Below are 288,358 nucleotides of genomic sequence, written 5' to 3' on the forward strand. Positions count from 1 at the left end.
GCTAATGAAGATTGGCAAGGTAGATTTGCATGCTAAACCACTCCCCTGGACATACGCACTCATTCAGATTTGTGCTGAGGAGCCGAGGTGGGATCCCGGCATTTAGCAGGTAGTGCAGAGTTGTGGCAGGAGGAATGTAAAGTCTCTGTTCTCTCTTTCAGGGAACAAGGGTTACAAAAGTAACCGAGACGTTCCCTTTCAGTCAGTCACGTTCAACGTTACGTTTGGGGTCCCTGTGGAAAGCGCCACAAACGCTGACCCTTCCAAGGCCCCCCATGTAAGTCAGACAGACCTCAGTACCCAGTGGGACGGAAGGACAGAACTTTCTAAGGGGAAGGTCGATAGCTGCTATTCCTTTCTGCTTTACCCTATTCAGTCACGACTGGTTGGATAACACTGGGGAAGCGTGCCGACTCTAGATGGAAAGGGACGGAAATGGAGGCCACATCCTGCCCATGTGGAAAAACACACATATGGACTGGCAATTAGGGCAGTACTACATATGGAAGAAACTCTGCGGTTGGTCCTACCTGGAACGGGATGGAACTACTACCAATGCAGAGCTATGACAGAGCAGACACCGTCAGGGGAAAGACACAGGTTTACCAAAGTGAAAACCATACCATGGAAGAGTGCACATATGGGATTACCCGAGAGGAATCACTACATATGGGCACCTAGAACAGTACAGGGACTGACCACGGGGCATGCACACAAGTACTGGGCCTGGTGTCAGACTCCTCCGCCAAGCCTGATTGCCCAGGGTGTTGGAGGAACCTCAAGCCAGGGTTCGTCGGCTGGGGAACTCACCTGGAAAGAAAAAAAATTATTCATACCTCCTTGCCAAAGGGAATGGCACTGCAAGCGGGACACCAAGCCAGTTTTCCTGCCATTTACCTTTTATACCGACAACACACGGGAAGAAACTGGCTCCACCTGGAGATTGTATAATCTCACAAAGGTATTAAGATCTGCATGCGGTCCACTTAAATACTGGGTCTGCCTACTCCAGGGGCAGCGCTTGCAAGTTCACCACCTGGTCCCGGAAATGAGTGGTGAGAACTTTGGGCACATATCCAGACCAGGGTCTCAGGATTACACCAGAATCAGCCGGCCCAAATTCCTCGCACATTTCTCTGACCGAAATGCCTGCAGGTCCCACACCCTCTTGATGGACGAGAGCGTGGTCAAGAGAGCTGACTTAAGAGACAGGATCTTAAAGGTCCCATGGCATGAACATTTCACTTTATGAGGTTTTTTAACATTAATATGAGTTCCCCTAGCCTGCCTATGGTCCCCCACTGGCTAGAAATGGCGATAGGTGTGAACCAAGCCCTGGGTATCCTGCTCCGCCTTTGAGAAAATAAAAGCTCAGATGGGCCAATCTGGAATCTTCCCTATATGTCGTCATACGGGGAAAGGTTACCTCCCCTTTCTCTGCTTTGCCCGCCCAGATAATTTGGCCCACCCATGAGAAAATGAGCTATGACCGTGCGAACGCGATATTGTTTTTTCCTCGAGAGACATCATGGCTTGCAAACGAGCGAAACATGCCGATATATTATATATATATATATATATATATATATATATATATATATATATGCGATCTGGGAAAACCCATCACATGGTGAAATTTTACCTATTACAGGTTTTGATACCATATTAACGCTGGTTTCAAGCCCTTTCCAAATATGTTTTTTATTTCTTTCATCGTTTATCGGAAACAAAAGTTATGGTTATCTGAAGTTGGCTGATCGCTATGATTTTCAGGAACAGAATTTTGAGAAAAACAGGTTTAATTAACTGTCACATCCTGCTAGCGGGACGATCAGCGCTCTTTTTTTAATTGTCTTTTTTTCATATAACATATTTTAGTAATCATCATAGATTAGGTATAATTCGAAAGCTTACGGACTCAAAATTCATCATGTGAAAACTGTTTTGACATTGGACGATTGAGAGGCGAGCAAGATCTTTTAAGCGAGCAGCTACTTCAGACTACGTTGTTCTCTTGTGCTCTGCATCTCACGACAATGTTGGATAAAAAATTTAATAAAATAAAAACTTGTGTGCTGTTGTAGTTTACACAGGACTGGTGGAAAATGCACATTGATATACGTTTATTCTAGAAGTTATGTGGTTTATTTTGATAGGTGAACTGTCTTTGTAGTGTTAAGAGAAGGAGAGCTGTGGGTGATTTATTTATCTTTTTTGACCAAAAATAAAACAAACCAAAACCGGGACGGGACGGGACGGGAGAACACACGAGGGTAACATACCATGTAGAAACTGCAAACACAGGGAGAATAAATAGGGAGAGCAAACAAAGCAGGTAACGAGGGAGGACAGGTGGGGCAAATTAATCAATGATCAGGTAACAAGGTGGGCGGGGTTAGACAATAAACAGGAGAGCACATGGCACAAGGAAAAACATGACAAGCCATGTGCTCACACAAAACGAGACATGAACACACAGCTAATGGAAACTTATAAGCCACGTGTTCACACAAAACAAGACAACATGAAAGCACACAGCTAGTGAAAAACACAAGCTGTGTGCTGCACAGCACAAGGCAAAAAATGACATGAAAGCACGCGGCTGATGTAAACACGAACTGCGTGCTACACAGGACACAACAACACACGCAGACGGAAGAGCGTACGGCTCGAGTGAACTCAAAAAGCACGCTCGAAACCGTGCACTCAGACAAAGACAAGACAAGACCAGGAGTGTCAGAGCTCTGTCACAAAACCAAAAAATGAACTAGACCGAAGTGACAGAACCCTGACAGATGCAACGTCACCTCTGTTTTGCTCTTTTAGGGAAACTGCTCTTTTGTGTTGAAGCACCCAGGGGTGAAATCGCTGCACTTATATGTGCACCCGTGCGGCGATACACCGCTGAATGTCTTCTCTCTAGGGAAGGCGAATGGCAGAGCGAGTAGAGACGGCACGGCTCCAAAGAAAAAGTGCGTATGTCTGGGGGAGTGGCTTGGCATGCAAATCTCACTCGCCAATCTTCATTGGCCCGTTTTCTTACTACCCAAAGGTGATTGGGTTCCCAAGTGAGACCCTATACATCAGTATCGACGTAACATCGAACGTGGTTGACTGAAAGGGAACCTATTTTCTAAACAATCATTAGCTCTATTCGGATGGGACTAGTTTTTCGAACCATGTTTGAATTACAGTGTTTGTGATGTTGTACAGATTCATTCTGGACAATGTGTGTTTTCTAGATGTGGGCATTACAAAATTTTGTGCTGTGGTTGCATGAATTACGTATGACGTATATGTCTTTTGTAAATATAATTGTAAATATAATTTTTATTTATTATAAAAACTAGGGCTGGGTATTGACACAACTTTCACAAGCTTGCTGTCACGTTACATAAAGGAGAAAGCTCTTCGAGACAATAAATACATAGAAATAACATTTAATAACCAAACTCTCAGGGGAGACACCAAACACTCACACTTACATTGACAATAACAGAAAAAGACTGAAGGAGAACACAAGGTATAAATACACAGGGACTAACAAGATAACTAATGAGGTGATTGACAATGCACAGGTGATAGATATGACTAATTAGAACAATCATGGAACACTAGGACACAGGACTGAACCAAAAACACAATGAAGGGGGGAAACACAGATCATACATGGAACACTTGCGAATCAAATCGGATTAAATTTGTACAGTACAGTACATGGATTTTTCTCAATTTTCTCAAGGAAAAAAAAAAAATCTGGTAATTATGTACACTACACAAGGAGTCAGTTACTACATTTATAATTACATAATAATGTTTATACTAGATTTCTTTTTCTTTCTTTTTTTAATAGGTCTATAAACATTTAAATGGTGGCTGTCATAAAAAACTTGATGGTTTATCATTAAAAATATAATAAATGTGTAACATTTAGCAGATATATTCCTCACTAAAGTTTTTTTTTTTTTTCAAGCTGACTAACAGGTTTATGGTCACTTAATGGCTTTTCTGAGGTAAATAATGTGGTGCATTGTTCTCAAGCTATTTTTTTTTTTTTTTTTTTTGATGCCTTTCCACGTTTGAAACACCAATTGAGTGATTACATGAGTTATGATATGGATTTCGATAAGTTATACTGTATCTTTTAACATACCTTCTGATGTTCATTCACATCTATTTTGTGCTGTAACAAGTAGTAAAGAGGAATAAATTATCCGTTCACGTGCATCGCTTGAATTTTGAATTGCACTACAGCTATCTGTCACACCACATTAAAGAGCACCAAAAAAAGGTATTTATTTTTTTGAATTTCTTAATAAAAGGGACAGAATTTTAAATCAGAATTTGACTTTGTTTAATATCTAAAGTAACAAGTGGTAACACATAAGACATCAATTATGAACCTGTATGTAGTAGTTCTTATTATGGCTCAAGGAGGTAAAAAAAAAAGATTAAATAATAGTGAACTACCGCATTCAACTGAATAACTACACAGGAATTAATGAGTAACGCAATATTAACAAAACTATTATCTAACAAGAACTGTGATTAACAAATTAGTAAGTAATAGCATTCAGTTGAATGCGGTAGTTCACTATTATTTAATCTTTTTTTTTTCCTCCTTGAGCCATAATAAGAACTACTACATACAGGTTCATAATTGATGCGAGTAATGTAAAATTAATTCTAGAGTTAGGATCATGGTAACCCACTAGTAATGACTCAAGCATTATCAAATCCTTCAAAAGGAATTACTAATTATTTGTAACAGTTTTCTGAAGTATAAAGCATGTACTCTAATGACTGAAGTCATTGTAAGTTTTTGAGGTTTTTGTGAGGTTTTGGTTAGTAATGACCCAAGTGTTACTACATACTTCTAATGGAATTACTAATTATTTAGAACAGTAATCTAAAGTGAAGATGATGGTAACTGACTAAATGACTCAAGTGTTACCAAATCTGTCAGAAGGAAATACAAAACCTCACAAAAACCTTACAATGACTTTAGTCATTATTAGGTAGTTGTCATGCTTGTCACTTTAGAATACTGTTCCAAATAATTAGTAATTCTTTCTTAAATATTTGCTAATACTTGAGTCATTACTACTGGGTTACCATGATCTTCACTTTAGAATGAATTGTGCATTATTCAAATTAGTTATGAACCTGTATATAGTAGTTATTAGTATTCCGCTGGGAGGTAAAAAACAAAACAAAACAAAAAACAGTAGTTACTGATTAGCTAATAGTGAACAACCACATTCTGCTGAGCACTATTTCTTACTAATTATTTAATTAGAGTTTTGTGTTAATAGTAGTTAATAAAATGTTAATATTGTGTTACTCATTTTTTCCTGTGTTGTTATTCATTAATGACAGAAACAGTATTCTGAAATGTTACCCATAAAGCTTATTGCAATTTAATGGGAGGCACACTACATTCTGTTCATTCATCAACTAAAAACCGCATAAGAGACTGATTCTTAAGATTTAAGAATTGATATCTGTTCATAAATGAAAATCAATTAAAATCGAGAAAAACCTTTTTTTTTACCCAGCCCTAATACAAACCTTCTTTAAAGTTCATAGAAGGGGCTACTTAATAAACCCATAATTGAGCAGAGTAGGCATCTTACCTGATGCTGAAATTAAAATGGCGAGTCTAAGACCCGGACTCATTATTAAAATAATAATAATAAAATAAAATATAAAGAGAGCAAGGTCTAGAGACTCAGTTTTTTAAAGTGGAACTTATTTTAACTTGAGTGTCGCGTTTTTAGAATGCCTTGTCATGTGCGAGATGCTGCAAAAGACGCGAGCTCAATGGTTAACCCTAAATGCATGAACCAAAAAACCTACAGGAATGCATAAAGGGGCTCAAAATGACTGTATTTGAATGAATGGTTTTCTTCAACAACAAAAAAAAAGGTCTCCTATTATTGAAATAATTAAAATAATTGATGATACACAGATGTTTTAATATATCAAACATGTTTATTTGTACACTTTCCTTGTACTGTATGCATTACAAAAGATGAAATTGATGTCTTGTTTTTGGATTAACTAGGACGTTTTGAGTTCTGAAACTTGTTTTTATAGTACAGTGACCTCTTATATTTCAAAAGATCAAAGAAAATGTGATTTCTCAATTCATTACCACTTTGAACTCTAAACTAATTTAGATCTACTGTAGAGTATATTCAAGTCTGAAACTTCACTCCCCACATCTTTTTCAGACAGACAGAACATTTAACATAAGATTTGCACCTAAGCATAACTTTTGGGCAGAGTTTGCCCCCCTTTTTTGTCTGTGGCTTCAGCTATCCTTTCCTATAGCCTTTCTCTACTTATCTACTGCATTTAAAATTGTGTTTTACATTGAAAAACAATTGAAATGTAGGTTGTCCTTATATCATTTTATTATAGGCCTATTCGTTTTTGTCGAATGCCATCCTTATTGAAAAGTGTAGCAAGCACAAGATAAGTGTGCAAACAGTATCTCAGGTTATGAGGAGAATCATTGGGATAATACAATACCAGCAATCACATTCACATTATGGGCGGGGTTCGATTTCTCAGAGGACTATTGAGTTAGCAGAAGAGGAATAAAATACAACATACACATTAAATAAAATGTTAAATAAACACGTACAATAAATAAAGGACACATATTTGGAGAAAAAAATACAATGGAATAAATTGCCCCTCTTCTCTTGCATCCATCAAAGTGTTTCTGATTATAGGGCAGAGAGTATACCTGCAGTGACCTGTGGGGTTTAGGTGCTGGCTGGGTGTTGAGCAGAAGTCTGGACCAGGTGTACTCTAACCTGAACTTCTACGCATAGAATGATCTCTTTGTCTCTCCTGCCCCCCTCCTCTTCTCTCTGAGTGAGTCAGCCAAGAAGGTGTGGATTACTGGCACATCCCACCAAAACTGCTATTTTCCTCCTGATAACAGGAGAGTAAAGGTGTTATAGACACACACACACACACACACACACACACACACACACACACACACACACACACACACACACACACACACACACACAGAGAGAGAGAGAGAGAGAGAGAGAGAATGAGAGAGAGAGAGAGAGAGAGAGAGAGAGAGAGAGAGAGAGAGAGAGAGAGAGAGAGAGAGAGAGAGAGAGAGAGAGAGAGAGAGAGAGAGAATATACAGGTCACCATCAGTCACTGAATCTATCTACACATTGTCAGTAAAAATAACATCCTCTCAGAATAAACCATTCATTTATATATCTGGACAGTAGTTTGACTTGCATAAAATCAATGCACTGTTAACAGAAACAGTAACGCTGTTACTAGGTTTCAGTAACCAGACAGGATCCGAGAAATGATGCATTGCATGTTAGACATCCTGTCATCTAGAACTAAATGTCTACTTTGTAGTCTTTATATATCATAGAAGCTCTCTACCACATATTCTAGGGTTCAGCTGACACACAAATATACTGTAGTATGCAATGGGTCACAAAGGATGTGCATTCTGCTTTATTTGTTAGGAATGTACAGAGGTGTTTTCTCTGTGTAACTCACTTCCTCCCAGTTGCTTTGAAAGACATCTTGTGATTTGCTCTTGCTTTGGCTTAACCTCATTCATGTTCTAGAAATGATGTACAACTGTCCTATACACCACATTAAAGGAATTATATTATACAAAACTACATCCAAGTCCACTTATAATGGTAATCCAGGTGATTTTGCACCAATAACTATATACTTTACTTTTATTTTAAATCAAAGATTCACTGAAAAAAAAGAAAAAAAAGAAAAAGAAAAAAGAAAAAAAGAAAAAAAACAATAAGTAAAATTTACTTAATTTTTCATTGGCAAGTTTTTGCACGAATATTTTTTAAGTATATTTCACATGCATATTTTTAAAGTAAATTTCACATATGGAATTAAGTAAACTATTTAGTTGAAGTTTAATTTGCAATACATTCCACTCAAACAATATAACATTGAATTAAACCACGTTTCAAGTGTATGCTTTACTTAGAAACATCTAAGTAATTAATACAATAGATATTGTGTAAGACACCATATCTACATATCAGAAGTCACGCATGATGTGAACGCAGAGACCTCAATACTTGGTAGACAATACACAATGATGGTAACATTTGATGGATCGTTTTTGTGTTTGAATGTGTCATTTTGAGTAGAAAATGAACTCCAAATGTCACAAAATGACAATTTACTAATCCTAACAACAAAAGCAATGATACAACAGTGTAACTACAGCAGGAAAACAGTGAAAAATCAACCTCATTAATTACTCAAGGCCCAGTGCATGATGGGAACACCAGTATCAGAAAAGTTGAGTAATTTTACTTAATTTGTATAACGTTGATATTTACGCTTTCATTTCTACATGCTTGAATTACTAATAAAGAATTGACTTATTGACTTATTGATTGTTTTTTTTATTTTTTTATTCTTGCCTTAACTAACTTTTTCATGTAAATTGCATTGTTTTTTTTTCTGTAGTATTTACTTCACCACAAAATAATTTGTATCAGTGTTGTTGGTATATACCAAGACGATTAACTCATATTACTATGAATGTGAGAAACTGCAACTCATAATATGGCAGAACAAGTTACTGTATGTCTTCTAATTAAAAGAGCCAGTTGCTAATTGATAAAGTAATCACGTCAAGCTCTGGTTCCCATATAGTCAGTGTCCTATAAAAAGTGTTCTTGGGACTGCACATGCACATAGAAATATACACTTTTTAATGTGATTTGACGATAGGAATCAACATTTTTGGATCAGTTAATGTAGATAGGAGTCTTGCATGACCAAAATAGCTGCCCTGAGGAATAGCAAATATGGCCTATAGCTGTCATAGCTGTTGTCACTTGTCAGTCACTTTGGATGAAGATGATATTGAAATCACTTTAGTTCAGCGCAAGTTCTGCTCTCTCGCCAAAACTCCTATAATCATTGAAACTTTGTACACTGTATAATGAATAGCAAATTTGCATTGTGTCTAAACTTTGTTAGTTAGGATGAGAGCATTCGAGTCTGGGAGCTTGCGTTGAACAAAATTTCAACATTGGCTACAATGTTCAGTGTTGCAAAAATAAAGGTGGTTAAAAGGAACCTTGGAAGGAAATAACACTCTAATCCACACTTTAGTTGATCGCAGCTACTGTAATCATTATCACATTTCAGCAGTTCCACATGTACAATACTTTTATATTTTTGCCTATATTGCATATGCAGAGATGTTACCCAGTCATAGCAGTGGGCATTTACATTGAAGTCTTAAAGGAGACACACTTCTTTTCACATCAGAAGGGACACAAAGTATGATTGTGTTTTCTTTTGGTAAAAAATCTGGACCTAAGAAAACATTATAAAATGTAAAAAAATAAAATAATAATAATGATTAAAAAAAAATATGAATAATAATAATAATACAAATAATGCAGTTCATGACCACTTTAATTCTTTCCCCGCCATTGATGGAAATTTCCGGCTTTCCGTGTTTTCACTGTAATACAGTTGGGGGTGCTATGACACAATTTCTGAAAGAGTACAGAATCTTCAGAACAAAAGACATGTGAAGAAGCAGAAACAAGCGATAGCATTTTTAAACAGATGCATGTATAAAATAATGCAATCATCAACATTAAACAGAAATTGCCTAATGTTACTGAATGAACTGTTGACCCAGGACGAGCTATAGGACTGTGCAACCTTAAGGGGTGTTGATGGACTCTATCTACTCCATTTATGTTTCGATCATTGTTCTGAATCCAATCCAGACGGTCTTTGAGAGCTTTTTTGCTCAAAATGTTGCTTTCTTATGGAACTTACCCACATTCAATTGTTCGTAAAAAAGAATGCATTAATGCATTTTTAGCTGACAGTCTGTTCTTTCTTTTGATATTGCATATTCAGATATTCAAACAACAAAATATTCTGGGGACCATGAAAATTTTGGGAAAATTATCAAGAATGCTGGCGGTGGCTGAAAACTTAAAAAAAAAAAAAAGAAAGAAAGAAAAAATCTGTCTGGGAAAGAGTTAAAATCAGCTGATGTGATGTGGGCTAAAAATCAGGGGGCCATATGCTTCAGAGCAGCCCCGGTTCCTGCAGAGATTTCTTCAGAATTCTGCGAGCATGTCTGTGTGTGCCTGCTTATGGATTATGGCTTTGCTGGCGGTTCCAATATAGTTTAGACCTGCTCCATCATAGCTTCGTGGCTTGTCTGCATTACACTGATTCACAGAACAATCAAAAGATTTCTAAAAATGCATTCCCATTTAATATGTAAATGTATAAACTTTTTTGTTAGTCTCACTCTTTTCATTTACTTGTCTTGTTTCCTATGAGTGGTGAGAAAGAAAAAGCTTGAAGACTCATATTACATCCTGCCCTTGTAATTCTTGCTTGCTGTTATTGACCACGCTGGGATAATAACACTGCAGCCTTGCACAGCACCTTGACCCTCCGTAACCCCTTCTCTCCTCTTTCTTTAATTTGATGGTCCTTTGACGGAATTTAAAAGCAATTAGTGCTTTAGTCCTTGGTCAGTAGCTGGAGAGATGACACACCTGTGGGCAACTTTTTAATTTGCTGATGTGCTGACTGTTTATCGCAGTGGGAGGCTTTGATATACTGAGTTGAAGCAAATCCTGTTAATAACTCTACAATCACAGAAGACCATCCCCCACTGACCATCTCCATTTTAATCCATGCTTTAGCAGAAGAACCCTGCGAAAGCTCTGTAACAAATTATTAGGGGTAACGTCTGCCTACAAGACAAAGTCCTCCTTTCCATGAAGGTGGGGGAGGGCAAAGCAATAAGAGGTGAAAGAGTGAAAGAGATGAGAGAGACAGGATAGTTTAATTAAACATGTTTGAAACTCATTATTCGGTGGAAGACTAATTGAAGGCACCAGTGCTTAATTTGTAAATAAATAATTGCAGAATCAAAAACAGCAATTAAAAGGTGCTGTGACCGACACTGACCACACAACTTAAGTTTTCACGGAACATACAATGAAGTCACTAAACTGTGATGGCATAACTGTAATAGCATTGTTCACAAGTTCTGCACAGCCCTAACTACAGCCATAGTATTATTCATGTATATTGCTACATTGAGACCAAAAATCATTCAGTTAATCAGTGATATTCTCTCATGTCGTTGCCTTTTCCATTCATGGACCAGGTTAGGTTCCATTCCATTCATTACATCGATTTCTGACTGATCTAAAACTCCCATTGCTCATGTTTTCAGCTATTCTAATTATTATTAGCAGTTCCATTTTAGTGATCTCTTTTGATCAGAAACATCATCAGCTTGACTCATGGATATGGAAAAGGAAAATATAAGGAAAACATTTTGGCGATATTAACTTATTTATATTAGAATAAATCAGGTATACTCTCTCCATGCTACTCTCCAAACTTACGTTTTACTGCATGCAAAACAATAAGCAGTAAGCACCAACCAATGATAGTGATTTTGAACTTAAGAAAGCTGATCAAAAATAGCCAATAGCAAATCAAAACCTCCAAATACATCAGCATTAACCCGCACTCACTCTGTCTCTCACGGTGCGTGTACACTGTCTCGCTCAAGTTCCATAGGAACGAACTGAAAATGCTTGCTTCGAGACAGTATGCATGCACCGTCACCATGTAATGCACTTGTTTATGCCAGAGCATTTAAAAACAACGGCGTAATGCAAAAACAGGATCCGGCTCAAATTAAGCACTGGAAGGCACTGCATTGCTTAGACGGCCCTGATTATTCCAAAGGCCACAAATTTGTGCTCACAGTTTTGACATTTACCCAAAAAAATTAAGTTCTGGGGAAATTTACTCACAACATGTCATGTCGCCCTTAACTTGTATTTTGAGATTGTCAAGCTCCAAATATGACACCAAGCACTGTAAAAGTAGACCACAGTACATGGCACAGTGGTTAGTGGATATGTTCTGACATGTTGGAACACATACTAGACTAGACTTAGTCTCTCCTTCCCTGATAATATCATGTCACTCTTCACTGTGTCCATCTAACAAAGAGGAAAGAGCTCAAAATGAGTTTACAGTTCTTTTCTGTTATTGCTTTGGTAAAAGTAATAGGCTTTTATTCTCTGGAGTGTTATCTAGTAAGTCTTATGTTCAAGTTCACTATAATTAAGACATGTCCAGTGAGGTTTTCATGTACACGCTTGACTCTCTCAGTCTTGAGGGAAAGGATGTTATGTGTTATCCTGTGGGTGGAGGCCTGACCCTGCATGATCTCTGACCTCTCAGTATATGTCAGCTCCAGGTTTCCTGCTGATGTCTCTGCAAGTCAACCTGAGGAGTAGAGGAACACTTTCAGGTAATGAATCAAGGCCGGAGAGTCCCAATTGTAACAAATAGCTTGTTCTTAAATATTACAACAACCTGAAAAAAAGGCATTAATTAAAGGCATTGATTTTAAATGAATCATTTGTATACAAAAAAAAAAAAAAAAAGGTAACTCTTTACAATAAGGTTAATTGTTTTTCACATTAGTTAGTTAACTAATTAACTAATGTTAACTAATGAAACATTTTTGTATAGTGTTACCAAATATAATGTGGAAAAAATATTCACAATATTCTTACCCTGTTTAAAAGAGATTTCATTCACAATTTTACAGGAGTAATTGTAAGTAAATTGTAGTATTTTGGCAGGACATTATGCCATTATACTGAGCATCAGCAAGACATACTGTAGAGAAAAAAAATTGCTTTTGATTTCACTGGCTTAAACATAGCAAAGACTATAGTTAGATTACTTTCTGCAAGCTCTCTGAATCTACACCTGAACCAGCACACCTGAGTGAGGACACCCAAAAGCTATAATCAAGATTTCCGTGGGTCTTCAGCTCAAAGTTTTTTTTTTTTTTATGAATGAGGTGTCAAATGCAAGTGTCTGCCAACTGACCAAATACCAGTGGGGGAAAAATATTTAAAAAATTTCGATGATTTACTACCCTGGTAAATGCTGTAAATATGTAATGTTAACCAGTGAGGAATGAACATGCTACAAATTATCCTTTCTAGTCTCTTAAAGAAAATACCAGCCTTCTCCCATTAGCTGATGATTTGCTACACACCTCTAACTACATCAAACAAAATGTCTCGGTTACGTATTAGGGCTGGGACAATAAATCGATTCATCGCGATTTGTGGATCGATTCCAATTTTTTCCGAATGCATCGCGTTTCTCTCTCGAATCGATTCTGAGCTTAGTTTTCAACAGCAGATGGCGCTATAGGCTAGTTTTTAACGGCACGCTCAAATGCTCACGAAGAAGAGTGCTCGTGCGTTCGGTTGAGTCTGAGAATATACTTCCACCTCAGAATGCTTTTATGACGTGAGATTAATCTATACAGCCTACTGCAAACACCCTTGTAATTCGCTTCAACCTTTTTGAACTTTATGAATGATTATTTTATAGAAGGTTCAAGTGGTGTGTGTGTAAGGAACTGGAAGCCAGCAGATTACGGCTGTTTCCAAAGCACGCAGTGCCATCTGCTGTTAAAAAATAAGCTCAGAATCGATTCAAGAGAGAATCGCAATGCATTCGGATAAAATTGGAATCGATCCAGAATCATTTCTCGATTCACAATGCATCAATTTATTGTCCCAGCCCTATTACGTATGTAACACTCATTCCCTGAAGCAGTGAACGGAGATGTAGTCGACATGTCGACTGACTGGGATCACGCTAGGGAGCCTGTCAACTTCGAGTATTGTAAAAACGAGCCAATGGACATTGGCGTGCGTGAATCGCATCACACGCCCCGCCCCGCAGTGCAGGTATAAATACGGAAGTGGATGCACGCACCAGTTGTTTTTCGCTGAGGAGCCGAGCGAGCCCCGGTCAGCGGTGGTACAGCAATAGTGGCTGGGGGACTACGTTTCCGTTCCCTCCTTCAGGGAACGAGTGTTACATACGTAACCGAGACGTTCCCTTTCAGTCGGTCACGTTCGACATAGTCAACGTGTCGACTGATTGGGATCTCTAGACAAAAGCCTCCTGATCTTCCCGCATATTGAGGCGGATATAGGACAGGGCTTAGGCCAGGAAAGTCACTGCTGTTCTACAGGACCACTGGGAAAGCTTACCTTTCATTGGAAGGCATACGCTGTGGAAGCCACAACCTGCCTGAAGGAGGTAACGTGGAGAATACACATATGGACTGAGCGAACTTGGCGGGCAGTACAACATATGGCATTTCAAGCAGGCTCTGCCAAGGGAAGACACGGGTTCGCCACAGGGAGTCAAAACCGTGGAAGAATACACATATGGGATCGTCGTAGGGATCACAACATATGGACCCCACCTAACACAAGTTACACAAGCATACAAGTGATAGGTCTAGCATCGGATGCTCCGCCACATCCAACACCGAAGGGGTGAGGAGGAACTCAACAGGGTTCGGAAGAGGGAACTCAACTGGAGCAAAAGGCGCACTTATCCAGTCCAAAGGAGGGGAATGGCGCAGCAAGCCGACACTACAAACCGGGCTAAGGTGAAGCTGGCTTGGTGTGAAGAGAGCCCACGGACACATAGGCTAATTTCTTAGCAACTGTGCTGGTGTCGCCCAGCCCACAGCTCTTAATCTATCAGCAAGGCACTCGTGTCAGTGCCCAGGAAAGAGCTACACTCTCTTTTTGGAGGAGCTCACTACCCAGGTGGGCACTGTGCACCTTGGGAATTTCACCAAGATGATGGCAACACTAATCTTTTAGTGGGCCAACCTCTGCTTGGAAACCGCCTTCCCTTCTGCTGGTTTCCGAAACAGACGAGAGCTGGAGAGGTCCTGTGACTTTGCATTCTGTCCTGAATAACCGCAAAGCGGGAGGAACAGAGAAAAGTCAGGGCTGGGTCTGCCTCCTCTGGGGCAGCGCTTGCAGGCTCACCACCTGGTCCGTTTTAATAAGGGAGAGGTAGGAACCTTGGGCACATATCCAGGCCGGGGTCTCACATTAATGAGAGTTAGCCGGCCCGAACCCAGGCCCGATTCATTGACCAAAAATGTGTGCAGGTCCCCTACCTTCTTGATAGAGCAAGCAAGCAGGATAACTGCTTCTTTAAAAACAGATTTTTAACTCAACTACCTGTAGTGCTCAGGGGAGGTCTCAGAGTGCAGTAGCACTGGAGATAGGTCCCAAGAAGGTATAGAGGTGGCGCAAGGAAGATTTCATCTCCATGCACCGCTCAGGAACCTATATCTCAACCGCATCCTGATGTGCTTTAAGGGCAACATCATTATACGTGGTATACGTGGCCCCTGAGCTAGTGTTTTGTAGACACTTCTGTTCTAGGAGCGATTAGCCCGGAGAAACAAAAGGTCTGAACACTGCTGAGAGTTTGGCAGCATACCAGGTGTTGTTAACACACGGAGCGTGCTGCTCTGCCACGGCCACCTAGGAACTTGGTCATGAAGTCAGTGCTGAAGCGGTCATCATATGGAGAAAACCGTTTATATGCGGCTGCATCTCACATATGCCCCAGGAGCCTCTGAAGTTTATTCAGTGGGACCCTTTCTCACCTCTAAGCACCGACCGGACACATTCCAGTTGAGAAACGTGTAAACCAAGTCCACCTCTGTACTGGAAAAAAGCTCCTCAGTCCGCAGACGAGTTACTCTTCTCCAGTTGACCTGAAGACCCAACTGGCTATGTAGCACTCGAAGGGAGGGACTTGGAGAGAATTTGACCCCTCAACACAAGACACAGGATTGCTCGTGTTTACGGAGGAGTGGACATCTGAAGTACGCGGCCTTCAGGTCCCATGCTGCAAGACCATTCGGGATGAGCATTAGTAATGCGTACTAAGAATCTAGTAATCTTCATTTTGACTACGTCGAACGCGACCGACTGAAGGGGAACCAAAATTATCTGTTTCTATGTGCTAAACAAGGAATGACATATTTAAATGCCTACAGTTAAAACATATTTATAGCTCATATTCTCTCTGAAATATTTTAACATTTTGACCAAATTTTAGATACCTATTATAAACTGTGATTTTTACGGAGCCCCTGAGGGGACCTGTGAAAAAAAAAAAAAAAAAGGACTTTTTAAATAAATTTTAATAAAAAAGGCCTACATCATAAAACTCAGAAGAGTATGTATTTTAATATCTCTGATGTTCTCTGTTCTCTGGTTGTTAGACATTAAGTCTGAATGACAGTTCATGCATGAACGTTAGGACTATACAGTCAATTATTACCTTTTTGTAGCTATTGTTTAAAATATTTAATTTACAACGAATTATATTGATTTATATCTTAATTTATTATTATTATTATTATTATTATTTAAAACTTACTGGACGAGGGCGACCATGGTAGGCCAACAGTCGTCATTTACCCTGTATACAGTATATCTATACAGAAGAAAGACCTGTCTAGGCTCTTCGGTACGGGTTGTGTCGAACCATTCGTTAATCTGGTTGTTTGATGAGAAAAATATGAAATGTAGTTGCAATAAATGCGTTAAGAATCCGTACAACTGCAGCAGAGGATGACTGTTTTATTCTGCAGTGCGGAACTGAGGAAGAGCTGATGACGGAACAGTTTGATCAAGATAAATAGCAATCTTGTGAACTTTACTTCTTTAAAAAAATGTTTCCTTCATCTCAGTAGCAGAAGATTATTAGCCTATTGTTTATTTTTTATCAATACACATACAAATACAAAGTTTATTAAAAGTATATTCAAAGTTAATACAATTATTTGAATTGTGACTAAAATATGCCTCTAAGTCTTGTCTTTAATAGTACCTTGCTTAAGATTTTTGCTAAAATATACACTTCAAAACATGTCAAACAACAACATAAATGATATATACATCATCCATATTTCCACATTTGTATTAATGACGCTATAACGCAAACGAAAGTTTCTCGTGCCCACGCGAAAGTTTCTCGTGCGCACGCAAAAGTCCTATTTTTTTTTATTTTTTTTTCACAGGTCCCCTCAGGGGCTCCGTAGATTTTGCCAAGTAGGATATGTAAAAATATTGTTCAAGACCACAGGCCTATCCCTAAAATCTGATTGGTTGATAGGAATGTTGTTCCAGAACCAACAAGGAGTTGGCTGTATTTCACAGATTTCTTTTTTATTAAACATTTTGCCTTATTTTCCATCATACCATGTGTCTCCAGAACATAGCGTGTCAATGGTGGTATATGACACACTGCCGGGCTGCATTTTCAGTCTGTTAATGAGTCTAACAGCTTTCTGGAGTGAGACCAGAACACAACAGGAAAAAACCCTGGCTGTCACCACCACTGCCTTCTCTGGCAAGAGCAAAAAGGAAATAAATTTATGTAGCAATTACTTTTCATGGTCCTCAGAAGCACTGAAGCTCTCACTGTTGCCTCTTTAGGGGGGATGGCTGAGGGAATCCAAAACCTGGAAATGGTTTAGCATTTTAACACTTCTGGTTCCATCGTCCTGATTCCAATAGGTTTTTTAAAAGTTTGTTTTGTTGTTGTTGTTGTTAAAGGCCTGAATTAAGGTCTGTGGTTAAAGGGTTAGTTCACCCAAAAATGAAAATTAGCCCATGATTTACTCACCCTGAAGCCATCCTAGGTGTGTATGATATTCTTCTTTCAGGTGAATACAATCGGTGTTATATTAAAAAATGTCCTGGCTCTTCCAAGTTTTATAATGAGAGTGAATGGGTATATTTTTTGGAAGTCCATCAAAGTGCATCCATCCATGATAAAAGTGCTCCACACGTCTCTGGGGGGTTAATAAATGCCTTCTGAAATGAAGTGATGCGTTTGTGTAAGAAAAATATCCATATTTAAAACTTTATCGACTAAAATAACTAGCTTCCGGCAGACAGCCGTACGCATCGATTTACAGTGAAAGACTAACCCTTGAACTTGATGCACAACGCAATGACGAATGCGGTTGCCCAGCCCTGTGTGTATAAACCGTGAGATGTGTCAAAGCTTATGCTACTCCTACATCCTACGTCATGTATCGCGTCAAGTGTTACTCTTTTGGCCAAGTCGACTTGTGTACAGCCGTCTGTTGGAAGCTAGTTATTTTAGTCGATAAATTTTTAAACATCGATATTTTTCTTACACAAACGCATCGCTTCATTTATTAACATTTATTAACCCCCCAGAGCCGTGTGGAGCACTGTTATCATGGATGGATGCACTTTGATGGACTTCCCAAAATATATACCCATTCACTCCCATTATAAAGCTTGGAAGAGCCAGTAAATGTTTTTTATATAACTCCGATTGTATTCGTCTGAAAGAAGAATGTCATATACACCTAGGATGGCTTCAGGGTGAGTAAATCATGGGCTAATTTTCATTTTTGGGTGAACTATCCCTTTAACACAAGCTCACAAGCATTTTTATGTTTTATTTTACGACATAAAATACATCAGTTATACCTCTTTGTGGTTTTCCTTAAAGTTTGTACTTGTCTTGAAAAAGGTAGTTTGATGGCCAGCAGACTAAGTGGACTACAGAGGTTGTAGGGGACATTAATTGTCATCACCACAAACAGGTAAAGTCATACTTACTAAAGTCTACTTTTATAGCCTCATTGTGTTTATAATTGTTCTCTTGCAAACTGTTCGAACTTTCAGGGAAAATGTTTTTAAATAAAGAATGCAAGATTTGTTGAAGCTTAATGGTAGTGTGCGACTGTGGTGTAGTTCATTTATAGCCTACATTAAGACTTTTACTTCTGGCCATTGTATTTAGGCTTCAAAATTCATGAAAGTCAATTTGTGTTCAACAAAACATGTTGAACCTTTGTTTATCACAGAGCGTATTTTCTGAAATAATCCAAAAGTCATTGGAATGTTGAGGGAACAAGGCTCATGCTATAACTTCAAAGTTGGCCTACAAAAATGCATCACAACTGCAGTGCTCTGTTCATAAGGCAAGCACATTGGTTTTTTGCTTTCTGACTTTTTGTAAGCCCTGCTGAAAAAAAAAAGACAAAAAAAATGTCTCATACCAGCCTAAGATGGTTAGCTTGTTCCACCCTGGTTAAGATACTCTTTCTTAATTGTTTTAGAGAAGTTTTAGTTAGTTGAAGAGCTGCCAACATGTAGATACAGCTAGATACCTGAATAATAAAACAGATGGCATAGACATAACTGTACCTTTGTTACTAGGAATTCATTTTCAATAGGACAGCATACCTGGATAAATGTGTATAGCCTATATTTGCATATAAACTATGAACATGCCCTAAAGTCTCCTCTGTCACGCTTTGATTACTGAGAAAATAAATATTCGTAAAGGGTGAATTCGACCAAAAATGAAAATTAACCCATTATTTACTCAGCCTCAAGCCATCCTAGGTGTATATGACTTCCTTCTTTCAGCCAAACACAATCAGAGTTATATTAAAAAATTATCCTGGCTCTTCCAAGCTTTATAATGTGAGTGAATGGTACCCTAGATTTTGAAGCCCAAAAAAGCACATCCATCCATCATAAAAGTAATCCTTACGGCTCCAGGGGGTTAATAAGTGAAGCGATGTGGTTTTATAAGAAAAAAATCTAGATTTATAAGTTTATAAACTATATTTACTGTCTTCCGGTAACAGCCATATACGAGTACAGTTCCGGCGGAAGAGTGACCTATGACCCGACGCATGACGTATTGGTGAACACGGAAGCGCAGAGGATAGAGCAAAACAAAACACCGGTCATTAATTCGTTTTCGTTTAAAACGAGTATTTTTACAGAGAAATGTCTAAAGGGATTTCGATATAGGAGAAGAGGAGCTTGAGTTTGTTAACCAGCCCTATTTGTTTGAATCGCGAGAGGCATCTACTCTCACCTAAGCTTATGCTACTCCTACATCCTACGTCATGCGTCGGGTCAGAGGTCACTCTTCCGCCAGAACTCTTGTGTACGGATGTTACCAGAAGCCAGTGATAGTTTATAAATTATAAATATGGATATTTACAAAAACACATTGCTTCCCTTTAGAAGGCCTTTATTAACCCCCTGGAGCCGTATGGATTACTTTTATGATGGATGGATGCACTTTTTTGGGGGCTTCGATGGACTTATATTAAAAATATACCCATTCACTCTCATCATAAAGCTTGGAAGAGCCAGGATATTAATACAACTCCAATTGTTTTTGCCTGAAAGAAGAAAGTCTTGAGGGTGAGTAAATTATGGGATAATTTTCACTTTTGGGTGAACTAACCCTTTAAAAGGCAAAGTGATTTTAAAATGAAAGTAAAAACATCTAGCCAATTCTGCCTTGATAAGTGTGTTATGGGTCCATGTATATAGCCACATCTAATCTTCTGCAGATGTGTTTCTGCATTACATCTGGAATAATTCATAGCAAACTAAATTTCATCCAGTGTTTTTCCCCACAGAATGGTCGTTCAGACTATTAACACATTATTATGTTGTGTGAAAATGACTGTATGTACCTAATACAAGCGTTTGGCCAGTGGTTGAACATTCAGCACTTATTTTCTTTTTGTTTTTTTCACTTTAGAGCAACTGGCAAACTGAAACTGCAGCTCTGTTTAGTTGACTGACAGCGGTTCTCATTACAACATGTTTAGAGCTGCCCAATTAGTAGCTTCTCTGTTGTAAAGTACAACTCATCAAAAAAAAAAAAAAAAAAAAAAAAAATCTTTCTTTGACTGTTTAACATGCTTAATTGCCCTTGTTGTAGTTTTCAAACATTTAAACATAGTGAGTGGAAAGGAAACCCAGAAAGAGACAAAATGCAACTCTGAATTTTATTTATTTGCTTATTTAATCATTTTAGGGTCAATCACATTTACCACCACAATAACCTTCCCTTCCTCTCTGACATCATGGCTCATTTCATTATCGAAGAACAAGTGGCAATGTCTTTACAATTTATTGAGTTAACTATGATAATATGATTTGAACGATACTCAGGGAGGAGATTGCAGGGGTGACAAGGCCAACGATCAGAGTTCCCTTGTCTTCGAACAGTCGAGGCTTTTGTTTTGTGTGTGTAGGTGTTATGGACAGGCCCATATGACTCGGTTCTGTAATTGTGTCCAGGAATGCCGGCTGGTTTACGGTGCATATCTCAGACCACTGGAGATCATTGTTCAAGTTAGCCAGAGGATTCAGGCTCCTTGGCTGCTCCGGAGACACGTTTGGCATTGTGACATTGAAACTGAGTGTCTTAATTTCCTTGAACACACAAGCAAACACACACAGTGACTTTCCATTTCAGCTATCTGAGTCGCCTGGTTGAGGACAGAATCTCCTGACAAGATGTATGAAAAAAATAAAATAAAATAAAAAATAATAATCTCTGAATATCCCACTTGTTTGTCCTATGCAAACAAAGAGTTAAATTGAAAGCAAAGAAAAAAAAAGAAAAAAAAGAATAAAAAAATCTACACCTGCACCTGTCTCCTCTTAGAGTTTCTCGAATGTGTTAGATAATGACATTGATATCAATATGACAAAAACGTGAAAAAAAAGAAGAAAAAAAAAATTAGGGGAAACATCTGAGACAGAATTGATGTTTTGAAACATAATTGAGAAACGCATTCAGTCTCTTGAGTGTTAAAAGAGAAACCTCTGAGCAATAAAATGTTCCTCAGAATGGGTAAACAACATTGATAAAAAGCATTCTTACAAAAGATTGAGCTGTCTTTGTTTCGGTTCTAAAATCTTACTCAGAAATGTACATTTATTTTCTTTCTTAGAAATCGAAGAAAGTCAGCATATTTTCATTTGAATGTGTATGTGTGTGCTTATCTCCCACATGCTGTAGATTATCCATGCTGTAACAAGACTTCTGAAGTGACTGGCTTTTGAATGAGGAAAATAGATTCTTAGAAAGTCTTAGACATATAGACAAGTAGATCATGTAAATGAGGACATTCCAAAGACCTTTACAATTTTTTTTTTATTTTTTTTATTATAAATATTTCAGTGCTGGTCTCACCCAAGGACTAACCTTTAAAGGAAACTTATAGAATTGAATGTATATATATATATATATTATTTAATTATTTTATAAATTTATTACATTTTTTATTTATTATATCATTTTATTTTAACAGTCAGTGTGAAGCTGACATATTTGGAAAGTGTTTGTGTAAACACTTTTTAGTGTGCTAAGCATTTAAAAACCATGTTGTCATTTTAAACCTAAACATGATTGTGTTCACCCAGACATTCACACACATGCAAATAATCTGGAAATACACTGACAATGGCCTCAGACGACACTGGGTTTCTGAGAAAATTTGACCATTTTAACGGACGTCCGCCCAGGCACGAGGCGCTTTTTCCTTCTTATCTGATTATAAACACATCCTCCACTAACAGATCACTCAGATCAGTCTTTTCTAGTCTTTCTAAACAACTTTTTTTTTCTTTTTTTTTTCCACAAACACTTCTTCTGACAAAACACTAAAACCACTAAAAAATAGACTGTCCTAAACTGTTGAGAAGGAATATCATTAATAGAATCTGTTAAATACTGTTTGTCCTAGACTGCAGATTGAGATTGAATGGTAAGAACTTGCTGACTTTTGCTCCAATCCATGACCAATTGTCTCAGTTTTAGGAGACAAAATTGAAACCTAAAATAAACACAGTTGACAACTCTATCAAGTCTCCTCAGACATGAAGGAGTACAATCTGAACAAAAAAAAAAATTCTGCTATAACTTTACAATAAGGTCTCATTTGTTAACATCAGTTGAGCAATACATTTTCTTAATGTTTGTTAAGGAAATATTGTTTTATGTTAGTTAATAAAATAAACAGTTGTTTGTTGTTTATGTTAGTTCATAGACCATTAACTGTTAAATACAACCTTTGATTTAAATATATATATATTAGTAAATGTTGAAATGAACTAAGATTGACAAATACTGTAGAATTATTGCTCATTGTTTCCTTTGGGAGAGAATGGGACATTGTCTATACATTGTTGAAATGAGCATGTTACTTTTTTTTCAAAACATGTTATGCAAGTTTAATTTGTATTACATATAACTGATAATTCCAGTATTTTGAGCAATAAAAGATCAAACTCTGTGTGAAAGATTATACTCTTCAGCAAACCGCTGTACATGTTTCCATAGTTCTGCGTCTGTATGCATGACAATAGTTCTTTGTTTGTCCTGTTGTGGTTCTAATCTGTCTCTGTCTGTCTCTTTTACAAACACAGTCTCATGGATGCTTCATTGTTTGACAGGAAGCCTCATTACCAAGCACAGAATGGTTGAAAAAGCCCTGTCTATACTAGACTTAGCCTGATAGAGGCCCTCACATCGCTGCCCTTCTGTGGCCTTTATGGGGCCCCAGATTACACAAACAGGATTGGCAGATGCAAACATCCATTCACTCTTGGCCGCTCATCCCAACCAAGATGGACAGATAGAACGAGAATGAACTCACAGGGAAAGGGTTCGAGTGCACTGCACTAATGCCCACTGCACTAATATGCTGGTATGTCTGGAGAAGGCCCTTGGGGAAAGCAGCTGTTCTCTGGTTCTTCGTGGAGAAAGGGGGAGGGAGATTCCTCATAATGTATGGTGCAGGTGTCCTGCTTTTTTGTGGGGTTTTTTTTCAAATGGGAATTTCCACAGCAAACCACAAAAATTTAGTCCACTTGAATTCACCAGATTCCACTTCTTGGGTGTGTTTGTAATACAAAATAATAATTTAAAGTGTAACATTTTGAGTGCAGTACTTTTGGTACTTAAAGTATATGTGTTCCATGAAAATAGACCCATGCACTTGTTTATTATCACCATACTCTCACAAAGGAAATGGTCTTTCATAGCTGAAATGATTTCTCGGCTATGTTTAATTTAGGTAATATATTTCAGTTTTAGGTATTATTTTTATTTTGGAAAACCTCAATAAAAATAGCATACACACACACGAATGGTATTAAACTTTTTTTTCTTTTAATAAAATGACAAAATACTATGATATAACACATGGAAATCTTTAGTTAGTATACAAACAGAAGGCTCTCTCAATCACTGTTATTAGTAGACACTCTCAGGCCAAATAATGAATGCAATAATTACAAGTGGATGATAACTGTTAATCATTCAGTGACCCTACACAGAAGGTTATTTTTAAAGAATGATTCATCACTGTTCTCCTGGGGTGTACGAGGAAAGGTCAGAAGATGTCTCATTATGTGGAGTGTGCATGTACGAGTACACGTGTGCACCCAATTTTGTGTTTATGCTTGTGTTGTGTAGGCACCACATTGCCTAAACAGAAAGTATTGGTAAAATTGAAACTTCTAAACTTTTAATGTGGTTTACAAACTTATGTTACTTATGTTACAAACAACTAGGTCTTTTTTTCAGAATTACTTGGTCATGTTTTTTAAACGCTGACATGTATGCAAAAAAAAAAAAAAAAAAAAATAGGTTATACATCCCAACAATACAATAATGACTGTCAGAACAGTTAAGAATATCTGGTTTGTTAACACAGACAGATATTTACCTTGATCACAGCTGCACAACTGTGGTGAAAATCTCCTGGAAAGCAAGTGAGAAAGCAGATGAGTACAAACTGCAGTCATTACTGGGTACCAAACAACTAGTCATTCTTATAGTAGGCAAAAACACACAATTCCTGCACACAAAACCACTACAAGTTTATCAGTGAAACATATCTTAATTACTGACATTGCAGATCCACTTGTGTAGGCATGACATGACTGAATCAAAGGACCACAGTATCATGGTATGAATAAAAAGAGCACTACTTTGGTTTGCACTTCCTATTCTCTTTTAACATGACTACATTTCAGATAGCTATAGTAGTTGTTCTTTTTTAAGAAACAATCTAGCATGAGTTCTACCCAGATACTGCTTTAAGAGCTACTGACACAGAAAAACATAAGAAAGTTTTCCAAAGATGTGAATAGTACAAAATATATCCAAAACATTCTTGTTATATAAATTACTGACAAATAGTCTACTATATTATGAACTATGACATTTGCCTCAATAAACTCCTGATTACTGCTTATTAATAGTTAGTAAGGTAGTTGTTAAGTTTAGAAATTGGGTAAGATTAAGGGATATATGGTCATGCAGAAAAAGCCATTAATATGTGCTTTATAAGTACTAATAAACAGTCAATATCCTAGTAATATGCATGCTAATTAGCAACTAGTTAATAATTAAAATTGGACCCAAACTAAAGTGTTACCAAATCTGTTTATACCAATACACTTACAATACTACATTGCAACTTACTCTCTGAACATACCCTGCTCCGGAGCAGCTTATGTTCCAGGGTAAGTTTGTTTCAGAGGTATGCAGCGCATGATGAGGCTCCAGTGAGCATAACAGATTTCACACAATATTATTATATAGTTATACATTATAACATAACATAAAACAATGTTATTTTACTCTAATTTATCTATCTTATTTTATTCTCTTCTCACACATTGTAGATGTGCATTCAAACGTTTTTCAAGGCCTTTAGGTTTGTTAGTTTTCCATTCCTGTTTCCTTTGTTTTCAGTGTTTAGTTTGTTTCCATGGTTTCCTAATTGTTAATTGATTAAGTTCACCTGTGTCTTGTTAGATTCCTCATTTAGCTTATGTATTTAAGATGTGAGTTTTGATCTACCTTTTGTCCTGTATTGTCTTTGTGTGAAGTGGTTAAATTTTTGCCCTTGTGTTGGGTTGCCTACTTTAAGGCTGTGTTTACACTTGGCATTAACATGCGACCTGTATCCGGATGTTGTCTACATACGCATTGAAAAGACAAGTGTAAACGCGTTTCTGATCGGAATGTTATCCGATCAGCATGTCCAGGTTCGGAGGTAGTCGAGGACGCATTGTGATCGGATCTCATGTGTAATGTAAAGCAATCCAGCCATCGTGTCTGCATTCACAGGTGGACGTCACACAAAACTGTCTGAGCCAGAGGGTGTGAGACCACGTTACATGGGAAAATACATTCAGCTTTGGTTAAAGGGTTAGTTCGCCCCAAAAATGAACATTCTGTCATTAATTACTCTAATTAATTACTGTCATTAATTTGTATAATTTTATATATTTATAAGTAATAACCTCTAGCTTTCACACGATTATTTGTGATTATTATTAAGTGTACAAAAAACAAACATTGTCACATGTGTACCATACTTCCTGATGGTTTAGAGGACAATTACTCAGAGTTGCCCCCTGTCGTTTCAAAGAATAGTACAACAGCGAGCGAGTCAAGTATAATTGGCTCATCCATTTGGGGAGGTGTGTGTGCAGTCAGTGGAGACTCACGGTGCGAAGCCAGGTGAAAGTAAGGCTGTATTGCGTTGCAACGTGCAACATAATGCACCTGTTCAGAAAGTCAAATGTTCCAATTTCTATCGTTTACTTTGACGCATCCAGGGTAGATAGCCTAAAATAGTTGATGCATTATTGTAAAAAACACGCTCGGTGCAAATATATTGGATTGGGGGATGCTCACGTTTGTTCTAGACAGTGTTAGCCTGCTTGATTGCTTACTCATGACACATAGCAACACATCTAAAAGTATTCCTAATTTGTTGGAGCTTTAATTAAAAGTAAAAAACTTTTACCTGTTGAGACACCCGTAAAGCTATGTTTGCTGTGTTTGATTAGAGGAAGTCGCGACATGTGAAAGGGGCCTTTGCAAAATTATTTATTTTTGTAATTCCACTAGGTGCCACTAGTGTCACCGGAACTACATGCTTCACCTTTAACAACATAAAGTGTAACTTAAAACCCTAATGTACATAACTGTCACTGAAAAAAAAAAAAAAAAAAACGTTGAGAAATCGATTCATGAGCGAAATTTGTTCTCCGTCCATGTTTAATAAAACCTTGAAAGACTCGAAAGTACAACTTAAATAGTCATACCAAATTCTAATTAGATGTGGTCTGTAACCTCTTCTGACCCAAAACCTTTTGACTCCTCTGTGTCCTCGAATGTTTTGAGTCTGTTGATGTTTTTCTCATGGTTGTGTCATTTTGATGGTTTACTGCTGCTTGTTTGCAGATGAGCTAAAAAGGCACAAGACAAGGTCATGGTCACTGCTTCAACTCCTGGGCCAAACTGTTGTTATATCCAGTCAGTCCAGGCAGTAGATGATAAATGGATTAATGTAATTACTCAGAGCACTGCCCACATTCTGGAAGCTGGGTGAAAATTGAGATTCCACAAGGGCCCTTTTGCTTATCTGAGTGTAGGAACATCCGTCTTGGCTTCTCTGTAAACTCTAAGCGAAGATCTTTGATTCATAATGGCATGTTTTTTTGTAACAGGGTGGTCTTACATTTCCAATTTTAACTGGTGTCAAGTGAATTATAGTGGATGTTTAGAGAAGAACTGAGGTTCTGGAAGAGTTTTAGGGCACCTTTGGGGATAACTACATAGATTAAACTGTTTAAAACCTTTTCACTTGGAACATTATTGCAATGTATGGTTAAACTTGGTTTTAAAACAAGATTCATAGTGTAAGAGGACATGTAGGTCTGAATTCACAGGCTTATTTCCACAATTATATTAGATTGCTGCCATGGGTTTTTGTAAATGTCACTTAGCAAGAAAATTTAAGTATGAATTTATTTATAAACACTCTGTCTCAGGTAATTAAAAAATGTGCACATCTGGACAATAAAGCAGATTTTGAAACTTACTTCTTTCATTTAACAAGACACAATAGCAATATGTCTCTAAAGACAGAGTAAATTCTGGTTGCTGTATTAAATTATGAATCTGATTCACTTTGAAAATCTCACAACACAATAAAGAAGTGGTTTTCAATCCTGGTCCTGGGAACCCACAGCTCTGTACGTTTTGTATGTGTCTCTTATCTGACACACTCTGGGGCCATTTACACAACACCGTCTTCAACTTAAAACAGAAACTTTAAATGCGCATTTACATGAAAACACAAACTTTTGAAAATGGGTTTCAAAGTGCAAGTTTATCATCTCCGTGTAAAAAAAAATTGTGGAAAAGGTGACGTCATGCGTATTACGTGTTCAGTCTATAGCCACGTAGTGACATCGGCAACTACTGGCCTGGCATGTATAATACAGCGTTTTTCGTTGTTTTTGTGGATCCGTGTGAATGGGGATCCTTTTGACAACGTTGTTCATATAATGAGCAAACATTGGCTAAATGCTTTTGTTCCTGAATGTTGAGGAGATATGTTCATTTTGTACCAATGAATAATGATTTGAGAATAGGACTTGAAATGTATTTGCTGGAGTGTTGAAGCGATCTATTGCTCTTGCTTTTCCTCTCCCCATTTCTCCACAATCTTTTTAACTTACTCCAATTAAATCATTGAACCCTAATTCATGAAGTTCACATCATCATCATCATCATCATCATCATCATTTACTCTCCCCCATGTTTTTCCAAACCCCTTTTGAATTTTTAGCAATGTAAAGAAAAAAAGATGGTTTGGATGACTTGGCATGTTACTTTACATGCAATAGGCTGCAAAACATGTTTTTTAAAAAACCAGAGCAGTTCATGCAACCGCAACGGAGCTCTTTTTTCTCTGTTTCTGTCATATATGATCATGGAGATAGTCCGTTTGCACATCACATCCTCTTCACTGTGCATGCAAGAGTAGTTTCAGGCTTTGTCACGAGTGTCATGTCCTCGCTCACGTACTTGTTTTCCAACTTCCTTTACTATATTTTCTATCTCTCAGCTGAAATTATCACATATATGTTCACTTAGGTCAACCCACATCTCACACTGTGAATATAGGTCAGAAAAGATGCTTTACAGATTTAGATCACATAATTTCTGAAATTGTGTCATTAATCGCCCACTATTTGCTTATCATTTTGATTATACTTATTTTGCTCAATAGTGATTCCCATTGGATTTTCAGTGTTAACTGTTTTGCAGAAAAATTATTTAGTTAAACTAGTCAAAAAATGTAGTACAACTAATTTTACAAATTATATGATGTATACTTTTCAAGAATTGTGGTTAATTAATTAGGAATTAATCTTACAATGCAACAAACAAAGGCCTCTTTTTTTTTCTTTGGATTTTGGAGTCAATGTTCTTGACAGGTTACATGAGATGACCAGAGTCATGATTATCTCCAGTGTTTTTTTTGTTTTTGTTTTTTTTATGGCTCTGTTATCTTTGTTTACCAAATCAATGAGTGGAACCAGGATACAACCAAACAGCTTGAGTTTACTTACCATGTATAGATTTACTTACTAGAGTCAGATTGAGCAATGCAGTTAGCCAGAAAAAAAAAAAAAAAAATAGATAGATTTATCTGTCTATTGCACTGTTATTTTGAAGGAAATCAATCTTAGTCACCTTAGACATCTGAGCTCTGTTTATTTATGATCAGATATGAGGTTAAAGTTCAAAGTAAACTTTTTGATCAATATGAGTAGAGTAATGTGGCTATTGGAAAATTTACTGTAAGTCAATTCAGCTACAGACGAAACTAGAGGTCAATGACCTTATGTGTGTGCCTGTAATATATCACATGGAGAACCTCATAATGTGTCGGAATGTCACAGAATGTCTCATAGAGCTATTATAGAAATGTATAAACAACTTTGTAAGTTATTGTGGCATCATATACAATACTTAATACAGAGCTGTAAAGCAATATTTAGACCACATTGTAGTGTGCAGTCTGTGAAATTACACAATAATATTAGATGAACAACTGTATATTTAATTTAATTTTTCACATTGTACTATCACAGTTCATTGTCTACAAGATGACAAGAACATCCATCATATGCTTTGAACTCTCTGAACAATTTAATTAAAAACTTTTTTTCAGAATTTTACAACACCAAACTGTTCTCCAAACATTTGACTACTAAGCATGCTTCATATAATTCTGTGATAAACCTAATGTGGAGCAACTCACTGTATGATAATGTCTGCATGCCACTTACTGTACGGTATGTTGATAACATTCAACCAAAAGAACTACACACAAGTGATTAATTAGCCATTGATCACACATTCATTTGTCCTGTCCTAAAGAAAATACAACCCAGGAAACTCTGGCTCTGTCTGAAATCCTAGTGAGCTAGTAACTTACATGGGAAGCTTTTTCAGCCCTAACTGAAATGGAAGAAAAATTGAACTGAATTGAGACACTCTTTTCTGGCACACAAATAGCATGCCTTTACCAATTTATTATAATATTTAAAAATAATATATTAAAATACTGTATTTATTATTTCTTTTAATTTTTTATTATTTTTTTTCTGGTAATATTAGTTTTATTTGTTTCCCCTGAAGCTTTAATGAGGGGAAAACACTCTTGTGGGACGAAATACAGTGAAGATAGAGCATAAGTGTGGACTAAACAGGTGCAGTTTGTTCAGGGGTATTTTAATAATGTTTAAAATATATTCCACCTTGTAACCCACGTTATTATTACTCTCACAGTAGATGAAGACTGAGGCGCCTCACTACAAAAAAAAAAAAAAAAAAAAAAAAAATTACTCAAGCTTTTCATATTTGACCTTTTCACTGTCTTTCTTAACTGCTGAATCAGGTTTGTTGACGAACAACCTTTAACCCATGTTTTTCATGCATTTCTTTTGGAGAACACTTTTTATTTCTATGTGGGCCTACGCCTTTGGCATCATCAAAATGTGATTTATCGAGTCACAGGAAGTGATTAGCAGATCATATCAGCGGCCGCTTGGCAATTGCTATTGCGGTCCTCACTGATTCATCTACTTCAAAACATATATAGACAGTGTTGATATACAATCTTTTCTGAGCTTTGTAGCATCAGAATTTTTTTGGCAAAAGTTTGGGGTACAGCAACTTTTCACTGAGGCAGTACCTTTAAAGTGACATCTTTGTATCATATTTACCCATAAAAGTTTATAGTAGTACCATAAGGGTACATATTACTGCTCCAATGTACTCCAGTTGTCCCTTTAAGGGTACTGCCCTAGTGACAAGGTGTACATTTTTTTGCACATTTTGTTTCTGACAGTGTAATAACTATTTGCATAGAGTTTGGGACATTCTTCATGTCTGAAATATGCCTGTTATGCTTTAAAAAAAAGTGTGTGTGGTGACAGCAGGAGGAAAATTCTGTCCAAAACTACACCACGGTATAGCTGCATGTCATTGTTTTATAACTGGATCTTTTTTTTTTTGGATATTGTACTGATTTTGATGTATAGTGTTTGTTTTAAGGATGCTGATGTTTAACTGGAGGATTATTTCATGAACGACAGGATTATTTCCTTCTACAGTGACTGTTCATTAACCCCATCGAAAATTTGGAGGGCCTTCCCATTGCATTGGAAACGTAAAGAAACTAGACTGCGCATCTCGACTCCGAGTCCAAGACCATATGTTCATGGTCTTGGTATTGTTTTGGCTTTGAGAGCATCTGGTCTACTAAGACTCAAAGTCAGCTGGTCTTGACTACAACACTGTCCTGTACACCAAGGAACGGGGTGAGCAGGAGACTCTGAATCATTTATATGTAGTCTGAGAAGTGATGCAGTGCACATGCTCTCTGTAAATAGGAGCTGTGCTCAAGAGTACATAAGTTTAAGTTCCGTCTTGCCGTCACGTTCTGATTCCATCATATGGACTACTGTTATAGTAATTGTTTGCCCTTTCTGGAGATTGACAGTCCTGGTCATTGTATGATTTCACTACATGTCCTAGTCTATAGCTTTCTAATAAACCTGGAAATGCACACACTATGAATAATGTTTGTCTCTGTCCCTAATTGCTTTATTGAATGTTCCTCTATTGTTCGTCACTTTGTATAAAAGTGTCTGCTAAATGAATGATTGAATAAATGAATAAATACATGCTCATCATTTTTCATTTTCAATGTGATTTTACAGAATCGAGATTACGGTAATATGCAGAGCATTTGGTTGCAACTGTGCGGTAAGCCCTCAGTAGGGTTGTTGACCGTTCGTATAATATGGAATCGTCCCGTATTTAAGACATCAAAGTAGCAATCTGTAGTAAACATATACGAACGCAGTTTTTCCCACACTGTTGTAAGTTAGGCTAAATAGAGAAAAATGCAAGGTTTTGAGGCACGTTTTTCAAAAGTCTGACTTATTTTAACTTGAGCGCCACGTTTTTAGGATGCCATGTCATGCACGAGACGCTGCAAAGGAGGCAAGTGCAATGGTCAGTGCAGTGGAATGGTAAAACATGTTCTGTGTGAATGATGTCTCTATGGTTGCAACAACATTTTAGTTCTAATTTTGAATTTGTTAAGACGTTCAATTTATGCTTTCAAATTACATGCCATATGTAGGCTACCTTGATTTTTTTTTTTTTTAAGTGTATGGTATTTTTAAGGGAGGTTAATGGCATGAGAAATGTACTGCCAGACATGGGGTGAGCAAGAAGATCAGGAAGGTGGTGCAGAGTGATGTGGTCATCAACTTGCATGTCAACGGCTTCATTCGGTCCTTGATTGTGTTTAAATGGAAGACTTCACACTGAGGGTGTGACCACCCACATGCCCTACAGTTAGAGGTGAAGGTTGTGGGACACTTGCTGTAATTTTTGCTCACTTATAGCATTTTTAAGAAAAAAGTTCTCACTTATAGGACAAGGGTTCCCAAGCCCGCCCTCAAGTTCCCCTCTCTTGCATGTGTTTGTTTAATTTATATAGTGGTATTATAAAATGAATAACTATATACTATCAGACTGGCTGTGATAAAGATTGTTTGGTGTCGGGCAGCCTTTTCACTTTCATTGTGGACAGACAAATCGTTGGTTAGAACACATTCATGCAATGCTGAAACAAATTTAAGCAAAACAAAATGTTACACTTCTAGGATTCTTTGCTGTTATGAGGCACAATTATCAGATTATCACATAATCTGTTTTGAGGCTGTCTTCCAAATGTATGCAATATTTGGAATATATAGGATTGTATGAGAAAACCTATTTTATTATGTCTCTAATACAATGTTTTAGTTTATTTTGTGGAGTAAGAAAAAATAGCCAGTATAATGCGTAATTTGTCTCGTTCTATACACTAATTGAATTATTAAGTTGAACAAATTTAGCAACTGCATTGCTTTGTAAGGGCATAAAGAACAAATGCAGAGTTAAGGTAATGCAAATACAGTGCACATACTCATACAGTAACAGCTATTGATGTAATCATTTGTGGCCAGCGGTTGGAGAGATCATTGCACTCGACTCAGTCCAACCTCTAAAAATACCAAGGATCCCAAGCATGAGATTATAGACTTTGCCAGAAAAGATACTGAGTAAATGATTATAGGCTTTTGTGCAGGGTATGAAATGGTTGGTGCAGTGTCAAGCCTAACACAATTCACATAAGAGTTTTCCTAAACGGGTAACTCATTATTGCATGAACACATCCTCATGGATTTTAAATTCCTTTTTCTCTTTTTTTTTACTATTCTACAGACCAAGGCACTGAGCTTTTAATTGGAATTTAGGAAAGACGAGAGCATAAGAACCATGAAATTAAAGATCAAGACAGGATCATTAATTAATCAGACAGGTATATTATGCAAAGCAAAATATGACTTTGTTCAGATAGTGTGCTCCTGCTAACTGAATACTCAAGGCATGAAAGGGAGAGAAAAATCACTAAGAAATACTGCTGTAATCGACCCCTGACCTCCAGTAAAAGAGCAATGAACAGAAGATTAATATATCACTAGATGAGATAGATCTCACATAACTGATAAACAAGTTTTATAGCTTTTCTCTTGATCTATGCTTGAATCATTTGGTTGATCACTGAACTACAGCCAGGCCTGGGTGAAAAGGGTGCAGATTTGAGTGAAAATGTGCATTACTTTTAAGAACTATTTTTGCCTTATCTGACATTTAGAAATCACACAAGCTTTATTTTAGGTAGGCTACCCTATAAAGTATTTGTACAGTGAACTACATTGGACTATGCAATTATTATAAATCAGAGCAGATCTGTCTGATTTTCCATCCCAAAAAGAGACAATCTTGCATATGATATACTATCATGGAAATGTTGTTGTGTTCAGTGTTGTTATTCGTTTTCATTCATGTCTACATAAAAGTGAATATAAAGTTTCACTTTCCAATAGTCTCAATATATCCACCCACTCTAAATGGGGTAATTACATAGACTTAGATTGTTTTTTTATACTGAGCTAATAATAAATAATATAACCTACCCCTAAAACGTTCTGCATTTTTACATAAAATAAATAAATAAATAAATAAATAAAAACTTTATTCATCTTATTTTTACACAGTTTTACACAGTTTTTTTACATGGTCCCTCAGATGAGGTTTTGGAAGTTTTGACAGATTTAGCTCACTTATTGGTACAGATTTGTCTCCAAAATATGGTTAAGTAGATAACCATACACACACACACACACACACACACTTACTTCTCTTTATTTCCAGAAGGTGGCAATGTTGGGTTTTAAAAATGCCCATAGGCAACTTCAAATAAGCACATCACTAACTTTACTTATTTGCTTTAATTATAGTTTTTTTTTAATTAATTATTTTTTTTTATTTTTATTAATAGAATTAAAATTAAAATTATAATATGAAAGTACGTTTTTTTAATGTTAATTATGGCACACCAAATAATTGAAATATATTATTCATTTTCTAAGGATGTAATTGAAGTTATCCCTCTGACATGTGGCTATAGCCTACAATTTAAAATGTAAAAAATACTTTGAATTAAAAGGATCTGCGATACTGGCGAAACACATTGTAGCATATAGAAACGTCAATGAACAGAAAAGAAAATCGTCTATGTTACTAAATTTGATTTTACATTTTGCAAACGGTTAAGGAAAGAGTTAAATGTGTGAAACCCATTCAACTCTTTCCTCCTGCATTTCCAAAATGACAGTCAGCTGACGAGAAAAGTTTTGGTTTCCTAACCCATGATATGTTAAAGAGCTCTGAGATCCAGAGATCCCATTGGCTCGTTGAGAAACGGACGTCACGGCAGCTATAAAACTCAGCAATGCTTTTAAACTCTACTGTAGTGGGTTGAGTTTAAAAACTCTCTAAGCTCGATCTGTGTCAACATCATTTAGCGTACGTATTTCACGTTACACTTACCCGTTTGACTACGATGATGTCTGCTCTTCAGGAGTCACCAAAGTGTTAAATGTTTGAAATAGAAGGCCGCCGAAATCCACATGTAAAGAGAAGAGAAAGAGATCCAATGCATTTTTGCAAGAGACTGTGCCAAGGAGAGTTCATAATCTGGAGTTAGGAGAGCACTGAAAAGTCCTGTGCAGTATCTGTTTTCCTGCAAAGAGTAAAGCATTTTTATCAAGCTGGCTCACTCTCTTCCGACCCAGCCCGCTTTGACAGCTGCTCTTCACCCGCACTGGAGGACGGTCAGCAGCAAGAGGATGGCATCAGAGCTGGCACTGAGCAGCTCCGACCTGCCCACCAGTCCCCTGGCCATGGAATATGTTAATGACTTCGATCTGATGAAGTTTGAGGTGAAGAAAGAGCCACTGGAGCCCGATCGCAGCATCAGCCAGTGCAGCCGCCTAATCGCCGGGGGCTCCCTGTCTTCCACCCCGATGAGTACGCCCTGCAGCTCAGTTCCCCCTTCCCCGAGCTTCTCGGCGCCCAGCCCTGGCTCCGGGAGCGAGCAGAAAGCGCACCTGGAGGATTTCTACTGGATGACCGGTTATCAGCAGCAGCTCAACCCGGAGGCGTTGGGCTTCAGTCCCGAGGATGCGGTTGAAGCGCTGATTAACAGCACACATCAGCTCCAGAGCTTCGACGGCTATGCTAGAGGGCAGCAGTTTAGTAGCGCAGCCGGACCGGGAGGCGCCATGGCCGGGGAGGAGATGGGATCCGCCGCCGCGGTGGTGTCTGCAGTCATTGCCGCTGCTGCAGCGCAGAACGGGGCACCTCACCACCAGCATCATCATCATCACCATAGCCACCACCAACAGCACCAAACTCCCGGGGTCCCGTCCGGCAACAACTCCTCTGCCATCCACCACCAGCACAGCCACCTGGACGACCGCTTCTCAGACGAGCAACTCGTTAGCATGTCCGTGCGGGAGCTCAACCGGCAGCTGCGCGGCGTCGGCAAAGAGGAGGTGATCCGACTCAAACAGAAGAGGAGAACCCTCAAAAACAGAGGCTATGCCCAGTCGTGTCGCTACAAGAGGGTCCAACAGAGGCACGTACTGGAGGGTGAGAAGACCCATCTCATGCAGCAGGTGGACCACCTCAAACAAGAGATCTCCAGACTGGTGCGCGAGAGAGACGCGTACAAAGAGAAGTACGAGAAGCTGGTGAGCAACGGCTTCCGAGAAAACTCGTCGAGCAGCGACAACAACCCCTCATCCCCGGAGTTTTTCATGTGAGTTCCCTAAAAAAAAGCCTGAAAAGAAAAATCAATAAAGATTTTAAAAGTTTTTTTTTTTTTTTTTTTTTTTTTTTTTGCTTTGTTTTGGGGGTTTTAAGATCAAGGCTGACAACTTTTTATCGCTTTTATAAAGAACTGAAGTCAGTTCTTGAGTTTTGGGGGCTTGTTGTGCAACCAAACTATTTTTTTTTTCTTTATGCAAATATTAATCTTTAAATTAGTTCATATTTTGATGTGTATGCATACACTTATGATATTGACCTTCATTCACCTTTTGCATTTTTTGCCAAATAAGAAAGTTTGCTATTTTTATTATATATATATATATATATATATATATATATATATATATATATATAATTTCATATATATTCTTTTTTTTCTTTTTTCTTTTTTTTCTTTTTTTTTTTTGCCAAAGTCAGAGGATTTCCCCCATTATCATCTCATGTCTTCTGCTTGCTGTTTTGTGACTTTACATGAGAGACATTATTGCTATATAAAGAGACATGTCATTGAAGTGCCTGCATGCTGGACATGTATGGTCTTTTGTTCTTACTTTATTCCCCCTCCATTTTTTATGCGCTTGAAAATGAATTTCTACTTGGAAAAGAACTTCTGCTCAGCATGGCATTCATACATTTTTTTTTCATTTCCCGGTCACTTTTTTTGGAATACGGACTAAAAAAGTGCAAGGAGCATCATGTCATCATCCTCCCCATTAAAAAGTTGATCCATACAGTTTCCATACATTTAATTCTCTGTTGAGAGCCAACTGGAAGCAATGTTTCGAGGGAAAGAACAAGGACCTGGTTTCAAAAAGGAATTCTCCCTCTGGGACTTAAACAGTGTTGTTGCTAAGAGCGGTTTGTGTATTTAATGTCAAACGTTTGCATTTTGATAACTCTGGAATGAACTACTTTTCTTTTTTTTCTTTTTTTTTGCATCATATAAAAACAGTTAAAGGTAGCCCATGCCACAGGTTGACACAAAGAAGGAAGAGTGACTTAGAGTTTAGATGTTGCCTGTTCATTTTGTTTGAATTTTGGGAAGGCTCCAAGTTTGCATACAGCTGGATTTTTATCATGCGTAACTTGAGCTTTTTGCAGCATGTACTTGCAGTAAAAACAGCAGTTTGACAGTTGTAGTTCATGATGTAGCCTGCCATTTACTGTATTTTAAAACCAAAGTATTAAAGTAGAATTTCAAGTCAACATGGAAAATCATGCATTTAGAAAAAAAATGTCTGATCTATTTGGAATGAGTTGCACTAAATGTAGCTTGTAGCAAATTATATATCACACATTGGAATCTATCTAGAACGCTAATTTAAAAGGCACCCGTCATGGCTTTGCTGAAAACTAAAGGATATAATCTTATTTAGTTATATATTGTCAAGCAGGACTCGATTCTATCTTTTTCTTTCTCTCTTTCTTTCTTTCTTTTTTTTCTCTTTATTTCTTTTGATGTTAATAAATTCATTATTTACATGGCAATAATGTAGTAATCAATATTAAAATGTCTGGACATTGTTTTATGGTCAGGGATTGATACCCTGCTTGTATAAAATCAGGATATACCGTTCATCAATAAATTCTTAAAACTATGTTAATTATTATTTTATTTTTTTCATATATATTTTGCTGTGCAAAATTATTTTACCCACTAACCGTATGTGATGTTCATATATGCTTTTTTTTTCATTTCATACAATATGATATGCAATAAAAATGTAATTTGGGCCACTTAAAGTCTGCTTTCTCTGGATGTTGTTTGTTAAAGTTTTATTAGATTTTTTTTAAAGATCATTAGTTGTTTTAATCATAACTCTTGTTAGTAGCCTGGTTTTATTAGTCTTATCCAGTGCATGCATTGCACAAAACATGTTTGGCATCTCACATATTGACTGTCTATTGTAAGATTCGGACTCTTGAAACTATGTAAATAGCTTTAGTTGTTATCATATAGTTGTTTGCTCATAAACTCATAAGTATTCTCTGGAAAAGTCCACAAGATCACATTGCTGCAGCCAGCACGTAATGTTTGATAGAATATAATGCATTTTATTGCAGACAATGCTCTAACATTCCAAAGTTTGACAATGCAATTCGTCTCAGTGCAACGGACTTTGCTTTATGTTTAGAATGAATTTATAGTGTCACCTTTTTACCTTTTATTTAGTGACTCACAAGAGAAATTGTGGATTACTTGATGAAAGTGAACTCGTTTAACTGCATGGGTGTAGGCTATGCTGTGTTGCACATATGTGAAACTCCTGGAACAGCTATTTGTTCAGGTCTTGAGTTAAAAAAAGAAAAACAAGAGATTAATTTAACAGCAAATGTAAATGGTTGTAGTGCAGTTATCAAAGAACAGCATGTTTAAGCATCTGCCTAGGACATGCATGTTTATATAAGGGCAGAGTTGTCAGAGTTCTCAACTGGTGAGTCACATAGGCATGTTCTGATAGTGCCGCGGACAGTAGGAAAAAGTCTGTGCTAAATGCAAATAGTAAAACAATTAAGCCACATCCACCAATTTGCACAAACTATGCCGTAGTTTTTTCTGAAATATGTTCCTATTCATCTTGTTATGGTAATAATTTTGAATATTGCTGGGCTTAAGCAGTTGGTGTTAATATTAATAAACTCAGATTGATTTTCTTAGGACATTTTGTTTACCTTTGTATGACAAACAATTTAGGTACTGTGTTGGCTCAACACTTGCTCGGGGAACCACTGTACTAGTGAAAGTGTTTTTGGAGGTCAGAGTGAACATTCATATCCTGTATGTGTGCAATAGTTTTTTCCACTGTTAGACAGGTGCCATCTGACCACCACTGATGTAAGGACATTTTGGTAGCATTAAAAATCATAATCTCAGAGATGCACACGCAAAAGGTGCACACAAAGAAAGGACAAATTAAAAATATCAAATGAAAGGACAAATTAAATAGGCTATATAAATATTCTCATCAAAATTAACAGTGCTCAGTTTGTCTAGAGATTTGCTTTTTATTTACTGATTCTCTGCCTTTCCTTCATGTGAATGAAGCGACTTTATTGTCTGCGGCTTTATTGTCCACCTCTTCTGAAACAAAGCTGTGGAGGTGGTAGCATGAGATCGGGCAAGAGAATATCTGAAATGTTGAAATGATTTGAAATGTAATTTTTCCCAATGATTAATCGCTCAGAAAGGGCCCAGCTTGAGCCATTTAAAAATTATAAATTCTGAATCTGTATTGCTGCAGCAGTATCCATACTGTTTTTTTGTTTTAGCATGCATGCGAAAACTGCAATTTATAACAAATCTGTCTCTCATGCGTACTAAGAGGAAAAGGTTCAGTATTAGTATTTTGAGTTGCCAAAACCCTAAATGTCTCAAACTTCGTGTGCACTGAAGACATTTATTAAGGAAAACACAAGTTGTAAGTAACACTACATTCATATGATTTGATCTGCTTTCTTCGATTTGAAATGTATTTATGTTGTCCTAAAACATTTACACTTTATGGTACGTAAAATATTGCTGTTGCAATTACTACACGATTGGACTGTTATGATCCTTATTTTTGGAAATACTTTTATTTATTTATTTATTATTATTTTATTTGTATTCAATGTGGAAGAGAAAGGGGAACAATCTCTTCATTGAATCAATGAATGAATGTTTCACTGAGTTCTCTGCAAGATCAAATCCAAGCATTTGTGAAGGTGTATTTCAGTGTGTGTGTATGTGTTTACAGAGGATGCGTGGAGGTCAGTGAGCGAGATGTAGAAACATGCGCACAGTCATTACAGAGATCTTTACCCTCAAGGGAGACCTTATTCATTTCCTGTACCAGTTCAAGTCAAATGTATACACACATAGGTGTTGCAGTCTTCGTATGGATACGCAGCTATACCTTTCATCCATTTTCACTTTTAATCAGCTATAACAACAGCTTTGCTCAACAAATTTGCCCAGCGATTTTGCATTATTTTGATTAGTTGACTGAATGCAATTACATTGTCATCAATATCCATGTTCGTTGCTGGATGGACTGAACTTTTATTAGTATTTGGTGTATGCTACGTCATGACAGACAGACAGACGGATAGATGGATAGATAGATAGATAGATGGATAGATGGATGGATGGATGGATGGATGGATGGATGGATGGATGGATGGATGGATGGATGGATGGATGGATGGATGGATGGATGGATGAACAGAGCAGTTTTGGAAGTCTTTTGGCTTGTGGGTGAACTTGTAAGAGCTCTCGGAAAGATGTGCACACACTTTGAAACTGTGTGTCAGATTATTGGGGTTTTCCAGCGATGCACAGACGCAATAAAGATGAAAATGATGCATGTGTGATACAGAGAGAGAAAGAGTGAGAGAGTGAGACATCATCGGTTAAAAAAACAAGTCTTTACTTAGTCTTTTATCTGGACTGTGAGATCCAATTTTAAATGAGTATTGCATGATTTACAATTGTAACAATTGTTATGCAATAATGTATAATGAACATCACTTTAGATAAATATTGTCTTTAATTCAGACAGTAGCATTCATCATACAGCTTCCTTTTTAATAAAGGGTTTCTTTTTTGAAAGCGGAAAGTGTGTTGATGTGTGTCAATACATGTCTCTACTCAGAAACATGCATAGAAAATACATTTGTTGGCCTTTTCTGTGTACTTTGTAAAATCATCAGTAATCTTCATCATCTTCATCATTCATAATCTTCCATCAGTTATTTGACATTGAACTCTTCAGTACTCTCGAGTAATTTTATAGATTTGAAAATGTGCCTAAATAAAGCCACAGTCATAAATATTATACAATTTTATTTTATTTCAAGGTTAGTGTTGAGCTTTTGAAATTAATGCTATAATAATTGTTTCAGTTTTCATTAAATTAAATGAATGTATTTTTTTTTTTTTTCGAAGCTGGTAATTGTGATTTATAGCTTAATTGTTTTATTGCATCTACAGACAGCAATACAATTAAACACAATACCTCCTATATTTTTTGCATAATTCTCAAATTGGTAATTTAGACATTCAATTTTCTTCAGCAATTGCTGATCATTATATGTTTGAAATGAATCAAAATAGTCATAGAAACATTTTTGTGGAACTCCTTTTCATCTTCATGCAGTGACCAGCAATGGCCCTTACATCTGATAATGTATGTGTGTGTGATACATACACCCTTACTGGGTGAAAGTGTGCATTTGTCTTTTGCTTTTAAAGCATTACATCAAACTCAACCTTTATGTGAGGTAAATTTTACATTTAGGTTTGATATAGCCTGACAATTTTAGGTCTGTTTTACATTTTCTTCCTAGACAGAAAATTCTATTTCATTGCTGATAGGGTATTCGGAACTCTGTTTTGAAGCAATCAGTTATTATGATAGTACTTGAGTAAGAATTTAGATTCTCAAAATTAGATTAAAATAACTGGAGTGTAATGTGTACTGTATATTACAATGTAATGGGGTGAGATAAAATGCATGATAATAACTATGCTCTCACACAACATAACACACTACTGTCACACCTTACTTATACTATTAAAACAAAGTGGTGTAAAAACAAACAATTTAATGTACACATAATTTAAACAAATAATTTACTTTTTTTTTTTCTGCAGGCTATATCTATGTTCAGATCACACTATATGCTGACTGTGTGTGAGTGCGTATGAGTGTTTAAAATATTTATGTGTCTTAAAAGTGCAAGTTGAAATGTAGACTGAATATTGTTCATCAAAATATTCAGCATCTGTCTAAAAACTTTCTTTTTTTTTTATGTCAAATTTCCAAAAAAAATTGGATGTCACTTTCCATCAGTAATGAAAATTAAATGGCTCACATATACAGCATTTTTCATTACTGTAAAACTAGATCGAAGAAGAGATTGTTGCATCTTCTGTTATTTCATTATAGACGCACACCTCAGTGAAACCTATTCATCAGAAAAATAATAATGTCAGATTTAGCTTTTTTTTCCTGCACAGATTAATCAAGTATGAACAACTTGCAGTTTGTTATGTCTCTGACTGTTCATCTTGTTATATAATATATTTCAATAATATAATAAATTTCAGCTTAGTATAATCTCTTTGCAAAGATCATTGTAAGAAATGTGTTAAATCATAGTGAACATAGTAAATCATAGTCACAATTTCCATTTAGTTTATGTATTATGACATATCCCCCCTCCCCCTCTCCCTCTCCCTCTCCCTCTCTCTCTCTCTCTCTCTCTTTCTCTGTCAGGTCTTCCAGAAAGTTCCTTCATCTGTGACCGTGAGCTCTCTAAGCCTGGCCTTGGTGAGTGAGGTAAAACAATTTCACCTGTATCTCTGACACACTAAAATACCACAGTCTGGAAATAAACACAAAATTAGCCATAATCATGATTTTAATTTCAGGGGTACTGTGTTTATTTTTATGGAAATTCATTCTGGAAAGTCTAATGTTAAAACATGCTATAACTGAATAGTGTAAAAAAAAAAAGAAAAGAAAAAAAAGCATATATGAAATAATAAAAAGCAGTGATATTTTCCAGTGTGAATCCCAATGTGCATGCATTAATATTTCTCAGGGCAATCTACATTTTTATTTAAAATAACATTGACTGAGTACCTAACCTTTCAGTGAGGCTGGTACTTCCTAAAATGCTGTACGAAACATTTTTCTCACTTTACACTCGACTATAAGCAAGAGTAAATTCACCTTCCCATAGGCCGAACTCTCAGTGCTGGGGTGATGGATTTCTGTAAGCCCAGTTGAAGCACAATCCATCTTTCTCCAGGCTCAGTGTGTACTCTTCTAGGACTACACCAATGACATCTCACTGGAGCACCTTGTGCACCTCGCTCCTGGGTAGAGACTGCGCTCAGAGCTGTCAGGGATTAAGGTGTTTGTGTGGAACATTGCTGAATCATAAAAGGGCTTTTAGACCAAAGTTCTCCATGTCCACCGCAGCCAAACCAACCGTGATTTATTCAAAGGCGTTGTGCCTTTTAGAACAAGGTAAAAAGTCAAAGATCTTGTGTCCCATGTTTTGGGTTTAAATGCAGCTATAAAAAGTTGTATAAAATGGATAGATTTAGGTTAAATCTGAATGGATGAGTCATATTCAAAACTGCTTTAAAAATAGACTATACATAAACACAGTGATGTTTATGTTTATGGATATATATGCAGCATTCCCTGTTTCCTTTTTTATTAATACTTTCAATAAAAATAACAAAAAGGCCAAACAAATAAATAAATAAATAAATAAATCAGGCATTATGAATTCTAGAATACTGAACCTAGTTGATTCAAACCACTAAAAATGTCTATAGTTCAGTTAATTAACTACATAACTTTGCGGATGTCAGATATTGTGGATGATGTCAGAGACTAGCGTATATTGTTATTATTATTACTAATATTAAATGGAGTTATTGAACATTAGAATTGCTTCTGCTTTTGCTGTCGCTTTGCCCTTAAACAGTATTTTTAGTGTCATAAAAGTCACCATGAAATTAAAATAGACAATTCTTATTTTTTTATTTTTTTAATGAATATTGCAGTATTTATTATAAATGATTTGTCCGTGCATGTCTTTGTAATCAAAATAACTTTCCCTCCCTCTTGCAATGACATCTCTTCTCTGATGATGTGTTTACTGCAAAGTGGGACAACCTGTCAATCACATGAAATCGATCCAACAATCCAATCAATTCCCAATGAACAAAATCAAGTCTCGTCCTACATGTATATTTTTTCTTGGTCTCGAAGCCGTTTCACTCGGATATACGTCACAATAGGGAAGAAAAAAGACTATATCACAACTTCATGTCGACTAAGTAACCAAACGGAATTACAATTGTTTCAAACGTGTTTCCCAAACACTCCCCCTTCTGCCATTGGTTAGACAAAAAGACAGTTCTGCCCCCAACTCAAACGAATGGTTGAGACAGTTTTCTTTTTGAAATGGTCTGGATGTTCAAATAAATGTCACAGAGCCATTTGCACACAGTCACATAGTTTCCACTTTCAGGGAAATTAACCTACAAATTGTTTACTTAAAGTTGTTCGTCTGTGCAAATTAAGATGAGATAGAAGAAAGTATTTGACACCCAGTTGTTCTCGAATCTTTGTCAGTTCTGATGGAGGTTTACCCTTAGTTTCTCTGCACTTCAAATTCAATGTCCATTTAGCATGTTCCTGTTTCTCTATCTCTCTCATACTAATCTGTATAATGAGGATGAGATGTTAATGTCATGTCGTCCTTCCCATAATGCTCTGTGTTCCCGTCCCCATTGTCTTTAAGTAGAGCACAGGATCAGGGCTGGCTAGGCTCCAGCCTCACTTAACTCCGCCAGGGAAAAATGAGACGGACCTGTCGGAGATGACAAGGACAAATCAGCATTCAATGAAGTGCTTTAAGTGCTGTTGTTTCCAAAAGCCATTGGAAATAGCTGTGAATTAGTTTCCCTTTAGAGGCAGGCGAGGAAATTTGCTGGATAAACACTCAGGAATGACAGGACATAGAGAACACAGGAATGAAAAACATGATGATAGGTGTCTTACATAAACCTGCTCTGTTATTGCACACAAAGGAGAGTGGGTTACCATGTCTTCAGAAACAAAAATGATGAAGGCATCTTAGTAGAGTGGATGTTACACAAACAATGGTTTTGGACCTGTCTTCCTACCTTGTTAAACTGCCCCAAAAGCAGAATTTTACAGGATTTGGACACAGTCTAGTACTGGGATTGGCCTTGTATGTTGTTTGCGTAAAGGGCCTTTATCCATGTATATGAGAAAATACAAGTGAACATTGCGTAGCCTTTCTATGTAGGCTTAGTGTTAGTAAGAATGGAGAATGGTGCTTGTCTTTAGCAGGGAAACTTTTTTTGTCACATGATTTGGCTTTCCACTGCGATTGTGGGTGTCATTCAATGAGTGTAATTTTGTTGTAAGAGTATGACGTGTCCTTTCAAACAATACGATTAACAAAACAACCGAAACCTAATCTTAAAGTCAGGGAGCAATGATTCGTTGATGAGAATGTGGTTTAAGTCCCAATCTGGAGTTTGTTTCCCATGCAACGATGTAACTTGCTACTTAACCATAGTAAAATGTATCACTGTAGAAGCTAACTAGCTAGGTGCAACTGTTTCCCGAGAGTTGTAGTTTAAGCAACACAAATTTGCAATGCTATTTTCCATGCTATTTACTTATGTTCGTTGGAACTATGGTTTCAGAAAACGCTCAATCGTTGAACTAATTTAGTAAACTTGTGACCACAGTTGGCTAATGATGTTTTCGGGAAACGCACCCATTTGTTTGTTAGGCTGTTTAGGGCAGTGTTGTAGTCCAGCTCATTCGAGTCCAAGTCCATGCCAAGACCTGACTATTCAGAGTCAAGAACGAGTCAAAATGCTCTTAAGTCCATAAAGACCAAGACCATAAAAAATGGACTTGAGTGCTACAGCACTGGTTTAGGGACTGAAAACCTAAAAAGGAAAGTCTGTTCAGAAGCGAAGCAAGTTATGATATTGCACAAAAGGTTTGTTATAGTGGAAAAGCTTATTCAGATTATTAAAATGTTCTTCACACAAAAGAAAAAAAAATCATCACTACGAAAACCCCCTTTTGGAACCTTTAATTGTAAGAGTGTAGTCATTTTTTTATTTATGTTGGCTTTAATAAACAACAGATCTACAAAAAAAGCATACACACACATTTTTTAGATGAAAAAATCTTCAGTTAACCTACAAAAATAGACACTCTCTGGTGCATGTGTTGAAGAAAATTCGCCTTATGGGCTGCCCTGACTCCTCCATCGCACATGGCAATAGTTCAGACACTAGTGGGGGGACAAAAGGACACCGTAACTGCTGAGGTAGGAGAAAACGAGCGAATCCCTGGGAGGACAGTGTGAACACACACTCTCCTGTCGGGGTGTTGCATTCACGACATCGGCCATAAGGAGGGTGAAGTGAGATGTGACTGGCGGTTGAAACTTTTCTTTCACTGATCTGGCCAGTCTCGCTGATGAAGTGTCACATACTAACTGTGGTGCCAAAAACACCATATATCACACCCACCACACTTCTGTATTTCTGCAACACCCTTCTCTTTTAGCATAACAGCTCTAATATTCGTTATACTGGGGCACTATATGAAATCAACCTGTTCCTGTATCTGATGAAAGGCTGGGTATCACCAACTACCTCTCAATATGATACATATGGAAAAAATATGTTATAATGCAATACATGCCTCATGCTTTGAATTTATGAAAACTAAAACTAAAATTGCAAACATGCTGCAGTCAGTTCCTCTTGCACTGTTTGCTTTACTTTGGTTTGTCACAGAAACGGCTCACTGAGAAATGCCTGTGTTTCATAAATGTTTTAGGGTTTGTGCTTATTTATATGGCTTGCATCTTCATTTATTGGACTGTTCAAAATAATATGAATGTACACATGCTGTTGACTTACTGTATGTGTTAGAAACTTTTAAAAACACGACTCAAGATATCTGTGTTCTGTTGTTCCATCAGTTCCACTTTATCTTGCTGTTGTTGAACACAAGAGCACATTAGTGGCATAATTTTTTATGGACTTGTTACAATGCCCAGCCTTAAAACTTGCTTTATGGTAAAGCACTGTGGCATTATTGGCATAACAATATGACTTTCTGTGAAGCTGCATTGAAACAATGAGTAATGAATAGCGTTGTACAAAAAGACTTGACAACACATTTTTTGCTGCAGAGATGGAAAGTCACTTTGTGCAGTGTCCATGCACTTAAAAAAAAAAAAAAAAAAAAAACTCAGACTGTAAAGTACCATCAAAATGCTACTGTAACAAATCACATAATTAACATAAATTGTTTAAAGTTGACAAAGATGTTAAATTCTTAGAATTATTATGTTTTGATGATCATTGCTGTCCAAGTACTTTCTTTAGCTGTTCCTATAATATCTCTGTTAGTGACTTGAAGTGATAAATTAATTCAAAACCCATCCACTTCAATGCTGGTCCAGGGTCTATCTGTGTTCCAGCAGGACAGGACGACCCAGACTTGCTGTGTCCGCCTGATCTTCCAGCCACCTGCTCCAGGCGAAGGAAACTAGAGACGGAGGCTGACGGTCTATATTTAGATGTGCAGGCAGCAGACGCTGTATTTGGCTTTAAGGTTAAAAATATGGATATCTATGTACAGTCAGGCCAGAGTACAGTACGATGCATTGAATACCGTCTTCACCCGAGTCTATTTTAGCTTACCGGCTCTGATCTTGAGCTTCTGATCTCTCTATGTGTGTGTGTGTGTGTGTGTGTGTGTGTTTTGTAGCACAGCCTTACTTCCTTTTTCCTTAAAGGTAACTGTTCTCAAGAGAGGGATTGTACAAATACTTTTCTTTAAAACAGCAAAGTACGCTGAATTTGAAATTGTGGCTTTAGCTGTGTAATAGAGAGGGTGTCATTTTAGCTTGAATCCATTAGCTTCAACCTCGGGGAATTTAAGGTTTTAGGGCTTATCTGTTCTTTGAATTTATGATATCAATCCTCAATATATAATTATTTCATATATAAAAAAATGTTATTTCAATTTAACTACACTCAGAGTATAAAATTATTTTTGGGTCTGATTAATTATTTTAATATTTATAGTCAGTTACAAAACATTGAATTGGTCCAAAATGAGCACTAGCTTGCCAATTGGCTTTTTTTTTTGTGAATAAATTTGCTGGAAACAATGCAATTATCTGCACTGTTAGCAGAGAACAGCACAATAATTAATTTGTCAAAAGGAAAACAAAAATATTATTATACAGTTATTATAAAGTTATTATATAGTTATTATACAATTTAAATATTAACCAATAAATATTTTAAAATGCCCTGTCAGTATAAATAGTCATTTTGGGCACTGGAAAGTACTCTGAAACAGTGTGAGATTAGTCAGTTGTGTGTGAGTATAATTATACTTTATTCATAGATTTTATTCAGTTTAATGAGGAATGATTTAAGAGTCATTAATCTATTATACAGCTATGTCACGTGACAGGACATAGCTTTCCAGAAATATTTATTATCAACTATTTGTGTCATCTATTTTGTTTCTCATATTTGTATGCTGGGTTGTGTTTTGCTGCATTAAAATGTACAGTGGGTCATTCATTTCCAATTCTTTTTTATGTGTTAAAAAAAAAAAAGAAAACTTTGCACTTTAACATACATTTAGTCCCACCTAAACTTGCTGATCAGCAGAATTTAGTAAAATGTATTCAAGGAGAAGTTTCATCTCCGTTTCCCCCAGCACTGCCCGCGGTGAACCCTCTTCCTCTGCCTCTCCACTTCCATCATTTGCTTGTTAGTATTATTCTGTGTGCCTAATTAAACTAGCTCTTCATATGTGCTGTTTTTCCGAAGGCATCTAGCATATATATATATCTGCTGTTGTTCTGTACAGTATCCTCACATGCCTTTTGTTTGGGTAATTATTGTGCTCTTTTTTGACTATTTCCTGCTAAAAGTTGAAATGTGAGGTCATTATAGAGTTCTCCAGAACCGGTCTGCCTGCAGGGTAATGGGACGCAATTAGAGAGATGTAGTCATGAACCTTCAGCAGTGGGTTAGACAGGCACGCCACTCTGTGGCATGTGTTATGAAGCTGTGGTCTACCACCTTTTAGAGAATTTAAATCATTTCACAACAATTATTATTTGGAGTTACATCTGTACAGTTGTACAGGAAATAATACTCTCCAAAAGCTTGTAAATGATCATTTTAGGGAAGTCTTATTTTTCTTTTCATAATCAGTCATTTTCAATCAATCAATCAATTCAATCAATTAATTGCTTATACTTGATACAAACGTTGATTTCAAATACCATGTAGTCTATATTTAAGTGAACATTGGTATTTGTATATTTTAATATACAAGAGGAGATTTGAGGAGATTCCCCCTTCATGTAAAGCGCTTTGAGTACCTAGAAAAGCGCTATATAAATGTAACAAATTATTATTATTATTATTAATTTTGGTGAATATTGGTATTTTTTCCTCTATTAATAGATTCTGAGTCAGCTGTATTTAAATGCATTAATGTTAAAAATGGATGCAAATTTTGTTTATGTGTTCATTGTTTATATCATTAACACAGGATTCAGCTTTTGACCAATGAATCACCATGCATTTTTGCTGAACGTACTGATAAGTTATGATAAAAGACAATTAAAAAGACAATTGTATACAATTATGGTAAATTTAGCTCTGCTCTCGCCTGTCACTCTTCAAGGAGGGTGTTCAGGTGAGCGTTCCCGGCGGTTCGGGCCCCTCTGCTGCCGAGGCAGCACGGAAGCTCTTATCGTGGGGATCACAAATGGATCTCACGGCGGGGTTTGAGATGGGCCCCGCCCTACCCGTGAGATCCAGTGCTCTCTCTCCGGAGTTGGAAGCCCGCCCCGCGGTTCCTTCCGCTCCGGAAGAGGCACCAGTGGTTCAGCTGTCTAGTTCCGAGGAGCTAGATGTTCTGAGCATCGAGATGGGGGAAGAAGAAACGCCAGCTTCTTTCCCAGCGCATGAGGAGCTGGTGGAGGTATTAACTCGAGCTAAGTTGAATATTGAATGGCCAGTCGCGCTCGTCCCAAGAAGATGAACGTTTTCTTACATCAAGCCCAATACCTCCACCTAAGGGACTTCCATTCTTTCCTGATTTGCATAAAGAGTTATCTAAAACATGGAATAAACCTTATTCATCCAGAGTTTTTAGCACTCAAGTTCACGTTTATTCAGAGATTAAAGCGTTAAATGAATATGGTTATAGGACGATGCCGAAAGTAGAACAACAACTTGCTTCATATCTCTCTCCAGCATCAGCATCGTCCTTGAAGTCCCCAATGCTGCCCACTAAACCATTAAAAACTTCATCAATGTTAGTGGGTAAAGCATATACGGCAGCAGGTCAGGCTGGCGCATGCCTTCATACCATGGCTATTTTTCAAGCTTACCAGGCTGACCTGCTGAGGGACCTTGAGACTGGCGAGGGGGCGGGACCTGACGTAGTTCGAGAACTGCATCGGGCCACCGATCTGTCTCTTCGAGCCACAAAAGAGACCGCTCGTGCTATTGGGTGGACGATGGCAGCTAATGTAGCTTTGGAGAGGCACCTCTGGTTAAATTTGTCAGACATTAAAGACAAGGACAAATATTTTCTGTTGGACGCCCGCTATCGCCTTATGGTCTATTCGGTGAAGCAGTAAACACCGTTGTAGACAGATTTCAGGAGGCGAAAAAGCAAGCGGAGGCATCCAAGCGTTATCTCCCTCGCCGGGAACAGGCCTCTGGGGCTGCTGGGAGTGAGCAGCCCCAGCCGTCAAGCTCCTCATACAGAGTGCAACAGAAGGAGAGTGTCGCTTCTTGTGCCCCCCCTCAAAAATCGTGGGGTGCGGGACGACACTCTCAGCTGAAGCCTTCTAAGCCGCAGATCGATCTGAGGACCGTCCTGTTGACGAAGAAGGCTTCGACAAAGAAGAGGTCCTGACGCTCACGGCGTCAGACTTCTGAGGGCAGCCCCCTCCGGGCTGGAGCAGTGTTCACCTTATTACACGGTGCCTGCTCCATCCAAGTTCCCTCAGGAGGCCGTTCTGTCAACCCCGCCACCCTCGGCGCAGCGGTTTCCGGCGAACTTCCGACTCAGCATCCCCACGACCAACATTATACCGTTCGGCCTGCTGTACATGAGGCCCCTACAGTGGTGGCTCAAAACCAAGGGGTTTTCCCCGAGGGGGAACCCACTCAGTATGATCAAGATAACACGGCGGTGTCTCCGTGCTTTGGTTATATGGAGGAAACCTTGGTTCCTATCCCAGAGTCCAGTGTTAGGAGCTCTTTGCCATCGAGTTTCGCTCTCGACAGACGCTTCTCTCACGGGCTGGAGAGCGGTGAGCTCAAGGTCTGTGGAGGAGTCATCATCTTTTTTGGCACATAAACTGCCTGGAGATGATGGCGGTCTTCAATGCGTTGAGACATTTCCTTCCAGACCTGTGGGGCCATCACGTGCTTGTTCGAACAGACAACACGTCGGTGGTCTCCTATATAAATCATCAAGGGGGTCTGCGTTCACGTCCACTATGCAAACTGGCGCACCAGATTCTCTTGTGGTCCCAAGGAAAGTTACTCTCCCTGAGAGCAGTTTATATTCTAGGACATCAGAATATAGGAGCAGACATCCTGTCAAGACAGGGGCTGAGGCCCGGGGAATGGAGGCTCCACACAGAGGTGGTGGAGCACATTTGGGGAGTTTATGGCCAGGCACAGGTGGATCTGTTCGCGTCTCAGGATACGACGCACTGTCCACTTTGGTTTTCTCTCACGCATCCAGCCCCACTGGGTCTGGACGCCATGGTGCAGACGTGGCCGAGGCTACGTCTGTATGCTTTTCCCCCGATCGTTCTGCTCCCATGAGTTCTGGAGAAGGTCCGCCAGGACGGAGTGAGTGTACTGTTAGTAGCTCCGTACTGGCCAAGCCGAGTGTGGTTCTCGAACCTAATATCCCTTCTTGACGGCTCTCCCCTGGAGCTGCCGGTCAGGAGGGACCTTCTATCTCAGGCAGAGGGAGCAATCCTCCATCCCCGCCCAGAAACATTCAACCTGTGGGTCTAGACTCTGGTCTCTCAACTGAGGTTGTAGAGACCATACTAAACTCCAGAGCTCCATCCACGAGGAAGCTTTACGCCCTAAAATGGATAGTTTTTACCTCTTGGTGTAATTCACGACAATGGGATCCAGTTAATTGCACTGTAGGTTCAATACTTGAGTTCCTGCTTACCATGCCCCCTTGGGGGGTTTATCTATTGGAAGAGATCCTCTAATTATACGTTTCCTTCGTGGCACCCTGAGGCTGAGGCCTGAGGCCAGAATTCCAGTTTGGGATCTGACTCTTGTTCTAGAAGGTCTATCTGTCGCTCCCTTTGAGCCTCTCGAGTCTGTTTCAGAAAAATGTCTGACCCTCAAAACTGTGTTCCTTCTAGCTGTTTCTTCACTAAAAAGAGTAGGAGATATCCAGGCCCTGTCGGTATCTCCTTCATGCCTTGAGTTTGCACATGGGATGATCAAAGCGTTCCTCTATCCTAAACCTGGTTATGTACCTAAGGTTCCAACCAATATACCACGGCCTATTGTACTGCAGGCGTTCTGTCCTCCTCCCTTCAAGGACTTAGACCAGGAGAAACTGAACCTCATCTGTCCAGTCAGAGCACTGGATACTTACGTCCACAGATCTGCCCAGTGGAGAAAGTCTGATCAATTATTGGTATGCTTTAGGCCCTCTAAGAAAGGCCTTCCTGCATCCAAGCAGACGGTTAGTAAGTGGATAGTCGAGGCTATCTCTCTTGCATATGAGGTTCTGGGCCATCCTTCACCTTTGGCCATTAGAGCCCATTCAACAAGGGGTATGGCGGCCTCCAAGGCCCTAATTTCTGCGGTGTCCATTCAAGAAGTTTGTGATGCAGCTGTCTGGTCTTCGCTGCTTACGTTTGTCAGATTTTATGACCTAGACATGGATGCCACGGGGTCTAGAGTTCTCATGTCGTGACAGTTTAACCCTCTGGGGTCTGAGCGGTTTTCTGGGCCCTGGAGGTGTTCTGACATGCTCTGACATTTGTGCTTTTTTCAGTTATTTATAAACATGATAATGGCAAAGGTGTAAATTCACTCTATATAGCACAAACAGGGCTACCATAATATGTGATCAACATGCATGTATATGTTTGATTTTTTAAGAGAATAATGTTTATGCGTGGTTATTGAAAAAAATAAAAATGAAAGTTTTAAATGAAAAATAAGACCACAAAACACATACTAAATATGTGTCCACAAGACTTTTGACTAGTGAATGTTGTCGCTTCGAGTTATGGCTTCAAAATGATGTGAAAATCATCCTGCCTAATTGTTCACACACAATTTAAATCAATGTATTGTTTTATAAGACAGGTTTTGCTTGGAAAGCCAATATGTGAGGGGGGCGTGAACGAGGAGTGGTTTACACCTGAGAATACAATGTCCCACCCACTCTGCATAATGAGCCATTAATTCAGGTGTGACACTGACTGAGCCCCACAAGAATGAATGCAAGGACAAAAGATATATTTAGAAGAAGACTTATATTGACCATTTAAGATTTTGCTTACATCTATCTTGTAAATATGTTTAGCTATTTTATTAAAAAGGTTACAATTACAACAATAATTACAATTTCAACAATATTTCAAGTGTACTCTTTCTTTGTAAAAAAATGATTATAGGCCTACATTTGATCATATGTAGGTATTCATTAGTTTGAATATAGCCAACATTGGAACATCTAACATCTTAGTTTATGACTTTATTTTTGACAAAAATAGTATTATATATATATATATATATATATAGAGAGAGAGAGAGAGAGAGAGAGAGAGAGAGAGAACATATGAGCAGAAATTGCTAAACAAAAGCTTATTTGATGTGGCAGTATATTCTACAGTAAAAACTGTACCCAAATCTAGTCAACAAAATGTTGTCTTTCATATTTTGCCTGACTGTAACGTTTATTTCAACATATTTCAGTCGATTTTTACTCATCTCAGTATAGCAATACAGTTTGCTAAAACATCATCATTCATTCACACACGCAATTTAAATTTAAACTGTCTTTTTGCGAGCTGTGGTAAACAGCGCGCATCTCTGCCGTTCATTCATTCAGAAACCCGATTCACTTGAGAAGGAAAAAAAACTTACTACAGTATTCCTCAGCTCAGTCGGATCCTTGCTCCTCAAAATACCCGCACTTCTGAGGGACATTTAAAGCTGCTTTGAAACAATCTGTACTGTAAAAACCGCTATATAAATAAATGTGACTTGACTTGACTTTTCTATTACTTTTATATCCAGTGTTAAGTTGCGTAAAGAGGTAAATGTAATGGCACCAGGATTGTGCTGCAAACCAGAGTTCATAGCCTTCTGAAAGGTTCCAAGTAAGAGGGAATAATGTTGAGAAAAAGACAGTGATTGCAAAGATGATCTCCTCTGCTTTGTTAGCTTAATGAACACCGTTGCCAGGAAAGACTGCACAACAGTTTATTTTCTCTAATTTATTACTTGTTTTCATTTCAAGGGCTTGTGAAAAGGTACTAACTGTTCATGTGATGATATCATTGATAACCAAATAATAAGTGGTTCAGACATGCTGTGAAAAATATGCTCCATGGTGATCCAACAAAGCAGAGCAAAATGTTCTGCTGAAAATGTCATTTCATAACTTTCCATGGTTAAAGTGTAGACCACAGATGAGGAAACCTGCACAATTTTTTGGAATGAATTCATTCGTTTTGACACCAGCTTGTTTACACTATGATTAATATGTAAATGACATTTTATGAAATTGTGACTAAGGAGAACATACAGGAGTGTGTTGTTATTGAATTTAGCACCATCTGTTTTACCTAACGAGGGAGGCAGGCATAGACAGAGGTGAATGGAGAGAGAGAGAGAGAGAGAGAGAGAGAGAGAGAGAGAGAGAGAGAGAGAGAGAGAGAGAGAGAGACTCAAACACCCACTGCAGTTTTCTGTTCATTTGCATCCCGTGCCAACAGAAAACCCAGAGCTGCAGAAATACAATATCTCACATTCATTCATACAGCCTGATGGCAATGCGTCAGACCTCTCATCTTATGCCTAAGTGCACCTTACTTACAGCCCACATTTAATGTTTCCAGCACAAACCCATCTATTTTTAATAACTACTCAACAGGTAATGGCCCCTCAGATCACAGTCTATTGCTCAGTGATTCATATGTGAGCATGTAGTGTAATACTCAGGCTTTGTGTCTTAAAGGCCAGTAACTGGGTTAGTGTGCAAACATTGTAACAAAACATTTTCATGCATGTACTAATTTATGTAATTCATAAAAACAGTTTTTACTATACAAGATTCCAAAGCAATAAAAAAAAAATGCACTCAGTATATTGTCAGTATTTTTAGTGTAACTGAAAATGTCGCTGTTTGCATATGCAACCCGGTTCCCTGAGAAGGGGAATGAGATGCTGATTCTTGGTGTTGGTGCTATAAGGTGTGTTCATGCTATCATCAGCGTGATGAGTAACTGAAGCACGTGCAACCACACGGCAATATTCATTGGCAGACAGCAGTCCATGACATCACAAGCAGAGTGCCTGTGAGTATAAAGGGGCACCTGAATTACACATCATCAACTATTTTGTCTGAAGGAGCGGGATGGCAACGAGATGCAGCGTCTTGTTCCCCCTCTCAGGGAAATGGGTTGCATATGCAACCTGAGACCCTCCCTTTCGAAGTAGAACTTTGACGCTGTACCTTGGTGTTGACACTATGGGGAACCAATCGCCACTACACCATGCTGAAGGAATGCCTGCATCACTAAGCTATGAATATGCATTGATAAAGTGGCCAAAGCACTGAATGACTCAGCTGGAGTCAAGAGCACATCGACCCCAAGGGCACATCCTTAGTGACATGCAAAAATCTATATAGTGGCTCTACTCCTAAATCCAATATCCACAAACACTAGGGAAAAGACCCCATGCTTATATGCTCCATAACATATTACCTCTAACAAGGCTAGTTCAGGCTAGTACAGCCTTCCTCCCTGCTATTGCTGGACAGGCCTCAGCCAAAACCCCCAAGAGCAATAAGAGGGGAACACACAACATAGCCCCGGCTATGCTCTGTTATGCCTCGCTAGCACCTCAGCAAAATTGACTGATAAGGCTCTACAGAACAGCCCACTAAAGGGATCATGTGAGGTACAAAAACCTCAGTAATTAGAACCTCAGCATAGACAAGGTGTGGACAAATACTTGTTTTTCTAAAATGCAATCTATATCCTTACTGCTCAGGCTACAACATAAAGTGTTGCCTCCCATCCAAGGGGGAACATATGTCCCTACCAGTATATTGTAAAACGGATGCAAACAAAAGAAAGAACATATTGCAGTTTGCCCAATAACTCTCATTAACCTGGCTGTATACCCCAAGGAAGTCACAGGGGAGCTTAGGCCGCACTTAAAGATCACAATATAATTGGGGTGGAGCAGCAAATAAGAGAATGGGATGTTATACAGCCTGCCCATAACTCTACTTGACTAAGCTCATGCCCTGACTTTAAGACCCACCAATAGTTGGGGAGGGAGGTAAACAACGTACTGAGATGCTTGTGGCCCACATAATTTTTCTTTTTGTTTACCCTGCATTAACCCTAAGGAGGCACCTGTCAAAAGGGAGCAGGATGTCCTTGGACATCCGACTGCTCTCCAACTCGCCATTATCGTCCCTCCCCCATGAGCCTGCAGTTTCTTCCGTATCCACACACACGGCTGGAAGAAGCCGAATTTAGCAAACATCTTTCCTGAAATGCCGCCAATTACACCTTCGCCTCTGAACTTTCCCATGACCATCTCAATGGAGAGTCCAGAGGGTGAAACCTAAGCATCAAGAAGATTTTTTTTCTCCTTCTACTTGATGCCCAGCAGATTTAACCACAGATACCTCTCCATAATTACCATCGCTGCCATCAAATGACCGATGGCAGCAGCTGTTTATTTGGTGGCATGTAGGGCCAAATCTGTGGTGTGGCGCAGTTCAGCGACTGCTTCAGGAGACTGCCCCTGATTCAAATCTTTCAGCAGGTCAACCTGATATGCCTGCAGAAAAGCTATTGTGTGCGGGGCACCACCACCCAAACTTGCTACACATACGCCTTACCAATCAATGCGCCTCACTCTGTTAGAGATAGCTAGACAGTGCCTCTTATACTGAGGGCTTTTTCACGTATCCCTACTTGCACAATCATTTCACGTTCTCATATCTTGAAAGTGGAAAAGGAAAGATGTGAGTTAAATCCGGCTTCTTCCAGGACCTCTCCACCTCAGTGTGAAGATACGGAAGAAACTGCAGACTCATGCGGGAGGGACGATCACGGTCTGCAGGAATCGCTCATCGAGTCTATCATAAGCAACTTCCTGTTTTCATATGACTAGAGCCTGTTTAAGGAGAGGGTTTATACCTAAATGCTTGAAAATTAGTAAAAGCCCTATTCGGATAGGACTCGTTTTCCCTGAGGAGGTTAGAGAAATTCATGTTTTACATCTACCAAGTCTATGTTTTTCTACCTACTGTATTTGGATAACTCAGTGGTCCTCTGAGAAATCTAATCCTGTCCAAATGCAGATTTCTATGATTGCTGATATTGTATTATCACAACAGCTCTCCTCATATGTTTTTTGACCTACCAGAGCTACTGTTCTGTATGCCAATCTCGCAGTATGGATGGTATCTGACTAAATAAAAAAAATACACCGCAGGAACTTTCCCCAGGAACTAAGGACTTTGCGGTGTTACTCGGTGTGTTTCCACTGCAGGAACCAGGGTCTCAATGAAGTTCCGGGTAAATATTTCCCCCTCTGAAAGTCCCTGCTTGCAAGGTAGTACTTTTTCAAAATTCATGAACTTTCAGGGGTGGGACTTGGCCGCTGAACATGCTGATTGGTTGAGTTAATGCCGCATTTTGATTGGTTGACTCCACACAGCATTTTATTTCAACCACCATTTTTTTAAATATGTTGCAGTGCGTGCAGTAACAGTTGTTTGCTATTCGAATCAACAATGGGGTTTTAAAAATACGACCGATGGACCCACGACGAGGTTCAGGCTTTATTAAGCTTAAATTCAGAGAATGAAATACAGTGGGAACTGTAAAGTTGCACGCAGTCCTACGTCACCAGATTAATTAGCCTATTCTTCCCAGTACTTTAGACTGCGGTGGAAATTCAGACAGCATCAGGTCTGGGGGAAAAAAAGTTCCTGCGGAAAAAGTTCCTGGGACAAATTGTTCCGGGTAATTTCAGTGGAAACGAGGCTAAAGTAAGGTTCAACCTGGCCAGGTGTGAGCCATTACATCCAACATTTCCCTGTATGCAGGGCTGAAAGAAGGAGAGGGCTTAACAAATTCACTCTCTTCACCCTCTCCTACTACATCAAGCTCCTCAGAGCTAGATGGCGTCAACAACATGCTCTCTGCTGGATCGTGTAGATGCCAAAGAATGTGCTTCCTGAGCCAGCAGATTGCCTGAGCCAACAAGCAAGGATTGAGAAAATGAAATCCCTTTCTCAAATTCCTCATCCAGCTCGGCCTGTGAGCCCCACAATCTGAGTCTCCGCACTGCCTCGGATCCAAACCACGGGGTGCAGATGCTTGTACCTCATCCCATGAGAAGAGGGCCAAGCATGAGTGGAGCTTCCTCACTGTGAACTTGTCACAATGAAGCCATCCAGCCCCCTCGAGTGCTGAACATGCGTGCTCCACTCCCAAGCAAACAATGCAAAGACTCTGGGTGTTCTTAGGTGTAATAAAACGAGGAGACAGAGACAAGCACTTTCTAAAGTATTTGCTGCTTGTTTTATCCATAATTTCGTCTTTGTTACCACACACTACAAACAAACGGCTCCGAAAGGCAAAAAAGCTGATAAAGTGTAATTCCGGTGCCCTTTTATAGTCACTATTGCTCCGCTTGTGACCTCATGGACTGCCATTCACCAATTCATTTTGGTATGCGGTTACATGTGCTTCAGGCAACCGGCCATGCTGACGATATTCCCTATAACATCAAAACCAAGACGCAGCGTCGAAGTTCCACTTCGCAAGGGAACTTGTATATACAAAGTAATCAGATCTGTAATGTCTCTGCACTTATCAGTCAGAAATGTACGCACAATTTACAATTTATTTGTCTTATTATCCTGGAGATAATATTTTTAACTTCTGATCTGAAGGTTTATACCTAAATGCTTGAAAATTAGTAAAAGCCCTATTCGGATAGGACTCGTTTTCCCTGAGGAGGTTAGAGAAATTCATGTTTTACATCTACCAAGTCTGTGTTTTTCTACCTACTGTATTTGGATAACTCAGTGGTCCTCTGAGAAATCTAATCCTGTCCAAATGCAGATTTCTATGATTGCTGATATTGTATTATCACAACAGCTCTCCTCATATGTTTTTTTGACCTACCAGAGCTACTGTTCTGTATGCCAATCTCGCAGTATGGATGGTATCTGACTAAATAAATAAAAATAAAAAAATTATAATGAGAGTCAAATTGCACACAAAAAAAAAACTAAAAAAAAACTGGCTAATGGTAAAACTGGCCAATTTAAAATCAGTGTCAGGTAAGATTGCATGGGTTTATTATAAGCAGCCACTTCTATAAACTTCTAAAGGTTTTTAGAATAAATATAAAATAAATCTATAAATATTTAATTAAAATCATTTACATTATACGTGATGTATGCAAACACAGCACATGACATGCTGTAACGCCCACATCTAGAAACACACACTCACAGATATTAGATTTATGTGAATCTGTACATGAAATCACAGATGTTGGGTGATAAACATGTAACTAAATGCAATGTATTTATTTGTTTGTTTGTAGATAAGCTACAAATAGTGTCAAATAGTGAAGGAAAATCAGTAAAAAACTGGTTAGCATATTAACTCATTAAGTGCTGATTAAACTGCATGAAGTTGAGAATTAGAGTTGAGAGAATTAGAGTTGTAAATGAGGACAGAGGTTAGCTACAGTATTTAAGAATTATGGTCACTGAATAATACTTAAGAATTTTGGTCATTTTAGCCTATATTTCCTATACTACCCTTTGCAGCATTGATGACGTTTTTATTATTCTAGATACACTTATTATTGATTGAATGTGTATAGCAATCACCCCCTTTTTAAAGCTAAAACAACCTTAAAAAACTGTTCTACCATATTACAATGACCACATAATACTTGAGAGTAATTGTAGCCATAAAATACATGACACAATAAAAGGGAAGGTAGCAATTGTATTTGCTTAACAAGGTTCTTATATAAGTCAGTTTGCTTCAAATTAATTTAATTCTGTATTGTAAGTGAGCAATACCTCTCTAAGGAGTCCTGTGGTTTGATTCATTACAGTGTTTGTTCAGACTCTCAGCAAAATTTCTCAATCATTTCCACCCACGGGTTTTATCATCCAGAGCAGTATGAGTGTGTCCCTGCATCCTATATCCTTTCCCTATGTGTGTGTGTGGTAGGGTAAGCCCTGCAGCGCCACTATAATTGCTCTAATCAAAGGTCTTAATCAGTCATTTGTGTCCTTTCTACTGTCTGCTAAAGCAGCAGCTGTTGTGGCTGGGAAAGGGTAACCTCCACTCAGGCCAGATTTTGTAATGTGCGACAAATTATTTTACACTATGGTGGTGCTACATGGATCTACTGTATATAGTGACCAACATCAGCCCAATGTAGAAGGTTTAAGACAACAGGAAAATAATTTGCAGCACACATAACTACCATAATATGATGCATTTCCAAATGTCTTTATCAAGCAGGATTTCATTGTATCAGTTTGAACAAACTCTAGCATGTAAAAGGTCCCGCAACAAAATGTGCAGCTTATTGAGTTGAAGTGTGAGGTGTTATCCCATATATTACCCCACATGACCAAGGAAATAATTTTTAATTTCATGTTGTAAGACAACTAATGAAAAGCATTGTAGATGATATCCATGCATGTGAGTTAAATTCTTTAACATTGTTTGTCTTAATATTGTGTTTCCCTGATTGCACATTTTGCATCTATATATTTCACAGATTGTGTCTTTTATTTATATATATATATATATATATATATATATATATATATATATATATATATATATATAAAGAAAAGCAAACAGCGGGGTGGTTGGAGTCAGCTTGTCTGCTTCAAGTTTTTAGGCCAGACATAACTAGTGTTTACAAGACTCAGTGGCTTTTTGCTGTTAAATGATTGGTATGTGTATGTGTGTATGTGTTGGTAAAATAAGGAGGGGGAATATATAATGTCTCAGCTCTCTCCCAATCTTTGATTACATAGTAATGGTTTACTAACCAAAAGAATGCTCTTTACATGTTTAATTACAGGTTGGCCTTGCTGTCACCCTTCTGAAAGCCATTTACTGGAGGGATTCAGAAATAAAGACCCGTCAGAAATTATTCCCAATAAGCAGGACAGGGCTTATGTTTGCAGGGAAAGACAGAGACCTTCACTGCAGACTTTTAATTGCTTGTTCTCTGTGTATGTTGGTTAGCCTCACTATGGAGTGTGGCTTTGGAGTCATGCAACCAGTTTAAGTTCTGATACCGTCTCTGCTTTTTAATGGCTCTCATGTGTTCCGTTTGGGTCAAAAACTCAGCTGGGGTCATTAAGGAGGCAGGCTTTACTGGGAGTACAATAGTGCATGCAAAAAACCTGACCGCAAATCGGGACATTTACATGTGGTATGCAGTATGAAAAATGCAACTGTTTGCACGCCCTCGGAATTGCAAAACAGCTCACTTCCCTTTGTCTTGTTGAGTACTGAGTGCATTCTACCGAGTACCACCCCAAAGATCCTAGTTCCTGGGGAAAGTTCCTGTGGTGGAATGAAAGGAAGATTTTGACTCGGCATAGCCTTAACCAAAAGTTGAAAAAGAATGAATGAATGCTGTAAGTCACGTGTAGTGCACAAACTGAACGTCTCGGGTTACGATTGTAACCCTTGTTCCCTGAGAAGGTAATGAGACACTGTGTCGAAGATGACACTTTGGGGAACGCCTCCAGCGTGATAGCATCTGAAGCACGTGTGGAACTAGTCCAATCTCGATTGGTGTTGTATCATGACGTCACGCGACAGCGTACACGGAAGCTACAATGGGAAGCTGGCACATTACACTAGCTTCTGATGGCTCGAAGCAAGTTGTTCTCAGCCACTCAGGAGGTGTGGCAAAGGGATGCAGCGTCTCGTTCCCTTCTCAGGGGACAAGGGTTACAGTCGTAACCAGAGACGTTTCCTTTCGAGGGAACTCGTGCTGTGTCGACAATGACACTTTGGGGAACGAAATACCCACTGCACCATACTGACTAGTGCTTGTCCTGTTATGCCTCGCTTTCTGCCAGGACTTTTACATGCTTTTCCCAGACCACTGAAGTGACGTTGACATCCGGGTTAGCAGTAGCATGAGCCATCAGGCAAGTGTTATTTAAATAAACTCCTGATGTACTTACAAACTTTCCAATGCCTCGTTTTATGAGTACAGAACCTATTTGTACTACTGTATAAGTTTGGTACCATTACATCCATACAGCCTAGGATCCATCCGGCTGATTTCTCTAAATAAGCTCTAACTTCAATAATGTTCAACCAAGGGAAAAAAAGGCTTCTGGGGGGGGTGTTTGGCTCGAGGTCATGGTTCAAAGGACCCTAGGTTGATTTTACTCCGAACCATCCCTTTAATGGGTTCAAAGGGTGCCAGGAATAACCCTACAAGAACCACTGCCAGGTCTCAAACAGGAACCCTGACTTGGACGACAAGCCTAATCCTCCGAGCACCACAAAGGAAACGAACAATTAGTTGGTGCCTCCCCATAGGGCCATCCCTTAAAGGTGTGTGGAAGGCAGCTATGGCTGCCACATAGACCTTAAGTGTGGATGGGGAAAGCCCATCAGAGAAACAACCTTGGAGGAACTCCAGCACTGAAGGCAGATAACTGGGTCCAGCTGGCGTTCTCTGCACCATTAAGCGAACACATTCCACTTTAAGGCATACAGTGGAGTAAGTTCTAGAGTTTGAGGCGAGACACTGCAGGTGAATAGTTTTTTTTATTTTTTTTTTATTAGAAGATATCACTATGAAACTTCTCCAGTTTTTTACTGGCATAAACATAAGAAAAAAATGTATTACAAGTTTTGTGTAAATGAATGTTTTAATATGCAAATGAGGCCTTATATACTTAAATATATGCTCATTTGCATACATTTCCAAAAACAAAACCTGGAAATTGGACCAATTTGGAGGGGATTCTGGATATCTTATTTTGTGCTTTAGTAAATTAGAGAATACTGACAAATGCCTTAAAAAATAAATTTTCGCCATGTTTTTTGGAGTAAAAGGACCTATAACTCAGGATAGGAATGATATGTCAACAAATCCCTCTGTAAAAGACTTCAGAATATAGTTAAGTATACGACTGGAAAAGTTGGTGCTTGTAGGTGCCACTGAAATGAATATATCTGACTCTAAGTGTGAGAAAAAAAAACTAATTTTGAGAAAACTGCCTTTAAAGATTTATATTGTATAATTTCATACATTTCTATTGAAATCCCCAACCTACAAACAAAATATATATTCAGTTCATTAATATCAGTAGTGTATAATATTTAAAACACACGGAAATTGATAAATTAATTAATTATTAATAGCAATGGCCTTAAGCTGAAGAGAACTACCTTAACAAACACACATAACAACAGTCACAAAAACTGCAAACGAACTGTCCCTGTTTGTTGTATGTCCATCTATAAATAATTTAATCTGATAAATAGCTCCCTGTCTGTTTACAGCCTAAATGTCCATGCCTGCACCATATGTAGGCCCCTCTTCAATCTCTTTGTTGGTGTCTTTTCACCTTTTTGGCTGTGCTTACGTTTTGGCGCAGAGAACCAATCACGTAGTCATCGACCAATCAGACCAATCGACCAATCAGATGTGGTTTTCGGCTGTAGATTCCCCAGCAAACATTCGTGGTTGGTTATTTCTACTAAGGAAATGGCCATATTTGGATTAGACAGCGCTGTGTAGGAGACTGAGAGCTTTACAATGATAACAGGCATGACATGTTTCTGTGAATAGAGACGGCACGGGAGCTCGTGTTAGAATGCTAACTTTTGGTGATTTCCGGTAGAAATCTTAAGGTGCAAGTTGACAAAATATAATGAAATAACCACCTTAATGAGTAATGTTGACATTTTTAATTTTGAAATGAAAGCTTACATGTCTCAAAAATCTCAAAATCCCAAAATCTCAAAATTGACCACTGCATGAAAAAACTATGTTTTCACCTGCCGTGTCTTGCCTTAAGATGGTCTCAACAACCTCGGTTGAGAGACCAGCTCTTACGAGTTGGTCCCCCTCAGGGGCCAGACCCATAGCTTCCACAGCTCCGGCCGAGGTTGGTGTATTGAGCCCTCGGCTTGAGATAGAAGTGCTATGATGTCTGAGAACCAGACTCGGACCGGCCAGTACAGGCCTACCAAAAGTAGACTGACCCCGTGCCGACTGACCCTCTCTAGAACTCCCGGGAGCAGAGCGATCGGGGAAATGCATACAGACACCACCTCATCCACGTCTGTACCATGGCATCCAGCCCCATATGTGAGCTGGATATGTGAGAGAAAACCAAAGTCGACAGTGTTTGTTCTCGTGAGAGGCGAACAGATCTACTTCCGCTTGGCCGAACTCCCTCCAGATTAACTCCACCCTGCCTCGACAGGATGTCTGCCCCCACATTTTTGTCCCTAGGAATGAACATTGCTCTAAGTGAGAGTAGTTTGCCCTGGGACCACAAGAGAACATGATGTGCCAGTCTGCACAGAGACCTCAGGCCATCGGCGTATTGTCTGATAGAACTAGAACATGATGGCCTCTGAGGTCTGGGAGGAAATGTCTCAGAGCTAGAAACACAACCAACTTCTCCAGGCAATTGATGTGCCATGAAAGATGATGGTCCCTTCATAGACCTTTGGTTAAGCGACCCTTCATGACTGCTCCCCAGCCCCTAAGGGACGCGTCCGTAGTCATGATCTTCTGCTGACACAGTGCTCACAGCTTAGGGCCCTGGGACAGGAACCACGGTTTCTTCCACATAGCCGAAGAACAAAGGCACCTGCGTGTTACTTTGATCATGCAGAATGGGTTTCCCCTCTGTGGAAACTGGTCCCCTGGTCCTGTGCCACCAGGTGCGACAAAAGGTTGGTTGGCCTTAGATGGTGAAGACGATATCTCGATCCCGAAACACCATCTCCTCTGACTGGGCTAAGATAAGCCAGTCCTCTAAATAATTGAGTATGCTAATGCCCTGAAGCCTCAGTGGGGCTAAAGCAGCATCCATATATTTCATGAAGGTGCGAGGGGATAGCGCTAAGCCGAATTAACCCGATATTGGGTCATTTTCCCCCTGAATGGGAACCTCAGGAACTTCCTGTGTTGAGGAAGGATGGATATATGGAAGTCCTTGAGATCTATTGTGACAAACCAGTCCTTGGATCTGATTTGACTCACGATGGTACGGATAGTTAGCATCTTGAACCTGAATCTCCTCAGAGAACGATTCAATACCCTGAGATCTATGATGGGACACAACCCCCCATCCTTTTTGGGAACTATTAAGTACTGGCTGTAGATCCCGGCATCCCTCTCGTGAGGAGGAACACACTCTATGGCCTCCTTCACTAAAAGGGATTGCACCTCTTGTTCCATCACCCGACCTTGCTCGGGGTTGACAATAGTGTAGACCACCCAGCTGAATTTAGGCGGACAATACTCGAATTGAATTATGTACCCTTTTTCTACCGTACGCAGGACCCACTGAGATATATTGTGAAGACTCATCCAAGCTTCTATATATTCTACTAGAGGGACCAGTCTCTTGAGACTGAAAAATTATTTCGGTGCCAGGAAGCGACTGGCTGGCAGGTAGCAACTGGACGAAATTCTGCAGAAAGAGCAGACTGCAGAAAGTGCTCACTGACTTTGCTTTTCTTTTGCGTTTCCTGATTCTCTGATGGCCATTCAATATTTAATTTAGCCACTGCCCTGGTCACAACCTCCAGCAACTCCTCAAAAGCAGGGGACTGAGGTGGCGAGTCCTCTAATTCTCCTGCCTCGAAACTTGAAATATCTAACTCCATAGAACCAGATAATTCAAGCTTCGGGTTCTCGTCCTGGGCTTCCGACGCCTAAACAGGAACAGTGGTGCTGGCTGCTAAGACCTGAGAAAGGGCCAAGGCCATCTCAAGCTCATCAGCCAGCTCCATCCATGATCCCTATGATTGTAAACGCCACAAAGCCTCGGCAGACTTGAGTCCCAAACCACGGGGAGCGCAAGCCTGGCCTGCCTCATCGAACAGAGCCAGGCAGAAGCGGAGCGTTCTGAGAGGCAGCAACCCACAGTTTGCACAGACAGCACCCTCGAGCGCTGCCCGTGCATGCACCGAGGCACATAATACAGAGCGTGTGTGTGTCCCCATCCGTGATGAATCTAGGACAGAGAGATGCACACTGCCTATAATGCCTCTTGCTCGCCATTCTCTTTTCTCTAATTTTTACTTTTTTGTAAATGAAATGCTTCGCACTGTGCTTTGCTTTGCACTGTGACAAACAACACCAAATAAGACAGAAAACATCTGTCATGATGTCACATGTGATGTCATGACACAATACCAATCGAGATTGGACGAGTTCTACACGTCCATCAGACGCTATCATGCTGGAGGCAATCCACAAAATGTCGTCTTCGACGCAGTGCGAGTTCCCTCAAAAGGGAACTGATTTGACTGTTGATACCTCTGTGGTTGCTAGGAGGCTGCCAAGGTGTTTTGGGTGGTTACTATGAGTACTGCTAGGAGGTTGCTAGTTTGATGCTAAGTGGTTCTCAAAGTACTCTGGTTGCTAGAGTGCTTCTAGGTGGTTACCAAGGTGTTCTGGTGGAGAGAGCAGGTTTTGTCAAGTTGTTTTTAATTTTAATTTTTCAAAATGGTGACTGTGTTCACAGGCATGAAATCAGGGTTCTCAAGTTTTATCAAAAGCTTGGAGTGAGATCACATGCGGTTAGGGGAGGAGTCATAATGAAGCCCCGCCCCCGCCTGTCCCCGCCCCCCAATTTTACCCATTGTTCATAATTAACCAGCACAAAATGAAATTATAACAATTGGTAAATCTGATAAATGACAGAGCAATTCATCACATCAAATATACTCTTTAATGTTATATTTCAAAATTACAAATATACAAAAATTACAAAAATACACTTTTTTTGCATTTTGAATGTGTCTAGTCGAAATGGTATAATGATTTATTGTGTGGTGGGACATTGTGAACAAATGACATATTAGAGTATTAAGGTGTGTGTGTGTGTGTGTGTGTGTGTGTGTGTACACACTCCAGCTTATGAAATGTGTTTTGTGTTGTTTGTTGTACATTTTGATGCCTTGATAACAGGGGTAGGGGGCTCCCACTTGAAGCACTGTGGCTCTTTAATGTAACTAGAAAGACTATTAATACAGTAGGCCTATAATATATAATTTAAAATAAAATGAAGAAATACATCTTCATTCCTTCCCATACCCACTAACATTTCCCTTAGTTTCAGATAACGTAAGCTAGCCAAACTGAGCCAAAGCTTCTGGCCTGGTTGCAAAGTAGTTGTAGAGTTTTTGACTGCATCAATAATAATATATACGATGGGCTATATATTAAATGTTCTAGCCTAAAAATGTTAGACAAGCTTTCTTCCAACTTACCTTCTCCATCACGACGTGTGTTTGCGCAATGTTGTTGGTTACCTAGTAACGAACGTACGGTGGCCGAGAATGTTCCGTCAACTTCCGTGTGTTCGCGCATCTATGTTGCCTAGTAACGAACGCAATCTGGCCGAGATACGTGCTGGTGGCAGGAAACTTCACTTTGTGTGCCTGCGCCTCGTATACAACGTTATATATAAAGCTTGCAGGACAACTTGGACCAGCGGTCAGCATAGAACCACGCACGGCAAGAGCGCGCAAGTGGTTTTTCAGAATACTCAGTTCTCCTGTTATTTCAGTGTTGTATTTGACTCAAGGTAAGCCTATCTTCGATTCTCTGCTTATTTCTCATTTTTAACTTCACATAATTCTGTATTTTATTTAAGACGCGTTGCTACATTATAAACAGCCGCGTGTGGAAATTATTATTGCAGTTTTATTGCACTTAAGTATTTGCTCCTAGCTAGTTTCGATTTGGCCCATTTTTGCTTTACTGACTTAATTGCCAGACTGACACAGCTGTCCTCACTCAAGCGGTGATAGCATTATATCTATATCTATGTAATTCCGCGTCAGCGGAAGCGTTCAGCTCTCATGTTCAGCCTCCTCGTGTGAAGACCGACTCGGGTAAAGACCAGCGACTCTACCTGCGCGACTCCACCGAGCAAGGACACCAGAAAGGCACTTAAGTATCTCCTTTTCCCTTTGCTTTCCCACTTTTTATCTTATTTTCCACCTTATGTGCTTTCAATACATTCCTGTTATCTCTCGGCAACGACCTTTCATCACGCGCAAAATGCAGCGCAATACTGCTAATCTGCGTCCCATTTTCTCATCCCCACACACACCTCTCTCTCTTTCCGTGGGTCTATAGAATTGTCAGTAAGCATTCAATAAAGCTGACTTTATTCCAGCCTTTGCATCTCATTCTACTCTTAGTATCTTGGGCTTGACTGAGACCTGGATTCGTCCAGAAGACTCAGCAACCCCCGCTGCTCTATCTAGCAATTTCACCTTCTCTCACTCCCCTCGCCAGTCTGGAAGGGGTGGGGGCACAGGGCTTCTCATTTCTAACAATTGGAAATACTCAACGCTCTCTTCTCTATGCAACAACAACTCATTTGAATATCATGCTGTTACACTTACAACTCCCAATAAAATCCATATTGTAGTCATTTATCGCCCCCCAGGTCAGCTGGGAAACTTCGTAGAGGAGCTGTATGTGCTGCTGTCCTCTTTCCCTGAGGACGGCACCCCACTTCTAGTCTTTGGTGACTTCAACATTCATCTTGAAAAGCCGCATGCAACAGACTTCATCTCTCTCCTAGCCTCTTTCGATCTAAAACGACTCATCACCACAGGTACTCACAAATCATGCAATCAACTGGACCTGGTTTACACACGCAACTGCATCACAGACAACATTTTGGTGAGACCTCTCCATGTTTCAGATCATTTCCTCATTACTTTCAGTCTACAACTCTCTACCCCTGCACCTCCAACCCCACCACCAGTCACTTTCAGACGAAACCTGCGCTCACTTTCTCCCTCCCATCTTTCCTCTGCCGTGTCATCTTCTCTTCCCCCACCCTCACAATTCTCATCTCTGGATGTGAATACCGCAACGGATACCTTATGCTCCACTCTAACCTCTTCTCTAGACAATATCTGCCCTCTCTCCTCCAGGCCAGCATGCGCTACTCCCTCCAACCCCTGGTTATCTGAGGTTCTTCGTGAACACCGGACCAAACTCAGGGCGGCGGAGAGGAAATGGCGCAAATCAAAAGACCTGAGTATGTATAAATCTCTCCTCTCTTCCTTTTCTGTTGATGTTCATGCTGCAAAATCTTCATACTTCCACAACAAGATCAACAGCTCCTCCAACACACGATCACTCTTCAAGATATTCAACTCTCTCCTCTGTCCACCTCCACCACCACCCACCTCCTCTTTAACTGCTGACGATTTTGCGAACTTCTTCACCAACAAAACAACAACTATCAGCAGTCAGTTCTCAGCTCCACACACACAGGAACCCAGTCTGACCCCTTCCACAGCCAATATCCCTCTGTCCTCCTTTTCTCCGCTAACCGAGGAAGAAGTATCTACACTTCTCCTCTCCAGTCATCCTACCACCTGCCCTCTAGACCCCATCCCCTCACACCTTCTGCAAGCCATCTCTCCCACACTTCTACCAGCACTCACACACATCATCAACTCATCCCTACATACTGGCACTTTCCCTACAGCATTCAAGCAGGCTCGGGTTACTCCACTGCTTAAAAAACCAACACTAAACACATCATCTGTAGAGAATTACAGACCTATCTCTCTCCTACCATTCATTGCGAAAACACTTGAAAGAGCTGTTTTCAACCAAGTAACATTCTTCTTGTCTCTAAACAACCAGCTGGACGTCAACCAATCCGGCTTCAAGAAAGGGCATTCAACTGAGACTGCATTACTGTCGGTCACAGAAGCCCTACGGATCGCAAAAGCTGCTTCAAAATCTTCAGTCCTCATTCTCCTGGATCTGTCTGCTGCCTTCGACACTGTGAATCATCAGATCCTTATGTCTAGCCTCTCATCACTGGGCATCACAGGAACTTCACTCCACTGGTTCGAGTCCTATCTCACAGGTAGGTCCTTCAGGGTCGCATGGAGAGGTGAGGTATCCAGAGCACATCAACTGACCACAGGGGTTCCCCAGGGTTCAGTTCTTGGTCCCCTCCTCTTCTCCATCTACACCACATCACTGGGACACATCATACAGGCACACGGTTTCTCCTACCACTGCTATGCTGATGACACACAGCTCTTCCTCTCATTTCAACCAGATGATCCCACAGTAGCTGCACGGATCTCAAGCTGTCTGGCGGACATCTCGACATGGATGAAGGAACATCACCTGCAGCTCAACCTGGCAAAGACTGAGCTTCTCGTCCTCCCTGCCAATCCGTCTCTACAGCACGACTTCACTATCCAGCTAGAATCAGCATCAATCACCCCATCAAGGTCGGTCAGAAATCTTGGAGTAACGTTTGATGACCAGCTGACCTTCACAGATCACATTTCATAGACAGCTCGATCATGCAGGTTTGCACTGCACAACATCAGGAAGATCAGGCCTTTCCTTACTGAGCATGCAACACAACTTCTCGTCCAGGCCCTGGTCATTTCTAGGCTTGACTACTGCAATGCTCTTCTGGCCGGACTTCCATCATGTGCAACTAAACCTCTACAAATGATTCAGAATGCTTCAGCTCGTCTTGTCTTCAATGAGCCCAAGAGGGCCCACGTCACTCCTCTGTTCATCTCTCTGCACTGACTACCTCTCGCTGCTCGCATCAAGTTCAAGGCATTGACGCTTGCTTACAGATCTATCACAGGCTCAGCTCCCTCCTACTTTCACTCACTCCTACGAGTCTACATCCCTACCAGAAGCCTACGATCGGTCAACGAGCGACGTCTCGTGGTTCCATCACAGAAAGCCACAAAATCACTTTCCAGAACATTCTCATTCACAGTTCCATGCTGGTGGAACGCTCTCCCTACCCTAATCCGGAATGCAGAATCCCTGACAACATTCAAAAGACAGCTGAAAACCCATCTCTTCCGTGAGCACTTAACCTCATAAAAAAAAAAAAAAAAAAACCTTCCCTTTCCCTTTAAAACCTTATCGGGCTTATGCTACTCTGAATAATGCCTGAACTTCGTATTTTGCACTTCTTGCGTTGTTTTTGCCTCTTCATGATGACTCGCTTAATTTAGTCCTAATTTGTAAGTCGCTTTGGATAAAAGCGTCTGCTAAATGACTAAATGTAAATGTAATTGTAAACTTGGTTGGCATTGCCTTTTCAGCGTGAGAAATACACGGTGTGGCGTGTGAGCATGTGAACTGGTTGAATTGCGTGTGTCTCACGGCCAATGCTAGAGACTTGAGAACCCTGCATGAAATGGTGCTCTTATGCACTTACACAGGAAAGCAAAGGCTGACATACAAACTGTACTGCATAATAAATGACATTTGAGTGTGTTTCTTGCCAACGTTTACCTTATTCCTTCAAACCATGTTGCATGGGATCATTGTATAACATTGTTGCATTATTTTTTAAAGCTTGAAGAACTTCACCATTCATTGTCATTCGTCTTTTGTGTAAAATTATATCATACTGCCTGAGAATAATGTTTACATTTGAGGCCTTTCTTTGATTCTAGGACCTTTTGTATCTGGGCTTTGTAGTTTAGTGGTGTGACGCAGACCACCTGCAAACTGCAAAAACCAAAGAACTAGTAATTAAATTTAGGAGCAAAAGAACCAACCATCTTTGTCTGTTTTTTATGGCTGAGACGTGAAGATATCTGATTCATACAATTGCCTTGGGATTCACATAAACAATACACTTGAATGAACAAACAACACCGAGGCAATCACACCGAGGCAATCTACAAAAAAAGGGCCAGAGCTGACTTTAAACTGACTTTCCTGTTCCGTTCATTCATGTTTTAAGATCATACGTTTTCACTGTAAGTGCCATGTTTTACTCTGTGGTGTGCTAAGGATACCAACAAGTTGAATAAGATTAAAAGAAAAGCAGAATCTGTCACTGGACAGTGTTGAGTTAAGTTGTTATATGGAAAAGACACTCCAGTTCAGATGTATTGTAGATTGATCAGATTTGATGCAGCAGCTAAAGTGCTACAGAAAGTCATCTGTGCCTTTTGCTATTTTACACATCTTCCATGCGCATAACCATACAGATTTCATAATCTTTAATATCACAGCAAAACTAATCACTAAATTAAATCTAAACAAAACAGTCTAAAACTGTTCAATGTTGACTAGAAGGCACTGAGGCTTAATTTAGGAATAGTTGTGCATTGTGCTATACAAATAAACAGTGGTGGATGAAGTATACAAATCAAGCATTTGAATAAAAGTACAGATACTCTAAAATATTACTCCAGTTACCCATACAGATGGTGACACACATATGCAAACATGTCCACATTTAAGCATTTCAATGGGCTTACAAAACTTGCCCTTTTGCAGCAGATGTAGTTCACAAATAACTGACAGTCATGACCTAAATATGATTTCATTGAATTATCAATTCAATACTAAAATTTGTAAGTAACTTTTCGTGCCATCAGCCACGTGCACATCAAAGCTCCGGCGATATCCCAATTCTTGGCTCATTTTGACGGAATCATTAAATCAGTGTGTTGTTGACACAAGAACAGTTGCAACTGTCCACTCCAATTCACAATTGTATTGTTCAGTGTTCAAAGAATTAATTAATTCATGAATCTGACATACCTTGCATCTAAGAGGTGGTGGCGATTTGTGACCCTCGATCACAAAACCAGTCACAAGTCGCACGGGTATATGGTAATAGCCAACAATACATTGTATGGGTCAAAATTATCGATTTTTCTTTTATGCCAAAAATCACTACACTATTAAGTAAAGATCATGTTCCATGAAGACATTTTGTAAATTTCCTACCATAAATATATAAAACGTATTTTTGTGAGTGAATGCAGCACAATCGCAATTTGGAAAACTTTAAAATTTTCTCAATGTTTCGATTTTTTCAGATTCCAGATTTTCAAATAGTTGTATCTCGGCCAAATATTGTCCTATCCTAACAAACCATACATCAATGGAAAGCTTATTTATTCAGCTTTCAGATTATGTAATCTCAATTTCAGACAATTGGACCATGTGACTGGTTTTGTGGTCCAGGGTCACATTTATTCAAATAACGTTCGAAATAACGAGGAATGATATGTTTTTATGGAATGTAGTGGAGTAAAAAAAGTATGATATTATGCTTTGGAATGAATAGTGAAGTAAGAGTAAAAAATTCCTAAATAAAAATACTATAGTACAGTACCGAGACTTTTCTTACTGTCCACTGCAAATAAAATTTATTTGGCCCTTATCGCGCAGCAGAACCATTAAAGAAACACTGTAGTCTAAAAAAAAGGTATCATCAACTGGTCAATAACATTTGATTTACTCACATTTGATTTTAGTCACATCTGGTGCATAGTGAGTGTCAATGTTCAATCCTGAGTAGATCTATTGTGTGCATGTAAAAAAGGTCTTTAGGAATAGGGAGTTTACTATGTACTTCCAAATTATTCCCTCACTGCTGTTTTCTCTCTCTCTCTCTCTCTCTCTCTCTCTCTCTCTCTCTCTCTCTCTCTCTCTCTCTCTCTCTCTCTCTCTCTCTCTGTGTGTGTGAGTGTGTGTGTGAGTGAGTGAGTGAGTGAGTGAGTGAGTGAGTGAGAGAGTCATTATTAGCACACTTCATCTTCGATGTTCTCTCTTAAGAAGTCTCTCCTGCTAGTTTTTGACAATGTGTCACTCCTCAGATCGACTCTTCCATGAAAACCTCCCATCAACCTTGCACTCCACATTTACGTACGCTCTTGAGTAGGAAAACCCACACTCATTCTGCAGTGTAGTGCTCTTAAGGCTCTCAAACACTTTAGTGTTGTTCTTTGGCTAATGTTTACAAATCCTTCCTAATTCCAACCGAGTCGCCACACACAAGCACAGAAAAGATTTGTTCAGCCTCACAGTCAGAGGCTTGCCGCAGTTCAGCAGGGAAGAGGATAAACAAACAACCAGAGAAGAGAGCAAAAGACAGACAGACACAGACCACATATAATGATTAGAATCTTCTAAATCAACAGACTGAGTGAACACATTCTAGCAAGAGTTGTGCAAGTTATGTGTGTGTTACTTTAGCTGTTCTATTAGAATTTATCAATTTATTTTATTAGAATTTTGAATGTATCCAAATCTGTGAAGATGAATCATAAAGAAAGTAATAATTTTAATTAGTATTATATATATATATATATATATATATATATATATATATATATATATAATCTTTAAGGGGTTAGGATTTAAGTCAAGATTAGTCTGTCTGTATGTATGTACTGTATATATATATATATATATATATATATATATATGAAATATATGAAAATTATATATATATATGAAATCTTTGACATAAACACTATTTTCTCAGCTTTTTGTTCAATATGTTTGTGTCTTTTTTTAATGAAACTTACCCACGTACAAGTATTGGTAAAAAAGAATGCATGAAACTAGTACAAAATGCTGGCTGGCTTAAATATAAGGAATAATTGACAACAGGGAAAAAAGGTGAGAGAGAGAAAGAGAAATTGGGCGTGTGATATGACCTGCATCTGTCTCGGCTCTTAGCATAGTCTCTACAAATAGCTAATAGTAATAGCTCTACACTTTTATAAGGGAAAGTGTATGTTTTTGGTCCTATTACTGGTCAATGTTTCTTTTTTCAGAGTGTGTCTCTATGCAGAGCTTTATTGTATTGGGGGAGTGGGGGTGGGGGGGGATGCTGAAATAGTGAAAAGTAGCAATCAAGGTATTTAATAAATAATCAAGTAAAAAAACAAATGAAGGTCCCTGAATGCCAAACAGTCATATTTTTTTCTGTTGTTGATGGAGGTGTTATGTACAGTAGCTTTTCATCTCATGTCTCTAGTGTTTGTCAGCACTGTAAGTGACTGCTGCTGGTATCCGCTGCTACATTAATGTGACAGTCTGCAGTCGTAAGTGTTATTAACGGTTAGCGCTGAAAGTGCTTCTGTCAGTGACTTACGTATCTGTGGTCAACACGGTCTCTTCTGGGCTGTTTGTCAAATTCTTGTGTCTAGTTCACACTTTATAGTACAATGCAGTACCATGATGGGTATTTATGTGTTGTTCTTTATTTATGTATTAAGTTTTTATATTGTGTTGTTTATATATATATATATATATATATATATATATATATATATATATATATATATATATATATATATATATATATATATATATATATATATATGTTTTTGAAATAAGGTTTTTGCTCTTGTTGTGAACTGAATGTGTGATTGAGATCTTGTTAATTAAGTTGTCAATACTAGAAAAGAATTAGAGTATAAATTAAATTGAATTGTTGAAACTGTTAATGGAGTTACAGTATACATCTGAAGATAGGATTATTGTGAAATAGTTCACTTTCACACGCTCAATAGCTAGGTGCATTCTGTAGGATAACATCACTTTACTGAATAGTTTGTTGTTTTTTTACTCTAACTTACCACTTATCATTGATTCACGACATGCATCTTCCTTATATCCCATTTCCCATGCTTCTCTACATTATTTTGTACCAACCATACAATGTATCTGCAGAACTTGGTTGCAGTCTTTTGCTAATAGTTTAAATACATGAGAAATACGATTTGTTGCAACTTCATTATATAAATGGTGCATTTCCATGTACTTTAGTGTGAATATGTGTCCACAAATTGCCTTGGCAACAGTGCACATATGCAGTGTGTGTGTGTTCTGTAAATAGACGAGCCTGAGTGGCTGTCCACTGTGAGAGTCTATTTTAGCTGTGCACAGGAAAACAGGCCACTGGTCATCTCAGCAGTCTAAACTGAACACCCTCATGCCAAATACATAATTGCCCAACTATATTAATTCACTGTTTATGCAGACACACCCACAGTTGTAAGCACACACACACTACTACTGTATGACAGTACTGGTTTACAGAGGTATTTCTAGTTTCTCCTCTGTAATGTTACCCATGACAGGTAAAACCGATAAATTCAGCTATAAATGTTTTCTTGCAGTTTTCTGATAAATTTGCAGAATGTTGTTCCTGGAGCAGTCTATGTGGCCTCCTGCTGGGAATCTAGCAGCCTGCCATGTCTTGTTCTGTACATGCATTCTACCAGAACTGGGGGGAAAAAAAGTCATAGCATCTAATTATATAGTTGCATTCTAGAATGTTCTGAAATTCCTCAATTTTCTAAAAAACTTTCCATGGTCAAAAAAAAAAAGTTTTACTTTTTGGATTATGTGTGCTTTATAACAGTGGAAGTGATTAAAGTTTTGCTGGCAATAAGCCTGGTTCTCCACTGACAGGCATCCAAAAGTAGCATTGTATTCTGACGACATAAATGTTTTAGCAAGCAACATATACAGTAACTAACCATATTTCAATATGTTATAGTGAGTGCACTTTTATCCATGAAATTAGCTTGAAATTTGAGCACCATGTCACTTTCTGCACTTCATCCTCCCCTTTCATCCTCTGTGTTATTAATTTGTTGTTTAAAATATTCAGCTTAATAACTCACTTTATGCTCTCAGTTCATTTGAGTGTGAACGACATCACCCATATCTCTTTTGGGTGAGCTGACGTGCGGCATGTGCTTAACTGCTCTTCAAAAGGAAAATGAATTTTTACATGACTCCCGGCTTCATAATATATTTGAGCAGCAGATAAATTTCCCTGCGTCTGCGTCTGTAATTACACTCTAAGCCATGTGTTTTTACAGCCTGCTTAACAGAGGGAAATTATCTCCTCAAAACCAACCACAATTAATGGATCCACTTTGCTGGTATACTTGTGCAAAAACATTGTAATGACATTTAGCAGAAAATTGCCTCTTCTTGAAATATAAGAGAAAAGATTAGGCAAAGCTCACGCCTCACTGAGTCACTCTAAGTGGCTCATTCATTTTAAACCGAGATAAAGATTGCTATATGTGTGCTGTGGATCTACATCTTGTTGTAATTGCTATATAGTCATAGCTTCAGATGGCACGCCCATGGCCTGCCCACAGTCCAGTCACTTACTGTCTGAAGTATATTGCACACAAAAATGGCAAGAACTAACATTTGTCACTTGCACTCTGATTGGCTGGCATTACTCAATCCATAGGCAAAGTCATTTTTACATGGTACCAGGTGGATTTGCCAAAGGTTTTCAGGTTAGTGGCATCAAATCTCTTAAAAGATATTTAAGTATACTTGGTATACTTAGCATAGCATTACCTCATTTTATATATCCGTTAGTAAAATTTATGATGGATAGCAATTCTAATCACTGCAATTCTTATCAGTCTGCACATTTCTTCAGTTTTTTCTTTTCACATAGAAACTATGACTTTAATTGTTGGTCATACGGTTTCTTTCAGTCTAAGCTGCCACTTTTTGAACAAAATGCACTGAAAATCTGCTAAATGAACACAATAGATGACTAAGTAATCAGATGTCGCTGATGGAATACAAAATGAGAAGAAACATAAACTGTCAAACTAAAAGTCTGTAATTGATCAGACAAGTGCAAAGTTAAAGAAACTTAAATAGACACATTCATAAATCACGTAGGTCCATAAATCAATCTATTTGTGATTTTGTTTTAGTTATTAAAGTAAATCTGCATTTTTTTATAGATATTCAAAATGTATCCTGCCCATCCCAACTGAAGGTAACTTCACAATAGTCTAAGTAAAACTTTTCACAAATGCATTTTGTGAGAAAGAATGATTTAGTTGTACACTACAGGCAACATATAAAAACGATTTGGTTGTTCTATAACACAAGCTTCATGATTTGAACCTAGTGAGCCACCGTAGATTTGTGCAGTTTCTCCAGCAAAACAGATTTTTGGCAGGCCCCTGCTATGCTATTAGTGAGCACTAACAATTTTATTATTAGAAAAGAAATGGTGTGTCTCACAACTCAAGTATTATGGCATTAGCACCATTTGAGTTTGACAGCTGGAAGGATAAACTTTCATTTTTTCGCAGTTTATGGACAGTGAACCGCAGTCAAAAAGGCTTTTGAGTACTTGCAGCTCTTGGTGTTGGTTTAAAGCTGCAGCCTTAATCCCATCTTCTGTCTTCACTGCAGAAGTTGATTGCTACAGCAAAGATTTGTTCCAACATTTTTGTGAATTTTTTTTAATTTTTTTTAAACATATTTTCTAACAGGAAATGTTTTGACACACACTGTTAGAGGCTAGACAGCTCTACACTTGTGTGGCATGTTGATTTCATGGGTGCCGTTAAAGAGGAAACTACCAAAAGCTCTTCTGAATGTTCGCATTGCCTTTTGATTCCATCGTCTTTTTCATTTGAAGCGCATTACATCTTTGTGTCCAAACCCACATTCTGGATTATAATCGCCTGTTAAGACAAACTCCAGCAGTAAAACCACAACAAATGATCATTTAATTCTCTCATAAATGTCATCTGAAAACTCTAAACTTTGAAAGTATTGTGAGCTTTCCATAAAATACATTTGCAAAAACAGAATGGCAAAATCCATGGCCTGTCCCTGCTATTGAAAACTTTGTGGTGTCAATTTAACGTCATAAAATCAAGTGTTATGGCTTTTAGGCTATCTATGCTAGTGTAATGTTAAAAGTTGGCAAAATTAACATTTAACAGACATGCATATTAAAAATGTACAGACTTTATTTTTTTAGGCCAAAAATATTGGAGACTCATCTTTCAAAATTGTATTTTTGCCCCAAAGAATTTTCTCTAGAATGAGTAAATCACTACCAAATGATGCCATATTCTGTTCTGTCTAGCAATATCAAATAGGAAATTGTGGCTCATAGCTGTGATTAAAAGGAAAAAAAGGAGGGGGGAAGGCGGTTTAAAAGAAGGACGATATGTCAAATTCCAACTTTATGTTTTAAGAGGAAATACATCAACTCATGAAAGAAAATTGCACTCATTAAGCGACTTCATGGAGTCTTTAGTGATTTTCTTTGGTGAGTTATTTAAGATGGTGTAGTTTTGACATTTAATACTATTCTGGAATGAATCATTGTTTTACCGTTATGAATGCTGTTGACCCAGAATAGATATAACAAAGTATAAGAAGTGTATTTTCATAGGTCAGAGCATGAATAAGCAAGTGATGTTTTTACCATTTCAAGGAGACATTTACATACGTATGTGTGGAACGTGTAGCACTCATCACTGAGTTGGACCTGGGCCTCAAGCGATCAGAGTGGGTGGAAGAGGAAATCCAAGAGTACTCAATAACCTACGATGCATTGGGTGAAAACCCCCACCGGTGTGCGTCACTCTTCAAGACATTTTCCAGACTGCTCCGGATGATGAGCTGAGTCCAAGACTGAACATTTTTACTTGCCCTTAGAGATCTATGAACTAAGAATTAACAATACTTCTACAGCATTTATTAATCTTAGTTAATGTATACTTTCAACATTTAGTAATACATTATTTAAATAGAATGTTGTATTTGTTAACATTAGTTAATGTACTGTGAACTAACATGAACAAACAATGAACAGCCGTATTTTTAAAAACTGTAACAAATGTATTGCTCATTGTTAGTTCATGTTAGTTAATACATTAACCAACGTTGACAAATGAACCTTGTTGCAAAGTGTTACCATGTTAATGTACTGCTATGTGGATTTTCACCCTTGTTCATCCTATTCTCTATTGTATTTCTTTAAATGGTAAAACGGGAAGATTTGATATCCAATTTATACAATACACGAAACACCACAAATAATAGGAGGGAATTCAGATTGATAGGGACACTTTTCCCCCTGTAATCTCAATGGCAAAACGTGTCTAAATCAACATGACTTCACCTTAAATAACTTTGAAAGGGTTAATATATATTTAAAATATAAATCAGTATGGTAAGTATGTGGGTCTCATTTAGATTTCACATGAAAACGCTTGAAGAGAAAATAAGAAAATAATTGTAGTTAGATATAATGTAATGATAAAACACAATTGCAGAGTGTTACACAGGACTTTATTTAAACAGATAAACTGCTAGCATCAACCTCCACCATAAGTCCGATCTAGAAGTTCTTTTGTTGTTTCCAAGAGTCTAATAAGAACCCCCCAGCCCAGAGAAACGCCTCCAGATATGAACCAGTGTACTGCAGACTGTGCAGAAATTCCCACTCCCCTGTGGGGATCATCTTTTCACAGAGAAAATTAATATTCCATTCCCCCCAACCCCCTCAACTCCAATCGCACTCAAAGCAGGAAGACTATATGATGTCTCTCCATATCTGCATAAGTTCATTTGTGGATTTGTGAATAATAATTGTAAATTCTTGGTCTAATCACCCATCATGCAGGGCCTGTTTAGGTCTTTCACACACATATGTACAGATTATTCATAGATAAAATGAAGAAAAAAAAGATAGTTATACTAAATATACTAAACTCTATACCTGTAACTCACCATATAGCATAATTCCAGGAAAATCATGTGTTCTATTCACAGTCAAGACATACTGATAAACTGTATATGCATTTTAAAAGCCCAATACATACTCTAAAATATATGAATGTAAACTTTTCTTGCTAAGCAAGCTTGCATTCTCAGCGTTGCCACAAGGGGTGCTATATCAAACATTGGCATAAAGTTCTATGGTCTGTTTTCCCTTTCAGTCCAACTACTGTCCTTGGAAAGTAACAATTGACAGAGAATTTTAATGAACGGGTTGAAGTTAGCATGCTACCTAAAGCTTATTTAGGTTTAATGACAGAAATATGAAGGCAACTCTATTTCTTTAAGCATGTTTTGTTACCAGAAAACCTTTTCCAAATCCATAATATTCTGTTAACAATATCAGGAATTGTTCTTGCATACTGGCAGGGGACTTGAAAAGGAAACCTCAGTGAAAAATCTCTAGTATTTGTCTATTCATAAAATTGGCACACTCTTTCTGAGAAGGGGTCATGGGTCTTTGAGTATGGTTATGGTTATATTGTAAACCACAAAATCAAGATGATAACTGCTGATTACCACAGAGGCACACTCCTAGTAAACAATTAACCTGACCAGCTTTGAGACATCATAGCCAACCTGCAAGATCTACCTTTGTGTTTGTCTAAAAAGCCGGTCAGAACAGCCTGGGGACTCATGACAAAATGAAAAAAAAAAAAATAAATAGAATAAAAAAATAAATAAAAATAATAATAAAATTGGTTAGTTAATCTTGAAAAAATTAAAAGGTTCTACAACAGAGAATGCCATACAAAAAAATGTGGCTCCTTAAACCGTCTTTGTGCTGGTTCTTCAAAGAATGTGCTACAGTTTTTTTCGATTGCTAAACGACAGTGGGCACAACTGGAGTCACATGTGCAAAACTCTAACTATAGTCTGCACAGCAGCAGTTCATGTGGACCAAACTCTAGTTCATTTTTCATTGCTTGAACACAGTTTTCAAAACTCTACACACTTATCCCATGACTTTAACCACAACCTGCACAACACTGTGGATTTACAGCACTTTGTTCAAATGCTAACACACTGCTGTCAAAACTGTGAACCACACATTCAAAACAGAATAGATTTCATCCTTGTGCCTGATGCTAGAGGGAGGCAGGATTAGCCCCTCAATTATTTGTTCGAATTACAGTATGCACTTTTAGTTTCTACCTTTTTTTTCTCATCTATCTATAAATTACAGAAACGTCTGTCTGTCTGTCTGTCTGTCTGTGTGTGTGTGTGTGTGTGTGTGTGTGTGTATGTCTGTTACTCGCATATCTCTCGAACCGATTGATTTCAATCTCGACAGGTGTCTCGCTACAGGCACGAGTAAGTGCAGTGCCAAGTTTGACGTTGTTTGGATGAGAAATGCTAAAGATATCGTTAAAAATATCAGTAAAAGAAGCACTTAGAAGGTTGTGGTTTAAAAATAAACATTCTGACATTAGAGGGTTGTATCATTCAAAGAAGCTCCAACAAGGTTGTGGTTTAAAAATAAACATTCTGATATAAACACGATGAAAACCATATTTTCTGTTTCAAACTTTCACATAGCATCTTTAGGTTATAATAACATAAACAATTCAAATCCAGATTTTGATTTTCAATTTTTTTTTTATAAAAACTGATTATTTTTTCCCAAAAATGCAATAAATTCATGACACTTTTCAAAATGCAATTAATCCATTGAATCAATATAAAAGTTATTTTTTATCATATTGAAACTGTTGAAATCAGCCATCGCTAATATCTCCTGAACTTTTTTGACGGCGATTAGCTGCTCACAAAAACTGATTTTGCACGGGCACTTTGCACTGCTCCCTGAATCGACGCGCTTATTCATTTGTGGATGTAAACTGAATCTATAAGTCAGCTATGCTGTTTACTTCTGAATATTATATTTCATTCTGGTGCGCTTAACGTTATCGCTGCTGTGTAATAGTAGCCTATGCTATTCACCAACTAAACATATCCTATTCAATGCGTTCACAGTCTCTTTCACGGGCATCATTTGTAGTAGCCTATTCACAAACTGTTTGCTCAAGCGTTTTCTCGGAGTTCACTGTGTGCTTTCTACCATGTACAAATAAAAATGTCACTGAACTTTTGCTGTGTAATTGTAACAATGTGCACTCAAACACCAAACCAACAATGACTAAAAACACACTTAAAAACTGATTTTGCACGGGCATTTTGCGTGTCTGTCTGTCTGTGTGTCTGTCTGTCTGTCTGTGTGTCTTTTAACCACATATCTCTCGAACCGTTAGTCCGATGGATTTCAAATTCGACAGGTGTCTTGCCACGGGCACGAGTAAGTGCAGTGCCAAGTTTGACGTTGTTTGGATGAGAAATGCTAAAGATATCGTTAAATATATCATTTTTAAAAGGTTGTGGTTTAAAAATAAACATTCTGACATTAGAGGGTTGTATCGGTCAAAGAAGCCCCAAGAAGGATGTGGTTTAAAAATAAACATTCTGACATAAACACTCAGTCAGCTACACTGTTTACTTCTGAATATTATAGTTTGGTTCCAGAACGTGATAAATCCATTTTGATTAATTTTAGTAAAAATGTGTTTTCTTTACCAAGAAAGTGGCAAGATGAAAACCACTATTTTCTGTTTCAAACTTTCACATAGCATCTTTAGGTTATAATATCATAAAAAATTCAAATCCAGATATAAAAAACGGATTATTTTTCCCAAAAAATGCAATAAATTCATGACACTTTTTTTTCAAAATGCTATCATATTGAAACTGTTGAAATCAGCCATCACTAAGAAATATCTCCTGAACTTTTTTGACGGCGATCAGCTCACAAAAACTGATTTTGCACGGGCACTTTGCACTGCTCCCTGAATCGACGCGCTTATTAATTTGTGGATGTTAACTGAATCTGTAAGTCAGCTATGCTGTTTACTTCTGAAGATTTCATTCTGGTGCGCTTAACGTTATCGCTACTGTGTAATAGTAGCCTATGCTATTCACCAGCTAAACATATCCTATTCAATGTGTTCACAGTCTCTTTCACGGGCATCATTTGTAGTAGCCTATTCACAAACTGTTTCCTCAAGCATAGCGTTTTCTCGGAGTTCACTGTGTGCTTTCTACCATGTACAAATAAAAATGTCACTGAACTTTTGCTGTGTAATTGTAACAATGAGCACTCAAACACACCAAACCAACAATTACTAAAAACACACTCAAAACCTGATTTTGCACGGGCATTTTGCACTAGCACTTAGAAGGTTGTGGTATTCATAAACACTCAGTCAGCTACACTGTTTACTTCTGAATATTATAGTTTATTCACAGCCATCATTTGTAGTAACCTAGCCTGCTCCCTGAATTCAATGCGTTCACAGTCTCTTTCACGGGCACCAAACCAACAATTACTAAAAACACACACAAAAACTGATTTTGCATGGGCATTTTGCACTAGTTACTGTAATTCCGTAAATTACTACAGACTATTGAAGCAAACTGCTAATTTCCATTTACCTTAAAGAATTGTTATGTTCTAAAAATTTAAATAAATCATGTGAAAGAATGTCACTCTTTTCTTTGAAGAAAATATTACTTTGTATGAAGTCACTGAAATTGTTCAAACTGTAAAGATGAAAAGTTTGTATTTTCTGTACTGGTGTTTGATGCTAGTGTTTTTACTCTCAGTGTGTTCTGAGTGACAGTGTGTGTTATCTCAGTGAGGGTTGTGCATAGTGTTTTCTGTAACATAATATCATGTTCTTGATAATATAGTAGCATGATAACACTGTGGCCTCACAGCAAGATGGTCCCCAGTTCAAGGTAATATTTGTAATTAGATTACATTACTTTTTAAATTACAGTTTTTATTGGTTACATAATATTTACATAATATATGAATACATAGTGTTTAAAAATAGCAGTATATTATTAATAATTTATTTATTCTCCATTTGTTATCTTGTAAATGTCCCTTTCTAAATAAATAAATAAATAAAAGCCTATTGCTTATATGTGCGTAATGTCTTCAAAGGTTTGTGGAACTGCCCACACAGACCTGCGACTAGTTAGATGGCTTAAAATGCTTAAGCCATCTTAAAATGAAGAAGCCTCAAAGTATAAACAAATAAGTTTAATCCTTTTTTTTTATTTTTTTTTTTTACTTTTTTTATGATTTATGTATTTTAATTTAACATTTTTAAGATTTTATTAATTATAACCTTTTCATCAGAGTAAGAACCCCAGTTTGGGAAACCCTGATGTAATGTAATGTTTAATGTACTTCATGTTGTTGATTATAAAGAATGGAATTGATGTTCTTTCTATTTGTATTTTTATATCAGTATAAACAAGTTAGGAAAAAAAAAAATCTAAAATAAATCAGATTAGATAAAAAATGTGTTATGTACTAGATGTAGTACATAACACATTTTTTGTTGTACTACTTTTGTCATGTAATTTGTATTCAGTAATTGACTACATTTTGTGAGTAATCTACCGAACACTGTGTGTGTGTGTGTGTGTGTGTGTGTGTGTGTGTGTGTGTGTGTGTGTGTGTGTGTGTGTGTGTGTGTGTGTGTGTGTGTGTGTGTGTGTGTGTGTGTGCGTGTGTGCGTGTGTGTGACCATCCAAAGTTAAATATTTAATACAGCATTGTCCATAAACTTGTTACAATCTAAAATCCAAATGCATAAAGTGAAATAACTACATGGCAATTGTTCAGTAGCAGTCTACCAGTGTACAGCACCTAATAACCTAATGTTCAGAATACAGTATAAAAAGTGAATCTCAATTTGTAAGAAAGCAATGCATGTGTACTTGAACAAATGCGTGAGCATTTCTTCAGTAGTAAATGGGCCTTGTTTTGTGGGGCTGCTGTTTTATAGCAGGATGCATTTTTTCACGCTCAGCTTTAATAATGCCCTTAGAATACACAAACACTTCAGTCCCAGAAAACACGAGGGTCAGTGAAGAGCCCACAGCTTCTGTACAGTAGCCTAAACATTCTCTTGCTTTGAATTTGATGTGTGTCAATTGACCGTTCGCAAAGACCCGCCCCTTTTAATTAATGTTGCTCTGTCCGACAAGCCACGTCGCTCTCATGCCCCACCATGTTCTCACGCAGTGAAACATACATAGCGGAGCAGAGAGGACACTGACAACGTGCTGACAGACAGGACAGACCAGATTACTTCTGATATGAAACAAAGTCTCAGCTTTCAAATTTGGTCATTTTTTAACAAAATAAATAAATACCGTTTTGTGGCTCTTAAATGTGTCTGACAGATCGCTGTAGAGCCTCAGTTAAAGCTGCTCGTGAACCGATCTTCTCTTCCTTCTAGTTAATTTATAGCATCAAAGAAACATAAATGAACATAAGAAAGAATGAAACTCTCCTGACTGCTTTGTCAGACAAAAATGGCGTATTCGTTATGATTGGTCAGATAGCCTGTCAATCAAACTCCCTGCGAAGGGTCAATTGAAATGTGTCCCTCTGATGTTGAAAGCAAATCAAGTATGAGGGGGAAGAAGGGATTTTTCAGACATTTAATAACAAGAACAGTTAACATACACTTCAAAGATTTCACTATTCCTTTGTGTCTTTTTTCGTTTCTTTCAGTTTTGCTTGCGAGGTCAGGCTGAACCTTTACCTTCTCTCGTTGTCACTCTCTTTCAAACCACTTCTAATGGACCTGTTTACATCAAGGATAAAATCTTATTTTTTTTACTCAGATTTACTTAGATTTGTGTCACAGACCATGTGTGACCACAGGTCATGTGTTCATACCGTTTTCACTTTTTTTTTTCAGACCTACAAATATTAGCTTTGTTCGTGGTGTGAATAATTTGATTCACTTCACACTGCCTTTTTTTCTCACGCTTGGTGTGAAGTTTCATATTCTGCGTTTTGCCTTTTCGCTTTGCTCGCATTTGAATAGCTTGCCATTTTCATTTACATTTTTTTTACGCTTTTGGAGTGAATGGTTTTGTATTTTTGCTTAACCGTGCACTTTATTGTAGTGTGATTGTCAGGTTGACTGCTGATTCCTGTAATTGAACAGTGAATTATACAACTCCCCACTGAAACCTCAACCGTTCCTCACAAAATGAAAGACATTCTAATTCTTAAACCAGCAATGAAGCTTCTGCCATAGCAAGTGCTCCCCCTGCAAAACCAGCCACATCTCTTAGATTTCTAACTAAACGTATTTCTCCCCTTCCCGATGCACTTAATATTTCAAACAGCCTCTTAACTGACATTTGGCTTAATTAAATGGATCTGGGCTTAAGAAAAATGCTCTGAACATTATAGAAATATAGTTATTACTTAAATGGAGTTTGTTGGACAAAGACTCCAGTATTATTATAATTAAACAAAATCTGCAGCATATGGTGGGGTAGAGGGCACACTTGTAAATAATCAGCGTGAAAGCTTTTAAGTGCGCACAAATTCACTTAAGTTTTCTGTAAGACTGTAATCTTGAACCCTATCCATGTGGTGTTGTGCATGTGGGTGTGCGCTGTATGTGTGTGTGTGTGTGTGTAAATGAACATTTTCTAAACTGATATATTTATATTGTAAAGACTCCCTGGAGTTTGTGAGCTGTTCATCTGCTTTTGGAATATTTGAAATACAACAAAAGAGGTGGATGGGTATTTTCTATCTTTCTGCAGACAATGTGACCTTTCTCACCCCAGTTTCCTACTGTAATTCTCTTCCCTATTAACACACCCACCAGCCCTCCAGTTTTCTTCTCCTAATCCATCAATGCCGCTGTTTTCTGACACATACACTATTGCTGGCAGTCCATTACACTTGTACTAGCGCTCGGTCTTACACCCCTAAACCTTTATACACTCTTATTACGGTAATCTGCAGCATCCTGACACATTCCCACACTCACACATCTCCAGGGAAGGGTCCTGCGCCTGGGTCTCCTGCATGCAGCGCTGCAGCCCGCTGCGGACAGAAATAGCCTCCATGCGGGCTCATATCTAGAGATTCATTCCCTCTGGCAGGAAGTTGTGATATAGTTACAGTTATTTTTGTTGTCTGTCTGGGCAGAGTTTTTGCGACACACCCTGGCAAGAGGGTCAATATTTGTCATAAAAAGCCTCGGCTGAGTTGTCCAGCTTTGCCCTCGGGGGACTGCTGGAAGTGTGTGTGAGACTCTTCTAGTGAGTCTTAAATTCGATACAATTCAAACATTTCACACATTATGCATTTGTGTCTGATGCGTGCATGGTTGAGGACATGCTAATTTCAAGATGACATGTATACATATAAGCATGGCATATTTCTGTTTTCTTTCTTGTTTAAATCTTCCAGAATTTTGTCTCTGTCAAACCCGCTTGTCACTATTGTTTACTCACCTTGAACACCTTATACAGTGTCATAACTAGGCGTGACACAATAATATTCCACCATTAAGCAAATTTTCTGTCCGCACTGAAAGCAGAAATGCTGCAGTATGCAACAAAATCACAGCCTGAACAATCAAAACAGAAAATTGTGTGGATTAGTTCCCTCTATTTGCGCACTCTTGTGCATTTGCAATGCACTGCACAGCTGTGAATGAATGTAAAACTAAGAACACATACAGTGTATTTTATTTTAACTTCTGTGAAGTTTCTATAGATGCCATAGATTTATTTTTTATTTTTTTGTTACTGTTTGAGGAAATTAAGAAACATTGGATATTACATGACAATCAAGCATGCCTCAAGCATTCATGACAATCAAGCATTCATTTTTTAAACGTTTAATATGCATGACGAGTTGGATTTCTGTCCAGTGAGTTCTGTGTAAATTACATGAAGCCTAATAATCAGAAGACAAAATGTAGTGTTACTTGTCGTTATTGTGCCTGATTAGGACTGTAAAAATACAGTCACTTTCACATAACTTTCCTCAGGGATCCAACACCCCTATGAACACAAACACGATGCACCACTTTGACCTCCACAGAAAAAAGAAAAAAAAAAGCACTGCGGAAAGCATCACAGAGGGACAATTTTACAAGGTTGCCAAGTAGCAAGAATACGGGAAGTGTACACAGTAAACACTGAAACATGAACATAAAAAGGTCTGGATGACTGCTTTGATATAATGCAGAAAGAACAAGAGGACTTGTTAAACCTTTTTTGGGTTGGTGTCTCTGGATGCTCCTGGTCAAGGGTATCCCATCCTGCTCCTGGGAGGCCACTTTCCAACAAAGTTAAGCTCCAGCCCTAATTAAACAGACATGAGCCATCTAATCAAGGTCTTCAGGGTCAGTAGAAACTTCCAGGCAGGTGTGTTGGAGGTAAACTCTGCAGGAAAGTGGCCCTCTAGGAGCAGGATTGGACACCCTTGCTCTTGGTTAATTTAAATTCATTTAAGAATTTGGACACTCTGACAACTATTATAGTATCAATTCAGACAATAACCAGCTTGACCTTCTCATGAGCTTAAAAGATCAACTGCAAACTTGGAAAAAGCTTAAATAAAATAAATTCAGATTTCAAAGATTGCACATTTGTCATTGACTGGGGAAGTGCCCTTAACTCTTTTCCCGTCATTGATGGAGTTTTTTTTTTTTTTTAAGCAGAGGCTCTGTTCTTTCTTTTGATATATTGCATGTTCAAATATTCACAAAACAAAATATTCTGGGGGCCATGAAACTTAAATGAAAATAATCAAACACGCTGATGGTGACTGGCAACTTTTTTTCAAAAACGCGGGCAGGAAAAGAGTTAAAGAGACAACTTTGTACCTTATCTACACAAGTTCATATTAGTACCTTAGACTCTAAGGCTTAGTGTATAGTAATATGTACCCTTCAGGTATTACTATAAACATTTTAGGGGTAAATAAGGCACGGAAATGTCTCTTTCAGGGTACTGGCCCGTTAACAAGCTGTTTTAGCCCCAAAGGTACAATTTTGCACAAATAAATAAATAAAATAATTCTGAGAGTAAGTTATTTCAAACATTAACCTGTAGTAAATATTAGAGAAAAACAAATTCTGGGTATTTGCTTTGTCAATGTTGTCAAAAGTCTGGCTTTCCATTAAACTTACCTTAGACTAGACGTTCAGGTAAATTTAGGGCATGCAGTTTTTCTGCTCAGTCAGGGTATGTTTAAATGACAATGATGTACTAAAAACAGAAAAGGTTTTCCTTTTTTGTTTTTCAAGGACAGACACAGATCCGTGAAAACAACTAAAAACACTGTATTATGCACGCCAGGCCACTAGTTGGCAATGTCACTTTGTAAAAAAAAAATAAAAAAATGTGCCTATAGCCTGAACAGGTAATACGCATGCACATGACGTCGCAGTTTTCATAAAATCTTTGTTTTGTTTTTTTTAGATGATAATGGTATCATTTTCAAAAACTTGCACTTTGAAACCTGTTTTTAAAAGTTTGCATTTCCAGCCCCCCAAAATTTTGTTGTTGTGGAAATTAATGGTCAAAACACATAAAGGGCCCTATTTTAACGATCTAAGCGCAATGTCTTAAGCACAGGACGCAAGTGCACTTAGGGCGTGTTAATCCCCTTTTGCTAGTTTTAACGTAATGGGTGTGTTTTGGGCGTAACGTGAAATAAACCAACCAAAGTCTCATCTCCCATTCCCTTTAAAAGCCAGTTGCGCTCACGCCATGGTGGATTGCTATTTACGTGACGGAATTTGCAAGCGGAAAAACTGAACATGTCTCCAGAGCGCAAACGGATCTGTTGGTGCACGAGGTTAAAGCACACAAGCAGACCATCTACGGGACAAGCTGGATTCCACCATATCTTTATGTACACAATATTAATATTTTGCATTGTAATCCTTTTATTTTTAATATTTGGCATGATTGTGTGCTGCTGCGCCCTGTGTGTGTAATAAGCAGAGTGGATGTGCGTTGTGGACCCGGCATATTACTAACTCACTCTTTAAATAAAAATATATATATATTGCGCCATTGACTTTAGACCAGCTTTTTGTTGGTCAATGGCGCAGTCTATTTCAGTTGCTTCAAAATAGCAACGCGTCAACAATGCGCCAGAACACACCTTGTTTTCAGACCAGCACATGCCCATGGGCGCAAATGCATTTGCTATTTAAAAAATGTAGCGCAGGACGAGAAAATGATAACTGCGTCAGGCTGAAACTAGCAAAAAACACTTGTGAATGAAGTGGAGGAGTTTTGCGGTTTCACAAAGGAAGATTCTTGGACAAGATCCTAAAACTTAATGTACATCTTGTGATCTTATGTCCTAAAAAAAGCATTTATAAGAATACAACCAAATAAGAGTAGATCTGTTCTTAAAACTATCTTAGGTAAGGGAATGCAGGCACACGTGCTTTATGGCCGACTAGGTTTTGGAACGTAGCTACAAAGCTAAAATAATGACTGTTGTAAATAAATCTTTATTCTCAGTTTTTGGAATAAAAAGTAAACATTGATAAACTAGCTTCAGCTTGTGGAAAGTTCATCTAAAGAGGCTGTTGTCTTGTCTAGCTTTTTGAATTGTGAGTGTGTAAAGAGATATGCATCAAGGGATGCTCAGAGTATAAAACATGATGCAAACAAGGGCCTTCACAACATCATTATATTCATGCCACCTATTGTCTTTTACCCTACAGAGGCATTTCAAGTCTTTTAAAGAGCTTCCCCCCCCTGAAGACATCTAAAGAGACGCCTTGACAGGTTTTTTTTCTTTATGCTTCACTCAAAATGTTAAATGAATTAGTCACATGTTGCTTCAGTTTTTGAGTTGTTTCTGTAAACTGAAACATTAGTCTGTTTGATCTGTTAATTTTTATACAGCGAAGACAGCCATCATACCATTGCTCATAGTTAGGAGAAGGGATTTGAACAAACTCTTAACCCCAAGTATTAAACTTCTCTGCTTAATCCATTTCCACGCTGTTTTTGCTTTTCACCAAATGGACAGTGACACAGATTTTGGAAATGGTATCCGGAGAGCATCTCTTCTCTTTTGATGTGCCGTATTCAAATCTTCTTCTCTTAGCCCCCGTCCTGACCTCTACTGTCAGCCTGCCAGATTAAACATCTCCTACTATTAAACATTTACACAGTATGAGAAAGTAAAAAAAAGAAAATTGACTGATCAAATTGTGAAAATTAATAAAATAATAATAAAATAAAAAAAATCCCTAAAAACACAAAATAAGTTTTGTAGAATTTTTGATGCATTGTTTTCAGTATTCTAAAGTGAGGTTTGTGTGAGAACATTTATTTATTTATTTACTTAAAATGTACAAATAAAAGGTTAATAAATAAATAAATAAATAAAAGGTACAAATTATTTGGTGATTTATAAATTGTCCATCACATACTGTTTAACCAATAAAATTCACATTATTAAGACACATTTTCTCCTCCTCAGTAGTATCCCCACAATATCTATGCAATAACTTTTTTTTAATGTATTAATGCTCGTGTATGGAATATTTCAGCTTGCTTTGAGATAGAGGTGCAGTGATGCCTTGAGTCAACTCCTTCCAACCATGAATATGTTAAGATGGTGAATGATTAGCGGCCGCTTGTTAACAGTCACACTTATGTTAATGTGATTTCCCGGAACTCACAGTTTTAGTGTGTGTGTGAGGAAGAAATAGAACGAGAGGTGTGTGTGTGTGTGTGTGTGTGTGTGTGTGTGTGAGAGAGCGTTTAGTTCGGTAGCGCAGTTGCTACTGACAGATGTGTTAGAGGATGTGGTTGAGGCTTTAGATGGAGCACTCTTCTGTCTCTGTCTCTGTCTCTCTCTCTCTCTGTCTCTCTCTCTCTCTCTTTCCTTTGTTGTTCTCACCCTCAAACACGGAAAGTCACAGAGCAGCTGAGGCGCTCAGAGATATCGCTCAGAGCTCACATGTAACATAATGGTGAAATAAAGGTAAATAATCCAAACATGGCACTTGTGTGATGATTCATCTGCTGTGATTGCTTCATTTAATTCTCTCTTTTTTTTCCAGTTCTTTCATGTTGTCTGTAAACACACTAAACACACACACACGCATGGTGCACACATACCATCGATAACAGCCTACTTGGCCAACCACATCCTAAGACATTCGTAGAATATTTAGTCTGTGGTCGGCATGGCTTCTGTCTGAATTGATCTGGATTGTTTCTGTTATTTAGTGCCGTTTACTAAATCAATTATGACTGCTACTATTGCTAAAAGTTAAAACCCTAATTGTTAACTTTTAGCATATAACATGGCACAAACTGGGCATGAATGAAACCCCAAATCATATGTTTTTCTAAACAGTTACGGGTAGTTAAGACTAACAATATTTGCCTACAAGATGATAAATTGGTTTAAAAATACCATAGACTTACACTGAAGGAGGAAACTTAACCATATGTAGGGACCAGAACATAAGAAATGCCCAAGCAACCACACAATACATGCTAAAAACCACTCACCTCCGGCACTTCCACTCTCTGCCCACTCTCTATAGTATTACATCATATACTAATTTATACATTAATTAAAAACTTTAAACATGTTATATGATGCACTTGTGTAGTATACCGTTCCACGTTTTTGACCTATAAGCATGAACCTCACCTTGCCAAAAACTCTGGAAGAAAAAAAAAATCTGTATATGCCAAAAATATGAAAGGGGCTAAAAGCAGTCTTTTTCAAAATCTGTTTTAACTATTTTTAACCATAACTATGGCTGTGCATGTGTCACACTTCAGGATTATAAAATAAATATTGTGGATAGTCTGCAACTAGCAGTTTCTCTGTGCTCCGGCTCTCATCACTGGAGATGGGTACTGTCTGGCTAAAGATATTTTTCTTGTGTCTTTCAATAGACAGTGAGAGTGCTAGTTTGCAGAAAGCTCAGGATGGGGGGAAGTGGAGAACGCTAATGCTCTTGAGGGAATAGACAAAGAAAGAGAGAGAGATAGAGAGAGAGAGAGAGAGTGCAAGAATTTATGAAAGTTGTATCATATCCTCTGGAGGTTCCTTCCTGTGTGTTTAACCTGTGTGTAGTGACATTAAATATGCTGTTTGATGCTGTGAAAATCCCATACAGTAAAATGATCTTCTTCTTTTTTCTTTGTACATTATGGTGTTCTTTGAAATTAATAATATGTAGTTTACTCCAGCTATATTTTTTATAGCATAAAATAAAACAGTATGTCACCAAAGGCAGTGAATTACAGTACAATGGGTTACCGCTGTGAACTTCATATAACACCAACACCCAAATTTGAATGTATTAATAATTAATAACATTGTTATTAATAGCTAATAATTAATAAACATATTAAGTTAAGTTATTTAGTTAATTACTAAGTTAATTATCCTAACTGTTTTTTTGTTTTTTTTATGATTACCAAGCAATGTAGGTAGGTGCATTTGTATATGTTTCTTCATCTTCAAGCATTTTTAATCTCTTTTCTAACTTGCGTACAACCATATTGCAATAAAGTATTGTCAGATTCATGTTGATCTGTTTCAGATAAAACTGAACACGCTTTTAGTGCCACATAATAGTGTTTCATTTATTTTAGAAAGTGTCACATAACATGCAAGAAGCAACGTTATATTATCACCTGAAATGGGCTCGGCAACAGGAAGGGCCTCATCCTGCTTTCACGTCGCCCTCGCAGACACAGTTTGATAAACACCATGTAAAGGAAAACAGATCTGTAAGTATCGAACAAAAACATAAGAGCTTTTTTAAAGTGAAAAATACTGCCTGTGGTGTGAATAGTATACAAGACTACAACAGAATATCAAAATTAATATGAATATGATGACTCTTTATTCTTTTGGCCAGTTTTCGCTCTACCGTCCATTCTGCTGCCCCGCACAAATCATTGTGATTTATAAGCATATTTGCTATTTAGACGCATGGTGCAGAACACACACACACAAAACACAGTCACACACGCAACAGTCCACCTGCCCTCAAGTCCCACAATCAGCCTTTATTCTTTTGTTCCTAATAAAAGACTGCTGATCTATCAAAACCCCATTAATCACAGGAAACAGCAAAAATAAGTCATAAGCATATCATGCTTCAGAATGTGTGCTTCAGAAGTTTCTTAAACATATATTAAGCTCTGCGTTATATTATCAGTTTTGAAATGAATTAGTTTTAGTTTTTTTTTTTCTGTGGTAGTACTTCAGAGGCCTGTTGCATGATGCTAGTTGAACAAACTCTGAGTTTCAGAGTAGATTTTAGATGGTAAAACCATACAAATCCAAACTACTTTAGGTCAGGTTCAGCAACTCAGGGTTTGAGCCAGAGTTTGTGATTAACTCTAGAAAGTGTGACATGCTGTGAACAGCCAGTTTAATTCACCTCTCGCGAGAATTTAAATGCATTTACAAGGCAGGAATAAACTGCTGCTACAGTGTAAGTTTGAGAATGCAGCTGAAATAAATCACTGACTATATCAATGCATGTGTATCAACTGAATTTAAATAATAATTTATGTAGGTTCACAAAGAGCTCAAAAGAGAACACAGTTTAATGTTTAAAAGCATTATATATTAAATCATATATATATTAAATCATATATATATATATATATATATATATATATATATACATATATGCACATTTTTATATATTATTTTTCAATTAATATAATAATTATATGAATATATTATATGAATTATACATAGTCATAATTAACATAACATATTATAAATATAATAAATATTTAGCAGTAGAAGACATGCAATTTTATGTCTACATTTTTTCCCCCAAAATTAACTGCTTTAATTTGGAGCGAGAGATGCAAGGGGAGTGGATTTATTGCATCAGATAGATGCCACTTTGCTCACAACTGATTGGTCCAGTTTTGGTTTGCAACCTTTAACCCAGAATAAAACCCACTCCGGGGCAGGTTAGCGGTGTGCTGTAAGTTACCATGGCGATGAAGACCACTAAAAACCAATCCACCTTCTTGAGTCCGACAAACTCATATTGTTCATCTTTCTCTGTAACAGTTGAGCATAATACAAACTTTGAAAATGAATTTCAATTATAAGATAATACTGTTTTTTTTTTTTTTTTTTTTTTTTTCTTCTGTAGAGAATTTAGCATTAATCTTGGTTAATGCTAATTTATACACATATTACTTTTCATTGTTAATTCTTCGCTATTAATAAACATTACAACTAATGTTCAATTCTACAACCTGAAATGTTAAAAATTTATTATTATATGTAGAAATGAATGTAGAGTTCAAATGCCGTCAAAAATATTGTTCATTGTTAGTTCATGTTGCGTTCCTTAATGTTAACAAATTGAACCCTATTTTACATTACTTAATTAATTAATTAATAGCAATTACAAGTGACTTATGGTACATAGTACCTGTTTTTACAGTTTTTAGTCAATTGTTCAAGGAGAGAAACTGTCTTGATTTTTAATTATGATGGAGTTTTTGCAAGCCTATTGCTTGGCGTATAATTTTCTTAAAGTGAGGGATCGGTTTGCCTCCGGCATGCCACACGTCTTTGCCACTTTGTAGCTTTTCGGTGTCAGTGACAGTATTTTAAATAGGTTGTCCTATGCAAATTTTATTTATTTATTTTTTCAGAGAAGAGAACAAGACTCCAGGCCTCAGGGAGAAGCCACAATAATAGCCCACCAAAATCCTGTTAAAGATGAAGGCTGGGTCAAACAGTGGAATCCTTATGAGAAAGACTTTTTTTTTTTTTTTTCACAATGTAACATTTTATAGCAGTTATCTAGGAGGCTAATCTACCAAGACATTCACATCAGGTTTTTGAGCATTTTATGTTGAACGTCAAAAACATTGACAATAAGTAAATATGTCGGTGATGCTGTTTTTTGTTTGGTAATGTAGAACAGAAGACCTTACCAAAGCGAACCCCTTGGGCCTGGTTGGTAATGAGGTTGCAAGATATTTATTTTCCACCCAATTGGGGCTGGTGTTTGTCCACTTTCAGAACCAATCCGCATTTCCACTTACCTGCAAGTTGAATGATGACGCAACTCACTATATAACCCACAGTCAGAACCAGTGTTCAATGTTTTTATTGAACATTGATGGCAAAATAAATCATAAAAGTGGTTTGTTTTGTTTAAAAATTGTATGAGTATGTATGAGGTGAGGGGGCGGGGCTGTTCCAAATATATATATATATATACTGTATATATATATATATATATAATTATTATTACTATTACTATTATTATTATTATTTTTTTTTTATTTTTTTTTTATTTTTTTTTGCTGTGCAGAAGTCTGACATTAGAGGCTCCTGGTTTGGACTAGCAAGGGACTTTTGCAATACCAGTTCCCTTTCAAGGGAACTCGAGCTGCGTCAAACGCTGTGGGAACGCCCCTGCGTGAGTGCGTCATGAAGCACGTATGGAATCAGTCCAATGGCGAGACGGAACGTCATAGGCGGGTGACGTCATCGACCAGGAAATTATAAAGCACCCCAAAGAACACAAATGCGACAGCTTCTGTGCCTTCAGCAAGCGCTCTGTGTGTGAATATTGTCCAAGTGTTTTTTGTCTGTCATTTAGTGTTTCACTAAGCAGGAGTTTTCACACAAAAAAAAACACATATATATATATATATATATTATGATGGCGAGCGAACAGCAATATAGAAGGTGTGTTCCCCCTTGTCCTCGTTTCCTTACTGGTGGGGATACACACAAGCTATGTGTTGTTTGTTTGGGAGTTCAGCATGCCCAGTCAGCTCTCGAGGGGGCTGACTGTGAGCATTGCGAGCGTTTACCTCTCAGAACGCTCCGCTCCGATCACTTTTCGCTCCGATCACTTTTCGAGGAAAGTGGTTCGGTTCGCGCTCCCCGCGGCTCGGGTCCCGCATCTGTCGAGGCAGAGCGGCGGCGCTTGTCGTGGGGATCACAGATGGATCTGTCAGCGGGGTTTGAGACGGGCCCAGCCCTATCTCAGCCTTTACCTGCCAGTTCCAGTGCCTCAGTTCAGGGGGTGGAAGCACGCGCTGCGGTTTCTTCCCCCCAGGCTGAGGCACCAATATTGCAACTATCCAGTTCTGAGGAGCTGGATGTTGTCAGTATTGAGACAGGGGATACTGAGGACTCGTCACCTCATTCCCCTGAGCATGAGGAGCTTATGGAGGTTCTCACTCGTGCTGTGTCTAAATTAAGCATCGAGTGGCCAGCTGTTAGGCAGGAGTCTGTTGTAAAAAGCAAATTAGATGAAAGATTTCTGCCCTCCCGTGTTCAACCTCCAACTTTTCCCGACCTCCACACCGAGGTGTCGAAGTCGTGGAAGAAACCGGTTTCGTACCGTATTTTTAGCCCTCAAACTTCCACCTATTCTAATATTGCGGGGGCTAAATTATATGGTTATGGGGCGATGCCTAAGGCTGAAGAAGCACTAGCCAGTCATCTTTCTGCTGAAGCAGCATCCTCTTTGAAGGCACCGACTTTGCCCTCCAAGCCTCTCAGAAATACATCGGCTCTGGTGGGCAAAGCTTATTCGGCGGCAGGTCAGGCCACATCATGCCTGCACACTATGTCGATATTACAGGCGTATCAGGCAGATTTATTAAAAGATGTGAGCGAAAGTGAGGAGGTTAGTACCGATGTGATTCGCGAATTACGTCAGGCTGCTGATTTATCTCTGCGTGCCACCAAGGAGTCGGCCAAACTAATGGGCCGCTCTATGGCAGCCTTGGTGGCCGCAGAGAGACGCATACTCCCGCATACTCCCGGCATGCCCGTGATCTACTTGCTTCAGGCCTATCAGAAGCTGTCGCATTTGTGTTCTTTGGGGTGCTTTATAATTTCCTGGTCGATGACGTCACCCGCCTATGACGTTCCGTCTCGCCATTGGACTGATTCCATACGTGCTTCATGACGCACTCACGCAGGGGCGTTCCCACAGCGTTTGACGCAGCGTCTCGTTCCCTATTCAGGGAACTAGGGTTACATACGTAACCGAGACGTTTTATCTGACACAGGACCATTTCATTGATGGAAATGCGGGTGAACAGGACCCGATCCAGAACTGTGCTTTCAGGAGCTGAGCTATACGTTACGTTAATGTGTTATGCAGGCTTGCAAGTATTTCATGCTATGTATGAAATAAACAAACAACCGTCTACCCATTGTTCCTTGATTCACAATCAGTCCATCAGCAGTATCCTCTGTCTGCATACAAAACGGGACATTGAGAATAAATAACTTCTTGTTGGTGGTGAACTGGTTTGGAGGGTAGGAAAAGCCCTATCCTGGTTATCTCCTCCAGCAACGGGCCATGCTCCATAATGAGGGCATCAAAGGCTCAGCACCTCTATACTTTTACAAGCTCTACTGCCACAGGGCTGACACGTGTTCTCCAGGGCTGCACGCCTGCATCCTGCAACAACCAAGATTGTTAAAAAAAATGGTTGTAAAGATGCAGCAGCCTTCTAATGGCATTTAACAGGTCACAAGGACAGGAAACACATAAAACCAAGACGCTGTATTCATCTCAAGTAATGTTTGTCCAGTCAGATGGCCTCTTAGGTTAATGTGGCTTCTTCCCAAACTAGTGTTGTGGTCATTATCCCATGTTTGTATAGCAGGGCCCTCTTGTACAAAACTGACCTGGTGGTTCCTCATTCTAGATACCATCTACCTTCCTCCACTGCTTCCTTCTACCTCAGTGAAAGGTGCACATGTCCACCACAGGATGGAGATTTATTCCTGCTTTCAGTTAAGTTCGCCTGTGTCTGAATCCTTGGCAGATAAATGGGTTGCAGTGTTTGTTTAGTACGACAAGCTATTTGGCCTTGCAGAGGAAACCCTGAAAAGAGCTATCATTGTTTGGACAGATACCAGGCACCTCCAGAGGGCACAAGCAGGATAACAGTTTACTCCTTCTGAGAGTATTTACGCTCAGCAGATGAACAGCATTTGAGCAACATTAAGTCATTTTGTAATAATCTAATTTCAATAAGTGATAATAACCAACTTAACCTTTGTATAAGGTGTGAAATTGTATAGTGGCTCAAGTGTATCACCAGCCTGAAGGTTTAGTTCAGAGGTCACTCATTAATGGAATGTGGCCCAGATACAGATTCACTTGGACTATGATTCATTTCTAATGAATGAAACAGAACCGGTTTGTATTATTATTATTATTATTATTATTATTATTATTATTATTATTATTATTTATTTATTTATTTATTTATTTATTTATTTTATTAATTTTTGTATTTATTTATTTTTTGTTTAACTACAAAGGTGACAGAAATGCCACATCTGATCAAGCAAAGGCTACAGTATTGAAAAAGTGCAGTATTTCAAGTAGTTTTTCAAGTGCATTGAAGACTATTTCAATGATTTATTATTTTATTTTACAAGATAGGATACAAGTTTATTTTCCAACTTGAACATTTATAATAAATATCCCTAAAATATGTTTTATTTCATTTCTATCCATACAACATACTGTAAGTTATGATTGTTTATACTCTCTGGATTAGTTAGAATGTTGCCTTATACTTTCGTTTCTCTGGGAGTGTAATGAATTAATTGGAGCAGGTTAAACAGGGTTGGGATAAGCAGAAGCGACAGATCTCGACACAATGAGAACACGCTGAGAGAGGGAGAGAAGAACAGTGCATCTGTTGTGGGGAACACAACAACAACACACTGAGAGTTTAGCCCTCACATGAAATAACTAGGATGGCCTGCAAGCTTCAGACAAGCTCGACCTGTATTTCACAGCTGTACTCACATACAATGAGCAGTAAAAGTGTGACATTTCTGTGATGTAACTTACTTTCAAATATCAGGGGAGAGATTACTCACTGATGATCAAAACATTACAGAAAGGGGCTGATTTCTGTTTTGATCACTATACTTTTGCATAGTTTCAGTCTTGCTATGTCTCTCTTTGTAAAATAATTAGGTTTGGTAGTTAGCTTGCTTTGAATTATATTACCAGGGTTTCCAAAACTTTATATGCACATTATTTTGCATTCACTCACTCATACATACAGAGCAGGACTGCGTGATATTTTGAATTTTTACAAAACAAGTCAGTCTGCATATCTTCATACGGGCTTTGACAGTGTGATTGTGTTGTTTACTGAGAGGTCTCTCTCTCTCTCTCTCTCTCTCTCTCTCTCTCTCTCTCTCTCTCTCTCTCTCTCTCTCTCTCTCTCTCTCTCTCTCTCTCTCTCAAATGCAAAGCCAAGCATTTCAGAATTCAGAATTCCTAACAATGGACAAATTTCATGGACAAAGGAAAGGCACTCCTATCAGAAAACATAAAAATAAAGATACTTTTAGATGTTTTATTGCTATTTGCAGCATTTGAATCGCTAGATGAGGGCTTAATTAACATTTTTTTTCTCAATTTGCCAGCACAGGTCACATACATGTTCTTCAGTGTTAAATGGATTAATATCTGCACAAAACTGATCACATACATTCATATATTTATATGTCCTTTAAACTCAATTTGCCTATTAAAACTATATTTGGTAAAAAAAAACAAAAAAACATTTGGTAACAAGTTGCTTTCAAGGGAACTCGTGCTGCGTCATCTCTCATGGCACATCAACTGTCTGGCAATAATAGCTGTCTTTCTTGCTCTCAAGAATTCCCTCTTAGACCTCAGGGGCCATCATGTGCTCATCCATTCAGAAAACAAAAAATTGGTGGTCGCCTACATAAATCATCAGGGGGTTTTGCGCTCGCATCCACTCTGCAAACTGGCGCACCAAATCCTCCTGTGGTCCCAGGGGAAGCTGCTTTCACTCAGGGCAGCTCACATCCCTGGATGCCAAAATCAGGGAGCAGACATCCTGTTGAGGCAGGGGCAGAGGCTAGGGGAATGAAGTCTCCACCCCGAGATGGTGGAGCAGATATGGGGGGTGTTCGGCCAGGCAGAAGTGGATCTGTTTGCGTCTCTAGATATGTCTCAATGTCCACTCTGGTTCTCTCTTACGCATTCATCTCCTCTCGGAGTGGATGCTATGGTTCAGGTGTGGCCGAGGCTATGTCTGTACGTATTTCCCCCGATCGCTCTGCTCCCGGGAGTTCTGGAGAGAGTTTTACAGGACAAGGTCCATCTCACCTTAATTGCCCCATGGTGGCTGGGCAGAGTGTGGTTTTTGGATCTTGTGTCTCTCCTCGACAGCTCTCTTTGGGAGATTCCAATCAGGAGGGACCTTCTGCCCCAGGCAGGGGGCTCAATACTTCATCCCCGCCCAGAAATGTGGAAGCTGTGGGCTTGGCCTCTGAGGTGGCCCAGCTCATAGATTCTGGTCTCTCAACTGAGGTTGTTGAGACCATTCTTCACTCCAGAGCTCCTTCCCGAAGGAAACTGTATGCCTTGAAGTGGAGAATGTTCACTTCCTTGTTCAATGGTCGTCAGCTGGACCCAGTTAACTGCCCTGTTAGTACAGTGCTGGAGTTCCTGCAAGAACAATTCACTGCAGGGTTATCCCTGTCCACCTTAAAGGTTTATGTGTCGGCCATTGCTGCTTACCACATTATTTTGGGTGTCTTTAGGGAGAGATCCATTGGTAACAGGTCTGAGATGTTTGTGCACTTATGTGGCACATTGAGGCTGAGGCCTGCAGTATGCACTAGGGTACAGGCATGTAAATCTTGTCGTAATGCTCCAAGGCCTATTGAAGAGGTTCCAATCAAGTTCCTGACTCTTGAAGCATTGTTCTTCCTTGCTATTATGTCTCTTAAAAGAATATGAGATCCGCAAGCCCTGTCAGTTGCCCCATCGTGCTTGGAATTTGCACCTGGCATTCAAATTCTTTTCTTCACCCTAGGCCAGGTTACATCCCTATGGTCCCCACTAATGTGGCTATCTATTGTGCTGCAGGCCTCTGTCCTCCTCCCTTCCAGGATCCAGACCAGGAAAAGAGTAAGCTTTGTGCAGTTCAGGCATTAGATGCTTACGTCCACAGAGCTGCCCTGTGGAGTTAATCTGAACAACTGTTTGTCTGTTTTGGGTCTCCTAGCAAGGGGTCCCCAGCATCTAAGCAGAGAATGAGCAAGTGGATAGTTGAGGCTATCTCTCTTACATATGAGACGGCTGGACTACCTTCCCCTATGGCAGTTTAAGCACTCTGCTAGGAGTATGGCTGCCTCTAAGGCTCTGCTGTCAGGAGTTTCACTTCAAGATGTTTCTGATGTGGCAAGCTGGTACTCACCGCACACATTCGTGAGGTTTTACAACCTGGACATGAGCTCTACACTAAGGGCCCAGGTGCTCTCATATTAGTGCTTTTTCCTCAATGATTTCACACAAGACAGACACTTGTCATTATGGCAGCCTGGGTATAAACGTTCCCATAATCAATGCAGTGCAAGTTCCTTTGAAAGGGAATGCCTTGGTTACGACTGTGACCTTGGTTCTCTGAAGAGGGAACGAGACGCGACTTCAGCCTATTAGAAACTAGCGTTGCACTGTTTGAGCATGCTTTATAGATTCCTGGTTCATGACGTCACCCGCCTCTGACATCCCGTCACACCATTGGACTGATTTCACATGTGCTTCATGACACAGTAACACAGAGTGTTCCCACAGCATCATTCCTTTTCTTATACCTATTATTTCAGTGTATTTACAGATGTGATTTAATTTAGTTTAAGTAATTACTTTGATTACTAGCAAACTACTTAAACACTGACAGTATACAAATTTTTTGTGATTTAAACTGATACTGTCTGACACTTTTTTTTGCTTCAGTTTCTATTTGACATACAGTGTGTTTGTGGGATGTAAGTGGTTTTGAACTGCAATGTGAATATAGTTGGCAATGAAATTCAGTGCATTTTGCTATATATATATATATATATATATATATATATATATATATATATATATATATATATATATATATGGACATATTAGATAGGCAGCATGTTTACTATTAAGATCAAATACAAGCGGATCTTCAGAAATGAGCAATGATGATACATGAAATTATGTAATTATGACAATATGTTGCATGTTCAGTGTTCTAATTAGTAACAGACACCATGCACCAAACAACACGGGGTTAGCAGTGTGTTACGTGTACCAAAAAGTTTGAAAGTCCAGACGAAGATGAAATCGAAACATAGCGGGAGGCTAGTCTTTTCTACATTTTAACATAAAGTGGCTAAAATTCCTGTAAAGATGTATCTCTTTAACCGCAAGTGTGTAGGATGGTGTCGTTCTGCAAGTTCCCACCCAGTGACTTATTCACACATGCTGAAATCTGAACTCCTATTACAGTACATAATGCGTCATAGACTTACACTCCCACTAAAATGCATTCAATTTGACAATCTGAATTATTGCTGCCTACATCAAACAGCTTTGAACAAGTACTTCTGAAACCATAATAGAATTTGAATTGAACCTTTTTTTTTTTTTTTTTTGCACAGATGCATGCTCATGACCTACTCAATCTATATCAGGTATTGCACACACATTTTTTTTTTTTTTTTTTTTTTTATCAGATATGCACTTTTTATATTATTGTTAAATGTTTATTCAAGGATGAACATATTTAAAACAAGCTTTATGATCACATTTTAGCTAATGTCACTGATCTTTGGTAATTTTGTCTGCTGAATCAATTATCTACTGATATCCTAATTATAGTTCTTGTGAACTCATTCTGACGCAGTCATTTTAGTCGTCATTTCATGCACTAAATGTGCAGGGACATACTGTTCCAGGTGTCAGTCATTCTGAGATGTGCAAATGCTCTCAGGAGCATGGTATCAGAGCAGTGACCTTCTGCCACCCACAGTTAGAGGAAGTGATGCAATCATGGCTTTGGCTCCTAGCAGTTCTCTTCCGTGTGGTTAGAGCCACAGTGAATCGATGATACATGCAACACGCATCAAGAGCAATTATGAGGGTTTGCACGTTAGCTCTATAGAAACAGTGGGATAGAGGTCAGGGCTTTTAATCCAGTGATTCTCTACTTGCTTTGGCTTCAGGGTACATATTTTACAGTAAACATTAAGTGGCAACCCAGCACAGTACCAACAATTTTTTTTTTAGTCTTAAAAAATGGCTTAAACCATCTTGCATTAACCAGCCTGTTATGGCTGATTAGTACTGAGCCCCTAAAGCAGGGGTATTCAAACTCGGTCCTGGAGGGCCACTGTCCTACAGAGTTTTGCTCCAACTTGCCTCAACATCTGAGTCTGCAAGTTTCTGGTATGCCTATAAGACCTTGATTAGAAAGCTCAGGTGTGTTTAATTATGGTTGGAGCTGAACTTTGGAGCAGGATTGGACACAGAAGCAGGATTGGACATCCCTGCCCTTAAGGGTCATGGTGAAAATATGAGTAAAAAAATCCAATGCTTTTGGGTTTCTCTCACAAAAGTTTTTTTTTTGAGAAATTTAGCTGGGTGACTAAGTCTGGCTAGTTAGCCTAGTTGGGAAGCCTACTATCAACACCAACATATCAGCATCCAAAACATGCATGTGCTGGTGACAAATATGCTGGTCTTTTCAACATAGTGTTTACTTATAATGGCACAGTTAGTTATTTGGAATGGTAACTTTATATATATATATATATATATATATATATATATATATATATATATATATATATATATATATATGCCTGCACTGTTGATATGTGCAGAATTGTTCTATTTACTCTTCCTCCAGGATATTTCTTACATATGAGACTTCTGAGAGTTTGTGAAGTGCTCTATAGCAGCAGCATTTATTTAATGGTATATCACAGGAGAGTGTTACGCTTTAAAATATAGAAACCTTTCCACTGCCAGAGAGAGGGGGAAAAAGATAATAAAAATAAAAAGAAACGGGGTGTGTATTTTGGGAATTTTTTTTTTATTTATTTTTTTATGTTTCTGTTATGGTAAATGTGTCTGTTTTTCTATTATCCCATAGCAACGACAACACAAACCACCACAAACATTAATGCTGAGCTGAAGCAAATTCAAGCAGGGTTTCTTTAATGCTGTACTTCATAGATCATACTGTAAATATAAATATCATACTGTAAATTTAAATAGGCAAGTATTGTGCACAAACGTCATTATTTAAATTAACATTGATGCAGTCTCTTTTGTAAAAAAAAAAAAGAGAGACAAAAAAAAAAACTTTTAGTGGAATTAGTTGCTTGCAATGACTGTAAGAGGCCTTGAGCTTGAAAGTATTGCAATTAACCAAAATACTATGTCTGTAAATTTATTATTTGAACTTATAAATTATAACAAACAAATGAAATTACCTCTTGAAAAAAAAAAAAAAAAAAAAAAAAAAAATCATTACCAAGGGTTTTGAATGTACTCATCAGCTCCAGTTGTTGTTTTATGTGGCTTTTTTGTGGTTTGATTCATCATCCTGTGCATACATATTATTTTGTGTTTGCCCTCTTGTAAATGTTCATAGTTATACAGACACATAATGTTTTTTTTAAATGTTACATTTATTTTTTGATTGATTGATTGATTGATTGATTGATTGATTGATTGAATGATTGATTGATTGATTGATTGATTGATTGATTGATTGATTGATTGATTGATTGATTGATTGATTGATTGTTTTACTCCATCAGTGAAAATAGTTTCAAAAGAAAGTGTTATGCTTCGTGTGTTTTCAAGAAATGCACAAACTGGTACAAAGTTTGTGAGTGAAGTGGAGCACCAACAATTCCTCTCCCTATTCAAAGTTGTTTGTAATCAGTCTACCCCAGTTCCACTCTGGGTTTCCCATCCCATGCACCACACTAACTGGTGAGAGAAATTCCACTCCAGGTGAACTTCCACTTCCACTCAGTTCAAGCAAAATCATCCACATTCTCTGGTCTGGAACAGCAACAACAGAGACAACCAGGGTGATGCAAATAATGCAACATCACAGTAGTGTTATATTAAATAACAACACTCCTGGAATGTGGCTTCTTCTTCTTCTTTTTTTTTTTTTTTTTTTTTTTTGTTGTTGTTGTTGTTATTATTATTGTCTGGATAAAGAACATCAGAGTACTTGAGGAAAACAACATCTGCCATGTTTACAAAACAACTTTAAACTTTGCATAATCATAGATAATTACAGTAAAAGACACTTTTTGGTCACAATTTAGATTAGGGTCCAGTTCTCACTATTAACTAACTATTAACTATGACATTTGCCTAAATAGAGCAATAGGAATATATACAGTGCTATGCATAAGTTTAGAAACCCATGCTAAAGTTGACTAAAAAAAGGAATAAAAAAATCATCTTTTGGAAATTGAACTTAATGCCTTAATTAAAAAAATTAGGAAAAATCCAACCTTTAAGGACACCAATTTTCTTTGTGAATGAATAATGTATCGTAAATAAATAAATGTTCTTCCTTAAAATACAGGCTGCATAAGTCTGGACACCCCTATGTTAAATTTCCATAGAGGCATGCAGATTTTTATTTTTAAAGGCCAGTTACTTCATGGATCCAGGATACTATGCATCCTGATAAAGTTCCCTTGGCCTTTGGAATTAAAATAGCCGCACATCATCACATAGCCTTCACCATACCTAGAGATTGGCATGGAGTACTTTCCATAAGATCATCTCTCAATGCAAATCAAACCAGCTATTAGGCTAACTGAAATAAAACCATGCCAATCTCTAGGTATGGTGAAGGCTATGTGATGATGTGGGGCTATTTTAATTCCAAAGGCCAAGGGAACTTTATCAGGATGCATAGTATCCTGGATCCATGAAGTAACTGGCCTTTAAAAATAAAAATCTGCCTGCCTCTATGGGAATTTAACATAGGGGTGTCCAGACTTATGCACCCTGTATTTTAAGGAAGAACATGTATTTATTTGCGATACATTATTCATTCACAAAGAAAATTGGTGTCCTTAAAGGTTGGATTTTTCCTAATTTTTTTAATTAAGGCATTAAGTTCAATTTCCAAAAGATGATTTTTTATTCCTCTTTTTAGTCAACTTTAGCATGGGTGTCTAAACTTATGCATAGCACTGTAATCAGATTTTGAGAGCTTAAAATGTGTAAGCTTGTCAATGGCTAACATTAACGCAAGCTTGTCTATATGCCACTCTCTACAGCAACACTTTATTCAAAATAAAGCTGTAGATCCTGTCTGTGTTAAGTTGCAAATTTTTAATGTGATCCTTGACTCATTTTACACTTACTTTGATCCCCACAGAGGAAGCCCTTAACTGAGGAAGGGACATTGTGTATTAGTGCACGTGTGGCTCTGTTGCTTAGAACAATATCCCTGCATCCTGTGCTAAGTTTTAGCACCCTGCCGGGCTGACTGACAGCTCTTGAACAGGGATAGAGTGTCGTCTTTTGTTGCCAGCACAGGCATAAGTGATAAACACCAGCAATTTGAGCCAGAGTGAGGCCGACAGCAGGGCCAAAAGCCCTGAGAACGCGCACCCCGCTTCAAAACACATGCACCATCAAATATTAACAGCACCACTTTCTCTAAACTCACTGTGTAAGACTTTCTGCTTTCCTCTGTCTACTGAAGTAGCCCTGAATCCATTAGAAAGAAAAGAAAAAGCTGCTAATTTTGCACACAAAACATGGATTTTTGTCCAATCTGGCAAGTTTGTGGGAGGTTTGTGGAGAGTTCATCTGCAGCTATTATTTCTGCATTTACTCTTAAAATAGGCCCATCATAGCCCTGGTCCCTAGCCACACTATTGTGGCAATGTAAACATTGCTGGGTAATTTGAATTCCAACAAAGTGAAGATTAGCTGTTGACCGACGGTGGCAGATGATTATTTCTAAAATAATCCTGTTTTGATATGCATCGGCTTCCAGGCAGGAATTTTCAATTAGTTTTCAAATTGCTGCATATAAACAAGTTCCAGGGTCTCCTTATCAGGAAGTGGCACAACTACAGAATAGACATACGTCTCCCGCCGTGAACTGTTCCCACTCCACCTCCCGCTTCTACATCTGGTCCTACAAGCGCAGAGGTCTTGCTTGTCTGGATTTCAAAGGGTCTCCTTTATCATGCCCAGGTAGAGAGGTTTTATGTATGTACTTTGCAAACATGTAGTGATGCACAAACATGCCCTTCCTGAATATGTTCTGCATGAGAAGTTTCACCCATTTCTACCACTGAATAGGCAAATGTGCAGACAGACCGAAATCAAATGGCCAGCTATAACCAAAATAATCATGCCCCAACCAGGACCCTGCAGCTGGAGATAAATGTTTAGCTACATGATTGTTCAATGTATAATATTAGTTCTTTCCACAACATCTCAAATGCTGCCAAATTAAAATTTACATTTATATATTCACAGATGTTATTATGCCTGTCTCCAATATTTATGTGCTGACTATTAATTTGCTGCAAACCAAAGTATATGTATGTATGTATCTAAAAAAAAGTGATTATTCACTGCATTCATTCAATGGTGTTTGCATTAGCTAGGCCTGCAAGTGTATAAGAGTGTTTGAATGTGTTTTATTAAATTCTCAAATTGGCTCATGTCTAATGAGGGTCAAAATTAAATTATACTATGAATAAATTGGCAATTTAAAACAATGTCCAATTAATCTAGTGGTTGTCAAGATAATCCCAAATGAATGCTGTTTTTATTTAAAATAAACCAAATTGAAGGTTGTGTTTTATTTTGCCTTTTCATTGACTTGATTAGCGTGGCTTCTTTTGTAAAGGTCTATTAACATTAACAGTCATCCCTCCTTTTCTTTTGCGTTCTACCATGTGAGGAGGCTTTCTTATTGGTAGACAAATAACAACTCAAGTGAGAGGTAGTGGAGGGAAAGAAATTAGCTACAGCACAGAGAGCTGCATAGAAAATGTTACCTGTGACATTAGGACATAGTACATTTGATTTTAAATGAAAGGTAAGGGCACAATCCCTTAAAAAATACAACAGTATATTTGAAAAGTAACAATACTTTTTAATAATTATATGGCTAACAACATTCTGTGCAGAGTTGATCATAAGGGGCATTTACACTTGATTATCTGATGAAGGGACAGAACATAAAAGAATATGTTGGCATCAGCTCTTTTAAACATTTAATTCATAAAATACTTTTATTTTACAATACTTTTGTCTTATGTGGGAGTTTTATTTTGAACCGAAGCTGACTTTTTTTGTCAAGATTTTTACTGCTATATGGAAAACTACTACTTGATTGGTGCAGAACATGATTTTCATAAGTAAATAGTTGTACAGGGCATCAGGGTCATGTGCCTCTGGTCTGATTAGAGGTGACCAGCAAGACGAGACTGCGGTCACTTGAATTACAAAACCCGCACATGATATGATACCAAGGTTGATGTCCAGTTAGTGCTGACGGTTTAAATCGATTTTGGCCAGATCACTTACCACATAAATCGCTGTGGCCAATGCGCTGCTGGCAGTAGTATTTTCAAGAAGGTGAGCCCTACAAGGTGCGACTTTAACGAGTCAACAGAAAACACAAAACCGAGATTTACTATGAATTGATATAGCAGTTGCATTTATCTGTTTACCGTTTTGTTTGGCAGCCTCTTTTCATCAAGTATCTGTACTGCATCTATTTGTGACTTGTTAAGTCAGTCACTACTTTTGTATTAACCATAGATTGGTTGATGAAACAGAGGAAGGCAGGGAAATGTTGGTTGTTTCTCAAGTGAGATCAGTCAGTTTTCTCTAAAGAGTTCAAAGACATCTCACAGTTCAATATGAGCAGGCACTGGCAAACACTGTAAGGCCCACAGTAAATATTGATTACTCTGTAAAGGATTATTAGGCCCGAAGGCCTTTATGACTGTAACAGACTATATTGCAATAATAAAACCACCTATGTATCATTTTGATTTCATCTGGGATTACAACGTGATACACTTGTGCGATACACTCTCTTGAGAAAGTTCACCTGCTGTCAGTGGCACTTTCGACAAATACTGTCTATTTGGGTTATCAGAGGAACCCACATAAATGCCTGTATTGATTTTTCTCATTCCTTTTATAGACTCTGTCACCTGTCCCCTGAAACTGTACTATATTAAACTCTTCACCAAAAAAAAGAAAAAAAAAAAAGAAATGCAAATAAAAACTTCAAAAAGTAATGTACTGAGCCCTGGGATTCATAACTATAGAGACTATACTGCTGTATGTTAAAGAAAGAATGTAGCCTATAATACAAGTCTTAAGTGGATAAATTGGCAGTGTGAATTACCTTTTGATACAGTCCTCATTAATCTAGTCTAATACATTCACAGAAGCGTGCACATATCTCAGGCAAGAGTGAGCATGCTGTTAATGATAAGACCAAAGAGTGAAATCATTACTACCTTTAATGTTCCCAATCTAATTGAGACATTAATTAAAGTGGAATTTCAGCTAGGTTTTATTTATAACTGCATTTTCCATTGAACTCAAAGAAGAGGGCAATTGTGGCATTTTGTCTTGTACCTATGTTTGAGAGCTTTAACTAATACCTGCCTGTGAGCTCTGGAATTGTTTTATTAAGTTCTTGTCATTGAGATGACATTTTGTATTATTAAAGGGACTTGACCATGGTTTCCACAAGGTCTCCTTACCAACAATCGACCCCCAAAATCACAGAACTTTAGATTCAGAGACAAGAAATGGCCTCATCTGGCCCAAAATAGCAATACTATTTATTTGTAAAAAAAAATTATTATTTTTATTTTTTATTTTTTTTATTTTTTTTTTACTTTTATTCTTTTAGAGCCTTACAACATGTAAGTGTTGCTGTTATTTATTTATTTATTTATTTATTTTTTGGAAAATTGCAATGCAAAGCTCATTTAGTCCTTGGTAGCCAAGTTCCAATAACAAAGACTCATATGCAATCCCCTATGGCCAAAAGTGTCTCACAAGGCAAGCCATCTGGAACAGCAAGCAATGACACAAAATAGGACCTATATGCTTAAGCTAGCAGCCAACCATCTGGTTTGGCATAGATAGTATCTCAAACACTGGACATTCCTGCAAGGAAAGGATGGCAAAAGGAGATGATAACATGAAAAGATAAAGGCTAGTTATAATCTCAAATACCCTGAGGATAGATACATTTTGAGTTAGAACTACATGCTACTTGCCATTCAGCAGACACTTTTCAACTGAAGCAACCTAGAATGCTAATTGCAATCATGCAGCATCCCTGGAGTAAAATTATTATTATTACAGTGACAATTAATGAAGAACTCACTATTTCTATATAGTCTATTAATATATCAACAATGTAGAGACAACAATATATTAACTATGAATGAACTATAAACTAATAGTTTGCTAATTATTTGTAAGTACTTTATTACTGTATACTTAGTGTTACCAAATTTTTCTTTTGAATAAAGCGCCCCAATAAATAAGGCACAATAAGAGAATTAAAATGTGATAAGAAAGTAAATATAGTCTATGTTGATTTTAAATGTTGGAGTGATCAGAGAAGCAAACATGAAGACTTTTGGCAATACATTTCAGCTGAAGAGAATCAGATTTTTACACACACCAGTTTGAGGGCATCAACAGACCCTGTTCTCTCTGATCATCTATACTGACCTGTCTTTCACCCTACACACACACACACACACACACACACACACACACACACACACGTCTCAGACGCACGTGGCCAGGGTTACCTCCCTATGTTTTCCAGTCTACAGCCAGAGGAGACAAGGTATCCAATGACCCTTAATATTTTATCGTTTCCTTCAACACGGCCCAGCCAGCTTATCCTTAGCTAGGCATTTATGCTTAGCATGGTGACTTCAGACTTCCCGCCTGTTTCCTGGTCTCGTATAGCGTTACCCTCCATCTCCATCTCCTCTGATGCTGCACTATCGTTTCTATCTGACTCCGTGATTGATCGCCAGTGGAACACCCATTTAAGCGCAACAAAAACGCAGTCCACTTCCATAATGCTCTGCGGTTAGCTGGCGCCTGTCGGTGGGGACACAGCTTCTGGCGTGGCTGATGAAGGAGGCCAAATCTAGGGCTGCAGCCTCATTCGTTGTGTTAGGGAGTGGGCAAAACCCTCCGCTGTCTTTGATCCCTTTGGGTTCAGCCCACTGCATTTACACTTGAAAAGGGCCACTGCAGTAAACTTGCAAATGCGATCAAATGTAAATATATGGGAAAAAGGAATGTTCATCTGAATGTCCAATTACTATTTTAAAAGCACATAGAACGGATAGAAGTGGTAGGTATAAAAACAAAACAAAAAACAAGCTCATCTTGAATTTCAAATTTATCAAAGGGCATAAAGTTCCCAAATACTTCATGAATATTGCCGCATTTCAAAGTCACTCCCATAGACTGTAAAAAAAGATGGACAACGCCCCTTCACTTTCTTCCATTGGTGAAAAGTGAAGCCGCCAAAGTCCTAATATGGTGCTGACATCTTGTGCAGATTTGGGACCTGCTTCTGCGCAGTAGTGAACCAGGGACCTGATTCTGCACAGTAGTGAACGGGAAGTAAAGCCGCGATATCAAGGTCCCGCCCTCACTCCCGCATGGTTACTACAAAGTTTACTGTGTGAAATAAACAGTTATGGACATCTAGAAATTAAAGTTGAAGCTCCAATCTCCTCCCGAAAATCCCCCAAAAAGTTTGTTGGTGCCTCGGTGACTATTTCATTTAGAGAAGCTGTCAATCACAGCTGTCAGTCATGATGTCACATTCCCGCTTTTATAGAATCAAATAACGAACTAAGATCAAACTTATTTAAAAAAATGAACACTTAAACTTAAATCAGCGTGATAAGAACTACCTAAAAGGACATTTAAAAAAAAAAAAATTATTTGAAGTGTAATTTGATTGTTTCCATTGCGTCCCATTAGACTTCATGGGGAGGGCTGCATTTATGACCTATACTAGGACCAGCCACTGGGGGGCGATCACGGCGCTTTGGCAGTATGTATTTTTTCTACTAATTTCAGTATGTTTACAATGGAGCGGTTCATAGAGTTTGAACTTGTACTCAAAAATAAAGAAATGCGGTCAGTGCTTAACTCAAGGAGTTTGTCTCGGGTTAGTTAACTGTAACCCTGTTCCCAGAAAAAGCGGGAACGAGATGCTGCGCTTGATTTAAAGCGCTATGGGGAAGAACGTCTTCGTTTGACCGGTTGTGAACACTTGTGGCAAACACGCCAAAGAATTTGGCTTTAAATAAGAGGCTATAAACAGATGCGTAACAGGTGCACTCATCAGGTTGTTTTGTCTGAAGAACGGCTGAATCCCATGAGGGAACTTTCACTTTGACGGGTGGTCTCAGTCACCTAGCTCCACGAATGAAGTGAGCGATCAGAGGTGTTACCCCACTGAAACCCCATCAATCAGAGTGTGGCAAGCCGAAATGGAGGCCACAGATGCTCTGAGAGTAACAGGACATGTGCCTCCTGACAGCTTTTCCTGCAGAAACTCCAGCACTGAAACAATCTGGCAGTGGACTAGGTCTGCATGATGTATAGTACACCACCTTTCAAAGACGCACCACTTAAGGGTGTACATTCTTCTAGTGGAGGGAGCCCTAGCACTCAGAATGGTCTCTATTACATCCACTGAAAGTCCATCATCTCTTAGATGGTCCCCCTCGGGTGCCAAACATGAAGATTACATAACTTGGACCGGGGATGGCATATCGTTGGTCGGCCAACGAGGCGCTATTAGCAATAGGCATAACCCTTGTTGACGGACATTCGCCAGGATTCCCGGGAGCAGAGCGAGCGGTGGAACCTGGGCCATGCATGGGCCATGCCGTCCAGACCCAGGGGGACTGGAGGAGTCAGCGAGAAGTACAGTGGACATTGCGATGTTTCTTGTGATGCGAAGAGGTCCACCTCTGCTTTGTAAAATCTTTCCTAGATCTGACTGACTACATTGGGATGGAGCTTCCAATCCCTGTGTCTGGACAATAGATCTGCTCCCACATTCATGCTTCCAGGAATGTAAATCGCCCTGAGGGACAGTAACTTGTCTTGAGCCCAAAGCAGAACCTGCTGCCCTAGTTTGTTCAAAGGCACTATATAAGTGACTGTCCAGTGTTGTCCACCCGCACCAGGACATGGTAGCCTCTTAACCGCCGGAAGAAGTATTTTAGGGCCATAAATACAGCCATCAATACAAGGCAATCACTGTGGACACAGCTGCCATAAGACCTAGAACTCTTTGAAAGTGATGGAAAGTAATTTCCTGACCTTGCCTAATATCGTTCTGTGTTTAAGATGGACTCAACACGTGCGGGAGATAGTTCTGCCCGCGTGGTGACCGAGTCCCATACAGCCCCTAAAAGCATAGTTCTCTGGGCCGGAGAGAGAACGCTTTTCTTGGTGTTGAGTCTCAACCCCAGATACACAAGATGAGCGAGGACGACATCCAATGTCGAAGCGCAAGCTTTTGAGACTGGGGCAAAATCAGTCTATGTAATTTAAATTAGAATGCACTGGAGTCGCAACAAAACCAGAGGTGCATCCATGCATTTAGAGTATGTGCGGGGTGAAATGGCTAGGCCGAATGGAAGAACACAATTTTGGTAAGCTTCGCCCCTGAATGCAAACCTCATGAACTTCCTGTGTTGTGGCAGAATTTCAAGACACAATCATTTTGACTGTCAACATTTTGAATTAGAAGGTTCTGAGAGAACGGTTCAAACTGCGAAGGTCTAGAATTGGACACAACCACACATCCCTAAAAGGGATAGTTTGAGAAGAAGTTTGAATAGTACACATGGAACACAATACAGTTGAAGATAAAATAACCTGATGAGCGCACCTGTCACACGTCTTTGGCGTGTTTGCCACACTTGCCACACAACCGGTCAAGCGAAGATGTTTGGGGGTCTCAGGACTTCAGGAGCTTCAAAAAGTGTTTAACCCATCCAAGTTAGTGCACACACATTAGGAGCAGTGAACACACACACACTGCAAACCGTGGACACACACACACCCGGAGCAGTGGGCAGCCATTTTTGTTGTAGCACTCAGGAAAATTGAAAATTTGATTTGTTGAAAATCAAACCTGCAACATTTGAGTTACCAGTCTGACTCTCTAACCATTGTCATCTGACTGTCTAACCATCTCCAACCACTGCCCCAGTCGTGGCCTAATGGTTAGGACTGCATACAGACTGTGTGTGTGTGTGTGTGTGTGTGTGTGTGTGTGTGTGTGTGTGTGTGTGTGTGTGTGTGTGTGTGTGTGTGTGTTTGTGTGTGTGTGTGTGTGTGTGTGTGTGTTATGTTTGAAGAGATGCAAACATAGCAAGCATTAATACAACAATCCCTTGTCATTTTAAAATAAAGGAGTAAATTATACCATGTAGAGGTTCAGTCTCTTCTACAAGAGAGTAGATGTACTACATGTGTACTAAATATTGACAAAGATGATATGGAATAAAAAAAATAATAAAAGAAATAAAAAAACATTGGTCCAATATTAAATAAATGACCAATTAAATGCATCAAACATAACAAAAAAGACCATGTGTGGGCATCTAGAAGAAAAGTTCAAAATAATGTCTTTCAGAACTGTCACAAATATAGCCAAAATCAAAACCATTTTGTTTTAAAATAAACATAAATCAGATGTTTCTCTTTATCTCTCTTATCAATATGCTTGCACCTAGTTCTTCTTTAGTCTTTCCCTGTCTTACCCCCAGAACAGCTCAGGAAGCCATTTAGTGTCCACATCATTGTTCAGGGCTGTTCCTCTCAGAAACCTTTATTGCTCGTGCTTGGCAGTCTGGTGAGGAAAGGCAAGATATCTGTTGATAGTTTGCCAAAGCTGAAAATCGCACCCAGGAGGAAAGAATCGTTAACATGATGGAGCACTATAATAAATTAGAATCTATGAGATGCAGACAGAGATGAGAGTGGACGCAGATCAAGCGATCAGTAAAAGTACAGTGCCTCTAAAAGTATTGTTCAGGCCCAACTTTATATTTTTAAATCCCCTATTCACTCCTAATTATCATTTGCTCATAAACATTTTCATTGAAATGGTGGAAAAACTTGCTTGTTCTCCCCTGTACACATTACCCCCAATGATAATACATGCGTCACGTATTCAGTTTTCACCCTTTTTTCATGGAGTAGATGGTCTTTTTTTTTTAATCCATGTGGTCATCACATGCAATGGCAAAATTATGATTTTCCAGGTAATTTAAAGGGGTCATGAACTGTCATAATTTAGACAAAAGGCCATTTCTCTACCCTGGTATTAGCCCTGAGATTGAACAATCTCTTAAAGGGGCATGCCTCCTTCATTGTAAATGGCCACTGCTATATGACTGCTATGAATTAGTATTACATGTGAAACTCTTTTACTATATATTTAATATTACTGCTGCCGATATTAACTAATAGTGAAAATTATGATGACAACATTATATTTAGATCTACTCTCTTGTAGATCACAGTAATATCTGTTGAGGACATGGATGCAGTGATCTCACCATTGCAACTGCACTCTCACAAATGCTTTCATTATAACTAACACTGTGCAAACACAATGTAAATAAGACATTAATTGTGCAGTGTATACAGCATCACTGATTATAATGGGAATTTTAGTGACAGTGTAGAACTCAGTCACTATTAAACTCTCACTGAACTGAAGTGATTGACAGCTCAAGCTATTATAAAGGGAGTGTTCTTTGATTCCTTTCTATGTATAATTATCACAATGTAAATAACAGATGATTTTCATGCCATTTAAAGGGGTCATATGATGGTTCGAAAAAGAACATTATTTTGTGTATTTGCTTTAATGCAATGTGTTTACGTGGTTTTAGGTTAAAAAAAGTAATTATTTTACACATACTGTACATTATTGTTGCTCCTCTATGCCCCGCCTTTCTGAAACGTGTTGATTTTTACAAAGCTCATCGTTCTGAAAAATGCAGTGTGCTCTGATTGGCCAGCGATCCAGTTCATTGTGATTGACCCAAACACCTTAAGCGTGTGACGGAAATGTCATGCCCCTTACTATATTTGGAACATCAGCTCCCAAAGCAACAATGACAGGTGATAATGTCGGTTCTACCTTATCAATTTGAGCCCGAATCTGATCCGGAAAATGCAGATGTCCAAGCTGATCGCAACTTAGTCAGCACGACTGGACCAGATCGTATCAGATTGGTAAGGTTTTATTTCATTGGGGACATAATTACTGATTATTATGATTTATACTGTCTTTTTACATGTCGCGCCACGCTATGGGTGTGACAACACTATGTAAACATAAAACTATGTCTGCATTTATGATTGTAGAAACGACAAGCAAGCGCTACTCTATTCTGCTCAAAACCCGCGATTGAATAGTCAGTAGCAAATTCTTGAAATATGAAAACATACTCAGAAGTGCCAGAATGTACATGCAAAGATGGAATTGCCCCACTTTTTACAATCAGCCTGTGTGCATCGCCGGCCTTGTACTCTCCCAGGTTCTGGAAACAGTCCTCCGAAAAATGCGCAGCACACAGTTGAAAATTTTAGTTGTACTGTTCTGGAACAGTGTTGTAAATAAAGCTTAAGCACTGTTTTCTAATTGTGTCCTCTTTTGGAAGGCCAAACAAAGTAGTTTGGCTTTCGTGATGAAAAAAACAGCATCTCCACAACATGGCGGCGCCGGCGGCAACAATAAAACAGCGAGAATAAAAGTTACGCCTTCTCTCTTTGCGTATACGTTTGGGCGGTGTTATGAAACTCTGCACCCACACACTGACATAGATTTGTGGGGGCGTGTTTGAACGAAGTGTTTTAGGAAGGCGTGGCTGAGCCTTAACTTTTATAAAGAATATCTCTTTGGGTTTGAGTCTTTGAGCTTTGTAAATATGCAGATCTTATACTTTCACTAACAGCTACATAACACACTAAACAAAAAGGAAAATAAGAAATCACATCATATGACCCCTTTAAGAGGAGAAGTTGTAAATGAATTTGACTGTTTAATTGCTGGTTTGATTTTCTAACACATAAACTGCAAAAAAATGGGGACTATACCAAACAAGCAAATGCTCTACTGAGACAATCAAATATTGAAAATAAACAGCCACTTTCCTAACATTAGGATCCTTTGCAAGGTATTGTTATTTTTTAGTCCAATGATCCTATCTTATATTCTGTCCATATCACTTCAGTAATGAGCCAGCTGGGTGGGCCAAAGAGGTGATGATGAAGAAGTAGGAGTTGATTTGCGTCTGTGCAGGCAGTCCGGCACTGATGTATTCAACTCTATTACGTAATAAAAAGGAGGAAGTTTCAAAACGAGTTGTTTTGGCAACTTGATTTCAGTAGAAGCTATTTTTTAACTAGCAAGGAATTTTTGAGTTCTGAAACGTATAGTGTGTTTGTAGTACAATTACTTCTTATAAAGGGGTTACCAGATGTCCCTGGTTTTTGGTGTCCTGTTCCACTCTGGAGTTGTGCCTGTGCCCGGAAATGTTACAGCATTTCCAGCATGTTCAAAAAACCCGCAAATACACTGTGACAAAGCCTGACCAGAATAGACTGCTGGTTACCAGAGCAATTGTGTAGTGATTATTTTCACCAACAGAAGGAGCTGCAAGCTACACAGATTCCTTAGCCATGTGCTGCTACTTTAGCTACTGTATGAAGCACTTTTCGTTTTAGTCTCAAACATCATGCCTACACTCTGCTTAACATCTAATGAATATAAATCTGATTGATTTCTACTAGTTCTCTAAACTGGTTCTCCCTAAATGTGACATTGAACAAAACAAAACTGTGATTGGTCATTTTATATGTCAGTCAGCCTTTTCTTGGCTAAGTGGGCGGTCCTTGGCCAACTGCAATGGCTATAAACCTTATCAGTGTGAAATTAAAGTTATATTGTTTGTGTGTACTATATAACAGGATGGCAAGGCCTGTACAGCATGCAGATTTTTTTTTTTTTGCACACAATTTTACTGTTCACAAAAGGCGCCATGACAGCACAGTAATTTCCACACACGCATTTTAACTATACCATGCAACACATGGGTGACTAATTTAAAAACTAATTACATTCACAGAAAGCACATACTTTGTGCTCCAAATGAGCATAAAATGCTAAATAATGACCCTAATTCGGCATAGTAAAGATCCATTTTCAAAAGCAAAAACATCAAATAACATTTGAAAAGCTGTAATTACAGTATTTCACGAGTTCACACTTACAATTAGAGGAGGTAAAGTTTAATGCGTATTTGGCGTGCTGTCCGGGGGGAGGGCTCCGAGCTCGGAGTTCGGCCCGAACCCAGAGTACTCCCCCCGTATGTGGTTAGGACTAGAAGTGTGGAGAAGGGGTGGTGGAGGGATGCTGCTAAACTGCTGCTAAACTGTCAATGGATTGGGGTGAGACTGCTGAATGTATATACCTCTTACCATTGATTGCTGAGTGCTCTCCACTTGTGTTAATTATCTGAACGTGCTCCTCCCGAACTTAGTTAATAAAACATCATATAGTATGTGAAAATGTAAATATTAAATACAATTAAGTATGGTTAATGAATAAATACAGTTTTAATCATTGTGTGTTCTGTTATTGATTGATTGAATTATTTTTTTTAAAGATTTTTGTAAAGTCATACTTTTGGATGTACTATAATACTGTTTTGATCTGTTTCCAATTTGCAATGTTCATGTCACACAAACTCAGTTTTGGTTGCTCCTAGTTTCTGTTTTCATTGACTTTCACTTTTGTTTTCATCAGTCATGTGTGTTCCTTTGTCTTAGTTTCCCGCCATTCATCAGTTGCCATGAACATTCATCAGATCATCACACCTGTTCGTCATCTCCTCATTATCACTGTGTATTTAAGTTCCTCACCTTCATTCTGTGTTTGTTTGTTGTTGTTTGTGTGTGCATGTAGACACTCTGTTCCTTTGTCATAGTGGATTACTTGAGTTTGTTTTCAGTAAAAAAACCTTTAAAACTCTCCTTCATCTTCTTCATCTGGTAACAGAACAACTGACCCAAAGATGGATTATGCAGCAAAGTTTTCTGTGTGCCCAGGAGGGCTTTAACTTATTTATTTTTTACTGAAAACAAGACTGTCGTCTTGCCATCACCAGCCCCTTGTGATGACGACGAGACCCTGAAGTCTTTATTCTAGATCGGGGCAAACTACTACCATCCCATAGACCTCCCAGACACCTCTGGACTAAACTGGAGGGATGCAATCCGATGTCTGGAGAGTGTCTATCCTCGGTCCAGAACACAGCCGGACCCAGAGCCTGTTTCACCACCTGCGACCATGGAGGAATCGTGAGAGCCCCCCGCAGACGAAAAGCTACCACTCGCCGTGACTCATCAGCCAGAGCCCGAGGACAAGTGGTAAGCACTAACCCTCACCCCAGTAGAGGAGCCCTGAGGGGATACTGGTAGAAGTAAAGACTGAGGACTGGCTGATGGACTTCAGTACGGAGGTATCGTCTTCCACCCTATCCCACCCCATTTCATGCTCCTCAACACTGTCCTTAGACGGCACCATGAACTGTAATTTGGTTATTTCTTTAGAACCTTCACTGCTGCTTCCAGACAGCACAAATAACTCTTGACTCTCTGTTTGTTCGGAATCCTCATCACTGTTTTTAGACTGCACCATGGACTATACTCTACCTTTGATCTGCTTGAGTCTCCATCTGCCTCCGTTACTGCCCTGCTCAGCCAATCCTCCAGCCCTGCCTCTGCTGGAAGTTTGCAGCCTATTTACATCTCCAGTGATATCATGCTATGACGGCGAGCCGCAGGTCGAGCAACCTCCATCAGTGCCTGAGCGAGTGGCTCTTGTGGCTCCGCCTCCGGCCTCTGATAAACTCATTCTGTCTCAGCTCGTCCACCTTGGCTCCTCCCTCCCTAGACTCCCCTATGGGCTGTAGGCTCTGGGTCTGTGCCTTCGGACAACTATCATCATCGCCGCCTGTCGATGGGCGCCTATCGCCTGTCGCCTATCGTCTGTCACAATTCCTCTGCCGCCTGCTATCACCATTTCTTCACCTTGCTCCTGTTACCATCCCTTCGCCATCTCCTGTTACCATCCCAGCACCATCTCCACGCCCTCCTCCTAAGCCTCCTTCTCACCAAGTCAGACACTAAGAGCAACCAAAACGGAGTGTATGTTTTCATGGACTTTCAGTTTTGTCTTCTTCAGTCACGTGTCTCTTTGTCTTAGTTTCCTGTCAGTCATCAGTTGTCATGGACACTCATCAGATCGCCACACCTGTTCGTCATCGTGTGTGTACACTGTTTCTTTGTTGTAGTGGTTTTTCTGTTTGTATAAATTATCATTATCTGTTTGTTTTAAAGAACCCTTTTAAACTCTCCTTTATCTTCATCTTTTTCATAGTGGGTTTTTTTTTTTTTTTGGTTGGAAAGCTGTATTTAACATTTACTAATAGTGTATATGGAACTCCTAACGTGTGTGTGGGTTTTTTTTTTTTTTATGGCTAATGAACCACTCAACTAGAACATGTCAATAAAAATATTTAAACACAATTTAGAAAAATAATAATCAAGACTCACTAGTAATTACATATTTTTAAAAGTATTTCACTGATATATCACTGTAAAAAGTGATCAGTTGACTTAAATAAATAAAGTGAGAACCTGTTGCCTTAAAATTAAGTAATAAAGTTAATGTGTAATAGAGACCTTTATTATGTGAACATAGATATGGAGAAATCTAAAGAATGCTCTTATCCAACAATTTCTGTTTCCAACTGCTACATAACAGCAGATGTGTTACGTTCAATGTTTGCTATCCTTGGTCATATAACAGACATGGAAAACAAATCCGTTTTAAGAGACCACAACCAACACTGTGCCCTCTTGATGTTCCCTTATGCAATGATGGGCATAAATATACTGCTAAACAATTCCAAGTTGTTGGTTCAGTAATAAGATGAATTCAAATGACACCAGTCAAAAGATTCAAACAGTTTTACATCTCATGTATACTATCCCATGTACTGTCCCAAAGGTGCAATTCAGTTTTATTTTGACAATATTCCAAGAAGAACTGCCAGTTGGGCTGGCGAATGGTTGCCCTCGCTCCTTCATATGAATATATTGCTAGGTGTTTCCTTTATTTTGTCAAGCCCTTGTAAATTAAAGTGCTAAATTATAGTAAATTACTGTTCTATGCTATACATGTCGTTAGGCAGCAGCATACAACAGCCACTTACTGTCAAGGATGCCATCATTTTTACTGGTCAGTATTTCACTTCTTAAATGCTTTCTCTATACCTGCCAATATCCGGCTATTCAGCACCCTAATGGACATACTGTAAAGACTACCACATTACAGCCCATTACAGATGAAAGCAAAATGAAATGTGAATGAAGAGAGAAAGAGAGTGTGTGAGAGAGAGAAAGCCAAAAAGAGAAATAAGAAAACGAGAACAAGGAAATGTAGAACTAAATGCAGTTTGGTTCTGCAGTCTTATTTTTTGGCCTACCATTACAGTTTGCAGTCGACTTGCATGGTTTTGCTCATAGATAACCAAAACAGCCATACATGGCCATTAAATGATAGCATCAGTATCAAACTGTGCTGTGTAAATTGCCAAGCAAACCTTTATGCGCTCACTTATTCCTTCATGTGAGAGCTCTTTAATGGTTGCATATGGCTTTCATTTGGAAAGTGCCTGGACAATTCTTTAAGTTTGGAACTCTGATAAACAGAAGGGAATGTCAGTTCAACCTCTCAGTTCCTCAGGTCATTTATAGTGTGAAAGTCAAGTAATGTTACATTATGTACAAATTGATTAAATATGTCCCTTATTCACTGAATACAGTGAATACCTCTTAATCATTATTTTCAAATTACAAAACTAAACTGAACTGTGACTGTCACAAAAAAAAAAAAAATCTTTTTTTTTTTTTTTTTTGTACATACTAACCTTGACAAACATACTACTCGACATAATTTCCTATATATTTTTGGGCTTTGTGCATGTTGGTTACACCAAACTGAATTAAAGCCAAACTGCGTCACTCCATATTTTTAATAAATAATAATAATATTGTATTATTTAATTATGCTATACTACATTATGATAGTTATATAATAAGATAGTTATATATATATACATATATAAGAATGTCAGCCTTTAAGTACTGTTACACTAGATTTTACTTTAAATTCCATTAAAAAAACCTAAATGAACTTGAATTCAGAAATATATATATAGAAGATGTGTCTTCAAGTGATTGTCTGTATGAATTGTATTTTAAACTCTTTTTTTTTTTGATCTGGGGAAAAAGGAAACAAAGGGAAAGTTGAAAACCCCATATGCACACAAACACTGACTTTCATGCTCAGATGTTGACCCTGTCTCAGCCAAACTTTCAGCCTGTTATAGGATGGTCTTTGGCTTTTCCTTGACCTTTTTCAGAATAAGCCTCTTTTGAGAACAGATGTCCTACTTTGCTATGACAAGTCCAGGTCAGAACTAGACATTGCATCATTGAATCCCCTAACCACAGATCCTGACCCCTGAGCGATGTCATCATATATGTGTGCTGTTGTCAAATTCAAACGCCTGCTTTGTCAAAACAGACAAGAACAGAGTTTAGCACCTGCAACACGACAAATGCATACCAGCAGTTTTCACTGTAGCTTGTTCTTTGTTCGAGCACATAGAGAGCATATGCATTTTAGATGCCTTAATTATTTAGTACGGCCTTAATATGAATAAATAATCAACTGTAATAAATTATACAAATAATTTAATGTGATATTTGTTTTAATGTCTGGGCATATGTGATGAAAAATTCTAAAGTTAATCTTGCAATTTAATGTATATTGTTGATAATTGTTGTGTGTTTAACAATTAATGTATTATTCTACTATAAGCATACATCATATAGTCATGGGAATGCATGCTACAATGCACAAGGGACAACACATAATGAAATAAAAAGCAGCTTCATCCAATATTAAAAGCCAATATTAACACATTACTTTGATCCAGATGTTACACTGCCATTGCCAGAATCCAATTACTCACTCTCGGGGGGAGGGTACTGGGGGTAGGACAGAGTAGAGCTTGTGGCGTCTATTGATTTGCCTGTCAGCACAAAGACCCATGGTGGCTCTGTCTTTGACCGCACTCATGCCTGCACTGTGCATGTGATAGGGATGCATGGGAAGACAGATGGAGATAGGGCCACACTGGATTAAACCCCCATTTCTGACATCCCAGTGTCATGACAAACAGACCATTTGAATTAGGGCTGAACAATTAATCAGAAAAATAATCATGATTACGATTACAGCAGCCATATTTATATTTACTCCCATTGTAAAAAAAAGGTTACTAAATTTATTTATTTATTTTCTGCATTGTGAATTGTAGCCAATCACAGACATGTCTGTTGACTGCATTAACACATTGGCCAATCAGAGGCTTTAAATCACTGTGCAGAATAAATCTGCTCAAGCCAACTTTTTTGTTCAGTGCAAGCTCACTAACTGTTCTAAACTCTCACAAATCTTCTTATTATAACTAACAAAGTGAAGACAATTTAAATAAGAGATTCATTGTGCAGTGTAGGCACTAGGCAGCTTCACTGATTATAACTCAATGAGCTTGCATTAAAAAAGTGATTGACAGCATCAGTGAAAATAAAGGGAGTGCTCTTTTTGTTTACTTTCCATAATAATCTACTCACAATTTTAACAAAAGTTTTGTTTTTCATGTTGTGAGGACAACCAATGGGCACGTATACACAGAAAAGTGTTGGTAGTAACAATCTTAATTCATTCATTCAAACTGTACGAGGGGTGTGGGATACTCTATTGAGAGTAAGTTAATATGCCTGTTTACAGGTTTGCATGCCTCACGTGGACGATTAGCGTGTGAAAGGCTGTGCAGCGCGTGGATGTGGCGTGAGACGTGAGAAACTGTACCTATCGTTGGTTTCATACAGATTACATAGACAGATAATATTTGTTTTTTAGATGAATTACTTTCGCACTAGGGTGCCGGCTTGGGTTCTGGCTGTGGTTCTCCAAGGCCTGTCCAAGGCTCCCCTTGAGTCTATTGAGGAGGTGCCAGTCAAGTTTCTGACTCTCAAAGCATTGTTCCTCCTCGCCATCTAGTCTCTTAAAAGAATAGGAGATTTACAAGCCATAGTGGTTGCCCTTTCATGCTGTGAGTTTGCACCTGGCATGGTGAAGGTATTTCTCCAGTATATATCCAGGTCAAATCCCTAAGGTCTCCACTAATGTGGCTAGATCTATTGTGCTGCAAACCTTCTGTTGTCCTCCATTCCAAGATCCAGGAGAAAAGTAATCTGCTTTGCCCAGTTCGGGCATGAGAAGCTGACATCCACAGAGTTGTCCTGTGGTGTAAATCTGAACAACTGTTTGTCTGTTATGGGCCACCTAGCATCTAAGCATTGTTTATGTTACACCCTGACCTAAACCAGGGACTACGTAACACATAAAAGCACTTATATTTTCTTTAGTATATTAATGTTAATATTTTGGGATAATCCACATCCCAAATTTAAGCCTTCTAACAGTCTTAATGAGAATTACCTATAATTGTTCAATCCAATTTTTCTTACAGTTCATCCAGTCACTTTAATTTTTAATTGGGACATGTGTATGTGACTAAGTCATTTGGCTAGTAAATATTGTATTTTTATTTTATCACTTTCTGATATTCCTGTAGCTTAAACACTAGAAAATGGTTGTACACAATGCAAATGTCATGGGTTTGATTCTGAGGGAAAGCAATAACTAATAAAATGTGAACCTTGAATGCAATGTTACTCACTCTGGATAAAAAAAAAAAAAAAAAAAAAAAGCATTTGGCAAATGTAAATGTAGTGGTTTCTGACACACTCATACAGAACTTTTTTTTTTCTAATTTTTTTTTTTACACCTCATCGTTCATACGGCTAAGGAGAAAGACAGAGCTTACAGTGGCTCTGGTACTCAAACCTTTAACTATATCCTAAATGTCACAGAATGTCACAGTGAAGCATGGAATGAACCCAGGCTTGCCGCAGGTTAGTCCCTCTGTTTCCCCAGGCAACTAAACTCTTTGTTTCTCCAGTATGTGCAGGATGTGTAGTGCTTCAGGGATCTGGTTAATGTGGCATCACCCTTACCATTGATGTAATTCATCCCATTCACTGCTGTAAGCAAAAAGGCCTTTCATTTATTAATTTGTTAAGTCTAATAAAGGAGTATTGTGGGGTTTTTTTTATCTTTTCTGTAGATATCCTTTTCCAATTGTATATAATATTGGATTATGCAATTTTCATATGAAATCAGAGCCATATTTTTTCTGACACAAATACAATGAGAGTTTTTAAATTAATTAATAATTAGGATTACAAGATACAATACGGGCTGCTGTGCATAATCCAAGGAACAAGGAGCGAGACATGGAATTAATGACTATTAAAAAGACTTTTAATTACCACAAAGAGCGAGAGTGTTCATTAAACAACTAACATAATAAATACTGGACAAGGAACTAAGGAAAACTCAGGGCTTAAATACACAGGGAGTAATCAATGAGACAGTGAACACGAGTGAAACACAAATCAGCAACCAAGGTAACTAAGGTAACTACTAATGACAGGGAACTCTAGAAAACAGGAAAATAACGAAAAATAAAACCAAAACAGAATGGAAAACATTGTGGAAAAAGCTATATAAATAAACTTGACTTGGGCTTTAGGACTGTCTGAGATGTTTGTGAATGTAAGCACAGAATGTGGGAATGCTCTGGCAGTGTGAGCATAATCATGCAATGACACAGCCTTTATCAGAATAACTTTTTCTGACATTTTTCCAGAATCTCTGTGTGAAATAGAAGTCCGTAGCATTACTTTTAGTTAATGACTCCCCAACACTGATGAACATTAGGGATGTGCCTGAAGTTGAAAACAGTATTAAGCAAGCCATGAATAATCACTTAAAAATTAATAAGGAATTCTACTCAATAATTGAAAAAAAAATGCATTAGACCACTAGACAAACACAAGGTAAGCCATATTTTAATTAACATAGCCTATTTGGAACTATAGAGAAATGGTGAGTCTGTGTGGCCAATATGACTAAACTTCATGAATTAAAATGTGCAGTCAGTGTAATCTGAAATTCAAATCCGATGACTGCATTGCATGTTTCACCTTTTATTAAGAGCATCTTTAAATTCTGAACATGTCAAGAGTAACACTAAACTAAGACACATCATACATGCTTTTTTTCCCCCACTTTTTAAAAATGATCTTCATATCATTTAATAAAATTAGTATTTGTACAAAGAGACAACAGAAATTGTAGGATTTGCTGCACATCATACACTTGAACATGCACTTGATCTCTGCAGTACATATCAGTCAAGGTAGCAGTAAACCATAAGCTTCTCCTGTGTGTCCTATTGACCTGGAGAAGCTAGCCGCACACTGAGGAATGAGTTCACCAGCCTAAATATACACCAGTGTGAAATCTTACAGATGAAGCCTAGGAGCTGGCTCCTGTGTGTTACATCAGCAGTAGTGTTTAGTTTGTCATCGAATCTGTGTTTTTAAACTAACCTATTAAGTGAATTAATTGCTTTTGTTAACTTTCATTCACTGACTCAATTTACTGATATCTCACCAATTTGAAGCCAGTATGTTTTAAAGGTTGTTTCTATTCTGTACATATTTACAATTGCCAGAATTACTGCAAAATCCTTTCATGACATTTTTCACATATTCCTTTCTTTTTTTCTTTTTTTTTTCTTTTTAATTTTAATAATAGCATATTATATTATCTTTGAACCATCCACACTACACAAATCTGTTGTACTCTAGAAGGCTATGAGTGGTAACATTTGATTTCAGTAACATTAGCTGTGAAATCCAGTGCAAAGGCAATATGAGGTCAATTAAAACAATGTTATTTAGCAAAATTCCAATCATTGTTGTTAAAGTTGAGGTGTTGATACTGTATGGTTCATCATGACAAAATGCATTTGAGCAAGATTGTTATTGCACGGGGAAAGAACTGGTTTAACCAATGTTTGTTGAAGTGCAGTGACAATAAATTGAGTTGGTATAAGAGTAACATCAGTAAATATGTGTGCCTTAAAGTCCCAGCAAGGTTTGTTCTGCTATTGTTTGTTTCCATCCAATTCAAAATCCAGACATGTGAAAAAGGGTCGATAACACTCGAGTTTGGACTCTGATGACGTTTCACAATTCTTTCATTGTTTTTCACAACAAGTCAAGTCAAGTCACCTTTATTTATATAGTGCTTTGTACAATACAGATTGTTTCAAAGCAGCTTTACAGAGATAACAGGAAAATAATGCAACAACGTTTGTTTCTGCTGTACAGCAGATCTAGAAGAAAATATAGTGTCATAGTCCAGCTTAAGTAAGTTCAGTGATGGTTCAGTTTTGTTGTAAAAAAGTTATTCATTTAGTTCATTTATATCCGCTCTGGAGAAAACAGTGATGTCATCGTCCAGCTCAGTTAATTTCTCATATAATGGTGTCAATGCAGGCAGATCAATAATATTGTTGAATACTAAATGTCCCCAACTAAGCAAGCCAAAAGACAAAGGCGACAGTCTGGATGAAATATATATGTGTAAATGTGACTCATGACAAGAAGATGATTAGTAAATGTGTAGACATGCTAATTAAATATTATGAATTGTACCAAAAATGGAACCGATTTAATATTAAATCTTTTCCATTTTTGGTACAAATCAATTCAATGACTCAATTATAAATTATATTTCATTTATATTTGTCACCACCTACTGGTGAAAACATTACTTTGTCACTTGTTACTGTTTACTGGCAAACCCAGGTTTTTCTGAGGATGTAGCAGACTTTGACAGCAGTCTTTGTCATGCATAACAACCCTGGCATGTTTGGCATGTGAGCTCTGGTAGTCTGGCATCTGATGCTGGCGAGGGCATGTAAATGAATGAGGGAAATGAGGGTGGTTTACTGCACTTCCCATTGTAATTTCACACCTGTCATCCCCTGTGAGAGGAGCTCACCTTTACATGAGAGAACACAATAAACACTCTCACAGTGTATTTGGCTCAGGCCTCTTTTTTTAGGATTAAATTAATAGCACAACCTAAAGTAAAAATATGTCATAATTTACTCTGTCAGTCCGTCTGTCTGTCTGTCTGTCTATATATATATCTACCTACCTGTGTGTCTGTCTATCATCTGTCTATCTGTCACATGACAAGAAAGTCAGCCGTTTAATGCTAGTCACATGCTTGTACATTCTCTGTAATTTCTATTTTATTTCAAACTATTTCTTCTATTAATAAACTGTTTCAGGTTTAGGAAACTCTCTTTTTTTTTTATGTATGTATGTATTTTATTTTACTCACGCAGATTTCATTTTGTAAATTTGTTCACAATTAATTTGTTAAATGATGCAGTCCAGATATTCCCAGTCCAGAGCTGAATTAAAATCATGCTGTCTGCTTCCATGTTCTTCGCTGTCAGACTGTAGTAACAAAGCGTGTGTGTGTGTGTGTGCATGCGTGTGTCTCTCTCTGTGTGTGTGGCTCTTGGGAAGCTAAAAAAGCGGTCTAAACCTGGTTTTAAACCTGATCGGTTAGACTCTGGGACTGTATAGTACTGCAGGGGATCAGTAAACACTCACTGAGGAATTACTTTGAAATTCAAAGAGCTCAAGGGAATGTAAAATGTCCTAGAAGAGCACAAACACACACTAACTTAAAAGCATAAATATACACAGATAGGGATGCATTGTGCAGTAAAAAATGTACTGTAATGTGTAAAGCTATTTTATATTTTCAAAATAGTTTTATTGGAGAATATATTGATTTAAAAATACATTCTTCTTTAAAAGACATTGATCTTGCTGAAGGAATGAGCCATAGGTAGATTTTGAATTTGACACCAAACATATATGTGTGTAAAGTTCATGTTAATCAGCTGTTTCTCTTTGCTAAAGTTCACCTCAATTACAGTGGACATGCACATACCCTCAGATATATTGTGGTAATTTGTCAAATCTTGCGCTGTATTTAGCACATGCACACAGGAACAACCACAATATGTGTGTTTGCTTGTGTGCCAAGATGTTACAGGCTGTAGTACCTCTACACAAGGTCATCTACAGTACATAATTGTTGATCAAGCAAACATGTAATCACAATCCCAAATATCCAAAACATGTAAAACAAAATTACAACAGAAAAAATGCATGAAGTCCAGATTAATTCATTCCTTTTTGTAAATTACAAAGCATATTGTAATATATTATATTACCATTGTGAATGTTAGAACAGTTGGATTTAGTTATGTACTCAGTAAATTCTCTTTGTCCTGAAGTAGAGGTCACAGACCAAGTCACACGAGGTGGGAGAGATAAACAGGACGAGCACTCACGTCCGCTGATCGCCCCCTGAAAGGTGTTTGGTATCGGACCTGACCATTTGGGACACTTTTACATGGACAGATCAAACTTCAGAAATGAAATCCAGCAGGTCACCTTTAGGATATTTATTTTTTTTTCTTCTTATTTGTGCATGTAAATTGAACCTGCCATGATGGGACGAAGTCTAAAATTAGCTTATGTGCTGTATGTGAACATACAGCAGCTCTGCAAAAGCACAAAAATAATGTCTGTAGTCTAGAGTTGGACGGCTTATACTGTTTTAAAAAATAATATATAATGCTTAATATTCGATTAATATTTTAGTAAACAATATTTTAAATATTTTGTCTCCATTTACTATTCTGAATGAAATACACAGTGGCCCCAAAATGTGGACGCTTGCACCATATTTAAAAGTCTGAATATCATAGAAATTGATACTGTGATGAGGTATTGTGACAAGTGACATTTTTTAAAACATTTCAAAATAGCAATAGTTTATTTGAAAATAGAACAAGCATACATTTCAAGCTAATTATTTTACAGATGCAAGTTTGTAACTTTAATTATTAATCATTAGATAATCATTAGAAATGCTCTATCATCATTTGTTTGTGGATGCAGCTTGGTTTGATATTTTTGTTACTTGTTGCAATGAAATTCATATATCTATATATCTATATCTATATATATATTTTTTTTTTTTTTACCTTTATTTAACCAGAAAAAGCTCTCTGAGATTAAAAATCTCTTTCACAGGAGTGTCCTGGCCAAAAATGTGCAGCAGTACAATCAATTCCATCACAGATAAACATCACACAAACAAATTAAAGACACTTAAAAACAGTTACATATTGTTAGATCAACTTCCATTTGCCATATATATATGATGGCTTAAGTGTACAAATATGCCCTGTAGCCACTGTGCAAGTGTAAGTTGCATAAAAAATAAATAAATAAAAAAGTTTTTCTAAAGTGTATGACTGTGCCATACACAATGTGCAAACTAAATAAGATGTTGCAATCTATCTCAAAAGAATATCTTCAAATGAACAGCTGCTTAACTCACTCAAGCATCAAGTATATCTTATCATGCCACAGTTGTGTAATCAAACACCTCTGTCACCGGTGGTGCATTTCTGAGGAACTCTAAGTGGCACTTGTTTGCACACAAGCGGCCTTTGATGGTACAAAAACTGTTTGCACTTTGAGTGTCGCCCTTTAACAACACGTTTTACCGCTATTTGCATAATATCCGTCAAACAGTTGAGTGCCTAACAAGTTGTGTGTTTCGCAAAACCTTAAAGACCTAGGGCATCTTTTTTTGCACTTCAGTCCTTCATATCTGTGCATGATACGTGAGTTTCGGCCTCTTATGACACAATTATGCCAGTACGGCATAACCTGTGCCTGATTTTTGCAGATGGCAACAAAAAAACTTCTTATCGCAGCATTTGTTAGGAACAGAAATGGAGTTTTTTCCCCCCCTTATGTGATTATGTGTTTGTTTATTTATTTTTCTGCTGAACGCAGCTGCTTGGACCCCTCCATGCAGAAACAACCAATATGGCTCCACGGTTGTACACAAGGCTGGGGGCCAAGAGGGCCAATTTTTAGAGAAAGGCATCAGTAGAATATCACTTGCGATGGCTCCCAGTTGGCATCATTTTCAAACAAACCCCAACTCCCCCCCCCCATAATTTACTTTCATATTTTTCTTCTTCCTCCACCCCTGTGCACGTAGCGGTGTATGTTTGCTGACATGAGCACTCAGGCAAGCTGGTAACAGCTCATAGTACGGCATCTGTTATTGAACAGTCAGTCGTATGCTCAGGAAAACTCAATTGGAATCTCAGTAGTGTCACGGCTGTGAGCCGAGCGTAATTCCCCATCACTATCATAGAGGAATGTACAGCATTCATGGAGTACCACAGACTTGTCCCGGTAAAACACACCTGCCAGTCACAGCAACTCTCCCTGGTGATTGCTTTGTCGACAGTGCATAAAAGCAGTAAGAATACAAGCAACATCTTTCTTTTAAAGATTTCTCTCTCTTATATTGTGTATAGCTGATTCGGTGTGTATTTATAAGTAGGTTACAGTATATTAAAATGAAAATGATCAAGATATTGTCATTTTTATTTCTGATTTGATATACAGCACATAAAATGTAACAAACATGCATTCTTGGAGTTCGATCGTGTTGAAATGTATTCCCTTGGGGAAAAGAAGTGCCCTTAATTTTATTGAATGTGCATTTGTACTGTATTTCAAGTCTTAAAAGTATATTTTAAATAAAATGTACTTACAGATAATATTAAGGAAAGAAAAGGCCACTTAAGTGTACTAAAAGAGAGAACACTTTCATGATTGTTTCTTAACACACTTTTAAAAAGTGCACTGTTAAATAATTTAAAATTATTATGTAGAAAGTTTTACTTTAGTGCATTTTTTATCTTTTTTTTAATACTTTTCGTCGTGCTTTAAAGAAGTACACTCATTTTGATGTGTTGACTATCATACTAATTTTGGTGTCCATATTATATTTAAGGATAATATATTGTAAATGTAATAAATTGCAACTTTATCATCACAAATGTGTAAATATTAATATATTTAAATACATGACTTAGAAGTTTGAACAGAAATGACATTAAAGTGCATTTTAGTTTACCATAAATGCTTGTCAGGACATTCGGCAGTACACCATATTGCAAAGACAATAGAAATAATTATGAAATTACTTAGAACGATGAACTTGAGTTCATGAAAGTGGGTCAAAAGCCATTTAAAGTAAGTTTAGTGCAATTTAGCATCCGATAACATTAATTTCACACTTTAAGTATATTTCACACATTTCAAGTATATTATTTCCACATTAAGTATTATTTCTCTTCACAAGGGTTTACCTTTCAGAAATGTTCACAACTAAATGCAAGCCATTTTCATGCAAGCCAGCTGTTTCAAAAATAATCACAGAACAACAACAGTACACATGTAAATGGGTCATTTATTTGTGAATTAACTAACAGATACAAAATAACATGTATGGATTTTAATAAGGGATGTTTTCATATGTGAAAATAGTGGCCCCCAAAAAGTATTTGGGAATTTCACTAAACAGTTGTAATTGTCATTGCAATAAAATAAAATAAAAATGCTGCACAAACAATTTTCAGGACTTTTGACCATGAATTTTAGTGGTTTCCCTTCAAGTTCACGTTGTTGGCCGAGCAGAGTAACCTCAAGTGTAATACATATATAGATATGCTATCAGATCACTATATAATTCTATTTATTTTTAACTTGTTGTGAAACGGTTTTGCTCAAAAAACGTACTTATTCTTTAAAATAAATTAAAATAAATGCCACTTGGTTTCATATGTTAATGCCTAATGGCCTACGTTTCTACATACTTCTTGGAGCCACTGTATGTAGATCCTGTACATGTGTGAATTCCATATGTGAACTACATGTGCATTTTTACTTTATTGGAGGTTTTAATTACTACTATATTGCTGAGATTGTTTTAATCTTGTAGGGTACCATGGAAATCTACTATTTGCTGGATGTTCTACAGCACCCTTACTTTGTGCTGCCTTACAGAGAAAAAATCAGAATAGATTAATACATAACCTAATTTAATTCTACATTCTACAGTCACCCTCTTTCATTCTTGGTCAATTGCTATTAATCAGTCTATTGCTAATAATCAAAAAAGATTAAAATCACTCCGCTCAGAGCTACTGCAACACACTATAATCAATCCATCAAATAACCAAAACATAAATCTGATATTGTTGTTCAAACACTTTTAATAACATACGTCTGAATATTGCTGTGTGCACTGGAGTGATTTAGTGGTCAAAAAAACTGCTATCAGCCTCACATAAGGAAGCAAATGCTGGTGGTCTGCCAATAATCCCATTAACAGCATTGTTCAAACTCATTACGCATCCTGAAACAAAATAATAATCACAAATCTACAAAGTCGAAATCCCTCTGAATAATGTTGCCAATTATTAAGTTCTCTTCTTCCGTCATAAATCAAAATGTAAGGTGCTTTTGCACGGCACGCTGTACTCCACGTTTTAACATTTGCCAAGTGAATTATGAATGCAGGGAGGTGCAGTGCTGGTGCTAAACTGATCTATGCTGAAGCTTCAGTTCATTCACTTAAAGGAAATGACATGGACAGCAGCCCAGGATGGCACCTCATATTCTCAGTGTCTTAAAAACAGTCTTTAAGCCCCATTTAGATGAACAAATACCAAGGTGATTTGTTTGAAAGGGCTTAAATAATAAAACAAAAGAATGCTCTTTAATGTTTATAGTTTTAAAAAAATGGAATTAAAATAACATAACCTAATAAAAATGTAAAGTTCATTATGTCAGGCATTGAAAAAGCAGCAATGATCATCTACACCAAAATGCTTATATGCTTTAATGTTTTTTAAGGAAAATATTTGTGCTGTTAGTTACAATTTTCTTTAAGCAAAATAAACAAACAAACAAACAAATGCATACACACATACATAAACAACTATTGTTAAGAATGAGCAAGTGTATCCAAGTGTTTGACCTGTGGTATATATGAGATAACATAAGTTGGAATCTAACCACTCCACTCAAATCCCTGTCTTGGTGTTATACAAACTTTTGTCCATCTTCTACTCAAAGACCTATCCTATCAAGCCTCAAAACATTTGTGAAAGAGATGAATTTTTGAGAGGTGCATGAACTTATCAGCACTAGTTATTTCTTACTCTTCCAGGATTTCACATGACAATAATAGTAATGAAGACTTAGGAAGCAGGTTTTGACTAGAAGGAAAATTAATATACTCTGTCAGATTGAGCAATGTTGAAAGTGGGTTTCTGATTTGAATGCTGGTAATTTGCATAACTTGAGAATAACTTATTTCCCCAGATCTATTTATGTATTCTCCTTTACTTCTCCTTTCATTTCCCATAAGCCTAAACTCAGGACAAGCCAAAAATTACACTGCTTGGTTTCTTTAGTTCCCTAACAGTAAATGGCAAACACTTTAACAACTTCACAAAGTCTAAATTTGAAGTAAAATTTTAAATGTCATATTCCTGTAAATATAGTGAAATATAACTGTCTTTAACAGTTGTATTTCAGGGAAATAACTTGCATTGAAAAGACTTAAATTGTGCGTTGTTTGGACATTATAAAGTATAGATGACTAAAAGTGTTATAGCAGGTAAACAGGTAACAAAAAGCTTACTCAGACACACATCTCCCAGTCTTTCCTGAGGACATAAGGATTGTGTGTGTGTGTGTGTGTGTGTGTGTGTGTGTGTGTGTGTGTGTGTTTGAAGTGCATATGGAAAGGATCATTAGGAGGAGTGGTGAATCGTTTGGTATAAATCGAGTCATTAGGTATCCATTTGTGGCAGAGTAGCTTCCATATGACAGAGTGGGGTGGCAGGTCCTCTCTCTGTGCCAGACGGCTTCTGTTCTGCACTCACATAAACAGACAAACAGATTGGCTCGTTTGCATTTCTCTGCTGGGAGACAGTTTGGTAACAGTTTATAGAAAACCGTTAACTTTTACTCTCTCTCCCTTTTTTTCTCTCCATATTTCACACATTCTGCATTAAATTGTATGTTGTTATGGGTTCCATATGTACTTTTGTGAATTGTGAGTATTCAAAGAAGAAAATGCATTAATATAATTTTAGTTTCGCTCCCGCAAAGTCATAAAAAACATACCATCAAAACATTTTAAGAGCGTTCATGAGACATCAAATTGTCCATGAGACACAAGCAGAAAAAATGTACCACTCAAAAGTCACCTACACATTCTTTATCATTTTACACTTTAGTACAATAAACAATACTATACAATTACAAAAAAAAAAAAAAAAAAAAAAATGGAAGCATGAGAATTATAAGTAATAATAATAAAAAAATCCTTATATCTTACATTAGGTATTCAATCAGCCATCTTGAGGTGCATTCTGGGATACCTTTATTAAAAAAGTAGTGAAGTACGCAGTATGCTTGACACTTGTAATTAATGAAATATTTTTAAATAAATTGTTACGCTGACAACTGATTTTTGTTTATAACATTTGTTTCAAGTTTGAAATGCACTAGTAGTTGACTGTAAACTGTAGCATAATATAGTTTTGAAACATTTATGCCCAGTTTCACAGACTAAGCCTAATCTCAGACTGAGGGTACGTTTACACGACAACAATATGCTTATTGTCAAATTGTCAAAACGATCCCCATTCACACAGATCTGCGAAACCAACTAAAAACCCTGTGTTCTGCTGCTAGGCCGTTAGATAGCGATGAACCACTATAGACTGAACACGTAATACGCATGTGCATGACGTCATCGTCTTCAGAGATTCGCGTTTACACGGAGACCGTTTTAAATAACTTGCACTTTGAAACACATTTTCAAAAGTTTGCATTTTCAGGCACCCAAAATGCCGTTGTCGTGTAAACGAACGGACAAAACGCATAAAAAGTTTTACGTTTTTAGTTGAAAATAGTGTTGTGTAAACAGACCCTCAAATGCAAGTTTGAGCTGTCTTATCTAAAAGCAACTTGCACTGGCATATCTTAAAATATGTCAGTGCCATTATTTTGTCTCAAGATGCACACCAATGTTTTTTTTTTTATTTTTTTTATTCTTCCTAAAGCACGTTTATAAAAGCTTCATTAATGTCCTAATTGAACTAGGGCCTACTTCTGGCTTAATCTAAGCCCTGTCTGTGAAACCAGACCTTAGTGTTGTATATCGCATACTGCTTCACACACTTTTAAATAGTAGCAGTATATGCACTAGCATTCCATTCTGTTCATAGACACTGCTCACACTCTTCATGCTGAAATTCATCTTCTGCTCTCTATTTTGGTCCATTAGCAGAGGCAGAGCAACCACTCAACTGATGAAGAAATGACATCAATTATGACTGCAGACAGAAATAAGCACTTATAGACAATCATGCTGTCAGCAATACAATATCAGCCCTCTCGTGGCCACAGGCACATTCAGTTTATTTTATACCACGTCAGTTTGACCACCATTCACACCATGCGTCCAAATGTGCAGTTCGTAGAAAAATCTCATTTGAGGCTGTATTAGGTTGCCGAAATGACCTGTGGCTGCACGTGCGCGTGTACTTCCATACATCTGTGCCCCTGGGCGCCCCCCGTATTCGCTTGGTTTTGGCTGACTCTGTCACGCGTTGGCTGTAGATGTGTGAGATAGCGGAGTGCATCGACAGTGAGATAATTACCCGCCAATCACCAGATTTGGATAGATGGTGTGAGACCGAAAAAGAGTGGAGGTGACTGACAAGCCAATAACTTACACCCATAATGACAAGTGCACACACACCGCTGCACAGCTGCAGTTTAACACGCCGTTCTGCTCTGACAGAGCATGGATGTGTGTTTGTTTGCTGAACACTTTACTGTGTCAAAGCAGCGTCTGTTCCGATATCACCTCTTGATGGTGAAACAGAGAGGCTGTGAGAGAAGCTTTTGGCTGTATATCAAAACGCCCCACTTGAATGTTGTGCTGAGAGGCCAAGCATATGTTTTGTATTACTATTTTATTATTATATATTAAAATACCAAATCCAGGTTCAAGAACTCAAGATCTGTTTTCTTTGAGAGGTGGGGCAATCTTGTTTCTTCCATTTTGTGTTTGTGTGTGTGTTTTTGTACAATGTGAAAGACAGGCCTTCTTTGAGGTTCTTACAATGTTTAAAAAGACCAAAGTCATAGACACACACTGATAATAACCAGATGTTATCAACAGTACTTTCTTTGCTTCGTGTAATACTATTTAAATATTATTCACACACTTAACACGGTTAAGAACTATTTAGGGAGAGAGAGAATATAATTCACAGAGACATTAAGTGCTCATTTTCATGTCTAGAACTTGGGTGGAACAAATTATGTCCTGTTCATGCTAGGTAAACTTTCATGGTCTCTGTAGAAAGATTTGACCAGAGAAAAACAACAAGGGTGGCCCACACAGACCTCCTGGTTTAAACTGAAACAAAATGAAATGTGTATCTAAACATTTCCTTCTACAGATATCTCCAGGTGTCCACAATAGTGCTGTTCTTCTTTACATTCCATTCATGATGTTTTGATAGGCCTAATTATACAATTTAAAGGGAAAGTTCACCCAAAAATTACAATTATGTAATCATTTACTCACCTTCAAGTTGTTCCAAACTTTTATGAATTTCTTTCTTATGCTGAACACACACGAATTTTCAAGTATTATGAAGAATGTGGGTAACCAAACAGTTGATGGTAGCCATTGACTTCCATACCATGGAAGTCAATGTCTACCGTCAACCACATTCTTCAAAATGTTTTTGTTTAGCAGAAGAAAGAAATTCAATACAGGTTTGGAACAACTGGTGCTCTTCGCATGTCGGTCAAAAATGACATTCGATAATATTTTTTATATAATATTTTGTATTTTAAGGGGATTTTATGGTACTAAATTATATTTATGCTGTATTTATAAATATATATGTAAATCAATTTATTAACTTTTTGAGCATTAACCTGAAAATTACATTTCCAACTTAAATTGTTGTAAATCTTGAATGCTTTAGAGCACAGACTGAAGATCTCTTTTCAAAGATGACACTTGGCATATTATTGCTGACGTGAAAAAGGTTTAAAAAAGTTAACTTAAAATAAGTTACAGAATTGTACGTTATTAAAAAATGTTATTAAAAATGCACAAAAATACAATTTTTAATTTGTATATGAAATATATTTTCAAAAACACGTTTTACTCTAAAACTGCAAGAAAATCAAAGCCCCAAATCTAAACATAAACATAAATCTAAATCTAAGTTGTGTTCCAAATTTGAGCTTGATATCTCAAAAGATGTTTTAGTAAGACTCTGTTTGGCCGCAGTACCAAATGTTTTCACTAGGTGAAATTTGTCTCCCATACATCATTTCCAATGCGGTCATTTTTGAAAACCTTTAACAAGTTTCGTACCATTCCAATGAAGCAAAAAAAATATATATATATATATTATTTTTTTCTTTATTTTTTTCAGTCAAAAATGACCGAGGAGCACCAGAGGGTTAAAAGAGTTTAATCTTAGTCCACATGATCAGTCATTGAAAAGACACCCTTAGAACTCTTTTCTCACTTTGTTCCTTTAAAAATCATTGTAAGAATCATTGCATCACACAGAACGAAAAGCAATATCTTTTAGTAAGAAAGAGAACATCTCGAGATGAGCATTTGATGGAGGAACAGATGGCTGTTAGCACAACTCTCTCTGCTTATTTTACTGGTGTTCACTGGTTGACTGATGTTAAGCATCCATAGCAAAACCGTCCACAGACGGTTTGACTAAGAGAAATAAGAAAGAGAGTGAGAATGGGTACAGGAAAAGTAGAAGTGTTGCAGCAGATGAGAAAGAAAAAGTTTTGACAAATTATTTATTCAAATTATCTAAAACTTTATCTCTTTCTTTTATCCAAACTTTCTGTCAGCTATTGTCATCACAATAACTTAAAAAATTAATTTTTAGATTTTCTAAAGAAAATGTATGTTATGGAACATAGACTCAAGACAAAATTATACTGGTAAAAAACAGGTTTATTGAAACAAGTAGCGGTGAGCACCAGTGGGTGACGATAATGGAGAATGTCTTTGAATAATGATGGTGAGATATTCTGACAGTCTGTGGTTCAGAAACAGGTGAGTGATAGGGCTTGAGGAGTGACACGGCTTGAGGAGTGACACATGAAAGGTAGAGTGAATCCTGTAGTGTGAGGGTAACTGCAGCTGTTAGGTGACTGGGTTGATCTGTCGGGTGATGGTGAATGGGCCAACAAATCTGGGACTCAGCTTCTTGCAGGGCAGGCACAGCTTGATGTCCTGTGTGGAAAGCCAGACCTTCTGTCCTGGCTGGAAGGTAGATGGTTCCGCTCTCCGAGTGTCTGCCTGGGTCTTTTGTCTGTACACTGCCCCTTGAAGGTGATGATGTACATCGTCCCAGACCCTCTCACTATCTCGGAACCAATAGTCGACGGAGGGGACGTCGGAGGGTTCCCCGGACCACGGTAACAGTGGAGGCTGGTAGCCGAGCACGCACTAGAAAGGAGTGAGTCCAGTGGCAGGCTGATGGAGGGAGTTCTGCGCATACTCGGCCCAGCCTAGGAATTGGTTCCAAGAGTTCTGGTGGCCGTGGCAAAATGTTCTCAGATAGCACCCAATCTCCTGGATCTTCCTCTCTCCATTTGCCCGTTCGTCTGAGGATGGTATCCGGATGAGAGACTGACGGTCACACCTAGGAGTCTGAAGAAAGCTCTCCAAACCTGGGAGATGAACTGCGGGCCTCGATCTGACATGATGTTCTCAGGAATCCCATAGTGTCAGAAAACGCTGTTGAAGAGTAGCTCCGCAGTGCTCATGGCAGTAGGTAGACCTTTCAAAGGAATCAGACGGCAGGATTTGGAGATTCGGTCAACAAAGACTAGGATACATGTATTACCTTCGGATGGAGGTAGGTCGGTGGTGAAGTCTACTCCTAGGTGTGACCAGGGGTCGGGGAACGGGGAAGAGGCAACGGAAGGAGCTTGCCGGATGGACGATAGTGTGGGCTTTTGGAGATGGCGTAGTCTAGGCATCCCTGGACAACCCTTCTCACATTCCTGGCCATGTTGGGCCACCAGAAGCGATCTTGTAGCAGTGAGAGGGTGCGGTTAGCCCCTGGATGGCCAGTGCCCACAGAAGAATGTGCCGAGTGCGTGAGATTATTGCGTTGTGACCGGGGAACGTAGGTATGACCGGGTGGACACCCCGACGGAGATGGCTCGGAGACACTGGAGGAGGAAGGCTGCTGATGGATGGACCACTGGATGGGGCACAGGATGATCTTTTGAGGCAAGATGGGCTCCAGGTCTTCGGTTTTCTCTTCAGAGTTATGGAGACGGGATAGAGCATCAGCCTTGAGATTCTTTGTACCGGACAATTGGAGAAGCAGGTGAAAAACAAAGCCCATCTTGCCTGTCTGGGGTTGAGGCGTTTAGCATCTCAGAGATATTGAAGATTTTTGTGATCGGTGAGAACTGTGAATCTCTCCTTAGCACCCTCCAGCCAGTGTCTCCACTCCTCCAAGGTGAGCTTGATGGCCAGTAGTTCTCGGTTACCAATATCGTAATTAACCTCCGCCGGGGATAGTTTCTTAGAGAAGAAGGCGCATGGATGGATATGTGCTGGATTCCCCTGCTGCTTTGATTGCACCGCTCCTACCCCTGTAGTGGAGGCGTCGACCTCGACGACGAACGGTTTGTTGGGGTCTGGGTGGATTAGGAGCGGTGCCCTTGTGAACGAGTCTTTAAGGCTCTGGAAAGCCTGGTTGGCAGCTGGTGTCCAGGACAGAGACTTGGGCTTTTTCTGAAGGAAGTTGATCAATGGGGAGGTGATGGAACTGTAGTTATGGATGAATCGGCGATAGAACTTAGAAAATAGGAGGAAACGTTGGAGCTCTTTGATGGTGATAGGTGTGGGCCAGTTCCGGACCGCATTCACCTTCCCCTCGTCCATCTGGATGCCGTGTTGACTGATGTTATAGCCGAGAAACTGGACGATTGGTTGATGGAAGGAGCATTTCTCGGACTTGAGGAAGAGGTGATGTTCTCTGAGGCGTTGGAGGACCTCCGCAACGTGATGGCGATGTTCGGCCAGGCTCCGGGAATAGATCAGGATATAATTGATGTAGACAATCACGGTACGATGAAGGAATTCACATAGCACCTCGTGCATAAAAAAAGTCTTGGAATACGGAAGGAGCATTTACCAGACCATACAGTATGACCAGGTACTCATAGTGTCCAGTGGGGGTCACAAAGGCCGTCTTCCATTCGTCCCCTCACATACCCGTGAACATATACAAACTTCGTGAACACGGCTGCTCCACAAAGTTGTTCCAGGGCTGCTGGATTGAGAGGAAGTGGGTACCAGAATTTTACGGTGATGTTGTTGAGTGCTCGATAGTCTATGCAGGGCCGCAAGCCTCCGTCCTTCTTTAACAAAGAAAAAACTCGAAGCAGCAGAGGAAGTGGAAGGGCGGATGTAACCCTGTTGGAGAGCCTCTTCAACGTACTCCTCCATGGCCTTCTGCTCTGGGAGTGATAAGGGATGGATCTCACCGTGGGGCACTGGCTCATCCGTAAGGAGATCGATGCCACAGTCCCATGGCCGGTGTGGTGGCAATGACGATGCCCATTTGGGGTAGAAAACGTCACTGAAAGGGGCGTAACAGGCTGGAATCTCGATGGACTGTTGTTCCACAGGGCTCTCGATGGAGGTTGAATGGACCGGTAGAGGAGTCACAGGTTGAGGCAGATGTGGAAAACAGCCTAGGAAACAGCTATCACCCCACTTCAGGACTTCTCCGGTGGTCTAGGAGAGATCCGGATCGTGTTGCACAAGCCACGAGCGCCCTAGAATTATACCAGTGGTGGAATTCTCCAGAACCAGGAAGGAGATGGATTCTGTGTGTAACTGTCCCACTTGCAACTGGATAGGTCCCACGGGGAAACGCACATTGTTCTTGTTGAGAGGTTTGCTGATTATCGAGTGGACTTGATAATGGACCTTGTTGGACCTCTTCTGGAGGTTGAGCTGGTGAGAGAGGGAATCGGAGATGAAGTTCCCAGCTGACCCAGAGTCGAGGAGGGTGTGTACTGGAAGAGAGACATGTGAGGCAGTAAGAATGACTTCAGTAGTAAGCAGTTTCATATTTACTGATGAGGAATTGATGACACTCATCATTGGTTGTGGTGGATGAATGGGACAGGCAGAAATGATGTGTCCACCATCGTCACAGTACAGACATAGACCCTGGGTCAGCATCCTATGCCGCTCAGTATAAGAAAGACGAGTGTAATCCAGTTGCATAGGGACTGGTTCTAGAGAGCTGGTAAACTCTGGCTGGCGAGGCGGAGAAGGTAAAGCTTGAAGTAGGTCTTCAAGCAAGGCTGCATACGACGATCGGTTCAGATGGCGAGATGAATGAACCGCTCCAGACCCATGGCATCGCTCGTTCCACCCACTGGCCGCCGCGAGGGTCCTGAATTTGAGGGTATAATCAGAAATGGAATCTTTATCTTGATTGAGATGATATAACTGCACACCCACAGAGGAATCACCATCAGGAATCCCGAAGACATCGCAGAAGTGAGAGATGAAGTTGATCAGTGTTTGCGTAACGGTCGTATTTTGATTCCAGATGGTTTGGGCCCAGTGGAGCGCTCACCCCGTCAGCAGGGAAATGATGAAGGCTACCTTTGCTCGTTCGGTGGGGAAACGAGGCAGCTGCATCTCCAGGGCCAGCGAACATTGTAGCAGAAATCCGTCGCAATCCTCCGCCAAGCCAGAGTAGGAAGCTGGATTGGCCACGGGACTGGAGGCCACTGGTGGTGAAGGAGAAGTGGTGACAGGTGATGCAGAAGTGGTAGAGGAACGTGCACGCTTGAGGGCATCCACAACCTCTTGGAAAGGATCCGGGGAACACATTCTCACGCTGTGTTGGTCTGGTCTTCTGTTATGCAACAGAGACTTAAGACAAATGATACTGGTAAGAAACAGGTTTATTGAAACAAGTAGCGGTGAGCACCAGTGGGTGACGATAATGGAGAATGTCTTTGAATAATGATGGTGAGATATACTGATAGTCTGTGGTTCTTTTACAGATGATGAAGGAGGGTGCGGATGCTGTGGTGAGAGATCGCTGGAGTACACACAGTGGAACGGAGAGAGGTAAGTAGCTGAGTGATGACAGAAACCAGGAAGATGATGGAGACTTACCCCGGATTTCCACCAACTGCGGAACGGCTGCGGATCTGCTCCGGAACGGCAGCGGAGTCAATAGGTTTCCATTAAAGTCAATATGTGTATTTTCACTGACTGCGGAACGGCTGATTTTTCGACTCCGGCGATCCGCAGCCCTCCGGAGCAGATACGCAGAGCTTCTATTTTTGTCAGATGCCGGAGAGCTCTGCAGCAATTCAGCACATATATAGCACGATCATACATGAATTTGCGAGATCTCGTGGATCCTCGTGACTTCAGCTGTCAGTCATGGCCGCAGCCGTTCTGCAACAAATCCGGATCTGGTGGGTATTGAAGGACGGTGGAGCACGGAGCCGACATGCAGCGGAGCCGATCCGCAGCCGTTCCGCAGTTGGTGGAAATCCGGGGTTAGGAGAAACAGGACGGTAGACAATCATACTAAACATCAATCGTAGGAAGGTAAGAGTAACAGGGAAGTGAGTCCTTACTCAAATTAGACCAGACAATGTGACTGTGTGAGGTGAGTGCTTTTGTGCTGACTGTGCTGATGATCAGATGACGTGCAGGTGATTAGTACTCAGGTGACAGCGATCTCTGTGATTATGTGGTGGTGGAGCCTGGCAGATCACTGACAATGTCATGCTTGCCAGGCATATATTACTGTTCTGCTGATGTAGTATTTTAGGTGTCCTGAGTTGTTGCTAGGTCTTATCTCGTTTATTTAGTTATTTATATACAGTGGGGAGAACAAGTATTTGATACACTGCCGATTTTGCAGGTTTTCCGACTTACAAAGCATGTAGAAGTCTGTAATTTTTATCATAGGTACTCTTCAACTGTGAGTGACGGATTCTAAAACAAAAATCCAGAAAATCACATTGTATGATTTTTAAGTAATTAATTTGCATTTTATTGCATGACATAAGTATTTGATACATCAGAAAAGCAGAACTTAATATTTGGTACAGAAACCTTTGTTTGCAATTACAGAGATCATACGTTCCCTGTAGTTCTTGACCAGGTTTGCACACACTGCAGCAGGGATTTTGGCCCACTCCTCCATACAGACCTTCTCCAGATCCTTCAGGTTTCGGGGCCGTTGCTGGGCAATACGGACTTTCAGCTCCCTCCAAAGATTTTCTATTAGGTTCAGGTCTGAAGACTAGCTAGGCCACTCCAGGACCAGATGCTTCTTACGGAGCCACTCCTTAGTTGCCCTGGCTGTGTGTTTCGGGTCATTGTCATGCTGGAAGACCCAGCCACGACCCATCTTCAATGCTCTTACTGAGGGAAGGAGGTTGTTGGCCAAGATCTCGCGATACATGGCCCCATCCATCCTCCCCTCAATATGGTGCAGTCGTCCTGTCCCCTTTGCAGAAAAGCATCCCCAAAGAATGATGTTTCCACCTCCATGCTTCACGGTTGGGATGGTGTTCTTGGGGTTGTACTCATCCTTCTTCTTCCTCCAAACACGGCGAGTGGAGTTTAGACCAAAAAGCTCTATTTTTGTCTCATCAGACCACATGACCTTCTCCCATTCCTCCTCAGGATCATCCAGATGGTCATTGGCGAACTTCAGACGGGCCTGGACATGCGCTGGCTTGAGCAGGTGGACCTTGCGTGCGCTGCAGGATTTTAATCCATGACGGCGTAGTGTGTTACTAAATGTTTTCTTTGAGACTGTGGTCCCAGCTCTCTTCAGGTCATTGACCAGGTCCTGCTGTGTAGTTCTGGGCTGATCCCTAACCTTCCTTATGATCATTGATGCCCCACGAGGTGAGATCTTGCATGGTGCCCCAGACCGAGGGAGATTGACCGTCATCTTGAACTTCTTCCATTTTCTAATAATTGCAACTTTTGTTTTGTAACCAACAGTTGTTACCTTCTCACCAAGCTGCTTGCCTATTGTCCTATAGCCCATCCCAGCCTTGTGCAGGTCTACAATTTTATCCCTGATGTCCTTACACAGCTCTCTGGTCTTGGCCTTTGTGGAGAGGTTGGAGTCTGTTTGATTGAGTGTGTGGACAGGTGTCTTTTATACAGATAACTAGTTCAAACAGGTGCAGTTAATACAGGTAATGAGTGGAGAACAGGAGGGCTTCTTAAAGAAAAACTAACAGGTCTGTGAGAGCCGGAATTCTTACTGGTTGGTAGGTGATCAAATACTTATGTCATGCAATAAAATGCAAATTAATTATTTAAAAATCATACAATGTGATTTTCTGGATTTTTGTTTTAGATTCCGTGTCTCACAGTTGAAGTGTACCTATGATAAAAATTACAGACCTCTACATGCTTTGTAAGTAGGAAAACCTCCAAAATCGGCAGTGTATCAAATACTTGTTCTCCCCACTGTATATATATATATATATATATATATATATATATATATATATATATATATGTATATATATATATATATATATGTATATATATATATATATATATGTATATATATATATATATATATATATACAACAAAATGTTGTGTTATACAACTTTAAAATTATGGAATCCATTAAAGGCCATGCATTATTATAGTATCATTAAGAAGCAAGACAGACAATAAATAATAATGCAATGCCTCTTAGGGCTTCTGTATCAAATTGTCTAAGCCCTGCCATAAAAGAGTGAAAATAACTGACCATGAGAGTAAAACTTTCAAGAGAAAAGAGAAAGCCCAGTTTTTTGTCATTCTGACAGCTGTTAATTTAGAAAGAAAAACTTTATTGAGTCCAGATGGCTGCAGTCAGCAAGAGAGAGCACAGAATATTCCTACTTTAGTGTGTGCAAATGTTTTGTTCTAGAATTCAAATTAGAATTAAAATGGTTGTTCACTCAACATTCTTATCAATGCGATTCGTTCTGGGGTATATTACCATATAATTACACAGGTAGACTGTTGATCATGGAGCATGTAATTAGGAGAAATGCTTAAGCATTGATTAGCATCTCATGTAAAAAAAAGCCTTTCAGTTTCTAAAGATCCAGAAAAAAAGCCCCTAGTGCATTGATATCTAAACAGTGCTCAAGAATTAACACCATCTAACCACATGAAGCACCACCTACATTGGTTTGCATAACTTTACTTCTCTTGAAGCTTGAAGCAAAACACACATTATTTTTTTTTTTTTTTAATACAGCAGCTCATAAAGAATGAGCAATACTAAACTGTGTTATCATACATTTTACTGTTAAGGTGGGCTGGATGATAGTGACAGAACATACAGCAAATATTTGGTTGACCATAGCGTGACACATATTGCACAATACTTAATTGTGGATTACAGAGTTTACCCACATGCGTGACTTTACAAAAATAAATAAATAATAATAATCAGTTTTTTCTGAACATTGACCTATAATGTTTAGCATATATATTCATAAATATATTCACACACACACACGATATTGCTTTGACATTTATGCTTTGTTTCAGTTTATTAAATAATTAACGCAATTCATGAATGTTATTGTATAACTAAATATTGGTGCGACGATACATATCCAGGATCAAGTAATTTGTCTGTCTGCACTGAAAGAGAAACTGCTGCATTATGTGACATTAAATACAGCCAGTAAGAAAATATTTAATGTTTAACGTACAGACATAGCGATAACTTTTGAACCAATGGCTGCATCTGAAATTGCATACTTTCCTATACAGTACACAAAAAACAGTATTTGACAAAAGAAGTATGTCCACATACACAGGACTCAGAGTAGGGAAAAAGTACCCGGATGGCCTATTTCTTTCTGCGAGATTTTGAAGTGTGCATACAATGGACACTTTATTATCCCATGAGGCCACGGGAGAGGATTTGTGAATGGCAGTGAAGCGACGCAACTGACGCTGGAAGGTCATGTCATAGTGACAGCATGGCGAATGTAGTACGTCCAGATTACACTCATACTACACACACTCATACTATATAGAACGTACATTTTTAGCAGTTGTGAAGTAATTACTTATTCAAAAATAAGTACCTACTCAAGAGAGTATGTCATTTTGGACACAGCCAGTGAAATATAAACTGTGGGTGGGGCTACTCAGTATATTGTACTAGTAACCATTAAAAATTTTATACTTGTTTCTTTACTTGTCTTAGTCCTAGCTGGTTAGGGCCAAAAATCTGATGAACTTAGAGGAGAATGTTGCTCATTGAAAGGACAATGATTTTTTTTTATTTTTTTTATTTTTTTTATTGATGTGCATGAAAACATTTCTTTTATATTAGGATTTACTAGCAATATTTTTTTTATTTTTTTTTCATTTTAACCTAAGTTTAGAAATTCTCCTGCTCAGCTGAATCTGTTTGATTGTCATTTACTGGATGTTTTTTACAGTAACTCTTTACCGTCAGTAGAGTTCAATGATTTTCTGGGTTTTACCCTTTGACCGCTGAGGTCAGGATTGCATGTCGGGCAGCAGTGTTTCTTTGACAGGGGTTGTTGCTGAGAGACTGACTCTGCCTCCTCTCTCCAACTAACACTAACACGCGTTCACTCTGCCCTTTCCTCTCACCCTGCCAGTGCAATTACAGTGAGTATTCAATGAGCTCAGAGAAGCATGAATGTTTCATTACAGCCACACACTGCTGTCTCCCCTTCAAGGGTTAGTCTTACACACACACACACTTTTTGTCTTGTCCGTCTTTATCTGTCGCTCTCTATGTCTTTTCTGTTTGTCTTCATAAAGTCCTTCAAGTCACTTTTTTTTCCTCTTTCATTTCTGCTGCTGTTTTGGTGATATATGTTTCAAGTATGGTGAATAAACACACCTAAGAATGTTTTTCTTTTTCTACCTTCCTTCAAATTTCTATAAATTTACATTACATTTTATTCATTTGGCATATTCCTTTGAGAATCAAACTCATGTTCTACCAGTTGAGCTGCAGGAATCCCTCTGCATATTTACTGTGCTCCTTATCTGGGGATCTGTGATTCCTAATTCCTAATTAATTTAATCCTAATCGAGTGAAATGTGTTAAAAGTTTACAAATGTCAGTTTGTGACATTTAATTATTTATAGCATGTAGCATGTTTTATATGTTATATAATAAAGGCTCAAAACAAACTCTTTAAACTGCAGCTATTTAGGTATTAACTATATAGTCAGATAGTACTAAATACTGACTGAGGCTTAGTAGTTAACTTTTTAGTTTCACTTGCTTGATGGTCCCAAATTGAAATGCTATCTTATTTTTTTTAGAAATTCATTAAGATTTCCATAATAAAAGGAAATTCATTAAGATTTCCATAATAAAAGGATAAAAGGGTAAAGGGTGTGTGTGGGGGGGGGTTAACGACGACTTAAAAAATGTGCTGCATCTAAACTAAGACGCATACTTCACAATAAAATGTGCTTCATATATATGATTTTCTTTTTTGGTCACACTTATTTTACAGTGTCCTTGTTACATATACTACATACATACTGTAATAAAAACATTAAATTATGCATATCGTCAACCTAAACCAAACCTTATTCTAAACGCTAACCATATAGTAAATACATATTGCTAATTAATACTATTTTCAGTGTATGATTACATTGTAACAAGGGCACTTTAAAATAGTGGGTTACAATTTTAAGGTGTCCGTGTTACAGTGTAATTATACATTTAAGTACTGAGTAATACAATAATAATAATACACAACATGTACTTACTATAGGGTTAGGGTTGGTTTAGGGTTATTTGCATGTAATTTTGCATACATGCAATGTGTAATAACACTGTAAAATAGTGTTACCAAATGTTTCTATTAAAGTGAAAAATATAACTTAATAATACTACATTAAAATTCTAAAATACGGCTAAAATTCAGTGTAGTTCATACATTTTTACACAAGGTTATGTAACTATATTAAAATGACATTTGAGTGTTTCCTTGATGAGAATTGCTTTTCACTTACATATACAAACGGTCGGATCGTAGCTGAATCATACGTGACTCATGTCCACTGACACATTTACTAGAATCTAACATGGAAAATGGAGTGAACTTAGTTTCATTATGAAATACATAAACTGTGACAAAGAAACCTTTGAACTCATCCTTATAATGTGGTCATATTTATTTATCTTGAGTTATTTTCACAAATAAATAATTACAAAATACAGTAAGATTCAACAAAATATTATTTTAAGGCTTTTATTTTATTTTTATTTTTTCCTAAGTATATGGATTGCAAAGGCAAACCAGCAGTTAATATGGACAATTCTTTAAATAGCAGGATCTAATTTGGCAATCCTTGTCTGTAAAAGCATCAGTAACAGGCTGTGTGGATCAGGAACAGAAGTAGACGTCTCGAAAGCCTCACTTTTAAAATACCACAAAAGCAGGAAGAAAATATTTGCAGGGTTCCTCCTTTCCCAAACAGTTTTTCTTGAAACTTTCCATACTGTCTCCATGCAAGTATCAATATGGCTACAACACGTGTTGTCCCAAAAAGTATTAAATGTTCAAATAAATGTCAGGGCACTGCACATTAATGCATGCACACACTCACACATGCAAACATACCCAAAATGTCTTTCTTCAAAACTCAAGTGAAGTGCGTGTTGCATTCTCTCTTTTTTTTCTTATCTTCAAGTAAGGGGAGATGTTCTTTCGAAATTCATCGGAACTAAGACATTAGAAGAAAGTCTGAAGTTGTAAGGGCTTCAGGAGCTCTTTACGCACACATGTCAGTCTACCGACAGAGCAAACTTAAAGCTTCACCCAGAAAGTGCTGCAAAAGTGTCACTGTAACAAGGTCATTTCGGAATTTTCCAGACACCTCAATTATTCTGTTCCATTGAACGTCTTGCAACTTCCTTTCGATTTCATTTAATTTGGTTGCAAAGCTCAGACTTGACGATCTTTTCAGCACTTGTCTGTTTGTTCAGTGGTGCAAAATGCAAACCCCAAATACTTGTTTTTTGTAAACCATTTACAGACAACAGGCAATTACTTCTGGTAACACATTAAAAATGTGTGGTTTCACGTTATAATTTATGCCTCTTTTTTATTTACTTAGTGTAGTTAATTTTTGTTTGTTCTACCAGAGTGTTTAAAACTGTCTATTTGCATTGGAGGTGTGGTGCATCCGTTCACGTTGACAGGGACTGTCCCTTCTAACAGTGACCAATGATGTTTTTTTTTGTGCTTTTTTAAAAATTTCTTAAAATTTCAATGCAAAAACATGCATACAAATGCACCAATAAGAGCAATCTGGTTCTAAATATGTCACCAATAAGATTCTAAATATGTGTGATTGCAGGGCCGGGCTGTCCAACTGTATACACTATATACTCTTGGTGGCCACCTAGCCCCAATGTGCCAGGGGCCCTCAAAATGGTCTATAATAATTGTGCATACCATAACATAAGGACGTTTCTAATCGAATTTACAATGGAATTGAAAATCTGTCAGATAATTTTTACTTCTGAACATACTACAAGAATTTAAAACTACTTTTCACATTTTTCCCATGCACTTACACTTGCATATTTAAGGTGTTTTCACAGTCCACATTTTCATTGATTTTGCTACAGAACTTAAAAAATATTGATTTAGAATTTTAATTACATGAAATTCACATTAAATTCACATTCACACAGTAAATTAAATGACTGCAGTCAGTGTTGGGGACCGTTACTTGTAGAAGTAATGCATTACAACATTGTTTTACTCCAAAAGTAACTAAAATTGATACTTTTGCATTACTTTTTCTCCTGGCTACGGCCTCAATGTCACATTCAGACCAATATAGCAGGTCTTGGTTGTTTCGTTGTTTGATTGTTTCAACATATCATGCATCACACCATACAAGATTTAAAACAATTAAATACACATAAAACAGTAGGTAATGTGTATTATGTATTATCTTGATATTGCTCTTGACAAAGCTTTGATTTCTGAGAGGCAATTCGAGTGTCACAAGATGAAGATAATAGGTTCCAATACAAAATGTCTTTAATAATAATAAATAAAAAAAACTCAGATGTGTAACAGTGTGAGCGTGCAACAAACATAAACACAAACATCAACCAACAACTGAAGACTGAAAACAGAGGAACTATTACACAGAGATAACAACCTAAATGATGAGCAGCTGTGGTGGAGGATTCGTGTCCATGGTGACCGATGATTGGTGGGAAAATAGAACAAAGAAAATATGTGACTGAAGACAAACAAATAAAAAGTATGAAGGTGATACTAACGTGACAGAATGCCCCCTCCCATAAGGCGTGAACTTGCGGCGTGGAGAATGAGGAGGCGGGCGTGGAGATGGTATAGGGATGGTGACAGGAGATGGCGACAGATGGACGATGATGAGATTTGGCGGCGATAATGGTGTACGTCCGATGGCACAGACCCAGAGCACAGTGATGACAGCCCACGGCGAAGTTGAGGGAGGGAGGAGCCAAGGTGGTGTAGAGGCTGACGTCAACTGGGGGATGACCGACGGAGGCGGAGCTGATGGATCCCAGGGCGCAGACGGAGAGCTGATGGAGCAGAGCAACGTTGCTGACACAGGAGGCCTAGGCTATGCTGCGGTGACGAGCATCTGAGGTGGAGCCAGATTACCCGAGGACTGAGGCGATGTCGGTGTGATGGAGGACCAAGGTGTACCGAAAGGGAAGTACGAGCCCACTGCAGCCGTAGGGGTGGAGGAACGGAGAGTAGCGGAAGATCCGCAAGTCCGTGGCGGTGGGACGAGAGAACCCGGTAGAGTCGGAAGGCCGAGTTTGTCTGGTGGAGCCGAAGGTGGGAGGAGCCAAGGTGGCGCTGACAGGTCGACAGGCCGAGACGGAACGAGGTGATCAGAGGCCGGTGGCGGAGCCACAGGATCCACTTGCTCAGGCACTGATGGAGGTTGCTCGACGTCACAGCTTGGCATCACAGGAGATGGTGAAAGACTGCAAACTTCGAGCAGTGGCGGGGCTGGAGGACTGGCTTAGAATGGCGAACAATGACAAGACCATGGCAAACGCGGTGAGTGCGTGTTAGAAATCAGGAATGGTGAGAAAACATTGTGCTTCATATGTTTTTCGTCTTCAAAGCAAGCTTGGGTCTTCAGCTGACAAAGTTTAAATCCCGTCTGGCTAGCGCGCTTCCCATAATGTTTACGCTTTAGGTCAGTAGGCAGAGCGTAGACGGCCTTTTGTGGCTGTTCAAACATATTTGACCACATGAGAGTCTACACTTTGAAAGCAATCCAGTCTAATGCATTTTCGACTGCCCCTGGAAGTAGTCAAAAGTGGACAAGCTCAAAACATTTCATTTCACTTGTGATCTGGTCGACCAAAACGATCTTAATACCAGGTGTAAACAGGGCTAAAGAGTACCAGATCTCCGGATACAGTCGAGTGCAAAGTACATGTAGGCTACATTGCAAATATACTGAAATGTTTGCCTTTGCAGTTCCCACCCGAAACTTGCAGAACCATTCATTTTCTGTAAAGAATGCGCATTTTTCCCACCACAGTTGGCAACGCTCTTGGACCCATACGTTTCTCTGTACCGTTTCCATTACGGCATCTATCCACATTATTAGTAGCCTACGGTAACACTTTAGAATACTGTTCCTTCATTAATGAATAACTACACATGAACAAATGAGTAATGCACTATTAACATTGTAGTAACTACTATTAACTAACAAGAAACTCTGATTAACGAATTAGTAAGTCATAGCGTTCAGTCGAATGTGGTAGTTCACTATTAGCTAATCAGTAACTACTGTTTTTCATACCTCACTGAAGACTACTAAGAACTACTATATACAGGTTCATAATTAATTTTTTAATGGTTTTTGATGGTAATGACTCAAGTGTTACTACATCTTTCTAAAGGAACTACTAATTATTTGGATCAGTATTCTAAGATCTGAAGATCATGGGAACACACTAGTAATGACTAAAGTGTTACCAAATCCATTGGAAGGAATTACTATTCAAAAGCTTACAAAAATCTCAAAAGCTTACAATGACTTCAGTCAATATTAGGTAGTTATCATGTTTTTCACTTTAGAATACTGATCCAAATAATTAGTAGTTCCTTTAGAATGATGTAGCAATACTTGAGTCATTACTAGTGGGTTACCATTACCTTTTATTATAAATTATGCATTATTCATGTTAATTATGAACCTGTAGATAGTAGTTCTCTGGGAGGTATGAAAAAAATAGTAGTTATTGATTAGCTAATAATGAACTACTACATTCATCTGAGCGCTATTACTTACTAATTTGTTAATCAGAGTTTCTTGTTAGTTAATAGTAGTTACTAGAATGTTAATAATGCGTTACTTGTTTGTTCCTGTGTAATTATTCATTAATGAAGGAACAGTATTCTAAAGTGTTACCGCCTACTTGTAGCCTCTTCATCCTCCTCATTTTGCGAGATTTGTAAAATGTCCACCAACTGAAAACTGTTTTTAAAAGAAAACCCACCACTTCAGGTTGACTTTGCACTGGAGCCATCCTTTTTTTTTTCTTTTTTTTTTGCGGGAATGCGAGATCCGATCTGTTATCCAGATACAGAAGCCTTGATGTGCCACTTGATGTGGACAGGTGTAAACGCACCATGTCCTGATTGGCTTATGATCCGATCTGCTTGATAGGATCACGGTGATCGCATGTTAATGCCAAGTGTAAACACAGCCTGAGATAGTAATTGCGGCATTCTAACTCATAAATATGAACTTCCCAGTAGGACTAGTATGCACCAATACTCCAACACTATTTCTTTTTAAGACCGAGACAAGAGAGGCATCAGTCAATAAATAAAAAAAGTTATCAATTACTTTACTTAACTCTAATCTGAATTCATAACACTGCTAACAGTGCTTTAAAAATGAATATTGTATCAAATCATGACCTTTCCATTGCTAGCGCCATTCTTGACCAGTTGGGCAAAAGGAAGTATGATACTAGGGCTGTCACAATGTCAGAATTTTCACTACATGATTATCATGGCAAAAAAAATTCACGATAACGATATATCTATAGAATATCTAGAGAAATATTGACAAAAAAATGCTAGCAGTCAAATTAATATTTACTTTTTTTGAAGAAGAAGAAGGAACAATTATGCCTTGGCAACCAGTTTGAAAAAACTTCCTTCTGTAAACTGATGTGGCTTCTTATCACAGAATGAGGCAGAAATTATATGATTTTATTTTATAGTATTATAAAATGTAGTATTACAGTGATAAAAGCTATGTCGATTGGCATTGCATTATTACTGTCACAATGGTGTGTTCCCTTCATATTTAATCAGTCAAAATGTCTTTATCTGCATTTTATTCAGGTACAGTGAAAGCTGGATGTATTTTTCCATATTAGGGATTTCCTGGAACATCATACATTTTATTAATCCTATGAGTCTCACTTGTGGACTTTCTGTGCGAGGGCGCCCTCCGGCATTGAGTATGAATGAAACATAAATTACATGTGAGAGTTCAGCATTCCATAATGCTCACATCACCCTGTTTTGGGTAAAAATAGAAAACAAACAAAAAAACCCTGCTCAAGTAAATTTGAAGTAAACATGATATAAAACATACTTTTTGACTGAAAGCCCAGGGGGATGTAAATATAATAAAACTCAGAAAGTCGACTCATCAGCAAACATTTCAGAACTAGCAAAATAATTAAGTGTGCTTGCTGAAAGCAGCACACTTATTGTTCTTCTTAAGTTTTCTTATTATTATTATTAAGTGTGCTCGCTGAAAGCAGCACACTTATTGTTCTTCTTAAGTTTTCTTCTTATCATTAAGTGTGCTTGCTGAAAGCAGCACACTTATTGTTCTTCTTAAGTTTTCTTCTTCTTATTAAGTGTGCTTGCTGAAAGCAGCACACTTATTGTTCTTCTTAAGTTTTCTTATTATTATTATTAAGTGTGCTTGCTGAAAGCAGCACACTTATTGTTCTTCTTAAGTTTTCTTCTTATTATTATTATTATTCCCGGGAGAAAAATTTTGGCCAGCTCCTGCGCCTAGGCCCTTTGAGACAGAGACACCGTTCCAACTTTAAAACGTCCGGTCAGTACCGGTGTAAGTTGCTCGCGAAGATGCCATCACGAGTCCATGTCGTTCGTCCGCCATAGTGGATTGAACAGAAAGCGAAACTAAATTTTCACAGGTCACAAATTTGGTCCGAACTTCACGAAACTGGACGTACATGATCCTTGGACCAAGCCACACAAAAGTTACTAGAAGGATTTTTGATTTTCGGAAGCGTTTGCCCGTCACAGCCAAACGAAATTGGCGGCGTAGTCGCCAAAACAGGAAGTAGTTCATATTTCAGGAACGCTGTCACGTATCGAAACCAAACTTTGTACATGAACTCGAGACTCCAATGTGAGGATGTACAAGATAAAAAAATTAAAAAAAACATTCCAAAATTTTACATCATTTGGCAACCCCACCCCCCCCAGCTATTTGGCCAGCTCCTCCGCCTAGGCCCTTTGAGACAGAGACACCGTTCCAACTTTAAAACGTCCGGTCAGTACCGGTGTAAGTTGCTCGCGAAGATGACATCACGAGTCCATGTCGTTCGTCCGCAATATTGGATTGAACAGAAAGCGAAACTAAATTTTCACAGGTCACAAATTTGGTCCGAACTTCACGAAACTGGACGTACATGATCCTTGGACCAAGCCTCACAAAAGTTACTAGAAGGATTTTTGATTTTCGGAAGCGTTTGCCCGTCACAGCCAAACGAAATCAGCGGCGTAGTCGCCAAACAGGAAGTCGTCCATATCTCAGGAACTCTGTCACGTATCGAAACCAAACTTTGTACATGAACTTTTTTTATTTTTTTTATTTTTTTATTTCAGGCTAATTGACAAACCCATTTACCTATGTCTATGCAAAAGTTTCACCTCACACTTTTAATGTTAATGCATTTAGACAGTAGGTGGCACTGTTGTATTACATTTCACAGAGCTGCCAAGTCAGTGTATAGACTGCATTCGTTTTAATTAGGTTTGTCTTAATAAATGCAGGGCCTGAATTTCGTTTTTTTGCATCGGTCTAATTTAATCATCTTCATTTATTAATATATACAGATTTGTATGCATGAATTGTGCATTTCCAGTTCTCAAAACAGTAAAAAAAAATAATAATAAACTTTATACAAAATACATGCTCTTCTTCGCTAACCAAACAAACAATTCATTGTCTGTGGCTGTGTTTGTGCGCACGGGAAATATGCTGCGCATAGCAATAGAAAACAAGGAGAAATGCGCAGTCACATGCTCAAACAATCAACAACGTCGCTCTAGAGGTGCATTGTGGACTGCGAAGTGGACTTCACAGGGTTTTCCGCCATCTTAAGTGAGATTCCAATCCGAAGGGAGCGAACATGTTCAGTTCGAAGGGCACTGCACACAGCATAGGGAATAAGGGAACATCGATACATCACTTCACAGGAAGTGGAGAGCGATGATCACCCAACTGTCATTTCGCGCACCACGTCATCACCAGTCAGAACGGTCATAACTAACGATGGAGGAGTTTACGTATGTGTGTAAGTATTCATATATTTCGCCATTGTTATACAAATGACAGTATTTTAACGGTTATTGTTGTGAATATTACATATACTACTTTTGATGATTATAATTGACCTCAGTGAATGCAGCCAGCTTAGCTAGTTTGTGAAGTAAAGTGATTTTATTTTAGGTAGTTGTAAAATAGTGCAATATAATTGTAAATATATAATATAATAATAAAAATTTAAATATGAATGTAGTCCTATATATATTTATGTTATATCATAATCTGCGCGACCCCGTCGTTGACTTTCTTTGATGACGTTTGCAGGGCGTTTCAAAAGAGCGGTTATTGTCAGTGAAGTCCACTTCAACTGATATACCGTGCTCAGGGAGTAGGGGAGCAGTGAACACTGCGTATGGACCCTGTCGAATGGAACGCACCTTAGATGTGTAAAAACAAGTGGAAAGCGCGAGCGCGCCACTCTCTCCTTTCCACAAGCGCTTGCTGTCCCGTGGCGTCTGTAGTTGCTATGCAACCATGAACTGCGCTCTCCATGATGACAAGGAAGTATCAGCAAAAGATTAATTGATTTCTAGCCCTTGCATTAGCTTTACTACTAGATATATTTATGGAGATGAAAAATAATAAGGCGCCCTGTACAGCTATGATCAGCTGTTCGGCCGAGCATTCAATGTTTACGCTGCGAGCTGATCAGTTGGTTCGTTGCTGCCGCGCTCTATCACTTGCACACCATAAAGAGCAAATTGTTTTTTAATGTTTCAATTTCGTTATTAAAATGACATCATTTGGAAGTGGATAATTTCTTCACAAACAGCTCATTATGACTCAATGTTAGAATGCTGCACCTACACTCGATAGTGTGAATAAGATCAGCGCAACGCAGACCACTGCATTGACAGCGTGAAACATATGATCTGTCTACAGCCAGGGCTCAGCGGAAGACAGAAAATGCCGGTCCAGCGCTGATTGAGGAATTAAATTTGAAAATAAAAGACAGTTTGACATCTTTTTTCTCGCATCTCGCATTCTCGCATTTTTTCTCGCATCTCGCATCTATCCACTACCTGCTAACGTTAGTGCACTGCACCCGAGCAAGCACACTTTGCAGTTCCTCCGGAAATGCATTTTTCTAGTTATTATTTGTTTGACATCTTTTTTCTCGCATCTGTGAATTTATTTTTTAATCATTTGCTCTGAGATGAAGCAAATATATTTGTGCGGGAATTTCTCGCACTATAAAAGCTATGGTTTAATGGTTAATGGTTGGCTAATGGCTAATGGTTTAAATTATGCGCAATCCCCACATTCCCGCACCAAAATTCAAGCCCTGAAATGGCAGCGGGATGTGTAACTCTAGCATATGGTGCATATGTCATATAAAGTTAGGCAAGGCCAAACAGCGTTATCCATGTTGTTGCGATTGCATCGCTAGAATAAGCTAATAGTGAAACTGATAGCGTTTTTCATTTAATTACAATATGAGGACTGACGGTAGGCTATAAAAATCAGCGTTTCTTTGTAGGTGATGACAACCATCTTGAGAGCAGCAATCAAAGCATCGCTAATTATGGTAGTAAATTTGTTCCTAATCAAAGGGAACACTCAACCACAGAGCAGCTGGGTGAGTTTTGTATTGGCTTATTGGATACAGTAAATTAAGACTGTCAACTTCTTTTCAGTACTATTTCATCACCCAAAACACTCCCACTCTCTGCTGTATATTCATAACCAATTATTTCAAAACCAACAACCAAGCCACATAAACAATGCCATTGGCACTAGTCTACATTGCAGACATGTCTCTTAATGCACATAACTTTTCACCTTTTTGCACAATCTTGAAAAAAGTACTATTGTTGAAATTCTCAGATCAAGCAAACTTCAACGCACCCTTATCCACTACCTGCTAACGTTAGTGCAATGCACCCGCGCAAGCACACTTTGCAGTTCCCCCGGAAATGCATTTTTCTAGTTGCAACTTACTCTCTTTACAGTGGCCAAATCTGTAAGATAACAGAGGCAGAAGTGGGTGAACAGGTTGGTTTGGTGGTATTGCCCCCTTTTGCACTCACTGTTGATCGGCAAGTCCTACAAAACTGGAATAATTAACGAGTCATATTCGTGGAATCCAAAAGACTCAAACACTGGCGAGCTAACTTTCTTGGAGTGCGGGTGGAGTGTCTCGTCTTTCATATCCGAAGACATTTTTTTTTGCGGCAGTAGCAACTGTGCTGTGTCTGCTTGTGTTTTATGACAGGTGGCAACCAGTGCTAAGGTGCAATACCGCCACCTACTGTAAGTTGGGATGTAAACCAGATACTGGCACTGGATTATTTACGTGTAACATTATCATATGTGTACTATTTTTTATTTTTTTTACTATTATGGTTATCGCCAATACCGGTAAATTACACCTATAAATTAACACGATAACAATATTTCATTTTTTAAATATCACAATTATTATCTATACTGGCATATCGTGACACCCGTAATGCTGGGTACACACCAAAAGATAATCGGGCTGATTTTGGGCCGATTTCCCCCCTTCCGACAATCCTAGCTATGTCCTGATTATCTTGATGGTTCAACAGATTATCTTATTAGATTTTCCCTTGGTGTGAGGTGTGTTAAGAGTGTCCGAACCTGCTCGGAAGAACGTCGGAGCCGCCCGGTCGCGAATCGTAAATATTCAACATATTTAATATTTACGATCAGAAATCCTGATGTGTGGGGGGAACTCCGAAGACAAACGCGCGCACGTTCTGGAGATTATCACGTGAAACAAAACAATATCCAATCAGAAAGCGAGATGATGGAAGACACGGTCATTCTCACACACACACACTTGCAGGAAGCTGAGTGTTAAGGGTTCAGTGAGGTTCTATAGAGGGATTAAATACATTTTTCTAAAGAGACAATAAAGAATAAATAAAGACAATAAAGAATGAATATATTTCTGTATAAAAGGTTATATATAATGGTGGGTTCAATGTTTTTTTTCACGTGAATTTCCAAACACTATCATCGCAATTTCCTCCTTCATATCATCCGCCATGCTTATTCTGAAGTCTCGCGAGATTTCCTGTGTTCACAGTCGAGACTCTGGTTGAAAATCTGTTTGTGTGTGGTGTGCTGTCTTTGTCACATCATGGCACACAACACACTATAGGAGCAAAATGCTTAAATCTAGGATTTTTTGTCCTCATGTTTGTGGTCTATCACATTTTGAAAATCTTATAAGATGTAAAAAATATTTTGGTGTGTACCCAGCATTAGTAATACATAATTTCAACTACAGTAATAAAATTGATTTCATAGTGATGGTTACTCGAAGTTCAGACGAGACCACTTTGGCAAGTTACTTGAGTTTACTGAACACAATTTATCTATTTCCTGTTGTGTATTTCACAATTTATGGTTCCTTATGGGGGTTCTTGCTCCATAATTAATGACATACAGATCTTTTGCATTAACTCCCTATAGAACCATCAGCTTGAGTGATGTACGGATTTAAGACAGTTTAGTAATGTCTTTAAGCAACAGTTTTAACATGTAGACACAGCAGTGAAATCCAGGACATCTATACTGTAGCTTGGCTATGAGGATGAGTGTCTCTTAGGGATGATGTATGTGTATGGACTGCATTTATATATGATGTCCGTGACGCTAGGACTTGGAAGCCGTGGTAATCTGAAACAAAGAAGACAACAGCCAGAAAATGCACGGAAGTATGCTTGATACTTATAGTTGGAGGGCGGGAGGGATGCGAGCAGTTTGAGCATGTTTTCTGGGCAGTAGTGCCATGTATATATATCCTCCCGTTCTAATAGGAGAATGGTAGTGGTTGGAGCGATTTGACAGCTGACCGCGTCAGCTGATCGTGGCCTATGTCTACGTGGCCTGTCTGAACTAACTAACGCTACGCTCGATTTTTATGTGTATATACTTGAGACACATGCTTTAGGGGGGGACTTTATCAGTAATATAAAACACACCCCACCAACTTAAAAAAAAGTGATTTACTATTCCCCAGCTCCCTTGTCTGTTTGGTAGTAACATTTATTTCATTAAAATCACACAAATACGCCCTCTAAAATTGGATGGCAGAATATTTTTTAAATACTGCATGGCTGAAGTAGTTTCAGGTCGGTTGACCGCATTACATTTCTAAGACCACCTCTGATCCACATACTGTATGCATGATAAAGTGAACAGATTGGTGCCACTCTATGTTCACCTACATAGGTCAGATAGCCAATCAGACAAAACGTACTCGGTTACTAACGTAACCTCGGTTCTCTCTAGAAGAGGGAACGAGTACTGCGTTGAAAACGCTAGGGGAAAAACTCTTTTTTCACGAAATACTGAAGCAAAAAATGATCCTTTAATTTTGAAATAATGTAAAGCGCATTGCAGCAGCACGCAGCCATGGGCGAGACGGCTCGCTCGCTCATTGGCTGCTCTGCGGCAACTGCATAAGCCTATCGAGCGAGGCCTGTGGTGACGTCAGGCCAATGAGGGCGCTTCGCGCCCTCCTCGCCACTTCCCGCCGAAACGGACGTGGCTTAGTCCTATAAAAGGAGCTCGAAAAGGCTGATTCACTGATTTTATTCATCGCCGAAGCGAACCAGAGTGAACCGTACGCACGGCCAGAAAACGCAGTACTCGTTCCCTCTTCTAGAGAGAACCGAGGTTACGTTAGTAACCGAGTACGTTCTCTTACGAGAGGTCTCTCGTACTGCGTTGAAAACGCTAGGGGAACCAGTGCAAAACGCCGTGCGTACTGTGATTAATCACCCATAAACCTGGAACCCAGGATTTATCAAGCATAAATCACTAGAGGGACTCACAGAGAGTCCTGGAACAGAAAAGGGAACCCTTCTGCCCTTATATGGTGACGTCCACTGACGCAGTAACATGACATCACATAGACAAGGCGGGGAGCCTGAACTAATGTGGGAATATGTGGGTCTTACGCAATACTGCCCATATGATAGCCGGTAGCGCACTGCGCTCGCGGCCTCAGCGTCCTAATCAGACCACTGATTTGATTAAACTGACAATAGCTTAGCCTGTAGAGCGGGGACCTCTAGGTTATAAAACCTAATAAATGTAGACGGCGAGGCCCAGCCTGCCGCCATACATATGTCTTGTAAGGAAATCCCACTAGACCAAGCCCACGATGAGGCATTGAAGACCCTTGGCAGTGTAAGCTAGCGCTATAGCATCGACTATCCATCTGGACAGGCTTTGTTTCGAAACAGCCATTCCCTTGGAACGTCCACTGAACGAGACAAATAGCTGCTCAGTCTGTCTAAAGACAGAAGAGCGAGACACATAAGCTCTCAGGGTCCTTACAGGGCAGAGAAAACTTGAGTCCCCTTCCTCGTCTGACACCGGCAGGGCAGACAGGGAGATAACCTGAGCCCGAAACGGTGTGTTGAGGGATTTTGGCACATAACCATGCCTAGGTTTGAGTATGACTCTCGAGTCACCTGGCCCAAACTCTAAGCACGGCGCGCACACCGAGAGCGCGTGCAGGTCACCTACGCGCTTAACTGAAGCGAGAGCCAACAGAAACACTGTCTTGAATGACAGATGTTTGAGGCTAGCCGTTTGGATGGGCTCGAAAGGGGCACCTTTCATGGCCTCCAAAACTGTAGAGAGGTCCCACATAGGGACTGAAGGAGGTCTGGGAGGATTCAGCCTCCTCGCTCCCCTGAGGAAGCGGATGACTAGATCGTTCCTCCCTAATGACTGACCAAGCGTTGTTTCAGAGAACGCTGTAATAGCCGCCACATAGACTTTGAGCGTGGAAGGGGCTCTGCCCTTATCCAACAGCTCCTGTAGGAAGGAGAGAACCTCCGTCACCTCACAATCGAGGGGTGAAAAACCCCGAGCTGTGCACCAGCTGGAGAATACTGACCACTTTGAGGCGTAAAGCCGTCTGGTTGACGGTGCTCTAGCCTGAGTGATAGTGTCTAGCACCCTTACTGAGAGATCAGCGGGTACCCGTTGAGCGCCCACACGTGGAGGGACCACAACTCCGGGTGAGGATGCCAAATCGAACCCCTGGCCTGCGAGAGGAGGTCCCTCCTCAATGGCACTGGCCACGGGGCAGTGTCTGCTAGCTGCATCAGGACTGGAAACCACGGCTGGTTCATCCAGAGCGGCGCTACGAGCAGCACTGAGCATTTCGTTTCCCTGATCCGTTCTAACACCTGAGGCAGGAGGGAGACGGGGGGAAAAGCATAGAGCGGACAGCGCGGCCACGTTCGGGACAGCGCGCTCTCGCTCTTGGAAAAGAACGCGGGGCAGTGAGCGTTTTCGTGGGACGCGAACAGGTCCACCTCCGCTCTGCCGAATCTCTCCCACAACAGCCGGACTGTTTGCGGGTGTAGAGACCATTCGCTCGTAGGAATGTTGTTCCTGGACAGTCTGTCTGGACCCAGATTCTGGATCCCTGGCACATGCACTGCTCTCAGCGAGCGCAAGTTGCGCTGAGCCCATAAAAGGAGGCGTTCCGCCAGCCTGTACAGGTTTAAGGATGTGAGACCGCCCTGGCGATTTATATAGGACACCACAGACATGTTGTCCGAACGGACTAAGACGTGTTGGTCCTTGATTTGGGGACGGAAACGCGTCAGCGCGTTGTCCACTGCCATCATTTCCAGGCAGTTGATATGTTGGAGCTTTTCGCGTTCTGACCACAGGCCGAAAAACGCTCTGCCCTCGAGCAGCGCTCCCCATCCCGATGTGGAGGCGTCTGTCGACACCACTAACACTCTCGAGGAAGTCCCCAGGCTTACACCTGATTGGTACCAGTCGCTCGACTTCCAGGGTTTTAGAGCTTCCACACAGCTCTGATTGACCCTGAGACGCAGCCAACCGGATGCCCACGCTCTGCGCGGTACCCGCTCTTTCAACCAGAACTGCAGAGGGCGCATGCGGAGCAAGCCCAGCTGGAGAACTGATGATGCTGAGGCCATAAGACCTAGCATCCTCTGAAATTCCCTGAGCGTGACGGTCGCGCCGCAGCGAAAAAGTTTCGCCGTGCGCTGAATGTCTAGCACGCGCTGTGGTGACAGCCGCGCTATAATAGACTGTGAGTCCAGAACTGTGCCCAGAAACGAAGTCGTTTGACTGGGGTTCAGCGAACTCTTCGTCCAGTTGACTCTGAGACCAAGATTCTCGAGGTGATCGAGTAAAATGGTCCTGTGCTCCACGAGCTCTGATCGCGATTGAGCTAGAATCAGCCAGTCGTCCAAATAGTTCAGCACTCGCATGCCTCTGAGTCTGAGAGGCGCGAGCGCTGCGTCCATGCACTTCGTAAATGTACGGGGTGCCAGGGATAAGCCGAACGGCAGGACTGTATACTGGTATGCCTGGCCCTCGAAAGCGAACCTCAAGTATCGCCTGTGACGTGACGCTATCTGTATTTGAAAATACGCGTCCTTCAGATCTATCGACATGAACCAGTCTCCTCTGCGAATTTGCGCAAGGATTTTCCTGGTCGTGAGCATTCTGAAACTGCGTTTCATTAATGCTTTGTTCAGCCGTCTTAGATCCAGTATGGGTCTGAAACCCCCGTCTTTCTTGGGAACCAGAAAATATCTGCTGTACAGCCCCTCTTCGCTTTGAGCCTGAGACACAGGCTCTATAGCCCCTTTGCTCAACAGTTTTGATATTTCGGCGCGAAGTAGGTGTGCTACTTCTGAATTCACCGTAGTCTCGACGCGCGTTGTGAAGCGGCGAAGACGTCGATAAAACTGTAGCGAGTAGCCTTTCTTTATAATGCCTAGCACCCATTCCGAAACCCCTGGAAGTGCTGCCCATGCGTCCGCATGGATGGCTAAGGGCTGGATGCGAAGCGCGCTCTGTTCGCTGGGCGACAGAGGTGCTTCGGTGTGCTGCAGCATAGGCGGGATGCCCGCGAGATTCGGGGCGGGGGGCGCGCTGATCACAGCGGGCAGAGCGCTCGTCCTCAACCCGACTACGGTGCTTAACCGAGTGAGGGAGGGCTGAGCGGGTCCCGGAGGACTCATGGTGTCTGTGAGTAAGTGTGGGCACGGGGAAGCGGGCACATTTACTGCTTTGGATGCGCTGTCTGCCTGGGCAGAGCGAGCGCGCACAGGTTTCGTTTTTACAGAAACCCTGTGACATGTGTGACATAGTGTTTGTGGGCACTGGGAAGTGGGCACGTTTACTATGTTGTTTGCGCGATCGACCTGAGTCGATTTTATGGGTGCGCGCCCTGTGTGAAGGGCTGTGCTTGTGTGTAGGGATGGGCACATAGGAGTGGACATCAGCGCTACATTTATTGCACCATCGGCCGTGGCCGGAATACCAGAAAATACACTCTTTACAGGATTTATCTGGGTAGCCGTAAAAACGGCTTTTGTGTGCAGGCAAGCGGGCAACTGTACGGGCTTGCGCGTTGCAGAAGACGCTGAGAAAGTTGCAATTCCTGGGACTGAAACAGCGGCGCGCTTGGGTGAGAGTCCGGCCGCAGCGGGACTCACACACCGGCGCTTTCCTAGGCACGCTAGGATGTTTTCGGGGCTTCCGGTTTCACCACAATCCTCGGCCGCGGCCCACGGGGAGCGGGGCGACGGTTGGCAGAGCGAGAGCGGGGCCTCGAGCTGCGTTGCTGTCGGTGTTGCGACGAAGCAGCAGGAGGGGGAGGCTGTGGCTGAGAGCTCCGTGGGGCCGGTTTAGCACGGCTCGCTGAAGAGCTAGAGCGCTTCGGGAGGAAGTGCTTAAAGGCTTGAGACGCTTTCTGGACCTCGGCGAATCTCTCTACGAACTCGTTGACAGAGGATCCGAAGAGGCCGGCAGAAGATAGTGGGGCGTCGAGGAACGCGGTGCGCTCAGAATCAGCCATATCTGAGAGCGTTAGCCACAGATGTCTCTCAGCTACAGTGGCGGAAGCCATACACCGTCCCATGGCCTGTGCAGCGGACTTAGTAGCGCGGAGAGAAAGATCCGAAGCGCTCCTTAAGTCCGAGAGGCAGATCGCGTCAGGTCCCATCTCATCCAGTCGACGGAGGAGATCTCCCTGAAAGATCTGCAGTGTAGCCATGGTGTGTAGTGCAGACGCGGCTTGCCCAGCGGCGGAGAAGATTCGCGCGAGCAGCGTCGACGTCATGCGGCAGGCTTTGGATGGCAACACCGGTTTCGTCCGCCGTCCAGCAGAGGGCGGGCAAAGATGGGTCGCTATCGCCTGTTCCACCGGCGGAAGCGAATGGTAGCCTCTGTTTTTAGCATCGTCTAGCGTAGCGAATGCTGGTGAGACAGACGAACGTGTTCGAGCTGAGAAGGGAGTGCTCCAAGCCTTCGCAACTTCTTCATGAAGCTCAGGAAGAAAGGGGGCAGGCTTGGATTCCGGAGAAGTGCGCTCACCAGGGAGAAAGCTACCATCCAGTCGAGTCCGAGAAGGGGGCTCCGGAGCGGACCACTCAAGGCCGAGGCTCGCCGCGGCCAGCGAGAGTACACGCATCAGCTCCCTCTCGATGTTAGCTCTTCTGTTAGGTGTATGGGCAGGAAGCGCGAGATCCGCAGAGCTCGCCCAGTCTTCACTGCCCGAGGCTAACAGAGAGCACGAGTCATCATCCCCCGACGCGGCTTTAGAATCAGCTTCCTCTGCTGAAGCGGCGGCAGACAGCGGTCGCTGAGCACCAGGAAGTGATCCAGGCGAAACCGGTGAAGCAGGCGGGCGAACCGGCGAGCTTAGTCGGGTTGGAGAAGGCTCCGGGACCCGCTGAGAGCGGCGCTTCTTACGGTGCGGCAGTACAGCGGGAGATGCAGGCTCGGAGAATACTGCCAGGCGAGTCCTCAGAGTCACCATAGGCATAAGCTCGCAGTGAGGGCAGCCGCCGTCAGCGAGCGCGAGCGCTGCATGGTCTTCACCCAGGCAGGAGACACAGATGACATGACGGTCTCCCTCGCTGAGTGGGGCTCGGCACGAGCCGCATTTTGAAGGCATCTTGAAAAAGACGCGAGCTCTTTTACGAGTGTATGTCGCAGGGCGAACACACACACACACAGAGAGTAAACAGAAAAAGGATATGGGAGCCGGAAAGCGCAGCAGGAACGGCAGTCGAAGGCGGCGTGGGCCAGCAGCTTCCGTGAGTGACTCGTCCCGCTGAAGTGCTTCTCAGACGACGCGTTGCTTCCTCTCGTGATCCAACGATGCGTGAGCTTCGCTGAAAAGATGAAAAATCAGTGAATCAGCCTTTTCGAGCTCCTTTTATAGGACTAAGCCACGCCCGTTTCGGCGGGAAGTGGCGAGGAGGGCGCGAAGCGCCCTCATTGGCCTGACGTCACCACAGGCCTCGCTCGATAGGCTTATGCAGTTGCCGCAGAGCATCCAATGAGCGAGCGAGCCGTCTCGCCCATGGCTGCGTGCTGCTGCAATGCGCTTTACATTATTTCAAAATTAAAGGATAATTTTTTGCTTCAGTATTTCGTGAAAAAAGAGTTTTTCCCCTAGCGTTTTCAACGCAGTACGAGAGACCTCTCGTAAGAGAACTGTTCTGGCACCAGTGCTGCGCCATACAACAATCTTATTGAATCAAGACTAGTTCTTCAAGAGTAAAACTAAACTATAAAAAGCTGGCTGGGAAGCAGAATTGATTAACCATCAAATCTTCCAATATGGACAGTCAATGAGTCAATGAGAACTTGGATCTCCCTCTGAAACCTTGCAGTTTCAGATTACTTTGTTGTTCATTTTTAAGTTTTTTTATTATTTTTTTTAAACATGTTTGACTGCAGTTACATCAGTCTTGGATCAATGCTTTGTCTGTCCACAAAAATGGTCCCCCCATAGAATTAATTTTAAACACTACAAGCTGCATCTTCTTTTCTGCAAGATTGTCCCTCTTCCCAAATCTACTGAAAAGCATACAAGTTAGTTAAGGGACATGTTTTGTAGAGGTATTAGGCGGCACTCTTCTTGTCAACAGATGACCCTGCTAGGACTCTTGTCAGTTGATATCCCAGAGTCCGCTGGTGTAGCATCAGACAAGCGGCCACTCCGCAAACGACTCGGGCCAGGTGTAACAGTTTCAACTAATTGCCTCATTAATGATTAAGCACCTCCAGCCTGCTCTAGCACTTCGCTTTGTGGGGAGCAAATTGTTCTGATTGGTTTGATGCTGTCAATTATTGATGAGACAGCAAGCTCAGATCCTAGCACCTGGGTTAGAAGCTTCTCAGAGAGCCATCTCCTCCATTACACAGCTCTCTTCAATGCCAATGATAAAAACAAAATTTCCACTTTAATGGTAATATCCTGTCCATGGGTCACATTGAAAAACTCAAGTTTGTAGTCCCAGAGGATGCTAACTGAGCTCAGTGTTACATAGATACCTCTGTAGATGAATACATTCTGGACATGGAAACTATTTTGGGGCAGTGAACCCGAGGTTACCCGTGAGTCAGTCATAGAGCTCCTCCTGTCCGATTTTAGGGAAAAATCGGGTCTATTGGAGACTTCAAATAGATTTTTAGGCGTGTTGAAAGATCACCACAGACACAGTACAATCCACATGGGATAATCTCACAGTATAACAAGCAGCTGTACAAAATATGATACACCAGTGTTTTGCCAGTATATCTCTTTTAATTCTTTTTATAACTGTATCCACTGAACATCCGACTGATTGCACTGTATTCTTCCTTTTGATTCTAAACTGAACTCAAATGGAACTGAGAATTTGGTAAAAGAGAAACATAAATCACTTAATTGGGGAAATTGAAAGATGACCCACTAAATATTGGACGTTGGATAGACATGCAGATCATGTTTATAATGGGTCCGTCGGTCCATGACCAATTCTGGACATCTATTCGACGTCCAAACTATGTCCACTATTTTGACGTCCAACCATGGCCCAACTTGGACGTCATATTGACGTTCAACATTGGACCTTTGAACTGGGTAATTTTTTTGGACGTCATTTGGACGTCTATGTCAGGTGCAGGAAATTTATATGATTACTATGTAATAGTTTTATTTATTTACACATTTCAACATTGTTATTATCAACATGATTAATTCATATGAATACAGATTATTTATAATTATTTAAGATCATTTTCCAAAAACTCCATTTGATCGTCTCAGCATCAGGTGATAACTGGAGACGCGTACAAAAGTGTGATGTTGTAGCTCAAACAGTAGAGCATAGGTGCTTATAACGCTAAGATCACGGGTTCGATACCCAGGGAACGCAAGGTGTGTGTGTGTGTGTGTGTGTGTGTGTACCTAAAGTAGCCGCTGTTTTGTTTGAGCGCACTGAGCGCGATTATTGTTTGGAAAAGACTTATCTAATAAAACACACGATCCACAGCAAGCCGATCCCGTCTCCTTCCTTCTTCCCACAAACGAACTTTTGTGGACGGACGTCCACATTAGACGTGCGGAAGACGTCGAAAAAAGACGTCGCCTGGCGTCACAAAACAACCCCTTCAGTGGACCGAATTTGGACGTCCAAAAATTACATGAAAATTACGTCACTCCGACGACACATTGCGCAGTGGGGAAACGATGCAGATGACCTTGGTCTGTGGTGGAGTAGTGAGTTTGATGTGTCAATTAAACTCAAGGTTCTATGGGGTGCGGACTGGATTGACTCCATTCCTAGAGCTTCCGAACAAATGTTTTTTTTTTGGGGTGCGGACTGATGGGGCAGTGAACCCGAGGTCAGTCCTAGAGCTCCTCCTGTCCGATTATAAGGAAAAATCAGGTCCATCGGAGACGTCTAATGGAATTCTTAGGCGAGCAGAATAAACACCACAGACACAGTGTCAGAGTAAAACTATATGCAAAGTAAGATACACCGGTGTTTTGCCAGATGAGTTTATTCTATGTATCATCTTTTAACTACTTTAATTCATTTTACTTTAATTCATTTTATAACTGTATAATTTATCTCTTTTAATTCATTTTATAACTGTTTGAGTTACCCTTGCTTTTATTTTGTGTTTATTTTCTATGCAAAGCAATTTGAATTGTCATAGTATGATTATGTAAAACATTGTGAATAACAGTTTTAATTTTCCTTGCTTTTATTTTGTGATTATTTTTGATTCCTTTCTATGTAACGCACTTTGAATTGCCATAGTTTATGAAATGTGCTATATAAATGAACTTGCCTTGTCTTGCCTATTCTGAAAGTTTCATATTCAATTTTGGATCTGGGGTTGGTCTGAAATACTTATCGTCATAAAATAATTAAGGATAAGAAAAGTTTCCTAACCTCAACTCGTTTCTAACTTTGAAGAGATCCATTACATTTTTTTCAGCAAATCTCTGTGGATAACATGGGTAATTAGTGCTATTGGTTACCTTTGACACTCAGATGTAATAATGCACTTGTTCTGGGATAGAGTAGGCCAGACATAAGCTTCTGAGGTTCTTAAGTGCTATTGCATTTGAAACTTATTCCTTCACTGAACAAAATGATGGTCCATTACTGTGCGTTTTCTCAAATCCTAATGAGTGGCCTAACACGATTTTTGGCCACCATAAACATGCTGCTATAGCAAAGGTTGTCAATTGTTGGTAGTTAAATGGTGCTGATGTCGTTCATACAAAATATCAGTGAACACCACACATAAAATCCCAAAGTGCAATTTGGGAAACAATCCAAGGTATAAAACAAAACAGAGAGAAAAAGAAGTGAATGTCTGAGAAATTGCTAAAAAAAATAAAAAAAATAAAAAAAATAAGTGACACTTGTAAAAGCATAGAGGTATGTTCAAGTAGTAATAAGAACATGGAACATGTGCAATGATAAGGTGTCAAATCATGTTTCTTATTGTGAAGATGTGTGCTATAATTTTTCTAAACACTAATAGTTGTTTTTGCACAGTAGGGGTGAAATGGGCCAAAAGAAAATCTCTCTAAACTTAGGGGCTGTTTACACGACACTATTTTCAACAAAAAACTGAGGACTTTATATGAGTTTTGGCCATTCATTTACACGACAATGGCATTTTGGGTGCCTGAAAACGCAAAATTTTGAAAATGGGTTTCAAAGTGCAAGTTTTTGAAAATGGTCTCCGTGTAAACAACAAAAACGCAAATCTGTGAAAACAATGACGTCATGCACATGTGAAATACGTGTTCAAACTATAGTGTTTCATCACCATCTAATGGCCTGACAGTAGAATACAGCATTTTTTGTCGTTTTCACAGATCCCAGTGAATGGGGATCTTTTGACAATGGTGTCATCTGTACGCGGAAAACTCCAAGGAAAAACTTCTCAGTTTGTACACAGCCCCTTACATTAAAGTATTGACCCGAGTCATATTTAGAGACTATAATATAATTTCTGGGAATTTGTGTGTGGGTTCTTATTAATTAGGCATTAACAAGCACATACTGTAGCAACGTGCTGGAAACCACTCTGACCTCTTAAGCAACACCCTGACAACCACCCCTTACACCATTGCATTGTGCTATGCAATACCACTTATACACTGACAAACTCCACTCTGTCAGGCATTGGTTGCAGCAGGAGCAAGAAAGCACTGAGGCAGGATCTATTTGTTCCCTTTCAAAAGCTACAATCGATGCTGCGCTACTTAACGCATTGGGAACGTCTTTAATCATGACCCGCTGTGAATATAGTGTGTAAACACGTCAATGGAATCGACCGGAAGTAATATAGCCTCGGTCGGTGACATCATCGGCACGCACCCGCCACACAAGGCTATAATTAGATGAGCTGCAGGTGCATCGTCGGGTTTTTAGTCTTCAGACCTCTCTGTGTTTGGTTTGCAAGCATTTATCTAAAAAGAGTTTAGAAAAAGTAAAAAAGAGAAAGAGAAATGAGTCAACAGAATAAGCGCTGGTATAAGTGCTTTACTGTTTTGTCTGTTTGGGGGAAGAGCATGCGGCTCTTGCTTTGGAGCAGGGCGAGTGCGAGCATTGCGAGTTGTTTACAGTCAAAATGCTGTGCGCTCACCTTAGCTACTTCCAGACCGCACCCACATTGCCATCGTGGGGCTCTCGTATGGATCTGGCTGACGAGCAAGAGACGGGTCCGTCCCTTTCGCTTGCTTTGTCACCAGATCCACGTGATCCCGAAGCGCACCCCGGTGCTTCTTCGGCTCATGCGGGGGATGACAAAATATCTCTTGGGTCTGCAGACTATGAGCAGCCAGCCTCTGAGCGTTCCTCTCGCCAGGATAAATCTGTCGAGGAATTGCTCGAGGTGGTTACTCGAGCGGTGGCCAGGTTACAGCTTGACTGACCAAGCGATCAAGAGATACCCAAACAGTCTAAGCTAGAGGATAGGTTTCTGTCCGGTGGCAGGGGGGAGGGACCAAAACACCAGTTTCTCCCCTTCTTCGAGGACCTCCATGACGAACTATCAAAGTCATGGAGTAAACCATATACTTCCCGTGTCTTTGTGCCCTCGACGTCGACTCTCACGAGCTATCTCTCGCCCGAATCGCCATGTAGAACAACATCAGCGCTCGTGGGTAAAGCTTATCAAGCTGCAGGTCAGGCTGGTGCTGCGCTGCACACTATGGCAGTGTTACAGGCGTACCAGGCTGACCTGTTGAAGGACTTGAGTGTTGGCATTACCATCGACGAGGAAGCCTTCACCGAACTGCGTAGAGCCACAGATCTGTCTCTCCGTGCTACCAAACAGACGGCCCGTGCAATCGGCCGTTCTATGTCAGCACTGGTTAGCACGGAGAGGCATCTGTGGCTGAATCTGACGGGAATCAAGGATAAGGATAGAGTTTTCTTGTTAGATTCCCCAGTCTCACCCTCTGGCCTGTTTGGCGACTCAGTTAACACCGTCGTCACCAGGTTCAGAGAGGTCAAAAAGCATGAGGAAGCTTTTGTGCAGTTCCTTCCTCGCCACACTCAAGGGGAGGGGCCATCGGCCACCCAACCTCTCCCCGGTCCTTCAAGAACTAGGGAGGTTAAGAAGCAAAGTGTGGCGAGTTGCGCTCGTCCTCGTAAGGATGGGGGACCGGCTTGCCGCACCCAGTAGCCTCCCAGACCAGACCTCAGGACTATTATCAATAAAAAGAGGAAGTCCTGATGGTCTGGCGCCCAGTCTGGTGGGGGTAGCCCCCAACGGGATGGGGCGCGTATTATATCTGACCGCCCCTTCTCGTTACCCCCACGAAACCTCTCCATCCCCACCACCTCTGGTGCTTCGGGGGACAGCGGTTTCCAGCGAATTGTTAGATGTTCTGTTGCTTCCTGCTTTCATCCAGGACACGGAACATCTAACATCCCCTCAAAAGGAAGTGTTAAAGTTGATACCACTATCAGAGAGTCTGGCAGCGTGGAAACTTCTGACAGGCATTTCTGCTTGGGTATTAAGCATAGTGCAAATAGAATACAGAATCCAATTTATTCGTCATCCTTTCAACGGTGTGGTCTCCACTTCCGTGAGACCGGAGCTGATGCATGTACTGTCACAAGAGCTACAAACTCTTCTGAGCAAAGAGGCCATAGAACATGTTCCTCTTCCAGAGAGGGAGTCTATTACAGCAGATACTTCCTGGTCCCCAAGAAGGACGGGGGGTTGTGTCCAATCTTAGATCTTCGAGGCTTAAACCGTACAGTCAAAGCACTCAAGTTCAAGATGTTAACTGTCAAGATGGTCGTGTCGCAAATTCAACACCACGACTGGTTCGTCACAATCGATCTGAAGTACGCATATTTTCACATACAAATATTGCCACAACACAGGAAGTTCCTGAGGTTCGCTTTCGGGGGCGAAGCATACCAGTTTCGGGTTCTTACATTCGGCCTAGCCTTATCACCCCGTACATACACAAAATGCATGGATGCAACACTGGCTCCATTACGACTCCAGGGCATTCGCATTTTATAATTATATCGATGATTGGTTAATACTAGCACAATCACAAAAGATGGCGCTTCAACACAGAGACATCATGCTAGCTCATCTAGTTTCTCTAGGGTTGAGACTCAACACCAAGAAAAGTGTTCTTTCTCCTGCCCAGAGAACGACTTATCTCGGGATCGTTTGGGATTCGATCACGATGCGGGCACAACTGTCTCCCGCCAAAGTCAGGCTAGGCCAAGATCGCACTGTTCGTCAGTACCAAAAGATGTTAGGTTTCATGGCTTCAGCATCCACAGTGATTCGTTTGGGGCTGTTGCACATGAGACCATTTCAGTTGTGGCTAAAAGCCAGGGGATTTCATCCAAGGGCCATTCCTCAAAGGCAAATAAAAGTGACACGCCGCGGGCTTCGTACACTATCTCTGTGGCTCAGACCCTGGTTCCTCGCCTTGGGTCCCACTCTAGGGGCACCTTGTCGTCGCAGATTGTTAATGACAGACACCTCCCTGATGGGCTGGGGAGCTTTCTTAAAGCCGGGCTATGCAGTTTCGGGGATTTCTTCGCTGTATTCTCGCTTTTTGCTCGCAGGTTTCTCTATAGAGCTCCCCCTACAGCTTCGGAATAGATATTTGACAACACTGTCGAAAAACTCGTTGGCGACTCTCAGATACCAGAGGCTAGTAGATCAACGACATCAAAGCAGATGGGACATTCTTTAAAACGTCTTCTTCATTCGGGTTCGAACAGCGTGAGGGAGCGCAATAATAACAGAATTTTGGCAGATTTTTTTGCCGTAAAGCAATTTGTTACATTGCGAGACCTGATTACCCACCGGTCCAAAGTTGCAAGGGTGGTTTTTCGGCTCACAGGCGCTTGGGGGGTGCGAGATGACCACCATTCAACCCGAAAAAAGTCATATAATTATTCCAATGACTCCGAAGCTGTTCGGTTAAGGTAAAAAAGTTACTTAGTTCACCTTTAAGTGGTTGTCCAGCTCAAGGGGAATGGGAGGGTCATCAGCTTGATTGGCACATCAACTGCCTCGAGTTGATGGCTGTATTTCTGGCCCTGAAATATTTTAACAGGAAAAGTTCCTGTCACTCAGGGCAGTCTACATTCCGGGGTATCTGAATGTGGGAGCAGATTTACTGTCCAGACAGAAATTACACACGGGGGAATGGAAACTCCACCCAGATGTAGTAAAACAGATCTGGACCAGATTTTACGAAGCGGAGGTGGACCTCTTCGCCTCCCAGCAGACAATGTCCCCTCTACTTCTCTCTGAGTCACCCAGCCCCCCTGATGCGCCTGTATACGTTTCCTCCAGTGGCTCTGCTCCCGGGAGTTCTAGCCAGAGTTCGCCAGCAAGGGTCGTGCCTCTTACAGATAGTGCCGCGTTGGCCGAACAGAGTATGGTTCTCGGAGATAATATCTCTCCTCGACGGCTCTCCATGAGTGATTCCGAAGAGGAGGGACCTTCTGTCCCAGGCGGAGGGTACGATATTTCATCCCAGCGCCGACCTGTGGAACCTTCATGTTTGGCCCCTGATGGGTACCAACTGAGGGGCACTGGGCTTTCGCCTGCCGTTATTGAGACCATTCTAAGCGCTAGGGCCTCCTCCACTAGAAAGAGTTATGCCAACAAATGGGGTGTTTTTGAAAGGTGGTGTTGTACATAATGCAGATCCGGTCAACTGCCAGATTGCTTCAGTTCTGGATTTCCTGCAAGAAAAATGATCAACAGGCACATGCCCCGCCACTCTCAAGGTTTATGTGGCCGCTCTTTCGGCTTGCCACGCTTTGGTTGACGGTGTGCCACTCGGGAGACATCCTCTGCTCGCTCGCTTCATTCGTGGGGCCAGACGACTGAGGCCTCCCATAAGAACCAAGATCCCTTCATGGGACTTAGCAATAGTACTCGAGGGTCTGGTTGAGACCCCCTTTGAACCTCTAGAGTCAGCGTCTGACAAACTTCTGACCCTAAAGATGTTTTTTCTTATGGCTATAACCTCTCTAAAAAGAATCGGGGATATGCAGGCTCTGTCAATATTGCCATCCTGCTTAGACTTTGCCCCAGGAATGGTGAAAGTGATTTTGCATCCTCATCCTGATTACCTGCCTAAGGTACCTTTCTCTGCTGTACATCCGGTCACTCTAGAGGCCTTCTGCCCTCCACCGTTCACAACGCCGGAGCAGGAGAGATCTCACAGACTATGTCCAGTTCATGCTCTTCAGAACTACGTCCACCGCACTAGCCAGTGGCGTAAGTCAGAGCAACTATTCGTTTGTTATGGGGGCAGCAACAGAGGCACTGCCGCCACCAAACAGACCATGTCACATTGGGTCAGGGATGCTATTGCTCTTGCCTATGAGGCGCGCGGTCAAGCTTCACCAACGGGTCTAAGGGCTCACTCCACCAGAGGGGTCGCCTCCTCTGCTGCTTTGGCAAGAGGTGCCCCCTTGCAGTTTGTTTGTGATGCGGCAGGCTGGTCCTCTCCGCACACATTCATAAGATTTTATAGTTTGGATTTTTATGCCAGTCCGGGCTCTCACGTCCTTGAGTCGACATCACAAGCTGATGTCTAGGGTTTTCCTGCGTTCTTGTGAGCACACCTACACAACCGTAAGGAGTCCAGACACCTTAAAGCACGGCGGCGTGGGCATTCTCGTTCCCAATGCGCTAAGCAGCGCAGCATGGATTGTAGCTTTTGAAAGGGAACGTTCCGGGTTACTTGACTGTAACCCTGTTCCCTGAAAAAGCGGAATGAGATGCTGTGCTGCATTGCCGTGCTGATGATGTCCCAGGACTGCTCTTCAGACAAAATATCCTGACGATGCACCTGCGGCTCATCTAATTATAGACTTATGACTTCACCAACCGAGGCTATATTACTTCCGGTCGATTCCATCGACGTGTTTACACACTATATTCACAGCGGGTCACGACTAAAGACGTTCCCAATGCGCTAAGCAGCGCAACATCTCGTTACGCTTTTTCAGGGAACAGGGTTACAGTCAAGTAACCCGGAACGATCTATTTGCAGAAAAAGTATTTATTTACAAGATCAAAGAAATAACTAATACATGTAGGGGTAGAAGCTCTGAAGCATTAGGAACACACAAACCAACATAGTGTTAGACATAATAAAGAAAAAAAAAACTAAGCAGGGAGTATATATAAACAGGGTAAAAGAGGAACCGAATGAGACACATCTGGGGTGTATTCCAGAAAGCAAGGTTCCCTTTCAGTCGTTCACGTTTGACGTAGTCGACATCGACTGAATGGGCTTAGGGAGCCTGTCATCTTCGAGTACTATTGAAACGAGCCAATGTAATTGGTGTGCGTGATTCGCATCACACACTCCGCCCCCGCGGCACGGCATAAATATGGAAGTGGATTCACGCACTAGTTGCTTTTTGTTTCGGAGCCGATCGTCTTTGATGTCTCTGAAGAGTATTGTTGTATTCAACGAGCGGGTGTGTCGATGTTCTTCTAGAAAGACTCTTCCGGTGCTGGTGGTTTCTACAGCGCAGTGCAGCGGTGATCGCAAGCTTTGAGTTCTCAACTGCTGTTTTAACAGCAAACAAATTTCTATTTTTTGTGTGTGTGTTGATGGCTGGTTGAGGGCGGAAAAGTGAGTGCTTCACTGTTTCAGTTCGCTGAAATAAGTGTTGCCGTGGTAATTCCCTGTGTGCTTCGGCACTGGTGACGGCAGAGGTTAAATTGGGCTGGAGTGCACCGGAGCGCAGCTCCGCCTCCTCAGGTCCAGAACACACCCTGCTGGAGCTCAGCTCCGTCTCCTTCAGCACCAAATATTGTTATTAGGGCCCAAGCCCTGAAAGGGCGAAGGCCCTATTGTTTTCGTAAGGATTATTAGGGCCCAAGCCCTGAAAGGGCGAAGGCCCTATTGTTTTCGTAAGGATTTTTTTTTATTATTTTTTTTTTTTTATTATTATTATTTTTTTTGCCTTTTTGCCACTTTTAGGGCCCTTAACATGCTCAAAAACTCTTGAAACTTTGCACACAGGTCAGAACTCGCAGCCATCAGGGCCGGGCTGAAGCTGGTACCCGGGCGTGGCAGGGGGGCTCGACAGCGCCCCCTGGAATGGGGTCCGAAATCTTGGTCCATATATCAAACACGCTTGCATGTAATAATATGAAAATCAATACACATATAGATCTCATCGGGCCGAACAACTTTCTAAGTTTTACAAAAGCCCAACAGGAAGTCGGTTATTATACGTTGTTTGGAAAACGCATACAATGGAATGTGAAATACTCCTCCTAGGGAATTCATCCGATCGCCGCCAAACTCGGTGTGAATGAAGTCAAGACATTGAGGATGAATTCTTGCGAACAGATTTTTGATATCTCGAACGGTTTGGCCGTGGCGAGGAAACGAATTTATGGCGAATAATGGGACACAGGAAGTGCGTTATAACTTCTGCATACATTATCTGATCTTGCTGAAACTTCAGCAGTGTATTCGTTGTAAGAGGCCGATCACATGGATGTGACATTTGTGAGTCAAAGTTATAGCGCCACCAACTGGCAACAGGAAGTGTGTCACTTTCAAAATGCTTTGAAATCACTCTCTTATTTTTACCCGATTTGCTTAAAACTTTATGTGTATAATGTAGACACACGGCAGATGTAGACCTGTGAAAGGATTATTGATATCTTAGAAACTGTTGCCGTGGCAACCCATCAAACTTTAATATTCTTTTCGAATGCTTTTGAGACTCTTCACATGCTTGAAAATGCATGAAACTCGACAGACACATCACATTTATTATCCAGTAGACGTGCAAAGTTTCAGAAACGGGCGTGGTGGAATGGCTCAGTAGCGCCACCTTTAGTCAAAAATGGGGGCTTCGTTTTTCCTAGAATCACAAAACTTGGTAGGTGTATTGTTCTCATCAAGCAGGACAACTTTCTAATTTACAGTCATAACCTCAGACCAACAGGAAGTCAGATATTTTGGTTTGAATGTGGATTTTCTGGAGAATTTTCTCTCTCTCTCTCTGTGTCTGTGTGTGGGGGGGGGGGGGATTTGTCTATTCCATTTAATCTTTGTTTTTCAAGGTTTCAGGGGCTTTTGGGGCCCTTAACGTGCTCAAAAACTCTTGAAACTTTCCACACAGGTCAGAACCCACGGTCATCAGAGCCGGGCTGAAGCTGTTACCTGGGCGTGGCAGGGGGGCTCAACAGCACCCCCTTGGACACGGTCTGAAAACTTGGTCCATATATCAAACACGCTTGCATGAATTAATATGAAACTCGGTACACATATAGATCCAAACTCGGTCAGCATGAAGTCAAGACATTGAGGATGATAAATTCCGGACGGATTTTTGATATCTCGAACGGTTTGGCCGTGGCGAGGAAACAACAAACTAATGAATCCTTAACTTTGAAATACGTATGATAAAATGTATACTTTAGTTTTTACAAAGAAAGATTACACTGGAAATATTGTTAAAATTTAAATGGTTAAAATAGCAACAAATATAAATACAAGGATAGAACAAAATCTTAAAAGGTCAATATAAGCCTTCTCTTTAAATTATGTTTATTGTGCTTTATTATTGACACATTTGGGTAGAGAATATATTCCAAAACTTACTGAAAATACAGTATGAGAACAATTAACTGCACAATTACTAGAAATGTTTACCTTGGATATTATACAATTTGCAAGCACAATTTGTGAATAAAACAACAACTGTGTTTCCAACTGTGAACCAATTTTATATTTTATATATATAATATATAAATTTATCTTTCTTCCTTGTGGCTCAGTGACACACCTGAATGAAAGGCTAATTATGCGGGCCATTGTATTCTCAGGTGTGAACTACTCAATATTCATGATGGTGTTGGATCCTTTACGCCCACCCGCATATTGCCTTTCCAAACAAAAAGTGTCTTACAAAATTTAAATCAATGTATTGTTTTATGTGAATGATTAGGCAGGATGATTTTCACATCATTTTGAAGAAAAAAACTCTAGGCGACAAAATGCATTATTCAGAAGTCTTGTGGACACATATTTAGTGTGTTTTGTGGCCTTATTTCAGAAACTTTCATTTTTAGTTTTTTCAATAACCATGCATAAACATTATTCTCTCAAAAATACAAACATGTACATACATGTTGCTCACATATTATGGTAGCCCTGTTTGTGCTAAACAGAGTGTAATTACACCTTTGCCATTAAAATGTTTATAAGCAACTGAAAAAAGCACAAATGTCAGGGCATGTCAAAACATCTCAAGGACCCCAAAAACACCTTAGACCCCAGAGGGTTAAGCATTTCTGCTTCATTAGAGCCTATTGTAAGGAAAAAGCTTAACGTGGTTTAATGTACCTAAACAACGATCAGTGATCACCAAATTTCTCTCTCATATTGTTCCTGAGAGAGAAATTTGGTGATCATTGATTGTTGTTTAGGTACATTAAACCACGGTAAGCTTTTTCAAGTTAAGCGTTTTAGAATGTCCAAAGAAATTGGCCCTGATTCTCTTAAATCAACATAATTTTCTTGTTTAAAAAGATGTTTACATATTTGCCAACCAATATTTTCAAACATGTTCAATTTCATTAAATTTTTTCTGAGGGTGAAATCCATTGCCTGCCTGTTAACATTAAAGGTAAAAAATAATAATAAAGTTAAGTGAATTGTAAAGTATTTCTCTTTGTTTTAATAACTACTCAACCATACCTTACACATTAATACTGGAAAAAGAGCCCCTTTAGTGTAAAAACACATTAAGTCATTTTATGGCAAGATTTTCAATGATGACCATTCACCGTAAATAAGGGCTCCCCCTCCCTACAAAAGCCAATTTAACCACTGGGTGACGGGTCCCATTTTCTAAAAGAGCAACACGGGTGCGTTTGCATCTTTTTCAAGATGCCATTCCATCTGTGCGTTTCTGGGTGCGGTAGGGCTCTGCCCCCCTCTGACGGTCACGAGAGTTGCATCACATGTCTGGGTTTAACCCTCTGGGGTCTGAGGTGATTTATGGTTATTTATTCACAAGACTTTTGAAAATTGTATCACATAGCCTAGAATATTTGCTCCAAAACTACGTGAAAATCATCCTGACAACTCATTCAGATAAAACAATATATCGATTTTAAATTTGTAAGACATGTTTTGTGTAAGAAAGCTTTATGCAAGGAGACGTGAACACATCATGAATATTAATGGATTTCACACCTGAGAAAGACAAAGACCCTCCCATAATGGCCCTATCAGGTGCTATCAGGCCCTATTATTCTGAGCAACATTGCACAAAGAATGAGGAGATTTAAAAAAGAATGGCTTTTTGATTGTTTGGATTTATTTACAACATAACATAATCCAAAGATGCACAACAAAGGACAAAAAAGCACATTATTGTACACACTGATCTAAAGACAGAGACTTGAACAATCACACACCTTTGTGCCATTCATGAAACATAGTACATACCTGTCATTTCCAAGGTGTTTGATTTTTCATTTATCATGTTCAAGTACTCATGTGAATGTTAAAATCAGCAGGACTCATCAGTGGGGCATCTTGTCCCTGTATAAAAAAATAAAATAAAAAAATAAATAAATAAACATCTGTGAACATGCTGATATCAAGAGAAACTATAGGGAAACTATACTATTTCGATTTTTCTGGTTAAAATTGCGATTTAAAATGTACAAAATACACACATACACACACACACACACACACACATAATGAACACCAGGTTTGTTGTGCCTTGTAGGCATATACTTGCAGTGCTGCATAAAATAATATTAACAATAGCCTATAGCAGGCGGCCTATAAATCGTTAAAAAGGAACATATCAGTAACACTACACTAGAGAAAAATATCATATGTTACTTCAAATGTTTCCATTCGTTATGACGTTATAAAATGAGATTGGAGTAGAAACATGAAGCGCGACTGACTCAAACTCACAGCGCATGCAAATAACATTTACTGAAGCGATCGAGCCGCCTCAAACTGAAACATTATTGTTGCCATCTACGCTTGAGCAGATATCCACAAACAAAGTATTTAACAGTAAACACGGGTCTAAACATTATAATAATCACAATATTAGAGTAAACACTCATATTAGTCTACTTTTATCATGCTGTGTTTTATTATCGAAAAACACCCTCGTGTCGTACATGTATATACATTTAGCATTGAAAGGTTGCTTCTAGTTCACATTTCAACATTTTTCTGTCTATATATAGATAGCCTACATATACATGTACGACATAGGCTTCATGTTTTTACTCCAATCTCATTTCATAACGTACATTTTAGTCTGGAACCAGTTTAACTAGTAGCTACAATGTAAAGTTTATACAACAATAACTTGCTTAATATTAGGAGTGGAAATGTCTTACCTTAAAAATCTTCTCATCTTCAAATCGCGTTCTTCTAATTCTTCTGAGGTAAATTCAAGGTAAACAGCACAGTACAAACATAGTCTCGACAAAAAGCAGAGAAGTACGTTACTGTAGTCTTTGATTCATTGTTTTGAGGTAATGAGGGCATTTACAGGCCCGCGTGGACTATTTGCATGTCATGCGTTTGTGGGCGTGGTCACATTAGAGTTAATGAGCTCGGACTGGAGAAACTGTACATGTCGTTGCTTTCATATGGATTACTTAAACAGAGAATATTTGTTTTTGATATGATTTACATTATTTAAAAATGGAGACTTCAAGCAAGACATATGTTTCATGTGACAGTGACAAGCATTCGCTGAGTTACAGATCATTTTCTGTCGCGTTTCAGAATGAACTTCACATTGAGAGAGACGGGAGAACGCGCATCATGTTTGTTTTCTTTACTTTTACGAAAAACACAACATTTTGTTTTTATTATTAGTGTACTCAAATAAAAGAAGACATTTAACAGTTTTGAATGATGTATAACACTTGCCTGTATGACAAAAATCGACGGAGTTATTTGAGTCTCTTTTGCACTGATAGGGTTAAAGCACACTGAAGCAGCTCTTGTGGATGAGTCATGTTCTCATTGCGGGAACATGACCATCTCGGTGTTGAGGTTGAGACTTGCCTTCGTTCATGAGGGTGGAGTCCCCATCCCCAGGCCCCGCTCTAGTGTTCCTTCTGGGCTACCTTCCCAGAAGAAGCCTGGAGTGCCGTCTGGGCTGGGTGACCTGAGGATTACAGTGAGGGGTAATCCGCCCGGCAAAACCCCATGGATCCCTCCTTCCTCTTTCACACCGCAGCCGGTGGAGCTCCCCGATGAGCGTGCTGGTCCCTCTGTTTCATTCGGGGTGCCTCCAGAGGACAGGATGTCCATCGCAGCATCGGAGGGTGAGCTGGGCTCTGGAGATGATGACTCGGCTGTGCTGCCTCCCTCTGGGAGACCAGCGTTGCCCGAGCTGGATCCAGAGATGGCAGCTATGCTTAAAAAGGTTGGGGGCTAGGCGACACTTATCACGTTTGCTAGAGAACTAGCCTATGAGTCGAAGCACTACTTTCCGTGGGCCCCCTTCACATGAAACCAGTTTCACTAAGTCTGGTTCGAAGTGTCGGCTTGCTGTGCCATTCCCCTCCTATGGACTGGATACGTGCGCAATTCTTGCTCCAGTAGAGTTCCCCTTAGTAGACGAACCCTATAGAGTTCCTCCATACCCTTCGACAACGGACGTGGCGGAACGTCCGAAGCCAGGCCTATCACTCGTATGCACTGGTGGAACCTGTGTTAGGCTGGGTCCATATGTTGTGATTCCTACGGCGATCCCATATGTGTATTCTTCCACGGTACGGCTCCCTGCGGCGAGCCTGTGTCTTCCCTGACGTCACTACTGGTTGAGTCTCCCCCCTGTCATAGGCTGGAGCCACCCCAGTGACATTCCATATGCTGTACTGCCCGGTCATCCGCCCAGTCCATATGTGTATTCTCCACATGTTACCTCCCCTTGGGCAAGTTGTGGCTTCCGCAGCATCTCTTCCATCCATTGATAGGGCACGCTTTCCCAGTGGTCCTGTGGAACAGCGGTGTCTTCCCTGGCCTAAGCCCTGTCCTTTCTCCACCTCAAATTGCGGGGGGTCAGGAAGCTTTTGTCTAGGCACTGGAAGGTGGCAGCTCTAGTGGCGTTTTCAATAGGGGATCCCATTCAGTCGGCGTCGACTGTGTCGAACATGAACGACTGAAAGGGAACGTCTTTACTGCGTATGCAACCCTCACTCACTGAAGGAGGGAACGGAGACGTAGTCCCTTTGCCACTACTGCTGGACCACCGCTGACTCCGAGTTATGCTCGGCTCCTCAGCGAAAAAACCAACGAGTGCGTGCATCCACTTCCGTATTTATACCGCACCGCGGGGCGGAGTGTGTGATGTGAATCACTCACGCCAATTACATTGGCTCGTTTCAATAGTACTCGAAGATGACAGGCTCCCTAAGCGTGATCCCATTCAGTCGACATCGACTACGTCTCCGTTCCCTCCTTCAGGGAATGAGGGTTGCATACGCAACCAAGACGTTATCTTACCGTCAAACATACACTTAACTCTTGGTTGATTAACCCAATCCTTGCTTACTCAAAAGTATGCTGGTTCCAAAAATGTGTCAAACAGTAAGTTCAGCCAACCCAGAGTATGTTCACGCTTAATACACCAGACATTATCAACAGAGCGATGAATCGACGAGTCACCATGGAAACGGACACAAAGAAGATGCGCGCCATACTACTTCTTTCTTCTTCTTTGTTTAATGGCTATTTACATACTTAGTGCATATCGCCACCTATTTGGTGGTTGTGCAATAATTTTTCTGTGCAATAATTCACTTATCTGTGAACAAGAACTAACCTATATTGTTTGTTTGATGCTAATTATATAATAAAAATAAAGACTGATTAAACTTAGACCTAACAGTATGTGCTTGCAAACATGGCTGTAAAAGTTTATTTTTCAGAAAGAAAGGTTAACTTACCGTCACATATACACTGAACTCTCGGGTTGACTAACCTAAACATTGCTTACTCATCTTATCTTTAATACTTTTTTATCACTTATTACTACAAGAATTATATAGTTTGTTTGATGCTAATTATATATATAAAAAATAAATAAATAAATAATAAAAAACAGTATGTGCTTCCAAAGATAATATGGCTGTATAAGTTCGTTTCATGTTTAGCCTTTTTGCTTCCACATTTCTTGTAAGGTAAGATGTATCAATACATCTTAGTATAGAAATACATTATATAGAAAACTTTTGAGTGCAGAGCTAGAATGTGTAAGGATACAATAAATTCAATAAAGATTGAGAATAAAATAATCAAATTAGAGTAAAATAAACATTGTTTTATGTTCTAATAGTGCTTTATAGTCTGTACACAACTGTTTTCAACATTGATAACAATAATAATAAATGTTTCTTGAGCAGAAAATCAGCATATTATAATGATTTCTGAAGGATCATGTGAAACAAGACTGGAGTAATGATGCCTGAAAACACAGGAATAAATTGCATTTTAAAATATAAAACAGTTATTTTAAATTGTAAAAATATTTCACAATATTACTGTTTTTACTGTATTTTGGATCAAATAAATGCAGCCATACGAGTAGAAGAGACTTCTTTAAAAACATTACAAAATCTTACTGATCTAAAACTTTTGAACAGTAGTGTATATATAAAATTCCCTTTATAAACCCCAGTTAGCAGAAGATTGTGCGTACATGCCTCTCCACCCCATCTCCTCCCCAAAATAACCATATATGGAGCTTACAACGCCTTGTTTTACTATTTTACGTCATCTGCATATTATTTCCATGCATATTCCCATCCACGTGATACCATGTTTAACGGTACAAGACATTAGGAAAATATTAGATACGGATGTGCCGTCACATTACATTGCTAAAAATCATTTAGTAGCCTATCCTTGCCTTGTTTTTGAATAAATAAATAAAATAGTATAAAATAAATTTCAGAAATTTCCACTGGCCAAAATAGTATTTTTAATTGCTTTATATTTTTTATGGAAACAGATAGGCCTTATTGTGCATTATTGATCATTATTTGCGCAAAAAATATTTTCTCAGACCATGAGTTCTGTTATTATCATGCGCTAAGCAATCATCACTGTAGTTAAAACATTAAAACACTATGCCACAGGAAAAGTGTTTTTTTTTTGTTGTTGTTTGTTTTTGTTTTTTTTACTTCTTGATAATGATTTCATATAATTTAAGGGCTTAACTCCATTAATGAGAATGGCATATTTAATCTAATCTAATTTGTATATCAGACGTAAAACATTGTTTAAATCATTAAACTGTTATTGTGATCATGTACTGTATTTATGATTAGGAGTCATAATGAAGATGTGGTTTTCCTTCATCTGCCGTCAGTTTCTTCAGCTCACCATTGGTGTCGCCAAACTGCTCAGTCTCCCAAATGTGCATACGCATGGGTCAGAGTTTGCGTGCAGGTGCGCAAATTGTCCCATCAAGTTTGTTTTTATAAATAACAACTTATGCGTCGGAAGTGGCGTATGCCTCTTTCAGGGCCTGTTTTGTGCGTACGCAACGGTAATAAATGAGGCCCCAGGTAAGTCACATAACCTGCTTTCTGGGATACCCCATGTCACATATTAGCAAGTTACATGAGCTACAGACTAAAAAAAAACATACAGGTGAAACATTCTTCACTTTTTTTTTTTTTTCATTTGTAAAATAATAGATTTGTTATCTATATATAGCTGGATGTATAGTGTGCCAGAGAAAGTTGCCATGAAAGTAACATTTGGGTATCTTGACACTTTGGTCACATATTTTAGGGTATTTTTGTTTTGCAGATTTGCAGGCACTCCACATTATTGTCATTTTATTGGGTCCTAAGATATACCACACACATCACCAAAATGACTGTAAAAGACATTTTGATTGTGTTGCTTGGCATACACACCCACATTCAGCGAGAGAGACAGGCAGCAGTAGCACACGGTTCTCAGCGGACGCTGATGTATTAGACGCATATGGCAGACAGTGATTATTATACTGTGGGGCTGTTTAAACGAGACAGAGGATATTAACAAACCGTTGTGTGTGTGTGTGTGTGTGTGTTGCATGTATTCATACCCTCCTGCATTGATTGATTCGTATGGGACTTTTTTGTATGCTGAATGCTTGTTTTCTTAAAGTAGCAGTTACTGTACATACATGCCAAGCAGACATAATAGTTTTTGCCTAATGGCCCACCCACATGCAGGAAAGTGTGGGGAAGCATGAATCATCCAGCTGTAGCCTTCATCATTCCCAGCCCTGCCTTTTGGATGCAACATGACTGAATTTAAAGCATACACTGTTTAGACTGTAATCCTGTTCAGAATGACCATGATGCTTCAAAACATTTAGTAAATTTTTCTAAATGCCTAAAGGTAAGATAGACTATCTGAACAAAATCGTATACATTTTGTTCAATTAAGCGCCATTCAGTTTAGTCTGGATCAGCCAATAGAGGAATGAATTGAGAAAACGTCCCAGGTTACGTATGTAACCATGGTTCCCTGAGAGGGGAACGAGACGCTGCGTCCCAGATGACGCTTTGGGCAATGCCTTCAGCATGACTGTGTCTGAAGCACGTGTGAAACTAGTCCAATCTTGATTGGTGCTGTGTCACCTCGTGATGTGTGCCAGCATAAGGCGGAAGCTATAAAGGGAAGCCAGGCAACACAACAGTATCAGCTTTTGAAGCAAACCAAGGCATGCAGGAATTATGGCAAGAGGACGCAGCATCTCGTTCCCCTCTCAGGGAACCATGGTTCCCTTATTGGTCGGTCACTTCTACGTACGTCGTGACCAACTGATAGGAATCTCGCTAGAGAGGCCAATCCACTTCGAGTGAAACTAAAACGAGCCAATACACATTGTCATGCAGTCATTTGCATTAGCTGTTCAGCCTCACAGCGCGGATATATAATGAGCAGAGGTGCGATTGCATTTCAGCTTTTTGCTTTGGAGCCAAGCACTTCGATGCTCTCTACAAACTCCCAGGAGATTGTGAAACTTCAAGCCAGCTCTTTTCTCGAACCTCTCCACTTTGGTGCGGGTGTGACGGCACAGCAGCGCGAGCGGTCTTCTCTCTCTTTCTCTCTCTTTTTTCTTTTGACTTTTGGCAAACAAAAAGCTGTTGTCACAGCTGGTAAGGTGTGCAGTGAGAGCGCTCAACAGCCGTTTTCACGGCTGGTAAGACCAACGAGAGAGAAACAGCACACAGACAGGTGCACATCCCTGTCTGTGTTCGCGGTGACCGTTCCCCTGCGTGCCTCAGCACCAGTGAGAGCAGTCCCTATAAGAGCTTACACAGATAGAGCGTGTCTTTAAAAAAAACCCTCAGAGGGTTGCTTCGGGCTCTGACCTGGGAGACCTGAGGATCACGGTGAGCGCACTTCCTTCGTGGAACCAACATCCTAGGAACCCTCATCCCTCTCACATTCCGCAGCCAGCAGACACACTGAACCATCCTCGAGATGTGTACCAGTCATTTCCTTTGGTGCTCCCCACGATGAACAGATGTCGATCGCTGTATCGGAGGGAGGGTCAGACTTCTCAGTACTTCTTCAGTACTCGTCCGACCTAACCGGCCGCTTCTGCCGTGCATGCCATGGCGTTGCTGCAGGTCCATCAGGCCAAGGCACTGAAGGAACTGCACAGGGGTGGTCACGACCCACAAGTTCTCCAGGAACTTCGTGCCGCAATGGACCTCGCGCTTCGTGTGACGAAGGTCACCACTCGGTCAGGGGGTCGTGCGATGTCATCTCTGGCTGTGTCTGGCCGACATGAGGGAGACCGACAAGCTCCAGTTCCTTAACTCCCCCGTGTCCCAGACCGGCCTCTTCGGCGACGCGGTTGAAAACTTAGCCCAGCAGTTCTCTGAGGTACCCCCACCAAGAAGGGCGGCAAAGCCCAGAACAAGCGGCCCTAGGATGGGCAACCCAGAGATGGACAGGACTGCTCTTCGGGAGACGGTGACCGCACCGCTTCCTCCCCCGGAAAAGGGCTGGGTGGAAAATCTTCAGTTTCCTTTTATTTGTGTTCCGCCGCTGGTCTCAAAACCAGCGGTACCAAAATTCTCAATAAAAGAGCAGTGCCCGGTTACATAAAGCACCTTAAGTGTAATTTTCCCTTAAGTTCACCCTTATGTTTCCCTTAAACCTAAGGGTGTTGCAGAAAAAAACCCTTAAGTGTTACTTAAGGGTTTCTTTAAGTGAAACGTCATAAACACTTAGAATTTCCCTTAAATGCTGTTTTTTCACTTAAGTAATCCCTTAAAAAGCGTTAAGTGTTGCATAAAACCCCTTAACGGTCATTTTCCTAAGTATAACTTAAGGTTTGGAAATCGTAACCTTAAGAGTAACGCGGACAAAAATAAGACGACATGGCTGAATTTATGGAACCAGCTGAAGATCATTATGTGCCAAGAAGATTTTTTAGGGATAGGGAGAACCCTTTGGACCATCTTAGCGATGAAAAATTGTTGCAAGAATACTGATTTGATCGACGCGCAATATTTGACATCGCTAACAAACTAGACGGCGACCTTGACCATGTCACACATCGCAACCACTCTTTACCTGCGGTGTTACAACTGCTTATAGCACTGCGTTTTTTTGCAACTGGGAGTTTTCAGACGGTAGTGGGAGATGTTTTCCACGTGCATAAATCGTCTGTCAGCAGAGTGGTTCACCGGGTTGCGGGGGCTCTTTACCGTCATTTAAACGCAACGGTTTGCGTATCTATGGCAACAGCAGATTTTTTATAAAGTGAATCCAGGATCGCTGTCGTGAAACACTTAAATGTTTCCCTTACCTAAGAGAACCGTTTAAGAGATTATATGCAACACCCTTAAGTTATTCTCTTAGGTAAGGGGAAATCGCCCCTTAAGTATCATACTTAATGGAAAAACTTAAGGTGCTTTATACAACCGGGCACTGGTTCTTCCATCTTTGGCTTGCGGGCGGAGATCGCAGTCCTACTGGCAAAGGACGCAATAGAGCTGGTCCCTCCAGCCGATGTGAGGTCAGGGCATTACTGTCCCTACTTCATTGTACCCAAGAAAGGAGGTGGGTTACAACCGATCTTGGACCTGCGAGTTTTGAATGGGAGCCTCCACAAGCTACCGTTCAAAATGCTCACACAGAAACGCATTTTCGAATGCATCCGTCCCCAAGATTGGTTTGCAGCGATCGACCTGAAGGACGCGTACTTTCATATCTCGATTCTTCCTCGACACAGGCCATTTCTGCGCTATGCATTCGAGCATATCAGTACAAGGTCCTGCCCTTCAGGCTCTTCCTGTCTCCCTGTGTCTTCATGAAAGTCACGGAGAGGGCCCTTATTACCATGAGAGAACAGGGCATTCTCATCCTCAACTATCTCGACGACTGGCTCATACTAGCACACTCTCGAGATCAGTTATGCGAACACAGGGACCTCATGCTCAGGCACCTCAGCCAGTTGGGTCTTCAGGTCAACTGGGAAAAGAGCAAACTCGGCCCCGTGCAGAGGATTTCTTTTCTTGGTATGGAGTTGGATTCGGTCGAACAGACCGAATCCAACTCCGAAGAGCAACGCGCTCAGTCGGTGCTGAACTGCTTGAACACGTTCAAAGGCAGGACGGCGGTCCCACTGAAATCCTTTCAGAGGCTCCTGGGGCACATGGCAGCAGCAGCAGTGGTAACCCACCGCATATGAGACTGCTTCAGCACTGGCTTCATGGCCGAGTCCCGAGATGGGCGTGGAATCACGGCACTCACCGGGTGACAATCACACCGGTGGCCCCCAGACCTTCAGTCCGTGGTCAGACCACTCATTCCTGCGTGCAGGAGTCCCATTGGAACAGGTGTCCAGGCATGCTGTGGTATTCACAGATGCCTCTGCCACCGGCTGGGGTGCCACGTACAACGGGCATGCAGTGTCAGGAGTGTGGACGGGTCCCCAACTGCATTGGCACATCAACTGCCTCGAGTTACTAGCAGTAAATCTCGCTCTGAGACGCTTAAAAAGGCCCCTACAGGGCAGAGACCTGCTGGTCTGTAAGGACAACACTGCGACCGTTGCGTACATCAACCGACAAGGTGGTCTACGCTCCCGTCGCCTATTGCAACTCACACGCAATCTTCTCCTCTGGAGTCAGAAGCATCTGAGGTCGCTTCGAGCCATGTATGTCCCCGGTGTGCTCAACCGTGTGGCCGACGAGCTATCATGAGCTGTGCTCCCGGGAGAATGGCAACTTTACTCCCAGGCGGTTCAGCTGATCTGGAGGGAGTTTGGGGAGGCTCAGGTAGACCTGTTTGCCTCCTCAGAGACCTCACACTGCTAGCTGTTTTACTCCCTGACCGAGGGAACACTTGGCACAGACGCACTGGCACACAGCTGGCCCCGAGGCCTCCGCAAATATGCATTTCCCCCAGTGAGCCTACTTGCAGAGTCCCTGTGCAAAGTCAGGGAGGACGAGGAACAGGTCCTTCTGGTGGCTCCCTATTGGCCCACCCGGACTTGGTTCCCAGAACTCATGCTCCTTGTGACAGTCCCTCCCTGGACCATTCCTCTGAGGAAGGATCTTCTGACTCAGAGATGGGGCACCCTATGGCACCCGCATCCGGACCTCTGGAAACTCCATGTCTGGTCCCTGGACGGGACGCGGAGGTTCTAGGTGACTTACCCCCAGAGGTACTTCACACCATCACTTCTGCGGGAGCGCTGTCTAGGAGATGTGCGTACACCTTGAAGTGGAAACTGTTAGTCGAGTGGTGTTCTTCTTGCCGAGAGGACCCCCGAAGATGTTCGATAGGGTCCGTGCTTTCCTTCTTGCAGCAAGGGTTGGAGCAAAGGCTGTCTCCCCTCACCCTCAAAGTCCATGCTGCCACTATTTCAGCATATGACAACCACATAGATGGCAAATTAGTGGAAAAGCACGACCTGGATAGTATCGTAGATATTATCGAGAGTAGATTGGCCTCTCTAGCGAGATAGCAAAAGTTGTTCTCTGTACTAGAGAAAGCATACTCTTCTTGCTGTTGAGTCTCAACCCCAAGCATTTGGTGTGGTCGAGCACACCATCTCGACGTCGGCCCTCATTTCTTGAGATTGGGCTAATATTAGCCAGTCATCTATGTAATTGAGTATATGGATGCCCTGAAGTCTCGGAGGAGCCAGAGCTGCATCCGTACATTATAAGTATCAAGTGAATTCCATCGGGGTTTTTTTCGAGAAAATAATGGGTTGTCTTAACAGTAACGTCCAACAAGCCCAGGAGAAACCAAGGCAGAACATCATAACACCAGTTACCGCCCTTTGTCTTTGTTTTGGAACGCTCAAATTGAGTTACGGTACTCTGCCTTTGTTTAGCCGCGCGTCAATATGAAGTTACTGTGCTGGTGTTCTATCAAATAATGCTACCTATCAGGTTGTATGGTTATCTGCCTTTGTTTTACTGTCCATTAAAATTTTAATTACGGTGTAGCCTGTGTACTTTGTACAGCTGTTATCAGTCCCTGTAACTTCTGATGTCCTCAGAGCTTTGTCCTGCACAAACGCGGTCAGAACATTTAGTATGGTCTGAAACAGCTCCATTGACAAACGTGCAGTATTGATCGCGAAGGATATATGCAGAGTTGACAGAAAAATGTTACACATGCCATTGCAGATGAATACAACAAAGAACTAAAGCCCCGCCTCACCCAGTTCGGGTACCGGACCTGGTTGAAACACTCATGCATCAAGCTGGCAGAGTGCCAAAACTTCAGCGGCGCCTTCAGCACCACGCCTAAACACGGTCATGCCAACACTGGACTAATATATCACAGGGAATGTTAATAATGAAGCAACAAGGGTATATTGGTGCATACAACTTTATGAAGCAATAAGTGTACTGGTGCATACAACATCAGACCAGCTGTTACAAGCGGGTATACCTATAGAGCATCCGGAATAAATCCGTGGGACGAGCAAAGTGCACAAACACAATAATAGGGCAGACAGCTGAAACCACTGCATACTGAAAAGATGCAGAACACAGAAGGTTGTGCAATAAATGCATTAGTCGTCTAGGTAGTCCAGAATGCGCTCCCCACTGAGTCTAAAAGGAGAAAGCACTGCGTTTTTGTGAACGTATGAGGAGCGCGACACCTTCGAACATGAATCTCGGGAAGCGCCTGTGATGAGGGCTATCTGAATGTGAAAGTATATGCGTCTTTCAGATCCACCTCTATAAACCAGTCCCCTTGTCGAATGTGCGCGAGGATCTGTTTTATCGTGATCATTTTTAAAAAGTGCTTTGCAAGTCTTATGCCGCTCAGTACCAATTGAAGATACTCTTTAACACTATGGAGGTATTTTGTCATGTTTGATGTATTAATAATGCCATCAGAATGCAACCAAAGCACAGGATAGCAATAAGTAGATGGCTATAAGTAATTGTAAATCATACAAAATAAATGCCATGATCACTAGATTTTATACAGGTGTTACTATAATGATTTTGTTAATGGTGATCAGCAACCAAATATTGATAATATGGAAGTTACTGCCTTTTGCCTGGGCATGAGTTCTCACTTTTTGCTGACAATACAAAGGCAGAGTACAGTAACTTAAAAATAGTGGTCAAAAGTCAAGTTTGAGCTCGAGATTTTTTTTTTATGTAGATAATTTTCATTACTAAAACATCTAATTGCCAGATTTCCAGTGTCCTACCTTTAATTAATTTGGTGGGACAACTAAAAATCTTTAAAGTCATTTTTCTCATTTCCACACTCTAGCGAGTTAAAGGGTTAGTTCACCCAAAAATGAAAATTCTGTCAGTAATTACTCACCCTCATGTTGTTCCAACCCCGTAAGACTTTCGTTCATCTTCGGAACACAAATTAAGATATTTTTGATTAAATCTGAGAGCTGGATCACTTCTTCATAGGCTTCTATGGGATCGAAACTTGCCAGCCCAGAAAAGTTAGTAAAGACATCGTTAAAATAGTCCAAGTGACTACAGTGGCTCAACCATAAGTTTATCAAGCGACGAGAATACTTTTTGTGCGCAAAAAAAACAAACAAAAATAACGACTTTATTCAACTATTCATTTTCTTCTGTGTGGGCCTGAGTGAATTCACGTAGTGTAACAGTGCAGCGCTTCTTTGTTGTACGTCACCTCGTAGGCTCACTATTGGCCGATGCTGGTCATGTATGTGATCTTGTGTGTCCCCACCCGTGATGTAACGAGGGCAAGGATGCACACACATCTAAACTGCTGGTTATTCGCCATTTCTTTTTTATATTTTTCAACAAGGACAGACAACAACAAATAAGACAGACAGTAACAAAGCGCTTGCTGAAGACAGAAAGCTGATGCCGTTGTGTTGTCAGCTTCACTTTATAGCTTCCGCCTTACGCCAGCACAGGTCACGAGCTGTCGCAGCACCAATCAAGATTGGACTAGTTTTACATGTGCTTCAGACGCAGTCAGGAAGGTGTTCCCCAAAGCATCAGCTGAAACACAGCAATTGATTAACTCAAAAAGGAACTGACAAACATTCTGTAAATATGTCTTGCTGGTTTGTTTGTTTGTTTTTACTTATGTCATTAAGCATCAGCGAAGACACTGCCATTCAACAGCTCAACTTAAAAGTACAGCTGGGTTCCTGGTGATTAACTTTTTTTTTTTATGAACAAAAAACGCCATTTGCATTTCATTCTTAGTCTTAATTTTAAACCCTGTCTATCAGTATGATTTATTTAAGAAGAAAAAAAAGCATCCCAACTGACTAAAACTGATGTCTTAATTGTAAAAATAAAAGTTGCTAAAATGACAAAGTGAGAAGTTCATTGCATTTTTGGAATAATGATAAAAAAAAGTAAAAATAAAATAAAAAAAGAATAGAAGTGGAAGAAAATATATTGTAACAATATTCCCATACTATTAAAATGCATGTGTAGGTTTGCCATTCACAATGGTTCAATGTTTTTTTAGTTTCTTTTTGGAGGGGTGTTTGTGAAGAACTTCAGGTAGTAGACATTAGAGGTGATGAGCATTCTCCAGTGGCATGGATTTAATTGAATCTGAAAATGGTGTTACCCCAAGCGGCGACTGCTGTCGTTACTAATCTAGGTGTGGATGATGGCCGACTCACACTCGCAGGGTGGTCACCCTACTTTTTGGTTTCTTCTGGACAAACAACCTCCCAAACAGCCATGACTCACTTTACATCACTGGCTTCAGAGAATGTCTCCTGTGTCCCACATGCACACAACCAATTACTCATCTATGTCTCTTTCTTTCTTCTACCTCCTTTCTATTTTCCTTACTTTCTCTCACTGCAGATATCACAGTGGCAGTTGACATGATGACTCCCAGCACAAGGCCTTCCACAAAGCACAAGACCTCAAACTCTCTGAAGACAATGCAACGAGAATCGAATCCATAATTCCCCCTTTTCCCCTGGCACTGTTCTTAAGAACCGAATCCTTTGATAGATCATTTTCCTCAGATTGCACCTACAGCTTCTTTTTTCTACAAATAAACATATCAAACGGAAGAAAAAATGGAAAAGTGATAACAAGACTTAAATCAGAAGACAGCTAACATTGTGGAAAGGATGTTATCCTGCTGCTGGAAACACTCTTTTCTTTTCAGGTGAAAAACATCAGTGCATGTTATTGTTAGTACATCAGCAGACATCGCTTCATGGCCACACTCAGCATCTTTGTGGGTGACTTTCTTCCAACATTGTAATTATGCAACCAGGTATATATGTGTTTTTTTTTTTTGTTTGTTTTTTATCATGAGTAATTGTGTTTTCAGCTAGTCTCAAGCCATCATTTCAAATAATTTAGAAATAAAAAGTTAAAAGAAAGCATTATAACTAAAAAATATGTTACAAATCTGGCAAGGATTAAAAATTAGTTTTTTTTCTTTTTTTCTTCAAATAATTTCCTTATCAAACCCAATCAAGTTATGTAGATACCAATTATTTTAATTTAAACAATAAAAGCTTGTAAATCTATACAGATACAACAAAATAGATCAAATGAATGAAGATTCCTCTCATTCAAACTAAGTAATTTTATTTTTGAGAGTAAGGATTTGCTATACACACACCAATAGATGACAGGCCATTATCACTAAAATCATGTGCTACCTAAATCATGTTACTACAAGCTATATAAACCACAGGAAATTTGGCAATAAGTGTCTAAATCTGTAGCACATATCTGCTAAATTAATACAAATTAATTTGTTAAAATAGTTATAATTCTGTCATCATTTACTCACCCTCAGGTTGTTCTAAATTTTCTTTTTTTCTGCCGCAGAACACACACTGAGATGTTTTGAAGTATATTCTTAAATACATATTAGTCTATACAACATATACACTCTATTCAAAGACTTCTGAAGCCATTCAATGTCTTTGTGTAAGGAACAAAACAAAGTTTAAGTTAACTAAAAACAATTGCCTCTCAACTCTCAAATCTCATTTGTATATCCACATATTTCAAATTGCCACTCTTGGTTATGATGCAAGATTTAGTATCACTGGCATTAAAATTTGCATGGCAAGCATAACACATAAAATACTACAAATAATAAAATGAGCGACATGAGGGTGAGTAAATTATTTTTGGGGTGTGATAGAGGCAAAGACAAAAAAAATGTAAAAAAGAAAAGACAGACAGCATTTACTTTAACAATTCAGTTACTTATATAACATATTACAGAGTTTATACAATCTCGACTGGTTCAGTTGAATTTATTATAGGTGTACAATACAGACACCTTCCCTTCTGAAGTGTTTTTTTTTTTCGTCTCTCATCTCTCTGCATGTGAAAAATTTGAGAGCTTTTAACTATGTGTGGCCCTCCATGACTCTATGACTGACCAATTAACCTGCATTAGTAGGGTGTGGATGATTTTGAACCTCTTGGAAGGAAAATCCTTCAAAAATAATCTGAATTCATTCATCTCTGGGACAGTGGCTGATGCCTAACCTGGTGAATGGATGAACAGCCTTGCCTGTCTGAGTTTAAGCACTGCAGCCCACTTTTGTAAGGGATAGATTGGAGTATACACAAGCATAAAAAAAACTCGGCTGGTTCTGCAGACATGCTGTGTTTGAAGACGCATGAAGTGCACGCAAACACGTAGACAACTTTCTGAGGATCTTCATCATCACCAACACCTTTTACCTTTTTGTGAACTGTGTATCTTTCAGAGACCAACCCAGCCAATGCACTAACATGTGTCCACACGCCACACAAATTTACACTTCGACTGAACTGATAATGCTTTGGCTGGAACCACAGCTTACTAAAGAGATAGGAGAGTGGAAACAAAGAGTTTAGGTTGTGTACATAATGTAAAACTACTATCAATAGTAATCTGCATGCTGATGCATAGCTAAAAGAGTACTGAAAGATTGGTCAAAGGCAAAAACTACATTTTAGATTAAGAAGTAGTTTAAGTTTTAAAAAATTGTAAAATTATAATCAGTGGCAGTTTTATTATATATATATATGTCACCTCTCTTTTTCTTTTCCAAGTTAAGAATGAATTCTTCGTTGAAGACTTCAGCTAAAACCAACTAGCAGTCGAAAAATCATTTGATGTATTTTATGAATAATCAGTTTATGTAGCTCCTAGCAGCACATAAGGAAAATGTGAAGTGGGGCAGTCCAATTAAACAGCAGCACACAGAATGGTGCGGGGCAGCTTGCCAAAAGCCATCTATTTTACTGGTGTCATAAGGGATTTATACATTTCAGTGAGTCACTTACTAGTGACAATTAGTGCGCTTTGAGAGCGAGTGCTCAAACAGTTGCCACACAATAAATGAACAGACTGGAAGTGTTCTAATTCACAACTTTGACCTTTATCTAAATCATAACAACATCTATGATCCACACCTGTACCTTAGAGATGTACAGATTGCAGATTAATACTGCCCTATTTTTGACCTTTAAAAGATTCAAAATACATATTCCTATGATGACAAAATTCATCAAATATCACACATCTCTCTTGTTTGCTCAACAAAAAATATCATCAAATCAAACATATCAACAGTATGAATATGCAGTTTTACAAAATTTATACAGATTTATTTTTTTATTTTTATATGAATTTTATTTTATTATGTTTTATGTTTATCTATATTAGCTTAATGACCGCTCGATCCATGGCATCATAAATAATATGTTTAAGGAGTGCTCTTTAATTGAATAATATATTTTACCAGGCTTTCTGGTAAAATACCAAGCAGTCCAAAAATTAAAAGGAAGAAAAAATCTCTGCACTTAAAAATTCTTTTTTTATTACTATTATTTAGTATTGATTTCTCAAAGAGTGCAGTCAAAATGTGCTGCGCCGAGCTGTAGCTAAACATTACGTAAACAGACAGACTACATAATGGTATTGTTCACTGTGCAAACAATAGGCTGTTAGTGTAATTAAAGGTCAAGAAATATTACTCTATACCCCGAGCTGAAGCAGATTAAAATGATGGATATCTTGATGGTAGGGAGGGAATTCTAGGTGTGTTGTCCCATTTCAGATTTACCTCCCCCATTCTCCATGCTCTCTCTATCACTGCACGAGCCCAGATCACCCTTTGTACACTCATACACAAACATGCACGGCCCCTCCATTTAATCAAGTGCTGGGCCACTCCTCTCTCCTTCACAGACATGCAAGCTGTCAGGACAGAGCAGCTCATTAATCTCCAGCCGGGAAAGCTAGAGTGAGTGGGGGAAAGAAGTATTGGCTGAGAATTTTTTTGTATTTAGAAAAAAAGGGTCAAGGTAATAAGGGCTATCCCAATGGTAAGAAAATATGATAAAATAAATTGTAAGAACAAGATTTTACTTTTTTTTAATTACTTTTTATCCTTGAACATGCAAAAAATAGCTACGTTTGACCTACCCAAGGGCACAAAAATGGTTGTGTTTTTTATTGGAATCTGTGGTCTACAGAAAGCCCCTTTAAAAAGAAAAACAATTTAACAATGCTACAAATTCCGCACTCCTTATGTGTCCCTTTGTTAAATATTTGTGTAATTACATAATAGCCTTTAAGGCTTTAATCATAACAAGCTGTGCCATACAGGTCATTAGCAGTTATAGCATGTATTGTGTTATTATATGAAGATGGGGATTAGCTACTGTATTACAGAACAGACTTTTAGCAGGTGAAACAGCAAACTGTGGCTCCACATACAGTACAACTCACTAAGAGGAATGTAAATTGGTAAAATTAGCCATTGTGTCCTATTGCTTGGATTAGTCTCCCCCAGGCTCCTAAATTCTTGAACTGATGAGAGGTGGAAAATAACTATTGTGTCTTATTGCTTTGGAGATTTGCACCATCATCACTTGACCAGTTTGAAATCAGCTAGCTAGTTTACCCATGAAATGCTTTGTTGGTCCTGCTGGGGCTAAGACTTTTATTTAATGATTTTTTTTTAAGTAACCACACAATATTGAACAAAATTGTCTTTTATTGTGGATATGTATAATATGACATTGTAAGTGTGACCTATAAAATTAATAATGGATATCATCTGTATTATTGTTAGAGATAAGTTTCAGATTGCATGAATGTGATCTGACGTGTTCAAAATTCTCTCTAATCACAGAGACTTGTACGTGCTCATGCCATGTTCGTCTGAGAAGTGGATTTGTGGGGTAAGCCTTTATATCTTTTAGTTTGAGTTAGAACTGTAAAGATTAGGGGCTGCCTGGAAGCAGACATGGTTTAGGTGTGGGTTCAGGAGGTCAAATGGATTACTCTTGCAGACCACTCTGTAATTCCAACCCCTCCATGGCGCCAGATCCTTCTCAATCTCCTTTCTAAATCAACATACCCAAAACCTCCATCCATGCAAGCAGTCATCTCCACACATCACTCAAGTGTCATGGACGATTTGTGCTTCATTCCTTCATTTTAAGGGAAAATCTGCTGAATGGATTTGAACATGGTAATTTGTTAAACAAAATAAACAATAACTACAACAACAATAATAAATAATAAATAAGCATGCATGAGGAGAGGGACAGAGATGTAATAGCTTTGTGAACATGGTTCCTGAATAAGGAGGGACAACTGGAAATTTTGATCCGAGCCTGAGGGCATGGACCCATGATGACGAATTTGTACCAGACCCAAACATGTCTAACTGCTGTCCTGTTTGTGAATAAGTATTTTGATTTTACTGAAATCTGCAGAGCTTTCTGTAGGAGCAAGTTACACTTTTTATAAAACAACTAATTTCTCAGACTTTAATTTAGGTCATCCTTTCTACCTGCCCTGCCCCCAAAAAGAAATATCTGAGAAATATCAAGATCCTGTAAAGTAAACTGATGGGAGCAATAAATTGTCTGGAGACAGGTGGATTTCAGCTTGTGCCGTTTCAGTAAGCAGTCTGACACCTTCATTTAGTTGATGTGCACCAGTGCCTGTTCATTGAGAGATGAGCCATTTCCTTTGGAATAAAGAAGATGATGTCTTATGCTATAAAGCTACTCAGCACAACACTTCTTCATGACAAAGGAAAAGACACAAAATAAAATGTTTACTATTCCTTTTTCATCATAACTTTGACCAGACCAGATCAGTTTATTTCCTTGAAATTAGCATGTTTGTGCATTATCTGTGTGGTTAACCATGAAGAAAAGCATGTGGTCTTCAAATGTGAACCTAAGCTTTCTGAATCATGAACAAAGGTCACAGGTAAATGTGTGAAGCACACTTCAGTGCCTAGTTGAGTGGTCAGTGAATCATTTTGAATACAAGTTACTAGGCATTTGCTAGGCTTCCTTTTTTTATCAATAAAATAAAATAAAATAAAATAAAATATAGGAATTATTCAAATTCAAAGGGGTTCAAATAAAAATCAAGGTCAAACTATAATTTTCATTTTTTAAGTACTGCCACTTGGGCACAATTAAAAAATATTGCTCCCGTTGTAAAGCTGTCTCTACAGGGGCTCGCTCTTTCAGCCAAGGTTAATTAGTGCTTCCCCATTATTCCAATGTTAGTGTTAAAAGTGTATATTACACAAAGGCCTGTAGCCTGGCTTTGATGAGGCATAGATGGGCGTAGGTCATATCCTGAGGGTAATGTTAGCTGGGAAATAGCCATTGTGTCATATTGGTTCGGAGCACCTAGACTGAAGGATGAAGAAATCCCTCCACTGCTTGACTGGAGTGACCCCTGCCACAAGTTTTATAGGATATCACATAAACATGCCCCTTGACAAACATACATCTTTAGATTATCCCATGGAGACTGATACATTAGTGTACATCTGGTGAAAAAAGATAGGGAAATGTAAAGGAAAAAAGGATTGGGTGAATTATTTGCATGTTCATCATAAAGCCTATCAATTAAAAAAGCAAAACATTGGCTTTGCTTTTTGCAATATTTAAACCCCTTGTGGAATTTGCCAATGACTAATGTTACAGGAGTATCTCAAGGGTTTGTTAATCAGTGTCTTCCATATCCAAATGTGCTACACTCTAATGCAATCTTCTTCTAGACTATTTGTTATTCTCTGGGACATGTGGTCTACTGTATCTCTATGACTTCTTAATTTCTCCTACTTTTGGACACAGAGAGCCATATTGACCTTTTTTGAGTATACAGATGCTAATACTGTACTAGTTAGAGCAATACCTTACAATTCAGGGTCTGACAGATGTCATGACAGATCACAGTAAGAACACCCTTGTCAGTATGTCTTCCATGATGGATGGAGATGGTGCGGGTGTTGTTCAAGTTGAAGTGATCCAGAGAGGGAGGCAGAGTCCTCTATCAGTGCTCTTAGGTGTTTGGCTTTTGGTTTGAAGGTTTCATTCACTCTCTTTAACATGCATGTCCTGTATGTCCTTTGAACTTTGTGACAAAGAATGAAAGCCAAACAAAAAGCAAAACAAAGCAGGAAAAAGGGAAAAGCTCTCTTTCATGCAGGTAACTGTAAATAATTGTATGAATATGACCCAACTATGCATGTCGATACATTAGCAATCTGTTCAGGTACTTTTTCGTAATTGATTCAAATCTCTAAAATGGCATGTACAGGGTTTGTGGGTGGGGGGGGGGGGGGGGGGGGTATGGTATATCAGAAACTTTTTTTTTAATGTATTTATATTTAATGTATTGTTAAATGATTAGGTGAGTCTTTCATCAGAGTCATTACCTGGTTCATCAACATTCTGTCTATTGAGTAAAAATGAGGTTGAAACAAAGCAAATCTCAAGTCTGTTTTTTTTTTTTTTTTTTTTTTTTTTTTTCATTCGGCTGGTCATGGAAATGTTGGAGGTCTGCAAGGAGCCAGTACAGTCATAAACACATATCAATCAACATTTATGACATGTCCTAGCATTTTGAGTCAGAAGTTGCAATGAGCAGTTTAAGTAGAAATTCCATATCAAGCTAAACACCCTTGGACTGTTTTGTGTTTAAGTTATTTATGATTAAACAAAGTCTGAGCTCTCAAACTGTGTCAATTTTATTGCAAAACTGAAACAATAAATATTATGAGATGCCCATTAGTATGGTGTGACAAAATACTATAGCTATAGTCAATCCAATGAAAAAGTTACTATATAGCCAGAATATATATAAACAGAGGACATATTGAAAGATATAGTGCCACTGGCTGAAATTCATAAAAAGTATTATTATTATTTTTTTTCTGAACCTATGTCTTTATTTGTTATTTACTATATGTTTAAATAAATATAAAAACAATATTCTTACATTTTATTCTTACAAAAAAAATGTCTGCAGTCTTTAGAATATATAGCAGGCATATTATTAGCATTTAAATGGTCATTTATTGGCAATGGTTTGTAGAAATATTATACTTGTATATTATTAAAATGCTAAGACTTCCCTTTTTAATTTAGTGCTGTCAATAATATTGTGGTAATGATTATGGTGAGCAATGTATATGCTGATTGTTGTATATGTATAAGCTCCAAACCTATATGTTTTTCATGAAAAATAAGAATACGAGAATTTGTCCCAACAGATCCATCTTAAATGTCTTGATAGTGTCATCTTAATGAAAAAGTCTTCAGATGGGCTTGAGATATGCATTACCTCAACCATAACCATGCCTGATATTTATCATCAATGGATACTTGTCAACTTTTCTTGTTTCTTCTTCCTCTTATCATTATTATTATTAACATTATTCTTCTTTTTATTATATTTTTGTTAATTAATTAATTAATTAATTAATTAATTTTAAATGTGAGACGGGTTGGTTATGATGATGACAAATAGAAAATGAACGTTTTTAAAATGTGCCACAAAAAGTTTAAGTTTAATAAATAATTATTGTAACAAGGTACTGTCTTTGTATTGATGATTCTTTGTGTTACTAAATTAACCAATGATTAGACAACAAAAACAAGTCTTTGACTAAACATGAACTATACTGACCCTGAAAAGACAGTTACACCACAGTCTTATGATGACCATTATTTTGCCAAGTATAAAGTGTCCCTGGATCAGGAACAGGATCCTTGTCAGTCTGTTCTTCCGATAAGATTTTAGAGGCATGAAAAGTCTTGGGACAATGTTTCTAAGACAGAAATGTTATGCTGGGAGCAACAAAATATGTCAATTTAGAAACATCTAACATCTAGCAAAATCATGGTGCCTACAGCCTTAAGGCCCGTTCACACCAAGGACCATAACTATAACGTTAATGATAAAGATATAGTTTTAAAAATCGCTCTAAATATAAAAGAATAGCAGAGTCCACACCACAACTATAATGATAATAACACGATATTGTTGAAATCACTTTCCGATCAATTTTTCCACCTGATGACCAATAAAAATATTAACAGCCAATCAGAAGAGCTCGTGCATTTAAAGCAGCAGGTGACAAAACTCAGCGTGCACTTAGAAAAAACAGAACAATATTGTCCAATGGTGTGACCACCACTAATATAAGTATCATTATAGTTATGCTTATAGCTCTTGGTGTGTACAATTAAAGACAACAGTCTGGTTGACAAAGACAACTTTGATGGTGGGCATTTTATAGTTCATATGTGCATATCAACTGTCACCTGCAGTGGGCCAAACTTCTCCTTCAGTATCTGTCTTTTAGAATACCTTCTGTTATGCACACACACTCTTGCATATCCCCATGTTTTATGAAAACCTTCATCTTTGACCTGAACTGCGTTTCCAAAATGCATCGCAAGCCTAAGTAAATCATAAAACCACTGCCACCAACGATCAACTTGGCTCAAAATGATTTTGGGAAACACAGCCCTGCTTTGGTTGGTTGATTGCAGCCACAGCTAGAGACGGCTCAGCAAACCTTTTAACTCTTGGACACTTTAACTTATGAACAGCCCAGTAACTTTCACATTGTTCATAAAAGCAGTTAGAAGAAAAAAAAAAAAAAAACATTTCAATGCCTTTGCGTTTGCTTGCAAGTATTGCGTTTCTCCAAGAAACTTTTGCGAGCAAACGCAAAACAGGTGATGCAAATAATAAATATGTGAGGTAAAAAGCTATATTTCAATACTTTTGTGTTGTTTCTCGGGGTAATGCAATCATTGATATATCTTTTTTTAAATTCATGTCATATTTTGCCATCCCCACGCCTCCTTAAGGGCAGCGGAGGTTGACGAATATCAACTGCAGCCTATAGAATGCAGTATAGAATACCCCTAAAAATGAGTTTTTGTCTCATATTTATATCATAGGGTATTGCAATATCACATGAGTAACAAGAGCAATCACGCGAGTGCTGTTTTTGTTCTGTATAGAACGAGTGGAAATGTGAAATTGATTTTATACAACAGTTCAATAAATAAGTAAAAATATTTTAGAGACAATATTGCCTGTTTTTGCTAAATTTTGCCAATGAAAAAGTTACCAATGAAGCCAGAGCAGAACACACAGCAGTGTTTTGTTTCTGAATAAATCCGTGTTTTGAATAAATCACTCAGGTGAACCGATGATTCAATTGCCCATTCATAAAGAGAGCCATTTACTTCATTCCTGAATGAATCAGCCGTTTAAACTAATCAAATGAAAGAATGACTCAATGACTTATTTATTTAGACATTTAATACCACCTACAGGCAGTTTTAGTTTCTTATTTAGAGTATAATTTCATTAAAAAAAATTAAAAAAATAATTAAAGCTGCAAGCAGCATTTATCGGGGTTCAAGCATTTAAGGCCTTTAAGCACATAAGCATTTAAGACATTAAGATTTATTTAGAAAGCTTTTAACCACTGAAATAATAGATGGAAAAGTCCATTTACAGCCAATACAGGCAATTTACCATAGGAAATATATGGTTTTCAAAGCTTTTTAACAGTTATAGCGCCACCTATCGTCCGATCTACATGATATTTTGCATGCTTGTTAATGATGTTATGTTACATATGCTCACCAATTGTTGTGAAGTTCTGAGTTTTCATTTAGGATTTATAGGCTTTTTAGTGTATTTTGCCACGCCCATTTTATAAATGACCCTATTACAGACATCAAAATGCAAAAGTTCTACTTTTTTTTGATAATTATTGATCTAGAGAGTCCAGAGAATTGTCCTAGACTGGTCTGGTTCCGATCGGGCAAAAAACCTAGGACTAGTTCGCAAAAGTAGGTTTTTAACATATTCGCGAATATTTAATGAACGGTTTGATTGACAGCAGTGGTTCTTGAGGCAAAATTGTTCAACATGAGGAGATCTATCAAATGATATGCATTTTGTGACGAAATTTTTTACACCACGTGATTACAGAGCCTTAAAACTCTTTAGCGCCAACTAGTGGCCGATTTCTTTCAAAATTCTTACAGACCTCTAGGGGCTTGAGCCGAACATGCCCACCAAGTTTCGTTCCGATCGGACTTCGTTAACCTTGTTTAATAGGTGCTCAAACCTCATTGGCCAATGGCTGCCATGTTTTTCGAGATACGCCAATATCCTTTTAGACATACATGGCCCCTTGGGCCAAGACACTGTATACCAAATTTCAAGTCATTCGGATAAAAGGTCAGGTGTCTGTACGTTTTTTTTTGTTTTATAGCGTCACCATGTGGCCAATCGATGCATTTTCTTTACTGTGACCTCAGATTGACCTCCTACACGTGTACCAAGTTTTGTGAAGTTTACTAAATTACTTCTTGAGTTATAGACATTTTAGTAAAATAGGCTCCTCCCACAACGTTAATTTTGCACCCCCTAGCGACCGTGAATCAAAATTTCAACTTTTTTTCGATAATTATTGATCTTCAGACTCCAGAGAACAATTCTGCACTGGTTTGGTTCCGATCGGGCGAAAAACCAGGGACTAGTTTGCAAAAGTAGGTTTTCGACAAAATTCTAAATGGCGGAAAAAATCTATCATGGCGGAAATAAAATTGGAGATATACGTTTTGTTCGTCTTGAGCCAAGGATTACAGGGATATAAGACACTTGAGTCTACGACATACGGTCTAGGAGTTATGACCACTTTCGCGCTTTTGGTCGCTATAGCGCCACCTATGGGCCAATCGGGGTCATAATTTGATAACCTCTCCTCCATTTTTGTACTACCATATGGCAAAGTTTCAAAGCTCTAGCCCTTACGGTTTGGGCTGCACAATGCGTTTTACGGCGGAAGAAAAATAATAAAAATCAGGGCAATTACAATAGGGTTTCAGCACTTCGTGCTTGAACCCCTAATAATAATATTTTGGGGATAGTTTGCCCAGAGATTAAAATTCTATAATTTCAAACCTGTATGACCTCTCTTTCTTTTGTGGAACATAAAATAAGATATTTTGAAGAATGTTGGTAGCCAAACTGTTTTGATCTGTAAATATATCAATTATATATAAATATAAATAAATTCAATGTTGGATTAAAAAAGCTGCTTTTTGTAATGTCTGTTATATGCTTTTCTCATTTAACACAATAATTATTTTAAATAATCATTTGGGGGTAATTTCTCAGCAAAATTTGATGTGCGATTATTAAAACTGTTCTTAACTTCCTTTAATGAATATTCAAAAAACATCTGATTCAACTAGTTCACTACAACAAATTAACTGGGCTTCACAACTCTACTTGAGAATGAAAAGCAATAATCACTGCTTTTTGCTTATTACTGCTACTAACAACTCTCTGTCATGCATCAGATATGTGTTATTGTGACTGCCAGCTGCATTACTTTTCAGTAAACCCCAATTTGACATATAATTAGCAATTCTCCAGTTACTCTCTTCCTGTCATGTCCTCTCTTGCAATCTGTAAACACACAAACACAAACACACAGTCATACTCTAGCTGCTCACTATTTAGTATGGTCTGGTATATTATGAAAGAGAAAGCTCTCTTTAGCAGCTACATTTCCCACCAGCGTAGATAAACAAAGTGTGAGTGACACTCTCTCATCAGTCAAAGCGCAGCCACACTCCCTGGCCAGATAACATCAAGTGTGCGTGTCAATTGCCAAGTGCTGTCTGTCACACTTTAGTGATAAGACAACAGCAGGAGTGTGTGTATGTGTGTGTAAAGCACACAGTCTCTGCTAGTGGTTTAGCAGAAAGCACTTGAGTATGAAACAGCTCTGATCTCTGTAAGATTGCAGCCTCACTCTGTGATCTTTTTGTACATGCTATTTAAATGGCTGTGATCCTGGTAATGAATATCTTTATATAGAGAATGAAATACTTTTATTTGGGCATAATGAAGGAAAATGAAAGTAAAATGTAAAAGTCATTTATAAATATGTTCAGGGTATAATCTATGGCCAGTCCATTGCAGGGCTAACACACACTCACTCACACACACATACAGGTCATTTATTGTCTCCATTTCACCTGTTCTGTGTGTTTTTGGATTCTTGGGGAAACCTGAGCACCTGGAGGAAACCCACAGCAACACAGGAAAAAACTTGCGAACTCCAGACACAAAGGACTAGTGGCTCAGCTTGAACTCAAAATGTTGACCCTCCTGCTGTGAGGCGACAGGGCTACCCGCCGCAGCGACCGTGCCCCACAATGCATAAATGACGAATGTTACAATGTCTAATCTCTCTGTGAGTTTGACAAACTGTACAAGTGAGATTACACTGACACTATATGAAACGATTGAATGCCAGCATGCTGAAGGATTGTTGTTGTTTAAATTTTTTGTTTCTCAGCTGCTGCTGTAGCTGCAATTGAAATGATTGCCGGAACATTACAATAATGCTTGCTCTTCTATTTCAAGCTTTTGTAAATCAGTGAGCTTACATTTATTATGAACAAAGTCTTTTACTTGCCAGGATTTTACTTCTCTGCAAACAGAGAAGGATGGGGAAAGATTCTTAACAGTAACTACAGTCAAACCAAAAATTATTCAGACACCAGATATCATTTTTGATTTTTTTATTACTAGTCAAGTTAAGTCAAGTCACCTTCATTTATAAAGCGCTTTTAACAATATAGATTGTTTCAAAGCAGCTTTACAGTGATAATAGGAAATTAAAGTAACAGATATTGTTTTGGCTTTACAGCAGCTCTAGAATAAAGTTATTGTCCAGCTAAAGTTAGTTTTGATTGATTCACTTCCGTTGCAAAGATCATTAGTTATTAACTTAGGGACCGCTTACACAACACCGTTCTAACAGAAAACCCTTAACGCGCTCCGGTCCGCTCATTTGCACAACAATAGTGCCTGGTTGCTCGAGAAAGCAAACCTTGAAATAGATCCCAACTAGTGGGTGCAGCACACTATAGTTCCCTTTCGTGGTCACTATGAGTTACGTTGTGACGACGAATGGGGTTTCGTTTAGAAAGCCTCTCACCTTGAGAATACAAAACGAGCCAATGGCAAGAAAATGCCATGGGTCTGCGGAATTTGCATAGTGTAAATCCGCCCCACCTCGTGGGTATATAAGGAAGTACGTTGGTAACATGCAGTTATGTTTTCGCTTCGGAGCCAAGAGCATTCTTCACTCCACAAGCCATTCTGAGATTGTCTCTCTTCACTCTTCGAGACGAGCTACTCTCCAGGTGTTGGTGTGATGGCGATCTCCAGTGAGTTCACATTGCCTGCTGATCTGTGCAGTGATCTGCCAGTTGTGTGTTCTCCCTGGTCGCTTCAACACTCTGTGGAGTTTTCCCCTCTCACAAAAGAGCTTGCGTGTGGCACGTCTTTTTAAAGATGTCTCGCCCGTGCACTTCTGATTGCGGTCGGACTGTTTCTCAGTTTGATGAGCACAACCGCTGCCTTGCGTGTTTGGGCTTAGATCACGCTAAGGCAGCCTTTGTGGATGACTTATGTTCTCATTGCGGGAACATGACCATTGCGATCGAGACTCAGTGACCTCTCTAAAGCGATAGTCCCCTCATCCACACCACGATCTTCCCCCTCTTTGAGAGGTGGTACTTTGGCTGGTGGACAGGGTGACCTGAGGGTGACAGTGTGGAACAAAGCGCCAACGATAAATCCTCGGTCCTCGCGTTTCATTCGGCGGCGTTCCAGACGAGGAAACTATGTCCATCGCTGCATCACAAGGTGGGCAGGAGTCCTCGGGAGATGATCATCATCATCATCATCATCATCATCATCATCTTTATTTATTTGAGCATCTGAGTTCCACAAAGTTCTACATAGTAACAAGGTTCAGCACAGTAGGCAAAACTAAAGAAAGATACATGCGCAAATGAATAAGTAAGTAAATAAATAAAAAATGTGGATATGATGCTCAAAAGGAGTAGGCAGAAGCTTAAGCTTATTGATGCCTACCCCCTTTTATACATTTAAGCAGTAGATACATTTACTATAATCAAGAAGACAATTGACACACATTTATGTTGTCCTATTCCAGTAACTATACAATCAACAATATTAACTCACAACCATTCTACTGATTCCAAGACAAGGAAAGAAGACTCCTCAATAAGTACAAAAACCCATCATTGCCAGTAACAACTAGTCACCAATCTTTTAATTTGATCTTTTGTTCCTTATTGTTATTAATTCAATGCATTTAATGGCCACAATTATTTATAATTATAAATTGTTTAATTATATTATCTTTATTATCTTATATTATCTTTTTAGTTTACAAGTCACACAAAAAAAAAACATAAATAGATTGCTCCGCAACTAATTCCATTTCCACACTTAAGGACATTCTTCCATCCTGTACTTAGACAGTATGACTTGTTTATACTTTGATTTTAATTGATAAATGAATGGAAACTTGATGACATTGTCTGAGTCAGATCTCGAGTTGACGGCCATGCTTTCCCGGGCAGAGCGCTCACGGCTGGACGATTGATTTTTTGGTGCTGCGAGCGCTGACTCCCTGTGGCTCCCGCCCCTCCCCTGGTCCCAGCAGCAGCCTTCACCCGGGCCGCGCCATGGAGGTGGTCGCAGGAAGGTGCCCCAGCCCACTCCGGCCCCGCACCCCGCTAAGATGGGCTGCTCAGAGATGGCGATCAGTTCTTCACAGGAGATGGTAGCAGGCCACTCCTTCCCCCGGTGGAGGGCCGGGGGAGAATCTTTTGTTCTCCACCCCCCTCAGCACCTTAATGTGGTTAAAGAAAGAACTGACACACCCATCTCTGAGCCACCAGTGGTCTCAGATGACAGTGCGCGCTGCTCACGAGCCTCGCCACTCTCGTCCCGCTCTGTCGCCAGACCCCTGGCAGAGCAGGCCCCCGTTGAATGCTGGTCCTTCCCTGGCCTCCTCTGTCAGGACGTGGCAAATGACCGTTCTCCCACACTGGGACGCTACGCCTCCCACGTCCGGGCCGGTCATTAAGCCTCACTGCCCCATCGTGGGTACGTCTGTGGTTCGCATGACCACGCTGGTACAGTTCTTGGGATCTTGGTTAGAGTTTCCAACCTGTCCCACTGGGTCGCGAGAACGATTAGGCTTGGCTATGCCTGGCTATGCAGGCTTTGACATATGTAACCCTTTGCAATGTTATGTCTCCCTGTCACTTCCGATGTACCGCTGGAATGCCTGAGTTCAGTCTTGGCTCCTCAGCGAGAGAACATAACTGCATGTTGCCAGTGTACTTCCTTATGTACCCACGAGGTGGGGCGGAGTAACGCTATGCACATTCCGCAGATCCATGGCATTTTATTGCCATTGGCTCGTTTTGTATTCTCGAAGGTGAGAGGCTTTCTAAGCAAAACCCCATTCGTCGTCACAACGTAACGTCTCCGTTTCCTACTGAGGGAACGAGGGTTCCCTTTCGTAAAGGGAACTCCCGCTGCATCGATACTCAATACTTTGGGGAATGCCTTCGGCATATAGCGTCTGAAGTCAGCTGTTGAATTATTCCCATCTTGATTGGTGCAACATCATTACGTCACTCGTGACGTCGCATGTGACGGTGATCCGGAAGCTATAAAACGGTCACAGGAACCAGGAAATGTTAGCTTCTGGTCTTCAGCAAGCGCTATATGTCAAACTGTTTGTTCTATTTGGTGTTGTCTGTCACTTGTGAGATATATATATTGTTATGGCGAATAAGGAGAAACTATTCAGGCAGTGTGCGTCCCCTTGTCCGCGTTATTTGAGCGAGGGTGACACACACTCGCTGTGTGTAGTTTGTCTGGGAGTGGAGCATGCACAGGCAGCGCTCGAGGGCGCTGTCTGTGCTAACTGTGAAACACTGCCCCTGAGAACGCTCCGCTCCCGCCGGGCCATGTTTAATGATGATGGTCAGGCTCGTGATCCCCGTGGATCAGGTCCCGCTGCTGCCGAGGCATTCATGGGGATCGAAAAGGGAGCTAGTGGATGATGCTGAGACGGCTTCGGCCCTTTCTCAGCATTCTGAAGCTAGCTCCCATAGTTCCGTTCAGGGTGTGGAAGCCCGCGTTGCGGCTTCTTCCGCCTCTGCAGTGGAACCGATGCTCGAATTATCTGGTTCCGAGGAGCTAGATATTTTGAGCATCGAGGCAGGGGAATGTGAAATTTCGCCACCCCATTCCCCTGCCTTTGAGGAGCTGCTAGAGGTTGTGACCAGAGCAGTGGCCAAATTAAAGATCGATTGGCCACAAGAGACGCAGGAAGCGACAAAGAAAAGTAAGCTTGATGAGCGCTTCCTGCAGACTCGGTCGCAACCTCTACGCCGGAGTCTGCCATTGATCGTGGAACAAGCCCTTCTCCTCCAGAATATCTGGCCCCAATGTACAATTATATTCAAATATAATGGGTGCCAGGGAGGAGGGCTATGGGATGATGCCCAGGGTTGAGGAGTCATTTGCTTCCCATCTCTCCCCTGATGCTGCATCATCCCTGCGGGCTCCGGCGCTTCCCACTAAGCCCTGCCGTACAACATCGGCCTTAGTTGGGAAGGCATATATGGCGGCAGGTCGGGCTGGTAGTCGTCTGCATACGATGGGGCTATTGCAGGCATACCAGGCCGACCTCCTCAAAGAGGTGGACGACAGCGGGGAGGTCGCCTACGATGACATCAGGGAGATGCGTCGTGCGGTCGACTTGTCTCTCCGGGCTACCAAGGAGACGGCCCGTGCCATCGGCCGCTCCATGGCAGCACTGGTAGCTACGGAGAGACACTTGTGGCTGAATCTGTCGGGCATCGGGGACAAGGACAGGGCTTGTCTCCTCGATGCCCCAGTTTCGCCTTCTGGCCTTTTCGGCGACGGTGTCAACAATGTCGTCGATAGGTTTCAGGAGGTGAAACGACAGTCAGCCGCATTCAAGGAACTTATCCCCCGCTGTCGTTCCAGGTCTCGTGGGGCTGCTGCCAGGGGGCAGTCCCATGAGGCCGCCGCCAGCTCCTCACACCTGCTGAGGCAGAAGGAGAGTGTTTCCTCTCGCGCTCCCCCCCAAGGGGCCTGGAGTCAGAGGAAACACTCTCAGCCGAAGCCTTCCAAACTGAGGACTGTTATTCAGGCGAGGAAGGCTTCGGCTAAGAGGCCGTGACGGGAGAGTCAGGCCTCTGAGGGCGTCCCCCTCCGCGTGAGCTTTTTAAAACTTCGCTCCGCGGAGCCCTCAGGAAATCGATGTTGCTTCCCGCCATCAAGTGCGGTTCGGGACGAATCGACTTCTAGCGAATGTACTTCACAGAGTGTTCCTATGAGATCTATGACCCTGAAACATTCGCTACCTCTCACGAGGCCTGTAGAAAAAATTATTCGGTTTGTTCCTGCCAGAAGATTGCTTCAGGTCACCGAAAATAAGATTAAAGATGATATTAAGACATCTGAGGTCAGTCCTGAGAGACTGATTCCCTTAGTAGATTATTTAGACACCTGGAAAGGTCTTCAAAATATATCTCAGTGGGTCCTGAGTATAGTTGAGAAGGGATATAGAATCCAGTTCCAGCATAGACCGCCGAAGTTTAGTGGTGTTGTTCATACGCTGGTATCTCCTGATCAGGCTCAGGTGATGGAAGACGAAGTTCAGACTCTCTTAGCTAAGGAGGCCATAGAATATGTGCCCTTAGAGCAGAGGGATTCCGGGTTCTACAGCCGGTACTTCATAATTCCAAAGAAGGATGGTGGGCTGCACCCTATTATAGATCTTAGGGTATTGAATAAATCTTTGAGGAGATTTAAGTTCAAAATGTTGACTATACTTATGATCGTTCAACAAATCAGATCCGAGGACTGGTTTGTGACGATAGATCTTAAGGATGCATATTTCCATATTTCCGTATCACAGGAAGTTTCTTAGATTCGCTTTTGGGGGAAAAGCGTATCAATATAGAGTTCTTCCTTTTGGCCTAGCCTTATCCCCTCGCACCTTCACGAAATGTATGGATGCATCCCTTGCTCCATTGAGACTTCAGGGGATTTGTATCTTAAATTATATAGATGACTGGCTTATTTTGGCTCAGTCCAAGGAACTAGCAATTCAACATCGAGATGTTGTTTTGCGTCATCTGAGGTGCTTGGGGTTGAGACTCAATGTGAAGAAAAGTTCCTTAACTCCTCTTCAGAGGACTATGTTCCTGGGAGTAGATAGGGACTCTATCATGATGCGGGCACAATTGTCTCCTGCTCGTATTAATACTATTTTGAACACAATGAAGAGTATTAGGTTAGGCCAGGCTATCACTGTCAAACATTTTCAAAGAGTTTTGGGTCTGATGGCTGCAGCTTCCACGGTAATACCCTTTGGTCTGCTCCACATGAGGGCCTTGCAGTGGTGGCTCAGGAACAAGGGATTTTCTCCTCGGGGAAACCCTTTTCGCACGATCAGAGTTACGCGCAGATGCCTTCGTTCTCTGGTCATGTGGAAGAAACCATGGTTCCTTTCTCAAGGCACGATTTTGGGAGCACCATGTCAGAGGAAGACTTTGACTACGGATGCGTCCCTCATGGGCTGGGGTGCAGTTATGGAGGGCCGTTACACCCGAGGCACTTGGAAGGACCATCATCTCACATGGCATATTAATCGCTTGGAGATGTTGGCTGTATTTTTTGCCCTGAGGCACTTCCTTGTGGACCTCAGAGGCCATCATGTTCTTGTTAGGACAGACAATATGTCGGTGGTCTCTTATATCAACCGCCAAGGAGGTTTGAGATCTCGCCCTCTTTGTAGACTGGCGCATCAGATTCTTCTTTGGTCCCAGGATAAATTTCTCTCTGTTAGATCCATCTATATTCCTGGGGTTGAAAATATGGGAGAAGACATCCTGTCGAGGCAGGGGCTAAGGCCCGGGGAATGGCGGCTCCACCCTGAAGTGGTTGAGCTTATATGGAGAGAGTTTGGCCGGGCGGAGGTTGACCTGGTCGCTTCTCATGAGAACTCTCATTGCCCGCTCTGGTACTCTCTCTCACATCCAGCTCCTTTGGGCTTGGATGCCATGGTACAGATGTGGCCGAGGTCACGTCTGTACGCTTTTCCCCCGATTGCTCTGCTCCCTGGGGTTCTAGAAAGGGTCAGGAGGTACGGAGTGAGATTACTCCTTGTAGCTCCGTACTGGCCGGCCCGAATTTGGTTCTCGGACCTTATGAGTCTCTTGGAGAGTCCTTCATGGAAAATTCCTATTAGGAGAGATCTTCTGTCTCAGGCTGATGGTACATTATTTCATCCTCAACCAGAGTTATGGAGACTTTGGGTCTGGCCCCTGAGGGGGTCCCACCCATAATTAGGTTGCCCTTTCCACCGAGGTGGTCAGGTCATCCATTCTAGAACCCCACTCTACTAGGAACTAAACAATTAAGTTAGGGAGGGCACTGAACCCAGTGTTATTACTGCCTACTGGCTTCAGTACTGGTGTTCCATCCTACTCTCTAACGGGATCTCCCGTTCATGCTTAGGGCCTCTGTGGCGGCCTTAGTGCCCTCCGCAAGCTTCTAAGGGTGTGCACGTAGGGACATTCCCACTGAAACTCCATGTTCCTGTAGATTGGAGGATGAATCCTTTCATCCAGCCTATTGGCATCAGGCTGATGGGTTATCCCTGGCACCCATCATGTCCTGTGGATGACATATATGAATATATATGAGTATATATGAATATATAGAAGAATCTATTGAGTCTGCTTCCTGCTCGTTTTACTCCCTGGAAGAGTGGTGGTGCTGCCCCCTCTTACTTGCTAGCGTGGGAGCCACTCTGCATTAATTTTGCCCCGGTACTGAGGTGCCTGTAGGCAATATCATGATTCTTCAGGTATTCCATCCTCCATCGCATGTGTCGGATGATCAAGGTCATAGCCTTGGAGGTTCCTACATAGGCCTCAGGCTGAGAGGAGTCAATCCATCTAGTGAGATATCGGGGGTTAGGAGCTATTCCCCTTTTAGACAGTTGGTTATCTGCGGAAACCACTCATATCTGAAGTTCAAGGTGCGCTTTTGCCTTCACCTCTTATCTAACACTTTCTACTGTCTGGGCTTCCCATCCATGAGGTCAGTGGAGCCTCCGGTTCCTGACCTCCCCTTCTTACACCAAATCTTTTGAACAAGCTAGTTTGGATCTGCCCTCTACTCATTCTATCGTCCGTGAGTGTACCAGATGCTTGATACCGGGACGTGTTTCTCTCAGTGTGGCGGCGTGGGTATTCGTTCCCCAAAGTATCGAGTATCGATGCAGCGGGAGTTCCCTTTACGAAAGGGAGCGTCTCGGGTTACTATCCCTCGGCCACACTTTTCACGCCCCTGAGAGCGACTTGCTTTGACCAATTAGAAGCTAACATTTCCTGGTTCCTGTGACCGTTTTATAGCTTCCGGATCACCGTCACATGCGACGTCACGAGTGACGTAATGACGTTGCACCAATCAAGATTGGAATAATTCAACAGCTGACTTCAGACGCTACATGCCAAAGGCATTCCCCAAAGTATCGAGTATCGATGCAATAGTAACCCGAGACGTTACATATGTAACCGAGACGTTCATTTATGTAAGCGAGGATGGCAAAAAATAAAGTAAACTGTGACATATTATACCCAAAAATACTTCATACAGTGGACTTTCAGTAAAATTTCTAAAAATTTTGGACCAAAATTTATTCAGACACTTTGACCTGACTATGTTTTGTTTAAGTGTTTTTTTCTTTAATTGCTAATGTGACCTTTTTACACCACAGACTGAACAAAATGAAGCTTTGCTTGGTAATTGGGTGAACTAAATTGGTATTATCTAATTGTGTACTTAAATTTAACAGCTGACAGCTATTCAACCTAATTCATTTGTGAGACCGTCTAACAGAATGATGGCCAAAACCAGTAAAATATCAACTGATGACAAGAAATGACAGTTCTTGTCACATTTTATTACCATTTTCTAAACTATAGCAAATAAACTGTGATAATGTGAGAAATGTTGAAGGTGTCTGAATAGATTTGGTTTGACTGTATAGTACTCACAAAACATCTCACAGTTCACTTTTTTATCCTGATATTGTGTGAATCATTACCATGCACATCATTGTTGAGTTCTCACAAGATATTTAGCTTGATCAAATGTTATAAAATACATTTAAAAAAGCACTTACATTAATTCTGGGAATCTTGTGTATTATTTAAGCTGTAAAGTTGTTCTTAATTTAGATGTTGTGTTGTGGCAAAGTAGTTTTAAAATTGAAGAAAAAAAAAAAACTCATTAAAAAAAAGGTGAATAAGCAATTTTGTCTTACTAAAATCATAAACACATTTTTTATTATTTGTTTTGTATCCTGTGCCTATACTTTTAAACTAGTGAGTATTTTAACATTTACAAATTGGCCTCATTCAGCTTTCACTAGAAAAGTGCTTCACTGTAACCCAAATTATTTTAAAGAAAGGCAGGACAAATTTAAATATTTTTTGTGATAATTAACATTACGTCATAAGTGCAGTCATTGAGAGCAAAAGTGAACTTTTGCAAGCTCCTTATTTTTCTTAAAGAACACAAAGGAATGTTGTATGGTGTTCGGGTCTGTAGGACCCGTTTTCATTCCCGTATTTATCAAAAGAAAAATGATACAATTAATTATTTTTTCAAACTCAGACTCAAACTCATTTTCTGTGAAGAATATATATCAGAACACATTTTCAATGACCACACACTGTACACCCCCCCTACACATTTATATTACACACAAGATGTTCGGGTCCAATGGACCCGGGGCTAATAAAAGTGTGGAAATTGTAGGTCCTGTGTACCTTTAATCTGTCCTCCTCCTGTCAGTGTGTGTGTGTGTATATGTTCATGTATATGGTTTATGAGGACACAAATGTGTACAGTGACATGGGTATTACAATGTAATAGGACATCTGTGTGCTCATAAACCAAACGGCTTAAAAAACATACTAAATGGTGTTTTTTGAAATTCAAAGTTTTCTTTGATTGGTAGGTTTAGGGGTGGGGTTTGTGTAGGGGGATAGATTATACAGTTTGTACATTAGAAAAACCATTACGCCTATGGAGAGTCCCCGTAAACCACATATCCAAGTGTGTGTGTGTGTGTGTGTGTGTGTGTGTGTGTGTGCATGTGTGTGTGTGAGAGAGAGACTGTGTGTAAGTGTGAGTGCAAGTGCCGTTCCCGCACAGGGTTGCAATTCTTAAATGTGATTAACAAAGGTAAAGAGAAAATATTAACCATGTAAATGGGATGAAGTAAACATCTGTTGAGTATTTTAACATAAAATTGTTTGATTGTGTTGAATTAAAAACCAAAAATGCAGCGGATCCACCAGACCCACGAACACTGACTGAATAACAAAAATATGAACACCACACAAGGGTTAAGAAATCTCAGTTACAATACAATTTGAATAATTAAACACAAACTTGCAATAGTTTTGCAAACATATCTCACTTCAAATATACAGAGAGCTATACAAGAGCTGTACGGTTTATTTGGTGAAGCCACATTCTATTTTAAGAGCGACAGAGGCAGAACAACAACACCCACACATATGACAAATTTTCCGATATACAGGGTAAAAGCCTCCTCAGATAACACTGAAACAAAATAGACTGACTAAAATCAAACATATAGTAAAACCAGTTCAAAGCACTTTGTAACTTCACTGTTTAAAATATGAGTAATCAGAACATAGCAGTGTGGTACAACTAAAATTATATTTCAGTTCTGCTCATTTATGATTTTCCCACCATTGATTTGTTCACTGCTTTTTTGCATATTCAGAGTTGATGGTTGAACATGAATAATAAGAAATGGGTTTTCTTTCTTTTCTTTCTGTCATTGCCATTGTGAGAAAATGTAGTGAGAAAGTGTTTGTGACAGTTTGAACATTTAAAATAGCTGACCGATGGTGAGTATTTAGTGTGTAGTTAGTATTTTATTGATCTTCTATACACTGCTGTTTGCTTTGTTTGTAATTTGCTTTCTTTTCAAGCATTACAATGTTTACATGTCTTTTACTTGGAATTCTGTAGGGGAAGAAATCCTGCTGAATAACATTTTGATATTTTGTACACTGATTTATAGATAATTTAGTTTATTTAAATTTAGAGATGATTTTAAAATCTTTTGAAATACTGAGTCTTCTGACATCATGCTAAACACTTGACAAGCACACTTGGTTAGGAGATTTTAAAAGTGTTTAAATAAACTGGTTGAACAACATTATAATATGCAAACAGAATGATTTTTTAAAGAGTAAAAGCAAGTACAACCCATCATAATTAGTGATGCTATCTACAATGGATGTGACAACAAATTCCCGACAGTCAACCATTGATCTATATAAATGATACAAATGATATAGATTGGATTTCTCATAAAAATTGAAGCCATTGCGCCACCATTTCCTTATTTCCTTCAATTCATTTGAATTAATTACAAATGTAAAAAGTTTCAGGTTACGCATGTAACCATAGTTCCCTGAGAGGGGAACAAGACGCTGCATCCCAGCTGACCCTTTGGGGAACACCTTCAGCGTGACTATGTCTGAAGCATGTGTGAAACTATTCCAATCTTGACTGGTGCTGAGTCACCTTGTGATGTGTGCAGGCGGAAGGTGGAAGCTATAATGGGAAGCCGGCAACACAACAGCATCAGCTTTTTATAGGCTGAGCAAGCCGCTCCCAGACATGCAGGAGTATGGCAAGAGAACGCAGCATCTCGTTCCCCTTTCAGTGAACCATGGTCACATTCATAACCTGAGATGTTCCTTTTCAAGAGAACTTGCACTGCAAGATGACGCTTTGGGGAACAAAATACCCACTTCGCCATGCTGACAAATGCTTGTCCTGGTGTGAAGCTGTCCCAGCACAACTCAATACAAAAGAACTTGAGACCCCGGAGTGACCAGAAGGTCTAGGCTATAAAACCGTATAAATGTGTGCGTTGAGGACCACCCTGCCACATCACAAACTTCCTGCAGGGATGCCCCTGACAATTCGTCCCCTTGGAATTATAAGGTTCTATCTGCGTTCTGAACAGTTTTGAGATATTGAGCTTTAAAGTTTTTGCATTCCATTCGACTGTGTAGAAATAACCTTTTTATTTTCTAAATAAAAAGTTCCAAAATGTACACAACTTAAAAAACAACATCACATAATGTAAAGAAGTGGTCACAGAATAAGAATATGTGAATAACTAAATTTTGACAAAAATGTCAGATAGAACCTTATAATTCCAAGGGGACGAATTAGGCTTTGGAGGAAGCAACGCTTCGAGTGGAATGTGCCCTGACTTGAAGAAGTGAAGGCACACCACGCACCTCATAGGCCATAGAAACAGCTTCCACAATCCACCTGCTGATTTTTTGTTTAGTGGCCGGGCAACCCCTTTGGGGGGGCCCGAAGCATGCCAGCAGTTGGTAAAATTTCCTCCAACGAGATCAAGAGCCCTGATGGAGCAAAGCAAATGAAGCTCCTCCTGTTCCGACGACACATACAGAGGAGGATGAAAGGCCTGAAGGAATATAGACTGGGCCACATAAGTGGGTACTTAGGAGGAAGCAACTGACAGGGCTTGCAGATCTCCTACTTTCTTAAGTGAAGTAATAGCTAACAGAAACGCCATCTTTAAAGCAATGCATTTATCCGTTGCCAAGTCCAAGGGCTCGAAGTGTGCCAAGGACAACCCTTCCAAAGTTACGTCTAGATCCCGTGCCGGGACTCTAATCTGAGAAATCCGCCTCATTCTCAGAGTGCCACGAAGAAAACAAGTTACCAATTAGTGCTTCCCCAGAGATCCACCACCCACCAGTGTGTGGAAAGCCTCAATGGCCGCCACGTAAACTTTAAGTGTGGACGGGGAAAGGCCAGCAGAGAAACGGTCTTGCAAGAACTCCAGCACTGAAGCCACTGGGCAGTTAACTGGGTCCAAACTGTTATCTGTACCATAAAGTGAATACTCTCCACTTTAAGGTGTGTAGTTTCCTCGTAGAGGGAACTATAGAATTGAGAATGGTCCCCAACACCTCGGTGGAAAGACCTGAATTCAGGAACAATTCATGCATAGATGAAGTAGTATAGAAACTTACATCATATGCATCTGGCCCAGTTATTAAAACATTATACTAAGCACTTTGAGGAAGCATGGCTGTACTTTTGAAGATTCTGTGAATTCAGAATTGGTGAAAGATGTTTGCCAGCTAAACCCACTCTGTGCTGCTTTAGGGGTTAATGGGTAAGAACAATTTATAAAGGAGCATCTCTCACTGACTGAGCCAGAGTGCATACTTGATAGTAGCCAGAAAAGAACATCCAGTGTGTTCCAATTCTCCCATTATTGTCTTAACTTGTGAGCAATGGACATATTCAGAACACAATATTATAGAATAGAAGGCCATGCAATGTTTCTTCTGAATGCAGATCATTGCATGAAAGATCTTTCCACAGAGAAAACAGCTTTTTATCTGGAGATGAACTTACACTCCCACTCAATCTTTACATAGATGACTTTGAAGTATGCAACCCTTTGGGGACGTCCCGTAATAAGCATAAAGTCACGAGTCACTTGGTTTGCAGACATCCCTACTACCTTGCGATCTAATCTAAGTTTAATTTACCTAGCCATTCTTTGTAAGGCAGATGCTGTCACCCAATCTGGATACCCAGAAATGTTGAGGCCACTGCTTAAAGATTTAAAAATTGGAAAATATTGGTATTAGCGGTGAAGGGCACTGTATTTGATGTAGTAGCAGATACTCTTGCAGCTCACTCCATAGGTAGGTTTGTTGAAAGCTTTTCTTTCTCACACTATTGTCGATTTTGCATTGGATTGCGTTCACAAATCCAGCTCATCATTGTGGACTAAAAAGACAGTGTCCCATCTCTGACAGATTAAGTTGCTTTAATGCCACATCAGGTTATCCACCTGACCTTTTGCATGATTTGCTTAAAGGGATTGTACCTTTGGAACTGGCACTGTGTCTTGATGTGTTTATAAAGAAAAAAATACCTTTCTCTTTAGGAGCTTAACTCTTCAATTTGTTTATTTCCTTACAAATGGAATGACAAAGCCAGCTGTCCAAAAGCTATCCCCCTGCATTTTGCATCATGTACTGAAAGAGTAGAGGAGGCAATGCACACGAAAACTGGTGCTTGTTATGGAATGATACCATAAGATGACACAGCGTGGCAGCATGGCTCCTGGCCACAACAATGAGACACTAGGATACATGGATAAAAAAATAAATAATAATAAATAAAAAAAACATGCATTATGCATGTATGTTCAGACATTCATACGACAAAATGGACATGAAAATTTTGTGAAAATTAAAAAAAATTCTGGCGGTGGCTGGCAATTCTTTTTTTCTTTTTCTTTTTTTTATGCTGGTGGGGAGAGTTAACATTTTTTTGTGGTGATACTTTTTTCAAGATTCTTTGATTAATAGAAAGTTCAATGAACAGCATTTATTAACTTAATTTGGTTGCACTTTATTTAACAGTATGTGCACTTACGTGTACTTACAATGTACTTACCGAAGAAAGTACTGGTTAATATAAGGTAACTACATGGGTTAAGGTTAGGTTTAGGTGTAGGTTCATGGTAAGTACCTAGTTATTACCCAGTACATAGTATGTACATGGGGAACATGACTGTAAAATAAAGTGCTACCAATTTGGTTGTTAAATTTATGTAAGCATGTATTAAATAAAATTATTTTGTAACATTACAAATATCTTTACTGTCACTTTTGATCAATTTAATGCATCCTTGGTGAATAAAAGTATTAATTTCAATTCAATTTACATTTATTTGTATAGTGCTTTTCACAATACAGAAAATGTATGTGTCCACATTACAATTTAGAGTAATCTGTTATGCGAGGTGACTGTATCCAAGTAGTATATTTCAGAAATCTACATATACAAACCACAATGTTAGCTAACATCATGTATTAATTTTAGGCAGAAACAATGAGCTCATTGAAGTAATTATTACAAGTTGTGAAAATAATGATTACAATATAAAACATCCCAGACAGCAACATAGTGTCGGCCCAGATCTGGCCCAAACCTGGTACGATTTGAATCCACATGTACCAGATGTGGCCCGGATCTGGGCCAACACTATGTTGCTGTCTGGGATTTAGCATTGATGCATGTTGATTCAGAGTTTTCATCATCAGAAGTCCTTGCAGGAGTTGGAGTCATCTCTTCATAGGCATTGGGGCACCTGAAGTCTTCGTAAGAGGCTGGATACAAACTGGAGCTGGCATAGTCTCTAGTTACCTCGGCATGGGCATCCAAGGATTAAACAAAAAAGCAAATGGAAAATAATTAGCATAGCTGCGTTTCACAACATTTCAAGCAAAGATAATCGTGCAATTAATTTCTCTTTTTTTTTTATCTTACCACAAATGTTTGAATTAAATATTTGTTTCCATAACAATACGTGGCAACACTGTTTTTAAAATTAATAATAATAATAATAATAATAATAATTATTATTATTATTATTATTAATATTATTGTTATTATTATTATTATTATTTCTAAATCAGCATATTAGAATGATTTCTTTAGGATAATTTGATACTCAATTTGATACTCAACTTTTACATTTTAAAAGTTGTTATTGTATTTTTGGTTAAATAAATGGAGTTTTGGTGAGCATAAGTATTACAATAACTGGGTAATAACTAGGTACTAACCCTGAACCTACCCCTAAGCCTAACCTTAGCCCATGTAGTTACCTTATATTACCCAGTACTTTCTTAGGTAAGTACACTGCAAGTACACGGAAGTGTACATACTGTAAAATAAAGTGCAACCAAACATTTTAATGTTTCCAAATTTTGACAGGTACTATAGAGCATAATCATATATTTGAAGACTTTAGAAATTATTCAGAAAGATCCAGACCAAGAAATGCATGTTTTTGAAATGAAATAAGCCTCTGCTATAAATATGGATAGGTTTGGGTTGTTGCTAAAAGCATCACAGCTTTTACACTGTCATGTAAATCTTTTGTTGGGGAGTTTTCAGGTTGAAAACATTAATCAGAAATTGTGTTCTAGTTAAATAACAATGTCAGTTGAAAAAGTGCAAAACCACTTTTAGGCCATGCTACATATTTGTCTCTCATGACCACAATATTCTCATACCAGACATGTTCAGTGGCGCTTCCGATTGGTTGTCCCGTTGACTGTCTTTTCCATTACTAAGCATAAGGGCCAAACCTCAAGGCCTCTATTTTCAAGAAGTAGGCTAGTGTGCTGACAACATAATGCACATTATTTAATACATATGTAAATATGTCAAGTGAGACTCACAGAACACCATTCATCATCAAAAAGAGTGGTATGATAAGAAGTCATGAAATGAATAACCACATAGCCACATGGAGGAATAAGCATGGAGAACTTTGAAAATCAGTTTCCTTCTCACATTTCGATGTGGGTTAATATAGTAAGTTAGGTTAGTTAATATAGGGTACTTTGTATCAATTTGGTTTAATATTGTTAGTTAGTTAGTCAGTATAGGATAATTTGCATCATTTAAAAAATAATTAATAATTAAACAACTTTAGTGTCACACATTGGTTGCAGCAGAGATAAAAAAAAAAAGATCTAAGTGCAGCAGTCTTTATTCAGAAACAAACACAAATCTTCACAAAACACTCAAGAACAGGAACAGAACAACCAACTTAACACAATGTAGAACTGACAATGAACTGAAAGACACACAGGGCTTAAATAGACAGAACAAACCCATCAAAGAAACATGAAACACCTGTGACAACTAAATCATACAATGTGTAACCTAGGAGACTAACAGGCAGGGAAACAGTGGATGACAGGACTAATTAACAGAACAAAAACAACAACCTGGAAACAAACATGAACAGAACAAAGAAGGAGATCAACTCTAAACATGACCAATCTCAAAACATGATAGTACCCTCCCCCTTCAGGAAGGCGCATCCTTGCGCCATAATACATCCAAGGGCTGGGAGGATTGGCGCCCTGAAGGCTGATGAGGGGTGACGTAGCAGAATAGGAAGCCTCCAAAAAAAAAAACATTAATACCTGTAGTCATTGTTATGAATTATTTTTAATGTTTTAATTATTTGTTTATATATTTTCCCCTTTATTGTCCTTTTTCAGGAAATTTGTCTTGGACCCAAAGCTGCAGTAGTACCAGCCCGATCTCATGAAAGTGCGTATCTATAGCACAAATTTTATTTCTCATACCATTTATACGGCAAAAATATTTTTTGCGTGCATATGACGCACGCACTCCACACCCCTAATCCTACCCACGGGGTTTACAGTGCGTATCATTTGCACGCAAAAACTATTTTTAGCGTATAAATGGCATGAGAAATAAAATTTGTGCTATGGATACTCACTTTCATGAGATCGTGTTGGTAGTACACAACATACACTCACACATTAAAGTATAATCTACTCTACTCTACTTGCACTGCCACGGTCCTCTGAGCTATCTGCACTGCCGTGGCTCCCTGCACTACCGGCACCTTCCTGGGCCCCTGAACCGGGCACCCTGGAGGCTTCCTGTTCTACTAAACCACGCCTTTGTCAGTCTCAAGGGCACCCACTCCTGTGGATATGATACGGCTCGAGGACGTGCCTTCCGGGAGGGCGGGGTACTGTCATGTTTTGAGTCTGTTTTTCACGTTTTTAGTTGGTTTCCTGTTCTGTGAATGTCAGTGTTTCTTAGTTAGATTTCTAGTTTTCTAATTAGTTATGTCCTTTGCCTGTTTGTCTCCTTGGTAACTGATTTGAGTTAGTTCTGTTCAGGTGTGTTTAGTTAATTAGCCTTTTTGTGTGCTGTCTATTTAACATTTAAAATTCAACAATATTATTGATCTGCCTTACTTAAGGTGGACGATGACGCAATTTTCCTCTAGAAACAAACTTTGTTGTATTATTTTCATGTTATCACTGTGAAGCTGCTTTGATGCAATCTGTATTGTAAAAAGCGCTATATAAATAAAGGTGACTTGACTTGACTAAACCCTGTGTGTCTTTCAGATCATTGTCAATTCTACGTCGTTTTATGTTGGTTATTCTGTTCCTTGTTCCTCTTCCTGAGATTCTGTTTTGTGAAGTTTTGAGTTTATTTCTAAAAAAAGACTGCTGCACTTCTATTTCTACGATCCTATTTATTGCAACCAACACTGACATAGGCATTGCAAGCTCCATATATAGTTATTTTGGGAGTAGACTGGGTTTTATAAAGGGAATTTCTGGCTTACAAAATCTAACGTTTGTGTGTATGCACACTTTTATGATGAAATCTACAAAAAGTTTTATACATGAGGCCACTGAACCATAAGCGATGCAAACTGTTTTACAAAATACGGAAGTTTGTTGCACATAACCCCTATTGCTTTTTTTTTGGCCCCTATGGCGCTATGGCGCTGTGTGGGATGGGTGATTAGAGCAGTGGTTCTCAACCGGTGGGGCGCGCCCCACACTCTCCCGGGGGGGGCGCGAGTAGGCTACAGGATGGGAGAAAAAAAAAACTGAAATTTTTTTTTGCATTTTTGCACACAAAAAAATATCACTAAACTAGTCATAAAAAGTTATAGTTTTGTATATACATAACTCCTGAATAAAAGTTAAAATGTGTTTGGACTGATTTTAAAAAAAAGTTTTGAACAAATTTGATTGGTTTGTCGATAGTGAGCGCAAATGCAGGTGATAAGCGGTTTTATTAAGCGAGTCATTGAGTCGTTCAATCAAACGATTCGTTCAAACGGCCGATTCATCAAGAATGAGACAGATGTTTGTGAATGGATCATTGATTCGTTGACTCAACCGATTCGTTCAAAACACTGAATCATTCAAAACACGATTGAGTGTTGCTGTGAGATGCGCTATGCTGTGATCTTTGTTTGGATTCATCGGATCTATTTCCGCTGCTAAAATAGACCAAAACAGTCATTATTTCGTCTAAAATCTAAGTGACTTAATATTATTAACTTGTTTGTTGAACTGTCATATGAAATCAGTGTCACATTTTCAATCGTGAGGTGATGGTAAATTAAGTGATGGTCAATTGTCAGTCGTCAGGTCGTGTGATGTATGTTGCTGAACTGTATTCAAATGTTATAAATATAAAAACACCACATCTTTAAATGTAACTGCAGTAGCCTATGTCAATTTAGTTTATTTGTGTGTGCTGCGCTCATAGACTTTAGAAAACGGCGCTCATTTGTTTAATTTCTCCTCCAGAAGCTGCGCAAACCTCAAAAGTTTAAAGGGATTCACCCAAAAATGAAAATTCTGTCATTACTCACCCTCAAGTTGTTCCAAACCTGTATGAGTTTCTTTGTTCTGCTGAACACAAAGGAAGATATTTGGAAGAATGTTTGTAACCAAACAGATCTCGGTCCCCATTGACTACCATAGTATATTTTTCAGTGCTCGAATTGAGGGTGGGCTGGGGGGATCCGGGACTCCCCATAAGAAGTAAAAAATAGAATTAGGGGGGTCCCTCAGATATTTTTATTTTAGTAAAAATAATGACAAATCTGATTAAATGCATGCAATGGATATGGTCAATTGCGTGAATTGATTATTTGCAATCATTTATTTTAAGTTTGTTTATAGGCTAGTTGCCATGTCTCTTTAAAATGTAAACGCCCCACCCCACATCTAAAGAGCGCTGTGCGCGCGCATGACATCGTTGACTGACAGGACTGTTTGATTGGCGCCGCTCTGGTGAAGCTAATTTTAGCTTTTAAAAAATGGAGAAAAATAAACCTCCACTCGCAGTCGGGAAGAGAAAGCTTCTTACTTACTTTTTTGAGGGGTAACTGTCTCTTTCTATATATCTTTCTACTTTATATCTATCCACTCCATGTCGGGGCTTTTGTATTCCTTGCATAAATTGGAAACATTTAGGCTTAAGTTACTATTTTTTTCATTATTAATAGTCCTGGTTCTACAGGAGTGCTAGAAATCTAGATGAAGATGGATAAAAGCTTATTAGTAATTATAAAGGGAGCTCGTTGTGCGCTTTCTATGCTTTCTAATATCCATTCAGAATTTGTATAAAACTTGTTTTTCATGCTGCTAGGACCAATGGCCACGTAAACACTGCAGTTTTGGGAATTACATACGCATTTATGCATGATTCACTCTTGAAATAGCATTGATTGACATTGATTGCCATAGCATTGTTTGTTCCTGAATAAAGCAGCCTTTTTCACTGAAATGGTTGAATAGTATGCTGACTGACTTACTCATAACTGTCCTTTGCTGCCCGCCACCTACTGGACGTAACTATGTAAAAATCGTATGTACTGAAATCTTTGAAAAATCCCCACCAACACACAGACTGACAGCCTGTTTTGTCACAATTTATGTTTAATATCTAAAGCTAGAATCATTCTGTGGATGTACACTACTGTTCAGAAGTTCAAGAGTCTCTTCGGTTCACCAAGCCTGCATTGATTTGATCCGAAATACAGTAAAGACAGTAATATTATGAAATATTATTACAATTTAAAATAATACAATAAAATATAATTTATTTCTGTGATCAAAGCTGAATTTTCACCATCGTTACTCCAGTCTTCATCACATGATCCTTCAGAAATCATTCTAATATGATTATTTGATGCTCAACAAACATTTATGATTAATATCAATGTTGAAAACAGTTGTTGTACAGTGTTTTTTTTTATTTGTTTTTTTTATTTATTTTGATGAATAGAAAGTTTAAATGAAATAGAAACGTTTGTAGCATTATACCATTCAAAAGCTTGCGGTTAGTAAGAATTTATAAAAAAAATGTTGGGAAAGAAATTAATACTTTTATTCAGTACGGTTGCATTAAATTGTGACAGTAAAGACATTTATAATGTAACAAAAGATTCTGTTTCAAATAAATGCTGTTCTTTTGAACTTTCTATTCATCAAAAAATCCTGAAAAATAAAATGTATGATGGTTTCCACACAAATATGAACTGTTTACATTGATCATAAATGTTTGTTGATCATCAAATCATCATATTGGAGTGATTTGTGAAGGATCATGTGACACTGAAGACTGGAGTAATGATGCTGAAAATTCAGCTTTGATCACAGGAATAAATTACACTTTACTATATAATCAAATAGAAAACAGTCACAATATTTCACAATATTACTTCTTTTTTTTTTATCAAATCAATGCAGCTTTGAGCAGAAGAGACTTCTTTTAAAAACATTTAAAAAATCTTATCGATCTCAACTTCTGAACGGTAGTGTATATTTCATACTTACTTACCTGTCCTGAGTTTTGGTTTATGTCTTCACCCACTGGTTCCTGAAATTACTTTGATGTCTGTTATGGATGAATGCTGAGTTGACTTTTGAGAATTTCCTGGACATGCCTACGTTAAACTTATAAACTATTCCAAAGACTGTTTGCCCAGTTGTCCTGCACTCTTTGAGTAAAGCTCCCACACCTGGGTTCATACCTATCTACATCATTACAGCCTGATAATATTTTTCCATTCTTTTGCTACTGTTTAAGTAATAAAAAAGTTGTGAAGATAAATATCCTTTTGAAGTTACTGACTGTTCTTTTATCACTGCTTTCGGAGACATTATGAAATAATTATTCCTGTGAATCTGACAGTGATACCATCCAGTGAGTCTGGAAGCCATCTGATTATTTTCTACTGTTTTTGAGACATTTCAATGTATTTTGAAGTCACTTGCTTTTACGGGTCTTCAAGTGCCTTATATGTAGTGCCCTGGTATATTTGCCATAGTTGCCCTTTTGGGTCTGCTGCTTTGTCACCCTCTAAATCCAGTATTACTTTAGTAAGTAATTTGAAAGAAGAATATATATAAAATTCTTTATCAAGCGTTTTTAATAAATAGTATATATTTATGCATATTTTGATCAAATATATTGTATATTTTGTATAAAGTGTATATTGCGAGACTAAACTAACCCCCCGCCCAAAAAAACTTGGGGACCCCCCATAAGACTTGACTCAATTCGAGCACTGATATTTTTACTGTGAGGGTGAGTAAATGATGACAGAATTTTCATTTTTGGGTGAACTATCCCTTTAAGGTAGTAGGTATCCCTGTCGTAGTCGTTTTTTTTCATATTCGTCATTTGGTGGCTCTCAATTGTCAAAAACACCCCTCAAAATATTTGCTACGGATGCGAAAAATGCAGAAAATCGAACCATCCGAATTAATTTTTATGACGGACGGAAGTTTCAGAGGCTGCAAACGTATAAAACGTGAGGTCGTATTTATATATATATATATATATATACAGTGAGGAAAATAAGTATTAATAAGTACACCCTGCTATTTTGCAAGTTCTCCCACTTGGAAATCATGGAGGGGTCTGAAATTGTCATCGTAGGTGCATGTCCACTGAGACATAATCTAAAAAAAAAAATCTAGAAATCACAATGTATGATTTTTTAACTATTTATTTGTATGATACAGCTGCAAATAAGTATTTGAACACCTGTCTATCAGCTAGAATTCTGACCCTCAAAGACCTGTTAGTCTGCCTTTAAAATGTCCACCTCCACTCCATTTATTATCCTAAATTAGATGCACCTGTTTGAGGTCGTTAGCTGCATAAAGACACCTGTCCACCCCATACAATCAGTAAGAATCCAACTACTAACATGGCCAAGACCAAAGAGCTGTCCAAAGACACTAGAGACAAAATTGTACACCTCCACAAGGCTGGAAAGGGCTACGGGGAAATTGCCAAGCAGCTTGGTGAAAAAAGGTCCACTGTTGGAGCAATCATTAGAAAATGGAAGAAGCTAAACATGACTGTCAATCTCCCTCGGACTGGGGCTCCATGCAAGATCTCACCTTGTGGGGTCTCAATGATCCTAAGAAAGGTGAGAAATCAGCCCAGAACTACACGGGAGGAGCTGGTCAATGACCTGAAAAGAGCTGGGACCACCGTTTCCAAGGTTACTGTTGGTAATACACTAAGACGTCATGGTTTGAAATCATGCATGGCACGGAAGGTTCCCCTGCTTAAACCAGCACATGTCAAGGCCCGTCTTAAGTTTGCCAATGACCATTTGGATGATCCAGAGGAGTCATGGGAGAAAGTCATGTGGTCAGATGAGACCAAAATAGAACTTTTTGGTCATAATTCCACTAAACGTGTTTAGGAAAAAGAATGATGAGTACCATCCCAAGAACACCATCCCTACTGTGAAGCATGGGGGTGGTAGCATCATGCTCTGGGGGTGTTTTTCTGCACATGGGACAGGGCGACTGCACTGTATTAAGGAGAGGATGACCGGGGCCATGTATTGCGAGATTTTGGGGAACAACCTCCTTCCCTCAGTTAGAGCATTGAAGATGGGTCGAGGCTGGGTCGAGGCTGGGTCTTCCAACATGACAATGACCCGAAGCACACAGCCAGGATAACCAAGGAGTGGCTCTGTAAGAAGCATATCAAGGTTCTGGCGTGGCCTAGCCAGTCTCCAGACCTAAACCCAATAGAGAATCTTTGGAGGGAGCTCAAACTCCGTGTTTCTCAGCGACAGCCCAGAAACCTGACTGATTTAGAGAAGATCTGTGTGGAGGAGTGGGCCAAAATCCCTCCTGCAGTGTGTGCAAACCTGGTGAAAAACTACAAGAAACGTTTGACCTCTGTAATTGCAAACAAAGGCTACTGTACCAAATATTAACATTGATTTTATCAGGTGTTCAAATACTTATTTGCAGCTGTATCATACAAATAAATAGTTAAATAATCATACATTGTGATTTTTTTTTAGATTATGCCTCTCACAGTGGACATGCACATACGATGACAATTTCAGACCCCTCCATGATTTCTAAGTGGGAGAACTTGCAAAATAGCAGGGTGTTCAAATACTTATTTTCCTCACTGTATATGGGTAGAGTGGGGGAAAACACCCCCCTTAAGGAAAATGTGATATTACAGTGAAACAAAACATAAATGTGACTAGAATTGTCATCCCGGTTTTGAGTGACTATGGCAGGAGTTATTCACCAAATATTAAAATTGCTCAGCCTTCATAATTAATTAGTATTTTCACTGAAAATATTTTTGTACAAAGGGGGCGTTTTGCCCCAGCGGTGGGGTAAAACGCCCCCCAAGGTGGGGTAAAATGCCCCCTTTCTTACCAACCAGTTTGCTTTATAGATCAACAGCAAAATTAACAGACAATAGTTTTTAATCTCTAAAAGTAAATGTATCAACATGTATATATATTAATATTTGTTTCTGCAATGTCCAAAATAGCCAAATTTAACTACTTCCATCAGTGAGCTAACTTTGCTAGCAAGCTAGCTAGTTAATGCTCACTTGAGGTAATTTTTTCATGTTTTGTTCAAATATTTTGATTCTACCACCTAGTTATACTGCATTAAGTGTAAATCAAAGGATTTGATAGACAGAAATATTTTATTATAGTAATTATGATAGAGAGAAACTATGCCCCCAGGGGGGCGTTTTACCCCTCAGCGTAGGGGGCGTTTTACCCCACAAGCTATGACTTTTTAAAAAAATGTTTAATTTTTAAAATATAATTATATTCCTTATCAATAACATATGATCTCAAACTACAGACTTCACTATTCATCTATCATACATCACTGTGATATCCTGCAGAACAATATTCTCTTAAACACTTGTTTACTAATATCTGAAAATTATAGCATTTACCATGTAATCCTCTTCTCTTCAAATATGTCGCTGGTGTCAGCTTCTCCATACAGATTTGTATATCCCCGTTATCAACGTAGTTCATAGCAACAGTAAAAATGTATCTTGACTACTTTTAGTGGTTATTTTGGGAAAAACAGGTGGGGGGCGTTTTACCCCAGGGGGGGCGTTTTACCCCACTCTACCCATATATATATATATATATATATATATATATATATATATATATATATATATATATATATATATATAAACGAATAAACTAGTCAGAATATAACTTAGGCTACAGTTAAAGCTTTCCTTTAGTTTTTGTGAAATGCTCACACGCACGCACGCAGCCACGCACACACAAACATGTTTAAATACATTTATTTATTTATTTATGTTGTTAATAAATAGATAACAATAAATTGTTGTAACAGCAATGTCTCCAAGTTTTGTTTTTCACTTTAAAAATGTCATGATTGGCCAATGCAAAGAGAGTACCGCCACCTTTTCCCCCACTTCGTTGCCTTGAAGATTCTCCTTCCTTTCGCGTCGACATATTTGTGTGAGGCAGGATTCTCAAAAATGACTGCACTCAAAACGAAATACCGCAATCGTGCACAAATCGAGGATGATTTGAGGCTATGTTTATCAAACATTGAGCCAAGAATTGAGGATCTTTGCAAGGAAAAGCAGGCTCAGGTCTCACATTAACATCACCTACCTGCAAGCTTCTGTAAAAAATGCAGATGATGCCTACTATTAGGCCTAGTAATAATAACAATAATAAAGCATAAATTAATATCAGAGGTCTGGTGCCAATTCCCAATTATAGCAATAGCCTAGTAATAATGATAATAGGCCTACTGATGATAATAATAATAATAATAATAATAATAATAATAATATCAATAAAGCATGTAACCTCATATAATTATATAACAATAGCCTAGTAATGATAATAGGCCTACTACTACTCATAATAATAAAAATAATAATAATAATAATAATAATAATAATAATAACTCCAAGCTCACATTAGAAGTCTGGTGATACTGCCAATTATAACAATAGCCTAGTAATGATAATAGGCCTACCTACCGCTACTGATGATAATAATAATAATAATAATAATAATAATAGTCTATAATAATAATTTATCTATCGTGGTGTAGTGGGGATGGCGCCGGGGAGGAGTGGGGGCCCCAACTGCAATGAACCAGCTTTGGGGGGGCCCAGCTTGCAAAAGGTTGAGAACCCCTGGATTAGAGGATCATAGTGAGGCTTCCCCGCCCAGTAACCAATCCCTGTGGGCCCCTCACTCCTCTATCACATCGCAGCCGGTGGAGCCCCCCGTTGAGCGCGCTGGTCCCTCTGTAATGGACCGGCCAGCCGTTTCATTTGGGGCCTCTCCAGAGGACAGGATGCCGATTGCAGCATCGGAGGGTGAGCTGACCTCTGGAAATGATGACTTGGCTGCGTTATGCCCGAGCCAGATCCAGAAACATCAGCTATGCTGAATCGGGCTGCTGAGCTGTCGGGCTTGAGTGGAATCCTCCACCGTGTCCCGAACAGTCTCGGTTGGATGATTGGTATTTTGGGACGGGCCGCGCTGGTTCTCAGCTCGCCGCCCCAGTGCCTTTCCTTCCCGAAGTGCATGGAGAGCTTACCAGGTTGTAGACGGCACCTTTCTCTGCCAGAAACTGCCTGAATAAGCTTTCCCCCCTCACTACCCTTGACGGAGGAGCGGTGAAGGGTTACGAGGCTGTCCCTCCAATAGAGCGGTCTGGCGCGACACAGGTACACCCGTGTCCGGCCGCCGCTGCTTTTTGGACGGGGCCCCTCGTCTCCCCCCTAAAGTCTGTGAGTTCTCGCCCGTTCTGACGGGCAGAGCTTACAAGGCCTGTGGGCAAGCCGTCTCCTCTTGCGTGCCATGGCGCTACTACAGGTCTATCAGGCCAGGGCACTCATGGACATGCATGAGGGTAGCCCAGACCGTCCGCTCATAGATGAGCTCCACATCGCATCCGACCTCGCCCTCTGGGGCACGAATGTCGTGGCATGTGTGATTGGTCTGGCGATGTCCACGTTAGTGGTCCAGGAGTGCTATCGTTGGCTCAGCCTGGTTGTTATGGCGGATGCGGACAATGTTCAGTTCCTGGTCTCCCCAATTTCCCAAGTTGGGCTGGTCGGCGAAGCGGCGGAGAACTGCGCCCAGCAGTTTTCTGCTGCCCAAGCGCAGACGGAGGCCATCCTGCCCCGGCGGCCCGCTGCTGTCTCTACCCCGCCGCCGGTGGCAGTTCCTCTGCATGCTCGTTACCGAGGGTGTTCACCAGCCGCCGCTGCCGCTAGGCCTCCACAGCAGCCTCCAGCCAGGCCTCAGCATAGAGCCAGCCGCAGTAGGGACGCCCAGCCCTCTCTAGTCGCTGTCAAGCCAGGTGGCAAGCGACAGCATTCCTGAGGGTGCTTTTGGAGTTGGTCACCGATCCACTCCCTCCCCCCGGATGAGGGCCGGGTGGAGTCTTTGTTTGTGTGTGTGTGTGTGTGTTCCACCGCTGGCTCCCAAAAAAGGCGGAGCAAGCTGTACCCACACTTCAAAGAAAGAGCAAATTCCTCTGTTCCTGGATCCCAAGAGGGCAAGTCTGGCGGTGTGCGACCCTGTAAACCCTTGCACCCCTCAGCCCCCTCTTGTTCACCAGCACGGCAGCTGGGTGCGGTTCAAGGACCCGGTCATCCGCCTTCTCACGCATCCCTGGCCGTCTCGTGGAGACAGGTACACTGCACACTAAGACCCCGCCTTCGGGCCTCCTTCGGGCCTCTCGAGCCTGGTCCCTGTCCTCCACCTCGCTGCCCCACCTCAGGTGTGTCTGTGGTTCCCTGGCCCGGTTTTATTCCAACCGGTCCAGCTTGGACCCAAACGGTACCTTCAGACTCGGCTTGTGATTCATTTCGCTCGGCTTCCGCCCAGGCTCAGTGATATTCATCATACCTAGGTGTTGAACAGAGATGCTCCTAAAAATTAGTGAGATTCATCACACCTAGGTGTTGAGCAGTGCTCCTGTCCTGTGTGTGTACGTCGCAGTCCTACTGGTGAAGGACGTGAGCTAGCCGTTCCCTCCAGCCGATATGAAGTCTGGCTTCCATGAGCCCGTACTTCATTGTACCCTAAATATGTGATGGGTTACGACCATCTTGTCAACTGAAACGGGCCCTTTTTCGAAAGCCTCCGTTCACTTGCTAAACACAGAGATGCATTTTCAAAAATGCCCCGTCCCCAAAGGTACGAAGTATCAGTACATGGTCCTACCCTTTGAGTGCTCCATAGCCATAGTTGGGTCTTCAGGTCAACTGGGAAAGAGTAAAATTGCCCAAGGGTTGAGGATCTCTTTTCTATTATGGAGATGGTCTCGGTCCAGCGCATCTCTCAGATAGAGGTGTGTCAGCTCAGTGCTATTCAAGAAGTGAGAAAGGGTCCCACTGAAACTTTTTAGAGGCTCCTGGGGCATATGGCAGACGCAGCCACACAGCTTCCTCCATATGAAGACCACTTCAGCACTGGCTTCACGGCCGAGTGCCGAGATGGCCGTGGCAGAGTGACACGCTCTGTGTGATAAACACCCTGGCCTGTCGCCAAACCCTCAGCCCGTAAACAGACCTTCCGTTTCTCCGGGCCAATTGCTCCTAGAACGAGTGTCCACTAATACAGGCTGAGGGGCCACGTATAAAGGACATGCAGTAAAAGAGGTCTGGGCGCCCTCCGACTGCATTGACATCTATTGCCTCGAGTTGCTTACAGTTTCCTCGCTTCGAGACACCGCTGCTCAGCGAGCATGTACTGGTCTGAAAAGACAACATTGTGACCGTCGAGCTATGCTCCCCTTGCATGTTGCAACTCGCCCGCCCTCGACACAGAAAAAACTCTGGCCACAGCTGGCCCTGGGGCCCCCGCAGAAATGCGTTCCCCAGTGAGCCTTCTTGCACTACGGTGCTAAAATCAGGAAGAGATGGAGCAGGTCCTGATAGTTGCCCCTTATTGGCCCAACTGACCTCTTCTCTCTACAGCCTTCCAGACTCATTCCTCTGAGTACATTCTCAGGGATTGGGCATGATGGCATCTGCGTCTAGACCTTGGAGAGTTCCAGGTCTGGTTATAAAAAGAACGGGATGCAGAGGTTCTGGTTACTACCGCAAGTATTTTTTAGAGAGACCATCACTTCTGGGGATCACGGCTGAACGCGTCTTCTCCACACTCACTTACAAACAAACATTTTTTCGCCTATCGTGCGTCTACTCTACACCGATACCACTAAAAAGACGGATTATATCCAAGACTTCAGTCATAAATTAGTATTAATATTGATAGCATCACTGGTAGCGTCGTTCCTAACTTACTGACCATCTGTTAAAATGGCGAATATATCAGATGTAAGTAGTCTACCTTTTGGTGCAGGTGAGGACACATTTGAGCTTCACGCATTGCAGTCTGAGCTGGAAGCTGTTGAGAAACAGATCCACAACCTTTTAGTGAGACAAGCCGAGCTGATAGACCGGCGTTTAGTTCTTGAAACATCACGCGCCGATGCACACAAATCAGTGATTAATGTTACTAACCCGCTAACTCCGACCTCGTCTACTCCGTGCGTTTCTCAACATCGGTCCTGAGCGCCGAGGTCGCGATCAGCCATGGTCTCGTTCACTCCGGCTCCAACACGCCACCACGAAGCCTGGATGGTTCCGCAGCGGAAGACGCGAGTCAGGTCTAGACCAAGAAGACTCTCTCCGACCCTCTCGGTTTTCGAGATATCCACCCAAAACCACTTCTCCCCTCTTCGCGAAACTGAACGCGATGCTGTGATCATCGGCGATTCCATCGTTCGGCACGTACACGCTACGTTAGGTAAAAGTAAGGTGCACAGTCACTGCTTTCCTGCTGCTCGTGTTTCTGAAATCGCTACTCGCGTTCCCGAGATTCTGAATGGTGACAAGCGCGTCGGAACTGTGGTCCTGCACGCGGGAGTGAACGACATCAGGCTGCACCAGACGGAGGTTCTGAAGAAAGACTTCAGGAATCTGATCGATACGGTATGCAGCACATCGCCTGAAACAACGATTATTGTGTCAGGACCGCTTCCCACGTACCGACTAGGACAAGAAAAGTTTAGTAGATTATTCGCGCTAAATGAATGGTTAATGTCATGGTGCAATGAGCACAAACAGCTCTTTGTAAATAATTGTAATCTGTTTTGGGAGCGTGCTAGGCTTTTCCGTGCTGATGGCTTACACCCAAGCAGATTCGGAGCGGATCTTCTGTCGGATAACATCTCCAAAATGTTAAATACCTTTTGACTAGTAACCAAAAGTCCAAATCATAGTCTTTGCTGCACCAATTTAACTGATATAAATTCTAGTGTAGAACATGGCATAGAAACTGTGTCTATTCCTCGTTTAGTGAGATCAAATAATAAATTTACTGCAGGATCTAGGAAAAATCTAATTGTTATTAACGCCCACTGTCGCGAATTCGCAACAAACCCCTTCCATTCAGACTGCAGGCGAGATAGCGTGTGTTTTCCCCCAATGCCTGTTTGTGCACATTCGATACATACCTAGGAACCTTTTGCACGCACTGGTTTCTCGTAGGAGCGGTCGGAGTGGGAACTACATCCGGTTCACGGAAGCTAATATTTCGGTTTGCAAAATCCGCATATCAAGGGCGCAAATGTGGAGAAATTGCCCAAAATGAGTTAAGTTGTGCTAAGATAAAAATATGTACTAGCTTATTGATTGCTTCTATAGCTATGTTATTCATATAGACTTCATGTGACGAATATTTTTTACGTACTTTGTAGATTTCTGTTTGTAGCAAATTCGCGACATTCGTCCATAACGGCTGGATTGGGCTATAATGGCTACATATAATAATGCTGTATTTAGATGGTTTCAGCCAAAAAAAAATTTTTTTTTTTTTTTTTACAAAAAATAGCATGTTAGGATATAACACTATAAGAATATATAATGTATGCACTGGAGAAACAAGGAAAGAGTTAAACAGAGTGTAACATGGAATGTATAAAAACTACTGTCAATGTTAGGGAGTAGGAGAGTGTTTTGTTTCTTGCTGTTGTCAAGATTCATTAATTTGTCAATTAAAGTTTATAAGTTCTAATAACTTTGTGCCATGAATAAAATCTACATACCTGAGATGGGAAAATGTGTTTTATTAATTTTACCATTTTGTAAAAAAAATTACCCTAAATGCCTGTTGTCGCTAATTTGCAACATACCTAAATTTATATCTATTCTATATGGTATAGACAAATTAACAATCTCAACTTAATTTAGCATCAGCTTGGAGCCAGAAACACACATAATATTTTTTTTTTATTTAATTGTAAATAAATTCAGGCGTCAAGGGGTTAAAACAGAAAATGTTGCTATTAGTAAACAAAAACAATTTCTAAAGCTAGGTCTTCTAAACATTAGATCACTCACACCTAAGGCAGTTATTGTAAATTAAATAGTCACAGATAATAGCTTCGATGTACTTTGCCTTACTGAAACATGGCTTAAACCAAATGATTATTTCGGCCTAAATGAGTCTACCCCAGCAGGATACTCCTATAAGCATGAGCCCCGTCTGATTGGTCATGGCGGCGGTGTTGCAACAATCTATAGAGATATTCTCAATGTTAAAAGAGTTTGCAGATTTTCTCTCAGACCTATTAGTCAATGTCAATAAAGCATTAATTGTTGGAGATTTTAACATACACGTAGATAATCCAAATGATGCGTTAGGGGCTGCGTTTACAGATTTATTAAACTCCTTTGGGGTCAAGCAAAACGTTACCGGACCAACTCATCGTTTTAATCATACACTCGATTTAATTATATCACATGGAACCGATCCAACCGATATAGATATCATTCCACAAAGTGATGATGTCACTGACCATTACATGGTAACTTGCATATTACGTAATCCTGTAATATATCATGCTGCGCCGCGTTATCGATCAGGCAGAACAATCCTTCCATCCACCTTAGATAATTTTTCAAATTGCTTATCTGATCTGTCTCAGCTGCTCAGTGAACCCAAACAAACAGATGAACCAGAGGAATTAACTAGCACTTTGAGCACCATTCTCTCTGGAACATTGGATATTGTTGCACCCATTAGATTAAAAAAGGTCAGAGAGAAAAGTAAAGCACCATGGTACAACAATACTACGCATGTTCTAAAGAGAGAAACCCGTAATTTAGAGCGTAAATGGAAACAAACTAATTTAGATGTCTTTAGAATCGCATGGAAAGACAGTATGTCACGTTATAAAAAGGCCCTTAAAGCGGCCAGGGCTGAGCACCTCCGCAAACTAATAGAAAACAACCAGATGCCAGAGGAGAACTGGCCCCCGACTGAGCCTGGGTTCTCCCAAGGTTTTTTTTCTCCATTGGGTCACCTGATGGAGTTTTAGGACACCATTAGGTCACTTGATGGAGTTTTCGGTTCCTTGCCACTGTTGCCTTTGGCTTGCTCAGTTGGGGATATTTTGGGGATATTAATTTAATTTTATCAATCAATAAATTTACACTAGAAACAACCTTGTTGTGTTATTTTGGTTTAATGCTGTGAAGCTGCTTTGATGCAATCTGTATTGTGAAAAGTGCTATATAAATACACTTGACTTGACTTGACTTGACAACCAAAACAATCCTAGGTTTTTATTTAGCACCGTGGCTAGACTAACAAATAAACAGATGTCACCTGAACAAAATATTCCGTTACAGTTGAGTAGTAATGATTTCATGAAGTTCTTCACTGAGAAAATAGAAAACATCAGAACCACAATTGTAAACGTTCAATCCTCAATCGCGCCTTATAATTCAGCCTCAATTATCACGACACAAGAACAATTACAGTGCTTTACAACTATAGAACAAAAAGAGTTAAATAAACTTATCATTTCATCTAAAACAACAACATGTTTATTAGATCCTATACCAACTAAACTACTGAAAGAAGTGTTACCTATAGTGGAAGAGCCTCTCCTCAATATTATTAACTCATCTTTATCTTTAGGTCATGTTCCAAGAACATTTAAACTGGCAGTTATAAAACCTCTCATTAAGAAACCACAATTAGACCCGCATAATCTAGCAAATTATAGACCCATTTCAAATCTTCCTTTTATGTCTAAAATACTAGAAAAAGTGGTGTCCGCTCAACTGGGCTCTTTCTTGCAAGAAAATGACATCTATGAAAAGTTTCAGTCTGGATTCAGACCGCACCATAGCACTGAAACTGCGCTCGTTAAAATTACAAATGACTTACTTTTAGCATCTGACCAAGGCTGTATCTCAATACTAGTTTTACTTGATCTTAGTGCTGCGTTCGATACTATAGATCACACAATACTCTTAGATCGACTACAAAATTATACTGGTGTTCAAGGACAAGCATTAAATTGGTTCAGATCATACTTATCTGACCGCTACCATTTTGTCTATTTAAATGGAGAAAAATCGATCATAACTCCAGTAAACTATGGAGTGCCGCAGGGATCTGTGTTAGGCCCTCTGTTATTCTCAATATATATGCTGCCACTTGGAAATATTATAAGGAAACATGGAATTAGTTTCCATTGTTATGCTGATGACACTCAAATCTATATTTCATCACGGCCAGATGAAAACGCTAAATTATCCAATTTGACAGAGTGTGTTAAAGATATAAAAGATTGGATGACGCACAATTTTCTTTTATTAAATCCAGACAAGACAGAGGTACTAATCATCGGTTTAAAAAAACGCCCACAAAACCTCTCACGCTACAACTTTAACATAGTAGGATGTCCTGTTACTTTATCCTCTACAGTAAAAGACCTAGGTGTTATACTAGACTGCAACCTATCTTTTGAAAATCATATTTCATATGTTACAAGAACAGCCTTTTTCCACCTTAGAAACATTGCTAAGCTACGTAACATGCTATCAGTTTCTGATGCAGAAAAATTAGTTCATGCATTCATGACCTCGAGACTAGATTACAGTAATGCTTTATTAGCCGGTTGTCCTGCATCCTCAATAAACAAGCTACAGTTAGTCCAAAATGCCGCCGCTAGAGTTCTTACTAGATCAAGAAAATATGATCATATAACACCAATTTTATCATCACTACATTGGTTACCTATAAAGTTCCGTATTAATTACAAGGTATTGCTACTGACTTATAAAGCCCTATAAACGGTTTAGCTCCAGTCTATTTAACTGATCTTCTATCGCCCTATAATCCATCGCGCTCTTTAAGATCACTAAATTCGAGGCTTTTGGTCATACCTAGGATATCCAGATCCACCAAAGGAGGGAGAGCATTTTCACATTTAGCTCCAAAACTCTGGAATAGTCTTCCTGATACTGTTCGTTGCTCAGACTCGCTCTCCCAGTTTAAAACTAGATTAAAGACGCATCTCTTCAGCCAGGCATTCATATAATACTTTTAATCTTACAGTTAAATCCAACCTCTAGTTCATAAACGCCAGAGGAGAACTGGCCCCCGACTGAGCCTGGGTTCTCCCAAGGTTTTTTTCATTAGGTCACCTGATGGAGTTTTTCAGTTCCTTGCCACTGTTGCCTTTGGCTTGCTCAGTTGGGGATATTTGGGATATTTAATTTAATTAATCAATCAACAATACTATTGATCAGCATTACCAAACGTGGACATTTTCCACTAGAAACAAGCATTGATGTATTATTTTAATTTAATACTGTGAAGCTGCTTTGATACAATCTGTATTGTGAAAAGCGCTATATAAATAAACTTGACTTGACTTGACTTCTGTGAGAGCACCTCTCAAAAAAGAGGCTCGCTCCCCCTTAGAAGTGGAACCTATTCGTTGAATTGAGTCTTTTCTCCGTGAGGAGATCTCGAAGGTGTTCGATCACTTTAGTGCTTCCCTCCTGCTAATGGTTGGAGTGAGGGCTGTCTCCTCCACCTCAAAATATTGTGGCCTCTGTATTGACGCACATCATGATGCAGTAGATACAAATTCGTGGGAAGTACGACTTGATCGCCTGAGGGGAGCAAGGAGAAAATAAATAACCTCCTTGTGTCCCCTCTTTACCCTCTTGGGACTTATCTCTGGTTCTACTGCACTGCAGAGACCTCCCTTGAGCCCTACAGGCAGTGAGTTAAAAATTCTGTTTTTAAAGAAACAGTTCTCCTGCTTGTTTGGTCTAGAGAGTAGGGACCCGCATTTTTGGTCAACGAATCGTGCCTGGAAATCGGGCCGGCTAACTCTCATGACTCCTGAGACCCCGGCCTGGATATGTGCCCAAGGTTCCTACCTCTCCCTTAATGGGACCAGTTGGTGAGCCTGCAAGCGCTGCCCTGGAGGAGGCAGACCCAGCCCTAGCTTTTTCTCTGTCCGTCCGCTCCAGTGCGGTTATAAGTGATCAGAATGCAAACCCTAGACCTTAGGCCAGCTCTGTCTGTTACAGAAACCAGCAGAAGGGAAGGCTGTTTCCAAGCTGAGGTTGGCCCACTACATGTGGTTACCTTCATCTTGGTGAGAAAGTTTCCCAAGATGCACGTGCCCACCTGGGCGGTGAGCTCCTCCCAAGCGAGGGTATTGCTCCCTCCTAAGCGTTGACACAGCGCACCTCGCTGAACAGATGTTAAATAGAGTTGGGGGCTGGGCGACACCTATACACGGTCGCTAGAGAACTAGCCTATGTGTCGAACCGTTGCTTCCCGTGGGCTCCCTTCACATTTCACTGTAAGCACGGTTCGAAGTGTCGGCTTGCTGCACCATTCCCCTTCTATGGACTGGATACGTGCCCAATTCTTGCTCCAGTGAGTTCCCCTTATTAGCCGAATCCTGTCGAGTTCCTCCATACCCTTCGGCAACGGACGTGGCGGAACATCCGAAGCCAGGCCTATCAATCGTATGCACTGGTGGAACCTGTTTTAGGCTGGGTCCATATGTTGTGATCCCTACGGCGATCCCATATGTGTATTCTTCCACGGTACGGCTCCCTGCGGCGAGCCCGTGTCTTCCCTCGGCATAGTCCGCTCTGCCGTCACTGTTCGGTTGATCCTCCCCCCTGTTATAGGCTGGAGTCATCCCAGTGACATTCCATATGTTGTACTGCCGGTCATCCGCTCAGTCCATATGTGTATTCTCCACGTCACCTCCCTTTGGGCAGGATGTGGTTTCCGCAGCATCCCCTTCCTTCCATTGATATGGTACGCTTTCCCAGTGTTCCTGTGGAACAGCAGTTGACTTCCCTTGCCTAAGCCTTGCCCTTCTCTGCCTCAAAATTGCGGGGGGTCAGGAGGCTTTCGTCCAGGCACTGGAAGGTGGCAGCTCTAGTGGCACTTTACATAGTATTTTATTTTATTTATCCTTTATTTTACCAGGATAGTCCCATTGAGATATAAAATCTCTTCTTCCAGGGAGTCCTGGCCAAAATGCCAGCACAAAAAGTTTCACATAAACAACATACAAACATAAAACTCAGAATCTTACATAAAATTTTATCCAGCACTCATAAAATAACAATAAAAGCTACTTAACAAAACATGCACATGTTTCCTTTAAATTGGTCAGTAAGAGATTTTTAAAAACTTCTAAAGAGAGAAGTGTTTCTATCATTATTATACTCTGCAGCTCATTCCATAACCAGGGAGGCATAGGAAGAGAAGGCGGTTTTAGCGCCTATATTATAGTAGATCCCATTCAGTCGAAGTCAACTACGTCGAATGTGAATGACTAAAAGGGAACATCTTGGTTGCGTATGCAACCCTCATTCCCTGAAGGAGGGAACAGAGATGTAGTCCCTTAGCCACTATAGCTGGACCACCGCTGACTCCGAGTTACTCTCGGCTCCTCAGCGAAAAGCAACTAGTAAGCAACTAGTGCGTGCATCCACTTCCGTATTTATACCCACGCCGCGGGGGCGGAGTGTGTGATGTGAATCACACACGCCAATTGCATTGGCTCGTTCAATAGTACTCAAAGATGACAGGCTCCCTAGCGTGATCCCATTCAGTCGACGTTGACTACGTCTCCGTTCCCTCCTTCATGAAACGAGGGTTGCATACGCAACCGAGACATTCCTCATTAGGAGCAGATCCTGAGCCAGAAGATGCTTCTGCAGCCTCCTGCCTACAATTAGCTTATCTAATGGCTGTCAGCACCATCCAGATCAGCTTTTATGTTCAAATAAAAGGCTAAAGGGCCCTGCCATTCTTCATCATACATATACACTGAACAAAATTATAAATTTTAGTTGGATGTACTGCCAAATTCTCTGAAACGCCTTTGGAGACGGCTTATGGTAGAGAAATGAACATTCAATTCACTGGCAACAGCTCTGGTGGACATTCCTGCAGTCAGCATGAATGAATGTGATTGGGATGCTCTGGATAGGCGTATACAACAGCGTGTTCCAGGTCCTGCCAATATCCAGCAACTTTGCACAGTCATTGAAACGAAGTGGACCAACATTCCACAGGCCACAATCAACAACCTTTTGGACCCCCCAATACAGTAAAACTGCACATTTTAGAGTGGCCTTTTATTGTGGCCAGCCTAAGGCACACCTGCATCTGTTGCATTTCTAATCAGCATCTTGATATGCCACACCTGTGAGGTGGATGGATTATCTCTGCAAAGGAGAAGTGCTCACTAACACAGATTTAGACAGATTTGTGAACAATATTTGAGAGAAATAGGCCTTTTGTGTACATAGAAAAAGACTTAGATCTTTGAGTTCAGCTCATGAAAAATGGGGGCAAAAACAAAAGTGTTGCGTTTCTAATTTTGTTCTGTGTAGAATCACTTAAATCCTTATTCTATACTTAAAAATCTGTCCTGAAATAGAACTAGGCGACTTACCTTCTCTGAGGATGTAGATGGGACCAAAGTGTAGTACAAGTGAAAATGCTGAAATACACAATACTGGGTTTAGATTTATTTTAAACATGTTCATATTATAAATTTGAAAAAGATTAATGATGTTTGATACTGATTTGATCAAAGGTGAATTCTGGCATTTTGAATCTGTTGATGCTGTCACATTCATCTGGACCAAACAAGGACAGATGTTTGACCCATCCATGGTGTAGTTAGTCTCTGAGCCTCTTTTAGCAGCAGGGTTCATGAGGTCGGAGACCTACAGCTCATCTCTGTAAAAGATCCAGGAGCTGTCAGACCTGCAATGTCCTGCTTTAGACTGATGTGGTCCTGGGTCAGGGAGAGGGACTTCCTCTCTGCATCAGGAATGAGAGGATGAAAAGAGGGGGGTGGTGAGAGGTTACAAATCCTCCTGTCAAACCTGTCAGAGGCATTTCAGCCCTCAGGCAGAGAAGGAAAGAAGAATGTGATATTGTAAATACATTTGTGAATCCCTAGGACTGTTTGACTAAACATGCATTGTCTGTAAAAAAATAAAATAAAATAAAAAAATACCTCTGCATTTTCAGAATTAACACTATCACACAAATTTCAAAACCAATTTTTCCAGAAATGTCAGTAGTGTTGAATATACTGTTTTGTGTAGATGTTTTAATAGATGAAGATAATGTGGGATTTAATAGAAATATAGAGTTAAAGTGTTTTATTTACTCTGAATAAACTAGAGGAAACTGCATAAAGTACATAAATTAGAGGGAATTGGAAAGTATGAAATACGGGAAAAACATTATGCCTGGTCACCCTATATGAAGATTTGGAGCCCATGTTATGACTGTGTAATTTCTAAGAGGATAAAAAAAAAAAAAAAAAAAAACTTTTACTCAAACATTAAACAGCATTGCCTTTTGGGCCATTGATTCTATTAACTGGATCATGATCATGTAAAATGACATTTTTCTAAGTAAACAGTTGTGTTTTAGGTTTTAGGACTATCAAGTTGAAACTCTGAAAACTCCTAAAATCAAGTAAAAATAACTTTTTTTTTTATTTGATGAAAACAAACATGCATTACTTATGTGGCAGTAGGGCAAATTACATTTGTTTTGTTTGCCTCTTTTTCTCTGAAATAAGTTCTGAAAAAAAATCTAAGGGCAGACGTTTACTTTACACAAGTAACACACAAGCACTTGGCCAGTTCTCTGACAACAAGCAGTCTGGCTGGACGTGCTTGACATGCTCGTGTGTTGGTCTGGTGGTAACAAACCTCAGTACTCATGGGGGCGATAGAGTTACATTCCAATGTCTCTGCCTTTCAACCTGATGTATTATTATGCAGGCTAGTTGATATAAACATATTGACTTTAACTTGCTCAGAAAGATTTGTTCTTTACCTTATCAGTTCCGTAGCCCACCAGTGGCGAACAGAGAATTGATAAGGAGAAAGAGAGCAGTTCTTTCAAGAGCAGAAATGTGTTCAGGTTAACAGACAAATGTACTCAAAGTGCTGCATTGCATCAAAAACAAACCATTAAAATCAATGAAACTGGCGACACTGGGTATGTACAGTAGACAGATGCCCTGTTCTATAACTGATGTACTCCTGACAACAAGACAAATGGATGATGGACATTTTTGGAATGTTCACTTCCAGTTTAGACAGTGTGTTAGTAGATCTGCACAGCCTTTTGAAGGACCCCAGTGTTAGGAATGACGTTGTTTTTAATGATGTCTGGGGTTATGTGTTTGTTTAGAACATTTTACATGCAAATTGTTTTGTAAACAATGCACAGATTAATACAGATTTTACAAATAAACATTTATTGACAGATGGAGCAGTGCTGTTTTGGACCTTACAGCATCTCCATCATAACATGTGAGTAAACAATTGCACAATGCTTTGTCTATAAATTATGGTATTAAATATATGGATAATGTTTTCAAAACAGTTCCTCACATGCACTAGTGGGGGGCCTTGATATGTTTTCCTATGCAAACAAAATAACTGTGGTCACTTACTTAAGTCCTAGAAGAGACATTGCACGAATGATTGAATGTTCCTTTTGTGCAAAAAACTAAAACTAAATTACCCCTTTAAAGGCTGTTGCAATGGGACCAGGGTCAGAGGTGCCAGTTCCCTTGGACCTCATACTATCAAAGGGACTTCAAAGCCTTCTAAAGAAAGCTGGGCCCTCAGTGCATACTGTAGATTGCAAGGTGAGCGCTGAGACCCTCAAGCACAATATAGGACCCCAAAAGCAATTTTTAATGGAATGCATTGAGGGCCTCTAAAGATGCATACCCAAAGACCTTGCAGAACTATGATCAAGCCCTGAATGGGAAACATCATGCAGATTGTACCTTTCCCCACTTCTGTCCTGTATTGGTGAAAAAGGGAGATCAGACCTCTGGGAGAGAGCTGAAAGTCAATCACACACAGGGAATATGTGTATTGTAAAGTGGAATCGGATGTACAGAGGTTCATAAATCATGTCGGAAAGTGAGTATATGAGATGATGACCTTGTCATCTTTAATGCCACAGAGTATTCTGCCTTGTAGATGGAAAAGAGAATGAGAGAGAGAGAGAGAGAGAGAGAGAGAGAGAGAGAGAGAGAGAGAGAGAGAGAGAGAGAGAGAGAGAGGAACACTGAGATAGATAGGTTAGTTTAAAAATTAATTAACTTTAAAGGTGAAGTGTGTAATCTTTGAATACATTCTTCAATTCAGTTTAATGAGTCATATAAGCAAGGCATTTGTAGGTTGATATGCCTAGATACTATAAATATTGTGGCTCAATGGTACTTTTTTTGTTTGTTTTACAGGCTTGATATGTCAATTTAAGGCTTGGGAATGCTGTTGGGAAACAATTTTGTGTATTATACTATGCATAGAATTTATTGTCTCTACATTGACTAGCTGTCAGGTTTCATATTAATAATAAAACAAATAAAAAAAAAACCCTGCTAATTACCTACAAAGCCTTTAATGACCCATCTCTGCAGTACTTACACTCTTGCTATAATTCATCACATTTATTATGGTCCCAAAATCACAGCCTGTAGGTAAGAAGGTAGATATTTTTTTTTTACTTTGCTTCTAAACAATGAAATAGTCTTCCTAGCACTGTTTGGGACTCAGACTCTCTCAAAAATACTCTCTCAAGACCTTTCCAGCGTGATGACGTAATGTGTGGCACATCTCAGAGATAGTACAAGACGGCATTTGTGGTTAAAAAGTATATCTTTTTTTTTTTTTTTTGAAAATGACCGATCGTTTCGCTAGATAAGACCCTTATTTCTTGACTGGGATCGTGTCGAGCCTTTGAAGCTGCATTGAGACTGACATTTGAACCTTCAAACCGTTGGTTTCCATTGAAGTCCATTATATGGAGAAAAATCCTGGAATGTTTTCCTCAAAAACCTTTCTTTTCAACTGAAGAAAGAAAGACATGGAGATCTTGGATGACATTGGTATGAGTAAATGATCAGGATTTTTTTTTTTTTTTTTTTGAAAGTGAACTACTCCTTTAATTCAATTGAATGGCATCTAACTCTAATATTGGTCTTTTTTCCTTCCCTACTACCCTTCAGATACTTATCTTAAGGGTACTAGAGTCTGCAAGACCCATTGAAGGTTTTTGAGAAGCATTTTAGACACATTTCACAAGCAGCTGGACAAATGTAAATGCATCCGGTTGTTGAATCCACATATGAAAATTGTACTCCTCCCAAAACAGCAAAAAATGAAGGTGTAAGAGTATGTTAGCTACTGGCTCCCAGCAGCCAGATATCACCACGCTGTGTTGTTTAGTCCTGACCTTCATCAGAATGCAGGGATAATGTAAACATGTTCAGGGAGTTGGTCCTGTCAAATGGGCCTGATAAACCCTTGCTGTGTTCACATGTCAAACATCACACACCTGATGAGCAGTCCTCGTGAGAGAGATAACTGTCAAACAAGGGTTATGTCCTCACTTCACACACTGCATGGAAGGTAAAGTTAAAATGAAGAACAGTTGAAGACTTTCGCAGCATGTCTTTTTTGATGTTGCTAACTGTTGATTAGCCAATATATATATATATATATATATATATATATATATATATATATATATACACACTCACCTAAAGGAATATTAGGAACACCATACTAATACTGTGTTTGACCCCCTTTCGCCTTCAGAACTGCCTTAATTCTACGTGGCATTGATTCAACAAGGTGCTGAATGCATTCTTTAGAAATGTTGGCCCATATTGATAGGATAGCATCTTGCAGTTGATGGAGATTTGTGGGATGAACATCCAGGGCACGAAGCTCCCGTTCCACCACATCCCAAAGATGCTCTATTGGGTTGAGATCTGGTGACTGTGGGGGCCATTTTAGTACAGTGAACTCATTGTCATGTTCAAGAAACCAATTTGAAATGATTCGAGCTTTGTGACATGGTGCATTATCCTGCTGGAAGTAGCCATCAGAGGATGGGTGCATGGTGGTCATAAAGGGATGGACATGGTCAGAAACAATGCTCAGGTAGGCCGTGGCATTTAAACGATGCCCAATTGGCACTAAGGGGCCTAAAGTGTGCCAAGAAAACATCCCCCACACCATTACACCACCACCACCAGCCTGCACAGTGGTAACAAGGCATGATGGATCCATGTTCTCATTCTGTTTACGCCAAATTCTGACTCTACCATCTGAATGTCTCAACAGAAATCGAGACTCATCAGACCAGGCAACATTTTTCCAGTCTTCAACTGTCCAATTTTGGTGAGCTCGGGCAAATTGTAGCCTCTTTTTCCTATTTGTAGTGGAGATGAGTGGTACCCGGTGGGGTCTTCTGCTGTTGTAGCCCATCCGCCTCAAGGTTGTGCGTGTTGTGGCTTCACAAATGCTTTGCTGCATACCTCGGTTGTAACGAGTGGTTATTTCAGTCAAAGTTGCTCTTCTATCAGCTTGAATCAGTCGGCCCATTCTCCTCTGACCTCTAGCATCAACAAGGCATTTTCGCCCACAGGACTGCCGCATACTGGATGTTTTTCCCTTTTCACACCATTCTTTGTAAACCCTAGAAATGATTGTGCGTGAAAATCCCAGTAACTGAGCAGATTGTGAAATACTCAGACCGGCCCGTCTGGCACCAACAACCATGCCACGCTCAAAATTGCTTAAATCACCTTTCTTTCCCATTCTGACATTCAGTTTGGAGTTCAGGAGATTGTCTTGACCAGGACCACACCCCTAAATGCATTGAAGCAACTGCCATGTGATTGGTTGATTAGATAATTGCATTAATGAGAAATTGAACAGGTGTTCCTAATAATCCTTTTAGGTGAGTGTATATGGGTCAGTGACGTGACGCCTACATTTTCTGTCCGATTGCATTTTTTCAGGCAAAAACAGGTTTAAATGCAAGATACTGTATATTTGTAGTACCTCTCCCATGTATGTACTCACTTTAACTTTTCAAAATCCTTTACTTATTTTTTTTTTATTTTATTTTATTTTATTTTTTTAAAGTGTCAAAACATCATGTGGTGCGACTGTCCGGCCATAACTTCTGTTTTGAAAACGTCTTTGAAATTACTCTAAATTTATTCAAATTTATTTTCTGCACTATTTGGCATGATTTCCAAAATGTTTTGTAATCCTTTAAAAAAAAATTCCATCATAATATACAAACACTTTTATAGAACTTTGTCCGATGATGTCCATTTTATGAAATATCATGTGGTGCGACCATCAAGGAACTACCATTTTGGGACTTTTATGTTGAAAACTATTCAAACACAGGAAGTTACATCATATACCAATTTACCAAGGACCCATGGAAGCAGCAAGCAGGTTTGTAATTCTCTCAAATTGGAAAAAAAATAAACCTTTGTAAATTTTGACTGAATTTGAAAATATCATGTGGTGCGACCAAACATCATGTGGTCCGACCACTGCAGACTGTTTTCCATGATAGATATATGTCCTAGATTGGCAGTTTTATGCTTTTATATTCAATTGACGGTTTATATACAAAAAGTACTTTACTTTAGTATAATTTGGAATAGATTTTTATGCAATTTGGGATTTTTTTATATATATATATATATTTCAGACAGTTTATGTTTACTATTGGTACAATATGAGAAAAATGCAACAAAAAAAAAATAGAGCATGTAATTTCAGTTTAGTAATAATGCATTTATTAGTAGTGTATTTATTATTGCCTAATTATTTATTTAAAACTATTTTAATCTATTTTACCAGATGCCACTGTCAAGCGAAAAAATTCTGACCCTGCAGCAAGAGTGGAGTACCTTGATAGGAGTAGAGTGAAATATGATTACAGTTTAAAATATCTGTTTTCTATGTGAATATATAGTAAACTGTAATTTATTCCTGTGATCAAAGCTGAATTTTCAGCATCGTTAATCCAGTCTTCAGTGTCACATGATCCTTCAGAAATCATTCTAATATGTAACCCTGGACCACAAAACCACTCAATGGGTCAATGTCACATGGGTCAATTGTTTGAAATTGAGATTTATACATCATATGAAAGCTGAATAAATAAGGTTTCCATTGATGTATGATTTGTTAAGATAGAACAATATTTAGCCGATACAACTGAAAATCTGGAATCTGAGGGTGCAAAAAAATCGAAACATGGAGAAAATCGCCTTTAAAGTTGTCCATTTATGTTTGCGATATTGCTATATTCACTCACAAAAATAAATGTTTTATATATTTACGGTAGGACATTTACAAAATATGAAACATGATCTTTATTTAATATCCTAATGATTTTTGGAATAAAAGAAAAATCGATAATTTTGACCCATACAATGTATTGTTGGCTATTGCCACAAATACCCTCCCACATAGCAAACAGACTTGGCCCAAATGTGGCCTCATCATGGCACTGCTGGCCTGTTGCCGGCACTGTCATGCATCATGTCAGCCAACTGTGGGCCATGTGTGGCAATGATGGCACTGCATGCATGACGGCAGACAACATTTGGGCCGATTGTGGATGGGAGGTGTGTGGCCCAGATCATGTCAGCCAACTGTGGGCCAAGTGTGGCAATGATGGCACTGCATGACGGCAGACAACATTTGGGCCGATTGTGCATGGGAGGTGTGTGGCCCAGATCAGTGTAGCGATTATGGGCCATACTTTGTGTACGGGACAATTATAAGTATTTAGGCCGCTACTATTATATTCAAGGATTGTCCCCCCCACCACCACAATAAAACAGTTTAAAGTGTTGTCCATGGATAGTGCAGTTATCAAAACTACGAAAGAGATGAAATGATTTTAATAATTAATAACAATAATAATATGAATTGACTTATGAGTCAGTGAAAAAAGCTATGTCCAGAAAAAATTATAAAAAATTATAAATATAGCATTTAGTTTTCAGCAGTGTTCACAAAATTCAATAATCATTTAAAAATTCCCAAATCCATTTGACCTGAACAAAATATTTTCCTAACATGACAACTGAGTTACATGTTTTTAAATTATTTATTTTAATTTGTTTTTTATGAATTTCTAATAAAAAAACTTAATTCACATACAAAATAGTCCATTTCCATAGGCCTACTCGTTAGTTTAAGAACCACAAAATCATGTTAAAAACTTACTATATATATATATATATATATATATATATATATATACACACACACAGTTGCATAAATATGTACAGTTAACTGTGCAGTGAACTATTGTTTATTTTGTGCGATCTCCACGGTAACAGCAGCTTTCTGGTTGGTGGATGAGGTTCACGTGATGCGTCGTTTGAAATTTCTCCCGCTGAAGGGTGAAGAAGACGTCTGACAAACCGAACCGCTGTTCAGGTAAGTGAAGCTATTTTGTGCACGACCCTATTTTTTTTACAGTCTATATATTGTGTACGACCTAACATTAAATGCAATACATACAGCAGATATGCAACCACATGGGTTCTCTTTTGCACTCATCTTTAACAAATAGAAGAACATCTCTTTTTTGGAGCTTTTTTAAATACCTGAATTTTTTGCCTATGAACTTTTACCTATGGTAGCTGATTCACTGCCCTGAACTTGAGAATGCGAGTACAGACTGACGCGACCGGGGTGCTTTTGACCGGCCTGCGGGTCATTCAATAGTGCCACATTATAAGCAATCATTTCCTGTATAAAATGTAACCGAAGCAACCTTATTTTAATTTGTTACCTAAATTTATTTACAGTTGGTGGATGAATATTTGTATATGTATTTATTAATTTAGTATTTTGTCTTTTAGCTGCTGTGAGGAAAAAATCGTCTGACACATGCCACTGATCAGGAGAAAGAAGCAACAATACAAAGATGTCTTCAGCTCCTGAAACAGCAACATAGTTTCAGCCATTTACTGTCTATGGTTTCAGCCCAGATCTGGCCCAAATCTGGTTCATGTGGATTTCACACGGTCCAGATGTGGGCCGGATCTGGGCCGACACAGAAAAGAGGGGCTGCAGAGCTGTACTTCACTTCCTGAGGATAGCATCACTCTCTCCCTCACACATACAAACATTCTTATGTACAAATTTGTTTTAAGTAATTTTTTTTAATTTGCTTTATGTTTGTTGAGAGTAAAATTACATTATAATATGTTTAAATTTCAGTGCTAGATTCATTGATAGATTCATTTAGTTAGAATTGAAAAATGTTGTTTTTTTTTGTTTGTTTTGTTTTTTTGTTTTTTTTTGGCTTGTGCATTACTACAATAAGTAAACTACTGTTTAAGACAGACCAGAACATTTTGAAATTAAATGCACTGTGAGGTGGTAATAAGATGTTAAGCTTTGAATGTTCTAAAAAAAAAATAGAAAATAATAATAATTTATTATTATTGGCTTGTGCCTATTGTTAAATAAACTATTTTTGAGAATTGAATTTTCTTGTGCCTTATTTGTTCACATGGTTTGGGTAAGATTAGGCTGGGTTATGGCTCAGTTTTGGGGTTTCTGGTTAAAGGGTGGCGTTGATATGGTTAACTTATGGCTGAGAATTGGTACCAATATAAAACCTGTTTTGGCCCAGTTCAGGATTATTTGATGAATGTAAAGTTCAAAAGAACAGCATTTATTTGAAATAGAATATTTTGTAACATTATAGCCTAAATATCTTTACTGTCACTTTTTATCAACGGAATGTGTCCTTAATTAATAAAAGTATTTTTGTAAAAGTAAACTTTTGACCCCAAATGTTACCTGTATACAATACTTTTATGAAATAATTTATATCTATAACATTATTATTTGTTAGAAAGAAATTCTAAGTCAAGTTAAATTAAATGGTGCACTTGTGTTTGTGATGTGATTTTTATATAAAAAATAAATGTTTATAAAATGTTTATGTTCAGGAAAATTCTGTGAAATTTGTATAAAATCTGGTTTAAATCAATTTTTTTGTATAAGATGTATTGTTCATTGATCTCTTTAAATAGATTTTCAACTATATAAGGTCTTCGTGTCATTTGGAGCAACCACTCATCATGTGGTGCGACCAATAAAAGCAATCACTGTATTAAATTTAAAATAAATATTTTTAAAACATTTGTATCAGTTGTATGTGATTTACAGGAAAAATAAGTCTGTTAACTAGATTTAAGAAGGCAACTCAGAAATTATAGAACAAAAAATGAGATCATTATTTACAAAAACTCAAAAGAAATGCAAATACTTGGTTTCTAAACACTTTAATTACTAAGAACTTGTAAAAAAAATGTTAAAGCATGTTAACCCTTGTATGGTGTTCGGGTCTGTTGGACCCATTTTCATTTTTTATCAAAAGAAAAATGATACAATTAATTATTTTTTCAAACTAAGACTCATTGGCCTTGGCTCATTTTCTGTGAAGAACATATATCAGAACACATTTTCAATGACCACACACTGTACACCCCCCCCTACACATTTATATTACACACAGGATGTTCGGGTCCACTGGACCCGGGGCTAATAAAAGTGTGGAAATTGTAGGTCCTGTGTACCTTTACTCTGTCCTCCTCCTATCAGGGCCTGCTGTTAGTGTGTGTATGTTCTTGTATATGGTTTATGAGGACACAAATGTGTATAATGACATGGGTATTACAACGTAAACATGGTTTATGATGACATCTGTGTTCTCATAAAACATACTAAATGGTGTTTTTTGAAATTCAAAAAATGCCAAAAGTTTTCTGTGATTGGTAGGTTTAGGGGTAGGGTTAGTGTAGGGGGATAGATTATACAGTTTGTACATTAGAAAAACCATTATGCCTATGGAGAGTGACCGTACACCACATATCCAAGTGTGTGTGTGTGTGTGTGTGTGTGTGTGTGTGTGCATGTGCATGTGTGTGTGTGTGTGTGTGTGGCTGTGTGTGGGTGTGTGTTTTGTGTGTGTCTGTGTGTGTGTTGTGGGTGTGTGTATGTGTGTGCATGAGTGTGTGTGTGCGTGCGTGTGAGAGAGAGATTGTGTGTAAGTGTGAAAGAGTGCAAGAGTGAGTTTTGTGTTTCTACTCCTGCCATTCCCACACGAGGTTGCAATTCTTAAATGTGATCTAACAAAGGTAAAGAGAAAATATTAACCATATATGCTGTTTATATTGCTTGTAATTGGGATGAAGTAAACATCTTTTGAGTATTTTAACATAACATTTTTGATTGTGTTGAATTAAAAAACCCAAAATGCAGCGGGTCCACCAGACCCACGAACACTGGCTGAGTAACAAAAATATGAACACCACACAAGGGTTAAGGAAATTAATTAATTTTAAGATAAATCACGGTCGCACCACATGACATTTTTTAAGGCTACGGACAATTCATCTAGATGAAAAAACACTAAAATCACTTGAATTAATTTTTTTTTATGAATTTAGGTGTACACAACATCCTTAGGCCCAATCCCAATTCTATTTTATACCCCTTCGCCTACCCCTAACCCTTCGCCTTACCCTTGCCCCTTGAAACAGAGTGGCAAGGCGTAGGGGTGAAAATATTCCCCTAAGAAATGGGACACCACTACTACATCGTTACACGTCATTATACGTCGTTGCTAGTGCCTACGTCACAGGAGATGCGCCAATGTTTATCACAAACTTCCAAGATGCCGTCGTCAGCTGTAGTCATCTCAATTGCGTGTTACAGCTATTTTTTTTGTGTGCATTTTTCTTCTGAAGTTCGCAGAAAACAACGGAGATGACAATATCTTTGACGCCTAAGTATTTTTGGACTTCAGGAAACGTTGCTCGTTGTCAGCGCGAAAAGAATGAGCCTCTGGGTTTCCTCAGGTGTCCCTGTTTGATAAAGAACATACAAGACTGGTTGATCATGTTGCAAAAAGCACAAAACTGTGTAATCGTGATCACATATAACCACAAGAAAACAATACCCATACCCCTACCCCTTCCCCTACCCCTTCAACCAAAAGAGAATCCAGACAACCCTACTCCTTCACAGGAACACGCAAAACGGAGAGGTAGGGCCAAGGGGTAGGGGCAAGGGGTGAATTGGGATTGAGCCTTAATGTTTGAACAATTGCAACAGGTATTTTTTTTTTTTGTATTTTAAAATTGTCCTGTCGAAAATCCTTATACGTCATTGACCCATATAGTATATTTTGGAGAACAAAATTACTATCCAATCACAATTCGTTACCGATTAACTTGCAGTTAGTGAAAGCGGCATCCAGCAACAGTGTTTTAGTGATGGAGAGTGCAGAGGAGATCAAGTCGGACGAAAAGATGTCACAAAAAAACAGAAAACAAAAAAACCTTGCACAAGTAAGCACGTCCTGATTTTGCCGTGTTAGACTTGTTCCTGGGTCCTGGATAATTTATAATAATCATATCCCTACCCCTAAACCTAACCCTACCCATAAGTTATCCCTAAAATCAGAGGTAAATGATAAGTAAATAACACTTATCTAGAAGCACCTAACCCTGGTTGTAAGCCTAAACTTGACATAAACTGTAAACTTTCCCTCAAATCTGATTGGAATGTTGCTTTAAACTTGTCTCTCATATCTGATTGGTTGATTGGAATGTTGTTCCAGGTGTTGATCCAGAAAGATGTTGATCCAGGAACATATTGCACTTGGTGAAATCAGGTTCTGCTACATTTAACGAGGATTTTCGAAAAGAGTTTAAATTCATAAAATTGTGGAGCTTGTGGAGCTTGTAGAGCTCGCTTTTCAATTCCGCTTTTCAATTCCTCACAGCTGACATTATATAGCATATGCACAAAAAAAAAAAGTCTAAAGTCTGGAAGCTGCTAAGTGTGCTACACCAAATGTCAGCGAATCTGAAAAAAGTGCATCCAAGTGAATGACTTTTTGCATACCATTCTGCTGTTTATGACCATAGTTTTCAGTCTGACTCCACTGCGAAATTGATTAAAAAAAATCGTATAGGCTATCATCATTTCTCATATAGTCTATGATCTGAAATTTTTTCTTAAAAAATATTTAATCGCGATTAAGCGCATTAATGTCATAGTTAACTCGCAGTTAATCGCAATTAATCACACATTTTTATCCATTCTAAATGTCCCTTGATTTCTTTTTGTCCCATTATTTTTTTCTCATTTTAATGCTCTTATCAACATGGAAAAGTGGATCAGCTTGCTTTGTGCAAATGTTTTTTTATTGAAAACAACATTGGCATATACTGTAGTGTTCAATTTCACACTAACATTCACACTCAGAGAATTCGCATTCGCGTCAAGTGGTATTTCAGACTGGACGTGCTGCGATGATAGCTCAGTTCACAATGACAAAACACACAGATCACTTTGGTCTTGTCAATGGAACCATTTGAAAACTTTTTAAAAGTAAACTTTCCATTCAGAATCTTATTGGCATCCATTTCGGCGTCTCGCGCTCGCCATCCACTCAAAACGAAGGGGGTCGCACACCGGACAAGAAGCGCAGCGTCGCGTCGCGTCTATAGGACAACTCAAGGTATCGCACACCGGACGCGCACTTTCTCAGTTTATGGCCAGCAATATTGTTATGTTTAAGGACATCATGGAATTAAGATAATGTCTGTACTATGTTATGATTGTACTGTACAATTAAATACAATCGTTGCTAAGTCTGCAGTCTGAACACTTTACCTCAGAGCATCCGTTAACTGAATGAATTGAGAATATCTCCTGAAAATCCGATAACATCAGCAGTTTTCATCCACGCAGCTGATTTCTGTAAGTGAATGTAAAACTAAATGTATATTGCAGCACAGGGTGAAGTCAGTATATACATTAACGACGATTTGAGATGAATAAATGTAAATTTAATATAAAACTATGTAAATGGCGCTCTGTGGCACGGCAGGTTTTTGGTCCTGAGCCATAGCTGGGAGTCACGGACAGACGGATTGTGTACAATGATGGAGAATAATTTCTTTCCCCCGAAGAAATGCGACCCCCTTTACCTACTACTCTTTGGCCGGCTCGCAAGCCCAAACAAGTGTGTGCGGCGTGCCTGTTGTTTTGTTTCCGGTCTAGCTAGATCCGGTGTGGTGTTGTAGTTTTTTCTAACGTTACTAGTTGTTGAAACAGCATGTGAAAAAAACTACAAAGTTTGCTAGGCCAAAAAGAACGTTAATCTTGCGATAAAAAAATGTACGCCGTTTAAATGGGTTTGCGTTAACGCTGTTAATAACGCATTTAACTGACAGCACTAATCTATTATATATATAATATATATATATACTGAACAAAATCATAAACACAACACTTTTGTTGTTGCCCTCATTTTTCATGAGCTGAACTCAAAGATCTAAGACTTTTTCTATGTACAAAAAAGGCATATTTCTCTTAAATATTGTTCACAAATCTGTCTAAATCTGTGTTAGCGAGTACTTCTCCTTTGCCGAGATAATCCATCCACCTCACAGGTGTGGCATATCAAGATGCAGATTAGACAGCATGATTATTGCACAGGTGTGCCTTAGGCTGGCCACAATAAAAGGCCACTCTAAAATGTGCAGTTTTACTTTATTGGGGGGGGTTGTTGAAAAAAAAAAGGTTGTTGATTGTGGCCTGTGGAATGTTGGTCCACTCCTCTTCAATGGCTGTGCAAAGTTGCTGGATATTGGCAGGACCTGGAACACGCTGTCGTATACGCCAATCCAGAGCATCCCAAACAGTCCTGCTGACTGCAGGAATGTCCACCAGAGCTGTTGCCCGTGAATTGCATGTTCATTTCTCTACCATAAGCTGTCTCCAAAGGCGTTTCAGAGAATTTGGCAGTACATCCAACCGGCCTCACAACCGCAGACCAAGTGTTACCACACCAGCCCAGGACCTCCACATCCAGCATCTTCACCTCCAGGATCGTCTGAGACCAGCCACCCAGACAGCTGCTGCAACAATCGGTTTGCATAACCAAAGAATTTCTGCACAAACTGTCAGAAACCGTCTCAAGGAAGCTCATCTGCATGCTCGTCGTCCTCATGGGGGTCTCGACCTGACTGCAGTTCGTCGTCGTAACCGACTTGAGTGGGCAAATGCTCACATTCAATGGCGTCTGGCACTTTGGAGAGGTGTTCTCTTCACGGATGAATCCCGGTTTTAACTGTACAGGGCAGATGGCAGACAGCATGTGTGGCGTCGTGTGGGTGAGTGGTTTGCTGATGTCAGTGTTGTGGATCGAGTGGCCCATGGTGGCGGTGGGGTTATGGTATGGGCAGGCGTATGTTATGGACAACGAACACAGGTGCATTTTATTGATGGCATTTTAAATGCACAGAGATACCATGAAGAGATCCTGAGGCCTATTGTTGTGCCATTCATCTATGACCATCACCTCATGTTGCAGCATGATAATGCATGGCCCCATGTTGCAAGGATCTGTACACAATTCCTGGAAGCTGAAAACATCCCAGTTCTTGCATGGCCAGCATACTCACCAGACATGTCACGCATTGAGTATGTTTAGGATGCTCTGGATCGGCATATACAACAGCATGTTCCAGGTCCTGCCAATATCCAGCCCAATACAGTAAAACTGCACATTTTAGAGTGGCCTTTTATTGTGGCCAGCCTAAAGCACACCTGTGCAATAATCATACTGTCTAATCAGCATCTTGATATGCCACACCTGTGAGGTGGATGGATTATCTCGGCAAAGGAGAAGTGCTCACTAACACAGATTTAGACACATTTGTAAACAATATTTGAGAGAAATAGGCCTTTTGTGTACATAGAAAAAGTCTTAGATCTTTGAGTTCAGCTCATGAAAATGTATTTTTTTCTAATTTTGTTGAGTGTATATATGAAGAGTTTGGTTCCAAAACGCGATAAACGCCATTTAAAAAAAAAATGAGTTCCTGCAAAAATCAGTATTGTATATGGTCAGTATTGAAAAGTCAATTTTAAATTTTACGTAAAATGCGATATCCACCGTGTTATTCTGTCATGTTTTCTCCCTTTCTTTCCAAACCGCGACAAACGCCAGTCTCCTTTCTCTGCAGAATGAGATAAATCCGCTCAACCAATCACAGCGCATCATTCCACGCACTGTAAACAGTAATGGCAGCGCTTTGAATACACCCGGCATCCTAGTTTTTCCTATCTAACGTTACTTTGTACTTTTTGATCAACAAACAAACAAAATCTTTTATAATTTTGACGGCATTGATGAACCTGTGGTGGTTTCTGCGGTAGGGAAGAAACGTAAGCCATCGAAATGGGGCAGGGGGGGGGGGGGGGGGGTCGCCCTACCATTAGATATACCCAAAACGAAATATATCTCATCTTTAACCACTACTCAGACATCAGAACCAGTGACGCATTTCAGCTTGTCAATATCAGGCTGTTCTTTGAGTGTACATGAGTGTTAACAACCTGGTGATCTCCCGGACCTCACAACATCAGAGCAAATCTTTAAATAGACGCTATCTTTATAAATAACCTGCAGATTTTAATAACCTGAGATTGTTGTTTAAAAAACAACAATCTCATCTGAAAACTCTTAAAACTACATTCCATGATGACACAACAACAGTAGTATTTCTAAAATTATAGTGAGTTTTCTCCTCTGCATTGCTGCTCACTGGGAGAAATGCTGCCTGTCTAGAACACGCAGAGAAAAGCGCAGTTATACAAATGGTGAACAGTCCCAGTGCGATACTGGTAAAATATCAGCACTCCTGGAAGGCCTCTCAGCCAAACAGATTCGAGGACCAACGAAAGCCAATCGCGTGCCTTATCTTCACGTGCTTTGGACAGTCACAGAAACACTGCTCACAATGCACACTGACACCACAAATATGCAAATAAGGATGATAATCCAGGGTTCAGGAATGTACAGTATAAAATATCAGTTTATAAATACCCAAGATTAATTGTTAACCCCAGGTTAAATTATGAGCAGTATGAAATGTGAAGAAAGATAACCCAAGATTCTGGGTTTGGAATGACATGCTTGGTTTCAAGCATGAAAAGTCCAATTGTAAATTATATAAATAAATAAATAACCCATGATATAGACACTTCCATATATGTTTTGAGGAATGACCATTCAACCCTGTATTATTCAATGCTTGAATGTTTGAATATTCAATGTAGGTTTCAGGGTTGAGAGGTGAAGATAAGTGCAACTCTACAAAATTCTCTGTTTACGCATGCACAAGTCAAACCTGTCCAATCTAGTTCTAACAGATTCAGTTCGGCAGCTTCATTGCATTGGAGTTATACTTGCTTTTGTTTTTATATTTAAAGAGTATCCTGTCTTATTTTGTTTTTACATTTAAAAGTCGCCTGGGGTTTTCTTTTTCTTTGTGTGGTGTTGCTATGTGCTTATATCCAAGAAACTAACATTATTTATCACTGTTATAATATGTTTTAGAGAGTGTTAACATGCAGTTCCATTAATCTTCCATTTTCCTTTTGATTGAAAAGAATGTGGAATAAATAAAAGCAAAACTGAATGAGGGAATGAAAGGATTAGCAAATATTCTGAAAATAATAATAATAATAATAATTTAAAAATGTTGCTACAGAGTTTAGCTCCAACCCTAAAAAAAAACACAACTGTATAAGAGTGAAAATCGCCCCCTATAGCTTTAAATAGGGCACTATTTGAAGGGAACAGCCATTTGTAGTGGTGTCCAAAACCTTAGTGGACATTGAATAAACAAGCTTTCCATTGATGTATTTGTTAGGATAGGACAATATTTGGCCGATACACAACTATTTGAAGATATGGAATCTGAGGGTGCAAAAACTTAAGAAAATCGCCTTTAAAGTTGTCCATTTATGTTCGCGATTGTGCTGCATTCACTCACAAAAATAAATGTTTTATATATTTATGGTAGGAAATTTACAAAATATCTTCATGGAACATGATCTTTACTTAATAGCCTAATGATTTTTGGCATAAAAGAAAAATCGATAATTTTGACCCATACAATGTTGGCTAATGTACCCGTGCTACTTGTGACTGGTTTTGTGATCCAGGGTCATTATATATATATATATATATATATATATATATATATATATATATATATATATATATATATATATATACAGTGAGGAAAATAAGTATTTGAACACCCTGCTATTTTGCAAGTTCTCCCACTTGGAAATCATGGAGGGGTCTGAAATTGTCATCGTAGGTGCATGTCCACTGTGAGAGACATAATCTAAAAAAGAAAAACCAAAAATCACAATATATGATTTTTTAACTATTTATTTGTATGATACAGCTGCAAATAAGTATCTGAACACCTGTCTATCAGCTAGAATTCTGACCCTCAAAGACCTGTTAGTCTGCCTTTAAAATGTCCACCTCCACTCCATTTATTATCCTAAATTAGATGCACCTGTTTGAGGTCGTTAGCTGCATAAAGACACCTGTCCACCCCATACAATCAGTAAGAATCCAGCTACTAACATGGCTAAGACCAAAGAGCTGTCCAAAGACACTAGAGACAAAATTGTACATCTCCACAAGGCTGGAAAGGGCTACGGGGAAATTGCCAAGCAGCTTGGTGAAAAAAGGTCCACTGTTGGAGCAATCATTAGAAAATGGAAGGAGCTAAACATGACTGTCAATCTCCCTCGGACTGGGGCTCCATGCAAGATCTCACCTCGTGGGGTCTCAATGATCCTAAGAAAGGTGAGAAATCAGCCCAGAACTACACAGGAGGAGCTGGTCAATGACCTGAAAAGAGCTGGGACCACCGTTTCCAAGGTTACTGTTGGTAATACACTAAGACGTCATGGTTTGAAATCATGCATGGCACGGAAGGTTCCCCTGCTTAAACCAGCACATGTCAAGGCCCGTCTTAAGTTTGCCAATGACCATTTGGATGATCCAGAGGAGTCATGGGAGAAAGTCATGTGGTCAGATGAGACCAAAATAGAACTTTTTGGTCATAATTCCACTAAACGTGTTTGGAGGAAGAAGAATGATGAGTACCATCCCAAGAACACCATCCCTACTGTGAAGCATTGGGGTGGTAGCATCATGCTTTGGGGGTGTTTTTCTGCACATGGTACAGGGCGACTGCACTGTATTAAGGAGAGGATGACCGGGCCATGTATTGCAAGATTTTGGGGAACAACCTCCTTCCCTCAGTTAGAGCATTGAAGGCTGGGTCTTCCAACATGACAATGACCCGAAGCACACAGCCAGGATAACCAAGGAGTGGCTCTGTAAGAAGCATATCAAGGTTCTGGCGTGACCTAGCCAGTCTCCAGACCTAAACCCAATAGAGAATCTTTGGAGGGAGCTCAAACTCCGTGTTTCTCAGCGACAGCCCAGAAACCTGACTGATCTAGAGAAGATCTGTGTGGAGGAGTGGGCCAAAATCCCTCCTGCAGTGTGTGCAAACCTGGTGAAAAACTACAGGAAACGTTTGACCTCTGTAATTGCAAACAAAGGCTACTGTACCAAATATTAACATTGATTTTCTCAGGTGTTCAAATACTTATTTGCAGCTGTATCATACAAATAAATAGTTAAAAAATCATACATTGTGATTTCTGGATTTTTTTTTTAGATTATGTCTCTCACAGTGGACATGCACCTACGATGACAATTTCAGACCCCTCCATGATTTCTAAGTGGGAGAACTTGCAAAATAGCAGGGTGTTCAAATACTTATTTTCCTCACTGTATATATAATGATGTGGACAAATTTATCTATTCTAATAATACTGAAATATTCCATTAAAATAAGAATTGTCCATTTTGATTTCATATTGACTTTAATGTATGAAATAAGATAAGTTCAGTATTGTTTTATTATTATTATTATTATTATTATTATTATTAATCAGTAAGCTGGATTATGCACAAAATTACCATACATGATGAACTCTTATGATGAACTCAGTTCGCTCTATAATTTAAATCCCAATTTACATCAGTGTTGGCAGGAACAATTGGCTCATTGCACCTATTTCTGTGCTTAATGGCCCCAGTTTGTGTAAATGGCGTGTTTGAGGAACTGTGACTATAGCCGGCAGCCAGCCACTAGTGTTTGGTCAAGATCATGGACAATCCAGTGGCTTTTGGCCAGAACTCTGAATCAGTGGTATGGTTCTGCTTCTAGTTGTTCAGGTGAGGCTGCCGTGAGTACTGAATACAGACTCCTGATAAACACAGGGCCATAACCATTTTCATTCCAACCTAAAGGTTTTCCTATTGCGCTCCCCACTCCCTCCCTCCAGTCCCTTCCATCCATAGTTTAATTGTTAGTGTAACTGATTGCTTTATTGCTTCAGTAGCCAAATTTAAATTTTCCTATAAAATGGCATCTGTCTCTCTTCCAAAACTCTTTGTCATGTGGAAATCTGCATTCAGCCTTTAATAGGATTGAGTTGTTTCATTTTGCAATAAACTAAGCATGATATTCCCAGTACTGTTAACTATAATCAAATCAAAACAGCTTTCTATGGCATAATAGGATTGAGTTGTTTCACAACTCATATTCATGCTAGATATGGGGCAGGAGATGACAATGTTGTTCTTTCTGTTTGGAAAACACACACTGGATGAGAATGAGTTAAGTTTTGGGCTAGAGGACAAGTCTGAGCGAACGGATGGATTTGTGTGTTAATGCATGGCTGCGCTGGGAGAGTAATGAGGTGTAGCATATCAGACTAAGTGGCTAATGGGCTGTGAAGTCATTAGTGCACTGCCGCCCACTCTCTTTCTATTTGCTTCGCTCTCTTTTATTGCCTGTCTTACTATCCCCACATATTTGCTAATTTTGTGTATGTGTGTATCTGTTCTTATATGATGTGAAGGCTAATCTTCTTTAAAATCTTTATTTATCCCCTTGAGGTTAGCGGAGGAGTCTTTCCCAATACACATTTCCATAAAGCACGTACGGAGATGCAGTTGTAACAACAAAAAAAAACTGTGGTTTATTATTAAAATCTCCGGATTACTTTCCAAATAAAAATACAAAATGAAACTTCCAAGAATGCGAAATGCCAGTGTGAAATGCGATATCATTGCATGCGATTGAAGAAACTGTTGCTCGCCACACTCTCCTGTCTCTGCCAAACAATACTAATTGACTATTAAGACCTGCACTTTCGTGACATAGTGACACATCAAGGAGGAGGAGCAAGTAAATTCACATTAAACATAACATCTCCTTATATATTTAAATAATATAAGTAATCAGAATAAATAAATCAAACTTAATATCTTCAGGTTCATATTCATGCTAGTGCACCAGAATTTAAATATGGCTCCTACGTATGATATACTAACAGAGTCACTGTAAAATGCATTTATATCACAGGGTGAATCACATGAAACCTGTTTAAATCCAGGTTAAATGCTTCTGTTTATTTTGGTGTGAAATGTTACACTATGATACATGTGTGCTTTTATACATAAATAATGGTCTTAAGCCCCAAGATCTCCCAGTACCTCATGTTGTCTCTGATGTTGCTCATGGGCAAAAAGTAGCTCCTGATAAAAGACTGGTCTGTAAAGATAAACTTGACTGACTTTTGTTATGTCCGAAGAGAGGAGGACAATGATGCTAACAATGCACGCAAAACGCCTCGGTTACGACTGTAACATCGGTTCCCTGAAGAGGGAACGAGACGTTGTGTCGATATGACAATGTAGGAATGCTCTGTGTGATTGCGTCGTGAAGCACTTGTGAAATCAGTCCAATTGCGTATAGGCAGGTGACGTCATGGCAGGAAGCTATAAAGCGCACAGACCAAACATTGTCAACTTCTGATAGGTCGAAGCAAGTCGATCACAGGCACGCCGGAAGTATGGCAGGGTGACGCAACGTCTCGTTCCCTCTTCAGGGAACCGAGGTTACAGTCGTAACCAAGGTGTTCCCTTTCAAGGGAACTCGCGTTGCGTTGAGATGACGCTGTGGGAACGTCTATACCAACACCACCATAGTGACCAGTGCCTGTCTTGTGTGAAATCAGGCAAGCACAACAAAGACAGAATTACCTGGACCCAGGAGTGAAGCCCAAAACTAGGTTGTAAACCCGACGAGTGTGTGTGGAAAGAAACAGCCCACCGCATCACACACCTCTTATAGGCATACCCCTAATACAAGGCTACAAAGCCGCCATATTCCTCCTGCTCCAATGCACCACGGAGGAAACCGCTTTGTTTCCTGTGCAGGGAGCTCTAGAGTTATTATGGCCTCACCAACCTCAGTTAAAAGACCTGAGTGGGCCCCCTCAGATGCCAAACCCACACTTCCATAACTCTGTTCTCCAGAACTCCCGGAAGTAGAACAACCAGGGAAACCATGTACAGACGCAGTGGTGCAGAGGCGCCAGAGCTGCATCTACACATTTCGTGAAAGTGCTGGGTGATAGTGCTAGGCTGAATGGAAAAACTCGATATTGGTATGCTTTGCCCCTGAAAGCAAACCTCACTTCCTGTGATATGGAAGTATGGATATATAGAAGCATGCGTCCTTGAGATCTATCGTGACAAACCAGTCCTCGGATCTGATCTGTGGCATGATTTGTCTCAAGGTTAACATTTAGAATTTTAGCTGCATGACTGACTTGTTCAGCACTAGCAGATCCAAAATGGGACGCAACCCCCCATCCTTCTTTGGAACTATGAAATACCGACTATAGAACCCAGTTTCCCTGTTGGAGGGGGGTACATGTTCTATGGCCCCTTTCTCCAGCAGGGTTTTCACTTCTTGTTCCATTACCAGAACCTGCTCGGGGCCCACTACGGTGGATAGGACCCCCATAAACCTGGGCGGGCGAGACCCGAACTGTATTTGATAACCCTTTTCTATAGTCTGCAGGCCCAACGAGAAACATTTGGCAGTAGCTTCCACGCTGACAAAAATTCTACTTGAGGTACCAGCCTCTCGACACTGGCTTCTGTTTTTTTGTTGCGCACTCAGTAACGGCGAACCGGCAGGGAACGACCAAACTGAATGCTCTGGGACCATCCTTGGAGGGGGCGGGCATCCCAGGACCACTATGTTTCCGGGTGGACCCTGAGATATGTGCTAGCCGGAGACCGTTGTGCTCCGAAACACACGAGGTGGTGGGCTTAGCATATCGATCCCCTGAGGGCACCGAAGGGCAGCGGGCACTGTATAATGAGGTGTTAACCGCTTTACTTCAGGGTAGACTGTCCTCGTTGGCCTGACCCCTCGGGCATCAGGACCTTTTCCCCACAGCCTTCTTGGAAACAATGACGGTCCTCAGATACGTCTTACCCCTTAAAGGCTGCAGTTGAGAGCGACAGTCCGAACCCCAGTCCTTTAGTGGGGGCTCGGGAGCAGACTCTGCTACTGTTGAGATATGTTTGGCAAAAGTTTCCACGCTGCCAAAAAATCTACTAAGAGAACCAGTCTCTCAAGACTGGAGGGGGCAGGCAATGAGATAAGGCCGCAAGGTGGCAGGGTTTTCAGAACGGCCCCCTGAAGGCATCGAAGGGAAATGGGCACCGTATTGCGAGGTGTTAACCACTTCCCCCCGGAAATTAAGAGAACCAGACTCTCGAGACTGGTCTCTGGTATTACTCAAGCGACCAATTCGGTGCCCTGAAGTGGCGCACTGACAGGGAACAGCCGGACTGATTGCTCTGAGACCCTCCTCGGAGGGGGCGAGAATCCCAGCACCACTACGTTTCTGGGCGGACAATGAGATAAGGGCTCACCTGAGACTAGAACTCGCTGGAGACCGTTGCGCCCCAAGCACATGAGATGATGAGGTTGGCAGAACAGCTCCTGAGGGCACTGAAGGGAGATGGGCACCGTATAATGAGGGGTTATTCATTTCCCCCCAGGAATTTCACCATTTATTTCCTTAGAATTAACCCCATGGGGTCGGCGATCACGATCAGCTCGCTTTTTTTCTTATCAGTGCAAAAGAGACTCAAAATACTCTGTTGATTTTGATCTTACATATAAATGTTGTACATCATTCGATCCCGTTAAGTGTCCATTTTGTTTGTGTATACTCACAATAAAAACAAAGTGTTGTGCTTTTTGCCAAATAAAGAAAAATAAACATGATGCAAGTTCTGCTTTCTCTCTGCCAGTGAAGTCCATTCTGAAACGCGTCCGAAAATGAATTGTAACTCAGCGAATACTCAGTCACACAGGCATACAGGCAAAAAGCTTGAATTCTCTTCTTTTAAATTAAGTCATTTATATAAAAAGCAAATATTCTCAGTTTATGTAATCTGTATGAAAAGAGAGAGATGTCAGTCGTTCTCATTTCAGCTCATTATAGCTCATTAAGTGCTAATGTGATCACGCCCACTGAGAGTGTGCGCTATTGAAACTGAGGCAATCCATGCAAACGTGTCAATGTTTTGCTCGATAAAACACATCAAGTTTAATCACGCTCGAGTACTTTAAGTCGTCTTGCGACGCTGTGAGGAATAATACTATCGGGGAAATTTACCTCAGAAGTGCTGGTTAGTTTCACTTCTTGTGAATAGTAAGTTTGTTATTCTTAACTCTTTACCTGCCAAACACGAAATTTTCCGGGTTTTATGAAAAAGCGCTTCCCCGCCAAACACGGAATTTTCCGGGTATCCGTGTTTTAGGTGGTATACGGTAAGGAAGACCCGTGCGCATGCTCTGAAAGAGTACGGAACTTTTTGATCAAAGAAACCGACTGCGATCGGCTCAAACATGAATGAAGTAGCGAGAATGTAGGTCAAAATATCTGAAATGAAGAGGTTTACGGCTGATCAAGTACTGGAGGTGTTGATGGACTCGGAGTCCGATCACTCCTTATTTGATCATTCTGAATCTGATCGGGACGAAGTAGTTAGTGAGAGAGATGTTCATGTCACAGAAAGTTCTAGTCATGGATGAGCAGCAGATAACGTTAGATTGTTCACCCGTCGATCTGGACGGAGACAAAGTTCACCTGTGTGTCGAAGAGTGGACAGTGACAGTTCAGAGTCAGACTGTGAAACTTCGGACAGTGAGTGGACGCATTCAAGGCCAAGACCTCATTCGCCGTTCCCAGGTTGCAGAACGCGCAGAGGTAAGACAAGATAAGAAAAAATAAAAAATAAAATTAATATATAGATATATGTCAACACTATAATGTTTGTGTGTGAGTGTGCAAAAATATATGAGCGTAAAATGCCCAAATTGTTTCTCTCTTTGTGCACATTTACCACAATGTAATATGTATTTACAGGTGAAACTCGAAAAAATAGAATATTGTGCAAAAGTTGATGATTATGGCTTACATCTTATGTAAACCCCAAATTCTAAATTAGAATATTGTGAAAAGGTTTCCATAAGCTGTAAGCCATAATCAAAGTTATAACAAATAAAGGCTTGAAATTACACTTTGCATGTAATGAGTCTACATAATATACTGTATTAGTTTCACCTTTTAAGTTGAATTACTGAAATAAATGAGCTTTTGCACGATATTCACATTTTTCGAGTTTCACCTGTATGTATGTATGTATGTATGTATGTGTGTGTGTGTGTGTATGTATGTATGTATGTGTGTATGTATGTGTGTGTGTGTGTGTGTATGTATGTATGTATGTGTGTGTGTGTGTGTGTGTATGTGTGTGTGTGTATCTATGTCTTTTTTATTGAAAGTAATTCCAATTATTCATATAATTATTTACAGGTAGAACACAGCGAGGCAGAGGCAGAGGCCGGATGCGTCAAGTACATCAACATGGTGCTGCTGGTGACCAAACAAGGGCCACTGTGAACCATCCAACTGAAGATGCTGAACCTGATGATCCTGAGTGGCATGAAACTAACTGGCAGCCAAAAAACATTCCCTTCACTGAGAATCCTGGGCCTATCGGTGATGCTGCTGCTCTTGAGTCAGAACAACCTGTAGACTTTACTGAGTTGTTCATTTCTGATGTACTGATTCAGAACATTGTTGATCAGACCAACCTGTATGCAGATCAGTGTATTCAGGCTATGGATGACACTTCAAAACATGCTAGATGTCATGCATGGAAGCCTGTCACAGTTTCAGAAATGAAAACTTTCATGGGGCTCCTTTTTCTCAGTGGTATCATTCATAAGCCTGAACTTGAAATGTACTGGTGTACAGATGACATGTTAGCTACCCCCTACTTCAACAAGGTCATGCCTCGCAACAGGTTTGAAATCATATGGAGATTTCTTCACTTCAATGATAATACAAAAAGGCCAGACAATTGTACTGACAGGCTGTACAAAATCCGCCCTGTCTTGGATCACCTTGTGTCCAAATTCCGCGAAATGTATCAGCCCAAGTCAAACATTTGCATTGATGAGGGGATGTTTCTGTGGCGTGGGCGCCTAGCTTTCAGGGTGTACAATCCCCAGAAACCAATCAAATATGGAGTAAAATCCTACATCTTGTGCGATTCTGATACAGGCTACTGTTTTAACATGAAGCCCTATTGTGGGGAAAGTGCTACCCTAGGGGACACGGTTGTCTCTCTTCTTGATCGCCTAGCAGGTCATGGCTACAGATTGTTTATGGACAACCTATACAACTCTGTACGACTGTGTGAGCGCCTACTTGATGTGAAAACCCATGTATGTGGTACAATTAGGAAAAACAGAGGTGAACCGCCGTTCATTCGAGATGTCAGAAATGCTGACCTTAGGATTGGGGAAACAATCATGCGTCACAACGAAAATGTGATGGTCTTGGCATGGAGAGACAAACAAACAGTGAAAATGGTTACAACATTCCATCAGAACAACATGGAACGTGTTGAGGTATGGCAGAGAGGCCACCAAGAAAAAGTTGCAAAGGAAAAACCAGCATGCATTGTGGAATACAATCATGAAATGAATGGCGTTGACAAACTAGACCAAAACATTGTGTACTACCCTTTTATCAGGAAGTCACACAAGTGGACGAAGAAATTTGTCATGTATCTGTTTCAGATCAGTTTGTTCAACGCTTTTGTCATTTACAAAGCGAAAAACGATAATAAAAAAAGAAAAAATTAAGATAAAACAAAATAGGTTTTTTTTGTTTAAAAGCAGACGCTCAGATCTTTATTTTGATATGTAGCATGTTCATATATTCATAGAACAAAATATTCTGTGGGCCATTAAAGTTTAGCGAAAATCGTCAAAAACCCTGGCGGTGGCTGGCAACTTTTTAAAAAAATGCTGGCAGGGAAAGAGTTAAGTGCTTTGTTCTAATCGCGATTTGCAATAGTGTCTGCAAACCGCAAAAATACTGTTTAAATATGAATTGCGTGTCTGTGTGTGAATGAATGAACTGCACAGATGAGTGCTGTTGTTTACTACAGAACAGCATGCATCTGTGCCGTATAAGCAATGTATTCAACTGCAAATTAACATTTATATGCTAATATATCATAAAAACGATATGTTACAGACGAAATATAAATGTTTAAACAAGATTTTGTTGATTAGTTTTGGATAGATTATAAAGTTTTACTGTAAAAAAAGACTACTGTCACATCAAATAAGCATTTGTTCACCAATTTATATACATACATATATATATATATATATATATATATATATATATATAGTATGTGATGTTTTGTCAAAAATAAAGTTGGTATATTGAATTATCATCTAAGATGTTATTATAGTGTTTGTTCCAATATTCAAAGTAATGAATCCTTAAGTTTGAAATACGTATGATAAAATGTATACTTTTTACAAAGAAACATTACATTTGAAATATTGTTAAAATTTTAATTGTTGTTGATTTACATGTAAAAACTTTTTAATAAAATAGCAAAAAATATATTTACAAGGTAGATGTAAGCAACATCTTTTTTATTAGTGACACATTTGGGGAGAGGATATATTCCAAAACTTTCTGAAAATACAGTATGAGAATTAACTGCATAGTTACTAGAAATGTTTATCATTGATATTATACAATTTGCATGCATACAAAATAAGTTATCACATTCTTTCTTGTGGTACTCCATGACACACCTGAATGAAAGGCTCATTATGCAGCTCATTATGCAGGTCATTGTCTTCTCAGGTGTGAATCAGAGCATTATTCATGATCATTCACGCCCCCACGCATATTGCCTTTCCAAACAAAACATGTCTTACAAAGTTTAAATCAATGTATTGTTTTGTGTGAATGATAACATAAGGGGGTTTAAGGGTGGGGTCTAAGGTGTTTTGGGGGTCCTTGAGATGTTTTGACATGCACTGACATTTGTGCTTTTTTCAGTTGCTTATAAACATTTTAATGGCAAAGGTGTCATCACATTCTATTTAGCACAAACAGGGCTACCATAATATGTGAGCAACATGTATGTACATGTTTGTATTTTTGAGAGAATAATGTTTATGCATGGTTATTGAAAAAACTAAAAATTAAAGTTTCTGAAATAAGGCCACAAAACACATACTAAATATGTGTCCACCAGACTTTTGACTAATGGATGTTGTCGCCAAGAGTTTTTGCTTCAAAATGATCTGAAAATCATCCTGCCTAATCATTCACATAAAACAATACATTGATTTAAATTTTATAGGACACTTTTTGTTTGGAAAGGCAATATGCGTGGGACATGAATTATCATGCATAATGATGTGGTTCACACCTGAGAAGACAATGACCCGCATAAAGAGCTGCATAATGAGCCTTTCATTCACAATAACAATTGACATTTTAACAATATTTCAAGGGTAATCTTTCTTTGTAAAAAAAAAAAGTATACATTTTATCATACGTATTTACGTATATATACGTATATATTTAACATATGAGCAGAATTTGGCGAACTAAAGCTTATTTGATGTGGCAGTAGTCTATTTTACAGTAAAAACTTTATAATCTATCCAAAACTAGTCAACGAAATGTTGTCTTTCATATTTCGTCTGTAACATAGGCCTATCATTTTTTATGATATATTAGGGCATATAAATGTTAATTTGCAGTTTAATAAGTTGCTTATACAAAGACATTTTATTTCAACATATTTCAGTCGATTTTTACTTATCTCAGTATTGCAATATAGTTTTGTAAAAGCTATTCATTCATCCACACACAGAAACGCGATTCATATTTAAACAGTATTTTTGCGAGCTGTAGTAAACAACAGCGCACATCTCTGCCATTCATTCATTCACACACAGAAACGCGTTTTACATACACTATTCCATATTGCGATTAGAACAAAGCATTTAAGAATAAAGAACGAACCACCGGGAGTCCATGATGGATCGAACTCTGTAGATGGCCTCTTCTTCCACAGGAACGGGAGGAGGAGGCACGTCATCCGAGGTGGAATCTGAGGGAACAGAAGAGACTGGGTCAGTGAAGGGTTTGAGGAGAGAGACATGGAAGGAAGGAGAGATCTTGTACTGAGGTGGAAGGTTGAGTCTGTAGGTTACTTCGTTCAACTGCCTCTGGATGGTGAAAGGTCCAATGAATCGAGGACTCAGCTTACGGCAAGGCAGGTGGAGGCGAATGTCCCTCGTCGATAACCACACCTTCTGACCAGGTTGGTATTGGGGTGTATCGGCTCGTAGACGATCCGCTTGATCCTTGTGCCTCCGCACTGCCTGTTGTAGATGCACATGAGCTGAGTCCCATACCCCCTCGCTCTGATGGAACCAAAAGTCGACAGCTGGAACCTCCGAGGGCTCACCCGACCAAGGGAAGAGAGGTGGCTGATATCCGAGGAAGCACTGAAAGGGAGTGAGTCCGGTGGTACGCTGAGTGAGGGAATTCTGAGCGTATTCCGCCCAGGGGAGGTATCGGTTCCAGCTGTCTTGGTACTGGTGGCAATAAGTTCGCAGATAACGTCCTATCTCCTGAATCTTCCGCTCAGTCTGGCCATTGGTCTGCGGATGATATTCTGAAGAGAGGCTGACAGTGACCCCGAGAAGCTTGAAGAAGGCGTGCCACACCCGGGAGATGAATTGGGGTCCCCTGTCCGAAACGATGTCTTCTGGAATGCCGAAATTTCTGAATACATGATGAAACAATGCTTCAGCTGTTTCTAAAGCCGTGGGTAAACCAGGTAAAGGTATCAGCTTGCAGCCTTTGGAAAATCTATCCACAACGACGAGCACACAGGTAAATCCACCGGATCTAGGAAGGTCAGTCATGAAGTCCACTCCGATGTGTGACCAAGGGCGTCTGGGTATAGGTAGTGGCACAAGTTTACCCTCAGGTAGTTTCCTGGGAGTGTTGGTGATGGTGCAGACTGAGCAGCCACGGACGAACCTGGAGACATCTTCGGAGATGGACGGCCACCAGTACCGCTGACTGAGGAGCGAGAGGGTACGCTTGCTACCTGGATGTCCAGAGCCCGGAACTGTGTGAGCAGAGTCCAGAAGGGGAGTACGAAGATGTTGAGGTACGAAAGTACGCCCTTCTGGACCTCCCGGCAGAGCAGGATGGCGAGAATTTTCCTGAGAGATTTGCTGGTCGATGTCCCAGAGAATGGGACTGAGGATTAAGGCTGGAAGGAGGATGGTTTCAGTACTGAGGTCCTCTGAAGATGAATGATGGAGTCTGGAAAGAGCGTCTGCCTTGCAATTCTTACTTCCTGGACGGTAAGTAACAACGAAGTTGAATCGAGTGAAGAAGAGTGCCCAGCGGGCCTGGCGAGGATTCAATCTTCTTGCCTCACGAAGATAATCCAAGTTCCGATGATCTGTAATTACTTCGAACTGGTGATTTGCTCCCTCCAGCCAATGTCTCCATTCTTCTAAAGCCAGTTTTATGGCTAGCAGTTCCCGGTTGCCGATGTCGTAGTTTTGCTCCGCCGGGGACAGCTTTTTGGAAAAGAAGGCACATGGATGGAGTCTGGGAGGCTCACCCTGCTGCTGTGACAGCACCACTCCAACCCCAGTGGAAGGTGCATCGACCTCAACGATGAAAGGAGTTCAAGATTGGGATGGATGAGGATTGGTGCTGTCATGAAGACTTCTTTGAGGTGATGGAAGGCTTGGATAGCTGTGGGATTCAAGGACAGAGACTTGGGTGGATTCTTTAATGAAGATGTGAGAGGAGCACTGATGAGACTGTAGTTCTTGATGAATCTTCTGTAGAAGTTTGCAAAACCGAATCTTTGAAGTTCTTTGACAGATGTGGGTAATGGCCAGTCTTGGATTGTTTCCACCTTCCTCTGGTCCATCTGGATACCATGCTGATCTATGATGTAACCCAGGAACTGAACAGAGGTTATATGGAACTCACTCGTCTCCAATTTCAGGTAAAGCTTGTGTTCTCTCAGTTTCTCTAGTACTTGAATGACATGACGATGGTGGTCAGCAATTGAAGATGAATAGATGAGGATATCGTCAATGTAGACAATCACAAAGCGGTTGAGGTACTCACGGAACACTTCGTTCATGTACCCTTGGAAGACCGCTGGAGCATTGGACAGCCCGAAGGGCATAACCTAATATTCATAATGGCCAGATGGGGTGACGAACGCTGTCTTCCACTCATCTCCATGCCGTATACGGATCAAGTTGTATGCACTCCGAAGGTCCAGTTTCGAAAAAATGCGAGCCCCACGCACCTGCTCCAAGGCAGCTGGGACCAGAGGAAGGGGATAACTGTATTTGACGGTTTGAGAGTTGAGATGACGATAATCGATGCAGGGCCTCAAGCCTCCGTCCTTCTTACCCACAAAGAAGAAACTTGAAGCGGCAGGAGAGGTCGATGTGCGGATGAACTGTTGTTGTAAAGCCTCCTCCACATACTCCTCCATGGCCTTCTGCTCCGGGATGGACAGTGGATAGATACGACCTTTAGGTAGAGTGGCTCCAGGTAGCAAGTCGATTGCGCAGTCCCATGGCCGATGAGGTGGTAGTTTAGTAGCCAGTTTCTTGCTGAACACATCCTGGTACGCCTGGTACTCCACTGGAATCTCTACTTGATGCTCTACTTCAGGGCTCTCAACCGAGGTGGAACAAACAGGAACTTTGGACCTCTTCTGAGGCGTCGATGATGAAGAAGGGATTTTCTTGATGGATGACAGACAGGACAAATGGCAGGACTCACCCCAACGTAATACTTCACCAGATTTCCAGTGGAGCGTTGGCTGATGTTGAACTAACCAGGGGCGTCCCAGGATGAGCTCAGCGTTGGACTCCTCCAGCACCATAAAATAAATCTCCTCTGAATGAAGACAACCAACCAAGACAACCAACCAAGCGTCAGAGTAGGTGAACAGTGACGAATTCGACCTCGACCCAGCGGTTTTCCCTGGATGGTTTGTACATGGAGGTCTTGAGAATTGCGATGTTTGCGGATGTTCAATTTTTGGAGAAGCTGTGTGGAGATGAAATTCCCCGCCGAACCAGAGTCAATAAGGGCTTGCGCTGAGACACAAATATGAGAAGTTAATACATGCACAGTGGTGCGATTTAAAGCTTCAATTTTAGGTGAGACTTGAATTGTGCTTACCGCTGGGCATGGAGGTCGAACAGGGCAAGAGCTGAGAAGATGATTATCAGATGCACAATAGAGACAGAGTTTATGAAGAATTCGTCGTTGACGCTCTGAAGCTGGAAGATGGGCGGAGCCGAGATCCATAGGCTCTGGTGCTGGAGGAGTGACTGATGGATCCGTGGGCGGAGGACATACAGTGGGAGTCGGAGAATCACAGGCTGATAGTCTTTGCGAAACTGGAATGGATTTTTGAATTAATTTCTCAATTCCCAGACTGTCGTCGTAAACCACCATCAACTGACGAATGTTATGGTTCAAACCATGACGAAAAGCTGTGATCAATGCTGCCTCATTCCAACCACTGGATGCCGCTAAAGTGCGGAATCGTAAAGAGAAAGTACTCACAGAAGATTGGCCTTGACGAAGATTGTAGAGTTGATCCTGTACTGATAGATCGGCAGCTGTTTGACCGAAAACTTCTTTGAAGTGTTGTATGAAACCGGAAAGGGATTTGACGACTTCCGAATCCGAATTCCACAGAGACTGTGCCCACTGAAGTGCTTGCCCAGACAGAAGTGAAATGATGAAAGCAACACAAGCTGAATCGTTGATGAATTGATGTTCTTGCATGGAGAAATACAAAGATACCTGAAGTAGAAACCCACTGCAGTCCTCCGCCTCACCGGAGAATGTCGCTGGTCGGGCCATGGGACACGCTGAGGCAGTGAACGAAGCAACGGGCGCTTGAGGAAGTGAATCTGAAGAGGTGTGTTGATGAATGGCGATCGGATTGACAGGTGAATTCGCTGTGGATTCCGAAGGATTCTGCATGGTGGTCTGATCTTCTGTCAGGTTTGGCATAGACGAAGCAGACAGAATGGTAAGTTAAATGCTTTAATTTGCAGAATGGATCGGTACAGTGAAACAGGTGAGTAAACAGTAAGTTGAATTTCAGATGATAGCTTAACTGAAGTGTAACCAAGTCTCTCTTTCTCTTGCAGATGATGATGAAGGAGTTCCTTAGAAGACGGAATGGTGACTGCCTGAGAAGATCGGGATCGAAGGTAGGTATACAGGTAAGTATGGCAGAGAGTCTGTGTCATGTATAGACGAGATCAGACAATGACTGAATGTTTGTAGCAGGTATATATGGGTGAACTGATGATGAGGTCCAGGTGACGGTGATTAGTAATCAGGTGACAATGAGCGTGTGAATGACTGAGTGGGCGGAGTGAGGGAATGAGTGGAAGGAGATGGTGATGGAATCCTGACATTACTATTCCTCAGCTGGATCCGTTGCTCCTCGAAATGAAACTAACAGCACTTCTGAGGTAAATTTTCCAGGATTATTAAAATAGTATTATTCCCCACAGCGTCGCGAGACAGCGTAACCAAGTAGCCTACATTAATCTGATTAAACTTGATGTGTTTTATCGAGTTGATAGCCCTCGCTCTCCATGGGCGTGATCACATAAGCAGATAATGAGTTGTAATGAGCTGTAATAAGAATGACTGACATCTCTCTCTTTTCATGCAGATTACATAAACAGAGAATATTTGTTTTAGTTTTGAATTAGATAATTTAAAAGCAGACAATTAAATGATTATAAAGATATATAGCTCATGCCTGGGTGAATAGTATTCGCTGAGTTTTGTTTAAGTTTAGCTAAAAGTTCACGGTAATGGAGAGCCAGAAAGCACACCCTGTTTATTTTCTTTATTTTACAAAAGCACAATGTTTTTTTGTTTTTTTTTCGCTTGTAAGTGAACACATAAAAAAGTATACCTTTAACAGTTTATTTTTCCATATTTCTTAAGTCTGTATGACCATAAATGACAGAGTATTTTAAGTCTATTTTGCTGCTATGTGAAAAAAATCGAGCAAAACGTGCCGGCGGGTTTGCCAACCCCAGGGGGTTATTTTATTTTATTTTAGTGATCTCAGACTGGCGGAGTCAAACATCATTAGTGCCGACATGAATAATAATCTTAGAGAATTTACGATTAGAATTAGCCAGCACTTTTTAATTTGATTTGATGTCAGGCGCTGTGACTATGTGACTATGGTGGCTGGTGTCTCTATTTTTATGTTCCGTGTAATATAATCGCCAATAACTAGGGCACATTCAACAGGATTCACAGTGGGTGTTTCACTGAGTGGGGAGAACCTGTTTGATGTTGTAATTGGAACGGAAGAGCAGTGTTTTGTCCCGTGTAACGACTGAGACAAATCAGACACAAGTATTTGGTATAGTTTAACAAATAATATTTAAAACTCACTCTGGGATCTGTGGTCCCGGTGCAGCAAGGCAGCAAAATCTGTATTGACTTCAGGAAGCTAAAAGCCCAATCACGATTTGATGCTTACCTAATGCCACGCACAGTGGATTAGCCAATCCGAAAATATTACAACCCTGGACCTATGCAAAGGGTATTGGCAAGTACCCCTGGAGGAGGATCCAGACCATACACTGCGTACCACTGGGGCTATTTCAATTCACTGTTTTAACTTTCAGCCTGCACAGGGCACCCACGACGTTTCAACATCTGATGGATAAAGTCCTCAGAGGCTGTGAAGACTGGTCAGCCGCTTACCTCGATGATGTTGTCAAATACAGTACGACTTGGGAAGACCATCTTCTGCACCTCGAAAAGACCCTGAGCAAGATCCAAGAGGCTGGCCTAACTCTAAATGTGAAGATGTGGGTGAAGAGAGACCCATTGCATTCCTGAGCAGAAAGTTACTGCCAAGGGAAACTTAAGGTAAAATTAAGAAACATAGGAACATTGCGTGCATATGTGATTTATTTAAAATAGGCTACTTATTTTATTATTCCAATATCCAATATGATACTAAATCCCCAAAAAAAAAAAAAAAAAAAAGGTTTATATTTGTGACGTGCTGTCTTTGCATTTGACCATTGCACATTTTAAACAGGACAGGCATTAGCTGAATAAACGTTAGCCAATACAAACATATTTATAGTTGACAATGAATAGACAGGACCAGTAATACCAATACGAATCACTTATTCTAAAAAGAAAATCAAGTAAAAGTTAAATGAGTCCGACATATAATGAGGGGTTGGTCCGTGTACTTTTTCGTTCATTCATTATTCTATTTCGGAATGAAAGATTAAATTTAAAAGAGGGTGCTGCTTGTTTTTTTGTTTAAAAGAAAAAAGCAGAAATGGCTGTATTTTGTTTTCCAAATGTATTGTTGTCATCAAATAATAGTATTCGAAAATTGGACGACATTTCCGATCGTTTTTTAATTTTTAATATTTATTTGTACGTTTATTGTATTTCATTCGACTGATCCTATCTTTACCCGGAATTAAATTACACCGTCGTGCGAAGTCATATTATTACATATTACATGTATATATAGGCCTACACTAGATGTTGCCTTGGCTACGGCAGTTCATTGGAACGATTGCGTTATATATATATATATATATATATATATATATATATATATATATATATATATATATATATATATATATATATATAAATGAGCAAAACTTGGCCGCTAAATATTTAATATTCAATTATTTTCATGATCACAATTAAAGTTTTTATTTTATTAAATTGAACAATCGCAACATTCAGCATTCAATCAAATATTCTAAAAGATGTATTATTATTAATAATGTTATTTCAACATAATATCTCGTTATTTCGACATAATATGTGTGCGTGCAACAAGCAAGATGTGCATTTGTAAATCCGGTGACGCGTGCATTGATTTTTATTAATAAACTAGTGTTTTCTGACAGTGTCGACTAGGCTGCAAAGATGAAGTTGGCGATCGCCATCTCCGTGAACGCGCCTAGAGAGAAATGCACATCATGGATTACATAATCAGAGAGTAGCCTTTTTTCTTTTCGTTTTGAATTATTTCGTTTAAAGACATTTCAAGCTTTGTGTATCTGATGTATTTCTCATGTCTGTGTGAGGCATACACTGAGTTTCGTTAAGTTAGGATGAGATGCGCTCCAGTCAAAGTGCGATGCAAGTGACCGCGGGCGCCTCCATGATTATGTCTGTTATATTTGCTTCTTATTTATTAAATGATCTAGGCAATTGATGAAAAAATTTATTAAAATGAAGATGCAATTTATACAAAACGAAATTCACATTAAAGGGATACTCCACTTTAAAATGAAAATTCTGTCATCATATAGGCCTACTCACTGTTGTTTCAAACCTGTATGCATTTCTTTCTTCTGCTGAACAGAAAGGAATATATTTAGAAGAATATCAGTAACCAGACAGTTTCTGGTCTCATTGACTTCCATAGTAGGAAAAAAATATATACTATGGAAGTCAATGAGACCAGAAACTGTCTGGGCCGGGTTTCCCGATAACGATGTATAGCTCTTAAGAGCGCTTTCTACGTGCAAGATTACGAACGCTTGCAGCAATTCCACGAGCGTTTCCCAAAAATGCACTTAACATGAACGCGCGAGAACGCGCTCTACATGCTACTTAAGAGTCGCTGTCCATTCGTTAAGTTCTGAAACATAACCTTATATGGAATCGTATTCTGAACGTTTAAGCTAATAATTGTCATCTGTTGTGGATTAGCAATCAAGACAAGTCTATATAAAGCACCTACAGCCGGAGGCACTGACAAAATGGCTGAGAAAAAAAAAACCCAAAAAAACAAAAAAAAAAACAAGAAAAGATACCTTTCAAAAAGATGAAATTAATGTCCTTTCAGAGGAGAGCGAAACAAAGATGTAATTTTTAACAGATTTAAAGGATTTATTTTATTTATTTTTGTTAATTCATTTCATTTTGATTAAAATTATTAGATTAAATTATTTCTATTTTTTTGTTTTGTTTTCTGACCTTTTTAATTATTTAATTTATACATTAATTTAACCAACAACAAAAAAGAGTAATAAAGTGTACAATAAAGTACAATCAAAACCTTATATTATAATCACATTGCATTTGAATAAAGTTAAAGGTGTAATCTGCCGGTTGTCCTGCAGGTGTCCTCATAAATCTGTCTTCTTACGATGCACTTGGGGATGTACGATTACTCCAGAGCACTCGTAGATCTACGAAGATTTTCAAGTGCTACTTAAGCTACGATGCTTTTGGGAAACAGACCGTAATATTAAGATCAGTCGTATGATCGTTTTTACGATCAACTTAGGCTTACAATGCTTTTGGGAAACGCAGCCCTGGTTACTGACATTCTTCTAAATATCTTCCTTTCTGTTCATCAGAAGAAAGAAATTCATACAGGATTGAAACAACATGAGGGTGAGTATATGATGACAGAATTTTCATTTTAAAGTGGAGTATCCCTTTAAAGAAAGGCTTTCTAGAAAACAAAACCCGCTCCATGTCTCTCATATATTGCGCATCATATCTTACTCGTGCATGCTGTTCACTTTTCATAAATCAACATAAAAAAATAAAAATAAAAAAAAAACATTATAATATTTTAACAAATATGAAACTAAATGCGCTTATTTAATGGCTACAACAGTATAGTAAGCCAACAGACTCTCTATTTGTACAAATGGCTGCACATTCATTTAATTCTGAATTTTGCACACACAAGTTGAAAGGCATTTGTTCAAATCAAGTTCACGGATAATTGTGCGTGCATTTATTAATCATTATGATACTAAAATCATAACAAAGTAGGCTATTATGTACAAAAAATCAGATGAGCCCAGAATATGAATGCAACGTTTACTTGTTCAATTTAATAAAATTAAAACTTTAATTGTGATCATTAAAATAATTGAATATTAAATATTTAGTGGCCAAGTTTTGCTCATATATATATTATATATATATATACACAACGCATTCGTTCCAATGAACTGCCGTAGCCAAGGCGACATCAGGGGCACGTTCAAGTTCAAAACGGTGCGCAACGTTTTGCCGTGGCTGAACGCAGCCCAGGTGTAGGCCTATATATCTATGACTTCGCACGACGGTGTAATTTACTTCCGGGTAAAGATAGGATCAGTTAAATGAAATACAATAAACGTACAAATAAATATTACAAATTAAAAAACGATCGGAAATATCGTCCAATTTTCCAATATATTATTTGATGACAACAATACATTTGGAAAACAAAATACAGCCATTTCTGTTTTTTTCTTTTAAACAAAAAACCAAGCTGCACCCTTTTTTAAATTTCATCTTTCATTCCGAAATAGAATAACGAATGAACGAAAAACACTGAAAAAAATGATTCATTGACTAGTTGAATTTACTAAAAAAAATTATGTTAATTGGATCCACATAATTGATTTTAGCTACATTTAAACAAATGCATTACGTTGAACTAAGTTCAGCTTAATGCATTTGTTTAAATGTAGCTAAAATCAATTGTGTGGAACCACTTACGATAATTTTTTTTAGTAAATTCAATGATTTCAGTAAATTCATTGAATTTACTAAATGTTTTTATCGTAAGTGGTTCCACACAATTGATTTTAGCTACATTTTAACAAATGTAGCTAAAATTAGTTATGTGGAACCAATTAACATAATTTTTTTTAGCAAATTCAACTAAGTCAATGAATCATTTTTTTCAGTGAAGTACACGGACCGGTTGTGTTAACGATAAAGCGTTAAAGCGTCCGTCATTTAACAAATTTTAAAAACATGGATGGATAATAAAAAATGCTTTCTGACATTTTGACAGAAAAACAAAAAACAAAAAAAACAAGAACAACATTTTTATTTAGCACGTCAATTTTCATTTTACATCTTCCCTCTCTGTGTTCACTGTGTTCACGTGTTCTTGTTTGTGAGAGAGCTTGCGCAGCACAGAGACAATGGTACTTTTTAATCCATAAGTAACTAACACGCTAGTTTTCATACAAAATAAATATGTAATATAATTAGGAACTTTAGTTATTATTAACACAATAACGTAACACATCCAGGCTACATTTCTCAACGCTTAGAATGAATAAATAAACGCCTGTTTCTCCAAACTCGCGCTTGTCAGTCATCCACAAATCACAGCACTTTAATGACTAACATTAAGCCATAGTGATTTCAATTTTATTTAGATTTATTGTTCAGCATTACTTGAGCATTTTATAATGTGCATGGCTGAATTATGTATTCCTCTGACTGACCATGTAAAGTACAGCGTATTTTAAATTAATCCCTGCGATCACTCCCGCGTTATCGTCGAATCCTGAGGATTAAGTTAACTCAATTCAATATATATTTTTTTTTTTTAACTATTTAGGGAATGAACCCAGTGCTATGGTTGTTCGAACTCCTCTTCTTTTGCTGTTGCTTGATTTGAGGACTGCGCGTGCACTGAGGCATCACCAGGTTTTTGCGTAGTTTAGAGTGATAAATCGTACCAGCGTACTTTGAGTTATTTTGTACTATTGCAAAATGCGTACAGGTTGGCAGGTCTGGGTGTGTAAAATCAGAATTCGGGTGACGGAACGAGTGGGAGGAGTAGAGGGATCTGGTGCTGAAGGTGTTGCTGAATGGGTGGCAGGGTGGCAGATAAAAATAAATAAATAAATAAAAAAACATCTTTAAAACAAGATTGATTTAGCAATATTATATAAAATAAAAGTATTTAAAATACATCTAGAATTAAGTGTGTGTTCAAGCTCCTTTTATTAGCATAGAGTTTATTAGCTAGTATATACACACTTCTCAAGGGAAAAGACAACTGACTGCTTCCTGCAGAATGAAAGCAGCTTCTTAAAGGACAATGGGTGTCCCTTCAGAGAGTGCTCATTAAACTATTTACTTTTTACTATTTACTATTTACTTTAATATTGTCAGTGCTGTTCTCTGTCCCTCCTCAATCTTCCGGTGCTTTTAACAAGTCATACCTCACAAAAGCTTCATCTTAGATTCATACAGATAGTACACTAAACCAATCTCTGTTCTTATCAATCAGAGCTGTAGCCTTATTGACTGTAAAGGTAAGATAATGCCCTGGCCTGTCCTCAGGTTTCATTCATAATTTTAAAAAATATTATCTCCTTTCACTAACTTGAGATTGTCATTGTGAAAATTACAATGGCAACAAATTAAGTATTTAAAGGCCTACATATACCCACACTTCTCAAGCAGTGACCCTAAGGTACGTGACTCACTCTAAGTAAGATGATCAATTTGGCAAATCATTAGAATAGTAATGCAAATTGTATTATCACAGATTTCCCATAAGTTGGTCACTCAAGGACACTTATAGATGCTGCATGACTCTAAGTCTGACTTATTTCCTCACACCCCCTCTCTTTCCTCTTGGGGCCCCAGTCTATGTCACACAAGCTATGAGCTATACTTGATTTTCTCACCTGATAATACTGGTTGCTGGGGTTGCAAAGTTAAACATAGCACCAGATATAATTTACCAGAAAATGTTATCTCTGTATCGGTTATCAGAAGTATAGAAAAATGTGGTTGGTGGTGTTGGCATTAGATGTTGTGTTGGCAATCTAGTTTTTGATCTATATTGTCGTCTATACAATGTAAAGGAAGGACAGAAGCTGCATCTGAGATGACATTCATACAGGAATTCATACATTATATACAGTATTAATGTAGTATTAATGTTAATGTATAAATGGGGGGGGGGGGGGGAGAGGGGGGGGGAGAGAGAGAGGGGGGGGAGGGGGGGGGGGGGGGGAGCCAGTCTGACATGGCAAAAACAAAACATTCTTGGAATAGAAGGGGTCTTTAATGTTTTCAGCTACATATTAAGCATATAGCCTTCAACATTAATAGAAACCAACCATATCATGATTAAGAATAAGTTACATTATGTTAAGACAGAAGAAAACTTTAATGTTGTTGCACATGCATTACTGTCTGGATATTACTTGTCATTGTTGAAATTGAGATTTTTGCTTTATAATAAAAATGATGTGATACAAATCACAATTCATTAGTTGTTTGCAGTTGTTGTAAATTATTTTAATGGTTTTGTAGAGTCATACATTTTTATTTTATTAATCAGATGGACAAATAAACATTTTCAGAACTTCAGCTACAAGATTATTAAAAATTCACATTTTATTTTACCATCAGGTGGACAATTAAGCATTTACTTGAACTTTAGTTTCAATTTTGTTTTGTTGTTACATTGTTTAATGTAATGTGTAAGACACGGCTCCACCATAACAAGCACAGAAATGTACAGTGAGACAATAAGATTATTCACAAGTCATTACTTTTACAAATAATTGGAATGGAATTAAAAAAATATATATTTTTTGATCTATTCGTATGCATTTAGACATGCCATATTTCTGTCACATGCTATAGTTACAGTATCACTATGTCAGTTGCAATTTGAGAGTGAATCCAGCATTTATATGTAGATGTCACTTTCAAAACTTTGCAGCGTGTAACTGTTAGCTCTTAGCAGCATGAAAAACAATACTTGTATTCAATGGATTACAGCTACAGCCTCAAATGTGTGAAGGAGCGCTCACTTTACAATCAAAGCTTTAAA

General features: G+C 39.7%; 1 protein-coding gene across 4 annotated transcripts; it reads left to right on the top strand.

Annotated features, from left to right (window-relative positions):
- Positions 1–35,075: 35,075 nt before the first annotated feature.
- Positions 35,076–197,395, top strand: mafa (MAF bZIP transcription factor a). 4 transcript variants are annotated; one of them, XM_084124757.1, is made up of 3 exons: positions 35,076–36,415; positions 42,687–42,740; positions 196,926–197,395. In XM_084124757.1, exons 1-2 carry the CDS (start codon positions 35,442–35,444, stop codon positions 42,712–42,714), a joined length of 1,002 nt encoding a protein of 333 aa, XP_083980883.1. In that variant the 5' UTR covers positions 35,076–35,441; the 3' UTR covers positions 42,715–42,740; positions 196,926–197,395. The 4 variants fall into 4 exon arrangements, with proteins under 4 accessions (XP_083980883.1, XP_083980886.1, XP_083980885.1 ...); XM_084124760.1 differs by lacking the exon at positions 196,926–197,395 and adding an exon at positions 171,068–171,083; XM_084124759.1 differs by lacking the exon at positions 196,926–197,395 and adding an exon at positions 91,609–91,670 and having other exon boundaries at positions 42,687–42,749.
- The last annotated feature ends 90,963 nt before the right edge of the window (positions 197,396–288,358 follow it).

Source organism: Abramis brama, assembly GCF_963993115.1.
Source record: "Abramis brama genome assembly, chromosome: 9".
Classification (NCBI taxonomy): Eukaryota; Metazoa; Chordata; class Actinopteri; order Cypriniformes; family Leuciscidae; genus Abramis; species Abramis brama.

Bases quoted from the DNA above. Each gene is read 5' to 3' on its own strand.
- mafa (XM_084124757.1), top strand. From the start codon at position 35,442: ATGGCATCAGAGCTGGCACTGAGCAGCTCCGACCTGCCCACCAGTCCC. The intron at 36,416-42,686 runs GTGAGTTCCCTA...TTTCTCTGTCAG, and splicing joins TCATCCCCGGAGTTTTTCAT to GTCTTCCAGAAAGTTCCTTC.